This window comes from Lepidochelys kempii, chromosome 8, assembly GCF_965140285.1.
Source record: "Lepidochelys kempii isolate rLepKem1 chromosome 8, rLepKem1.hap1, whole genome shotgun sequence".
In the NCBI taxonomy this organism is placed as follows: Eukaryota; Metazoa; Chordata; order Testudines; family Cheloniidae; genus Lepidochelys; species Lepidochelys kempii.
Genome location: NC_136387.1, coordinates 73,134,062 through 73,422,419, shown reverse-complemented (window position 1 = coordinate 73,422,419; position 288,358 = coordinate 73,134,062). Strand labels below are relative to the sequence as shown.

The window sequence follows — 288,358 nt, the reverse complement described above, 5'->3', positions numbered from 1 at the left end:
AATGAAGCATTTTCATTGTGAATGAAAAGTCATTTTATGGGTTTATCTACCAAAATGCTCGCATCCCAGAACTAGTGTTGCTGACTTGTCATATTCCACAGATAAATCTAATGTGTGTCAAACTGTAAAAAACATTGTGTGCAAAACTACAATATTATACACTGTATGTTTATTTGTACAATATAGTCCATACTGGGTGGCTGTGGGCTTTTTGTTTTGTTTTTGAAGTGAGTTAGTCAGCACACTCGACCCACAAGAGGCAGCTGTAGTAACGGATCATGGCCACATACATACATATACATACCACACGGATAAGCAGGGATTGAAATGGACCTTCTGTGCAGAAAACAAAACCTCTACCCGTTGAGCTAATGGAAAAATCCTCTAGCTGTTAGGAGGTAGTAGTTTGTTGTAGGCATTCAGACCAGACAATAAAGTGAGATGTGATCACACACATTAAGCCAGTGTGTTATACTAAAATGCCCATCAGGATGCCAGCTGTCCACTGTAGTAACCAGTGGTACCCATGTGGTCTTTGGCTTTATAAATTCCTTTTTATCCCCACCATGGGTCCAATAAATGCCACTGTTCTTGCTGTTTTCACCTGGTTCAAGGCAATAGTTGGTTCAGACATAGGCAGCTCTCACCCCACCAGCCAAGGAAGAACGGGAAGCTATAGGAGAACACTGTTCCTCCAACCTAAGGAGAGCAGGGGGCTCCTGCAGGCTGCAGCGGATGCATGCAGGCACCGGCCGCTATGCGCGACCGGGCTCCCTCCTCGCCTAGGATTACCATATTTCAACAATCAAAAAAGAGGATGGGGGGGGGAGAACCCCACCCTAGTACCACCCCCATCCACTCCCTCCCACTTCCCACCCCCTGATTGCCCCCCTCAGAATCCCCAACCCCGCCCCCTGCTCCTTGTCCCTTGACTGCCCCCTCCTAGGACCCCTGCCCCTAACTGCCCCCCAGAGCCCCATCCCCTACCTAAGCCTCTCTGTTCCTGTCCCCTGACTGCCCCCTCCTGAGACCCCCCCATAACTGCCACCCTAGGACCCTACCCCCCTATCTGTCCCCTGACTGCCCCAACCCTTATCCACACCCCCACCCCCAGACAGACCCCTGGGACTCCCACGCCCCATCCAACCACTCCCCGCCCCCTGACAGGACCCCCAGAACTCCCAACCCATCTAACCCCCCCTGCTTCCTGTCCCCTGACTGCTCTGATCCCTCTCCACACCCCCGCCCCCTGCAGGCCCCACCCCCAGAACTCCCGACCCATCCAAACCTCCCCCTGCTCCCTGACTGCCCACCAGCTGGGACTCCCCTTACCACACCCATGCCGGTCAGACGCTGGCTACACGTGGAGGCAAAACACGCTGTCGCGCGCACAGCCCCTACCCCGCAGAGAGCTGAGGCAGCGGGAGAGGCGGCGGGGGCTTACACGCCCGGGAGCTACAGAACCCGAGCGCTGCGAGGGGGAAACCAGGGGGGTGCACGGGGGCCGCCACCCGCATGCATCTGCTGCAGCCTGCAATAGCCCCCGGGGGAGGGGGGGGCACCGGGCCGCAGCCTGGGCAGGAGGGGCAGGGGGCGTGGCTGCACCCCACTAGCAGCACTGCCGCTTTTGCAGGGCTGTTGCCCCCCTGCACCACACTGGCTCCTCCATGGCTGGGGCTCGCCGCCCCCACAAGCCGACACTCTGGCTCTCCGGTGCCTCTGGAAGGCGGCTCCTCCCTGCCGAGCCAGGGCACCGCTTTTTGGCGCCCCCCAACCACTTGGTGCCCTAGGCGACCGTCTAGTTCGCCTAGTGGTTGCACTGGCCCTGGGTGTAGGCTGTGGCCCTTGCTGCTAGGCCAACACAGGGAGGTCACATTGGGGCCTTAGCGAGCTTCTGAGGCCACTGAATCTGCCCAGAAGTGCGGGACCCACCAATACAGGCTCAGAGCTTTGTCAGAACTCATGTTAGCAGTGGGATCTTGGACTTATCATTCACTGCATGGTGGAAGAAGGGGAGAGTTTAAAAAAAAAACTGCACTGGGTTTGGGTGTCCTCACCACAGTGGAAGACGTAATAAAAGCACTGATGCAAGCCATTGCAGCCCAGCAGAAGGCCACCCGAGTCCATGCGATGGCGCAACAAGAATCCATGTGGCTACAACAAGAAACTAACCAATTATTGATAGGGCAGGCCTCCCAGGATCAAGCCCTCTTGGGGGAGATGGAACAGCTGAAAGCCCTCACTGCCAAAAACCAAGGGTCTGAAGGGTCATGAGTATGGAGGGCTGCCGGTTGTCTACCGAAGATGACGGCAGATGACGACATAGAGGCATATCTCCTCTCCTTTGAGAAGACCGCCTTGCGAGAGGCATGGCTCCAGGACCAGTGGGCTAGCATCTTCACTTTCTTCTTTTGTGGAGAAGCCCAGAAAGCTTATCATGACATGCCCGCTGAAGCTGCTGTTGACTACCCCCAGCTGAAGGGGGAGATCCTGGTGCGACCAGGGGTAATGACTGCAGTACAGGCCCAGAGTCCCATGAGTGGAGGTACCAAGAGGGAAGCCTCCAAGGTCCCAATTGTTCAACCTCATCCACCTTGCATGGAAGTGGTTACAACCTGAGGCATGCAACCTGGAGGAAATGTTGGAAACTTTGGGCATAGACCACTATATGAGGGGACTGCCGCCAGATCTTTGTGCATGGATGGGCCAGAAGAACCCCTCCACCTAGGACAGTATGATCACATTGGTGGAGAGACAGATAGCGGCTCGAGAGCTGTCCCAACTACCCAGAGAAGCGCCCCCCCCAAAAAAAAACAAGTACCCAGCCCCAACCCCGGAAGGTCAGATAACCAAGCATCCAGGGAGCCCCAGGTGGAAGAGGGTAGGGGCCACAGAGCAGCCGGGAACCCGCAGGGGTGGGGAATAGCCTGAGTGGAGAGAACTATGAGGCAAAGACCCCTAACCCAAGAGACAGAGGAGCTCCTAGAGCCCCTAATAGGTGTTACATGTGTGGGGAATTGGGACACCTAGTGACGCAATGTCCCAATATTGAGGAGCCCATCCAGTGTAACCTGGGGGACTGGGCAGACTCATGCACCCTAATCAACCTTGTGGGGGTCACAGTCACCCCACATCAATATACAAAGTCGGTGAAAGTGAATGGGGTAGAGACCATGGCGCTCATGGACTCTGGGAGTGCTGTCACCCTGATTTCAGAGAAACTAGTGAAATGCAGCCAGTTAATAGAGGCTACACGTACATGAGTAACGTGTACATGGGACCATTAGTTATCATCCTGTCATCCCGGTGAGGACTGAAATCCAGGGAAACATCACCGGGGTAAAAGGAGGGGTGGTTCCTAAACTCCCATACCCTGTGCTCATTGGAAGGGATTTCCCAGGATTTGGAAATTTGCTCCTGCCAGAGGGGCGAGAGAGAGTAGAGGACCCTGAAGTTAAGGAATCATCCCTAACAGAAAGTCACCCCCCCTTCTTCATTGAAATATCCCAAGATTTGTTCCCTGTCCTCAAGAAGGGCAGAAAAACCAAGAGGGAAAGGAAGGTGGCAAAGGTTTTGGGCACCCAGATCCTGCTTCAGGGTCAGAATGTTGCCCTGGTAGGCCGACGGGCACGGGAAACTGAGGGAGAGTCCCCCAAAGGGGAGGAGAAAGCAGAAGCTGGTCCCAACCCCAATACCACTGAACTTACCGAGGGGGTAGAGGCCAGCCCTTCGGAGTTTGGGTTGATAGGTCCCGGAAGAGAGACTTTCGGGAGAGACCAGGCAGAAGACCCTGTTAGGGGGCTTATTCCTTCACCCGCTTTACTTCCCTTGCCCTTCTCGCATGAACAGAGAGCAACAATACCCGAAGTCCAAAGGTGTAAACAATTCAATGTTTATTGGGGTGAACTTCCAGCAAGAATGATTCCGGTTTCCTTCCTTAGTGTCCCCCTTCCCAGCTCTGACACCACAGAGCCTTACCTGTGTCCCTGTTCCCATTCCCCCCTTAGCAAAACATGATTCCAATTTCCCTACCCCCATTCCCTGTTCCCATTCCCCCCCCACACACACAATTCCTGATTGACTGCAGACTATATAGTAAAACTTGAGTTCTGCTTAGCTATACCTTAACCAATCATTTTCCTGAAATTTAACTAACCAATCCTAACATATTGTAACATGATTATTTAACCAATTATATCCCACCACCTTAATTAGTTTACATCCAGCAAAATTAATTATACAGCAGACAGAAACAATCACAGAACCAGACAGAGATTATACAGACAAACAATAAGAAAATGGGGACTACAGTGATAGAACAACACAGAAATGAGGATTTCACATCCCAGCTATTGATAAGTGAGTTTTTGCCAGACAGGATGCTATCAAACTAAGTTTTCTTTTACATTTTCTAGGCACTTCCCTTTCTCTGGAGGTGATAGGCATTATCAGGACAGGATTGTATTCCTAACAGCCCAATAGCACCTTATTTCAATGTGACTAGTTTGGAATGTAAGGATGTGACTGTTCGCTTTCCAACTTATGGCTGCCTCTGCTGCTTAGCCAAAGATCTTAGCCTAAGAACAGGGCCTTAGACTGTCACAGTAAGAGAAGACCTTTACACCGGCAGACAGTGATTTTGATTCTTTCTTTCTTTTATACCTCTATAACTAGCTAAATGATAAGAATACACCTAAATTCTTAGAGTATAGGCCTTTACAGACAGGCCTGAATATCTATATCCTAACAGACCCCAGATATGATATCAGAAAAGAGGTGGCTGAGATAGATGGGATGCCTGTGGAGGGAAAGGCCCGAGGGCCAGTGCCCTATTTCAAGATTAAGAAGGGCCTCCTGTACTGGGTGGTACAAATGCAGGAACAAGCGGTAAACCAGCTCCGGGTACCCAAAAACATCAGAGGGCAATATTAAGTCTCGCCCATAGTCACCTCTTTGGGGGACACCTGGGGGTTGAGAAGACCCAGGTACGGATCTTGCACAGATTCTTCTGGCTGGGGGTACATGAGGATGTCTGGTGGTACTGCAGCTCCTGCTCTGAGTGTCAATTGCACAGCCTTCGCCCACATCTAAGGGCCCCTTTGGTATCTCTACCAATCATCGAGATCTTTTTAGAGCGAGTAGCCATGGACATGGTGGGGCCTCTAGAAAAGACAACTCGAGGTCACCAATATATGCTTGTCGTCTTGGACTATGAAACCAGGTATCCAGAGGCCATTCCCCTAAGAAACACAGCCTCCAAGTCCATAGCAAAGGCACTGGTGGAAATTTTTGTCCGGGTAGGGCTACCAAAAGAGATTCTAACGGACCAAGGAATGCCATTCATGTCTAAGTTAATGAAGGACCTCTGCTCCATGTCCAGACTCTGCGAACCTCGGTTTACCACCCACAGACCAATGGCCTGGTAGAGAGAGTTCAACTGGACCCTCAAGGCCATGATAATAAAGGTGGTAAGTCGGGATGGAAAGGACTGGGATACTCTGTTGCCCTACCTTATGTTTGTCATCCATGAAGTTCCCCAAGCTTCCACTGGATTCTCTCTCTTTGAGCTATTATATGGTTGCCACCCCTGGGGCATACTAGATATAGCTAGGGAGATTTGGGAAGAGGAGTCCAATACAGGGAAGAATATAGTTGAGCATGTGTTACAAATGAGAGATGCTACAGCCCGGGTCACCCCCATAGTGTGGGAGCACCTGGAAAAAGCCCAACAAAGTCACTACAACCGCCAAGCAAAGGTTTGGTAGTTCCAACCCGGAGACTGAGTAATGGATGGTGTTAGTACCCACAGTGGAGAGTAAACTCTTTGCCATCGAATAGGTGGCCTGGCAAGCCTTCATCCGCACCAGGTCACCTGGGTCCTGGATCATGAGGAGTACGTTGTCAGCATACGCTGACAGTGCCAACCCCATCAACCTCCGGCGGAGGAGACAGAGGAAGGGCTCAATCGCCAGAGCATACAGCTGGCCTGACAGCGGACACCCCTGACACACCCCGTGCCCGAAGCTGACCGGTTTGGTCAGGGTCCCGTTGAGTCTGACCAGACACTCTGCGGAGGCGTACAGCACCTGGAGGAAACCCACGAACTGGGGCCCGAGCCAAATGCTAGCAGAATGCCCAGGTCCACCCTGTCGAATGCCTTCTCCGGATCCAGGGACAGAAGGGCGAACGACAGACCGTCCCTACACCCGAGCTCCAAGAGATCCCGGACCAAGTACAGATTATCAAAGATGGACCGGCTGGGACAGTGTAGGTCTGGTCAGGGTGGACCACATCCGTCAGCACGGACCCCAGCCAGAGCGAGATGGCCTTCGCTACGACCCTTGTAGTCCGTGCTGAGGAGCGAGACGGGACGCCAATTCCAAAAGTCGCAGGGGTCCCCCTTCTTCGGAAGCAAAGCGAGCACAGCTTGCCTGCATGCCAGGAGGAGGATCCCACTCTCCAGGGACTCAGCCCAGATGATGACAAGGTTCGGGACTAGGACATCCCAGAACACATGGTAGAACTCCATGGTCAGCCCGTCCAGGCTCAGGGATTTGTTTGTGGGCATGTGGCGGAGGGCTTCTGAGAACTTGGCCAGAGTGAGAGGCAGCTCTAGCAGGTCCTGGTCACCCGCACTGACCGTCGGGAGTCCATCCCAGAGCACTCTACAAGCATCAGGATTGGTCGGATCCGGGGAGAAAAGGCTTGCATAGAAGGCCCTGGCCCTCCCACGCATCTCCTCCGGATTTGTGATGGGGGTGCCGTGCTCTGCCAGAAGACACATGAAGTGCTACCTAGCCCCCTTCTTTTTCTCCAGGGCATAGAAGAAGCGGGAGCTGCGATCCATCTCGCAAAGGAGGTGGATGCAGGATCGAACGAAGGCACCCCAGGCTCGATGGTCCTTGGGGGCCTGGAGCTCCTCCTGCTTCTCCCGGCATGCTCCACAGAGGGATGGATCCTCGGGGCTGGCGGCCAGATGCCTCACCAGCTCTAAGACCTCCCGTTCCAACAGCTCTATCGCCGCATCCCTCCGCCAGCTGGCAGGCCGGGTGTAGTCATAGCAGAAGAGCTGGGCATGCAGTTGGAGCAGCAGCAACTGCGGGGGATGGGGTGGTGTCCAGCAACCAGGTAGCAGAGAAGGGGGGGTGTCTGGTTCAGACAAGGGGCATGTAGCTGGAGTAGCAGCAGCGAGAGCCACAGCCTATCAGCAGCCCCCTGCCTCCCTCCAGGCCCTAGTGGAAGGCAGGGAGCTCAGACGCAGGAGGAACAGGTCCCTGTTCCCTGGGTAGCCAAACAAAGGCTACCCCAGGCAAATCAAGACACCTGACGCCATTTAACCTATCTAAGGATCAGTTAAGGCCATGAGGCTAATGCAGGCATCTGATTACAGTTAACCAGCAAAGGATCAATTAAGGCCGTTAGGCTAATATAGACAGCTGGAACCAATCAAGGTCCCATTTATACTGCTTAAAAGCTCTCTTTCCACTGAGTTCCAGAGGAAGGAGATTAGAGGAGAGGAAGTGATTGCTAAAGCCTGAGGAAGGGTGAAGGTAGAGAAAGAATTGGAGGAGAGGAAGTGTTGGGAAGGCCCGAGGTAAGGGAGAAGGTAGAAAAGGTGGCTGCAGGGAAGTGGCCCAGGGAGTCGAAGCAGTTCCGCTGGTGAAGGGAAAGCTACCAACAGCTGCTACCATTAGGGTCCCTGGGCCAGAACCCAGAGTAGAGGGTGGGCCTGGGTTCCCACCCACTCTACAGAGATCTCCTTGAGAGGGGAAGCAGACCTCAATCCAGGCAGGGGCTGAACAACACCTTCTAAGCCCAAAGGAGCAACAGACACTGTGAGGTATCCCCCTTCCCACCTCCCATACTGACCTGTGATGAAAGTAGCTCTGTGTAGGTTGTGGCCTTTGCTGCTAGGCTAAGGCAGGGAGGTCACATTGGGGCCTTAGCAAGCTTCTGAGGCCACTGAATCTGCCCGGAAGCATGGGACCCACCAATACAGGCTTGGAGCTTTGTTACAAATTATTAATTATTCTATTGCATCACTGTTAAAGTAAACAACTCCTACTCAATTTACAGTAAATAGATTTCTCAGCTCAAATCATCTTCCTTTTTGTAGTATCATTAGAACAAACAAAAAAATCAAAGAAAACAACTAGAGGTAAGCTGCTTCAATAGGTTAAGAAATACTAGATAGGCTCATGGATAGATCTGTGAATGAAGGTTTCATGGACGGTGAGAACACTACGTGATCATAGGACAGTGTAGTGAATCAAAATTTGCCAAATAATGGAAATTTGATAAAATGGAATTTTTTAAATCTTCAGAAACTATTTTTCATAAACAATCCAACCAACATAACAGATCTTTTTGATAAAGAAAAGTATATGCAGAGTGGTCCTATTCTAAAATGTAGCTGTGTAAAACTGGCACTTTCTTACTCAACAGGGTCCTAATCCAAAGCCCATTGAAATCTGTGGAAAGGCTTCTCCTCACTCCTGTGGGCTTAGGATCAGGCCCCAGATCAACTTTTTAGGTGTATTCTGAGCCATAAGTGCTTATTCTGTAATAAAAGTAAGTTTTACTGATTTTTTAATTTTTTTTTGTCCTGTTAGCTGTGCGGAGCAACACAATTGAGCGAGTGAGCTGGATTCTATTTCTTCTTGTGCATTAACAACAAAATTATTTACTAATTTCCAGTTAGTAACACCAGTGCAAATCCAGTAAAGATAATGAGACTGCATACATGTAGCTGAGAGCCTAATTTGGTTTGCAGAATCTTTATTACTGGTGCTGGTGCAAAAGAAGGAAAGAATCCAGTGTGACTGTTAGAGCTCAGACTTACCTAACTCTTTCTACTTGTAAAATAAGCAGAGTTGATATAGAAATAATTGGCACAATAAAAGCCATTTCATAGAATCATAGAATAACAGAGTTGGAAGGGACGTCTGGAGGTCATCTAGTCCAACCCCCTGCCCAGAGCAGAACTAATCCCAACTAAATCATCCCAGCCAGCGCTTTGTCAAGCCTGACCTTAAAAACTTCTAAGGAAGGGGATTCCACCACCTCCCTAGGTAATGCATTCCAGTGTTTCACCACCCTCCTAGTGAAAAAGTTTTTCCTAATATCCAACCTAAACCTCCCCCACTGCAACTTGAGACCATTACTCCTTGTTCTGTCATATGCTATCACTGAGAATAGTCTAGATCCATCCTCTTTGGATCCACCTTTCAGGTAGTTAAAAGCAGCTATCAAATCCCCCCTCATTCTTCTCTTCCGTAGACTAAACAATCCCAGTTCCCTCAGCCTCTCCTCATAACTCATGTGTTCCAGTCCCCTAATCATTTTTGTTGCCCTTCGCTGGACTCTCTCCAATTTCTCCACATCCTTCTTGTAGTGTGGGGCCCAAAACTGGACACAGTACTCCAGATGAGGCCTCACCAATGTCGAATAGAGGGGAACGATCACGTCCCTCGATCTGCTCGCTATGCCCCTACTTATACATCTCAAAATGCTATTGGCCTTCTGGCAACAATGGCACACTGTTGACTCATATCCAGCTTCTCGTCCACTGTCACCCCTAGGTCCTTCTCTGCAGAACTGCTGCCTAGCCATTCGGTCCCTAGTCTGTAGCAGTGCATTGGATTCTTCCGTCCTAAGTGCAGGACTCTGCACTTGTCCTTGTTGAACCTCATCAGATTTCTTTTGGCCCAATCCTCCAATTTGTCTAGGTCCCTCTGTATCCTATCCCTACCCTCCAGCATATCTACCACTCCTCCCAGTTTAATGTCATCCGCAAACTTGCTGAGGGTGCAATCCACACCATCCTCCAGATCATTAATGAAGACATTGAACAAAACTGGCCCCAGGACCGACCCTTGGGGCACTCCGCTAGATACCGGCTGCCAACTAGACATGGAGCCATTGATCACTACCCGTTGAGCCCGACAATCTAGCCAACTCTTTACCCACCTTGTAGTGCATCCATCCAGCCCATACTTCTTTAACTTGCTGACAAGAATACTGTGGGAGACCGTGTCAAAAGCTTTGCTAAAGTCGAGGAATAACACATCCACTGCTTTCCCTTCATCCACAGAACCAATTATCTCATCATAGAAGGCAATTAGATTAGTGAGGCATGACTTTCCCTTGGTGAATCCATGCTGACTGTTCCTGATGACTTTCCTCTCGTCTAAGTGCTTCAGAATTGATTCCTTGAGGACACGCTCCATGATTTTTCCGGGGACTGAGGTGAGGCTGACCGTCCTGTAGTTCCCAGGATCCTCCTTCTTCCCTTTTTTAAAGATGGGCACTACATTAGCCTTTTTCCAATCTTCCGGGACTTCCCCCGATCGCCATGAGTTTTCAAAGATAATGGCCAATGGCTCTGCAATCACATCCGCCAATTCCTTTAGCACTCTCGGATGCAACGCATCTGGCCCCATGGACTTGTGCACGTTCAGTTTTTCTAAATAGTCCCGAACCACTTCTTCCTTCACAGAGGGTTGGTCACCTCCTCCCCATGCTGTGCTGCCCAGTGCAGTAGTCTGGGAGCTGACCTTGTTCGTGAAGACAGAGGCAAAAAAAGCATTGAGTACATTAGCTTTTTCCACATCCTCTGTCACTAGGTTGCCTCCCTCATTTAGTAAGGGGCCCACACTTTCCTTGGCTTTCTTCTTATTGCCAACATACCTGAAGAAACCCTTCTTGTTACTCTTAACATCCCTCGCTAGCTGCAACTCCAGGTGTGATTTAGCCTTCCTGATTCCATTCCTACATGCCCGAGCAATATTTATATACTCATCCCTGGTCATTTGTCCAATCTTCCACTTCTTGTAAGCCTCTTTTTTGTGTTTAAGATCAGCAAGGATTTCACTGTTAAGCCAAGCCGGTCGCCTGCCATATTCACTATTCTTTCTACACATCGGGATGGTTTGTCCCTGTAACCTCAATAAGGATTCTTTAAAATACAGCCAGCTCTCCTGGACTCCTTTCCACCTCATGTTATTCTCCCAGGGGATCTTGCCCATCAGTTCCCTGAAGGAGTCAAAGTCTGCTTTTCTGAAGTCCAGGGTCCGTATTCTGCTGCTTTCCTTTCTTCCTTGTGTCAGGATCCTGAACTCGACCATCTCATGGTCTCTGCCTCCCAGGTTCCCGTCCATTTTTGCTTCCCCTACTAATTCTTCCTGGTTTGTGAGCAGCAGGTCAAGAAGAGCTCTGCCCCTAGTTGGTTCCTCCAGCACTTGCGCCAGGAAATTGTCCCCTACAGTTTCCAAAAACTTCCTGGATTGTCTGTGCACCGCTGTATTGCTCTCCCAGCAGATATCAGGATGATTGAAGTCTCCCATGAGAACCAGGGCATGCGATCTAGTAGCTTCTGCGACTTGCCGGAAGAAAGCCTCGTCCACCTCATCCCCCTGGTCCGGTGGTCTATAGCAGACTCCCACCACAACATCACCCTTGTTGCTCAGGCTTCTAAACTTAATCCAGAGACTCTCAGGTTTTTCTGCAGTTTCATACTTGAGCTCTGAGCAGTCATACTGCTCCCTTACATACAGTGCAACTCCCCCACCTTTTCTGCCTCCCTGTCCTTCCTGAACAGTTTATACCCATCCATGACAGTACTCCAGTCATGCGAGTAATCCCACCACATCTCCGTTATTCCAATCACATCATAATTCCCTGACTTTGCCAGGACCTCCAGTTCTCCCTGCTTGTTTCCCAGGCTTTGTGCATTTGTATATAGGCACTTGAGATAACCCGCTGATCGCTCCTTGTTCTCAGTATGAGGCAGGAGCCCTCCCCTCTCACACGCTCCTGCTCGTGCTTCCTCCCGGGTATCCCGCTTCCCACTTACCTCAGGGCTTTGGTCTCTTTCCCCCGGTGAAGCTAGTTTAAAGCCCTCCTCACTACGTTAGCCAGCCTGCTCGCGAAGATGCTCTTCCCTCTCTTCGTTAAGTGGAGCCCATCTCTGCCTAGCACTCCTCCTTCTTGGAACACCATCCCATGGTCGAAGAATCCAAAGCCTTCTCTCCGACACCACCTGCGTAGCCATTCGTTGACTTCCACGATTCAACGATCCCTACCCCATTTATACAGGGACACTTTTCAGAGGAGAACTGCACTTTAAGGCTGAGATTTTAATGGGACTAGACATCTAGATTCCTTAAGAAATCCTTGAAAATACAAGCCTAAATTTTCAGGCTGGATTTTTTCTGAATATTTTTCTCTTGTTGCTGTGCAGAATGTTGTTGCAATGTAATACTGCATAAGGATCAACATGCCCAAGATCTAGTGTGTAGTTAATTGTAATACTGTTTTAATGATTGAAACACATCACCATGTTTACAGAGAGGTTATTTTCTATACTCATGCTAATGACCTTGGAATTTTTTTTTCAAATTGCAGTGTTATTCTGCTTTCTTATTTTACAGTATTTATTAATTGGTTGTAGATCCAAAAGAAAGTTACAGTGAAACAGCTGAACTCCTTCCCCCTAGAAATGAAAGAAATACATAAACATGCCAGTGTAGATAGAAAGATCATTATTCTTTTCTAACTAAAAAAATTAAGTTCACATGTGGCATGAAAAAAAAGTAGTAGTCCTACAGCTCTCTTGGCAACACAGAATTTGCCATTTGGATCCCCAGGCAAGATCTTTGGTGTAAAATTCTTCCTTTTAAAAAAAACAAGGAGTACTTGTGGCACCTTAGAGACTAACAAATTTATTTGGTCATAAGCTTTCATGGGCTAAAACCCACTTCATCAGATGCATGCAGTGGAAAATACAGTAGGAAGATTATATATACACATACAGAGAACATGAAAAACTGGGTTTTGCCATACCAACTCTAAGGAGACTAATCAATTAAGGTGGGCTATTATCAGCAGGAGAAAAAAAACTTTTGTAGTGATAATCAGTATGGCCCATTTCAAACAGTTGACAAGAAGGTGTGAGTAACAGTAGGGGAAAAATTACCATGGGGAAATAGTTTTTAGTTTGTGTAATGACTCATCCACTCCCAGTCTTTATTCAAGCCTAATTTAATGGTGTCCAGTTTGCAAATTAATTTCAGTTCTGCAGTTTCTCATTGGAGTCCGTTTTTGAAGTTTTTTTTGTTGAATAATTGCGACTTTTAGGTCTGTAATTGAGTGTCCAGGAAGGTTGAAGTGTTCTATGACTGGTTTTCGAATGTTATAATTCTTAACATCTGATTTGTGTCCATTTATTCTTTTGCGTAGAGACTGTCTGGTTTGGCCAATGTACATGGCAGAGGGGCATTGCTGGCACATGATGGCAAATATCATATTGGTAGATGTGCAGGTGAATGAGCCCCTGATGATGTGGCTGATGTGATTAGGTCCTATGATGGTGGCCCAGGGCTCCGACGGTGATTTAAAGGGCCAGGGGTCCCAGCCGCCACTACTGCACCAGAGCCCCAGGCCCTTTAAATCACCGATGGAGCCCCGGGGGCTCCTGGCTGCTGCCCCACAGTGATTTACCTCTCTGTCGGCTGCCCTGAGCACCTGAAACATACTGCTGGGGAGGGTTGCATGACTGTTTTTGTGGCTACGCTTTGCTTCCCCATCAGAAAGTCATTTTTCTGACGGGAAGCAAAGAAATCCATGGGGGACATACATTCTGCACATGCGGAGTGGAGCAGAATTCCCCCAGGAGTAAAAATCTATAGAAGTTGGACTGTGACACAAAGGGCCTGTGTAATATTGATTTCAGTGGAGTTACCTTTATTTACATTGGTGTAAGTGAAGAGAGAATAAAAAAACCTGTATTTTTTGTTTGTGGTTAATATGGATATCCAGAGGTTATAGTAACTTTCAAGTCCACAAGTACAACCTCTGCTTTAAATTCCAGTTCCATTCCTTTTTCCCTCCCTGCCTCCCAGTACCAGTCTCCTTCACAACCAGTCCCAATCTCCCTATCTACACCAACTTCTAGTTTCCCTGTCCAACCCCCTGCCAGCCTGCAGTCCCAGTGTCCCTCCTCACTCCCAGTCTCCTTGTCCCAATCTACTACCACCAGTCCCTCAGCAGATCTGGTTCTTGTCCCCACAACATTTGAATCAGGTGGCTTCCTCCTCCACACTGCCTGGGTGTCAGCAGAGGGTTGTTGAGAACAAAGGAGAGAAAGGCTCCCTGCTCTGATTTCAGGTGTCCGGACTTGGCAAGGCCTGCAGCAGCCCAGAGTGGCAATTGCAGGAAAGTCCTGTTTAGCCACAGGGTAAAGCAGGCCCAGAGCAGGTGGAATCTTCAGGAAAAAATGTACATGCTAAAGTGTAAGAAGTTTCTACTGAACATGAACAAATGGCAGTTTTTCAGCCCCAATCAAATTTGGGCAGATTTCCACAGGGACAGCAAAAGAAACATTCCTGACACAAAGGCCACCCTGCCAAATGTCTAGCAACCCCATGCTTTTTGGAGCAGGGACTTGAGCTTTTCAAAAAAAAGGTCTCCAGAATTTTTTAAGCTGGACAATATAACATAGTCTTCCCAAGCCGTGTTCTCAGAAATGGGTGCACAATTGACCAAAATTGAAAAAATAATAAATAAGCATAATTGACAGACAGACACCAGGGATGTAAATTTTCAGCCTGAATGGTTAAAGTTTCGCAAAGTTATAAGCAACTGAAAACAGGATCTTATAATAGGAAGTGCCTGGCTGCCCAGGTAATATGCAATACTAACATCTGCACCTGTAATTAAAGCCCCTATTTCGTCCTAGAGAATCTGAGATGCTGTACTAGTACACAAAGTTTAAACCAAATTTGAAAGCTAAACAGGGGCCAGCCCAGGTTCAATGAACTCAAAATTGAGCAATGAAAAGCATCCCACAAGACAGAGATTGGAACATAAAGGGTCTTTATCAATGGAAAGAAGGAGAGAAATTAAAGCCATGATTAAAATCATGAATATTACATATTGGTTGGGACTGTCTAATTGTTGAGGCATCATTAGAAAATGATTAAACAATATTGGAATAGAATGAATCATGTTTGGTTAACTGATGTCAATATGGCAATACCTCTTCATCGTTGGTTAGTTCACCTGAGAAATAAAGGTATTGTGAAGCAGGGAGGAATGGATAGGTTTAATTCCTGGTATAAAATCTGAAAAGAGTTTAATTACTTTCATAATGCTTTCAAAAATTTATTTCAGATTATGCAGATAAGTCCTGAAATAGAAATAGACAGTAACACATACAACCAGAATACAGACCAAAAAAATCTTTTGCTGAATCTTAATTAAGTCTAGTATCATCATAGAATTTAAACCGAGACTGAATCCTGGCTAGACCATTGCAATGCTTTGTTTTTTTCTGTTATTGAAAAAGAAGATATTGACTAGTAAATAGAGGTAGATACGTTTCTGGTCTTTATTTTGTACAGTTTGTCCAAGAAAATAAGGATGAAACTTCCTGTTAACTTTGAAGTAAATGGGAGTTCTGCCTCAGTACTTCCTGAGACCCAAGTTCTGCTTTCCTATCTCTCGATTTTTGAAACACATTCATCTTTTTCTAGGCAGCCTTTCGTGGTTCTCACAGATAGGTATTGGTTGTGTTGGTAATCTTAAACTGAGTTTTATGATAAAAGAAGTATCACCAAGTTGCTTCATATGAATAAGATGATAAAATGATCAGGAATCCAACACTAAAATGTGGTCACCAATTTTGTGCGAATTAAATCCATTCCACTAGTAAGTATATTTTTTCAGTTTTAAACTCTCCTGGTGGAAGTACCGAATCACACTTTAGAAAGATATGAATAATAAAATTTGTTAAATGGAAAGAGAATATATTTATCAACTTGCCATTCTTAATATTAAATATTACCAAGACTATGGTACCCTTGCTACAATATTTGGTGAATACTTGCCTTGAAAAAATTCCCTTACCAAAAAAATTTAAAAAGTAGAAAGTATTTTGAAATAACTCTCCAGAAGTAATCCCACAGTTACATTCATTTTTTGTTTTGTAATTCATTATTGTTGTAGCTTAAATCTAAATAAATAATGATAGATAGCAATGTGGACCATATTCAGATCTGATACACTGGTATAAATTGGGAATTACTGCACTGAAGTCAGTGGAATTACTCTTGATTCACACAGGTATAACTGAGATCAGAAACTGGCAGTATGTTTTTAGGGTATTTCCTTCTTTTTGTACTGGTTTCCAATTGTTCATTGGACAATGATCATTGTCAATGATCATTGGACAATATTCACTGGAAAATAATTGGACAATATTATTGGATAATTAATGATCCAATTATTGGACAATAATTGGATCATTCCAATTATTCATAGGAAAATCCCAATAAATAAATGTTTTTCTAACCTTCATATACTAGTCTGGGATGTTTTATTTGGCCCTGATTCATTCATATATTTCATTTGTATGGAACAGTGCCACATTTCAGACCCAGATTTCCTTTTCTCTTCTCTAGCTCTTGTCTGATGTTGGGTCACCATTTATTTTTGTAAATTACGAGCACAGCAAGTGACGAATTATTAAAATACAATTACGGAAAAGTTTACTCACATTAAAAGACTAGTCGCATCAAGAGGAGTTTCCCGCTTTTCTAATTCCTGTTCAGGTTCTGTCTCACCAGTTGGTGACCAGACCTGCTGGATTTAGTCATTTAGCAGAGATCCATATCTTTGTGTGTACACATACAACTTCATTCAGGACTCATACTGGAATCCTTGTGGTTCTTGGGGAAAAACTACACCCTGTGAGCTAAAGGAAATCTCTGTGGTACAGCCACTATGCTTTTCTGTATATCATATTTGGATGCATAACACTAAGTAACCCTTGAGAATACCACTGTATATAATGGAAGTTCAAGAGGAAATATCTGCTGCTATTAGATTTTTGGGTATGCAGTACATTGTGCTCATTCACTACGTTTATTGGATTTCCTCTTAAAAGTGTGACCAAAAGTGTGCCAGAGTGTTTTTGTAAATATCATACTGAACAAATACTTCTGTATATGCTAGCCAGCAACCTCACTAACTATGTTGTTAACCTCAAAAACATCAGCCAGAAATGTATTTCAATTTTGGACCCTCATTTTCTACATAAAATGATCAACCACTACCAAACCTAACCCCCATCCTCACTCCTGCATATAACTATTTTATTATTTCTACAAAATAAAAATAAGATTTTGAATACAAAAATCCAACCAAATTGTTTATCGTGTTATATTTTATTCCATTTTAAAACATAAATGTAATGCTTATTTAATTTAATAAGATTATTTGTCTATTATCATAGTGCTTAGGAGCCTTAATCATCGTTAAGGATCGTTACAACAGTACCCCATGCCCAGAACAATATGATTGGCATAAAGTGTGTGTAGGTGTTGTTTGGCCTGGCTTATCTGCAGTTACCAATGCATATATAGCTGAGGTCTACAAGGAAATGCAACCTTGTTTCTGTGGATACTGATGGTGCCTCCAAAATGTAAAGGCCTGATATTCTGTCACCTTTGATCACACTGAGCAGTGTCTCGCTCTGTGACTAGTCCTGAATGAGTTCAGTGGGACTGTTCATGGAGTAAGACCCTAATTGACATGAGTGAGAGACACACAGAATCAAGACTCTACTTTCTTGGGAAGCAAAAAGACACATTTCTGAAGGCTTATAAGGACATTTACAGTCCTGGAAAAGCCAAGGCTCCACCTCTGGATGTACTGTAACTCTGTGAATTCCATTAAAATGTCTTAAATGTTTATATTATTGTCAAAATATAAAGACCCAAGAGGATCTCTTATAATGACCGACACATTTCAAAAGAAAATGCAGCTAGCTTTTCCTGCTCAGTACATCTGCTTTCAAATCCCAAATCACTTAAAAGCTTGTGAAATCCCCTTCTCCATCATAAATCTGCAGATTTTGGGAATAAGACTTAGCTGTTGTTGTTTTTTTTAAATTAAGTCCAAACAGACTAGCATTTGTTCAAAGAAAAGCCAATATGATTGCCTTATAAGGAGTTTCGTAGTGGTTCAAATGTGTGTCATAGATGAAAATGGGAGCACTGAGTGATTTTCATCAATAGTACCATAGTAGCATATGAGTCAGGTCTGTGATGCCTGGGGACAGAAGTTCTACTGAGTGATTCTTTTAAACTGTGTGAAATAATAGAGTCAGAAAATCCATCTCTTCACAAGATGGCATTATTTCCTCTTGCCTTTATACCATAATACTGTGTAAGATCCCAACATTTTATTTCATTCATAGTCGAGAGCAAAAAGGCCACAAAAGTCAGATTGAGGCCATGTCTAGACTACCCCTTTTGTCGGTATAACTTATGCTGCTCAGGGTTGTAAAAATACACCAAAAGCCTGAGCGACATAAGTTACACCGACAGAAGCACCAGTATGGACTGTGCTCTGTTGCTGGTAGAGCTTCTCCAGCCGCCGTAGCTACTGCTGCTTGTGGAGGTGGTTTCATTATGTCGATGGGTGAGCTCTCTCCCAGCGGCATAGAATGGCTATTTGAGCAATCTTACAGCAGTGCAGCTGCATCGGTACAGCTGTGCCACTGTATGCTTGCTAATACAGTCATGGCCTGAGATTTTAACTTACCCAGAATCTGTGTAGGTATGTGGTTATGGATAGAGCTGGTCATGAAATGCTTTTCCCCTCTAAAACCTATTAAAGAAAATGTTTTTGGAAAAGTTTAGACAAAAACCAGTCATTTTCAAGTTTCTGTTTAAAAACAAACTGAAAACCAAAAATGCTCAGTTTTATAATTTAAAAATGTCAGGTTTTTTTTGCTAAAAAAAGAAATGTGTGATTTTGGGGAATTTTTGTGAGCTTGTGTATTTTGATTGTAAATGAATTATGTGTGTGTGAAAAATGTAGTTTTTTTGACCAAACCCAATTTTGCCAGTGAAAATGTTTTAACAAACTCTTGCCATGGGGTTTTGGTATGGGCCATTATACAAGTAAAGAGCAGAATTGGCTAGCCATACAGATACAAATTTCTTCCGCATTTGGGGTGTTTGAATCCTGGGTTTTGGTTCATCCTTCACAGATAGAAGGGGCAGCTTCACAGTTCAGAGCTTAATGTGAGCTGAGCAGCCTCACAGTATGTGGTGCATTTAGAACTGGAATTTTGGTTTGGGCTCGCTTCTAATTCATAGATTTTCAGAGACGAGGGAGTCATGTCATTCAGAGGGGAAGCATACTATTTCTTTCTTAGGGCCTGATCCAAAGCCTATTGAAGTCAGTTGGAGTCTTTTTCCACTCACATCATTAAGCCTTAAAACCATACATAGTCTCTTTATTGTTCTCCAGCTAAGCCTATAGGCCATAGTGTAATAGAAGTTTCAAATAATGGGATGTCATGCCAGGAATAATGAAGCAAACAGAGATATTAATTCTAACAGAAAACATCTTGTTATAAGAAATACCCCCAACAAGCCTTGGGAAACTTACATCATTACAAGTTTGTTCTCTACTGGACTGAATGATTACAGTCAGCAGATTTTTTCAATAAGTACAGTCTGAAATTTTGTGAACTGGAAGTTCATGACCAGAAGCCAGACTATACAAAGCAATGGCTTTATATAATTATTACTGGCATCTTCAGCCTTCCTGCACTCCACCCAGACAGAGCCCAAATAGTTGGGGTTTTACATGGGAATTTGGGGGAATGAATTTCACCCTCAGTGAGAAATCATTCCAAATATGTGTAGAGGACCTTTAAATATATTTAAATTACTTCTGCCAATGAATCGCATTCAGATTGTTTTCGCACAGTTCTTACTTACACAACTAACTACAAAGCTAAGCTCTTCATTTCCACCAAACATAGTGATTGGTCTATTTATAACCCAGTGACTAAGCACATAAATTATGATACTCATAAGAAAAGCCTGTTGGTGGGGGGAGTCCTAGTATTCTGTGTGGGAGTGACTAAAAGCAATTTTCTTGGTGCACAGCTGTAAGACATTATATTGTACATTAGCCAAAAAAAAAAAAAAACCCTACATTTATAATAGCCAGATGCTACCTTAGACAGAATGAAACTTGCTTATGAGAATCTCATCTACACAGGCTATTCCCTCTGGCCAGCTACATGGAAATCTAAGCCCTGGTCTACATTGGGGGGTAGGGGGAATAGATCTAAGTTATGCAACTTCAGCTACATACTTAAATTGAGTTACCGTGGTGTCTTCACCACGGTGAGTCGACTGCTTCCACTCCCCTGTGGGCTCCGCATAGTCCTGATTTATCCTCTAACCTAAACTGCAAATCCCAGCCTAAATCTAATCCATGTCCCAACACTGCTTCCCCCTATACCTACTAATTAGGGATGTCAATCGATTAAAAAAATTAATCATGCTGTTAAACAATAGAATACCATTTATTTAAATATTTTTGGATGTTGTGATGCTCTGTATCTTGGGGGAACACCCAGCACCCCCATGTTCATCTTTATAAAATGATTGTGGGGTATCCAATGCAAAGTTTGTCATGGTGGGTGTTTTCAGAAGGCTCATAATGCATTGAACATGGTCGTTATAGTGATGTTATAGTAATTGTTACAGTAATGTTATAGTAAGGTTATAATTTCATGTGTATAGTTATGAGACTGAAAATATATCCTCATGGCTTAAAGCAAGCCCATACAAAAACTCTCCAAGAACAGAGGCAGTTCACACCTTGTCAGGGCATGGATGGGACAAACCCAGCCCAGCCTCACAGGAACAATGGACACTGGCTTAAGCAGCAACAAAAGAATCCGTTAGACCCTCCAGGGAGTCACCCCCTTCCTTTGGGCAGTTTGGGACTGCGATGAGGTAATGCTCACCTGACTCTGAAGTGGGGCAGGGGCAAAGCCAAGAGGAAAGAAAAGGGAGAGACACTTTGCCGTGCTCGCTCTCTTCCACCTACAACTACAGACACCACTGCCATCAAGCGACTAAAGTGCTGATCAAAGCAGAGAGCCTGACTGAAAAGTTACCAGCCAGGCTGTGGTGAGAAGGGTCTAAGTTTGTAAGGACACTGAAAGTGTTAAGATCAGCTTAGAATGCGTTTTGCTTTTATTTCATTTGACCAAATCTGACTTGTTATGCTTTGACTTATAATCACTTAAAATGTATCTTCATAGTTAATAAATCTGTTTGTTTATTCTGCCTGAAGCAATGCATTTGAAGTGTCAGAGACTCCCCTTGGGATAACAAGCCTGTTACATATCAATTTCTTTGTTAAATTGATGAACTTATATGAGCTTGCAGCATCCAGCGGGTATAACTGGACACTGCAAGACAGAGGCTCATAGGGTTGCATCTGGGACCAGAGCTATTGGCTAGTGTCATTCTCTTGTAAGTAGCTGGGAGCAGCTTACATGCCAGAGGCTGTGCGTGAACAGACCAGGAGTGGGGGGTTCTCACAGCAAAGCAGGGTAAGGCTGGCTCCCAGAGTCAAGGATTGGAGTGGCCTAGCAGATCACTGGTCCAGACAACACCAGAGGGGAATGTCACAGATGTTTTCTACATTTTCAAATATATTGATTTCAATTATAATACAGAATACAAAGTGTACAGTGCTCACTGTAATTTATTACAAATATTTGTGCTGTAAAAAACAAAAGAAATAGTATTTTTCAATTCACCTCATACAAATACTGTAATGCAATCTCTTTATCATGAAAGTTGAACTTACAAATGTAGAATTATGTACAAAAAATAACTGCATTCAAAAATCAAACAAACAATCTAAAACTTTAGAGCCTACAAGTCCACTCAGTTCTACTTATTGTTCAGACAAACAAGTTTGTTTACATTTGCAGGAGATAACGCTGCCCACTTCTTGTTTACAGTGTCACCTGAAAGCGAGAACAGGCGTTCGCATGGTACTGTTGTAGCTGGCATTGTAAGATATTTACGTGCCACATGCACTAAAGATTCAGATGTCCCTTCATCTTCAATCACCATTCCAGAGGAGATGCATCCATACTGATGACTGGTTCTGCTCAATAACCATCCACAGTAGTGCAGACAGATGCATATTCACTTTCATCATCTGAGTCAGATGGCACCAGCAGAAGGTTGATTTTCTTTTTTGATGGTTCGGGTTTTGTAGTTTCTGCATCGAAGTGTTGCTCTTTTAAGGCTTCTGAAAGCATGCTCCACACTTCATCCCTCTCAGATTTTGGAAGGCACTCCAGATTCTTAAACCTTGAATCAAGTACTGTAGCTATCCTTAGAAATCTCACATTGGTACCTTCTTTGCATTTTGTCAAATCTGCAGCAAAAGTGTTCTTAAAATGGAAATGTGCTGGGTAATCATCCGAGACTGTTATAATATGAAATACATGGCAGAATGCAGGTAAAACAGAGCAGGAGACGTACTATTCTCCCCCAAGGAGTTCAGTCAAAATTTAATTAACACATTTTTTTAACAAGCATCATCAGCACAGAAGCATGTCCTCTGGAATGGTAACCGAAGCATGAAGGGGCATACAAATGTTTATCATACCTGGAACATAAATACCTTGCAATGCTGGCTACAAAAGTGCTATGCGAATGCCTGTTCTCACTTTCAGGTGACATTGTAAATAAGAAGTCGGCAGCATTATCTCCTGAAAAGGAAACAGATTTGTCTGTCTTAGTGATTGGCTGAATAAGAAGTAGGACCAAGTGGACTTGTAGGCACTAAAGTTTTACATAGTTTTGTTTTTGAGTGCAGTTATGTAACAAAAATCTACATTTGTAAGTTGCACTTTCACGATAAAGAGATTTCATTATGGTACTTGTATGAGGTGAATTGAAAAATTCTATTTGTTTTCTTACAGCACAAATATTTGTAATAAAAATAAAGTGAGAACTGTACACTTTATATTCTGTGTTGTAATTTAAATCAATATATATTTGAAAATGTAGAAAAACATCCAAAAATAGTTAATTAATTTCAATTGGTATTCTATTGTTAAACAGTGCAATTAATCGTGATTAATTTTTTTAATTGAGATTAATTTTTTTGAGTTAATCACATGAGTTAACTGCAATTAATTGACAGCCCTACCATTAATTATTAAAAGTATCTGTCTTTAAACAAACATTTGCACCTCCCCCAATGCATCTTCTCTCCCATTTCATCTTTCAGTGAAGCCATAGTGCTGAATTTTGGGATGTTCATATCTTTGTAGTATTTTGTGATGTCATACAGACATGATCACAGCTTCACGTAAGATGAAGCTAGAGAAGCTGAGCCATGAATGAGTAGTATTTTATCCATGTGCAAATATGTGAAATAATAGCAAAGGGAATACAATGATAAGTCCGGTAATTTATATGAAAAGTGATTTATTTCTTAGAATTCCAGGTTTTTCCAGTATGAAAATCTCCCTTTTGCAGGCTGCACAGGAATGTCAATGACAACATCAAATTAGGGTTGGTGGGTAAAGTATAAAATATTCTTTACAGAAAAACATAAGCCTATCTTAGCATTTCTGTGTTTTGGAAGTTCCTAATGAAGCTAGTTCCAAAGTTTTTGCTTAATAGCTTTATGCTTTTGGCATGCGTGTAATAGTTGGCTGAGCATGGAGGGTTGAAGTTTAGTTCCTGGTCCTGTAAATCATGGTGTTTATCTTTAACAGTTTAACAGGATCATTCTAAGATTAATTTGGGCCTGAGATTTAGCTCTTCAGGGCAAGAATGATGTCTTTCTGTTTGTACAGTACCTGGAAAATGGCCTGCCTCCCCCCCCAACCAACACTGATTGGGGCCTCTGGGCACTCCTATAACCCATAGGAAATAAATAATCATGTAATTTACAGCTTGTAAAAATAAGGTGCTTACAAAACATATGCACAATTTTGTTTTCAATTCCAAAGTACATAGTTCTTTGTTGTTTAAATGTGCCCCTGTTTCCAACCCAAGTCCTACAGCATTGTACTAGCACCTGAAAGCAAAAAAGTGAAAAGAACTATAAAAACATTGAAATGGACTAGAGAGACAAGGTGGGTGAAGTAATATCTTTTATTGGACCAACTTCTGCTGGTGTGAAATTGAAATGGAGTAGGAAAAATTGAAATAAAATTAGATGTTTAAAATTCATTTAGCTTTAATGATCTAAGGTGTTGCATATAGCACAGTTAAGTGAATGTTTGGGGTTGTTTTTTCTTTAAAACACATAACTTAACACTACTCCAAACTATGCCCTGGCTAAGACAGCCCCCAATGGTCACTTGCCTGTTGGAGCTTGCTAGAGCACATTATGCCTCAGCTACATCCTTCCCAGGTGGGCTGAGAAAGGGGAAGGGCAGAGCCAACTATGCCAGCTTTACACCTGTTAGCTATTCCTTTTATATTGGAGATATAGCAGGCTCCAGGACCTAGGAGATGCAACTATTCAGCACGTCTCAGGATTTGGCCCTCTGATTTTTAACCTGGCAGTATTTCCTACAATTCCTCTTTCTGTGGACATTGTGATATTTTCCCCTATTGGGGGAAGTCTCTGTTCCAGGTAAATGTTATATTGAGTGATTATTTGTCAGTATTCATTTGAGGGATGGGGTCCTTGGCATGAGCTGGTAACTAGTCTGCCAGCATTACACCATATACTGGCAATGACAGTGACACCATATTAGATGTCAAGCAACAAGTATCCAGAGCAGCAAACAACTTTCATAAACTTGAAAAGATTTGGAAAATCTGTCACAGACACAAAAAATCAGACTCATGGAAATCTACACCAGAAATTGGTAAGAATATCAATGCCTTCCAAAGTAAATGCCTGCAAAAAGGACTTTAGAGTTCTTTGGAAAGAGCTTCTTGCAACGTCTGATATTCTAAGGAGAGCAAACCAACAAAGCATCAGATATGGTAAGATGGCAATGGACATATTTAGGACAAGCTTTGAGGATGCCACTGTGAGCCTGGCAGACCAGATGCCTGCTCATGCCAAGACCCGCTAGGTCCCACCTGAACTGACAAATGCATAGCTGAAAACCAGTCTGGTTCACCTGTGTGTTTGCATTATTAAAATAGCTATTAGATTTATAAAAATGTGTTTAGTGCTTAGACTTTATGAAATGCTTGTAGGATGCTGAATGTATTAATCTCACTTAACATCTGTACCCCATATTATAAGGTTATATTAAGTGTTTGCATTGTAAACCTATAACTTCATAACTCAAACAGAAAAGAAGCAATAATTAATGTAAAGGCTGGCTTCCTAAAGAAGGTGTGAGGTCCTGCACACAAGAACACCCACTAAACCCAAATGATCCCTTGTGAAACAAAGACTTTGTTAATTGCATTCCTCTCCCTGCATGAAGCAGAGACCTGCAAGGGAACTCATCCCATCAGCTTGAATGCCGGGAGAAAAGGAATAAAAATCCCTGAAAAGAAGAAATTGGATCTCTATGCTGCTTGGACTTGGGCCAGGTCTACACTACAGACCTATATCAGTGTATCTACATCATTCAGGGGCATGTAAAATCCACACAAGCAACATAATTATAGCAAACTACTCCCCCATGTAGACAGCACTATTTCAGCAGGAGAGGTTCTCCCACTGACATAGCTACTGCCTGTCGGGAAGGTGGATTAGCTACACCAATGGGTAGGGCCCTACCAAATTCACAGCCATGAAAAACGTGTCATGGACTGTGAAATCTGGTCTTTTATGTGCTTTTACCCTTTACTATACCAATTTCACGGGGGAGACCAGAGGGTCCTGACCAAAAACGGAGTTGCAGGGGAGGGTCATAAGGTTATTTTAGAGGGGATCACAGTATTGCCACCCTTACTTCTGCACTGCCTTCAGAGCTGGGTAGCAGGAGAGTGGCAACTGTTGGCCAGGCACCCAGCTCTATAGTCAGCACCCCACCAGCAGCAGCACAGAAATAAGGGTGGCACTTCCATACCATGCCACCCTGACTCCTGCATTGCTGCCTTCACAGAGTGGCGGCTGCCATTCTTACTTTCTGCGCTGCTGCTGGGGTGCCTTTGCCTTCAGAGCTGGGCTCCCAGCCAGCAGCCACCGCTCTCCAGCTGCCCAACTCCGAAGTCAGCACCGGCACCAGCAGCCGTGCAGCAATAAGGGTAGCAGTACCCCAACCCCCGCTACAATAACCTTGTGACCCCCTTCCCCCCCACCCCCCACAACTCCTCTTTGGTTCTAGAGCCCCACAATTATAACACCATGACATTTCAGATTTAAATAGCTGAAATCATGAAATTTACTATTTTAAAAAATGTCTGACCATGAAATTGACCAAAATGGTCCGTGAATTTGGTAGGGCCCTACAGATGGCACAAGCTCTCCTGTCGGCGTAGGAGTGTTTTCATTAAAGTGCTACAGCTGCAGTGCTGTATGTGAAGATAACTCCTTGGAGAGGGCAAGATTTCTAAGCATAAGCAAGAGATCCCCTGTGCTTGGCCTAGGTGAATCATGGAGCTTTTATAGAGCTTGCATATTATAGCAGCTTCTATTACCTTTTGGAACCTAAGACTAACTCATTTGTGTGTGTATGTTTACTTGCTTTAACCTGGTAAATAACTTGTTTCTTTTTCTTAGTTAATAAATCTTTAGTTATTTTATTATAGGATTGGCTGCAAGCCTTATCTTTGGTGTAGATTCTGAGGTGCAATTTACCTGGGATAAGTGACCAATCCTTTGGGCCTGGAAGTAATCTGAATATTATTGTGATTTTTGATGTAAGGGACCATTTATCACAAAGGCAAGCTTACCTGGATGGCAAGATCAACTGGAGTACACAAGGGGACTGTCTGTGACTTCCTGTGAAGGCTGTTACAGTGCTGGAAGAATTCACACTTGATACGTCATAGGTGAAATCCAAGTATAGAGCTCATAACCAGTGTGGGGTTTGTGCCCTGCTTCTTAAGTCGGCCCTGAGGTTGGTACTGTCACTCATGAGCCACTCCAGACAGCTTGAGAGCCACCAATGACTTCTATATCAATCAATAATACGGGCACCACCTGAACAGATCAAAAATGGTGACTAGAGAAACATTAGGCAGAACAATAGAGAAGAAAGCCAAATCCATCAGCATGACATTCAGAAGCCTGAGCAGAGCAGCACAAGACCAAAATAAGCGACAGAAACTGGTGAATGTCCTACGAACCTGAGTGTGGAAGGATAAAGAAAGAAAGATACACTGGCAACTGCATGTGCTGTGCCATGAAAGTGGAGAGCCAGCAGAAAACTAACCAGGGTGATGGAACCTTTCTGCCTCCACAGTGTTTTGCATGTCAGACTAGCTCAGAGGTGAGAGCAGGACCCAGGGGAGGGTCTGGAGCAGATGCCATAGTGCATATGCTTGGGCCAGCCACTGGAGAGTAGGTATGACACCCAGGCCCAGCTGGGTCCCATCTTCCAGCCACCATGAGTGCTGGCGGAGATGCCCAGCCTGGGGTGCCCACAAACCACCCATTGGGGTGTGGTGGGAGACAAGAGAAGACACAATGGTGGAGGCACCCAGGACACCAGCCACTGGGGTGGGGGCACAAGTAAACAGAGTGCCAGCTGCCAATGTATAGAGGCACGGGTACCAGGCACCAGTCACTGACGAATTGCTGTAGGACCAGCAGTAGGAACAATGGGGGATGCCCCTTCTAGCCTGGAGCCAGCTGTTCCCTCACCCCTTTTAGTAGCTCCCCTAACTCCCCCGCTTATCCCTCTGTCCCACCCCATTTACAGGGAGCTTCAACCCCCTGGCATGTAACTTATGTCAAGGATTAGAACTTCAGTGCTTGATTCTGCAAATACTACTAAGTGTAGGACTTATTACTGTCAACAGGACCATTTACAGACCAGTCCAGACCTTTACTTATTCCCTCTCTTGACTCCTCAGATCAGACACCACTACAGATAAAGGGTCTTTTTCTGTCACTCTTATTCCCATTGTAGTAGTTTTTTCTGAAAATATTCCCATTGACTCCAGAGGGACTTCTTGTGGAATAAAATACTACTCAAAATGCGTAAGCATTGCCTCAAATTATAAAGGGCCTAATTCTTATTATGCTAAGGCCTCATCACACTATTCTGGTAGGGTAAAGGGGCCTTAAAATGGGCAAAAAGTATTTTTACATTGGCAGGGCAAAGAGATTTTAAAGGCAGAGTGCTGCAAAGGAGCCCTAGTGTAAGCAAGAATAAGGCCCATGAATTTGACTGTGGGCTTATAGATTTGTGATGAATGGAAATTACTTAGAAAGACCTATCAAAAAGTGTCTCATTCATTTCCCTTCCTTGTAAAAGTGTAAGCATAATTTCATGGAAACCCCACCCCCCATTACAACACACCCACCATAAAACTATTTCTGCCTGTAGAGGATTATACTGAGAATAAAAATTACTTCAGCTGGAAGACTGATGATTTGCTTTGAATGATATGAAAGTGACAGGAAAAAGCTAGACTTTTTTAATGTTAATTTGAAGTTGGGAGTAAAAGACAGTTTCCTCTTCACTTCATTTCTGTTCTTTTTTCCTGAGTTCTGTTCACTGTCATTGTTGCTCAGGCATTGAATTAGTCACAAACTTCACTAACTGCTTTATCTCAGTAATTTGTTTTCAAATGGAGATTAAACTACGCTCGATTAAACTTCAGAACAGTTGTTGATTTTTTCTGAATTAATGCTATCTGGTCACGTTCCTTTCAGTGTTTTAACCATAATCTTACTCAAACAAAACATCTGTTCTGTATCACGCATGTAGTAGTTGTCAACAAGACAAGATGTGGCTTTTTTGTTACAGATCTGTCACATCAATTTGGATAATCACAAACATTTTGGGTCATAGGTGGTAGGTCAGTGAGATTTCTTCTGACAATAGGGTTTTGTATTTATAGAAAGATTCATTTAGTTATTAAAAACCAGGAAACAGACATTCAAGGAGTATAGTCTGATAATGCTTATAACAAAAGAATGACTGCATTTTTGGCTTAGCATACAGAAAGTTATCAAAGAATTTTACACACACTAGTATGTATGCATGTTAATCAGGACATTATATAAAGCCAGTACCACTTCTTTGGGGGATATTGTGCCTATATGGACTACATACATAGGTGCTAGTTAAATCATAGAATACCAGGGTTGGAAGGGACCTCAGGAGGTCATCCAGTCCAACTCCCTGCTCAAAGCAGGACCGATCCCCAACTAAATCATCCCAGCCAGGGCTTTGTCAAGCCTGACCTTAAAAACTTCTAGGGAAGGAGATTCCACCACCTCCCTAGGTAACGCATTCCAGTGTTTCACCACCCTCGTCGTGAAAAAGATTTTCTTAATATCCAACCTAAATCTCCCCCATTGCAACTTGAGACCATAAATCCTTGTTCTGTCATCTGCTACCACTGAGAACAGTCTAGATCCATCCTCTTTGGAAACCCCTTTCAGGTAGCTGAAAGCAGCTGAAGACTAAACATTTGGTAGGGCCCTACCAATCACCCAATGGTGATCGGACCAGCAGATAAAAGGGACACGATCATAATCCTCAACTGTGATGACTACATCAGTGAGGACAACTGAAAACACTCTGATGTCACCTACTATTAAGAACTCAAAGAAGACCCCACTCCACAATTCACATAGGAATTTAAGGATATCATCAAACCCTTCCCCAAACAACTCCAAGATAAATTCTACAACCTCATCCCCCACAAACCCATTCCAAGGACCTCCTACATGCTTTTTAAGATACATAATCAAGGGAACCTAAGTAGACCTATCATACCTGGGCATGGCACTCTTATTGTAGGAATACTGGGACTCCTAGAAACCATCCTCAAACCATTCACCACATAAAAGGCCAGTTTCTGGAGGAAGTTGATTGTGTCCTGGAGGAAACTCCACAACATTAACCTCCCACCTCAGAACACCATCCTTGCCAACATGGATGTCACTTCCCTATCCAACAACATCCCTCACCATAACAGCCTGACTGCCTGCCTCAAATATCTACAAGACAGTGGCCAGTACTCAGGTATCCACCCTAAACACAATCAAACTCATCTATTTCATCCTCACCTATAACAACCTTGCATTTAACAACAAACACTTTGTCTAAAACTATGGAAACAGCCATGTGTACTAGGACGGTTCCCCAATATGCCAACATCTTCAAGGGGCAACTCATGGAAGAATTATGGGGAAAATGCACCACAAAAGCAATACATCAATGATATTTTCATCCTTTGGAAAGAGGAACTAAATTCTTTTACATTTCCACCACAGCTGCGGTAGCCATCACCGTCCATCAAACTCTCTAGAACATTCCCACATCAGCTTCAACATTAGAACCCTACAGACTTTATCTACAAAAAACCCACAGATCACCGCACATACCTCCACAGAGCCAGTAAGCACCCCCCACACACCAAGAAATCTGTTACCTACAGCCAGTTACTCAGATACCACAGAATATGCTCCAAGGAGAAAGTCCAGGATAACACACTTAAAAACCCCTTCACCATCAGAGAAGCAGATCACATCATGGAATGGATCACCCAAATACCCCAAGAGAGCTTATTTCAGTATAGGAAAACAAAAAGACTGTACACCCCAAATTATTACCTACCACCCCACACTGGAAGCCATATGGGGCATCAAACAAATATAAGCCATACTTGATAGGGGACCACAACCTTTCTTCTGTCCTTGAAACAAACCACCATTCTTGCCAAGCTCATCCTCAGAAGCAAACTCTCCACAGATCATGACACCTACTCAAAATGGCATCAGACCAGGTCAGAACAAACAGATGCAAAACATGCAGCCATATCTTCACTCCTATGATAATCAATACCCCCCACAACACACCACTCCAGATCCATGGCTTCTACACTTGCCTATCATAAGATGTGGTGTACCACATCAAATGCCCAACAACAACTATGGGGGTGAAACTAGACAATTACTACACACTCTCAAATGAATTTGCACAGAAAAATAATAAAAGACAAAAATATTCTTATCATCCATGAGTGAACACTTTTCAAAGCAACGACTCCATATGTGACCTCACAGTCCTAGTCTTTGAAGGAAACCTGCGCTACACCTTCAAAAGACAAGCCTGGAAACTTAAACTCATGATTCTGCCAGATACTAAAAATCATGGTTTCAGAGACAGTGGTTTTATGACTCATTACAATTTGTAACCTATTAACTCCTTGTCCTATGACCACAGAGGTGTTAATTGCCCACTTCATTTTGAATGGTTTCTTGCAACATGTGTTAACTCCTTATGCTTAATCTGTTTCACCTTATATTTAGCTGTGACACTCTGGGTATATCTACACTGCAATAAAAGACCCACAGCACAGCTGTGGCTGGCCCAGGTCAGTTGACTCAGGCTAATTGGGCTCAGGCTGCAGGGCTAAAACTTGCAGTGTAGATGCTTTGGGCCTGGAGCTGGAGTCTGGACTTTGAAACCCCATGAGGAGGGTGGGTCTCACAGCTCAGCCTCTCGCCTGAGCCTGAACATCTACACTGCAAGTTTTAACCCCACAAGCCTGAGTCAATTGACCCAGGTTCTGAGACTCTGTGCCATGGGTTTTTTATTGCAGTGTAGATGCATCCTCTGAGACACTGGCTATTTTTCCCACACTCAAAGAAGAGTTGTTTGAAGCTCAAAAGCTTCTCTTCCACCAACAGAAGTTGGTTCAATAAAAGCTATTACCTCACCCACCTTGTCTGTCTCATAACATGTAAAGGAACTCCCGACTGCAGGGCTGTTAACAGGCTGTCTACTTCTATGTGCTAACTACCCATGCTGAACAATCTGCTTTACCTTGCATTTTGCTGTGATGCTGGGAGTTCTTTTCCCAGATCTGAAGAAGAGCTCTGTTTGGCTCAAAAGCTTGTTCCTCTCTCCAACAAACACTGGTCCAGTTAAAGATATTACCTCACCCACCTTGTCTCTCTGACAAAATGTTGTCAGAATAACGAAGTCACACTGGCAAAGTCAGAAACACTTGTCTCCCAATTAATTTCACCTTGCTTCTTTGCGTGCTTTCCTGAAGATTTAGGTTTTAGGTCCAGCCTTCAAGGTTACTTGTTGAAGACAATCATTTCTGGCAGTTCTGTGCTTCCCCACATTCAAGCATATTACCTGTTTTAGCACCTGTGTCTGCTTAATTGCCCCATTTAATATTCTGTGTCTGTTTGTAACTACACTTTTCCATACAGCAGCAGCCCAACACAGTACTTCATTTCATCTTTTTGCTGAAACTAGAGTTGGTCTTTTCCACAAACTTCCCTATATCCCACTAAATCTTCATTCTCATTGAAGACACTTGGTATTGCTGGTGCTATCTCTACCAAGACTAGATGTATTCTAGATATCAGACATTCTCTCTCTCTCATATCCCCAAAAGCAGGATGGTCATTGCACTCACTAGACCAAATCCTGGTTTTAGTTACACCCTAGAAATCCCACTGAAGGCAGTGGGTTTCATTGTGTCATTGAGGCCTGTCAAGGTTCCTTCCCCACTCTGAACTCTAGGGTACAGATGTGGGGACCTGCATGAAAGACCCCCTAAGCTTTTTCTTACCAGCTTAGGTTAAAAACTTCCCCAAGGTACAAACTTTGCCTTGTCCTTGAACCCTGTGCTGCCACCACCAAGCGTGTTAAACAAAGAACAGGGAAAGAGCCCACTTGGAGATGTCTTCCCCCAAAATATTCCCCCAAGCTCTACACCCCCTTTCCTGGGGAAGGCTTGATAAGAATTCTCACCAATTTGTACAGGTGAACACAGACCCAAACCCTTGGATCTTAAGAACAATGAAAAAATCAATCAGGTTCTTAAAAGAAGAATTTTAATTAAAGAAAAGGTAAAAGAATCACCTCTGTAAAATCAGGATGGTAAATACCTTTCAGGGTAATCAGATTCAAAACACAGAGACAGGTTTCAGAGTAGCAGCTGTGTTAGTCTGTATTCACAAAAAGAAAAGGAGGACTTGTGGCACCTTAGAGACTAAATGTGTTAGTCTCTAAGGTGCCACAAGTACTCCTTTTCTTAAAACACAGAGAATCCCTCTAGGCAAAACCTTAAGTTACAAAAAGGCACAAAAACAGGAATATACATTATATCCAGCACAGCTCAGCTTACCAGCCATTTAACAAAAAGGAAATCTAACGCATTTCTAGCTAGATTACTTACTAACATAACAGAGTTTCTGAAACTGCATTCCTGATCTGTTCCCGGCAAAAGCATCACACATACACAGACAGACCCTTTGTTTCCTCCCCCCTCCAGCTTTTGAAAGTATCTTATTTCCTCATTGGTCATTTTGGTCAGATGCCAGCAAGGTTATCTTAGCTTCTTAACCCTTTACAGGTGAAAGGGTTTTGCCTCTGGTCAGGAGGGATTTTATAGCACTGTATACAGAAAGTTGGTTACCCTTCTCTTTATTTTTGTGACAAGGGGAAAATGAGGTAACTCCTTTTGTTTAAGCACTGTTAAAGTTGTAAGCACAGGCTGATAAAACTATCAAACTGACAGCTGATGTCCGTACATTTTTCTTCAATGTGTGTGATTTTTTTGTATTATTTTGTTTTGTTTTTTTAAGAAGCACAATAGCATTATCTAAGGAAATAGTGCCAGCGAGGGCATTGAGCGTTCTGGCTTTGTAGCAATGTCTCACCCTTATTCATTTTAACTTTTTAGTATTCATCAGACTCTAAAATGTGCGTTTCATTCAGTTCAGAAACTCATGTTATTATATTTATATTTACTTGTGTTTACAAAGGGGGATTATTCTTATCTGAAATATTGAATGAGTTGTCAAGCAGTTGCATACTGAATGCTGTCTGGTTATTTATTCTGTCATATACTGAATTAATAGGCATTCCATGAGCTGAGTACAGGATGTGACCCCAAAATGTGGTAGTTTGTTATCCCTGTTTTATAGATAAGTTGAGTTGGCCCTGATTCCACTTGCACCAGTGGTATGATTCTTTTCAGGGTCATTAAAATATGGTATCTTATAGGGACAGGAGGGTCTTGTAGAGAGACTGAATTTCCTGGTGGTGTAATAAAGAGGAGGACCAGAATAGAAAAGATAAGTGAGAGTACTCATCGGGAGGATGGAACTTTACTGAAGGGTGACTTGTGATAAACTGTCTTCTCAAAGCTTATCAGACTATTTCCTCGGAACTCTGCACAAGTTTAGTCAGATTTTATAAGAGGTTGTGTTTCAAAAGTTACATTTAGGATGCTGTCCTGCTTCCATGTAAGCAATATCAGTGCTATAGTACTCAAGGAAGAGCTTTAATAGAAACAGCTAGGTTCCGACTTTGAACTTTTAGTAACTGTCCATTCCAAACCTAATAATTACTGAATAATTGCTGCTGAATTATTTTCCTCTGTCTAAATCCAGGTCATAAAACTGGCATTGATTTGAATCCCCAGCCACAGATTTGGTGACTAAATGTGCTTCTTCATTAAGACTGATTCTTTGCAATTCTGCAGCACTTCCAGTTTCTGTTCTTGTTTCCCACGCCATCATCCATTACACAATGACAATGAGGCCACTCGGTACATATGGAAGTTCCAGTAATTACCACAGATTGAGCAGAAAGACCATGTTTAGAGCATACGTGGTTTCTGAGTGATCACAGTAAGAGAGAAAAAGGCTTGAGAGAGTCAGGCCATTATCTGGAAACAATTCAGGTTCTTTGGAACATTGGGGTTCCCCCCACAGACCATTGGTATGCTGCAGATATTTTAATTTTAAAATTTTAATACCAAAGTCAGCCTACTACTCCCAGAAGTAAATATTCAGTTAATCATTGAGTCATTCAATGGGGCTGGTCATATGGCTGAAAGAAAGATTTTTTACTAGAAATGCTTAGCTTACACCAATGACCATCACAGATATTGGACTAACGATTAAGATTTAATTATGTGAATATTACTGGGATCTGGATGGGGATTATTTCAACAGTCCTGTAGCACTGCACGGCCAGAGCAGTCTAAACACAAGGGGGCCACGTTCTCCCTTTTGTACAGACTTCAATGGCACCAAAAACTAGCCCAGTAGTATATTATCCTCATATTAGAGAGTGATTTTAATGTCATATTTAAAATCATCTATGTATTTCCATAGTCAAGGAACATTATGTGCATTATCTAATTTAGTACCAACTATACCTGTCCCTTCTATATAATGAAAAAATACTGTATGCTATCTCTTATTAATCATCAAGCCAGATCAGTGTGTAAGCAGCACACCCAAAACACAATATTTAGAATTCTAAACAAATTTATCCAGTTATTATTCAGGTGCAGTTGCTGCTTTTCAAAGCAAATTACAGACAATGTTCCTGAATCTCATCACACTTTCACGGGTGTAAGTCAGGACTAATGCCTCTGAAGTCCATGAAATTATATAATATTTTTCACCAAGAAGTTGAAAATGAATAGGGCACTACCAAAAATGAGTGTTTATTTAAAATATATAATTACAAAAAACATGGGAGGTTTTACTTATTGGAAATAAATCATGTGTATATCTTTGAAGGGTGCGTACGAGTTTTAGAGCCATGGTTTATAATGACCACATTACCCACACATGGCAAAGTAGTGAGTAAGTAAAGCAGTCAGTATAATGAGTAACACTTGTAGCCTCTCAGTCTTCCTGCCTGTCTGCATTTGTGTGTGTGACCCAAGTAACGCAGACACTGGTGCATTTTTTTTAGAGGAAGAGTGCCTTACTGGCTCTTTTTTACTGTTTCACTAGAACAGGTTAAAAAGAGACAAGAAATAAAAGTGGATTTGAGAAAATTATAATAGTTCTGTGCAGAAAAAAGAAAATACATGAAAAAATTGCCTGAAATCAGAGTCCCCAAACTGTGGGGCACACCCCCCCAGGGGGGCACGGAGGAACGTCCAGGGGTGTGTGGCAGGACCTGGTCCTGCCCCCAGCTGCATCCCCAGCCCCACACTTGGCCCCATCCCTAGTCTTGGCGTGGCTCCACTCCCACTCCCTCCCAGCCCATTTCCAGTCCAGGGCTGAGGCTGGGGGCATGCTGGGAGCAGAGCCACACCTGGCTGCGGACCCAGTTGCTAGCCCCCACCGCAGCTGGGCTGCGGGTCAGCTCCCACCTTGGCCCTTGGCTGCAGCCCTGCTCCCGGCCCCAGACCCACCTCCAATTGCGGCCACTGCCTTGGCCCTTTTACCCCTGTCTGTATCCCCCCCCTCCGCACAGTCACAGCCCTGCTCCTGGCCCGGGGGAGTGGGGGAGGCAGCATCCGGACAGGAGTAAAGGGGCACGCAACCCTGAAAAATTTGGGGACTGTTGCCTTAAATAGTATTCTTAGATTTGTTCACAGCTACTTTAGATACTAGTACTGTGATGGACAATATAGATACTGTATTCTCACTACATTCTGTCCCACAGTTTAGCCCCGCAATATTGGATATGTTCTGTCATCCTCATAAGGAAGTTAAGAAGAAAAGAATCCTATCTTTACCAAATTCAAGTCATGTTGTAAAACACACCTCTTTGCCATAGCACTCTCAGAGAACTAAAGCAAATGAAAAATCCAACAATCCATTCATGAATAACAGCCCATCTCAGTAAGCAGGACAGGGAACTGATATTATGCTCAAAATTAGCGGCCCACAACTACATTCAAGATGAAGAATTGACTTCCCTCGCAGATAGTTTTTGCCATATCTTATTATTCTTACAGGTATATACTATGACAGGGGCTTTAATAAGACCACCACTTAAAATGCATTACATGTACTACTATATGGTGTTGATATCCATATAAACATTGGATTTATCATGCACCTTTGATTTAAACCACCATCTGCTCACTAATGTACCTCCACTGGGATAACACTTACCTTCCTTTTGTACGGCAATTGACATCTATGAAAGAAAAGCCTGGTATAAGAGCTAAATATTGTTAATTAAATATAAGAACTAAATATTGTTAAATCCCTGCTATGCTTCAGACTTATGCTTATTTAAAAAAAATAAAAAAGTCAAACCTGCCACAATGATGTCCTTTCCCTTTTCTCCTTAAATGTGGAATAACCCTGCCCCCCATATCTGTACGTTATATCACCCCCACTCCATTATGTACTCATTTTTATGCACACACATGCATGCACACACAATGGCTGCTCTTAGAAAGTTGGCATTTGCTAATGGATTCCTCAAAGTTACAGTATCTCAATTATTTCCTTTTCCAAGTAGAGAGAGGAAACTGTGGCATCTCACTGTGTGGTGACTGCTAGTAAACTTGTTAGGGGAGATCACAGTGTAAATCAGGATTGGCAACCTTTGGCCCATGGCCCACCAGAGTAAGCCCCCTGGCAGGCCAGGCCGGTTTGTTTACCTGCCATGTCCACAGGTTTGGCCGATCACAGCTCCCACTGTCTGCGGTTCACTGCTCCAGGCCAATGAGGGCTGCGGGAAGTGGCAGCCAGCACATCTCTTGGCCCGGGCCGCTTGCCAAAGGTTGCCGATCCCTGGTGTAAACACATACACATACCTATTAGGGCTGTATGAAATATTAGCAAAAAATGCAACAACCTAGCAATAAAATTATGGATTTAACAGGAATTGGTAAAAGTGATCAGATTTCACAAAACAAAAAATGGGAGGAAAAAAACTGTTCCACCACCCCACCCCCGAAAGGAACCATTCTGAGTGAAATTGACTGCTTTTGAATGTCAAAATTTGAAATTCTACTTTGTTCCACTGATCATTTTTTATATCAAAAGATAAATATTTGCTTTCAGCTTGACAAGTTGTTAAGTTTTGTAATTGCATAATTTTATAGGTTATCCTGTGAAATGTGCTGTATTTGGTAACATATACAAGACATTTTGTATTTTTTATTTGTTTCTTTATGAAAATAAAAGTATCAATCACAAAAAAAAGATACAAATATTTGAATGAACCACAAAATGGTCTGTTTTGTAAAATTTTCATTTAAAGCAAAATTTCTGGGCTACAAAATTCACAGGTACATACTGAACACAATCCTTATTTCTTGTTTTCCACATTTTTTCTTCCCCCCTCCCCCTCCCTGGGCATTCTTACCTCATTCTTGCTGAGTTGGTGGGCTAGCATTTCTAATTACATGAGTCAGATGCTCCTGTTATTCCCCCACAACCCTCCCACTTGTATATTAATCTTTTCCAGATTCATGGAATACAGAAATATACAGCACATGAGAACTCAGAAGTAGTGTCATGAAAGAAGCAAAATTTTAAAGCTAGTATTAAAAATCTTTAATTTGTCTTGCAACCAAGACCTGGATAATCCACTGTCTCTGACCATTTATGTACAGAGTATAAAAACTAATACACAACATGTTGACAAATATCAACCTCAAACGAATTCCATCCAAATAAAGCTCAATATAATTCTCAAACCCTCTTAGCAAAAAGCATGCCAGCTGATCTCAAATGTCACAGCTATGTGTAAAGGTAGAGGTGATCTCTTTAGTAGTCAGAACCCAAAACATGCAGATCTCAACAATCACCTCCTGAAATTGTATTCAGAAGTGAACCAATTTGTAGTCACTTTGGATTTACATTGGTGTAATTGAAACCAGGATTTATCTGTAATGCACTAGCTGTATCTTTTAAGTGACCCTTATCCTTCATTCTTCATAGATCAGAGGTGGGCAAACTTTTTGGTCTGAGGGACACATCTGGGAATAGAAATTGTAGGGCGGGCCATGAATGCTCATAAAATTGGGGTTGGGGTGTGGGGGGAGGAGGTGAAGGCTCTGGTTGGTGGTGCGGCCTCTGGGGTGGGGCCAGAAATGAGGAGTTCAGGGTGCGGGAGGGGGCTCTGGGCTGGGGGGTTGGATGCAGGGGGGAGTGAGGGCTCCAGCTGGGGATGAGGAGTTTGGGGTGTAGGAGGGTGCTCTGGGCTGGGATTGAGGGGTTCAGAACTGGGGCAGGGGGTTGGGGTGCAGGCTCTGGCTTGGGCTGCAGGCTCTGGGGTGGGGCTAGGGATGAGGAGTTTGGGGTTCAGGAGTGTGCTCCAGGCTAGGATCAAGGAGTTCAGAGGGGGATCAGGACTGGGGCAAGAGGTTGGGGCACCAGGGGGAGGCTCAGGGGTGCAGGCTCCGGGTGGTGCTTACCTCAAGCAGCTCCAGAAGCAGCGGCATGTCCCTTCTCTGGCTCCTATATGGAGGTGCAGCCAGGCGGCTCTGCATGCTGCCTCGTCCGCAGGCACCAGCCCTGCAGCTCTCATTGGCTGCGGTTCCCAGCCAATGGGAGTTTTGGGGGCAGTGCTTGGGGTGGGAACAGCATGCAGAGTGGAGTCCCCTGGCTGCCCTTATGCATAGGAGCTGGAAGGGGGCCATGTTGCTGCTTCTGGGAGCTGCATGGAGCTGGATCGCCAGAGCAGGGCAAGCCCCAGATCCCACTCCTCAGCGGGAGCTCAAAATGGCTAGTGGGCCATAATTTGCTCACCCCTACTGTAGATGATGTTGCAGTCTTTCATTACAGAGATCAATGGCATGGATCATTGTTACAAGATCTGCATCTGAGGGAAATGCTTGCAATAGGGTAAGCAAATACAAAGGGACGGAAGCAACTTTGGCCCCCCGTACTACATAGGAAATTGGAAGCAATCAAGGAACCAAAAGCAGCTCATATTGCAGACTCCTATATGTGAGCATAACTCTCACTGACGTTAACAGGATTTAATCTTGTCTATATAAACCCTAACGATTGCTAGTGCAGCTTCTTAGAAACTTAACATAATGCAAATTACTTAAATCTTAACTGCTTTAGCACTGAGATTTAAGAATACCAAACTGAAGAGTGCTTTGTTCTAACACAGGATCAAAGTGGCTTGGTAACATCTGCAGAAGCTTGTGTTTGTGCCTACGTGTCACATGCTCCTTTTATTAGACATTATTTCCTGTCGCCTGAACTTTTTGCCTAGTTACTGCAAACTCACATGACTTTTCAAAAATGTTATCTACAGTCTAGAACAGAGGTGGGCAAACTTCGGCCCACGGGCCACAACCGGCCCGCAGGACCGTCCTGCCTGGTCCTTGAGCTCCCGGCCAGGGAGGCTGGCCCCTGGCCCTTCCCCTGCTGTCCCTCCTCCCCCGCAGCCTCAGCACACTGTGCTGCCCGCACTCTGGGCAGCGGGGCTGTGAGCTCCTGCCAGGTAGCGCGGCTGCCGGTCCTAGTTCTCTGAGTGGCATGGTAAGGGGGTTGGGGGTGGAGAGCGGGGGGGTTGGATAAGGGGCAGAGGGTCCTGGGGGGCAGTCAGGGGACAGGGAGCAGGGGGTAGTTGGATAGGCATGGGAGTCCCAGGGGGCCTGTCAGCAGGTGGGGGTGTGGATAGGGGTCGGGGCAGTCAGGGGACAGGGAGCAGGGGGGATTGGATAGGAGTGGAGTCCTGGGGGGGTGACTAGGGGCAAGGGGTCCCGGGAGGGTGTGGTCAGGGGACAAGGAGAGGGGGCGGGGGGTTGGGGGTTGGATGGGTCGGGGGTTTTGAGGTGGGCAGTCAGGCGGCAGGAAGTGGGAGGGGGCGGATAGGGGGAAGGGGCACAGCCTTCCTTACCCAGCCCTCCATCCAGTTTTGGAACCCCGATGTGACCCTCAGGCCAAAAAGATTGCCCACCCCGGTCTAGAAGAAATATTGAGAAGAGAATTTGCACTGGGAAAGGTCACTTTAGGATGAATTGCCTGTTTGTTACTGTTCCGTTTTTCAAACTGGCAGTAAAGATGCTTTTAGTGATAGAAAAGTAAATAAAGTAAAATTCCTCCTACGACCCTGCATTTTTTTAACCAAACTGTCCTCTGCTTGTTGTTTTGCCAACACAAATCTTTTCCACAGTCTTTAGTATCTAACTGCCACGACAGTAACACTATTGCAGGCCATCTAGCAAAGCTTTGTAGATGTCAAGCAATATTTAATCTTGCATGGACAGCACCAAGCTGCCTGCCATAGTCCAGCCAATGTACTTCAATCGTGACCTAAAAGCTTGCCTGTTCCAATCCTAGATGTCACCAGAGAACAGACTGTCCGTTACACCAAACTCTGTGCTAAGTTTTATGATGTGAAAAAGTGTTCATCCTGGACTAAACTGAAACCACTAAACTGATTCTGCCTGTGACCCAAGCCAGATTTCAATCAGTTCCCGGTGGTTTAATGCTGTTTCATTGCATGACCCCACCAAAAATATACAATGTTTTTTATTAAAAAGCAGTTAAACCTCAGCTTGAGGTTTCTGGCCAAAGTCAGTTCAGAAAGGGAAAATATACACTGAGAGAGACTGTGCTCAGGTTGTTTCCAACCTTACTATAAGCAGAAGAAGTACTAGAAATGGCCTAGAGCGAAAAACAAAATACAAACAAAAACAACAAAAAATGTCTTCTCATGAGAGCTCCATACTAGTTTTGAAATCGTAGTAGGTTTAAAACATTCGGACAAACATCTAAGTTTGGGGTTGTTTATCTCCCATCCACTTGAGATTTTCCCATCATTGGGCCTGATGCCAAATGTTTCCTGTAATATGCTAAGAACTTCCACTCTCAATGCACAGTACATGAAGGAGTGATTGTAGCATGGGTAACAATAGCAGAGAAGACATGGCAACATGGGCTTCACATCTTCATTTGCTGTGTGGTGGTCTTTTGATCTTCAGTAAGATTTGGCACATATTGGAGACAAGATACAGGATCTCTGAAGCTAACAGCTAGCCTCCATTGACTTTCTAGCGTGTACTTAAGTATCCTTATCTGGGAAGCCATTGTATTGCCTTCCTGTACAGTTCCCATTGAATTCAAGCGTTGTAGGTGTATAATAAACTAACCCTAATAAAAATTACATCAATACAGTCACATGGGGAAGTCTTCTTACCCAATACAGAATAACCTCACTGATCTGATCATATACAGTGTGATCCTCCTTCTCCTTATCTCTGACATGAGTTCATTCTGAATTACAGCAATGAGAAAGGAAGACTAGGCCCACTGACATCAGAAGGATCTGAGGGTGCTCAGCACCTAGCAAGACAGAGCCCACAAACAAGGAGGATGTCATTCTTGATTTTTTGTTACACTGCAGCAAGGGCATATTAGACATTTTGGAGAAGGCAAACCAAGGACATAATAGTAACAGTACTTTGCATTTTTTCATCCAAGGATCTTAAAGCATTTTACAAAAGGGAGATTTCTCTCTTTTACAGATGAGGAAATAGAGGCACAGAAAGGTTAAATGACTTGGCCAGAGTCAAACTATGAATCCGTGACAGTCAAGAATAGAATCTGGGAGCCCTGGCTCTCAGGTGCCTACTGTAACTGCTAGACTGCTCTGTCATCCCAAGTTTATCTTAACAGCATTTAATTAAATCCTTAAACTAGGAGTAGTTTGTTTAATAAAATTTTAAAAAGAATAGCCTCTATCAGATTTTATATAGACGTGGTACATTTATCTACAGTGTATGTTAATCTAGGTACAGCACAAGTATTTTCCAATAAATATTTCTTACAAATGTTTGCTCACTTTAGAAGTGGTGGTAAATACCCTAATCTCTTCTCACATTACCTATATGGGAAAATAAATAACTATATTTTCCAGGGAAGAAAAATAGCCTTTGCCTGGCAACAGCCAAAAACACAAATGCACAAAGGGAGCATTATATGACCTCAACTAACCATTAACTAGTGTGCACAAAGAAAACAACATGTATGGAGAATGGGAAAAGTCTTAGGTAAATAGCCTGAAACCAGCAAACACAGACTTAGCTGGAGCTTGGACAAAGCATCACCATTCTGTTGAACAATCAAAGAAAATTGCTTCAGTTTAAACACATCAGGGCCAAACATTCAAATAAACCATTATGTAGGGAGGAATGTTTTAAGCAACTGAATGAGCCATACAATTACCAGCCAAACTTCACCCCTAATGCCTCCTGATCTCTTTAGGCTTTAGGTCTCAGGCCTGGAGCCATCATCTCTTTCTTGGGGTTGAATCAAGCTTTTCTCCCACTCTCAGACCAGGTGCTGGGTGGCAGTTCCCTGGGTATCAGCCATGATCACTTTAGAAGTTCTGACTTGGGCTCAGCCTCTGCAGTTTTTCTCCCTCTGGGACATAACAGTGTCAATTTGTGACCAAACAGCTTCCTTAAGACCCGTGGCTGCTCTAGGCAGATAGGCAACCTAGACAGCTGCCTTAAGTGACAGATTTGGGGATCTTCCCAGGTTCCCTCCATGGATGGCACGGGGGATAGGGCTCCCTGGAACAGGGGGTTATGCCAGGTGGGCTCCTAGAAGTAGGAAACGGCCCCCCCAGGGCTCTGGGGAAGCGCTCCTGCCCCCTCTGCAGCTGCTGCCCATCCCCAGTCATTTGGCTTCTGGCCCCAGCTCAGGAGCTGAGCTGCTCAGAGCTGCTTCTAGTGGCACTGCGAGTGCTGCTGGGGCTTTGGCCACAAGCACAATGACCAGCCTGGCTCCATGTTAGTGGCCAACCTGCACCTGCCATGCCACACCCAGCCCCCTCAAACACTGGTGCCCAAGCAGATCCTGGCCCCTGCTGCTGCCACCACTTTGGATTCGCATAGTGGCCACCCCATGCTATGAGCACGACAGAGAGGCGCTCATCCAGAAACGGTATGTGTATGTGTGTGTGTGTGTGTGATCTGGGGCAGAGGGTGCAAGCAGGGATGGACTGGTAGGGTTGGGAGGGGAGAGAGTGCAGGGGGTCAGAAAAGGGTGTGGGGTGCCTGGGTCCTGTTGTGGTTGAGCTGAGCAGCTGTATGGGGAGCAGTGGGGCGAGTCCCTACTGCGAACTTCTAAGAGGATAGGATGGGATTGCACACTGAAGTTTTGCCCAAGGTGGCAGATTGTCTTGAGTGGCCTCTTCTTAAAGCCAAGTGTTATTTAAGAGAAAACATATCTTAAAAATAATAAAGCATACTGCACGCATATCTAGTTCTTCCCTAAGGCTTAGCATTCTCTGCATCTGGGAGACCCAGTTCCTTCAGCCTCCTCCACTGAGCCTGTCTGCCCCGGCAGCTGTTCATAAGCGAAGCCACTCTTCTCCTCCTCAGAGAGGCTTTTTAACTCTTTAGGGCATTTCTGCACAGTACATGAAGGAGTGATTGTAGCATGGATAACAATAGCAGAGAAGACATGGCAACATGGGTTTTACATCTTCATTTGCTGTGTGGTGGTCTTTTGATCTTCAGTTGCAGCCTGACGTAAGATTTGGCACATATTGGAGACAAGATACAGGATCTCTGAAGCTAACAGCTAGCCTCCATTGACTTTCTAGCGTGTACTTAAGTATCCTTATCTGGGAAGCCATTGTATTGCCTTCCTGTACAGTTCCCATTGAATTCAAGCGTTGTAGGTGTATAATAAACTAACCCTAATAAAAATTACATCAATACAGTCACATGGGGAAGTCTTCTTACCCAATACAGAATAACCTCACTGATCTGATCACGTACAGTGTCCAGATCATTATTGCATATCAGTAGTAATAGCTTAATACATAGAAATTCCTACAGCATTCCTGTGACCTTATTACATATCCACTCCACTTCTGTCATACCATTACAAGCAATTTCTGACACAGTATTTGCTACACACACGAGCTACAGTGACACAGCTTTTTCTGGAGCAATCAAATAAATTGGAAAATGTGTAATCTTAGAAACGGAAAGAAGTGATAGAAAAAAACACTGCCACTGATGTTATGGGAGAAGATTCAGCAAGATCCTTGATGTGCAGAGGATGTGGTCTGAATGAACAAGCAGCAGTTCCCAAGAATGAGGATAGCATTGTTGTTTTTATGGGGCTAACATTACTCAGCAAGTCACATACACATGATCAAAATGATAGTATTACAAGATATTTTTATTCCTGTGGGGGCTTTTTTGTTTTAGTTTTTCCTTTTAGTTCTTTAGTTTTCCTTCTTTAATAACAATGGCAGTAGCAGGGCTCGTTACAATTATTGAAAAGTTTATACCAGATTTGAGTCAGATATAATTTCTACCAAATCTATACCATACAATTATATTTAAGTAATCTAGTGAATTGGAGCCTCTGGGCAGTAACCACAGAAATGGGAAAAAATAAATAGTTGCTTAGCATTGCTTACATTTGTTGTGCCCTGGTATTGTCTTCGCTGATTTCTTCATTATGAATCTTATTCTGTGGGTGAAGGGATCATCAGCTGCCATCCCCTTTGGCACGCCGGTTGCTATCCTGGCAATGTGGTTTGGAATTTTCTGACCCATTAACCTTCATTGGTGCATATTTTGGATTCAAAGAAAAGCCTATTGAACACCCAGTTCGTACAAACCAGATTCCTCGTCAGATCCCGGAGCAGTTGTTTTTCACAAAGCCGTTGCCTGGTATCATCATGGGTGGCATCTTGCCATTTGGTTGTATTTATATTCAGCTTTTTTTCATTCTAAACAGTATTTGGTCCCATCAAATGTACTACATGTTTGGTTTCCTGTTCTTAGTATTTATAATTCTTCTTATTACATGTTCTGAGACTACAGTCTTGCTGTGCTATTTCCATCTATGTGCAGAGGATTATCATTGGTGGTGGAGATCGTTCTTAACAAGCAGCTTTACAGCTGTTTATCTTTTTATCTATGCTGTTCATTACTTCTTCTCTAAACTCCAAATAACGGGAACTGCTAGTACCATTTTTTACTTTGGGTATACTATGATCATGGTTTTGATATTTTTCCTTTTTACAGGGACGATTGGATTTTTTGCCTGCTTCTGGTTTGTTAGTAAAATGGGTTAGGGATTGACCACAGATAATTTTTTTAAAGTTAACTTTTCAAATTTGACAATTTAGAAAGAGAGAGAGAGAAACATGTAGAAAGTAAGGTAAGTAAGGGTTTTGTGCATCCATCAAGAAAAAAAAATCACGTCCAACAATTTGGACAGAATAGTTGTAAAAGTAACAGTTGACAGGTGGAAGCCATGGTCTTATTTTGCCTAGAAGTTACAAAATAGGAGACTGCATGGGTCAGGAGATTGGTAATTGGATAAAAACCTTTCATGAGTAAGAATCCATCACAGATGGATGGTGACTGAAAATTGCTACCATCTGAGAGCTGTTTGTTGACTTTTGTGAACTAAGAAAACTGTTGTATAAAGTCATGCTGTAGTTGAATTTTAACTTTGACCAATAATGATATTTGTGATTATCCATACTAGCCTAGATGTAGGTGATCAAATCTTATGCTGCGGGGCATAAGATGATCTCCAGAGGGTTCAGAAAAGAATTTCTTACATTCACACAGCTTTGCACAATTGTTTTGTGTCTTGTGAACAGGTTCACCTTCCTCTGAAGCACTACACATCAGCCATTGCTAGAGGCAGTATATTTAATTTGATGGTCTGATGCCTAATCCAGTATAATAAACTCGTGGCTTTTTATTCTTTTGTCATGGTTAAAAAAAAGCCACAGATACACAAATGCTATAATGTTTTGGTCAATTACTATATGTTTTTAAATTATAAAAATAGAAGACAAAAATACATAGCCACAAGCCACACATATGTAGAATAAACACCAAGCAGGAAACTGGTCTTAGTTTAGCAGTTGTTAAGGGAACTATCCTAACTGCATTGACAGGGAGCAGGCCTTAATTTCTCAGGGCACAACTTTTAGTGGGAGATGCAGTTGTTCAACACACCTTTCAGAATCATGTCCTAAAATTTGTCAGCACTGAGCTCATAATGGTGGCTATGATTGTGATTATGAAAGCACAAAAATTGGCACAGGGTGATGCACTTCTGAAACTGCTTTTAACAGTTTTTAAAATCAGCTAGATTTCAAATTGATGGTGTCTCTTCAACATCATTGGTTAAATGCAGGACAGGTGGTGACTCTGCTGAAACTAATAGACTTCTATCAGTGCATATTTTGATCACTGCTTTTAAAAGAAACATTGTTAAATTAAAAATCATACACTGAAAAACAATGATCTTATCAGTGGAAAGCCAAGGGAAGAGGTGTGCTCTAGAACATAAGCCACCATAAGTCACTTTGCCCTTGTCACTTTTCTTTTTGTTGCCTGTTTTCCCAACTGTGAAACTGGGATAATACTTGCCCACCTTTGTAACACACTTTAAAGAAAGGTGGTATGTTATCTGCTAATATCTTAGGGCCTGATCCTACCCCCATATTACTTTATTTTATAAAGCTCAAATCCACTAAGAAATTTCAGAAAGCTCAATGGGAAATTGTGGGATTTGGAGCCACTTGTGGAAAATCACAGAGAAAGTAGTCAAAGAAATTATAGAAAGAAATAAAAGAAAACAATACAAAGTCTAAATTATATTAATCTCAACCACTAGTTTACTTTTCACCATTTATGCTGAAGTCAATGGAGTTGATCCCACTGGCAACCTTTTAATCTTAAATCACAGAAAAAACATTTCTCTCTCTCTCTTCTCCTGGTTATTATTGCATTTAATAACACTGCTGTGGGTGTTCCTAGCATATTTTCATTCCTTCCTCTGTCATCTTAAATAAATAAATGCTTAAAGGCCATTTTAAGTTTCATATTTTACACCATAAAGTAAAAGTTTTAAAGCATCAGCCGAGCACATGCATTTTGGATCATGGGAAGAAAAAGAAAAACATGTTTTTGGCAGTAGTATCCTTGACCTTGACATATCTCAGGAAAAAAAACATCCCTTCTCTCTAAATTATATTCCCAGCCTGAAGTATGACGTGTCCTAATGTTACCTCGAATCAGCATTACAGATGGGACTTAGTCAAAGTTGGGATCAGAATCCAGCTCCAGATGGTATTTGCATCCGGTCCAATAAAAAGCTAGGGGTTGAGTCTTAAGTTTCATTGCAGATCCAAACTTCCTCAAAATTCTGGAGTGTTAAGATATGTGGGGGAGAAATTGGTTCCAGCCAGACTCCAAGGAGTGTAGACTTTGGGTGATGAAACAATATTCAACTGTATTCACTCAGGAAAAATATCAGCAGTAGAGAATTTGTATTTCATGTATGTATTATATTTTCCCTCTGTAGAGAGCATATGGAGAACAACTGCAATTCCTTACTAGTAAGATACTGGATTAAATTTTTAACCGTGAAGGTACAGGATTCCGATATATATTATTCAAGCTGATGTTTGTAGAGAATGGATCCGTATCAGATAACTAGAGCTGAGCAAAAATCAGAATGGCCATTGTGTGGGAAATACCAATATTTCAACATTTGTTTTCCCCAATCTAGAATATCAAAATTTTTCACAAAATGAAAAGTTGTGAACAACTTTGATTCAGAAATGGTGATACATTTCTCTTCAGCATTTTCAGTCAAAATGAAACTTTCTGATATTCAAACATTTCATTTTGGTTTGTTGAACTGACCTGAAACATTGGCTTTTTGGCCATCTAATAGACTGTTCTTAAAGAACTCCCAAAATTCATTCACATTTGTCTGTCCACATTTTTCCTTTTGGTCAATTTCACTGATAATTTTGCTCAGCTTTGGTAAATTAGCCCTTTTGAATCACCAAAGATAGATAGATAGATAGATAGATAGATAGATAGATAGATAGATAGATAGATAGATAGCGGTGGGCAAACTTTTTGGCCTGAAGGCTGCATCGGGTTTCGGAAATTGTATGGAGGGCTGGTTAGGGGAGGCTGTGCCTCCCCAAACAGCCAGGCATGGCCCGGCCCCTGTCCCCCCCACCCGCTTCTTGCCCCTGATGGCCCCCCCGGGACTCCTGCTCCATCCAGCTCCCCCATCCCCTGACTGCCCCCGGAACCCCCACCCCTGACTGCCCCCCACTGCCCCATCCAACCCCCCCTCCTTCCTGACTGCCCCCCCAGAACCGCTGCCCCCATTCAACCCCGCTGTTCCCCGCCCTCTGACCGCCTTGACCCCTAGCCACACCCCTGCCCCCGACCACCACCCCCAAACTCCCCTGCCCTCTATCCAACCCCCCCTGCTCCACGCCCCATTACCGCGCTGCCTGGAACACCGGTGGCTGGTGGTGCTACAGCCGAGCCTCCCAGCTGGAGACAGCCACGCCACCGCGCAGCACGGAGCACCGGCTCAGGCCGGGCTCTGCAGCTGCATTGCCCCAGGAGCTCGCAGCCCCACCGCCCAGAGCATCGTGCCAGCGGCATAGTGAGCTGAGGCTGCGAGGGAGGGGGAACAGCGGGGGAGGGGCTGGGGGCTAGCCTCCCAGGCCAGGGGCTCAGGGGCTAGACAGGAGGGTCCCGCGGGCCGGATGTGACCCGCGGGCCATAGTTTGGCTACCTCTGATATATATACATATATATACAGAGAGAGAGAGATGGGATTGTTCTCTGTTTAATTTAATCAGGTTGTGATGACTGGTCCCTACGCAACCACCAACTTTCAGCCAAGTGATTAATTCATCTTTATCCATTGTAATGAAGTACATAACAGAATTATTCATGAGCAGTGTTTCTAACACCTTTTGTGTTAGAAAAATCATCTCTAATTTTTAGAAGCTCTAATGATGTTTTACTACTGGCTGCCTGAGCTCTCCAACATGACACCTGCAAAAATCCCCCATAACAACACAATTTCTCCTTCCACACATTACAGACAGTTGCTCAAGGAGTAACTCATCGTGTTTTCTAGTTTGAGTCAGTGATCTGTTACAGAATCCCACCAGTACGCTCTCCTGGACTTTGTTAGTCAGTCATTCAAGATCCTTCAGGTCTAAGTTATCAACAACACTGAAATAGGTAATGGCATTTTTAATGCAGAGCGTCACCTTGTGACGTCATGAGTGTAATTTAATATCTCATTGAAAGGTGACAGGGCCAGAAAGAGTTAATTAACTCACAGATTGACCTGACCCAGGGCCTAACTTTAAAGACTGGTTAGAAAGATATGTAAATGAATAGAGCTTTGAAATGCAAGTCTGCATTGTTAGAGATAGAAGAGTAGATGTTTGTTCAGGTCTTGTCATGTAAGCAAACAAGTTTGGTCTATTGCTATAGCTTTGATTCAAAGATCAAAAAGGGAATATTAACATTTAGGAAGATACTTGAGTGAAATAGTTTTCAGAGTAACAGCCGTATTAGTCTGTATTCGCAAAAAGAAAAGGAGTACTTGTGGCATCTTAGACACTAACCAATTTATTTGAGCATAAGCTTTCGTGAGCTACAGCTCACTTCATCGGATGCATACTGTGGAAAGTGTAGAAGATCTTTTTATATACACACAAAGCATGAAAAAATACCTCCTCCCACCCCACTCTCCTGCTGGTAATAGCTTATCTAAAGTGATCACTCTCCTTACAATGTGTATGATAATCAAGTAGGGCCATTTATAGTTGGATAGGTTAACAATATTGCTGGGTGGGTTGAGGGAACCATTGCTGTGGCCCCTTGTGGCATGTAGTAGTTTAGAAAGTTTAGTGTCCTTTTTCTTTTGTAGAGAAGCAAAGTGTGTGTTGTAAATGGATTGTCTAGTTTTAGTAAAGTCCAGCCACAAGGAAGTTTGTGTGGAAGGTTGGTTTTTTATGAGAGTATCCATTTCTGAGAGCTCATTCTTAATCTTTCCCTGTTTGCTGTAGAGGATGTTGATCAGGTGATTCCGCAGTTTCTTTGAGAGCGTGTGGCACAAGCTGTCAGCATAGTCTGTGTGGTATGTAGATTGTAATGGATTTTTTACCTTCAGTCCTTTTGGTACGATGTCCACACGATCCATCGTCTACAGCCAAGCTCTGCGATACAACCGCATTTGCTCCAACCCCTCAGACAGAGACAAACACCTACAAGATCTCTGTCAAGCATTCTTACAACTACAGTACCCACCTGCAGAAGTGAAGAAACAGATTGATAGAGCCAGAAGAGTACCCAGAGGTCACCTACTACAGGACAGGCCTAACAAAGAAAATAACAGAACGCCACTAGCCGTCACCTTCAGCCCCCAACCAAAACCCCTCCAACACATTATTAAGGATCTACAACCTATCCTGAAGGATGACCCAACACTCTCACAAATCTTGGGAGACAGGCCAGTCCTTGCCTACAGACAGCCCCCCAACCTGAAGCAAATACTCACCAGCAACCACATACCACACAACAGAACCACTAACCCAGAAACCTATCCTTGCAACAAAGCCCGTTGTCAACTGTGCCCACATATCTATTCAGGGGACACCATCACAGGGCCTAATAACATCAGCCACACTATCAGAGGCTTGTTCACCTGCACATCCACCAATGTGATATATGCCACCATGTGCCAGCAATGCCCCTCTGCCATGTACATTGGTCAAACTGGACAGTCTCTACGTAAAAGAATAAATGGACACAAATCAGATGTCAAGAATTATAACATTCATAAACCAGTCGGAGAACACTTCAATCTCTCTGGTTAAGCAATTACAGACATGAAAGTTACTATATTACAACAAAAAAACTTCAAATCCAGACTCCAGCGAGAAACTGTTGAATTGGAATTCATTTGCAAATTGGATACAATTAACTTAGGCTTGAATAGAGACTGGGAGTGGCTAAGTCATTATCCAAGGTAACCTATTTCCCCTTGTTTTTTCCTACCCCCCCCCCCCAGACATTCTTGTTAAACCCTGGATTTGTGCTAGAAATGGCCCACCTTGATTATCATACACATTGTAAGGAGAGTGGTCACTTTAGATAAGCTATTACCAGCAGGAGAGTGGGTTTGTGTGGGGAGGGGTGCAGGGGATGTGTGAGAAAACCTGGATTTGTGCTGGAAATGGCCCAACTTGATTATCATACACATTGTAAGGAGAGTGATCACTTTAGATAAGCTATTACCATCAGGAGAGTGGGGTGGGAGGAGGTATTTTTTCATGCTTTGTGTGTATATAAAAAGATCTTCTACACTTTCCACAGTATGCATCCGATGAAGTGAGCTGTAGCTCACGAAAGCTTATGCTCAAATAAATTGGTTAGTCTCTAAGGTGCCACAAGTACTCCTTTTCTTTTTGAGTGAAATAGTATTATTGTCTATATGGCTCTTTGAAGGTTGTGGTAACCTGTATCTGAGCTGTTTAATGGATAAATTACCCTGTGCTAATTGCCATGATTTTTTGGAGACGGACAGTTAAGCCTATTGTTTTCTCAGGCCAAAAGGCTGCTGGAAATGTATAAAAACCTTGGGACATGATCCTTCTTCATCTCAGATCTGCTTTGGGTTTTAAGAAGGGGAAACCTTAAGCCATAAAGATTGAGATCCCCAGTCACGGACTGGAGTCACCCTGAATATGGACATTGGACTATAACCTATGGACTATATCTAAAAGGACTTTTTGCAACTACAAGCTCATCTCTGCTATGTATCTGAACCTCAAGAATTAAATTCAAGTCTGTTTGTATATTGATCTTATAACCAACACTCTCTCTCTTTTCTTTTTTAATAAATTTTAGTTTAGTTAATAAGAATTGGCTATAAGCGTGTATATGGGGTAAGATCTAAGTTATTATTTGACCTGGGTCTGGGGCTTGGTCCTTTGGGGTCAGGTCCTTTTCTTTTATATGATGAAATAAGATTTTCAGAATTTATCATAATATGTTTGACATGAGTATCTGGATGGAGGCTTGAGGCTGGGTACTTTAAGGGAACTGCATTATTTGGACTTGTGAGTAACCAGGGAGGTACTACAGAAGCTGTTTTGTGCTGGCTTGGTAAATCTAAGTATTTGAATATGCACCAGTGTTTGGGGTTTCTTTGCCCCGTTCTGTTTGAAGTTCACCCTAATTGAGTGACCTCAGCTGGCTCCCACAGGCAGCATCGTCACACACCTCTGCACATCCTTTACCTACGCTGTCATTCCTAAACAGATTTTAACATTCCAATCACACAAATTGTGCAGCAGTGTGACAGGGAGGACTGGCCCCGCACTGGGACTGAGAGGGTCAACCCTTCCCTGCTGGCAGAGGAAGACACGCCCCTGAGGCTCTGCTGGGCATGCTCCAACAGGGAGTCAAGTATAAAAGCCTGCAGAGCTGCTCAGTCAGGGCTGGCAGCTGAGGAAGGATGCCCAGTGGAGGCTCCAGCTCAGGAGCAGTGGCAACTTGTACAGGAGGGAGCCGAGGGGCCAGGAAGTGGGACCAGAGACTGGCAGCTGTGGGGACCCCAGGGAGTGGCGGGGGCTGAGGAACCTGAAGACCCTGATGCCATGTTTGGAGAACTGGTAGGAAGTGAGCCGGGAAAGGAGGGGTATCTCCCACCATTATGAGGGCAGTGTGTTGCGGTAGGATTCCCCGCTGACCCGGGGTGGATCACGCCGTCAATGACAGGGCCCTGGGTTGGAACCCGGTGAAGGTGTGTGGGCCCAGGCTCCCCTACCATGAGTCTCTAAACCTCCCCTGCCTTTTTTGTGACCACATAGTTCACCGACCCCTCTCTTACCTCAAAGGAGATAGATGAACTCTGGCTGCTGGGCCACACTATCCTATGAGGGGAAGAGGACTTAGAGGGACTCTGGCCCTTGGGCCACACTGCTTTAGGAGTGTACTATAGAGACTCTGGCCACTAGGCCATGCTATCCCACCAGGGGAAGAAAGTTTTAGAAGACTCTGGCCATTGGGTCATGCTGCTTTAGGAGCGCACTATAGGGACTCTGGCTGCTAGGCTGTGCTATCCCACCAGAGGAAGAAGATTTAGAGGGACTCTGGCCACTGGGCCATACAGCCCTGACTACCGGGGAGGTGGTAGAACCAGCGTAGAAGCCGGGAGGCAGGGTTAACCTCGGCCCCCTGGAATCAAAGGGGTTGATGAGGTACAAAGCCCATCACAGCCAGGTTTCAGTAATACCAATGATTTCAAACTTCTTCTCATCCATGAGAATTTCCAGTTCCTCTTGATTGTTATGCAGACTCCTAGCATAGTTATATAAGCAAGTGAAAAATTTCTTCTCTTACATTCTTTGCCACCTTGGTTCAGTTTGTTTATGACACATCAAGTTTGAGTAGTATTGTACCACCTCTGCCTCCTAAACACCCTTCCTTTCCTGCTCCAGTTAGTTTCCAAACTGAGAAGATTAGTCCCCTTACCCATCAGATGCAGGCCATCATGTTCAAACAACCCCCTTCTCCCACTGGAATGTGGCCCTTTGTAAATTCTCTGTTGCAGAGATCAATTTCAATCTTTGTGCAACTCCACTGACTTTAATGGAGCCACCCCAGGGATGAATTTGGCACAAACATTTCAGTTTGAAAACATTCTCTGATTCCCTCATGAAGTAAAAGAACTAATTAGAGGCTGAAAGCATCACTGTTCCCCTTCAAGTCCTTCCACAAACCTCACTTCTTCCATAATCCATACATTAAACTGTAATCTGCTAAGGGTTACGCAGATGACGGCTCTGATCACTATTACTATATGGCTGAGAATAGACTGTGTTTTCTTATATTTATTTATACCCCTATATCAACTCCCCCTCCTGCACCTGCTTGTTTATCTCATCCAGTTATTGTCTTGTCTTTCAGAATCTACATTTTTTTGGGGCAGAGACTGTTCATTATATGTCTGTATAGCACCTAGTACAAATATTTAATAATAATAATTATAATAAATCCTAAAATAATTAATTATTGTTCATTGGTAAAAGTCATTGTTGTTTTTCAATGGGCCCATAGTTGTACAAGATGAACCAAACATTCACACATGTAAAGAAACAACAGCAAACCAAATGAACAAGGTTGGCTTCTGTATTCAGGAGTAACTTAAGCCAAGGGAGCGTCTTCTACTGTTCGTTTATCCAGGCTGGTGGTGTTAAAAAAAAAAAAAAACACGAGCAGGAACAACACAGTCAAAACTGGCTGGTTATGTGAACATCAGAAGTGGTTGTTCCCGAAATGACTTCAGTAAGGATGATCATTAACTAGATATTGTGAAATAATGTTTAAAAGATTGCATGGTTTCTTACTGCATTATTTACAGTCTATGAATAAGTCCCACCCTTAGATATGCTTGCATAACTCCCAGATTCTGTCATCCTCTGGCTGAATTGCTGGCTCACCTACAAGATTGTAAGTTAGGCTGTGCCTGCCCTACACACCACTGGCAGCGACATGGATATGTGTAGTTACATGCCAAGGGAACAGCAGGCTGTATCTGTTCTGCAGTGTATAGCTACATGTGTTAGTGAAAGACTCTGGTGGAGGGAGGCAGTGGGGAAAGGCTTAATCAGCTCCCTGCTGCTTGAGCCCTTCTTCACTGCAGTGAGGAAAGGTGCTAGCAGAGGGAGGCAGCCTCCCCCCCACCAGAGCCTTTCCCCATGGCTGGAGTCTTTTCATTTTATGGGGAAAGGCTCGAGCAACTTGGAGCTGATGGAGCCTTTACCTATGCTTGGGAAGGGCTCCAACCACAGGGAAGTAGTGGGACACTAAGCTGCTAAAAATAGCACTGTAGCTGGGGAGGCTCTGCTTGGGTGAGTAGAGAGCTCTGTAGGTATGTACTTGGGCACATACCTCCACCCTTCAGGCATGTCTGTACTCTACTTGCCTAAGCCATGCGTCACTATCTACACTGTTATTTTTACCAGTGCTAGGGGGCTACCTGCGTATGAACCTGTGTAGAAGCATACTGTCTAGAGGTACCCAGAGAGAGACAAATGCCAGGAGTGCTTGATCAGAGGATCAGGCAGTGGCTAAAATTCAATGAGTATTTGGATTTAGCACTTTTTAGAGAATGCTGAGTTTGACATTAGAAGCTGTGAGAATATTTACTCGTTGCTCCCACTGAACTGGAGAGACTAGATTCTGAGCTGAGACCACTGTAGTGATTTGGGCTATGTATGAAATAGACTACTTGTGAAGTTGGTATTGGGCCCTGGGAAAACTGGGTGTGGAACAGGAAGTGAGTGATTTGCAGAGGGTACGCAAAGGTAGATAGCAAGAGGCCAGCTAACAATGGAAGTTGGATAGCAACAAGTGAATCCAATCAATGAGAGAGCTTGATCTGAGTGAAGCTGGGTGCTGAATACTGAACTGATGTAACAAAGATGGGAGTTAGTGAATATAAACTTTCAAACCAGTGAATGGGAGACTTGTAAACATGGGACCTCTGAGCACCCTGATGCTAACAGGTCCTAATAAGTGAGGAGACAACCTAAAAGGAACAACAACCGCTACAAGGAATGGAGGCTGACAGAACCAATCCATTCTGGTGTGGACTATATGCAAAGCTCAGATGAAGATCACAAGGATTATAAGTATGTACTTTTGAATTGCTTCTGGCCTAGAGGAAAATGGAATGGTGGTTGAGGTCACTGGCCCAGATGCTACTGTAAATTGATGTAGCCCCATTGAAATCAATGGAACTATGGCTGTTTACACAAGCTGAGGCTCTGATCCTCTGAGAGACAAAAACAGCCTAATAAGAGGAGAAACCTAGAAAGTAGTAATGCTGAAAGAGACTTTGGAATAACAGTGGACAGAAAACTGCATGAGTTTGCAATGCTATAGTCAACAAAATTGGCCGGTGTAGTTTTGGCCTGCATGTGGAGTCTTCATGGCAGAGAGCAGGGATCTAAAAGTCCTTCTCCATACAGCTGTGCTGAGTACTACATTCAGTCCAGGGCATCTCATTATAAAATATAGGGAAATTTAAGAAAGAAAACATGTGAGTGGGCTGGAGAGATTGATTTATGGGGAAAGATTAAAAAGTGAAATATTTATAGCAGGCCAGATTCTTCTTTCAGCTAAACCAGCGCAAACTCAGGATAGCTCCACTGAAGTTAACACAATTACTCTTGATTCTCACTGATGTGAGATCATATTTTTAGCTCCTGGGTCTTATTATTTCTTGGAATTGGGTGGGATCATAACAGATATTAAAAGTATAAATAAGGAGGACCAGGCATTATTTTGGGTGGTGGCAGGAATAATGTGCAGGAATATGCAGGCTGAATATCAGTAGAGAGATCTGTTGGCAGGGGAAGATTCACCCAAGGAAAGTGATGAAAGTTCCATTACCTGACCTATTTCCAAACTGGTCTGGACAGAGCCCTGGAAGATGCACTGTAGGGAGCATTCTCTGTTTATCAGTGAAGGTGGGAGTGGACATGGTGCCCAAATAGGCCTTTTTCCCTCTGATTTCTCTGGGCTGTTCATTGGTGTTTATCTAGGGAGGCCAGGATACATTGTATTTGTTCTGCCTTTGAGACAAAGGACTCATTCCTGCCTTGTGTTTGTGCACAAAGTGGGGGGGTGGGAGTAAAGGCATAGGATTTCTCTTCATTCTATACAAGCAGCAGGGCAGGTCATTCCATACAGAACACTTGAGAGCAAGGAGGTTGGACTAGAGAGTCCTGAGATGGTCGTTCCATCAACTTCAAAAGGCTTTGGATCTGGCCTTCCATTCTCAAGGGGCTGTGGTCTGTGAGCTACAGGGCATGTACAGCTCCACCTTGCTAGTTAGCAGACTTGCAGATGAGGAATGGGCACATTGCACCTTCTCAGAGGAGCAGCAAAGTTGCCCTGTGCAATTCTGCTCTGTACCAGAAGAAGCCTGGTACCCAATGACACATTGGTCTGTGGACTGCTCCCTATCACTGCACTGTTTAGAGCAGTGTTTGGCCTAGAGTACTTCAGATACAGTGACATGCTCTCCCCAACTCTATTTTTAACTAACTTTTTCCTAGGTTTTTTCCACTTTATCCTTTATTTTTTTGTTTTTAGTGAATTTACAGTAGCTCTTGTGAAAAGGGCCAGACAAGAGTTCTCTCTTTATTCACAGGTCAGTAACAGCATGAGCAATAGCAGTGAGCTTCCTCACTCTACCCCACGAGCATGCTTCAAGCCTGATGGAACCATAGTTAAGGATGAGGCGGCCTCTATCACCCATTCACCTCTGGGCCCACTGTGGGGTTTTTTGGGGAGTGGAGGTGTGGGTGGTGAAAAGATCAAGGAAAACACAAGAGTGAAGAATTAAGTTATTACCAACGGAGCTTGGGATTCTGGATTAAGGTTGCAGCGGTCTGTTCTATCATCTCTTCCTGAAGTTGCTCTCCTTTCCAAGTACTAAACAAAATAATGATTTTTCACATCCCTGAGTCATTTGTATGAGTCAAGGGGTAGGAGAATACGTTTCCTTGTCTAACCGTCTATTTGATTTCCAGGCTTGCTGTGAGTGTGAACTACTCTAACATTGAGGATTTGCAATATTGCACCCTATAATCTCATGCACAATGCCCATTGCAGTATTTAGCATAACAGCCCACACACTACATACTTAGGTTTGGCAAAACTTTATTTGTTTTAAAAATGTTGCTCACATTTAAGTATTTTTTTTATTACTGATTTACATTTTGACAGTTGCAGGAAGTTATGGTAGAAGTTAGACAACCATTATATAATTACAGTAGATGTTGAGATTCAAGAGCTTTACCACTGTGAAAACACAAAGTATCAATATTACAGGCAAAATATACAAAGTAAATATCAAGTATCAGACCGTGTTAGTCTATATCCACAAAAACAACGAGGAGTCCCGTGGCTTAAAGACTAACAGATTTATTTGGGCATAAGCTTTTGTGGGTAAAAAACCCACTTCTTCCGATGCATGGAGTCCATCTCCAAGCCTCAGGCAGCAAGAGCTTCTGGGATACTCCTTCCCAAGAGCTCAGAGCAAGGTTTGCTCCCTTCCACTGTCTCCCTCTGAGCTGCTCTGCTTCTCTTTTTAAGCTCTGCCTCCTGCTTGTGCAGGCTTTATAGTGCAGCAGGGACAACTGAAATCACAGCTGCTCCTTAACCCCTTCTTCTCCAGGGTAGGGTTTGTATACCATCACAGTGCCATAAAAGCTTGCACATTCATATAATTAGGGAACAAACAATAGTACATGGTTTATCTGTCCATCCACAAATGCACAACTCAAATTCAGAATATTCATGATCAATTCACAGAATACAAAATTCAAAAATTTGTTTGATAAATTTTAAACAAAAAAGTTTGAGGAAATCTTCACATGAAAAGTCAATGAGCAGAAAAAGGGGCTCAGTTCAAATAGAGGCTCAGCTCTAGTTGTAGTTGAAAATATTTGACTCTATTTTTTTTAAAATATCTTTTTACATTCTGTCAATGCCTCTGTAACCATTACTATAGAGCCTCCAGTGTCACTCCTTAAAACATTGGATTATACCATTTAATAGAGATGGGACTAAACCCAAAACTACATGTTCAAACACCCACAAACTTTGCAAAAGTTCTAATTTGGATCTGAATTAGATGCCTGTCATTTATTTCAGTGAGTTGAACCAAACATCTCTGAACTTAGAACTTTGAATCCAGATCTGAACTTTGCAGCTCTAGACCATCTCTACTATAAACGCTAACTAAACCATACTCCCATATTTCATTGATCTAGAAATCTAAAGCTTCTGAATGTAATAATCAATGTTTGATATGTTCTTTCCATGGCAGGGAAAAGCTCCAAAATAAGAAGAGAAAAGTATTTAACTTTTTCACTGTACAGAGATTTAGTAGTAGGAAAGGCAGGGAAAGACTGTTAAACTCTCTTCTGTACCCTGCTTCTCCATGTACAATGACTTTCCACCCAGAGTGTGTTTTCCAGTTCCATATATAATTTTCTTTGGCTTGTGTCATCATTTGCTTGGGACATTATATCTACCTTACTCTGCATCTTTGAGATCTTTGTGTTTCCCTCACCCCACAACTGAAGAATTAAAGAATAAATTACTGCTACTACAACTCTACATGAAATGTCCAGAGGACAAGAATATTATGTGCCCATTTAAAAAAAAATCCTAAAGTTTCTTTTGTTTTAAATTTTACAGTTGCTAGGATGTTTCTGATTGGGTCTGCTTACACAAAGAGGTTTTATAGTATGTTTCTTTTAGTATTGGAATAGTGACCAGAAATGAAGTGATCACCTTTCTGAATTCCCACTGTCTGTCTCACAAGTACAAATACATTTAACAAAGATAAGAGACAACTGTGACGGGTTGGCTCACAGAAACCCCCTTAGGGCCGCCAACTGATGTGCCAAGACTACTTCTGCCCCTGCTTTCCCTGCCAGCTTGGGACTCCAGCACCCTGTCTTGTTGAGCCAGACCTGCTAGCCTGCTCCAACACAGACCCAGGATCTGAACCATGTGTCCAAAGCTGCAGACTTAATTGAAAGCAGTTTAAGAAATGTTCCTGTCTTTAACACTCAGATGCCCAGCTCCCAATGGGGTCTAAACCCAAATAAATCTGTTTTACCTTGTACAAAGCTTGTACAGGGTAAACCCATAAATTGTTTGCCCTCTATAACACTGACAGAGAGATGCACAGCTGTTTGCCCCCCTCCACCAGTATTAATACATACTCTGGATTAATTAATAGATTAAAAAGTGATTTTTATTAAATACAGAAAGTAGCATTTAAGTGGTTCCAAGTAATAGCAGACAGAACAAAGTGAATTACCAAGCAAAATAAAATAAAACATGCAAGTCTAAATCTAGTACAGTAATAAAACTGAATACAGATAAAAACCTCACCAGTTCCAGTAAGCTTCCTTTTACGGACTAGTCTCCTTCTAGTCTTGGTCCAGCAGTCACTCACACCTCCTGTAGTTACTGTCCTTTGTTCCAGTTTCTTTCAGGTATCCTTGGGGGGTGGAGAGGCGCTCTCTTTAGCCAGCTGAAGACAAAATGGAGGGGGTCTTCCAGGGGTTTAAATAGACTTTCTCTTGTGGGTGGACACCCCCTCCCTCCCCCTGTGTAAAATCCACTTACAAAATGGAGTTTTGGAATCACATGTGCATGCATGACTGAGTTTTTACAGGCAGCAGCCATTGCCCACATGGTATCTTGAATGTCTCCAGGAAGACTTCTTATGTGGATTGGAGCCTTCCAACATACATTGTTCATTAAATGCTTCTTGATTGGGCACGTAACTTTGCAAATTCCTTTCTAAAGAAGCTGACCAAATGCCTTACTAAGGGTATGTCTACACTACGAAATTAGGTCGAATTTATAGAAGTCAGTTTTGTAGAAAGTGTTTTTATACAGTCGATTGTGTGTGTCCCCACACAAATGCTGTAAGTGCATGTAGTCGGCGGAGTGTGTCCACAGTACTGAGGCAACCATCGACTTCTGTAGCATTGCACTATGGGTAGCTATCCCACAGTTCCCACAGTCTCCGCCACCCATTTGAATTATGGGTAGAAATCTCAGTGCCTGATGGGGCTAAAATATTGACACGGGTGATTCTGGGTACATATGGTCAGGCCCCCCTTCCCTCCCTCCCTCTGTGAAAGCAAGGGCAGACAATCATTTTGTGCCTTTTTTCTTGAGTTACCTGTGCAGACACCATACCACGGCAAGCATGGAGCCCGCTCAGCTAACCGTCACCGTATGTCTCCTGGGTGCTGGCAGACGCAGTACTGCATTGCTACACAGCAACAGTTTATTGCCTTTTGGCAGCAGACAGTGCAGTATGACTGGTAGCTGTCGTCGACATAGTCCAGGGTGCTCTTTTAACCAACCCCGATGAGGTCAAACATGGGAGTGGGCAAACATGGGAGTGATTCAGCCAAGTCATTTCTCTTTTAAGTTTCATTTCATGGCGATTCAGTTCTACTGGCAGTGCACTGTCTTTTAATCTGCAGCCAGCAGAAGATGATGGCCAGCAGTCATACTGCATCCTCTTCTGCCGAGCACCCAGGAGATGACGATGGATAGCGGTCGTACTGCATAGTCTGCTGCCAGCAAGATCTATAAAGATAGATGAAGTGTATCAAAACAAGAAATAGACCAGATTTGTTTTGTATTCATTTTCTCCTCCCTCCCTCCGTGAAATCAACAGCCTGCTAAACCCACTTTTGAGTTCTATCCTTGAGGGGGCCATTCTGTTCCTCGCAAAGCCACCCCCTTTGTTGATTTTAATTCCCTGTAAGCCATGTCATCAGTCGCCCCTCCCTCCATCAGAGCAACAGCAGACAATCGTTCCGTGCCTTTTTTCTGTGCAGACGCCATACCACGGCAAGCATGGAGCCCGCTCAGATCACTTTGGCAATTAGGAGCACGTTAAACACCACAAGCATTATCCAGCAGTATATGCAGCACCAGAACCTGGTAAAGCGAAACAGGGCGAGTAGGCGACATCATCACGCTGATGAGGACATGGACACAGACTTCTCTCAAAGCATGGGCCCTGGCCATGTGGGCATCATGGTGCTAATGGGACAGATTCATGCAGTGGAACGCCGATTCTGAGCTCAGGAAACAAGCACAGACTGGTGGGACCGCATACTGTTGCAGGTCTGGGATGATTCCCAGTGGCTGCGAAACTTTCGCATACATAAGGGCGCTTTCATGGAACTTTGTGACTTGCTTTCCCCTGCCCTGAGGCACAAGAATACCAAGATGAGACCAGCCCTCACAGTTGAGAAGCGAGTGGCAATAGCCCTGTGGAAGCTTGCAACCCCAGAGAGCTGCTGGTCAGTCGGGAATCAATTTGGAATGGGCAAATCTACTGTGGGGGCTGCTGTGATGCAAGTAGACAATGTGATCAAAGATCTGCTGCTATCAAGGGTAGTGACCCTGGGAAATGTTCAGGTCATAGTGGTTGGCTTTGCTGCAATGAGATTCCCTAACTATGGTGGGGCCATAGACGGAACCCATATCCCTATCTTGGCACTGGAGCACCAAGCCGGTGAGTACATAAACCGCAAGGGGTACTTTTCAGTAGTGCTGCAAGCACTGGTGGATCACAAGGGATGTTTCACCAATATCAGTGTGGGATGGCTGGGAAAGGTACATGATGCTTGCATCTTCAGGAACTCTGGTCTGTTTCAAAAGCTGCAGGAAGGGACTTTCTTCCCAGACCAGAAACTAACCGTTGGGGATGTTGAAATGCCTATAGTTATCCTTGGGGACGCAGCCTACCCCTTAATGCCATGGCTCATGAAACCATGCACAGGCAGCCTGGACAGTAGTCAGGAGCTGTTCAACTACATCCTGAGCAAGTGCAGAATGGTGGTAGAATGTGCATTTGGACATTTAAAAGCACGCTGGCGCAGTTTACTGACTCAGTTAGACCTCAGCGAAACCAATATTCCCACTGTTATGGGTGCTTGCTGTGTGCTCCACAATATCTGAGAGTAAGGGGGAGACATTTATCGCAGGGTGGGAGGTTGAGGCAAATCACCTGGCTGCTGGTTACGCACAGCCAGATACTAGGTTAGAAGAGCACAGGAGGGCGCGGGGCGCATCAGAGAAGCTTTGAAAACCAGTTTCATGACTGGACAGGCTACGGGGTGAAAGTTCTGTTTGTTTCTCCTTGATGAAACCCCCCCCACCCCTTGGTTCACTCTACTTCCCTGTAAGCTAACCACCCTCCCCTCCTCCCTTCGATCACCACTTGCAGAGGCAATAAAGTCATTGTTGCTTCACATTCATGCATTCTTTATTAATTCATCACACAAATAGTGGGATAACTACCAAGGTAGCCCAGGAGGGGTGGAGGAGGAGGGAAGGACAAGGCCACACAGCACTTTAAAAGTTTAAAACTTATTGAATGCCAGCCTTCTGGTGCTTGGGCAATCTTCTGGGGTGGAGTGGCTGGATGGCTCAAGGCCCACCCACCGGGTTCTTGGGCATCTGGGTGAGGAGGCTATGGAACTTGGGGAGGAGGGCGGTTGGTTACACAGAGCCTGTAGCAGCAGTCTGTGCTCCTGCTGCCTTTCCTGCAGCTCAACCATACCCTGGAGCATATTAGTTTGATCTTCCAGCAGCCTCAGCATTGCATCCTGCCTCCTCTCATCACACTGCCACCACCTTTCAGCTTCAGCCCTCTCTGCAGCCCGCCACCTCTCCTCCCGGTCATTTTGTGCTTTCCTGCACTCTGACATTGTCTGCCTCCACGCATTTGTCTGTGCTCTGTCAGTGTAGGAGGAGAGCATGAGCTCAGAGAACATTTCATCGCGAGTGTGTTTTTTTTGCCTTCTAATCTTCACTAGCCTCTGGGAAGGAGAAGATACTGTGATCCTTGAAACACATGCCGCTGGTGGAGGGGAAAAAAAAAGGGACAGTGGTATTTAAAAAGACGCATTTTATAAAACAATGGGTACACTCTTTCACTGTAAACCTTGCTGTTAATTACATACATAGCACATGTGCTTTCGTTTCAAGGTCGCATTTTGCCTTCCCCCCACCGTGTAGCTAGCCCCTCATCCCTCCCCCCTCCCTGTGGCTAACAGCAGGGAACATTTCTGTTCAGCTACAGGTAAACAGCCCAGGAGGAACGGGCACCTCTGAATGTCCCCTGAAGAAAAGCACCCTATTTCAACCAGGTGACCATGAATGATATCACTCTCCTGAGGATAACACAGAGAGATAAAGAACGGATGTTGTTTGAACGCCAGCAAACATACACTGCAATGCTTTGTTCTACAATGATTCCCGAGTACGTGCTACTGGCCTGGAGTGGTAAAGTGTCCTACCATGGTGGACGGAATAAGGCTGCCCTCCCCATAAACCTTTTGCAAAGGCTTTAGGAGTACATCCATGAGAGCCACAAATGCCAGGGCAAATTAATCATTAAACATGCTTCTTTTAAACCATGTATAGTATTTTAAAAGGTACACTCACCAGAGGTCCCTTCTCCACCTGGTGGGTCCGGGAGGCAGCCTTGGGTGGGTTCGGGGGGTACTGGCTCCAGGTCCAGGGTGAGAAACAGTTCCTGGCTGTCAGGAAAACTGGTTTCTCCGCTTGCTTGCTGTGAGCTATCTACAACCTCACCATCATCCTCTTCCTTGTCCCCAAAACCTGCTTCTGTGTTGCCTCCCACTCCACTGATGCAGTCAAAGCACAGGGTTGGGGTAGTGGTAGCTGAACCCCCTAAAATGGCATGCAGCTCATCATAGAAGCGACATGTTTGGGGCTCTGACCCAGAGCGGTCATTTGCCTCTGGTTTTCTGGTAGGCTTGCCTCGGCTCCTTAAGTTTCACACGGCACTGCTTCGGGTCCCTGTTATGGCCTCTGTCCTTCATGCCCTGGGAGATTTTGACAAATGTTTTGGCATTTCAAAAACGAACGTAGTTCTGATAGCACGGATTCCTCTCCCCCATACAGCGATCAGAGCCCGTACCTCCCGTTCAGTCCATGCTGGAGCTCTTTTGCGATTCTGGGATTCCATCATGGTCACCTCTGCTGATGAGCTCTGCATGGTCACCTGCAGCTTGCCACGATGGCCAAACAGGAAATTGAAATTCAAAAGTTCGCGGGCCTTTTCCTGTCTACCTGGCCAGTGTATCTGAGTTGAGAGTGCTGTCCAGAGCGGTCACAATGGAGCACTCTGGGATAGCTCCCGGAGGCCAATACTGTCTAACTGTGTCCACAGTACCCCAAATTTGACCCAGCATGACAGAAAGGGGCCATGACCGGGACACACTGCAGTGTTGGGTAAAAGTGAAGGAGCTGTGGAACACCTACCACAAGGCACGGGAGGCAAACTGCTGCTCCAGTGCTGCGCCCACCAACTGCTGGTTCTACAAGGAGCTGGATGTGATACTCAGCGGTGACCCCACCTCCACTGCGAAGACCACTGTGGATACTTCAGTGGCTTGCATGTCAGTCGAGAGTGGACCAAGCCAGGAGGAGGAAATCTTGGATGAGGATGTGGAGTGGGAGGGGTAGGGGACCCAGAGGCAGAGGATCACTTGGAGACCAGAGATCCATGCAGCCAGGAGCTCTTTTCTACTCCGGAGGAGGCTAGTCACAGCTATTGGAGATTGGCAAAGTGCAAACAGGAGAGGAGGCCCCTGGTAAGTGGATCTGATTTTGGAACTCGCTGAAATGAGTTGTTGGGGGCAGGAGGGTTGCAGAAAGCAGGCTTGTCTCCCATTGCATGTCTAGTCTGAGCAGCGAAACAGGCTGCTGATTGACTCCCTCACTTTACGGGAATCTGCCTAAGGAAACTCTCATGGAGATACTGGGCAATCTGCTGACTCAGTTCTTTGGCACAGCTGCTTTGTTTCTTGCCCCATTAACAGTAACTTTCCCATGCCACTCTGCCATCATGGGGTGGGGGGAGGAGGGGGACCATAGCTGCACACATGTGAGCCACATAGGGGCCAGGGCAGAAGCCGCAGGCTTGGAGAAAACCCTCCCTTGATTCCCTGCTCCCCCTCAGCAGCGAGGTATCTTCCATAATGATCACATCCTATGGAAAGTGTGGGGACAGGAACGATTATCAGGCACTGCCTACAATGCTGGCTCTCCCTAAGAGCCACATGCCCAGTGTACAGCAGGGTCTGGGAAGAGTGATTTACCCTGCGCCTGTGGCTACTCACCATTTTGGGGGTCTTGTGGCTCATGTGTGCTTGCCTGGGGTCAGCCAGTTAGTGACAAGTGTGTGAGTACTGGTTGTGTTTTAAAGCTATGAATCAGTGTTGTCTGTATTGCAAACAATACTGCTTCTGTAAAATGATACATTTAAACTTCACAAAGATTACCTTGGGAGCCCAGCATCCCTCTTTGTTATCAGCGTCTGAATGGCTGTGCAGAATTAGAAAGCGGCCAAGAAGAACTAAGGAGGATTTTCTGCATGATGTTATGATTCACTCACCGCCGAGAAACAGGAATTAAAGGAGTGGCAGGACAGCAAGAAGAGGGACTGAAAGGGGAATGTGGCATGCCAGAATGAAGCAACGGAGCAGATCTTAAAGGTTATGGAGTGCCAAGCAGACACGATCCAGGTAATACTAGCTCTTCGAACTGAGCAGCTCTGTGCCTGGCCTCCCCTACAGCTGCTGTCACAAAACTCTGTCCCATGCACCCCCCAGACACCGCTAACACATTCTTATCAACCTCCTGGCTCCAGTCTATACCTGCGGCATTCCACTCCTCCCCCCTCAGAGTCCAGCACTGTGGACTCCTACTACCCACTGCATTCATCCCTCTGCAGTTTGGCCCTGCCACATTGTACTCCAAAGGAGAAGGTTGGATACGATCCCTGGACAAATACAAATCTTTAGCCATCCTGGGACCCCTCCCCCTCCTGGGACCTTCCCTTCCCCCATTCTCCTACCTGCTGATGGTTTTTTTTTTTTGTTTGTTTGTTTGACTCTCTCCTCAAGTTGTTGCCTTTTAATAAAAAATTTTTGTTGGTTTGAAAGCAATCTTTATTCTATTATTTGAAAACAAAAAGAGCCCTACAAGGCAACTTATAATTATGTTAAACCCCCTTTTTGCATCATGTGGACCAATCACCTCCTACAAGCACTGCAATCCCAAGCATAGCAACAACTATTTGTGGCTTTCAGCTTCAAATTGCTGCCTCAAGGCACCTTGATCCTTATGGCCCTGCGCTGTGCCCCTCTAATAGCCCTGGTCTCTGGCTATTCAAACTCAGCCTCCAGGCATTGAGCCTCTGTGGTCCAGCCCTGAGTGAATCTTTCACCCTTCCCTTCACAAATATTATGGCGTGTACAGCACATAGCTATAAGCATAGGAATATTGTCATTGGCCAGGTCTAGCTTCCCATAGAGGCAGTGCTAGTGGGCTTTTAAGCACCCAAGAATGCACTGAACAGTCATTCTGCATTTGCTCAGCCTGTTGTTGAACCACTCCTTGCTGCTGTCAGGTTGCCTCAAGTGATGGCTTCATAAGCCACAGCATTAAGGCAGGTTTCCCAGGATCACAGTGGGTATTTCAACTTCCTCTAGGGTGATCTTCTGGTCCAGAAGAAAGTCCCTGCTTGCAGCTTCCTGAACAGGCCAGTGTTCCAAAAGATGCATGCGTCATGCACCTTTCCAGGCCATCCTGCGTTAATGTCTGTGAAACACCCATGGTGATCCACAAGTGCCTGCAGAACCATAGAGAAATACCCCTTCTGATTAATGTACTCGGTGGCTAGGTGGTCTGGTGCCAGAATTGGAATATGTACGCCATCTATCACCCCTCCGCAGTTAGGGAAGCCCATTTGTGCAAAGCCATCTACAATGTCACGCATATTGCCCAGTGTCACGGTCTTTCGGAGCAGGATGCGATTAATGGCCCTGCACACTTCCATCAACACAAGTCCAACGGTAGACTTTCACCTCCGAACTGATTAGTGACTGATAGGTAGCAGTCTGGAGTAGCCAGTTTCCACAGTGTGATCGCCATGCACTTCTCCAACAGCAAGGCAGCTCTCATTCTCGTGTCCTTGCACCGCAGGGCTGGGGCAAGCTCATCACACAGTCCCATGAATGTGGCTTTCCTCATGCGAAAGTTCTGCAGCCAGTGCTCATCATCCCAGATGTGCATGACGATGTGATCCCACCACTCAGTGCTTGTTTCCCGAGCCCAAAAGCAGCGATCCACTGTGGTCAGCACCTCCGTGAATGCCACAAGCAATCTCATCTTGTAGCTACTACGCGTGGCAAGATCAATGTCACACTCCTCTTGCCTTTGTAGTTTAAGGAATAACTCCACTGCTACTCATGACGTGTTAGTCAGAGCCAGCAGCATACTGGTCAACAGTTTGGGATCCATTCCTGCATCCTGAAGAGGCAGGGTGCGCAGTACACAAATAGTTGAAACATGGCGCCAAATGTGGTTGGAAGCACAGGGATGCGAAGCAATGCATCACGGGTCATTGGGACAGGATCCAGCGTGCCCTGTGACCCCCTCCACCTTCCCACAAGTCTTAGCAGCAGCAGAGAAAAAGGTGCTCTGTGGGATAGCTGCCCAGAGTGCACCGCTACGAATACCACTGCAAGTGCCACAAGCGTGAACATGCTATTGGGCAGGCAGCTGACAGTGTGAACACACAACAGCAGTTTCCCTTCAGTGCTCTCTGAGCAGCGCTGTAACTTTGACAGTATAGATGTGCCCTTAGCTGTGACACTGTACCTTTCTCAGATGTGAAGAACTCTGGGTAAGCTCAAAATCTTTTCTCTCTTACCACCAGAAGTTGGTCCAATAAAAGATATTACTTCACCCACCTTGTCTCTCTAAAGTTAACAGGAAACTGTTTCTGAGATTTATCAGATGACTCCACTCATCTGTTCTTCAAAATTCCATTTCCTGATTGATGACTTCAAGCTTTAGGATCTCTGTCCTGCTCTGAGACAAGGCACATTATTTCTACAGTGTTCAGTTCTCTTCCTTTTGGACTAGTTAGAATGAGCTTATCTGTTGCAAACCTCCTCATGTGCCTCTTAGCGATAAGAGGGAAGGTCCTTGTGGATTAGTAAGTGGTTAAAACCGAAACAAAGAGAAGGAGTAAATGGTCAGTTTTCAGAATGGAGAGAGGTATCCCCCAGGGATCTGTACTGGGACCAGTGCTATTCAATTTATTCATACATAATCCGCAAAAAGGGGTAAACAGTATGGTGGTAAAATTTGTAGATGGTACAAAATTACTCAAGATAGTTCATGAAGTCCAAAGCCGACTGTGAAGAGTTACAAAGGGATCTCACAAAAGTAGGTGACTGTGCAACAAAATGGCAGATGAAATTCAGTGTTGATAAATGCAAAGTAATGCACATTGCAAAACATAAGCCCAACCAATGTTCCCTCTAATTTTTTCCATCCATGTGCAGAGTGAATTTTGTTATGTGCACCACCTGTAGAAACCCCCCCCCAGATATATTATATATTTTTTAAAATTTACCATAGGGATAATTACTCCAGCTAGGACAGGTTAGGCATTTTAGAACTCACTACTCAAATAATTAAATTTAAGCATCAGAGAAAAGTAAAATTATGAAATGCATAGACCAGTCAAATAACTAAAATAACAGCACTTTGAAAGAATAAAATTACAGAGAATCGACGTGCATTGCAGGAAGTACCAAGAAGTAGCAACAACAACACCACAAGTATGTAAAAGAGACTCTGTGTGTGTGTGTGTGTGTGTGTGTGTGTGAGAGAGAGAGAGAGAGAGAGCGAGAAAGTGTGTGTGTGTGTGTGGGCTGGCTACTGAGGAAGTCTATGAGAGACTGTGCGCTGTTTCTTTAAGCACAGCGGTACTCACCAGGCTTGTTCAGACCACAGCAGCTGCCAGCAATTCTGTCCTGCTCCTGAGCTCTATCCCCTCTCCCCCATTCTGTGGAGATGAGGTACATCGGCTGCGGGGGAGAGGGGGACACCCTGACATCAGCGTCCCCCTTGTCCCCTCTGCTCTGCACAGCAAGCAGGAGGGTCCCTGGAGCTGCAGGCCAGGAGCTCCAAGGCAGAGGGCAAGAGCAACACGGCTGCAGAGCAGCGGGAGAGGGACACGTGAACACACATCGCCAGATGTGCATGGCTCTCTAATCAAGTGGGCAGCACTTGATTGACTCTTTGGCGGCCGCGCACCTTGGAGGGAACACAGATCCCAACTACACATACAAAATGATGGGATCTAAATTAGTTGTTACCACTCAAGAAAGAGATCTTGGAGCCATTGTGGATAGTTCTCTGAAATCATCCACACAATGTGCAACAGCAGTCAAAAAAGCTAACAGAATGTTAGGAACCATTAAGAAAGGGATAGATAATAAGACAGAAAATATCATACTGCTTCTGTATAAATCCACTGTACACCCACACCTGGGATACTGTGTGCAGGTCTGGTCACCCATCTCAAAAAGATACATTAGAATTGGAAAAGATACAGAGAAAGGCAACAAAAATGATTAAGGAGATGGAAGTTTTCATATGAGGAGAGATTAAAAAGACTGGGACGTTTCATCTTGGAAAAGAGATGATTAAGTGGGGATATGACAGAGGTCTATAAAATTGTGAATGGTGTTGAGAAAGTGAGTAATGATGTGTTATTTAATTCTTCAAATAACACAAGGACCAGGGATCACCCAATGAAATTAATAGGCAGCAGGGTAAAACAAACAAAAGGAAGTACTACTTCACAGAATGCACAGTCAACCTGTGGAACTTGTTGCCAGGGGTTGTTGTGAAGGCCAAAACTGTAACGGGGTTCAAAAAAGAATTATATTCATGAAAGATAGGTCCATCAATGGTTATTGGCCAAGATGTTCAGGGATGCAACCCCATGCTCTGGGTGTCCCTGGCCTGTGACTGCCAGAAGCTAGGAGTGAACAACAGGGTGTGGATCACCCAATGATTGCCTGTTCTGTTCATTCCCTCTGATGCACCTAGCATTGGCCGCTGTCAGAAGACAGGATACTAGATGGACCATTGGTCTGCCCCAGTACAGCTGTTACTATGTTCTAACTTGGAGCTTCAGCTTCTGAGACTTTAGCTGTTCTAGTTCCTAAATTCCATCTAACATTCCAGTTGGAATCATTCCTCTGACTTAGGCCTCCACTGTAGGATGATGATTTGTACCTTTGTATGTTATTCAAGGCTTTAATTGGGGTGTGTTGCAGATCAGAAAAAGAAAAAGCTTTGAAGTGGGTGAGGATTAAAAAAGCCATGACCTTGCCTGCTGAAAGGAAGTAGTATACATTACATGTAGAGCTTTTAAACTGTGAAGATTTGTGACAGACAGCATTGTCAGGGAATGGCAGACCCAACATTTCCTTCAGACTACCTTAAACACAGATAATACCTTTGGAACACGAGAGCATGTAGGTTCTACCATATTAGAGTTAAAAACATGCAGCAATAGGACAGACTAGTAATGTATTAATGTGCAAAATATATTAACATAACATCATACAAACTGTAACATAAAGAAACAAAGACAGGTTGTCCACTGTCAGTTTATTTGGAGAGTAAATGTTCACATGCCTTTTATTACTTTAACCAGAGATTCTGAACATGCCACAATAAGAAGAGCTGAAGCATAAAGTCCAGAGTATCAACAGATAAAAATAAGTTAAGCCACATCCCACAAACCTGAACTTCTGCCAGTTAACATCCCACACATGATACACATAGTTACACAGCTGTTGACTTAACATTTACTTTGGACCCTGCCACCACAGTACTTCACACACAATTGTATAACTTTAGTCAAAAGTAATGCAGGCTGTGAGTGTTAGTGCCCCTTTGGGGACTGCAACCAGATCTGCTACAGATCATCAAGTGCAAATACACTGCTTGCATCCCTGAGATTGAGTTTTTGTGAGAGTGGAAATTGCATTATTCCGGGAAAAACTGACATGCATCACTATGGGGTTTTTCTACTGTTGGACAATAAAACAAAACAGGAAATTGTCTTCTTTCACACTTCATCCGTGGGCACCAGTACATGAAATAGAAGCTTCTCTGCTTTATAGCTGATTTCTAGGGGAAAGCACATTTCAAATTAAAATCCTTTTGAGAAAGATACATATTCTTCTGGCACAAAAAAAAATAGTTTTGCTTAACTTCATTTTGAATCTGGTAGAAAGACAAAATAATATACACAGACCCAGACCACTGGGGTACAGGAGTCTGGTCCTGTTGGTATCCAGGAAGTGGGTGGGCTAAAGGACTGTCCCCCAGCCTCAGGGGGGGATCCACAGGTCCAGGATTCCAAATAAGTGCGGGGGACAACTAATGAGATAACAGGAACGGGAGTGAGGTCACCGAGCTAAATGAAGGGAACCTGAGGGGACACCGAGCAGAGAACCCCGGACAGCGCCCGCTGCTCCTCGAAGGTGTCAAGGGAGCCAGTGGACACCCCCCAGAGGAACTCTGCCAAGATGTGTGAACGGATCAAGGAATGGAAATACGCTCCACAGTCGCAGGAAACCCTATAGGCCAACCTCCTCTCCCTGGTTTTGTCGATGGCCATTTTGGCCAGGGCTAGGAGATTGACAAGGAGGTCCTGCAATTTTGTGAGGCCATGGATAGGGAGTGCATAGATGAACAGGTGAGGGGAAAAGTGCAACCAAAACCGTAATAAAATATCTAGGAGGAGCCGGAATAGGGGCTGCAACCTGGCGCACTCCAGATAAATGTGTACCAGGGTCTCCCTCACTCTGCAAAAGGGGCATGTGTCTGGGAGGGGAGTGAACTGCATCAAGTACACGCCCGTGCTCACGGCTCCATGAAGGAGCTGCCAGCTGATGTCCCCGGAGGGCCTCGGGACCAGGGTGGAATATAGGCTGGCCCACCAGGGCTCCTCACCCTCCAGAAGTGGCAAGAGGTCCTGCCACTTTGTGTCAAGGCAGGACGCGAGGGTGAGGACATGAAGAGTTTGGAGCATGAGCGTGTACAGATGCTTTCTTGGCGCGGTCTGGAACCGAACTAGCTGCAAGTCGTGCAGCCAGCTCGTGGTAAAGGGGTGGGACGGCCTGGTAGGTCCGTGGGGCAGGGACCTGATGAAAACGTCCAGAGGGCCTGGGGTGAGGCTGGGGGGGTGTGCCCTGTCGCAGGACCCAGTCTAGGAAAACCCGAGCAGTGGGCTTACAGGAGTCTGGTCCTATTGGGGATCCAGGACGTGGGCGGGCAGAGCTCGTCCACTACAAAAGGGTCCCCCCACAGCCTAAGGGGGAGATCCACAGGGCCTGGAGAACCAACTAATTACGGGGGACAACTAATGAAAAAACAGGGACGGGAGTGCGGTCAAAGGGTCAAACGAAGGGAACCGGACGGGGACACCGAGCAGAGAACCCCGGACAGCGCCCACCGCTCCGCAAAGGCGTCAAGGGAGTCGGTGGACGCCGCCCAGAGGAACTCCGCTCGGAGGCGTGAACGGACAGAGGAGCGGAAATAGGCCCCGCAGTCGCAGGAGACTCCATCGGCCAACCTCCTCACCTTGGTTTTATAGATGGCCGCTTTAGCCAGGGCCAGGAGGAGGTTGACCAGGAGGTCCCGCGACTTAGTGGGGCCACGGACAGGGAGTGCATAGAGGAGAAGGTGAGGAGAAAAGTGCAACCAAAACCGTAACAAAAGATTGGTGAGGAGCCGGAATAGGGGCTGCAACCTGGCGCACTCCAGATAAACGTGCGCCAGGGTTTCCCTCACGCCGCAAAAGGGGCAGGTGTCCGGAATGGAGGTGAACCGCGCCAAATACACGCCCGTGCTCACGGCCCCGTGAAGGAGCCGCCAACTAATATCCCCGGCGGGCCTCGGCACTAAGGTGGAATAGAGGCTGGCCCACCGGGGCTCCTCACCCTCTAGAGGTGGCAGGAGGTCCCGCCACTTTGTGTCAAGGCAGGACGCGAGGGTGAGGACATGAAGAGTTTGGAGCATGAGCGTGTACAGATGCTTTCTTGGAGCGGTCTGGAACCGAACTAGCTGCAAGTCGTGCAGCCAGCTCGTGGTAAAGGGGTGGGACGGCCTGGTAGGTCCGTGGGGCAGGGACCTGATGAAAACGTCCAGAGGGCCTGGGGTGAGGCTGGGGGTGTGTGCCCTGTCGCAGGACCCAGTCTAGGAAAACCCGAGCAGTGGGCTTACAGGAGTCTGGTAGAAGGCAAATATACTGGCCATTGGATGAATAGTTTTCTGTTCCCTGAGTGACCAGAGCAGGGGCTGCACGAGAGCAATCAGGAACTTGCTAGAACCAATTAAGACAGGCAAGCTAATTAAAACAACTGGAGCCAATTAAGAACATACTAGAATCAATTATGGCAGGCAGACTGATCAGGATACCTAGTTTAAAAAGGACCTCCCATCAGTTAGTGGAGTGCGTGCAAGGAGTGAGGAGGTGTCTTGCTGGAGGACTGAGGAGTATAGGTATGATCAGGCCTCAGGAGGAAGATCCTGCGGTGAGGATAAAGAAGGTGCTCGGGGGAGGCCATGGGGAAGTAGCCCAGGGCGTTGTAGCTGTAGCTGTCATGCAGCTGATATAGGAAATGTAGACAGCTGCTATCCACAGGGCCCTGGGCTGGAACCTGGTGTAGAGGGCGGGCCTGGATTTCCCCCCTCAACTCCTGATCACACATAGGAGGAGCTGACCTGCTCTGTGAGCAACACCAGAAGGGAAGATCTAATTTGGAAAGGGATCTGGCAAGGTGGGACAACAGAGACTGTGGAGATTGTTCTCCATTTCCCCCCATGCTGGCCAGTGATGAGGTTAGCTGAGTGAATGGCAGGTTTGAGCCTCTAGCAGAAGCGGCCAAACTGAGGGCTGCCATGAACCTCTGAGGCGAGTGAATACGCCAAAAAGCGCAGGACCCACCAAGGCAGAGGAGGAACTTTGTCACAACACATACTGGTTGGTAACTTAAGAACTTTTACAGCATTCATTCAAGATATACCTAGAATATAATTTACTTATGGGTATGTTCTTTCTGCATATTGTTTGCTATAATTATCTGACTCCATGATAGAGCCTGCACAGATTAACATAATAAAAACAATTCTCAGCTTTGATATAGCATTTTTCATCCAAAGATCTTAAAGAACTGTACAAGAATGGATGAACTTTTGACACCATTTTGCAGATGGAGATACAGAAGTTCAAAATGGTGAAGTGACTTGTCTGGGGCCACCAGCTAGTAAGTCAATGACAGAGCTGAGACAGAATCTAAGGCTCAGATTCTCATGGCTCCATACACAGCCCTACTGCTTTATGCAATTCATTCTTGCAGTAATAGGCTGAGCAAATGAGAAGTTATGGACTGCAGAGAGATCAGGGTGTATATGCAGTGAAAGATGCAAATTACTAGCATGCTCCATGACTGTGAGTCTGCTTTGGAATGACACTTCCAGCACTACAAGCCAAAGCCACTAATAACCTGCAGAGTGACATGTCTATGGGTTCAGAGGGAAGCCAGAAATGGATTCGAACTGTAGTCTGCTCTTACCTGACTGGTTTTTCTAGTATAGCTGTGTTCATATACCAAAGCTGGATTTCAGCTCACTGTTTGCTGAGGCATGTCATTTTATCAGCCAAAGTTTGAGAGAACACTTGATTACTTCTGGCTATATGGCATGCTATGTTAATAAAACAATCTGTAGAGTAATGTGTTTGATAGGCTCACTGGATGAGGAAAGACTAAATCACAAGGTTTGCATAGTTTGGTCCATGGTTGCTAATTCCTTCCCTCTGATCCAATACATCCATATCTGGTAGTCACCAGGAAGGATCAAGGGAATTCCCAGTCATAGGTATATCTCTGGGTTTTATAAACTTTCCTAAGCAGTTCGTGTTACATTTTGCACAACAGTAGGCAATTACGTGAACAGGAACTGAATTGTATTTTACTGCAAAAATTGCCTTGCAAAACTGTCACTGCACACCACGCTTATGCTTTTTAGTCATTAGAAAGAAAAGCAATATCCTGTTTTCCAAAAATACATCTTTCCTTTATAAAACATGCAATGATTGCTACAGACTGGTGTTTCCTCAGCAGCCACACAACTGAAAGATATAGATATTTTTACTCTCCACATTTTTTGTATCATATGTAATAGTGTTGTTCCTTTACTTTTACACACTGCAACTAATAAAGTTTTGTGCAACACAACTGCTTCTTAGAAAAAAGAGAATATTTTCTTTTATCTAGTAGAATTATATTTTCCTTTTGTTGCATGAACATTAACATAGTCTAGTAGTTAGCCAGTAACTTCAGTGATACTGGAACAGGGCTGCTTACACTGTTCCATTGTTTAATCATAATAGTAATGACCCGATATACAAAACACATGGACATTTGTGCAACTGATAATAATAAATCAAATAATAATTCTTAGATCTTATGTACACCTTTTCTTCTCTAGATTTAAGTTGTATTTCAAAAGGGATAAGTATCATTATCCTCATTTTACATAATACCACAAAAGTGTTAAATAAAATTACTTATCAATACAAACAAATACCGATATGAATGAAACATGAAGCTTTCAGTTTTTTTGAGATAAGCCAAAGCATGATTCAGTAATAAGCATGACCACAATATTCACAAGTGAATTATTATTGCAGTAGTAGTGTTATCATTTGAAAATTTGTGTCAGAGAAATATAGTTCCTAAATCTAAGATTAAAAATAAAACCATTTTAGTGACAATACCATAAAAATAGTAAATTTTAATTTTACTTCTATAATAGGAAATCTGATTTTTTCTGTCACTCTTAAAATGTGTTGTATTCGTGTTTCAACTGATCTTTTAACAGACATTGAAAGCTATATAAAAGTTATATTTGAAATTACATGAGTGACATTCTTACAAATACTTTGTTAGCATTTGAGTACACCTGGACAACTGAACAGAACCATTAAGTCAGAACTCATGTGGCCACTAAAGTGAAACTTCTACCACCCAGTGGCAATAACCAGCTGAACCTGATACATATAATTGAGGATAAGCAACTTTCACCATTAGGTGCATGACGTTTAAATGTAGCAGTGCTGACAATATTATTTGACAATAGGGATCATATTAGTTAAGATATAGAAAAGACCTATTAGATCCTAGAGCCTATCCCTCTGCAAGAGTAGCACATAGGGTCAGAGTAGCCCTTATCCTTAAGAGCTGGGACTACTATAATGAGATTATCTCTCTGAGTAACAACACACGTGAGTAAGAGCTTGCAGGAGTGATCCATAGTTTTCTGACAGGGGACATATCAGATATTAGAGTCTCACCCTGCAAGTCCTTGCTCATGTGAGGAGACACACTGAAGTCTCCTGTGGATAGAACTACTAATGTGAGTGAGAGCTTGTAGTTTTGGGCCTTTGCACTGATTCAGCAGAATTCTGAACAAACAGAATTAACATTTTAAAAAATAACTCATTCCCTCACACTCTGCCCCACTGCCATTCTGTTAATTCCACAGTTACATTTCTTTTCCTTTCACAAATCTTGTGAGTAATTAAGGAGAAAGACAGTATCTCCTCTTTTGTTTTAAAGATGGGGCAGCATAATTTATGAGACGTCCTGCCTGTTTTATGAAAAACACTTCTATAGAATGGTTGGCAAGGTAAATCCATAGTAGACTAGGTAACAAGTCAGATAAATAAATCAGGGGTTCTCAAATTTCATTGCACCATAACCCTCTTCTGACAACAAAAATTACTACATGACCCCAGGAGGTGGGACTGAAACCTGAGCCGTCTTGAGCCCCACTGCCCCAGGTGGGGTGGGGGTGGGGGGCAAAGCCTGAGCCCCACCACCCTGGGCAGGAGCAAAGCCAAAGCCCAAGGGCTTCAGTTTCAGGCAGGGGGCCTGTAACCTGAGCCCTACCACCCTGGGCTGACGTCCTTGGGCTTTGGGTCAGCCCAGGGCAGGGGCTCGGGCTTCAGCTTTGGAACAGCCTGGCGACCCCATTAAAACAGGGTTGTGACCCACTTTGGGGTCCCAACCCACAGTTTGAGAACAGCTGAAATGGATGATCTATTAGCCATGAACCAGTTCATACTGAGTAACCACTTCGCAAATGTTGATCAGACATCTTGATTCATCACTATTTTTAAAGCAACTTGCCACTTCTTTGTAAAGGGAACATGCTAGCACTGAACAAATATAATGTCACATTTCCTTCCGCTAATAACATAGTGATTCAGCAGGATGTCATATAAGACGTTCCAGTTTCAAGCACTAATTTCATGCCGGTTATTTCCTCTAACCTCCACTTCAGTGAGATTTTAGATCTACTTCTTGTATTTTACATTCATTTGCATAAGTGATACAGAAAACCAAAATCACAAACTAAAAGCTGTATCCTGCATTGAGGTACTGCACTCATTAGTAAGTGTTGTAGGCTCAAACTCACAGTGTAGTTTGACTTGGAATGCTGATATAATAAAATCTATAAAACATAAAAGGAACACCTTGCACAAGGTTTTCCTATCTCCATTTATTTGATGAGATGGGATTTTCAAATATGAGGAAAACAATTTGGGTTTCATTCGTCTGTCACTTACGCAGTGTAAATCTGGAGTAACTTAATTAAAATCAATGGAGTTATCCTCGTGTAAAACCAGCATAAGTGAGAGCAGACACAGGCCCCTTATGATCAAAACTGCACTTTCATCTACTTAAAGAAAATTTTGTTAGCTAGCACCATAAACCACAGGACTTTAAAGACCATGCAAAAAGGCCAGGTTCCTACACCCAGAGGACTTACATTCTCATTCAGACCAATATGCGACTCAGCACAACAGGTCTATCTACCTAGGCAGGTATACGTTGCTCATTAATACATTGTCCAACACCAGTTCAGTATGAAACAATGCAAAGACATAGGGCAAATTCACTTTTGCCGGGCAATGATGTTCACAAACAAAGAACCACATCTCTATACCCAGTCAAAAAGAATGTACCAGTTCCAAACTGAGGGCCTGATGCTGCAAGCTCTAATGTAAGTAGTTTCATTGACTTCAATGGGATAATTTGTCTAAGGACCTCTCACGTGACTAAGGGTTTGCAAGATCAGGCCCTAATTCATAATTAACTTTTTGGCAGAAGTCAGAGATAAAATTAGAAGAGGTGTGTTTTTCTATACCTTATCAATAAACATCTGAAGTATCAAAGCTATCAGTAAGCTTTGAAAAAGCTGACTGATAATGTGCTTCACATTTTCATTAGGGCCCAATCCTACAAGTTGCTAAATACCTCCTTTAGGGACTGGTTCAAAGCCCACTGAAGTCCAGTAGAAAGATTCCCATTGACTCCAGTGGGCTTTGGATTAGGCCCTTAAGGTGCTGAGTACCTATATCTCTTACTGGGTTTGCCCCATACTAGGTGTTCAGCACCTTGTAGGATTGGACACACACTCAGATACATTTATTTTGTGTTTCTGAATGTGCATAATTTCCTCTTCCAAAAGAGAAAAGGGATTGGCAGCAGTGATATTTTGTAGTTACTATATTACTTGAAATTGCACCTCACTGGGATATCAGGAGAGAAAGTTATAGTATTTTAACTTAATATTTTTCTTAAACTCGTACCAACTATGCAGTTGAGCCTGTGGAAAGATAAACCGGGACAAAAGCATAATAAAAGTTAGTGTACAAATTCAAACGTTATTGATGTCTATTCCAACAGGGACAGTAGCACAAAACATCTTCACAATTCATACAGTTCTGCCAATCAAATAAAATTTACAAAGAGAAACTCAATGCATCAGATGATTTACTATCCATTTCCCTACTCCAGAAGGATTCCAGTTAGGTATTTCTATATATTTATTCAATATAATACCTAAATGGAACCCTTCTGGGGTAGAACAGGTAGCAGGTTAAGTTGTGCCAAATGGCAATAGTTCCCGTATAATGAGGAGTGAGGACATGTTTTATAATAACCTGCACCATATTATATAGTCTATAGTTGTGCCAAGTTGTACATAGTTATTTAGACATACATCCATTCTAAACTATTTTAAAATTTTGCATAGGTTATTACAAAACATGTCCTCATTCCTCATCGTAAAGGAGCTATTGCCATTTGGCACAATTTAATGTGCTGCTTGTTGGAAATCATATCTGTCTGTACAAGTGCTACAGAGACAGGCAGCCTGCCCATCTGCAAACAGCACATATATTTTCTTAGTTAACCTAATATATATAGTATCTGTTATTAGGTTAGTAACTAGTATAGTCCCTAGGCTGAGGATCTATGCTGTGCTGGCAGGAGGTGACTAGGTCTGTGCCTCTAAACTTTTTTTCCCATCTACATCCACAAGAGAGCCAAAAAAATCATCTTGAAACCTATGAAATTTTCAAAGGACAATTTTACGTCTGTTTTGTGGGTCATAGATCAAAAAAGGTGTGGGACTTGGGGGGTGGAGGGGGAAGGGAGATGGGAAGAGCTGTACTGTGCCAGCTGATAGTGCGCCTCTCCCACACAAAAGAAATTAATTCTGTGCCTCAGCCATAGAAGATCCTCTCCACTCCCCACCTGTTTTCCCCTCCCATCTGCTCCAGCCCATCCAGATATTCTCTCTCTCCCTCAAAACTCTGCCTTTACACTCCTGGATTGGGGGAGGGCTGGTCTGTGTTTTCTCTTCCTCCCCCATTTGCGTCCAGGCACTTTGTTCCTCCTTCCTGGGTGCAGCCCACAGGGAGGGACTGCCCAGTGTTGCTGCAACAATACAGCTCTCCTGAGACTGCCCTCCTATTTCCCCTCTTGATTCTATTGCATGCCCCCACAGTAAGGGTCTGCATATCCGCAGCCACCTGAGCCCCTTTGACAACCTCCCTGGGGGTTGCAATCAACAGGTTGGGGAATCCTGAATGGACGAGGTGATCTAACTCAATAGGTCTTCTCAGTGTATCAATTTGAGTATTTATAGTAAGAAAGGAAAGAAAAAAGACAAGCTGCCACCAAAACATCACTATATGTTGCCAGGGCTTTTATTTTTTAAACAAACACTTTGTGAAAATGTAATTTACATGCTTCCAAAGCCCCACATGGAGGAAACAAAGTCTAGATGCATTCCTTCATGCTATGGGATGTGATAAATACAGGGAAAACGGTCCTAAGCAGCCACCAAAGGAATCAGCAAAAATCAGTTGCACGGTTGTCCTATAACTAAAAATCAAGCAAAACTGTACTTAAAACCACTTGGTGATATTTAAGCAACCACTTTGAAGGGAGTCAGTGCTTAGTCCTTAGTGCTGATATCACTGTAATTACATAATATGACATCTGATGAAGTGAGCTGCAGCTCACGAAAGCTTATGCTCTAATAAATTTTTTAGTCTCTAAGGTGCCACAAGTCCTCCTTTTCTTTTCATAATATGACTGATGAACCTGCATTACACTGACACCTTCTGGGGGAAATCTGTAACCACAAAATTGTAGGCAGACAAATTTCAGTGATTCTACCAGTGCACCAGTCCAAAGTCAGAACTCCAACCTAACTCTTTGGATTCAACATAGCTACATTTCATAGATACACATAAATTAGTTAAACCCACTTGATTAAAATGAACTGCTCTTAAGAGAAGGAAATTACTTATGAAAGTTCTTATGTTTGGACAAAGGGCTTCCCCTATCTTCGATAAGATTAATTTGTTCTGTTACTCAGTAATCACCTGCCAGCCATTTTGTTTAAAGCTTGCTCAGTTCAGGCAGATTCCTTTGAAGTGAACACAGAATTGGTACAAATGCTGGTTGCTATGATTTCCATCCAGTTAATGGACTAGAAAGCCTCAGTCCCTTTCACACATCCAGATGTGAGTGTGTATCCACAGGTATATTGTTATAGAGGCTAGATCATACTAATGTTGCTCTTACTAGCTGGCTGCCCGATTTGTCCTTGTCCCAAGTCACTTTCCCATATCACCCTTGTTCTAAAGGGCTTCTTCCATTCCCCCCTCCTTTTATATAATTTACAGAGCAAAGTGGCCTACTGGGAACCTAATGAAATTCCCAATCTTCACTGTATTTGTGGGTCAGTTTCCTTGAAGCTGAGAACAATTCACTTCCATCTCCGTTGGTATGGCCAGGCAGAAATAGCAAACAGAGCACCAGCTTAGTTCTCTGGACTTGAGATGGATATTGATATTCTTAACATTTGGAAAGCTTAAAATTAAAGCACTTTTTTCCTGGTGCCATAAGTGTAATTTATCATTAAAGATATTTCATATACTCTAAATCTGACATTTTGCAACGCTACAGGATCACTCTAATTGTCTAGGGTTGTAATTAACATGACATCTAAGGCAGAGAGCAGTAACCCTGAGACACTAACTTCCTTAGAATGTTACAAAGGGCTTGAAGTGAGTCAATTATAAAGCTAAATCACTTTCAGTAAAATGAATGTATTCCAACAGTGTCTTAGGTCCAAATGGTGCCCCAGTGGTTTGCATGGTGAAGAGGGCTACCTCATGAGTGAATTTGCCTTTGCCTATGTAGAAACAGGAAAGAAAAAATAAACGTCTACAGCACAGTATCCCCCACTGCTTTCCTGAATTTCGCTGCTGCAGGCCAATGGGGGCTGTGGGAAGCGGCACTGGCCGAGGGACGTACCGGCCACCCTTCTAGGCTAAGGGATTTTGCAAAAGGAATTTTGTCTTTCTTGTATTTTTTCTAGACGGACAAATTAAATATGACTAAAGGAAATACAATAGCTTGTCTATAGTCTTGCACTCTCCCACTTTCAAAATAAGCAGTAAAACCTGGAAAAAGATTAGCTTCTCTTTGAATAATAAATTTTTAATGAAAGTTCACAAGGTAATGTTAACGAGTGTGCATTTAAGAGGCTGCTAATATTTTAAAAATGTATTTCCTCACGGAAAATTATCAAGGAGAAAGTTAATAACAATTTGTGACTTATCTTGACACAAAGGTTACTAATATCCTGTGTCTGATATAGCTATGTATGTTTTATTTTGCCTTTCTTCCTCAGGTTCCAATTTTAGATTTCATAGCAGGCATGACCTTTTTTTTTTTTTTTTTTTTTTTTGAGCAACATTCCTGAAGTATGTTACATTTTTTAGGTGAAGAAAGGAGAATAGCAATGGAACAATGATTTTTCAATAAGTGCCTAATTCAAAGCTAACTGAAGTCAATGGAAAGACTCCCAAATCAGTAATTTAGGGCCTGCTCTGGTAAACACTACAGAACATAGTGCTTACTTGACTTAAATCATGGTAGCAAATACTCTACTTGGCAGTAAGTACTTGCAGAATGAGACCTCACATTTGTATTTGCAGGTAACTAAATGAAAAATTTTAACAATAGTATTTCCCAGAATTTTAAACACAATCAGAGAAATCATTTATTGTGTTATCAATTTAGTAACAGATGATGTGTAATTTTATTCTATGCCACCTAGTGGTGGTCTAATTCATTGCTTAGAAATATAACAATTTTTCATCATGATGAAGTACAGGTATAGGGTAATGAGGTTTGGATTATCAATTAGCAAGCTGTTACATTTTAGAATCTCAGCATGTTGTTGTTTGTTGTCTTCTCCAGTATCATAGAATCATAGACTTTAAGGTCAGAAGGGACCATTCTGATTGTCTAGTCCAGGGGTCAGCAACCTTTCAGAAGTGGTGTGCCGAGTCTTCATTTATTCACTTTAATTTAAGGTTTCACGTGCCAGTAATACATTTTAATGTTTTTTAGAAGGTCTCTCGCTATAAGTCGATATATTATATAACTAAACTATTGCCGTTATGTAAAGTAAACAAGGTTTTCAAAATGTTTAAGAAGCTTCATTTAAAATTAAATTAAAATGCTGATCTTACGCCACCGGCCCGCTCAGCCCATGGCCAGCCTGGGGTTCCGTTGACCTAGGCTGGCAGCAGACTGATCGAGGTCTGCAGACGGGACCCCAGACCGGCAGTGAGACGGGACCCCTGGTGTGGTCTGACCTCCTGCACAACGCAGGCCACAAAATCTCACCCAACTCCTCCTGTAACAAACCCCTAACCTATGTCTGAGCTACTGAAGTCCTCAAATCGTGGTTTAAAGACTATAAAACTTTTTACAAATTATGAAAACAGCAGACAATAAATGGACTATATATATTTGGAAAACTACAAATTGATGAAAATAAGAATTGTTGACTGATAACTGCATTATTTAGCACATCATTTGTAAGACATTTTTAATTAAAATTATTTCCATTGAGCAGGAGTTATGGTTAGAAAGTAAAACACCCTTTATTCAAGATTGTAGCACCTGGTAGCAAAAGCTATATCTATGGTCAAGCTTTCATGAGCTGTTACTAGATCAAAGTTGGTTTTCCCTAGAAAAGGGCCAGGGCAATGAGGTTGCAATCCATATGTCAAACACCATATGTTTTGCAGGTGACTGTGTCCAGGAATTTAGTTTAACCTACCACATAGATAGGGGTCAATTTCAAAATTCAGACATGGACCTGTGTTTGCATTCCAAACCACCTGAATGTTTGCCCGGAGTCAGATCAGGGTTTTAGCTTTGGCTCCTCCTCTTCCCAAAACATTCAGAAACAGCCTGGGAAAATACAACTTCTGTTAATTTAATTGGAAACTAATCAGTCAGTCTCACAAACCATGAATCAGATCAAATGTTGTGACACACACAAAGAGTTAAATAAAAACAGGCCTGGTGGCTAACAGAGCAACTAACCTTTGTGACTTACAAAGCCAACAGCCACAGGTCCCCCTGATTTGGGGAATTAAAAGTTCCCTAAGTTTCTCCCTCTGGGCATGGGCATTGCTGCCTCACTCTAGGTGTCTATCTCATGCCTATGCCTCAGCACAATCTACAAACCAGGGGAAGATAGTCCTGTTGGGCCCTTACAATAGGTGTACTCTGCACATACCTACTGGATTGGGCCCATTCAGAATCAAGAAGGAGATGGTAACCCCTTATAACTTTTAACCCAGTAGTTATTAGAGCACTTGCCTTCCATATGGAAGACCTGGATTCAATTGCCCCTTCTGCCTGATGGGGAGAAAAGAGTTGAACCAGAGTCTCCCACCTCACAGGTAGGTGCCTTAACCACCAGGCTAAAGTATAGAGTAATTCTCTCTCTGGCCTAATGACTATTTAAATATTTATCCAAAGTGTAATAGCCACCATCACTTTCTCCTCCATCCCCTTTGTGTATAGTTAGGCAGGTGCCTAACTCATTCTTGCAAGAAAGAGCTTAGGCACCTAAGCCACCTGAATCCAAGAGAAGGGTTCCCAGCTCTGGATCACAAGCAGATATAGGTGCCTCCCTGTAGCCTGGATTTAGGCACCTAACTTCTATGAGGGGGCGGAACTTAGTACATACCCCTTTCATTTGCAACTGCCATTGGCTAGCTTAGGTGGCTCCTCACCTAGCGTGCTGGCTTTGGTGGATCACATTATTAGGCGCCTATCTCTCCGCATGCAATGTGTAGGGAGCCTACGTGCCTAACTCAGGCTTTGTGGGCCCCACTGTTGTTTCATTAATTTTCTAGGCACCTGAAAATTAGGTGTTGCAACACTGAGTATTGCCCCGTATAAGTCCCTTTGTGGATAAGGCCTTGAGCACCTACATCAGCACAGCAAGGTAGGGATGCTGAGTCTGCTCTCATTACATTTCTATAGCTTCTGATGTAGAGTCATAGAACCTAGCTTACTTCAGTGAAACAATGGGAAAGCAAACAGATTTTTCACAGAATACTTTAGTAGCATCCTGAAGTTAAGCAGGTAGACAAATCTTGTAGAGTTTAAAAAGAATACTGCATGACCAAGTGTCAATGCACCTGCAATGTTTTGGGTGCAACCCAGACCAGCAAGAGGTTGCATCACTCCCTGTCTTGTAGTCCTGGGTGCCTTAAATACTCTGCTGCTGTGGCTCACATCCCGTGGATCAAGCCCTAATATAATAACCTAAATAATTTCCATGCCATTTAGTTTACAAAATGCAAGCCTGACACATCAAACTGATGTGATAGTTGGCATTTTGACAATACATAGATAATTACCAAATGTATGTAAGTGGGTTATTCATAGAGAAATAGGAAACATTTTGTATTTCAAATATCTCTACAAATTCTGTGTTTTAAACTAATGAATAAACTAATTGTAACTTCAAAACACCCTATCCAGACTAGCCAGTGTACATCTGTAAACTCTGGGAAGCACAACTGTGAATGAATTCAAAGTTAGCTCAAAGTTTAGCTCTCCAGAACTGCACTTCCAATGGCCACCAGGCTGCCAATCAGTTACTTGTTCTGAAATAAAAGAACAAGCTTCTTGCTGTACACAGCCATTCAATTTCTAATAGTTATCCCATGGTTTAATACAGAATATCACATTCAGACTGGACAGTAACTCCTTCTGCAACTTTACTGGCATCTTTTTAACATAAACTGATCCAGAATGCTGCAATGAGATTATTTCTGACACATGCTGCAATGTCACATTTGGATATCAAATTGGATACTGGATTCGGATACTGTTAAGACATGTGCCATAAGATTGGACTGAGAACCTCCCTTGTCAAATGAATTTTTAAAAGGATTCCCAGTCTTTGCACTAGTCAAGAAAGTGATTTGATTTATTTAAACAAAACCATTTTGAGGCTTTGGAAAAGTGAAATACCCCTTTGCTATTCCAAAAGGATTCAGGAAATTTCCCATAGTTTTCCTTCTCAAATGGGCATATTTTTCCTTTAACAATCTTCTTATCCTGGGTCCACTTACATGATTCAATAGCAGGTGTATAGCAGCTCCACTGCATCCATCTCTCTTATGAGAAATGCTTATTCAGGCTCGATATTGAGCTGCATGTTCTTTGGTATTATATCTATACAACAACTAAAGTGAGACTGAGCCATCTCATTTGGGCTAGATATTTTCACTTCTTAGCTATTATTATTTTTATGTTTCTTTTGTGAACATCTATTAATTATATTGATACCCATGGCCTGGTTCACTCCGCATCGCAGAAAAAAAAAGCAAGGGGATTCTCTGAGGACCTCTTTACCTCTTCCCTCTCTGTTACTAGTGATATCTGCTCCTACACCATGTGAAATAGGCTACAGGCCCTGGCTCAAAATCTGATGGCTTCCCATTTGCAAGACCTTTGTACCTGTGCCTTTGTACTGGCTCAACAACTCCTGGTTGCTGTTCCCATAGGACCCTGATGTTTGAGTTCTATGGGTAAGAAAATGCAATCTAGAGTTTAGCAGTGTAATGTAGGTAGAGAGAATATAATTACTTACATTGAAATTTAACCAGGCTGCTGGGACTCCTCATGTGTGTAGGTGTTTTCAGGATCAGGCTTTTAAATGTCTTACTGGGGTACTACATTATGTTATTGTTTAAAAGATTTATTCATTAGTAGACCCAGCAAGATTAGTTGCAGGTTGCTAGGCAACATGAGTTCCATTACCTGAGTTATTTATCTTGAATCTTATCCTAGTAGTTCTGTACATTTGGATATGACCACCAACTGTGGAAAAAACCCTCCTTTGTTTACTTTCCCTCCAACAATACTGTTATAAAATTTAGTTCAAATTTTACAGGCATAAGGTACAATTTCATTTTAATAACAGGACACTTTTTCTCATGTAATGCCAATGGAGATTATGAAATAAAAGAATATCATTTAACAAGTGGACAAACTCCATTTATGTGAGAAAAATACAGCGTTGGGCTGACTTCTCACCAGAAGACAAGTTCATTTCATAATACTATTCTTAGATGTTTTCATCAATGCATAATTTTGTCAGTTTCTGTGCAGCACGTGTAGCTAAGGTAAATCTCCTTTTAACCTTGTCTCTGATAGAACCTGTCAGCACTAATCAAGCTTCCTAGGAACACATAAGATTCTACTTGTTTTATGACTTCACCACTACTACATTTTAATACTTTATCTATTGTCCATTTTCCACGTGCAACAACTTCATCTTCTTGGCATTTATTCCAAGTCCAAGTCAATGACACCAATTTTCCATAGTAGCAAAAAATATCATCATTAATTCAAATATGTCTGCTAATTGAAGGATGTCATCTGCATAAGATAAGGAATTTAACTCTAGAAAAAAATTAACATTTGATACCAAAGTACAAATTTATCACACCAATGTTCTAACAGATTACTCCATGGTCTGGAAGTAGCTGAATTAAATGAAACAGATATCAAAAGGCTGGAGGCAGTAGAGATGAGAGTTCTTCAAAAGATGTCAGGTATAAAGTGGAATGACTTTAAGACAAGGGAAGAAGTTAGGAGAGTAGGATGTGAAATCAGTATGGGATTGGCTACAATCAAAAAGATTATGATGGTGGGAACACTGCAGAAGACAAATAGATGTTAGGATGCCAAAGAAAATAATACAAAAATACAATGTCAGTCTGAGCCAGAGGGTGAGGATCCTCTAAATGGCAGGACATCCTACCCAGGGAGGGACATGACCAGGTTGGGCTTAATGGAGGAACAGGTCATGGACAGCATATTAACTTCTACCATTTAAACTGTTTAGTGAAACCATTTGTGCAAAGTCCTGTGTGGACATTCTTTGTTCAGTTCAAGAGTGGCTTATTTGGTTTAGCTTTGCCTGTAAATTTACTAATGCAAGCTAAACTAATAGAAGCCTGGTTTAAACACAGTTTTTTACCCTGATGTTACTATACAAACTATACAGTGTATGTAACTTTAGAAACTGTTACAGTTAAAGTGAACTGATATGGTTAAACTAGTGCAACCCCCAGGGCAGATGCACTTAATCTGATATAGAAGTATTTGCACTGGGAGGCACGTTTTGATCCACACTAGGGGGTTGCACTGATTTAACTGTATCGGTTTCTAAATGGATGCAAAAACTGTATGTAGACGAGGCTTAAGAGGTCTTTTGCAGAGGTTTAAGTTCCTCAATTTAACATCTCATTTTAAAGGGTTGAACTCGGATACGCCCCGAAGGGGGCGAGGAGCACGCACGTCTGTACTGGGGCTTTGCTCTGATTTCAGCCAGACTCTGGTGTCGCCGGCGGCGCCTGTACAATGCAAACCCTTAGCCAGGGAAAGCGACTGTGCGAAGCTTGTACCCCAGCAGGGGAGTAAGCTCTGCCCGCAGATGGCACCTTTCCCGCCCACGCTCGGGCTGGCACCGGTGCAGCTACCGGAACGGGGGACACGCTCCCCGCCTTGGCTCCCCGGGGGAAGGGGTGCGGGGGAAAGGCTCGCAGTGCGCGCCAGGCGGGGGTGCCCCTTGCCCGGGGGCTGGGAGCCGAGCAGCGGCCCTTGCAGGAGGCGAGGCGAGGCGAGGCGAGCCGGGCAGGGGTCCGCCCCGCGCTGGGCTGGAAGGAGGGAGGAGGGGCCGTGTCTCTGCACCGCATCGCCGCCGCTGGACGCCGGGCAGGCGGGCGGCTCTGAGCGCGGCCCTCCACTTCCTGCACCGCTCCAGGCGGGCCCCCGCGCGCGGCGCCCCCTCCCTGCTCGGCATGGCGTGCTGCTGGGGCGAGTACCGGGTAAGACCCCGCTGTCCGGGCGGGAAGGGCGCCCGCGGCCGGCAGCAGCTGCAGCCCCCCCGACTTCCCCAGCTCCTCCGTGGGACGCACCAAGGGCCTGGGCTGCACTGACCAGCTGCGAGCCCCGCGGGGGAGCGACAGGCTGGTGGCCCGCCCGCAGTGTGGAGCTGCTGCCTTTCCCGCCCGGGGGGTAAAGTCTCCCCCTCCTGCTGCAAGAGCGTCTGTGGCAGGGTCCAGGGAGGAGGCTGCGAGCCCGGGGCACCCACCTCACGTCCCCTGAGGTGGCGAGTACGGGAATCCCCTGCTCAACGCACTCCCAGTCTCGTCGCCGCTGGCTCGGCAGCGGCCCTCGCTCCCCAACCAGGGGCGGCATTTCCCTCCCCCCTTTTTCTTTCTGTGCGGGTTTAGCTCTTGCGAACGGAGATCCCATTTACCTGGCGCTTCGGGGTCTTTGGGTGGCTTCCTCCCCCTCTAGGACTCTCACAACTCCTCGCTAGTAGTCCGAGATGGGAAAGACCTGTTAGGAGCCAGATTCTGATGTCTGCTACAGCCATGCCAGTCCAGAGTAACTCCATTGACGCTGGCGTGATTGAGATCAAAGCTGGCGCTAAATCGAGTCCATCCCCTGGCTGGCACAGAATACAGCCCCCCGATAGAGCTGTTGTCGGATACTAAACTGATCGATATGACACTTCAGTGAGTCCAAATGCTAAGAAGCAGCAAACTCGATCACTACATCGGGGGAAAAGTATTTAGAAAAAAGGAGGAGAGAATGTGCTGGCTTAAAGTTGTTCGACAATTCTTCTTCGCCCAGTATAGTCACATAGAAGCACCTCTCAGGGTACTCGTGGGCCAGGTCTTCTGCAGGAGTAGGTAGTAGTCTCCGGATGTTGGTGTCCGTGTGAATAGCTATCATTTGTCTGGATGTGTCCCATTTTCCCTGCACTCTAAAGTAGTTTCCATTATTTGGAGGACAGTTAGGTGATTTAAAATTGCAATATTGTGCACTACACCTAAAATAAATTTGCTATCCTTAAGAATACACACATTACCAAACGTTTGACATTTTGTGCACACTAAGTTACTCTTTCACTGCTTTTCAGATGTTTGAAACTGAGTACTATAACTTTAATTACACTTAAAATTTATTTTTAATTTTAGGTTTCTGTAGATGGGATTTCTGGACAAAGAGAATGGAGACCTCTAATTTATAGAAAATGCACAGATGTACTCTGGTTGATTTTATTCTTTCTTTTTTGGGCTGGTTTGGTAAGCATGCTATCTGTTGAAAGAGAAATCTTACGTAGAACTACTGTAAGCTTAAAGTGATTCTGAATCAAAATTCAGGTGACCTCACTGCAGAAATTATAGGGCCTCGATTTTGTGGTCAGATAGGAGAACTTTGTGCTTGCACAAAGCCACAATGAAGTCAGTTTAGCTCCACACAGACCCTTCGACCAGGTGCTTGCAAGGATCCAATGGCAAGATCATCTTCTTGTACTTAGAACAAGCTGTTTGGGGCAGAGTCTGTCTTTTTGTTATGTTTATGTACAATGTCTAGGACAGTGGGGCCATTAGGCATTACCACAATGCAAATTAGTAATCATAGCCTATTCAATTTTCTGACATCTTTTTTAAAAAATTACAATTAATGCAAAAGAACTCTGCATAAGTCTCTGGCACACTTTATAAACTAAACTGACTTGAGAAGCAGGATGAGTTTTGTATGCCACTCTGCGTTTAATGCACATGTAGATATGACATGTCAAACCATGGTGGTATCCAGCAATTTTATTCTTTCATTATTCTTATTGCTTACTCTCTGCGATATTATTTTATTATTCACATTTGAATTATGGTTTCCTTTAGTTTGAAACAAATTTGTGGTGACATCCAGTGTTTATTCACACTGGCTGTGTTTCAGGTGGTTTCATGATCTGGAAGTGCACGTTATTGACGCATACATGTTGGCATACCCTTTTGTAATCATTTAATGTTTGCAGCCAGCCATTTATTAGTAGTAGTTGTAGATCAGATTCAGTGTGCTGAGCTTTTGTCTTAGTTTGCAATCTATATGGAAGCAGTATGGGCTAGCTTAGCAAATAAAGTTCTGTTGGACTTATAACTTCCATCTGTCAGAATTTTTCATATTTAGAAGTAGGGTCACAAAAGGCTACTGCATCTCTTTTTTACTACTTTTGAGGTAGCTGTCTGATTGCTGGAAGTATATTTATTGTATAAATAAACTGGATCTAAAAATATTTATTGTGACAGAGTTGAGATGCACATATACACAGCAACCTTAACTATGGAGTCACTACAATGCCATATTAAGAGAAATTAATATATAAAAATTCAGGCATGACAATAGTCAAGTGATATAGATCAGAGGTTCTTAACCATTTTCTTTCTGACCCCCCCCCCCATGCTATAAAAACTCCAAGGGGAGGGGCTTGGGTATAGGTATAGTTTGACTTCTAGTTGGGGGAGGCATGGCCCTGCAGGGCTTGAGCCAAGTCTGTACGGTGGGCCCTGGGGAGGAAGCGCCACCTCCACCCCCTGACTCACCTTAGCAGGCCACCCAGCCTGTCTGGGTTGGGGGGAAAGTGCAACCAAAAATGTATAATTCAAACGGGGGGTGGGGCTCAGCTCAGAGCATATGAAAACTGCTCAGGATGCAGGCAGGGGGCATCTAGGAGTGTGTGCAGCAGCTGTAGCTCAGGGAGAGGGGTAGCTAGGGGCTTTGAGTGGGCAGGGTTGTGGCTCGGTGCAGGGGGGATAGCTAGAGGCTGCGTGCGGGCAGGGGGTAGCTCAGAGTGCAGGGTGAGGTAGCTAGGGGCTGTGTGCGGGCAGGGGGTAGCTCAGGGTGCAGGGTGGGGTAGCTAGGGGCTGTGTGCAGGCAGGGGGTAGCTCAGAGTGCAGGGTGAGGTAGCTAGGGGCTGTGTGCAGGCAGGGAGTAGCTCAGGGTGCAGGGTGAGGTAGCTAGGGGCTGTGTGCAGGCAGAGGGGTAGCTCAGGGTGCAGGGTGGGGTAGCTAGGGGGTAGCTCAGGGTGCAGGGAGACAGGTAGCTAGGGGCTGTGTGCAGGCAGAGGGGTAGCTCAGGGTGGGGTAGCTAGGGGGTAGCTCAGGGTGCAGGGAGACAGGTAGCTAGGGGCTGTGTGCAGGCAGAGGGGTAGCTCAGGGTGCAGGGTGGGGTAGCTAGGGGGTAGCTCAGGGTGCAGGGAGACAGGTAGCTAGGGGCTGTGTGCAGGCAGAGGGGTAGCTCAGGGTGGGGTAGCTAGGGGGTAGCTCAGGGTGCAGGGAGACAGGTAGCTAGGGGCTGTGTGCAGGCAGAGGGGTAGCTCAGGGTGCAGGGTGGGGTAGCTAGGGGCTGTGTGCAGGCAGGGGTGTAGCTCAGGATGCAGGGAGGGTATAACTAGGGGCTGTGTGCAGGCAGGGGTGTAGCTCAGGGTGGGGTAACTAGGGGCTGTGTGCAGGCAGGGGGTAGCTGGGAGCTGTGTGCAGGCAGAGGTGTAGCTCAGGATGCAGGGAGAGGGTAACTAGGGGCTGTGTGCCAGGAGGGCCCCTCTCCTGTGGTCGCTGCTGGCCCCAGAGCTGGGTTCATCCACCCGGGCAGCTCTTACTGGCAATGCAAGCAGCTGAAGGGGGCTGAGGAGCAACTGCAGCCCCAGGCACCAGCAGCAGCTGAAAGAGGAGATGGGAGAGTGCCACAGTTGTCCACTGCATGGGACCAGCCAGAGCAGCAACCGCCCCACGCTGCCCGCCTCTGGCTTCCGGCCTCTGATCTGGCCAGGGGGCAGAACCTCAGATGGGGGGAGAAGTAATGTGGGGGGAGTATGGAGCTGCCTATGGGACTGCCTCGCTCTGGCACTGCAGTTTGGGTGGGGCAACGCCTCCTATGCTGCCCCAACTCCACCCGTGGGCTCGGAGCTTGCGGATCCCCCTGAAACTGGGCTGTGGACCCCCCAGTTGAGAACTGCTGATATAAATCACTAGACTCTGAACACCTAAGTACAAATCTGATTACTCATATGATTAAAGTAATGAACGCACTTAATTCCTTGCAGGATGAGGCTCAGTTCTGTGCAGACTAATTACATTTTTTTAAAAAAAAAAACCCAACTCCTTAAAAGAATATTTAAGTTGAAAGTCAAGCATGCAAAAGTTAGGAAATGCCATAAGTAATGTTGCCTGTGCAACCTTAATTTGGTGTTTTTATGCATATGTATTATGCTACAGTCTTTAGTTACATGATCACATACTATTTTTTTTTGTGTTGGAGCCCAGCCTCCTTCAGTGAATCGCTAGTTAATCAATATTTCTCTTTTATCCTTCTCATTCAATGTGTGTCCCCAGGAGTACAGTACTTTCATTTTTACATCACTTTATATATTCAGGCACAGCTCTAATTGACCTCAGTTGCTGCTGTGAGTGCTCAGAGCTTCTGCAAATCTGGCCACAGGTGTCTCACAGTGGGCACCCAGAAAATGAGGAATACACAATTACTGAACACCTGTGAAAAGTTTGGTGGAAGTGACTTGTGCAGTATTATACAGGAACTCTGATGTAGCCATGGTTAGAATGCAGTTTTCCAGGATGTTCAGCTTCTTTAAGCACAAGACCATTTTTTCTTTTCCTGTAATTTCCTGCTTCATTAACTACACACCTTCCAAGTTCTATAATAAATTTGGAAGGGTCCTAAAGACAACATACTGTGGGGCCTAAGTGGTCCAAAGGCCTTGCTCTGGCCTTCTAGGCAGGGGTGAATTTTACTCTGAAATATTCATTACAGTGTAAACAATGTTTGAAAATTTGATGCCTGGTTTTTCAAGCACTAGACAAAAATTATGTAGGTTAAACAAGGAATATTCATTGAATGGGGGAGGAAAAAAAGCATAGTATTCTGTGTATCATAAATTCAAAAGAAAAAAATAATATAACATATTTTTAATAGATGTTTATAACTGGCTATGCTGTAACAGCTGGATCTGCAGAAAGACTTGTATATGGGTATGACAGCTATGGGAATATATGTGGTAGGAAGAACACTCATATTGAAGGTGCACCTCTTTCTGGACAGGATATGACAAATAAAAAGTAAGTATATCAGATTTTTAAATGAATCGAACACTTGAGATTTGATCATTGTTGAAGGAATAAATGATCTATAGTAAATAAAACTTTGGTGCATATAGGCACTTTACTAAGGGTATGTCTTCACTACCCACTGGATCGGCGGGCAGCGATCCATCCAGCGGAGATCGATTTATCGCATCTAGTCTAGACGTGATAAATCGACCCCCGAGCTCTCTTCCGTGGACTCCTGTACTCCAGCGCTGTGAGAGGCGCAGGCAGAGTCGACGGGGGAGCAGCAGCAGTCGACTCATCGCGGTGAAGACACCATGGTAAGTCGATCTACGTATGTTGACTTCAGCTACGTTATTCATGTAGCTGAAGTTGCGTAACTTAGATCGATTACCCCCCCTCCCCAGTGTAGACCAGGGCTGAGAGATACAAATAAGAGTGCAAGAATACTATACAGTAGCAATTGCAAAAATTATAGTCCTGATCCTGCCTTTGGATTCACGTACCCCAGGAAACTCCACCGAACGTAATGGCCTGCCCATGTGGGTTGACTGCATGTTTGGGGCCTATAATCTGATTTAAGATGAGGTAAAAATATAGTGTAAAATGTAGCATGTGGTAGAATCAGTTTTTAACTTTTAGCTTCAAAATCCAGGTGTTCCAATTTTGTATGGAAGAACACATTACCGATTGTCATGTTTTGTACTGTTTTTAAAGATAGTGAGCAGGTTCAAAATGATATGAAAAATAGAAAGCTTGCCTTAAGAGAATCTTTTCCCTCCTTCCTAGACATGTGTTCTTTTTGAATTCGTGCGGTCTGGAAATTAAAAACCTTAAAATCAATTCAATCGCCTTGTGTGTATCTAGCTGTCCTCAAGAGCAACTTAACACTCTGGAAGACATCCAGCTTTTTGCAAAGAACAATGGTATGTAATAAAGAGTTTGGATTCCTTAATCTGTGTGTGGAAGAGTTATGCAGTTTTAAATCCTATAAAATGTACTCCTGTTTGAAATATGTTACATTGGATGTTTACTTTATCATTAATTTATTTAAGTCAATGGAAAGCATATTCTAGTTCATGCTTATTTAAATGTTTTAGTTATCAGAAATTTTATGGATCTCTTGTGTGTATAAAACTGTTGTATGCATTTCTGCACAGGACTGGATTGTTCAGCAGAAAGGTGGCTATTGAGGACAAAGTAGTTCAGAGGAGGGGGAGTTAGTGAATGGATGCCATTTGTATGTTTCAGAAATCTGCATTGACTTTGAATTGGATCCTTCAAATTCAATTAAAACGATAGTGAAACACTGTTATTCCATCGACGTATCAGATCTGTGAGCCCTTTGTATGTAATGAGTTTTGTTTTCAGAGCCAAAGTAGAATCATTTTGATTGTATTCTGATACTCTAAATAAACATAGACAAATAGCTATTGTGCAAAAACAGTTACTTCTTTTGCATTGCTTTTCAACATTTAAATAGAGTAAGCGAAAATTGATCCCTACCTCAGCAGTACATTACACAGCTAAGACTCCATACTCAAGATACCAGAGAACCGAGACAAAAAATTACCTGGCCTCTACCCAATGCTATCCATGTATAGAATACAAAGCTGAATGTGGAAGTCTGAAATGCTCCTTGGAGGACCCCAGCACGCACAATTAAGAAACTATTTATATACTATTCAGAGCATTTTGTAAAAAATCGCAGGGTTTGAGTTCTCTGGGCACAAGGCAGGGAAGTTCTGATTCTAAATCTGGTTCTTTTTCTTTTTTAAACAATAAACTACATAAACCTGGCCAACACTGCTCGCTGAATAGAGTGTTTGGCATTTGGCAGGCAATGACTAGCGCTCTGAGAATTGTTCTCTTTGATTTTCATAGATTGGATGGCAAGAATAGCTATTTACAATGAGGTTTTTTTAATGTAATTTTGAGATTTGATTATTATTTGATACTTTTTTGTCATCGAGAGCTGCGTACCCCAGTGATGCTCCTTAAATAATCTCAGCATAACTGAATTACATTACATGAAACTCCACCCACATTTAAAGAATTTGCATATCTGTCTTTAGAGAGCGTACAATATTGCATTTTAATTGGTTTGAGTATATCCAAGCGTTGCTTTTTCACTAGCATTATGGTAATGTAGTGTTTTACCAGCAGAGGGCCTGAAGATACTGGACTAAAGTTCTTAGGTCTGAGGCTGGACGATATTTTATTCCATTCTAAATCATTAAGGGCCCAATCCTGCTTCAGTTTACAAGAATAAGGTTTTTGCCATTATCTTAATGGGAAAAAACAAGACCCCCATACTTAGGTATTTAGAGTATTTGTGTGCCTCCTGTCTGGAGGATTGGTGATTGACGATGATAATGAAATGCAGAAGATAAGGCAGAAATAAAGCTGTGCTTGTTTCCCTTAATAAATTCGCATAGCTTTGGAATCTACATTTTAAAGATTCAGTATTAATGAAACTGAGAATTGGAGCCAGATTCAGAGGTGACCCTAGAGGGAGCTGAAGTTGGGGTAATTCCACCATCTTCCCAACCCTCCAACGTGTATATTGCTCCAACTTAAATTCTCTGTAGGCTCCCTTAGACTTACATGTAATAATGTATAATTTACATTCCCACTTAGTATGACCCACTGAGTCTAAGGAAATGTAGATGGGTGAAACTCGTACACCGAAGAGAAGTGTTTAGCAAGAAAAAAAGCCTCCTCTCTTTCTTGACCATACACATAGATACACCTTCTTCTGTCCCCAAAGCATTTAATTTATACCAATGTAGACTCCATTGTTTTACACATCAGCAAATGGGTGGTGATGATGCTAGTCACCAGGATTTTCAGGATGACTGTGACAATCGTAGTTTTTACTAATGGGTCTTTGTGTGACTCCATGGACCAATTTGTGAAGAACATTTATCGCGCAGGTCACAGGTCATATGCCTGGTTGTATTGATTGAGCTGCACATTGTTTCTGTGCCTGGGGCTGTGCTTCCAGTTGCTTAGCATGATTCCTCTCAAAGTCGAGGACACATTGCCTTATGGTGTGGTACCATGCAGTATGATTTAAGCTTAAGATTCTGTCACAGGTATTTTTAGTAAAAATCAGGGACAAGATCGCAGGCAATAAAGAAAAATTCACAGAAGCCCACAACCTAAGCCCTAACTTTTACTAAAAATACCCTGAGCAGAGCAGACTAACAGTAGGAGCGCTGCCAGGAGGGCTGTTGGGGGCCATTGCTATGGCAGTTGGGGGCTGGTTGCTGCTCCGGCAGTCCTGGGGCTGACTCCAGCAGCTGCTCCAGCCCCGTCACTGCTCTTTGTTAGAGGGTTTATTCCTTCACCCACTTACTTCCCTGGTCCTTCTCGCATGAACAGAGAGCAACAATACCCGAAGTCCAGAGGTGCAAACAATTTGATGTTTATTGGGGTGAACTTCCAGCTAGTATGATTCCAGTTTCCTTCCTTAGTGTCCCCCTTCCCAGCTCTGACACCACAGAGCCTTACACCTGTGTCCCTGTTCCCATTCCTGCCCTTAGCCAAACATGATTCCAGTTTCCCCACCCCCATTCCCTGTTCCCATTTCCCACCCACCCACTTTCAGATTGACTGCAGACTATATAGTAAAACTTGAGTTCTGCTTAGCTATACCTTAACCAATCATTTTCCTGAAATTTAACTAACCAATCCTAACATATTGTAACATGATTATGTAACCAATTATATCCCACCACCTTAATTAGTTTACACCCAGCAAAATTAATTATACAGCAGACAGAAACAATCACAGAACCAGACAGAGATTATACAGACAAAAAATAGTAAAGTGGGAACTATAGTGACAAAACAATACAGAAGTGAGGATTTCACATCCCAGCTATTGATAAGTGAGTTCTTGCCAGACAGTATGCTATCAAACTAAGTTTTCTTTTACATTTTCTAGGCACTTCCCTTTCTCTGGAGGTGATAGGCACTATCAGGACAGGACTGTATTCCTCACAGTCCAATAGCACCTTATTTCAATGTGACTAGTTTGGAATGTGAGGAGGTGACCGTTCGCTTCCCAGCTTATGGCTGCCTCTGTTGCTTAGCCAAAGGCCTTAGCCTAAGAACAGGGCCTCAGACTGTCACAGTAAGAGAAGGACCTTACACTGGCAGACAGTGATTTTGATTCTTTCTTTTATACCTCTAACTAGCCAAGTGATAAGAATACACCTAAATTCTTAGAGTATAGGCCTTTAAAGACAGGCCTGAATATCTATATCCTAACACTCCACCCCTTTTTTTTCTTTTGGGATCCTCCTGCCCAGGTATCCCTGGAAAAGCATAGGACATATGGCGACACATTTCCTGATAGGGCCAGGCATCAAGGTGGAAGGTGTGGATATTCCATTTGTCCCACTGCCCCTTGTGTTGTATAGTGCCCTGCACCTTCTCTCGTACGGGCATACCACACCTATTCCAATTAGTGTTCCAGACTTCCCATTATAGTGGGCCCGAGAAGGTTGGGTCCGGGTTGTCTAGAACACTGCAGGGTTTGGAGGGCTTATTACATTACTTATAGGTTATCTCCATATGCAGTACAGTACAAGTACAGTTAACAATACAAAATCCACAGCAACACCAAGTTCTGACCACTGCAGTATGGTCCAACATCCGAGACACCCCCAAAACACTGCCTCTCCTCCTTTGACAGGGTCACGATCTTATGTGTCCAGTTGCTGGCAGTTGCAACAAGCTGTTCCTGCAAGTTTTGCATGCTTTTGTCCATATCATAAGTCTACTGAATGTTCCCAGAGAAATGGGATATTGTCCAAACCAGCTTGACCACTTGGTATGGAATCAGGCAGTATGCCCTGGTTTGTTTATTCACAGCAGTAAGATTCACAGATCCATTTGTGCACCAAAGTCCAGACAGCAGCATGTGGATGGGTGTAGTTTGGTTATGGGCTGGTGTAATTATACCCCCAGCAATATGTACATTCCCAGCAAAACACCTTATACACAGTACACCCAATTGTCTACCCCTTGCGTAGGCCATTGATTCTGCTCCTCCATAGTCATAGGAGAAGGGCACATCCAAACATCTTCTGTTGATTTACACTATTTTACACACCCCTCCATTGATTCCCAGTGAGCTCCTCCCCTTCTCATTATTTCCATAGGGCTTGTGGGGACCACCTTAGTTGCCATTCCATTTCCAGGTACCACGGTAGCTATTACACAGGTGCTGGCCTCCTAGTTGAGCATTTTGCATTCCCATACACATCTCCCCTCCCAGGTCAGCCTTTTGAAGCCACCCCCCACCCATGTCATGAGGTTTTCTGTTCATTAAAACACAACAATGCTAGCAACAAGACAAACACCACAGACAAACACAAAACACAGATCGATGGTATTCTGGGTTATTTTTCCCGCTGGTGCTAGCTTGCTTGTAGAGTGTCTGAAAAACAAAAGAAAAAATTTCCACCCCCCTGGTGGGGACAGATTATTGCTTAATAATAATAATAATAATTAATAATAATATCACTTTCTTTTAGAAATTTCCTTGCTAATTGCAGGAAAAACAGAAGAATTACCCCTTATTTTGTTCTATAGTCAGGTTAGTGAATTACCCCACTCACTGGTCATTTATGAAATTCATGAGGTGGTGTACCTCCGTTTCCCCTCTTGTACAACAGACCATGTTTGCAATAGTTTCTCTGCTGTACCAAGCTTTACAGAGAGGCTTACTAGCTTGCTTCTGGATCCAAAGCTATTACCAGCTCAGAGACTGTCTTAAAAGGGAAACATTTCACTTCCACTAGAGTTCTGATTACTTTCCACTTTCATCTCCTGCTCCGAAACACACAGAGATCTGAAAAAGAAAGCACAACCTATTGTGGCTCCTTTTGGAGCCCTAATAGGATTTTAATGAAGTACCATGTTTTATTTGCATTTCTTTTACCCCTTCTCCAATATACACTGCACACGTCCTGGGAAAATGCACATTCCTTCCATATAGTTTAACCTCCATAACATTATATTAGCCATATTCATTTTACACAAGGTGTAACTGCCTCCCCCATGCCCACAGAGTTTTCATGCACACCCACCAAAGTAACAATCTGATCTCCCAGAGCCACCCCAAGGCTCAGTGTTCCCATCATTCCTCCCCTTTTCCTTTTCTTTTACCTGTGCACATGCACAAAATTCTCTTTTGCCTAACATCCCTTGCACTGTGATTACTCTTTTTTATACAACTGTACCCCGATTACACTTCCATCTTGTACAACTAGACACAATCAGGGGCAGCCAAGTTAAGTTCCAATAGAAACCCCTTACATTCCTTTAGTGATTTTGATTACATTACCCAATAGTCAGATAATTTTGATCAGATTCTTTCTCCTCCTGCTGCCTGCAGCAGTCCCTTATAGACCATTTCTGTGGGAAATGAGCCAATTTTCCTTCAGAATAGCTGTAAAGGCTTCTGGGGACAGAAGCAGAGTGGTGGTAGTAGCCACTCTACCTGACCCCCTTGGATAATTTAATTACAAAGCTTCCATCCAATGTGACTGCACAGAGTTGCACATACAGTTATATTTATATAACTGGGTTTTATCATTAAACAAAAACTTCCTTCTTGTAACACCACAACTGTTACCTTTTACCATTTCCACAACTCCCAAATGTTTACTTTCCTGAAAACCCTGTATTATCAATTTTTGCAAAAGCTATTTGTAACTTTTCACTCACTTACTCCTATATTTAGTTCTTTAAGGTAGTGCAATTTATCTGTAACAACTTAGCCACCAAGTACAATTATTGCCACACAGCTGCCTTAACTTGTGCTGTCTTTGCCTTGAGACTGTTTAAAGAGGCAGTAAAACATTTGTCTCCATGGATGCCCATGGATCTTTTACTCCAAAAATTCCAGTGGAATACAGCAGACCTCCCTCATACTTTGTCCAAAATAACCAAAAACATCTCACATAAGTATCCAAAGTACACTCCATTAAAACTTCAGAAAAACAAAAAGAGTGTGGAAAGGCAGGGGGAGAGGTGGAAAGAAACCAATTAAACCTGTCGGGTCAGTTTAAAGTATAGGCTACCAGCAACAAATTAAGTAAACCGAAGAAAAGAAGAAGGAAAAGGAGAAAAGGACATAGTTAGCTCTGAGTCAAGAGTAGGCTCCCTGGGTTGAAACAGTTGGGAACCCTTATCCCCAGGTACTCATTCTGGCTCTGGGAGAAGAGTGGGGGTTGTTACCTGCTCCTGCAAACCCTGCCATTTTGCACTTTGAATCCTTTTTTTTTTTTTCTTCTTCTTTCTCTCCACTCCCCCAGGACCAAGTCCCAGCTCCAGTCTCTAAAGGTAGTCTGTTAACTCTGCTTTTGACTTTAAACCCTGTTGTGCCAAATCATCTTTAACCACCCATAACTAATTTACAACCCTTCAGCAGCCCTTGCTGAAGCAGCACCAAACTTGAAAGATTACTGGCAGCTTCCCATAATGCTGCCCTTACTTCAAACCTCTCACAAGCGGACTGAAGTGCTTCCTTTCCCTGGAAGGCATTCAGTCCCAATGAGTAGGGACCTTCTTCCACTACCCATATACCAAAGAAGGGGGGGCTCCTCAGCCACCCCCCATCCCTCTGGGTCCCCTAACACTTCCTCCATTTCCTTTTTAATCTCATCCCAGGTTGACCCCTGCACCTGGTATGGGCCCCTGTTCTTCCTCATCCATTTATCCAAAAAATCCTTTACTCTGGCTTGCCAGAACCCACAACTACCATCACGAGAGTTCGTGATACCCCCTCCAAGCAGCTGCACGGACTGTTGGGGAGGGGGACTTACAGGCTGCCACTCACCTATCCGATGCGATGCATCCGAGTGAGTCACCAGCACCAAGATGTTAGGGGGCTTATTCCTTCACCCACTTACTTCCATGGTACTTCTCGCATGAACAGAGAGCAACAATACCCGAAGTCCAAAGGTGCAAACAATTCAATGTTTATTGGGGTGAACTTCCAGCAAGCATGATTCCAGTTTCCTTCCTTAGTGTCCCCTTTCCCAGCTCTGACACCACAGAGCCTTACACCTGTGTCCCTGTTCCCATTCCTGCCTTTAGGCAAACATGATTCCAATTTCCCCACCCCCATTCCCTGTTCCCATTTCCCCCTTTAGCAAAACATGATTCCAATTTCCCCACCCCTGTTCCCATTTCTCACCCACCCACCCACTTCCTGATTGACTGCAGACTATATAGTAAAACTTGAGTTCAGCTTAACTATACCTTAACCAATCATTTTCCTGAAATTTAACTAACCAATCCTAACATATTGTAACATGATTATGTAACCAATTATATCCAATTCAATGTTTATTGGGGTGAACTTCCAGCAAGCATGATTCCAGTTTCCTTCCTTCGTGTCCTCCTTCCCAGCTCTGACACCACAGAGCCTTACACCTGTGTCCCTGTTCCCATTCCTGCCCTTAGCCAAACATGATTCCAATTTCCCCACCCCATTCCCTGTTCCCATTTTCCCCTTTAGCAAAACATGATTCCAATTTCCCCACCTGTCAGGCCTGTCTGTAAAGGCCTATACTCTATATCCTAACACTCCTGTGGCAGGGGCTGGCCTAACCCCCGTTCTCCTCCCCCCTTGGCCCTGGCTGCTTCAGCCCTGGGGCCGCTGCTCCAGCTCTGCCACTTTGGAAGGCATGGAGGTTCTGGAAAATCACCGAATCGTACCCTTAAGAATGCTCAATCACCAGTTGCTCACTATTCAACTCAAAATGTGCATTTTTTGCAGATTTTGTTTCAGGGTGTCTTTTGAAGCATTTAATCTGCCCTCCACACTTAAGATTGCTGGAGCTTAATTTGGAATATAAGACTTGTTTTGATAGATGAGTCTCAGGCATACAAATTACATGGCCAGTCCGTCTCCATTTGGGCACTGATCAAATGAGTCTTGATGCCAACTGAACCAGCTTTTGCTAGGACTTCAGTGTTGGAAATCCAGTCCTGCCATTTGTTGCCCAGCAATCATTGTAGGTGTCACAAATAGAAACTGTCAAGATTTTTCACATACCACTGGTAACAGGTCCATGTTTCGCACCCGTGGAACAATGTAGTGAGGACAACAGCATTATAGACTTTGATTTTTTGGTCTGTAGATATATTCCATGTTGCTTCCAGATTCAGTGATAGAGGTGACCATATACAGTGCTGGCTTTCTTAATTCACGCATCCACATCGTGGTCAGTTGTCACTTCGTTGTTCAACATGCCGCCGAGATAAGTAAACTGTTTGATGGCTTGGAGCCTGGTACCTTCCAAGCTTGTTGATGGGTCTTGGTAAGGCTGTTGAGCAGCTGGCTGGTACATAAGCTTGGTTTTTGTTGGGCTGATGGTGAAGCCAAAGTTATTAGCTGCCTCAGCAAAGCACTCAAAAACGATAAGGCCATTGAGGAGAAATTAAATGAATTCTTTGCATCGGTCTTCACTGTTGAGGATGTGAGGGAGATTCCCAAACCTGAGCCATTTTTCTTGGGTGACAGATCTGAGGAACTGTCCCAAATTGAGGTTCTGGGGCTGGCTGCTGCTGCAACAACTCCAGAGCTTACCACGGCCGCTGTTCCTTCGGCCCCAGGGCTGGCCACTCGCTAGCTGTTCCAGGGTCTGCTGCTCCAGCCCTGCCCCAGAAGAAGTCATGGAGGTCCCGGAAAGTCATGGAGTTCATGATCTTTATGACCTCTGTGACAGAATTGTATCCTTAGTCGTGATATATGCTCCAAAGTTGGCATGTAATATATCCTCATTAATATTCCTGTGTGACTTATGTATGGGATGTGAACAAAGTTATAAATATGCACTAGAAATATGTTCTTAAAATGTGTTTGGCAAGCAATACATAAGCACAGTCTGCCTCAGACAAAGGAATTTGTCATTTCCTTATCTGACAAGCCTGGTCATCAGGCAGAGACAGTGAATGTACATTTACATGCAAGGTTAAAAAAAGGTATCAAATTAGCAAGTGGGGGAGGTAGCCTCTTAACAATAAAGACAGGGTTCTGAACCTCAAATGATAAGCAATTGAATCAACTGACTGTATACAATATTACTGTATTCTAAAATTGTATCTAGTAAGGTTTTTTATGAAAGCCAGTGACACTCTGGTGATTAATATCATTGTGAAATGTATGTATTAACACTCTCGGAGGAATTATGGATACTCACTGATATTATGCTTTAAAGTCTGTGATCAAATACAGGGAAAAACAGGGTTTCTTCCAGACAGGAGGAAGGGCAGCTATCTATCTGTCTCCAATGTAAATTAAGCAGTGTGGAATCAAAACAATGGAAGCCCCATTTAAATACAAATTAGCATGAGGATAGGAAATCCACAAGAAGGGAAGAACAGCAGGAAGCCTTCTAGGCTCTTGAGACAGATACAGTGAACTTTGTGGTGATACAAGGAGGGCAAAAGGATAGGTGAGTTGTCCATCACTTGGGAGATTCAAAGAGCCAGAGCTGGATCCTTCAGCCAAAGGGGTTGAAGTCTTCTGGGAACTTAGTTTGGTGAGAAACCTGCTTAGGCAAAGATTGTAACTTGCTTCTAAGACTAAAACAATTTTCAGCATATTTTTACTTTTGTTTGTTTGTTTGTAGTCTTTTGTGTCTTTATTCCTTATACTGGATATCACTTAATCCTAAGCCCTTTTTAAAATAAACTTGTTTTACTTTTACTATAAACCAGTTGAGAGCTGTGACTGAAATTAGTGTGTTTGTCAAACCCCAGTTAAATTAATGATCTGCATGGTCTCTTTGAAGGAGCAAAGAGCTTATTAAGTTCTGTGAATGTTCCAGGAGAGGGCTGCACGCTGAAGGGAGGCATTCTGGGGAACTTGGGAGTTGGGGTTCACTGTTTGTTACCTATAGGGCAAGGTTTGGGCTGGCAGAGCCCTGAAGAGTTTGCTGGCAAGGCACACAAGCTGGTGTGTCAGGGAGTTGTCATACAGCTTAGCAGCAGCAAAACTCTCACTTGTTGAGTCAGAGAGGGTAATACAGTAACTCAGTTCTGGGGCCCTCAGCAGATTGGCAGATGATTTTGGGGAAATTCAGGACAGAGAAGTATTAAGGTCATTCTACAAATAGTAACTGGGCGGTGGAAGCCCGGGTGTGACCTGCATGCTTGTGTGCAGGCTGTTGGTGTCAAGGCTGTGAACCACAGAAGCATAGCTTTGAAAGCACCCAGAGGTGCAGGGTAGGTGGTGACACAACCCCTTACTAGTCTGGGTTGAACTCCAAAATGTCACACCCTCATCAGAGTTAATCACTGTTAGTGTGTAAGACCTGATTGTTGAAGCGTAACATTCACCTCTTGAGGCAGTCAGAGTTCTCAGTCTGTCGTTCATAGAATGGGTAGGCTGTCCAGAGAAGAGACACAATTTCTTCTGATTGCAAAGCCAGCTCCTGTGTTGGCTCATTTTGTGGGTGTCCCTTCCAGAAGAAAGTATACCTAGCATGCTCCTCAGCCAGTTGACCCTCTTCAGCAAGTCACATCTTTCTCTGAGCTGCAATGTGGATACAATATCCTTCAAGCTCTTGAGCAACTGAAGCAGTCCACCGGGCAGGACCATTAGTTTGGTTTGGACAGTAAAGCAGCTTACAAACAGTCCACCTTGCAACATTGAAACAAAGGAAACTTTTCAAGGCTTGTTTGAATTTTGACTGCGTGATGGGATGTCCTCCAGCTTCAGTGGGCTGTTCAGGTTGAGCAATTTTCAGGAGAACTTTTTTAGCACCCTTCTTTGATTGAGGTCAACTGTGCTATTCCTGAGTCGAGCAGCTGAGTCAATCAAGATGCTGCTGGACTACAGTATCACCCCAAGTCAATGCAGAGTCTTGACCTACCCACGTGCAGGTTCACAACTATGACTCCCAGCGGTGTCCATCACCTGTCACTTTCACCATTCCCCTATTACTCTGGGACTTATTAAACTGTGCCAGAAATTTGTAAGGTGGAGGAGCAGTTCCATACCAACTTATGTACTCTTGGTCAACAAGACCATTTCCAGTGGCAAAGTAAATCGCGACAACTAAAGGACTTGCTGGTTGCAGTTTATTTTTAGAGTGACCTTCTATTAGATCAGTTGCCGAATTTCTCAGGCTAAGCTTGGTCTGCCCAGCAAATGGGTATAAAGTAAGTCTCATTTATACCATGTTACACATCTCTGAATTTGGCCCTAAGGGGAGGCTTCTGGAGGTATGAGAAATGAGAGAAAAGAAAATAGTATAATCATCTGAGTTTAGTGAAATTTGGGGTTTCCAGTGTTTCAGTTGGTTGTACTTGCTTCTCCTAAACCAAGTTACAACAATTTAGTGATAAAAGTGGGAAAAACTGAAAATATTACTCTCTGTAGAGAACAGATAGGGGTTTGATCTTGATTCATGAAACTGTTATCTGGACTGTATAAGATTTTAAGCTGTCTCCTAAACAGAACAGTGTTTAGCATCATGGGGTTTTTTTTGTTTGTTTTGTTTTTGTTTTTACTTAAATACAAAATTATTGAGGAAAAACACTGCAGTTTTGCTAATTAATATTTATTATGCTGCACAAAATCTTGAAAACAGCAATTGATTTGAGCAGCCATGCAATTAAGTGCTATTTATTTAGATTTTTAAGAAGTGTGTTTTCTGCCCAGAAATGGATGTGAACTAATAACAGGTTACCATGTGTGGGGTTTTTATTCTATAGGTTCTTGCCTTTGTGTTTATAACTTGAACATATCCAGTTACACACTAAATCCAAAGGCAGCTGAGCTTTGTCCCACACTGCCAGTTCCACCAAGGTAAGAATTACAGGGTGCTTTACTGCACTGTTTATTCAAGACAACTTTTCAAAGACTGTCCTTCCCATTTTGTGTTTTCACTTGATGCATAACCATCAGAATGATTTTACTTTGTTTAATATCTTTGATTTTATATTTTTGAATTCTCATGTTTATACACCCCCCCACACACACACACACTGTTCATACCCCTGTTCAGCAGAGATTCTTAAGCATGTGCTCAAGTGAAGTCCCATTGCCTCCTGAAGGCACAGAACTGGACTCTTTATGCTTCCCTACTCCGCTGCACAAAGGAAAGTGAGGAAAAGAGCATGAGAGACCTTTCAGAGGTGAACCATGAAATAAATTGAAAAGAGGGCACCTCACACTTATTTCTTTGACAATCTGTATTTCCTCTCTGCAGCGTGAAATCCTCGAGAACAGTTTCTATTATGTATGTGATACTTCCTCATAAAAGCAAAACTGGTCGAAGCAGTTTCCCTAGTAACAGTCACCATTTACTTATTAATTAGGGAGGCATACTATGCTGATGGACTGCTGTGTCCTTTTAGACACACACATGAGTTTCTCTGAGATCTAAAAAACCTTCTTGCTGGCTTAGTGTAGCATTGCCAAGACTAGAGGGATAGTACATTTAAGACACTTGGCTAACAATGCCAAATAACGTTATTTTTATATGTAAATATTTGACTGGGCTACTTGTATTCTAAGCTGGTCAGGTCTAGCTTAATACACCCTAAAGATTGTTGGAATATCTTAAACACTCTGCAAAATTTGTGTGTGTATTGAAAATACCTATACTTATTACTACAGCCGTACTAACTTGTGCTTTGATTCCATCCATTCTCCCAAATTAATCAAGTCAAGCCCAGTTCATATTTGAATAGGAGCCCAAAAATGAGCAGAAAACACTGTTGGTGTTCAGTAGATGGTACTGTTCCTGAGTCAATAGTGAACCAATACCTCATATGAAGGCACTATGCTGATAGACGTGCTGTCTTTCAGATGAAATATAACTGACCTGCCGACTATTTGTGGCCATGAAAGATCCTGTGTCTCTCTTCCTAAGAGTAGGAGTATTAATCACAATGACCTGAGCAAATTCCAATTTAGCTGAATATGTTCTGCCTTCCTAAATCTCTCCCATCGTTTTAATCAGGTAGAGATACTCACTTTCCGTTATAAACTACTGTGCAGTGTTGCTGTGCATTGTTAAATTGGCTGTGCTATTTTATCCCAGAAGTTTAGAAGGCTGCAGTTTAGTGGGTAGGGTGAAATGATCTCTGTATGTTGGCTTAAGTTCTGAAACGTGTTTTGAGACAATCTGAAATAGTTCAGGGGAAGCCTAAAGTTCAGTCTGAATATTCCAAATTCAGCATAAACTGCTTACTTTAATTTGGAACTGTTTCTTTATTTTGGTGGCAGTGTTAACGTATTTCATTTTTACTAAAAAGCAAGCAAACATAATACAACATATAAACAAAATTCAGGAACTTGATTGGGAATTGCACTTGTTTTGGGACTGCGGGATTGATCCCTGAATGTATCTGAAACCTTACTCTCCAGTAATCAATCTTTTCTCCCACCTCTGTTTTTTTAACTTTCCAGCAAATCCTTCCCATTATTTAATCGCTGTGTTCCACAAAACCCTGAGTGCTATTCGCAGTTTGCGTCCATCTTGATAAATGTGGTAAATGAAGTCGATGCTTTTCATCGTATTCTGAGTGGAATAATGGCAGGAAGAGATACTGTAATAGGACTGAGTGTCCTTGCACTAGGTAAAGTTATGAATAGAAGAGGGATTTTAAAAAAATTGTTAAAATAGAATTTCATGTTTCAAACCTTTGTAGGAAGAATAATGCAATTTTTAAAAATATTGACGCTTGATATTTGCTGCATAGAAACATTTGTTTTGTTTAAGAGAGAACTGCTGTTTTGCTTTCACAAGACATTTAGTAGACTAATGAAATTCAGATTTATAGAAACCAGACTGGAAACTTACTCTGCATCACTTGTTTGATTTTTTGTCTGACTCCATTAAAAACTTTAGGTGAAAAAGTTATAAAATCAGAATTTATCGTAGCATGAGGTGTGTTTTAATGATATATACTATTTCCTCTTTTCTTGCCGTTCTTAGGGGGCCATTGAGGTCTTAGAAAGTAGTTTCTTCTTCAAGTGATTGCAGACATGTATTTCCCTTGAGTGTGCATGTGCCAAGCACATCAAAGCCAGAGAACCTTACCTAGTAGTACCTGTAGGGATGGTGCCTTCTGGCCATTAGCTCCTTCCCAAGCTGTTTAAGAGCACTCTGACCCTTCTTAGTTCCTTCACCAAACATTAAGAATTGAGACTCAGATGCAGAGGCGATGGAGGGTGGGTCGTGGAATACACTTCTGCACCTATATCTTGAAGAACAACACTTATCTGTACTGTAACTAACAGTCTTTTCTTCGAGTGATTGTAGATGTGTGCTCCACTCAGGTGATTCACAAGTAGTTTCAGAAGGAAGTGGGGCTCAGAGTCTGCTTAATACTGCCTTCCCAAAATTTGCATCTGATCTGCACTCCATTATAATAATGTAATATATGGTTAAAGTATGTATGGAAAACCAAGTAGAAGCCCTGCAAATGTCCAATGTGAAAACACCACTGAGAAATGTGACCGATGCCCCTCGGACCTAGTCATATAGCTCTTAACCTGTGGGGAGGCGAAGTCTGAGCTATCCCATAAGCTGTTTTAATACGGGAAGTTATCCACCTGGAAGTCATCTGCATGGAGACCAATAGACCCTTCATGCAATCTGCAAAGGAAACTAAAAGATGAATTGATGAACGGAATGGTTTAGTTCCCTTCAAGTAAAATGCCAAACATTGTGTCTCATCCAAGGAATGAAAAAGCTGTTCATCAGCGCTTGAATGAGGTTTGGGAAAAAATACAGGTGAATATTGTCTGATTAAGATGAAATTTTGACACGACCTTAGATAAAAACTTAAGATGTGGCACCAAAGTGACCTTGTTTTTGAAAAACTGGTTATACTAGGTATATGCCATGAGGCTCTGCAGGTCACTAACTCAACTCGAAGAAGTTATGGCCACAAATAACTGATTCTCTGTCTCTACTATACCAAAAGACAAAGTTGCCAAGGACTCAAATGGACGACTCATGAGTCCTCCAACACAGTGCTAAGGTTCCAGTGAGGAATCACTTCCTGCACGGGTGGGAAGAGAAGTGATCCTTTCAGAAATCTGACTACCATGGAGTTTGAGAAGACTTTGATTTGCTTTGGATGGAGGATGAAATGCCAGAATCGCTGCCAAATGGACCCTCCACAAACTGAGAGACGGACCAGAGGACTGGAGGTGCAACAATTGCTCCAGAATGTTCTGAATGCAGGATTGTATTGGTAGAATCCTGCAGCCTAGGGATCAGATTGAAAAATGTTTCCATTAGCCAGATAGGTAGCCCTTAGTAGAACCTGTCGAACGGCTTCAGAACAGCACTCCTGTTCCTTGTCTAGCCATGCAGCATCCATGCTGTGAGGTGCAGGCTGTTTAGTGCTGGGTGTGAAATCTGACTATGATACTGAATCAGTAGATTGGAACCACAGGGATGAACAGAGAGACTGAGGAGATCGCCCTTATGGTAGCGCTGCCCCATCAGTGTACTGCTAGGCAAAGTTCTCTGGCTTTGGTGCACTCAGCATGGACCCCTGAGTGGAATATACATGTGCACTCGCACCTTGAAGAGCAACAGCTACAGTACAGGAAGGTAACAGTCTTACTCATGTAAACTGAAAAATTTTGATATGCCTATAAGTATTAAAGTAATTAAGCTAGTTATTAATAGGTAATTGTAATTTTACATTTTACATTTTCAGCATTAAAAAAAAGCAGTTTGATAGCTTTGATTTCATGTTTCGTGAGTAAGTTGAAATTAACAAAAACTAGCTTCAGAATGAGAGAACAGAGGGTAAATCCATCCTAGAGAGAATGGACTTCAGAAGGCAAGGGTTATGCCAGTAATGAATTTACCCTAAGAACCTGACTATTCTACATAATTACTAATTCTGGTCATTTTAGGGCCTGATTTTGGAACATTTCTGGTCAAAACAGAATCTCTTCAGTTTTAAAACCTATTGGTCTCTGCTTTTGAGATCAGTGTTTACAAGTATAAAAAATCTGGAATGTAGAAAAAACTAAATTTTCTTTGTAAAATAATTAGTCTGATTAAATAGATCATAACAGTCATCTGAAGTTAACTCTTTCTATATATTTTTTTTAATTTTCCAGCCTTCTCTTTAATAATGGTTTTAACCTTCAGATTCATCACCACACTTCTGATCCATATTTTCGTGACACTAGTTGTGTTTGGATTGTTATGTAAGTATATTTATTTATAATGGGTGTTTAAGTAACGCATTTGAAGGAAAAACATAAAGGAAAAAACAGCAAACCTGTTTCTCCTCTGGTATCCTTCAGTAAGCTAAATTGGGTCCCAGTCCTGCAATCGGATCCATGCTGGACCCTTTCTCTGTGTGGATGAAAAGGTCTGACTATGCAGATCTAGCTGTAGTATCAGGGTGCTGAGAGGTTTGTTTTATTTCAATTATTTATAGATGTCTGTAGATTGTATTTCTTTTGACAAATGATTTGAGTATGATCAGTGTTAACGTTTCCAACAAAGTTTAAATAGAGAATTTAACAATGCATCCTTTATAAAGAAAGAACTATTAAGAATGATCAAAGCCTGAAATGTGAGCTATCTTATAAGTTATGTTTATCTCTTGCAATGAGGCTGTAACTTCAAAGCTGCAAGAAGACCAGACTTAATGTTGGCTTTGACTTCAAAATAGCAAACCAGCCACACCATTTTATTCTGTGAGCACAGATATGTGCATTTACACCAGTGGTTCTCAAACTTTTGTATTGGTGACCCCTTTCACATAGCAAGTCTTTGAGTGCGACCCCCCTTGTAAATTAAAAACACATTTTATATATTTAACACCATTATAAATGCTGGAGGAAAAGTGGGGTTTGGGGTGGAGGCTGACAGCTCGTGACCCCCCCATCTAATAACCTCGAGAGCCCCTGAGGGGTCCTGACCCCCAGTTTGAGAACCCTTGATTTATACCTAATGTTTCTCACTTTGTGCTACACTGCTCCATTCTTCAGTTAATTTGTAATTGAAGAGGAGAAGGTAACAGAGCCATAACCTGTGTGCATTAGCTTGCCAGTCACTTGTGAAGCACTGTCTGCACCTTCATGGATTTGTGTTTGTTCTAGTTGTCTCAGGTGTTCTGTGGTGGCTCTACTATGACTACACCAACGACCCAAGCATAGAACTGGAAACTGAAAAGGAAAATGTAAAATTTTTACTTGGATTTGCTATCCTATCTACCGTGATTACGGTGAGAAATTTTACAGAATGATCTTTGGGGAGCTTAATGTTAGAGATGGTAATCTGAAACCTTGAAATAAAACTATATTATAGCAATGTGAGTGCACGTGCTCCCTCCTTTATTTACGCTTGACATAGAAAAGTGGAAACTCCATTGTAGAGGCGGCAAAGAGTCCTGTGGCACCTTATAGACTAACACACGTATTGGAGCATAAGCTTTCGTAGGTGAATAACGACAAAGTGGGTATTCACCCACGAAAGCTTATGCTCCAATACATCTGTTAGTCTGTGAGGTGCCACAGGACTCTGCCGCTTTTACAGATCCAGACTAACACGGCTACCGTTCTGATACTTGACTCCACTGTAGAGAGTAACTGAGGCTGTGTGATGGTGATTCAACCATGACATGGTCAGTTTATCCCTTTGTGGATTGCACTCAGGTGCATTCTGCTTTCCATTTGCAGCCAAATAAGATCTGCTTATAATTATTTAATCCTTTTTTTACATTTTATGGGACATTCACCTGTATCATGTAGAGTCTGTACAAGGCTCTCCACAAACTTAAACCCTGTGCTAGGGCTGTAGGACGATGCCAGCAGAGCAGCTGTGCTGCAGGACTTTTGCCCTTGGCACACTGCTGCAGTGTGGGTCTATAGGCCATCCTCAGTTAAGCTAATGGTGGGGCTGAGTGAGCAGAGAGACACTGGATCCATGGAAATGTGAATCCTGTGGACCCAACATGCTCCTTTGTGCCACGTACAAGGTAACAGCCATTGCAGTGGGGTGGAAGCTTAGTGCTGCTGTTTAGTTTGCTGGCCACAAGCTGTAGTGCTAAATTTTTGCCTTCCAGTCATCCACCTCCTGTTCACCACACAACCTGATTAGTATGACTTTATGCTGTTGAAATGAATGTTTCACCTTATTTAGCATCGTAGCCCAGTATGAATGTGTGAATAGTTCATATATTGTTGGGAAATGAGTCAGTTACATTAATGTTTCTTTAAAAGAAAATGTGGTTGCACACAATGAACAGTCTGTATTGTGTTAAAATGACCAATATTATTGTGATATACACTGGAGCTTGCTTGCATATTCTCTGTACATTATCAGACGGTGGGCACTGCACCTCTTCTCTTGCTAAATACAAGAATAAGAAAAGGTTTCTTTGGATGCAGATTTGTTCAGGTGCAATACATTTGCCATTTGTAGAATTCCAAATACATCATCTGCTCCCAGTGGCTCTTCTGAGAGCTTCTGGCATCTTTGTAGAGCAGACTAGAAAAGTGGTGAAGCAGCTTCTATTGTGAATGTTTATTGTTTTATAGTTTCCAGTGTGCTATGTCTTTTAGGTGTTGTTTGCAGTTCAGTGTTAAAGATTTAGTGCATAATAATTTTATGAAAAGACATGTTCTCCTGCGGTCCCTTTGTGAAATCTGCACCATGCTCCCCCTACAAAATTTGACAACTTCTGATAATTTAAGAAAGAAATTCCTAGTTTAGTATTTTTCTGATTTGTTTTTCATCTCTTTTAATAGATGGTTCTACTTTCCCTCATATTTGTACTAAGGAAGAGGATTCAGCTGACTGTACAGCTCTTTTGGGTTGCTAATAAAATAATTAGCAGGGTCCCTTCCCTACTGTTCCAGCCACTATGGACCTTTTTGATTCTCATTTTCTTCTGGGTGTTCTGGGTTGCTGTGCTACTTAGCTTAGGAACTGCAGGTAAGTAGTTGTATTTTATCATGGTCATGGGTGTACACTATCTTGTTTTAAAATTTGGTCTTTAAACACAGAACATGTTGGTGTTAGTGTACAAGGTGTAATATATCTGTTATGATCTTGTTTTCTGTTTACTTCACCTTCGCATTTCTAAGGGTACTGCAGAAGTAGCTGCTGTTTTGTGAGTCAAAGATAATACAGCATGTTAGAGGAGAAACACATTTGTGCACTCTCACGGAGACTTTACTTTTGTTCTTTCTTGTTTAGGTCTCATAATATAAAGCAGGGGTGGCCAACCTGAGCCTGAGAAGTAGCCAGAATTTACCAAAGTACATTGCCAAAGAGCCACAGTAATACATCAGCAGTCCCCCTCCCCCCAGTACTTCCTGCCCGCCGGCAGGCCTGCCAATCAGCACCTCCCCCTCCCTCCCGTGCCTCCTGCCTGCCGCGATCAGCTGTTTCGAAGTGTACAGGAGGCTCTGGGATGGAGGTGGGAGGAGCAAGAGTGCAACAGGATCAGGGGAGGGGGCAGGAAGGGGCAGGGGCCTTGGGGTAAGGGGTGGAGTGTGGGCAGGGCCTGGGATTGAGCAGTGGAGCTTCAGCCCCGGAGTCAGCACCTATGCATATTAACTTCTGAAGAGCCGCAGTTTGGACACTCCTGATAAAAAGTGTCATTCCAGATCCAAACTATGTTGTTGCTTTTTGTAAATGGGGAGCATAACAGAAAGGGGGGAGTGCTTTGATTTAGTACAGCAGTTGTGCAATTAATGTGTTTCTACTATGGGAACAACAGGAAAGTGCCTTCCCTCCTGTGAGAGATGTAAAATTATTCTGAATATCTCTTCCCAGCATTTGATGGAAAGCTCTGCAGATTTGTAGAGAGATTCTCTCTTTCTCCCCTTTTTCCTCTTCCATCCCCAACTGTTGAGGTATTTCAGAAGCACTTGGTTGAAGCATTTGTCTGGCAGGTGACTTGCTGTTTCTCCAAAGTTGTTAGGCACAGTGGCACCAAATTTTCAGCCCCCGTAGGCTCTTCATGAATCTTTCTTGCCAAACTGAACATCAGTTCTTGTGGGACAGATTTACTTTGCTTTGAGATGTCATCCTAGATGCTTCTTCAAAGCACTCGTCTTAGCTTGTAATTTTTGTGCCTTATTTGTGCTGGTCACATGTGGCCTGGGAATGCCAGATGCTGCACTATGTGGTTGTTACTGAAAGGGAAGCACCCCTTTCAGAATTGTGAATGGTCAGTGCAGTGGTATAGCTCAGGAGGCCATTGGAGCTTTAGGTAGTGGGTTGCTTTCATCAGGTTAAGGCAGGGGTGGGCAAACTTTTTGGCCCGAGGGCCACATCGGGGTGTGAAACTGTATGGAGGGCCGGTTAGGGACGGCTGTGCCCCCCCAAAAGCCTGTCCCCTGCCCCTATTCGCCCCCTGACCCATCCAACCCCCCCTTGCTCCTTGTCCCCTGACTACCCCCTCCTGGGACCTCCTGCCCCAAACTGACCCCTGGGGTCCCATCCCGTATCCAACCTCCCCTGCTCCCTGTCCCCTGACTGCACCGACCTATCCACACCCCTGCCCCCTGATAGGCCCCCCAGGTCTCCCATGCCCTATCCAACCCCTTCTGTGCCCCGACCCCTGACCGCCCCAGAACCTTCGCCCCATCCAACCGCTCCCTGTCCCCTGACTGCCCCCCGGGACCCCCTACCCAACCCCCCCCCCACCGCTGCCCCCTTACCATGCCGCTCAGAGCGGCAGGAGCTTGCAGCCCTTTTGCCTGCGCGGCTGTGTGGGAGGGGGAACAGTGGGGGTGGGGCCAGGGGCCAGCCTCGCCGGCCAGGAGCTCAGGGGCTGGGCAGGACAGTCCCACGGGCCAGATGTGGCCCGCGGGCCGTAGTTTGCCCACCTCTGGGTTAAGGCCTTTTATTAATTTGGATAAAGCTTATGCATTTAAGCTGTATGGGTGTAACTACTCATTTTTAGGTAGTATAGGATTGCTTTTCATGCAGTTTTTGAACAGCTCTATTTGGTCAGAAGTTAGATCTAAGTACAAGGTATTAGTCAGGTAAACTACAGTAACTCTAGTAAAGCTGGTAGCTGTTAGTTAGAATGAATCAGAATACACTAAATTTGAAATACTAATGGCCAGGAATGCTAGAGGAAACAACACAAACATTCTTCATTTAAGCAGAGCTGACTATGAGAGAATGCACAAAAACCCAAAGGAACCTTTACTGTAAGTCTCCAATGTGCAACAAAAGACTGTGTGTGAAGTTTGTCCTTGTTGAATCTAAATTCGGAAAATGCCAAGTGAGTCCAACGTGTTTAAAAAGGTTATTAGTCTCTTTGGGATACAGAAGAGAGGTAGAGGTTATAAATATTTTGGCTAGTGTAATAGGATCAATTTGATGAGAAGTGCAAGATGATATAGTTGGGTGTTTCCCGAGTATTGCTGTATACTTCATTAAGAGTTTGTTTTCAGTCCTGTGCCTGGGTTGTTTTTAACAGATGTGTCAATAGTTGTAATTTTCAGCCATTTAGCCAGTTAAAGTATTAATATTTATAGTGAGAATGTGCATGTTACTTAAAACAAACTAAAGTGACAGTATGAGTGTTAAAGTAGGTGTTAAGTAGATACAGAAATATCAACCCATGTGTTCATTAGTTTTCCTAATTGCAAGTGAGCTTTTATGAGCTTTAATTCTGCTTCTAATCAGATTATGGCATGGGCGTACATCAAAGTTAAACAGTGGCTATTGTTAATAATTCAAGTGATACTTGTTTGTTACTACCAGTTGAGTAAAAGAAAACTGTAGTAACACCCATAATCCACTAGATGCCATTAATGTAGTTTGAAAAACTTTCTATTGAGTAACTCATTTTCATTCTTCTTCAAGTGCTTGCTCAAGTCAATTCCATTCTAGGTGTGTGCGCGCCCAGGTGCACGGTCTTCAGAGATTTTTTACCTTAGCGGTATCTGTAGGGTCAGCAGTGGCGCCCCCTTGAATGCCATGCACACGTGCCAGTATATCAGGCACCGCTGACCCTACGCCCTTTCAGTTCCTTCTTACCGCCCATGGTGGTTAGTCAGAGCACCTTTCCTTGCATTGCAAGGGCTAGCGGGTTTTTTTTGTCTACTGACTTCGAGCCTTAGGGCCTTGTAAGTAGTTTGTTTCTAGTAGTTAGTGTTATGTAGTTGTTAAGTGTAATTAATAGTTAGCAGTTAGGGTCCCAGCAGGGACTTTGCCCCAGGAGGGGCATGTCCCGGTCTCCTGGGTTTAATCCCTGCTCGGACTGCAGCAGGCCTATGCCTGTAAGTGACCCCCCATTGCAGCTGCCTCAGGAGCTTAGGGGAGTCACACGTTAGAGACAAGTGCCGAATTTGTAAGAACTTCCGGCCCTGCACACAAAAGGAGCAGGATATTCGGCTACGGGCTCTCCTCATGGAGTCCACCCTGTGCCCGGCCTTCGTGCAGCCCCATCAGGACTCGCCATGTACCTCAGCCTCGGTGCGCAGTGCGCCCCTGGCTCCAGTGCCCAAAAAGAAGACCAAAAAGCATGACTCCGCAGCACTGGGCAAAAAGGGCCATGGTCATCAGGCAAGGGACCTGCTTTGGGCCCCCTGGCCACTCTGGAGCTGTGCACTTGTACCTCCCTGGTCGAGGCCTTTAGCTCCATGAAAGGTCCACCACCGACTCCTGGGAGCAGCATGGGACCAAAAACTCTGGTGGTACCAGCGCCTTCATAGATTCCCCGAGAGAACACAGGCCTCCGCCCGTGCCACCAATGCAGCATGCGCCTAAGGAACCGGCAAAGGCTCCCCACGAGGGCAAGCCAGCCGCTAAGACCCTTAACGGGGCAGTGGAGTGCCACTGATCCCCCTAGACAAAGCAGCCCAGACCCTCTGGGGCTCGTTCACATTTGCGGTCACCGCTGTCTTAACGTGCATCACCTAGAGCAAGACGCCAGTCTCCGTACTACCAACGCTGCTCACCCTCACACCGATCGTCCTCTCGGCGCAGGGCCCGGTCACCTGCCTCGTGGGAGCACTCTCTGTTGCGTCTCCAGTCCCCCCGGCACCGGTTCTCCTGATACCAGCACCGATCACCTCGCACTGGGCACTGTTCTCCAACAACAACAGTCATTCAACAGACCCAAGCGTCGATGGCCCCACTGTGGTCACCGGACAGGGATTCCTCTGGCACGGAAGCCCAGTTCAGCCCCTCACCTAGACTGCACCGGTGCGAATGGGCACCCGAGGCTGCATCGACATCAACAGCGCTGACTTGGCAGCATGGCCAGTGGCCTTATTGGGGCGCATGGGGAATGCTGGTTGTGGCAATGCCCCCTTCACACTGCTCATCAGCCGCCACCTCAAAGCAACAGCTGGCGGCGTTGATGGCACCAGGCTCTGTGCATGAGGCATGATCTGTGGTCAAGACAGAGGACACTGTCCCCACCCCTAAGCCTCCCTCCCAGACAGGGGAAGATGCCCCGGAGCCTTCCCTGGTGGTGAAATCATGTCCTCTTCCCCAGATGAGGTGGTTGCGAGACCCTCGAGGGCCAGCCTGCTGGACAATTTCAAAGAACACCAGGCCCTGCTGTGTTGGGTGGTTGAGAACTTGAGCCTGGAGGTGGAGGAAATGGCTGAGTAGGCAGACACCTTGTTGAATGTCTTGTCAGCCTCTACCCCAACCTTTGTCTCGCTACCAGTGTATGACGGTGTCCTCAAGGTTGCCGAGGGCCTCTGGCAAACTCCTTCCTCCATTCCTCCCACATCAAAAAGGGCCCAAAAGAAATACTTTGTCCTGGCCAAAGGGTTTAAATACCTCTATACCCACCCTCCCCCAGGCTTGCTGGTGGTCTCTGCGGCCAATGAAAGAGACAAGCAGGGGCATACCAGTTCGACCCCCAAGAATAAAGAGGCCAAATGGTTGGATCTGTTTGGGGGAAAAAATTTACTCGACGGCCAGTTTACAGTTCTGGGTGGCGAACCATCAGGCCCTCTTGGGCCATTAGAACTTTATGGGAATCCCTCCATAAGTTCAAGGAATCCCTTTCACAGGGTTTGGCCCAGGAATTTGGCACCCTGGAGGGCACTATGGCTGACAGATTGCTCACTTCAGATGGCGTGGGACACAGCGGACTCGGCAGCCGGGGTAGTCGCGTCTGCAGTGGTAATGAGGCGCAGCTCCTGGCTTCAGGCTGCAGGTCTCTCCTAAGAAATGCTGACATCCATCTAGGACCTCCCATTCAATGGGAATGGTCTTTTTTCTGACCAGATGGATGCAAGGCTGCATGGGCTAAAGCATACCAGGGCCACCCTTCACTCACTGGGCGTGCATACACTGCAGCCTGCGAGAAAGTAGTTCTGGTCGCCCCTGCTGCCTAGACCGTGGCGCTCTCGTCAAGGATCTGCAAAAAGAAGACACAGAGACGCTAGTTTCAGCCGCTGTAACCCTTCCTCCTCCCACTCACCCGTGCAGCCTGGCCCAGCAAAACATTCCAGGGGCCAGAATGGCTCGTTTTGAGGGTGCGGACGTGAGTGATGCCCCAGTCACCTTCCAGGATCCGCCCTGCTTTCCTCCACCATCTTCGTCTCTTCTGTTCAGTCTAGTCCCAAGTCACCTTGGACTGTTGGGTGCTGGACATAGATTCTCATGGTTACACCCTGCAGTTTTCGGCCGCCCCTCCCTCCCATCCCTCTTCAGGGATGCTTCTCACAAGGAACTCCTCATTCAGGAGGTTGAGAACCTCCTGCACCTGGGGGTGGTGGAGGCGGTCACTCAGTACATGAAGGGAAACGATTCTCCCACTACTTCCTACTCAACAAGTCTCTCAAAAAGTTGAAGTTTCACATGGTCTCCCTGGCCTCCATCATCCCTTTCCTGGATCTGGGAGACTGGTACTCTGCCCTCGACTTGTAGGGCATTTCCACATCTCCATATTCCAAGGTCACAGACGTTTCCTCCATTTTATAGTGGGTGAATGCCATTTCCAATTTACAGCACTTCCCTTTGGCCTCTTATCGGCTTCAGGGGTCTTTACAAAATGTGTGGCACCAGTGGCTGCTTACCTCAGACGTCGAGGGGTCCAGGTCTTCCTGTATCTTGACAACTGGCTCATCAAGAGCAGGTCCGGGATCAAGTACAGAGAAGCCTCGATCTGGTGCGTTCCACCTGCCACCACCTGGGTCTGTTGATAAACAAGAAAAAATCCACCTTAAGGCCACTCCAATGCGTAGAATTCATAGGGGTAGTTCTCGACCCCACATGAGCCAGATCATTCCTCCCGGCGGCGTGTTGTCAGGCCACGTCGGACCTGATGTTGCATGTCGAGAACCACCCGCTCACCACGGCTCGCACCTGCCTGTAGTTGCTGGGCCACATGGCCGCCTGTACATACGTGGTCAGTCATGTCAGGCTCTACCTCTGGCCTCTGCAAGCATGGTTGGCGTTGGTTTACACCCCAAACAGATACACTCTAGACTGGGTGGTCCTGGCGACGGATAACATCCTGTCATCCCTGGATTGGTGGTTGGACACTGGGTCAGTGTTGGAAGGAGTCCCCTTCTTGACCCCGTCCCTGTTGCTGACCCTGATCTCTGATGCTTCGGACCTGGGCTAGGGAGCCCACCTGGCTGAGCTGAGCACCTAGAGCTGATGGTTGCGGGACAATCTGTCCCTCCATGTGAATGTCAGGGAGCTCTGAGCGGTTTGCCTGGTCTGCCAGGCTTTCTTGCCCCACCTGAGGGTCAAGGTGGTGCTGGTACTTACAGACATTATTGCTGCGATGTATTACATCAACAGACAGGGCTGAGCCAGGTTGTTGGCCATTTGTCAAGAAGCTTTCAGCCTTTGGCACTTCTGTATGCGGCATGCCATTCATCTGGTAGCCACACACCTGCCCAACACAAAGAATGTGCTAGCAGATCACCTCAGCAGGACCTTCTTGTCTCACCACAAGTGGTTGCTCCATCCAGAGGTGGCCAGTATGATCTTCCAAAAGTGGGGAACTCCTCAGGTGGACTTGCTTGTGTCCCGCCAGAACAGGAAATGCCACGTGTTCTCTTCACTCCAGGAGATGGACAGGGGTTCCTGTCCAATGCTTTCCTGCTTCTGTGGTCGGGAGCCCTGATGTACTCCTTTCCACCAGTGCCATTGATCCACAGTGTTCTCGTGAAGATCAAACAGGACAGGACGAGGGTTATCCTGATAGCCCCCAAGTGGCCTCGCCAGCACTGGTTTGGCATGCTGCTGGAACTTTTGGTAACCGAGCCATTGCGGCTCCCTCTCTGGCTGGACCTCCTGTCCCAGAACCACGGCAGTCTCCTGCACCCAAACCTGGAGGCGTTGTACTTGACAGCCTGGCTGCTGCTGCATGGCTGAATCCGGACCAGCAGGAATGCTCGACCCAGGTGCACCAGGTCTTGCTGGGTAGCAGAAAGCCCTCCACCAGCGTGACCTATCAGGCAAAGTGGAAAAGATTAATGTGCTGGGCCTTGGATTGGCACATCTGGGCCGAGCGGGCCTTGCTGCAGGTGATCCTAGACTATCTTCTGCACCTCAAACTTCAGGGCTTGTCCTTTTTTGTCGATCACTGTCCACCTGGCTGCTATTTTGGCTTTCCACCCTCCATTCCAAGTGCAGTCGGTCTTCACTCACAACATGACTCCCTGGTTTCTGAAAGGTCTGGAGTGTCTCTTTACCCTCATGTCTGGGATCCTGTCCCTCCCTGGGATTTGAATCTCGTGCTGTCGAAGCTCATGGGCCTCCCTTCGAACCTCTGGCTTCCTGCTCTCTTCTCATTCTCTCCTGGAAGGTTGCATTCCTGGCGGCGGATATGCCCGCCTGCAGAGTGTCTGAGATCAGAGCTTGCATCAGAACCACAACTATATGGTATTCTACAAAGATAAGATCTAGCTGCGGCCACACCCGGCGTTCCTGTCCAAGGTAGTTTCCCAGTTTCATACAGGCCAGAATGTTTTCTTACCGGTCTTCTTTCTGAAGCCCCATAAATCCAAAGAGGAGTGCAGGTTACATGCACTGGACGTCCAGAGGGCGTTGGCCTTCTATATCGATAGGAGAAAGCTGTTCCGTAAAGCCAGTGCAGCTGTTCGTGGCGGTGGCAGACAGAATATCTGTGCCTATGTCTGCTCAAAGGATTTCATCCTGGATCACAGTCTGCATCCCTGATACTGCTACGAGCTGGCTAGTGTGCCTCCACCGACAATAGTCAAATCGCACTCGACTAGAGCTCAAGCATCATCTGGTGCCGCCTTATCGCAGGTGCTGATCTAGGACATCTGTAGAGTTGCTACCTGGTTGTCTGTCCACACATTTACATCCTATTATGCGCTGACCCAGCAGTCCCGGGGCGATGCTGGCTTCGGCAGGGCAGTGCTGCAAGACCGTGAACTCCGAGCCCATTTCCATTGGCACTGCTTGTGAGTCACCTAGAATGGAATCAACATGAGCAAGCACTCGAAGAAGAAAAAATGAAAAAACCTTTCATTTTTGCATAGGGACAGCAGAGCCTGATATACCAGCACATGTGTGTGGCCTCAAGGGGGCACCACTGCCAACCCTACAGATACCACGAAGGCAAAAATCACCCGACGACTGCGCATGTGGGCACGCATACACCTAGAATGGAATGGACATGAATAACACATCTCAAAGAACAGCAGTTACGAAAGATAGGTATCCGTTTTTTCATCTTTCATCATTGCTTGAATTGTCACAATTGTCATACTTTATTAAGATTAACATAAGTGCAAAATTAATGTACTGTCATCAGAGGAGTTCAAAGTGCTTTACAGAGAACAACTAAGCCTCTCAAAATCCTTTTTACACAGGAGGATAGTCTGAATGAGGAATATAATAGTCATTCTGACTCCCAATCCCATGCTCTAACCATTAGGAAACAGTTCAGGTGTTCATATTTCAAAATTATTAAGTTCTAAATATCTAAATCCATATGATGCTCTGTAAGAGCCAGTTTCTGACACTCTTACTCATGTTGGCCCTAATCCAGAAGTGCACTTAGACTTGTGCTTAAGTCATTTGCTGGGTCAGGGCCACGTAATAGTTCTTCACAGGGTGTATTGATTTAAATTAAGATGATATAAATCAGCAATTTAAATCATGATTTAAATGACCAAGGAGAAAGCCTTGATTTAAATAATTGATTTTAATCAACTTTTCCTTGTTTTGTAGCTATTTTCTAAGGTGCATTCTCACTGGTTGATGATACCATTACAACATGTTGATTTACAACTAACTCTGGAACCTTTACACTAGATTTGGTACATTTTTTGCTACCTGGGAGGGTACACTAACTGTATACATTTATGTAAGCAATTATATAGCTTAATATTTTCTGATTCTTATTCAAATAACACCTAAAATTAGAGTAAAATAGGTTTACTTTGTGCAATTGACGGCAAACTTTGTGCAAGCCAATTTCACAATTTTCTCTGTTAATTCTGTATTATTCTTGCATGTGGGGGGAGAGAAACACTTATTTTTTCAAAGAAAATTTTACTGTAAAATGGCAAAAAGTTAGCAGGGGTTTCTGGGGGAGGTATAGAATCTGAAACAACTCCATACAGTAGGGGTAAATCTTCCTACTCTAAAATAAATAGTATTTTATTTGACAGTCTGCAAAAAAAAATAATTTTTTGTTTTGTTTTAAATACACTCTTCAATATAAAATCTCATCTAGGTTTTACAAGGTTCGTATTCCATAGTGTATTATCAGAACAGCTTTTGTATTTTCCACTCTCTCTGGAATCAACTGATTGTGGAAATGGAAGAAAACTTTTTCTTGCTCTCTGTTGTTTCTGGGTTTTTTGAGGGAGATCAGAATACTGCTCTGAACCTCCAGGTGCTGGTCATTTGAGAACTCCAGCCTTCTGTGTTTCTCAGAAGGGGCTCAGTTTGTAAAATCTTTACCTTTCCGTCATAGCAGTTTCTAATTTTCGGCTAAGCGCCCACTTAATTTTACTTTGGACTTAACATCATTCTCAAAATATTTTCTGATATCATATATATTTACATTTTTTCAGCAAATAGCTGTTTTTAGTTATGTGCAGCTTGAGGAGATGGGCTAATGAAATTGAATTGCTACTGTGTTGCACCTGTTAAGGTTTCCCTTGTGCTTCTTGCAGTTCTGTAATATTTACAACCTCTGTGCATCTTGTAACTCTGAGGCACTTGATCCATGTTTCAACTGTGATGCAGCTGATCTTTATCCATCCATGCAGATCACCTTGTTTATGTAATTTTTAATATCTATTGTTACATTGAGAAGAAGCTAACTCCTTGGGAGGATCAGATAACTATAGCCCCGGTTGCGCAAGGTACTTTAGCACATACCTAACTTTGAATACATGAGCAGCCTCACTTCAGTGAGACTACTTGTATATTTAAAGTTACGCACCTGTTTAACTACCTTGCTAAATCAGGGGCTGTAAGAGCGGCTGAAGCGAAGTGTACTGCAAATCTATATGTCTTGGACAAATGCCAGATGAGATGCCAAATTGCAAGAGACTGGAGTTAGCACAAAAATCAAGTGGCACCGGTTGTAACTATGTATTCTAATGAGAATGGAGCTCAGTGAGGATTTTGAAAATCCAGTAGGGTTGTTTTGTTGTAGAACTAGAAATGGCCTTGTGGTATTCCAGTAGTGGTACTGTAATGTGTGTTCTCTCATATATGAATTTGGCAGAAACAGTGAAATCCACATCAGGAATAGGATACTGAGCATAAGTGTAAGATAGGAGTGCTAGGCGAGATTTTCACATAATGAAAATGTATCTCTGAGTATAGTGAGGAGTACAACTATCACAGTAAAGATGTGCTGCAGATAAACCAGTGGTAAAAGTAAATTTCTTGTCAGATCCAAGATATTCCAACTAAATCCAGCTAACTTAATTGTATATTCTCATGTGTGAAAAAGGAGCAGCTACAAAGTAAATTCAGTTGGGAGGAAACACAAATTTTATAGAACAATGGTGAAACCTTTCCTGACTCTGCAGCAGGAAGCATTAAAAGTGGAAAATATTTTCATAGTAGCAAGAACTGGGAAATCAGTTCTGAGTTAGTACTTTCTGGCCAATTGTTCTTTGTTGCCCACAGTGGAATTGATTAATTGAGGAAAATATGATTTCCGGTTCCTAGGAGTTCCAACCGTTTAAAACTTCTGGTTTCTCCAGACATCAGTAAAAAATTCCCAATAGCCACTCCCGTAGAATGTATGACAGAAGTCTGCAAGTCACAAAATACACTGTTTGATATTGATATTGTGCATCTCTTTGGCTGTGACTGATATAAGGCTGTAGTATTGGGCTAGTGAATCAGATGGAGAAACTTTTCAAAGTCTTTCTGAAAATGCTATGGCAACATCTTGGTATCTGACTAACATTTTTTTGAAGTATTAGATTTGTTACTCTGATGCAAAGAAAAGTATATATAGATTAGGCAGCTTTCTGCAATGTCATGGCCCAACAATGGGGATTTTAGTCACTTATTAACCACTTGGAATTGGCAAATGGCTGCAGTGGCAGGACTGATTTTCGGAGAACGACTTCTCTGCTGTGATTATGCTGCTGGAAGAAAAATATACTGCAGACAAAGTAGAACCATATTCTGGGGTTTTGTTCTGTTTTTTGTGCCTCCATGACCAGATCACACTGGAATGACGAGGAAAGGAAATGTATTTTTTAATAGGATGTCAGAGAGATCCTTGCTGTTTGATCCATGCTATCAATATACTCTCATCTTTATATGTGAAACATAATATAATGCATTATTCTGTCATCAGATTTGTATGTGCCTGGTAATTATAGATACAAAGGGTATCAGTCAGGCACAGACAGACACCATGAGGGAATACTACACATGATCTTTGGCTCCTCTTACTCAGCAAAGAAAGTGATCACCGACACATGATGACATCCAGCAGAGGGCAATGATACACATGCACACAATACTAGCCCATGACAATTTCTGTTTAGCCAAGGCTGTTACTGTTAGTCATTATTTTAAATGGCAGTGGGTGTTAAGAGCAATGAAATTACTGTTTGTGCTGCAGACATTCATTAATTGTTTTAACCAGTCTGTTGGCACAGAAGTAAAATATCCTAACAATTTGCATAATAGGAATGTTCAAAAGTAAAGGTTGAACACCAGGAAAAAGTCCTCAGTTCTGCTACTGAAGGAAATGACTTCTCTTCAAATGAAATTGAATGCTGAAGAGACCTCCATTTATCTTATCCACTGTATTGCACAGTTGCTGCTGGTCATGATTACAATTGATATATGAGCATGTTTGGCTAGTTGTACATGTTGTAAGAACATAGGAGCCTAAAACTGCTGGAAGAGTTAATGGAGTTGAGAAATGTTCAGAATACAAAATGAGACACAAATGTACAGTGCATGGGATGAAATTTACTTTGATGGTATGTGGAAATGTGCTCCATTTCAGAGTTCTCTGAGAAAGAAAAATAACTCTTGGGTCTGCTTTTTAAAAAAAAAAAGAAAAAAGAGGGTGGGGTGGGGGAAAGAGAGAAATGGTATCAAAGGATTTTCCACTTGTAAAGTAACTTGAATTTTCACAGGTCTAAAAAACATTAGAACCAAATTTCAGTAGCAGTATTCCACTGAATGAACATGCTTACAGCAGTGCACAGTCCTAACCTCTCTCAAATGCCTGCAGCTCATGACAGTGCTTTCCTGTTCAGACATCTTTCTGAACATGAAATAACCAGTGCATGCATCACTGTCTTCACTTCAGTGAGGATTGCCTCACGGGCAACAATTAACTAGTCTGTGTTACAACCTATGAACTTTTTTAGTAGTCTAGTCCAGCTGCATCATGTTGCAGGGTATGACTCTTGATCCAAGGAACAATGAGAACAAGGTTTACCTGAATTTGGTAGAACCCATCTGTTTTGACTTCCAATTCTCAGCTCTACTCACTAGACCAGTGGTGGGCAACCTGCGGCCCATTAGGGTAATCTGCTGGTGGGCCGTGAGACAGTGTGTTTACATTTGCACAGCCGCCCGCAGCTCCCAGTAGCTGGGATTCGCCATTCCCGGCCAATGGGAGCTGTGGGAAGCAGCACGGGCCGCAGGGACATCAGTGGACAGTTCCTTATCATGCCCCTACTCACAGAGTTGACATTGACAGCACCAATGCTGTACTGGAAGTTAGTACCAAGGAATATCCACAGCTCACCCTTAGAGATGTATCCTTAAGGTCAGCAAATTTGAGCCCTGGCAAAGTGATAAAGAGAGTAAGTTCCAGATCCAGTGACCTTCCACAAAAAGTATCCTGTTTCTGTCTCCCGCCCCCAAACAAAAGTTCAAATTCAGGAATTATAAATAGGAGTGTCTAACTCGAACTCAGCATTTGGGACGGTGCATCACTAATTTTGTGTAGCTACTTTTAGGCTTTTGTGTAAGGCCCTCATTTGTTTAAGAAATACGTTCACGTCTCGTCAACTTAAGTGGAAATAAAATTTGCTAGCATAATTAGATATAAATGTGTGTTCATGTTCAAGAATACACATCTGATGCAAACAGCCTTAGAGTTCTTGTTATCTTAAAGATATCTACATTCTGTTTAAAAAAAAAAGCAATGTCATTCACTTTTGGATTGAATTTTGTCTGTTTAATATTCTAAAACCTAGTTTTGTCACAGCTATAACATATACTTCATTCTGTTTTGTTTCAATGGTGCATATATATCTTTAACCTTTCCCATCAATCTTTCTCTCCCTGCTCTTTTAGTATAATCATAGAATCATAGAAGATTAGGGTTGGAAGAGACCTCAAGAGGTCATCTAGTCCAACCCCCTGCTCAAAGCAGGACCAACCCCAACTAAATCATCCCAGCCAGGGGGCTTAGATAAGCCGGGCCGTAAAAACCTCTGAGGATGGAGATTCCACCACTTCCCTCAGTAACCCATTCCAGTGCTTCACCACCCTCCTAGTGAAATAGTATTTCCTAATATCCAACCTAGACCTCCCCCACTGCAACTTGAGACCATTGCTTCTTGTTCTGTCATCTGCCATCACTGAGAACAGCCTAGCTCCATCCTCTTTGGAACCCCCCTTCCGGTAGTTGAAGGCTGCTATCAAATCGCACCTCCCTCTTCTCTTCTGCAGACTAAATAATCCCAGTTCCCTTAGCTTCTCCTCATAAGTCATATGCCCCAGCCCCCTAATCATTTTCGTTGCCCTCCGCTGAACTCGCTCCAATTTGTCCACATCCTTTCTGTGGTGGGGGCCCCAAAACTGGATGCAATACTCCAGATGTGGCCTCACCAGTGCCGAATAGAGGGGAATAATCACTTCCCTCGATCTGCTGGCAACGCTCCTACTAATGCAGCTCAATATGCTGTTATCCTTCTTGGCAACAAGGGCACACTGTTGACTCATATCCACCATCTTGTCCACTGTAACCCCAGGTCCTTTTCTGCAGAACTGCCACTGAGCCAGTCAGTCCTCAGCTGTAGCAGTGCATGGGATTCTTCCGTCCTAAGTGCAGAACTCTGCTCTTGTCTTTGTTGAACTTCATCAGATTTCTTTTAGCCCAATCCTCCCATTTGTCTAGGTCACCCTGGACCTTATCCCTACCCTCCATTGTATGTACCTCTCCCCACAGTTTAGCATTATCCGCAAACTTGCAGAGGGTGCAGTCCATCCCATCATCCAGATCATTAATGAAGATGTTGAACAAAACTGGCCCTAGGACAGACCCCCGGGGCATTCTGCTTTATACTGACTGCCAAGTAGACATCAAGCCATTGATCACTACTCACTGAGCCCGACGATCTAGCCAGTTTTCTTTCCACCGTATAGTCCATTCATCCAATCCATACTTTTTTAAACTTGCTGGCAAGAATACTGTGGAAGACCATATCAAAAGCTTTGCTAAAGTCAAGATATATCACATCCACTGCTTTTCGCATATCCACAGAGCCAGTTAGCTTATCACAGAAGGCAATCAGGTTGGTCAGGCATGACTTGGTGAATCCATGTTGACTGTTCCTGATCACCTTCCTGTCGTACAAGTGCTTCAAAATGGATTCCTTGAGGATCTGCTCCATAATTTTTCCAGGGATGGAGGTGAGGCTGACTGGTCTGTAGTTCCCCGGATTCTCCTTCTTCCTTTTTTAAAAGATGGGCACTATATTTGCATTTTTCCAATCATCCAGGACCTCCCCCGATTGCCACAAGTTTTTAAAGATAATAGCCAATGGCTCTGCAATCACATCAGGCAACTCCCTCAGCACCCTCGGATGCATTAGATTGGGCCCCATGAACTTTTGCATGTCCAGCTTTTCTAAATAGTCCTTAACCTATTCTTTCACCACTGAAGGCTGCTCACCTCCTCCCCATACAGTGCTGCCCAGTGCAGCAGTCTGGGAGCTGACCTTGTCTGTGAAGACCAAGACAAAAAAAGCACTGAGTACTTCAGTTTTTTCCACATAATCTGTCACTAGGTTGCCTCCCCCATTCAGTAAGGGTCCCACACTTTCCCTGACCACCTTCTTATTGCTAATGTACCTGTAGAAACCCTTCTTGTTAACCTTTGCATCCCTTGCTCGCTGCAACTCCAGTTGTGCTTTGTCCGCATAATAATGCTGTTGTCCTCATAAGTGAAAACTTAATTTTTAGACATTTCTGTAATTTACCTTTATCTGATTTCAGATTTTGATAATGAAGATTTTTCGTTTATTTCTCAAACATTCATTTTAGAGCAGATCCTGAAGTTTTAACCTGGTTTCTCCTAAATTCTTGCTCAAACACAGATCCTATTGTCTTTACTGGCAACTGTAAAAGTGACCTGACTTAAAACTGAGGCATTAGGACCTATGAGAATATTTTTCTCAAAATTAGTTGTGTGCTTTAGTAAATATTGCTGAACTAAACAGCTGGATTCTATTTTATAACTTTACTGAAGAAAAGTGAATACATGGGATATATGGGACATGCGTAAGTTCTGTTTTGTTTGCTGAGTTGTGATTTAATATTCTGATATCTTTGATTTCTCAGGGAGTGCACAAGTCATTTCAGGAGGACAAGTAGAATATAAAATTCTGTCTGGCATTCGCTACATGTGGTGGTACCATTTAGTCGGCCTTATCTGGACAAGTGAATTCATCCTGGCTTGTCAGCAAATGACTATCGCTGGAGCAGTGGTTACTTGCTATTTTAACCGGTATGTGCAAAATTTACCTCCTTGTATAGTTGGTTTTTTCTTAGCATTGACTTTGTCTATTTTTAGGAAAACCACTATAAAATGCCTTGGATTTATATTTAGGGTAGTATCTTGGGAGCTAAATTATTCTAAGAATGTGAGACTAGAAAGTCAAGCAGCTCATTGCAAGGCTTTGAACACGATCTCATGTGACATGTATCACCTCTCTAAGTCCTAGAAAATTTTGGGCCAAATTAAGCCCTCGTGCAAACCCGTGTAACTCCTCTGACAAAACCCAGATTAGTTTTAACCTTTTCTCAGTAAATGTTGGTAGTTCTAAGTAAAAGTGTAACATATATTGCCAGAGTAATTCTAAAGTAGTGTGACTTGGTCTCCTTTCCATCCCTCCTACCAGGCTTTAATCTGGTATGGCTGAATAAGCCTCTAAAATTTACTGTAGAAAATAATTGAAAATCTTTTGTCATGCCATTCAAATATTTTTACTTGAAGTGTTTTAGTTTGTGTTACCAAGACACCACCTTAGCTAGACGTACAGGAATTGTAAAAATCTCATTTACTTCTTACTATTTATCCTGTTTTACGTTTTGCACTTCCTTCATATTGGATAGTGAAACAAGATGGGTTTCATGCAGTAAATCAGTGCTGTTTTTGTTTCAATTTCCAACACTGCAGGGGAATGTTTTGATCTTCTAACTACATTACTGTGTTTCCTCTGCTCCATTCCACGCAAATGTGGTTGGTAACACATTTTCTGTTCTGTGAAAGTCTGAGACTTCGAAAAAATTCTTATTCCACAGTGGAACAACAACAACAAAAAAGGATTTTTTTTTTTTTGCAGAAAAGCTGTATGGCCATTGGGGAATGGGTATCCGTGTGAGCTACGGGTTTGTAGCAGTTTGCCTGGGAAGCACAACAGCCCACCTGGCAGGCTGCCCCAGAGCTGGGGATCTGGGTTGTGTGGGAGCTGGGGCTCCCAGGGCATCCAGGCTCTTAGGTTGACAGGGAGCTATCAGGCAAGCTGTCAGGAAACCAGCCTGGTTCCTGTTGAAATTTCATCCAAATCGAAACAATCCCCCAGAACATTTTGATTTTGACAAGTCAGCACTTTTGGATAGAAAGTGTTCTTTTGGAAAACTCGTGATGAACTCTACTCTTCCCACAGGAAAGCCATCTTAGACCTTATCCACAATCAGGATTTTTTTTTTTCCAAAAATTTTCCCCTGTTGGAACTCTGATTCCACTCCATTGGTGTTAGCAATGTTGGGAGCCCTAGAGTAGACAGGTTGCTGGCTGCCTCCACCATTTTAAGCACTGTGTTTTCTGTCCCTGCTCAAAGTAAGTTTAATCAACACAGCATTTAAAACACTGTCAGAAGCTCATATGCTCTTGGGTTCTCAATAGAGCTGAGACTGAACTGGTGTTAGCCAGTGGACATTTTTTTTAAAGTATTCCAAGTGCAGAATCTAAAATGCCCATTTTAAAGGGTTTGGGGAGAAGATCAGTATGCTGACATAATCTGTTACCATTTCACCGGTTTACACTTCCTACTTAATCTCCTTTCTCTGACTGAAGGATCAACACAGGTAACTAGTGTTCCTACAGAGCTGTATGTAGTTAATTGGCCCTTTGCTCCTGAGGGTACAGCATGGCATTCAATCCTGTAAAAGAAGTTTGCACTGACTTCGCTAGTACTTTTTATGTAGCCTGTTGTAAAACTAGACAAATATCTAGATGAGTTGATGTAGCCCCTGAAAGACCTTTGTGTACCCCCAGGGCACACATACCGCTGGTTGAGAACCACTGCTCTAGTATAACTATTCATTGTTTAAGATTGAGAAATTCAGATTTCAATAACAGAGCACTAAAATTTCATGCAGACAATGACTTGTTTATACTGCTCTATATTCTATACACTGAAATGTAAGTAGAATTTTTATATTCCAATTGATTTATTTTATAATTATATGGTAAAAATGAGAAAGTAAGCAATTTTTCAATAATAGTCTGCTGTGACACTTTTGTTTTTATGTCTGATTTTGTAAGCAAGTACTTATTAAGTGAGGTGTAACTTGGGAGTATGTAAGACAAATAAGACTCTTGAAAGGGGTACAGTAATCTGGAAAAGATGAGAGCCACTGTACTAGAGAGCCAAATCCTGAGATTCTTACTCCATTAATTTTGGGTAGCAGTAGTCATTGGGAGTTTGCCTGAATAAGGCGCTAAAGATTTGGTCCAAACCACATTGCTTCAGGAACTTGGGGGTTGGGGCGGAAATCTTTCCACATTTCACAGGGGCATCTGCACCAGTGCTTTCTCTGATTTGACACCTATACTGAAGGCCACAGTCATTAAATTGCCATTATTTGTTGAGCATGGACAGTTTGCGCAGTGCTGCATAAAGCACTGGCCCAGAGACTACGATGCTCCAAGGTGCATGTGGAGTAGTTCAGGGGTGAGGAGGAAAAGGTGACGTTAAGCTACTCTCATATACTGCACACACACACCTCTGATCTTTAGAGCCCAGCAAATCCGCAGATATTCGCTTTATATGTGCAGATATCTGCATCTGTGGATCATTTTTGCGGATCGGCTACGGATATAAATTTTGTATCCGCACAGGGCTCTACTGATCTTAGGGCTACTAAGGCAGTCCCTGGTGAAAAATATAGTGCAGCCTTTGAGCTCTTGTACTTTGCACTGGCTGCCAGCTACCCGAAGGACTATTCTGGAAGCTAGGAATCCCCAGGACATGGAGACAACCTGGCCATGCCTCCTACAACCAGGGCTGGTAAGGCAACATTGAAGCTGCTGTGCTGGCTCTCTGCCCCCAGAGGATTAGGTAATTCTCAAGAGACCAAACCTACCAGCTTTCCAGTTACTTCCCACCACCATTGTGAGGTCCAGGATTGGGCTCTTGGAGTAGACAAGTTCTGTGCTCCAAATTGCATTGAAATCTCTCTCCTTACATGTACTTCATTTGCTTGGCAACTGATAGCCATTGTGTTGAGAGAGTTGTGCATGGGAAGGGAAATGCTATATATATATTTAATGGTGGTGATCCCTCTTCCTATCCCTCGATCTGTCAGTACAGATAAGTAGATAAATCAAAGCAGTGAGGTAAGGGGGATAGAAAGGTGAATTAGCAATATTATAGACCTCATAGAGGGCAGTGAACGATCTTAGTTCTTATTGGCAAAAATGAATTTGTCACCAGGAATCTGCAATTTAATGTGTTCTGTGATGCAGCCTTATAAATGCTTGTCACAAGTGCTTTGTTTATGATACCCCATGGAGAGGTTTTCCTTCTAGCTAGTGAATGGCCACAGGAAATGGAACAGCCTTTCTCTGAGGAAACCTGCTTCCTCAACGCACAACAATCCAACACACAAAACACTTCGCAGCCACTGTCCATAAGCGGAATTAAAAATGGGGAGGGCAGAGAGTTGTTTCAGCTGGATTAGCTTTACAGGTGACATCTGTTTGACCTGAAATAATAATACTGAAACTACACTTTGCTTTCTTCTATTCAGATAAAAGATAAATTCCTAAGAGGCTTTATTAATTTAATAAAAGAAATAGTGGTTCATGAAATGGCTACTCTTTTATAACTTGCAAAAAGAGAGTGCTCTCCTGACAGCCCGTTTTTGGTTTTTTGTTTTTTTTTGGAGAAAGCTCTTTGTGGAAATCTTGTTAGCTTGGTTTGTTTTGAATAAGGATTTATTTCCGTCATGTCAGGTTTCAGAGTAGCAGCCGTGTTAGTCTGTATTCGCAAAAAGAAAAGGAGTACTTTGTACAAGTACAAGTACTCCTTTTCTTTTTCCATCATGTGTTGAGGGGTTAAGTGCATAGCTGCTGCCTCCTCACTGCAAGCAGACGTTGTCCCTGTCACTGATTTAAAGAAAAAGGTTTTATGGATTTGACTAGTTACCCAAAATTATTTACTGAAGGCCCAACTCCTACAAATGCTCAAGCATATTGAATAGCTGTTCTCGTGCAAATTGTCCCATAGTACTTCTGTGAGTAATTTTACTCACATGCTTAAGTGTTTGCAGGATCAGGGCTCCAATCCTACAAATGCTTACATGTATTACACCACTGCGCAATGCAGAATTTTGCAGAAATTAACGTTGTGTGTGCAGAATTTCCTTTCCCCCACAGAAATGGGCTGCCGTGCTGCTAGCCACCACTAGGGGCCAGTGGACTTGGCAGAGTCCAGCTTGCACACAGAAGACACTGCTGGAAGGAAGGAGAGGGAGCTAGAGGGTTCCTGGTAGCTGCAGTTCCCAGCGTGCCCTGAGGGAAGGAGATGGTGGCATTCAGGAAACTCCATGCAAGCCTGGAACCAAGCATCAGGCTGTTTCTCCCTCTGGATCCCTAGGTTCTGGGGCGGGAGGGGGATGGGTGTCTGGCTGGGGGGGTCCTGCGGTTGAAAGCTGGGGAGAAGAGGGTTTGGGTATATTGGCTGGCAGGGGCCCCCATAGGCGGGCTCTGGGGGTGAAGGGTTGTGGGTGTCTGGCCTCCTGGCTGGGCTCTGGGGGCAGAGGGAAGAGAAACAGGAACTGGGTTATCACAGGTGTTTTTTAAACTCTCTATTCCTGGGAGAATTTTTGTGCATGTCTGTATTGTTACAGACATATTTGCTGAAGGTATTTTGAAATAAATTACCGAAGTAATTTAAACTGGAACTGGCATGATTATGTAGGGTTATTTTGACAAATAAAATTTGCAGAATTTTGCAAAATTTTAAAATATTGTGTGCGGAATTTTTAATTTTTTGGCACAGAATGCCCCAAGGGGTAATGTATGCTTAAAATTAAGAGTGTGTGTAAATGTTTGTAGGAGTGGGGCTTTAGGACCTGATTCTAAGGGTATGTGTACGCAGCAGCTAGACACCCATGGTTGACTTGTACCAGCCAACTTGGGCTACAGGGCTGTTTCATTGCTGTGTAGACTCTGGGCTTGGGCTGGTGCCTGGGCTCTAGGACCCTCCCACCTCACAGGGTTCTAGAGCCCAGGCTCAAGCCCAGAAGCACAGCAATAAAACAGCCCTGCAGCCCAGCCCTGTGACAAGCCTGAGTTGGTCGGCATGGGCCTTCTGTGGGTGTCTAGTTGCTGTGTAGACATACCCTAAAAAGTGCTGCTGAGCACCACAACTCCCACTGACTTCAGTAGCAGTTGAGTGTACTCAGCATCTCTCAGGATCAGGCACTTGGGGCTGGTGTACATGGAGAGTTAGTGCATTGCGAGCTAGGGTGTGAATATGCAGCGCACCAGCATGCTGTGTACTAAGTGGCTCCGTGGCTCGCGCTACAGAACTTTTAGTACTTGGCAGCAGGGTCCACATGGCTAGTTAGTGCACAGTAAGCTAGTGCGTTGTAGGTTCAGACAAATAGGGATCAACGAGGACCAAACTTTCAACAGCCTATTGAAAATCCATGTCTGTAATATCTGTGAGAATGTTTGTTTCCATGGTCATAAACTTGCATTTATACGTGTAAAAGGACAATTCAGTGTACAGTTACTCAAACTAGTGTATTTGAGCAGGTAAGCAAACGGTTGTGTAAATATTGATAGTAGATTTTTAATAGCTGAACATTTGCTTTTTAGTATGGTGTTATGTATAACAAGAAAAATATGTATTCTGGGAACTTTTCGGCACTGAGGAGAAACATTATGTGTTAGTCCTCAGACAGACAGATCTGAGTATACGATCTGCCCTACTACACATGCTATATTTTATTGCACTAGTTTTTTTTAAAAAATGAGATTAATACTTTTCACTAAATTATTAGTAATTGCTTTTAATAGCTTTTAAAAATTATGTTTACATTCCATCTCTTGAACTCTCTTCTGTAAAATGCTTCATGAGCTGAACGCAACATAGAGGCGTATTGCAACTGTGAGTTTTCAAAAATCATGAGTCAGGCTCAAAAAAATCATGATTGGCTTAAAAATCATGAGTTTTTTGGGGTTTTTTTTTGTTTAAAAAACAAACATTTTGGGTTCTTATTTTCCTTTTGTTTCTGAGCCATTTTCAAGCTTTGTTCCACAACCAAAAGAGAGAATTTTTTTTAAACGAAAGCTACAACTATCCTACAATAATTTGACTCCAGAAGCTGTGGTTTTAAGAAAAATATCAAAAGATTCACAATAAAATAATGGGAGTTGACAAAATTAGAAATAAAATGCACAAGTACAGCTATCCGGTGTGATATTAAATACAACTTCACAGGGACTTGGTGCAATATTGTTCTGTATAAATCAAGAAATGCATAGGCAATGAAACAAAAATATCAAAGGAAAATTCAAACTAAGGCCTCAGTCCCACAGTGAGTTCTGTGCAGGTAGACGCATGTCCATTTGGAGCTCTACTGACTTCAGTGGGCTCCATGTGAGTACAAGGCCACCTGCACAGAGCTCATTGCAGGATCTGGAGCTATGGGTGTGTGTGAATCCATAAAGATAAAATAACTGATTCAAGGCAAACTAAGTTTTGAGACACAAATACCACTAGTGGGTTGTTTTCTCTTAATTTGGTCATTTTCTTACAGTTGGTACTTCCTGTTTTGATTCATGATTAGAAGGAAAATCAATTTCCAACATGCCTGGAACCATAATGAAATCTCATTAGAACATGACAGTTCTCAGGTAGACCAAGGAGGTTTAAACAGCCTCCAAATTTTGTAGAGGTTTATGCAAACCAAACTTATTAATCAATACTGTTAAAGTAGAGAAGGAAAATTATACTTATCTCTTCAGCAGCAAATGAACTATTAACAGAGTTGTAAACTTTGCCTTCCTATATTTTCTAAACTTGGTTAATATTTTAACTTGCTGTTCTTTAACCTTTAATTTTCCCAGGTCTGACTGTAAGCTATCATGAATAGAAAAGAGCAGTAGTACAGGGGTGAAATTTTATATGTCAGAAATACATATGTATTGATAAACCAAGAATGATGTTTTTAAGAAAGGCTATCAAAGCACTCACTCTACATAAAAATATCACCATCCCTCAAGCTGCTCCCCTGGCCATAAGATCAAAACTGTTGCATACTAGCAACCGCTTTGCTGGTATTTCCTATTTAAAATAATGTGGTGCATAGACATATATAAATATGACTTTATAGCTGCAAAGTAGTTACTGTTATGAAAGGACTGCAGTGATATACTCCGGATTATTGCAGCACTGTGATACCTCTCTTGACTTAGTTGTGTAAATCCCTGCTGTGGTGAAGATTTAATAAAAATGTGTTTGCAGACCTTCCTTTTCAAACCCCCCCCAGCTGCTCTGTCTCTCACACACATACACACAAACCCTTTTTATGCTCTTAGTTTTTTCTGTAAATATTCATTTTAAAGGCGATAAATGAATCCTTCAAAAGTTCCTTATGAAGAGTGAACATTTTAGTTATGATTTAGGGCAGGTATCGGCAACCTTTCGCCCGCGGCCCACCAGGGAAAGTCCCTGCCAGGGTGGGCCAGTTTGTTTACCTGCAGTGTCCACAGGTTCGGCCAATTGTAGCTCCCACTGGCCACGATTCACTGTCCCAGGCCAATGGGGGCTGCGGAAAGGGCAGTCAGCACATCCCATTGGCCCGGAGCGGCAAACCACAGCCAGTGGGAGCTGCAATCAGCTGAACCTGCAGATGCAGCAAGTAAACAAACTGGCCCAACTCGCCAGGGGCTTTCCCTGGCGAGCCATGTGCCAAAGGTTGCCGATCCCTAATTTAGGGTCTGATTCTTTCTTAATTCCTAATTCAATGTATTTTCGCTTGAGTAAATATTTCAGCACTGAGCCTATTATTTAGGGTTTGCTAATAAAAGGGTCTCTTCGCCTTTTTATGCTAATGTAACTACTGTGAATAGTAATCTGTGTATTTGAAGTTCCCAAAATGTTTTTGGGGGGATTTGTTGAGCTGAGAAGACTGATTTCAGTCATTTATTTATTTATTTATTTTTGAGTTCATTTCCTGGTTTTGGAGCGTTAATTAGTATAAATTCTTGAGAGCTGTGTCATGCCATTTCTTGTGTCTGATTCATATTAAAGTGACCTTTAAAATGCAAACAAAAAAACCTCTTGCATGTGGGATTCTGACATCGCTTATAAGATAAAACATGAAGTTAATTTTCATGTGTATATTTAGATTTTAGAACATTTATGTTATTATCTCAAAACATCACGGCTAAAATGCAGTAGACTTATGTATTTTCAGTTACGAGTAGGCCAGATAATATTTTAAACACATTAGAGCAAATTCTGCTCACATGTACTCCATTGTAAATCTGAAATAAACCTGTTGAATGCAATATAATTCCTCTGGAGTTAAATCAGCAAAATTGAAAGCAAAATTTGGCCCAATCATTACAGTGACATCAGAGAGTAAATCTTAGTTTTGCATGTAAGATCTTGCCAGATTGTTTGTTGATTTTTAGTTTGACCACTGTCTCAGAGCAAGTGGACCCAGTCTTGCAGACTGATCTCCTATTGTAACATCATCAAATAAGGAGTGCAGTGGGGCTAGAAAGATGACAGGAGCAGGACACAGTCATTCAAAGGAAGAATAATTCTCATTCACTGTTTATGTTTACTTGGAACATTTCCTCTCCTCCCTCTTCCCCCCCAGGCCAGTTTTCCTGTTGTGATGTCTGTTACTGAGCGCACAAAAATAGTCATGGCCTATCCACTTAATTAATCCAGTAAAAGATTTAAACTTGTTTTCCTTCATCTGGACTTAGGGCTTGATCCAACTCCCAACTGAGGTCAATAAAAGTCTGGAGTTGGATCAGGCCCTAAAAGAGATACCAGATTGATCATAGAATCATAGATCTATAGGGCTGGACTGGACATCAAGAGGTCATCAAGTCCAGTCCCCTATGCTGAGTCAGGACCAAGTAAACCTAGACCGTCCCTGACAGGTGTTTGTCCAACCTGTTCTTAAAAACCTACATTGATGGAGATTCCACAACCTCCTTTAGAAGCCTATTCCAGATCTTGACTACCCTTATAACAACATTTTTCCCCCCCAATATCTAACCTATATCTCCCTTGATGCAAATTAAGCCCATTACTTCTTGTATTACCTTCAGTGGACATCGAGAACAATTGATCCCCATCCTCTTTATATCAGTCCTTAACATATTTGAAGATTTGGTCTTCTTTTCTCAAGATTGAACATGCCCAGATTTTTAACATTTCCTCATAGGTCACATTTTCTAAACCTTTTGTAATTTTTCTTACTCTCCTCTGGACTTTCTCGAATTTGTCCACATCGTTCCTGAAGCGTGGCACTCAGAATTGAAAACAGTTCTCCAGCTGAGGCCTCACCGTTGCTGAGGCGAGCAAGATAATTATCTCACATGACTTATATATGACACTCCCATTAATACACACCAGAATATTAGCTTTCTCCGCATCACATTGTTGACTCACATTCAATTGGTGATCCATGATAACTCCCAGATCCTTTTCAGCACTACTACAATGTAGCCAGTTATTCCCCGTTTTGTAGTTGTGCATTTGATTTTTCCTTCCTAAGGGGTAGTACTTTCCACTTATCTTTATTGAATTTCACTGTGTTGATTTCAGAGCAATTCTCCAATTTGCCAAGGTTGTGTTTGATTTCTGATCCTGTCCTCCAAAATGCTTTCAATCCCATCCACCTTGGCGTCATCTGCAAACTTTATAAGCATACCCTCTATTCCATTATCCGAGTCATTTAATGAAAATATTCAATAGCACCAGACTCAGGACTGACCTCCATGGGATTCCACTAGATATGCCCTCCCAGTAATACTTGTATTACAAGAAAGTGAAACAATAAAAGATATTAATTGTTTAAACAGCAGTAGAATTCACTGTATTTTCTCTTTCGATAACATTTTAAAATGCTGTTTGTTTTCCCCCCCTAGAAATAAGAGAAGCTCACCACGACACCTGATCCTGTCTTCCATATCAGTACTTTTTTGCTATCATCAAGGAACAGTTGTAAAAGGGTCGTTTTTAATCACAATAGTGAGAATTCCAAGAATTATTCTTATGTACCTTTATGATGCCCTGAAAGAAAAGGTGGGTATATGCTTGTGTAACACAGTAGTACAATGGTTAAGGGGTGAAGTTCAGGAAAGAAATGTACTGAAAAACATGTGTAAGACTCTGTGTAAGAAATAGAAATGTGATCTGTAGTGTGTTTTATTTTGATTTCTTCATGAAATAGTTCCTTGTCTGTATCTACTCCTTTCTGCCTCAGATCAGATTTTTTTTTAAATTTTAAATAAGAAAATCAAAGGTGATTTATTTTTACTTTTTTAATGTAAAATCTTGTATGAGGAGTAAGGAACAATTTAGAGATGACAGAAGGATTTTTTAAAACTCTCACATCATAATAATTTTTTAAACAATCCAACTTACCAAGAATGGCTTATTTTCAGCATGAAAGCTCTCCTTTCTAGGTGATTTCACCTGCCTTGTGATGGGATGCTCAAGAGTATATAAAAAGAATAGGTAAAATAAGAACTAGCCCACATTCTTGTCCAGAATTTCAGCATATCTTTTAAAGCATAAAGAAGTGTGGTTAAGTGTTTTTGTTGTTTGTCTTTTTAATTTTCATGCACTTCTGCATGTCCAGGGTTCTGCTGGAAACAGAAGTACCATAATAACACAGGAATGCGAATGGTGGTTATTTCTGGAAATCTCATGGGAGGAGCTGGTTCTCATGAGGTGTCCAGCTCTATTTCTAAATCAGCAGTTTGTAATAAATTAGGAGCAGTAGTGCGTCTGTGTGGTGCTCCACTGACATCACTGGGGCTCCATATGAGTGCAGGAATCCACTTGCAGGCACCCTATAAATGCCTAAATAAGAGGGACTTGATGTTCAGATGTGCTGAGCACTCAGAACGTTCTCTGAAGTCAATTGGAGCTGTGGGTGCTCAGCACCTCTGAAAATCAAGTTACTCTTTTTAGGTGCTTAAACTTGGATGTAGTTGCTCAACTTTAGGCACCCATTTGTGGAAATTTTTGCCCTTTAACTGAACCAAACATCCAAGGTTTAACACCTTGAGGCTTGCCTTTTGCCAATAAATATGATGGATAAGAAGGGTTTTGTTACTAGGAAGAATATATGTTTTATTTTCCACTTGTGAAGGCGTTCATAAAACCACAAGCATACAAGACATTCACTGGAGTCTGTGTAAAAGTCACAAATAATGCATAAGAACAAATGGGAGATTACAGATTAATCACAAGATTAAACTACCCAGAAACTTTATGGTCTGCTGCTTTTGTTGTACATCTGAAGCAGATTTGCTAGTTGCTGGAAATTCTGGATAAATTTTGAATGAGCCAATATTGTCTAGCAAAGAGGGTTTATTTGTATCCTAGGTATATCCTATATGTTGTCACCATCTTTTCTACCTTCCATGACCCTGCTGCCCAGCATCCAGCCTTCCAGCTGAGGAGGACTTGACAAGTCTTCCTCTGAAGTTAGGCAGTGCAGCTCCTAAACAGCTCCTAAAGAGCTCCTGACTGTTCCCCCAAATCCATGGAGGAGATCCCCCACCCAGTGATACCACTCTGTTCTGGCACACCAGAGTACAATTCACCATATTCCTGGACCCTGCAGACTCCCCTCCACAAAGTACAGGGGCCCACAAGGTGGCAGTGGTTGGGGAGTGGGCAGACTGGATGGGATGCAAATCATCCCTCCTGTGGTCTCACAGGACTTACCCAGACTGTATTACCTTTTCCACAGATGTCCCTGTTCCCTCTGGAGAAAGGGGATCCTTGGCTCCTTTGCAGTCATGCTGTCTGGGAGAGGGGAGGGTACTGCTAGAGGCCAGAGCGTCTGCACAGGTGTCCCTGGAGTTTCATGGGTTTGTAGAAGGACATCTGGGCCTTTCCTACCAGGCAGCCCCCTCCCTCCCTCCTGACAGAATTACCGGGAGGAATTGCAGCCTGCAGAGTCTCCTCCTCTGGGTTTTAATGTGGAAGGGGATGAGTATTGTCCACTGTGGGGAAATTAGCATGCTGCTTTTTTAATAAACGCAGATCTCCAGCACGACATCGCAAAGTATTTCCATTCAGTTGGGCTCAGGGTATTATTCTGTGGTGATATTTAAAAAAAATATTGAATGCTGGAAAATTTGCAAGGATATTAAACTCCAGATTAAAAAATTCTCACCTTCACTGCTTCCATACAACTCCACAGCTATGCATATGACCTGAAGATGTCACGCAGCCATTCTAAGAGCTTTACTTTTAAAAAAACAAAACCAAACCTTTCTGAGCCCTGAAGACAGAAGATAAAGGCTTTTGATCAAATATTACCAAATGGAATTTGCCTTTAAATACCATCTGGGGAAAATGGCCATGCCACAGTGGCCCTCAAGACGTAGGATTTCATAATTATATTTTAAAATACCCTGTAGGATTAACAACTTTGGTTTTTGAGGTAATGTTAGATGTTTTCCCTGTTTTGTTTTGTTTAATATAAAGCTAATATTCCTCAAAGTCTTTGTAAGAATTCAAACTGTTTCCTGAAAGGAGTGATCTCCTTGAGAATTTAAGCCTGCCGTTTTCACTTTTCCTAATAAAATTAAAGTACTCCATGGGTATGTCAACATAGCAACAGCCGGGAGTGTGCTTCCCAGCACAGATAGACAAGACATGCGCTTGCTCCACTTGAGATAGCGTACTAAAGATAGCATTGTGGCTGTGGTGGCTTTGGGTGGTGGCTCAGGCTAGCCATTTGAGTATGTACCCCGGGGTTTAGGCAGGTTTGTACTTTTGTGGGTAGCCTGAGCTGCTGCCACGCCCACGCTGCTATTTTTAGCACACTAACTTAAGCAGAGCTAGCGTGTCTATCCATGCTCCCAGCTGCTATGTAGACATTTCCTGTGTGCATTTCTTCATGCGCACATTTGTGTAAATCTCTCTATTCTTTATATTTCTGTCAGACAGGGTTCCAGTTATTTCAAAAAGTTGAAAAACGGCCCAAAAATAAATTACAAAGAATATAAATACTCTCTCTCTCTCTCTAATATATATATAGTTTATTTACAAATTATTATTTTTTTAGACTCTCTGTTGGTCATTGATCAGTACACTGACAGTTACTGATTTGCCTGCGTGCTTTGTGCTACATGCAGCTGTTAGCAAACCAAAGCTGCTTACGGCAGTTATTTTCCTTCCAGAGTAGAATCTTCCATCCAAAGGAAAAAAATGTTCAGCTCATCAATCATTAGTACTGTAGGATCTGAAATAAAAACAATTCCCATAAGCAGGAAGGAAATCTCTGCTGTTTACATGACTGCTTTGTGAGAAGAACTGCAGTGTCCTGTTAAGCAAGTTGGTGTAAAATGTCAGTTTTATATAAAATCTGTCTGCACTAACTAGTTACTTCATTTCCTTGCAGGAGAGCGCATGTGCAAGATGCATGTTCAAATGCTGTTTCTGCTGCTTTTGGTGTCTAGAAAGGTGCCTCAGATACTTTAACCAGGTACAATACATTATATCAAGTGCATATCTAAAGTAATCGACAAGTAAAGTTAGATTCAATATAGCGAAGCCTGTATATAAATGAATTGTACTCTGTGTCATAGAGTTCATTTCACACTGAGTCTTTGTCCACATTGTGTCTAGCTATATTAGTTTAAATGTTATAAACTATTGTCTATAGTATGGGAGAATCCTGTCCTACACAGGCACAATCTTGGTGTGTAAAATCAGGAAGATTAATGTAGACGTGCCAGATGAGTGATCAGACTGTTTTAGTTCAAATTAATTGATTGCTGATTAACTTGAGTTAGCTAACACATTTGTCCATGCGAGTCTGGATGCACCACAAACATTTAACCCCAGTCAACTGGCAATCAATTAACTTGAGTTTTAAAAACAAAGTTGTGTAGACAAACTGAAGATGGGTGTTGGCAACATTTCTCCAACTAGATTTGAGGGCTTTTGTGGGTTGTTTGTTTCACTAGCATATCCAGAGGTGCTTGTGGCAAAGCAACAGGGAGATTACAATCAGCTACAAGTAGCTGGGTGTAACGGATGGTGTAGCAGATCTGATAATTTAGAACAGTGGTTCTCAAACTTTTGTACGGGTGACCCTTTTCACATAGCAAGCCTCTGAGTGCAAACCCTCCCCCCCCTTATAAATAAAAAACACTTTTTTATATATTTAACACCATTATAAAGGTTGGATGCAAAATGGGGTTTGGGGTGGAAGCTGACAGCTCATGACTCGCCATGTAATAACCTTGCCACCCCCTGGGGGGTACTGACCCCAAGTTTAGAACCCCAGTTTAGAAAGATATTATTAGAAAAGCTACAGTGGGCTTTTCCCTTCTTCAAGGGTTAGAAAACCAGAGAGTTCTGACAGTCAGGTGACAGGCTATTGAGATGCAGGAGGCCCAAATAGAGGATTTAGAGGATGCAAGAAGCCTAATTGATGTCCAGCTTCCTGCTGGCTCATGGACACTGTGTGGCTTATTATTTATTATTGTGTTTGTAGGATAAACAGTACCTAGAGACCTTATGCATTCAGTTTAGGGAACTAATTGTGCCAGGCACTATACAAACATAGCAAAATACATGGTGCCTGCCCTGGAGAGTTTATAATACAATCTAGAGTGATAAATAACTGTCCACCCTGGGAGCTTCCACTAAAAGAAAAAACTCTCTCACTGGTCTTTTCTGATTTTCAGTATTATTATATCTGGAAGATAAACCAAAATGGGGCATCCACAAAATACAGTATTCCCTTTCTTAGAAAGACAACTTTTTTAACTGTTATTTTCCGAAGTGTTTTTATTGGAAATTATTGATCTTCTACATACTGCCAGTTTTAAAATACTTGACTTCTACTCTTTTCTTCCTGGTCCTTTCTTCCACATCTTCTAGTTTTACTCCAGTTCCCTCTAAAGCTACAGTTCTGAAGATGCCATTGGGCAGTACAAGTTGAGCTTTGATAACTCTTAAATCAGATTCTGCTAGAGCTGCACTTTGCTGTTTTAAAGTGGCTGCATAAATGAAAATGAATGCTGAATGGCTTGGAAGAAATAGGGTATGTCTTAGTCCAGACCACACTAAATTCTTGTTCAAGAAAATCATTAGTTCTGTGGGGTGAACTTTCTCTGCTTACATTCTGGGTTAGATCTCATGGTCACTGACTTGGTTAAGAGCCTTGTAGTTAGTTTAGACTCCAAGCATGTTATTGTCACCCTTCACCTTGGCTTCCTGCCCTTCAAAGATGATAGCCAATATAAAAGCATTTCCTTTCTCCAGCTGCTGTTGTATGTTATTTATGTGTTTGTTACAAGAATACCTAATTATTGTAATACTGTTTGCTTGGGTCAAAGGCTTGTGCTTCAGTTCTCACTTTGTTAAAAGATTTCCTGTTATTTTCCTTGGCCATTGTAGTAAAAAATAGAATTTAAAAAAAATTAAAAACTGAAGGTTTTTTGTTTTGGTTTTGGTTTTTTTTAATTCAAGATCATATTACTGTGCCTGTTGTTAAACTGTTTGTTTGGGTATGTTTTTGGCAAAGATGACCATGGCTTCAGCTTTGAAAACCACAGCAACATAGCATATAGGAGAAGCTTAGAAAAGAAGATAACCACAAACCTTTTGTAAGGTAACCTATAGAAGTTATAGCTGTATGAAAAGTAAGAGTGAGCACAGGTTAGTGTATTATGCAGGATAAGCAATTTGTCTAATCCTTCCCCCCCTCCTCCAACAAAATAAGGTTTATGCACTTTGGGGGGGGGTGATTAGGTAAGTAAATATGAACCAGGCTTCAAGTTCACAAAATTGTGACCAAGATTTTAAAAAATATAAGCCCAATTTTAGGCACCTAAATAAGTGGCTTGATTTTCAAGAGTGCTGAACATTCAGCTACTCTCATTGAAATCAGTGGAAGTTGCTGAGTGCCACCTATCTAGTTCCTTAATTTGGACTTAGGTGTGAACCTAACTTTAGGCACTCATTTTTAAAAATTTGGTCTGTCTGTATATTTCTGATATTTTTAAAGCTTTTAGTACTTTTCAGATTTTTTTTAGAGGAGTTTTAGTTACTCAAATGTAGAACATTTGTCATTGAAGTTGACCCTAGAGTTACTGTGTGTACTGACATTTTCCATTCTGTGTTTGTCCTTTGTCCCAGTCTTGCTTATCAGCGATAATATTCCCTTACCAAATGCATCGTTACCTGGGAATTCTAAAAAGAAATCCATTGGGAACTCTGATAGGTGGGAAGAAATCACATTTTTTAAAAATGATTACAAATCTCTCCCCATCATTCCAACACTGATATTTTCTTCTCCTTCCTGTCTCTGAGGAGGAATTAAATAATCTGAATGACACAAATTCTGATCTCGCAAGCTAAGCAGGGTTGAAAGGGTCAGTACTTGGATGGGAAACTTGCAGAGGAATAGCAAGTGCCCCAGGAAGTAATGTTGGTAATTCAGATGATAGCACTCTTACCTGTGAGATAGTATCAACCCAGTGGCACGTTATGTTGTCAGAGGGCACTGTGCAGTTGGATATGCCATCATTCAGATGAGATTTTAAACTTGGGCCCTGATTGTCATGTGCATCTCCTACAGGTGGAGAATTAGCCCATTGCCAGCCATGGGGTATTTTACTATGTTATTTTAACTGTCCAGTGCTCTGTGGATTTGGTGATCCCCCACTTAAGCATCTGTTACAACATAATGTTGTTCAAGTGTGGATCCATTTAGGCTTCTTATTCAGCTTTTCTTTCCTTTTATCTATATGGTACAGTCCAAAAGATATATTTGTTCACATGCAATATGTAAAAACCTGCATGTGGAATAGAAACAGTAGCTTGGATGTGCAGAACAACATGATATTAATATTAAATATACCAAAACATGAACAGGATGCTATATCTCTAAATAATGGAAAGAGATTATAACTGCCCTTTCACTCATCCACAGATTTAAAAAATGGCTCAGGCAATAAGAACCTCCTACTGATTACCTTCTCCCTAAACGTTCCATTAAGGCCTGTTCACTGAATAAATGTCCCGTCTGTGGATTTTCAGGATTATCTGCACTGCAGTATCTCCACTCTTCTGCCTTTAGTTCACTAACTCAAAGCATCAGGTCCTAGGCTAGAAAACAGCTGGTATATAGTAATGTCTATGTTCTTCTCCCCCCAGCTCAGTTCAAACACAGCCTCCTTGAAGTGAATCATAATCCCAAAGCACTCCTCTGAGTCTCATTCAGATCTCTCAGGACCTTGCTCAAGAGATACCCAAGGGGATATCTACACTGCAATAAAAAACCTAGTGACCTGTGCTAGCCGATGCGGGTTTGCGGGGCTTAACCTAAGGGCTGTTTAATTGCTATGTCGATGTTCAGGCTCGGTTTGGAGCCCAGGCTCTAATACCCTGCGAAGTGGGAGGATCCCAGAGCTCAGGCTGCAGCTTGAGCCCGAACGTCTGCACTGCAGTTAAACAGCCCCATGGGCCAGCAGTGGGTTTTTAATTGCAATGTAGACATACTCTCAAAGACATCCTGCCATTACCTGGTTTACTCCTTAGTCACTAATAGTTACAACATGTGCAGACTATAGAGTTCTGTTGCAGTGGCCTCTTATAATCATTAAAGATCCAATGACATTTTCTGCATGAGCAGGAGTATTAACCCAATGTCCTGTTTGGACTACAATTTGGGTAATTACATTCTGCCTGCCTAAATTCCCTCTGTACTTGCAACTGGGTTCTGTCCTGTGGCGTAACGTTACTGTGTTAAACAGTTCACCCATAAGCTGCTGTATTTCTGATTTTCATGTGTATAATACATTAGTAAAAACTCTCTGGGATCTATTTGGATGAAAGGTGCATTATGAATACAAAATCATTATCCTTCTGTTTGCCAACATTTGTTAGAATTACCATAGATTTTTTCATCATCTTGCATTCATGATTTCAGTAAGGCCCAGAGAAACCTATCCAAATCATGTCAAATAAAATCTGGTGGATTGAAATTTCTCTTCCATAAAAATAATCCCCCCCTCTTTTTTTTTTTTTTGGTTTGGTAGTCATAATTTCTGTCTCCTCTCTTAAATAGTTGTGGCAGTGCCTTAACTTTGGGTATTTCAAAGACATATCTCTTTCCTTAGTCTTGTTTCAGTAAATTTATTTTACAGTACATCACCAGAAGTATAATTTTGCTTTTCTGTGTCCGGTTTGGGTTGATCTGCAGCCAACTGGCAAGCACCCATTCCAAAGTGCAGCACACAGATTTCTGAAGGAATAGCTGAGAAGTGTGTGGTTTCTTTATTCTGATCAGTACCATGATTTTGAGGTTGCAATGTCATATAGAACCTTGTGGTGGCCATTATTGATAATAGCCAGTGTTATGGCTCACCATTTCTTGGCACTGAAATTCAGCAAAATTATGAAATTATTTTAACTGCCTTAGTGTATAAATATAAAAGTAATAGTAACCCTGGTTAACAATCATGTTCATGTCTACTGGTGGGCTTTCTTCTGTAATTTAAACCTTTGGGTGGCAGTCTGGCAAGAGCTTTGTGGTCATGGGATTAAAATACCTTGTGCAAAAGTGATGTGGATGCAGACAAAATCCAGAAACACTAATGTAAATACACTTTCTTCTGCAGACTGCCAAACATTCTTACTGTCTTACCTCATCAAATACCTCTTCTCGTCCCCATCCTCCCAAAAATACTGTATTTAATGTCACTGGCAGATTTGCTACTAGATGGTAGGCTAGAGTTTTCAGGCTTCACAAAAAACAGAGTCAAATAAAAGAATGAATAGTTTCAGTTAAATCATTTAAAAAAAAAAAAAAAGCTTGTTTGCTTTCTCTAAGGGCCTTCATAAATGCCTCAACAGGAAATAAAAACTCCTTCAGTTTTATATATTCTATTGTATAGTTTACTATGTGGAGAGCAGAGAACAATTATACTGCACTGGCCTATGTTTCCATTGATGCAGGTTGAACTGAACTTTTGACCCCATAATAAGCTCTCAGTTAATAGCAAGTGTAGTTCATAGACCTGACTGTGATCTGTGAATGTCCATTAGCGTCTGCTAAATTGAACTTCCTTTTTAAAACAAGGAAGCAGGTGCCAAGGAATTCAGAAATGGTGCTTTTCAGAAGGGTAGCTCCTGAACTACGCTGGGGCTCAGTGCAGGTTTATTTGAGAACATTCAAATGAAAATCCATGTAGCACTAACTACAGAGAACATTGTTAGTAATTAATATAGAAATATATTATGGCTACGGGGTCGATAGAGGCAGGATCCTTATGGTTAGGTCCCAGGGTTGAGAGGAAAGCCAGATGCAGCAGTGAATTGCTGAAGGAGAGAGATGGGGCTGAGACAGAGAATGTGCTATCAGTACTGCTCTGTCTTTGATAGCCAGGGAGGGACTAGATTACATGCATGGGAAAGAACAAGAAGACATTGGAGGGGCATGAGTAGTCCTTTGAGCGGGGCAAGGATTCAGTGGTGGGAAGGGTTGAAGATCAAGGAGTTGAGAAAGGTGGGCCTGTGAGTCTGTGTGGGGCACATCAGGAAAGTTGTTGGAGGGCCGCAATATTGGTGGCCTGGTTGTTTTAATGCAGCCCTTTGGATAAGTAGCCCTTTTTAATTTCCTGAGACTTCAAGAGATGGCATTTTCCAAGGCTCCAAAGGAGTCCTGCATTTCCTCCTTGTTGTGGTTCTCAAAGGCCCTGTGTTGTTCTGTTTCCTCCCTCTATTCAAAGGTGGCATGACATGGCTTCCTCCACAGTCTGCTCTGATACTGCTCTGTACGCTAGCCAGAGTGACATCATAGTCTCTTATTTATCCAGCTTTCATTCTCTGAGCATGTCTCTATGGCACGCAGGATTCAAACTCAGATCCACCACATTTCAGGCCAGCCCTCTTGACTCTGTGGCTTTATTGCAGCAAGGAGAAAATCAGGCCAGGCTGGGCAGAAGAAGCTGAAGTGGGATATCTGAACAGCTTGGTTTTGGCTTCTTTTTTAAGATGACTCTGTTGTGATGGCAATTCTTTTTCACTGAGCTCATTTCGTTATAGCCAGTCCTTCAATGGAGGACTGCATTCAGCTGTTACGCAAAGTAGCAATTATTCTCAACAAACAGGGAATTTACAGCCTGGATCTCTGCCACAGTGCTTTTCTCTTGAAGCTAGCATGTCAGTTTTTCCAAGACCCTTGACATTCTGTGTTGTGAAGTATAGAAGGATGTTTTTCTAAATAGTTTTCTTGCATACTGTGGTATTAGAAAATATGTAAACATTCACATTCCTTCTTTATCTGTCCTGATACTGAGAAATATGTCTGGTTCCCAGGCTTCAAAGCAAAGAGGGCTGTGTTCTTCACAAAGGTGGTGGTGGTACATTAACTCTTTTTAGTGAAGGAGTGAGGTTGTGTCTTATCTACGACATCCCAGGCCCTTTGATTTATGGCGCAACTCTGATGTCATAACTGTTTGCCTGTAGCTTTCGGAAGGACTGCGCTAATGCAAAATCACTGGTATATTAAACAGAAGCTAAGGGAAAAGTTTAAAATCTATTGAAAAACATATTTATATTGCCTGTTTCCAAATGAGAGCAAGTTCTAAATTGACTGTGATTTACCTTCTCTTACTCAGCAAATATATCTGAAAGGAAATGAGTTGGTGAATACTCCCAATAACTAGAAAACAGTGGAACGTTTAAGATTTCGTAACATGTTGGAAATGCTCCTTGTGATTTAGGATTTGGGCCGCTCTTTCCAAATAGCTGTTAGGTTGGGCATAATGTAAATGTGAATGTCCAAAAAGGAAGAGAGCTCTTCTGGGGTGTAACTAATTTGACTGCTCAGTTTGGGGACACTGATTTAACTATTGTCTGTCTGTCTGGCTGTCTCTGTCTGTGTTGGTTGCTGGTGATTGTCGCAGATCCTAGCAAGTTCCCCTTTTCAGCCACTCACTAATACTGTTTTGAGGGAAATCCAAGCCTCTTTCGCTCTAGATTCCTGTGTGTTTTAAGCCCCTGGAGTATGAATGGAGTCCAGCCATTTCTTCATTTCTGGGTCCCTAGGCACATTTTCAGGGCTCAGACCTTCCATCTGGCACCTCCTTGTGATTTGGAACTTGCTGTCCAGCTGCCTAATCCCTCTGAGTGCAGTGGTGACCCCTCAGGCTACATTGTTGTTAAACACACCCTCTCCAAGAACTCCACCCCAAAGGGGTTAAGCTTCTGGTTTATAGTTTAACTCTCTAAGGTACATGCAGCGGTTGTGAAGCAGTTAACATGCACACAGAGTCTGCATGTCTAACACATTTATTCTCTTTTATACTTGATCACGTAAAACATTAGAGTGTAGCTCATATAAAATAATAAACACTAAATTCATGTCCCTGTCTTAGTTTCGTCATCACTCCAGGGCATTCTTTTGGGCTGGGGTCGGAGTCCCATGGGTTTTCAGAGGCCGTGGGGCCATCTGAGCTCAGAAAAGTGGTCAGGGCACTTTGTCCCATGAGGCTGCTACATGCTGGGTGACCTTACTCTCTCCTCCCCCTTGCTTCTTCCTCCTGTCTGGCTCTTATATTCCTGTGTGGCTTGCTTTTTAAACCCTGCTGACTTCCTTTGTTCTACCTTTCAGGTAACTTTCCACTGCTCCTTCCTTCCTTCGTTCTTCCACTCTTCAGGGGATTAAGCCAAAACTGGTTTTGTAAAGATGCAGCTCACTCATTGTACCCAGGTGTTTGTACCTGACTAGAAAAGGAGTATTTGTGGCTCCTTAGAGACTAACAAATTTATTTGAACATAAGCTTTCGTGAGCTACAGCTCACTTCATCGGATGCACTTCATCTGATGAAGTGAGCTGTGGCTCACGAAAGCTTATGCTCAAATAAATTTGTTAGTCTCTAAGGTGCCACAAGTCCTCCTTTTCTTTTTGCGGATACAGACTAACACGGCTGCTACTCTGATACCTGACTATGGTCACTGAGTCCAAAGCACCCACATTGTATCAGTTTGGTGTGTACCTGCCAGCAGTGGGGGCTCCACTTGCATATAGACACTTGTGATACAGCAGTTTTTCCTAAATCAACTTCACAATACCAACCAGCACTCTTAAATTGTACAGGCATAATGACCCCAGTTCTTCACAGTGGCTAAGGCCACCATCCAACAAAACCCTCCAGTAATGTGCATAATGTCAAGCATGCAGGTAGTCCTGTTTATTTCAGTAGGCCTGTTCATATGATTCAAATTAGGCAGGTACATAAGTGGTTTAGTGGTTTAGGACCATAGAGACCTGAACTGTGAGATTGAGGTTTTATATGTGTAGGACCAATGTGTTATTTCATTGTTTGTATAATAAACTAGTAAAATGTGATTAAAGTGCATGGAATTGCTCTCTAAACCATACATTTTATTTTGTAACTATAAATTTGATCAAAGCATGGAGATAGCTTGGTTTGTGAGATTTAGCCTGCACTGTGAAAGCCAGGAACTCTCGAGTTCTAATCCTGCCTCAGTCACTGACTGCTTTTGTGACCTTGGACAACTCACTCAATCGCTTTGTGCCTCTTTTTACTCCTGTAATACTGCATCATTACTTACCTGTCTGCCTTGCTGGGTGTTGTGGTGATTCAGTTAATGTTTATACGGTTCTTTGAGATTTCAAAGTGTTGAGTAAATGGTGCTGCTGCTGCTTCTGTGTCTGCTGTGGAACCACAGATCGTCATGCAGGTGGTATTCACAACCCAACAGAGCTGAAACCTGCTTTTTTGTCTTTTGAAGGATGGAAATAGGGCTTGTACAATGAAAAGTGCATACTATTCTTTTAATATTCAAGAGAAGAGACTGTGCCAATTATATAAATAGGGTCCAATCCTGCTTTCGTTGAAGTTAATGGCAAAACTCACATCCACGTCAGTGGAGCAGGAGCAGGTAATAGCCTTTACGCTTATGATACTGAAGGCACATAGTGTCACAGTGTTAGGTAAATCCATCAAAGTTTGTAAAGTGCACTGAGATCTTCAGATGGAAGACATGCTATGCCCATAGTATTGCTAATTATTATTATTATTATTAATAGATACCTTAGCTAATATTTTTATCCCCTGCACAGACATTGTTACCGTACTGGCAAGGGAAAGGAGCAGCTTGAGTACAAATGAAACTGTCTAGTACAGGAGTCTGTTTTTCTAACCTACTTATTTAAATAATATGAACAAGCAGATATTCATGCAAACATTCCACAGAGTGGACTGTGTCCATTCTGCTGTCTTAAGTATGTATTGCCCAGTGCTGTAGAAATCAGTCTTGATATTAATTATTTTAAGCTCTGTGGAAGCACTTGGAACACATTTGGTGCTATATAATAATTTCCCAGTGAAAGAGCATCATTGCTTACATGTCCCCACTGTGTAGTTTCACTGATTTAGGAACTGAAATTATTTCCCTTGTCTCATCAGATAAAATGAATATTCTGCTACTACATTTATACTAAAAGTCTTAATTTGCTTTTATAAATTCCCTTTTTAAAATATTTTAAGGTACTGTCATATCAGTTTATGTTATAGCAGGACTTGGTGCCTAGATGTTAGTTATCAAGTTATGGTACATAACTGGGCATCGCAGGAATATGTAAAGGAGATAGAAGCTGTGCTGGGCATTTCTGCATTTTGATTTATAATAAGAAAAACTGGAAAGTTGGACCAGAAATAAATATTTTCTTCAGCAGACGCGGAGAATTTTTTTCACTCACAAGCAAAGCAGAAGGTATTCTAATCCCTAAATAAATGGTGGGGCCGTCAAATTCCTTTTGCACAAAAACTCTTGCATGCTGTTAGTCTTAGTGAGCATGCCAAATTTAACTAATGTTTTTAATATTGTATAATCTGTCTTTTTTTCTCAAAAACTAGTATAGAATAACTATGTTTTATATATCAAGAGTGACGTTTTTCCTGCTCCTTATTCAGATACTAATTCAACTCCTCATTGATGATTTCTATCCATTATGTTGATATAAGCTATTTTGAAAAATGCTAGAAGAATCCTATAGAAGTAGATTATAAGCCTATCCTCCAGTCTGCCTTTGCAAAACTCCACCCGAAGACAATTAATATTAATCTTGCAAAATTCTTGGTACCTACTTGAAAATCCTGAGTGCCCGCAATTTCCACTGAAATCAACATAAGTTTTCCCCTCATAGGACCAACTGATCTAGTCCCGACACTCCCTGCCACTCTTTCATTATTCTTTTGTCTTTCTGTGAAGCGGTATTTTTTATGGTTATGGGTCCATGAAAATTCAAAGGCTCAATAGTAAGTGAAAGGGTCACACATAAAACTTGTTTAATCATTGATTTTTTTAATATGAAAAGTGTAATAAGAAGGGTTACCTTTTGTTTCACTTATACAATTTACCAACTACAACACTCTAGCTAGCATATACATAGAAAAGGCTGCCAGCATGGCATATGTCCAGATACGAGTTTCATTGTAATTTACATGTCATATTAGTTATTCATTACCAAAGGACATGGGGGTGGCTCTTCATCGGTCCAAAAGAAATTGGAAAGAGGTAGTTTCAGAAATACAGATTTTACTTTTGTCCTTATTTACCCAGCGTAAAAGTTATGTGAAAAGTCAGTTTGAAGTTACAGGCATAGTTATACTTGCTTGAAGTTAAACTGCAAGAGTATGCAAAATAACTCTTGTATGTGCAAGCACAACATCAGTATTTCCAAAGATATTTTAAGGCTTTCTTTTTCCTATAGTAAATTCCAGATTAAAAGATTTCTACGATTTTTTCCAATCATTTTATCTTTTTATTCTCTCATTTCAGCATGTATACACCACAACGGCCATAAATGGGACAAATTTTTGTACCTCAGCAAAGGATGCTCTCTTTATTTTAGCAAAGAATTCTGCTAATATAGCATTCATTAATTGCTTTGGAGACTTCATCATTTTTCTAGGAAAGGTAAGAGACTGTGAATAAACTCCTAATTATAGACTAACTATAGGCTGAATTCTGTAATAATGAAGACAAAGATTAGGGACTGATTCTCTTTTCACGTACACCAATTAAATCAGGAGTAGTCATGTTGAAGTCATGGAGTTACACTGATGTAAAATGGGCTTAGTGAGAGGAGAATCAGGTTCTTGCATTTTTGTTGGAGGAACTTAGTTCACTGCTTATTATATTTACTTCATTATTATCATTAGTATTACAGAAGCATCCAGAGGCCTCATTGCACTAAATGCTGTACAAATGCATAGTAAGAGAGAGTTAGTGCCCCTTAGAACTTAAGACAAGGCATGACAAGTGGGTATAACAAACATACGGAAGGGACATGGATGGGAGGACAAGAATAACAATGATAGTAAATCTGTGTACCCACATGTGTCCTGTGTGAACAGGTAGATAGTTTCAAATTGATTGATCGATCTCAAGCCTTCTCTCCCCTTTATGAAAGAAATTGTCTTTAAAACATCAGCCAATAAAATATTTGCTGTAGCTTTGGTGCATATTGTAATATAGCTGCTTCCTTTTTTTCCCCTTTATACAGGTGTTTGTTGTATGTTTCACAGTTTTTGGAGGGTTAATGGCATTTAACTACCATCGTGAGTTCCATGTATGGGTAGTTCCTCTGTTGCTAGTTGCACTTTTTGCCTGCTTGGTAGCCCACAGCTTTTTGTCGGTATTCGAAGTGGTCATGGATGCCCTGTTTTTTTGTTTTGCTGTTGATATGGAAACAAATGATGGATCTCCAGAGAAGCCATATTTCATGGATCAAGAATTACTGGTAAACTCTTGACAGTAACGTAGACACTTTAGCAGGCAGATAAATTCAGTAATATGTTTTAATAGTGTATTGATCAAGTGGTGTTCTCGTGCCTAAGATTCACTCTTCCTCCAACTCTCCCCCCCTTAAAAACTAACCTACAATAAATGCCTTCTCCAGCTCCTTAGATGATTTGGACAAAAGGATACAAATTGTGTAATAAAGTTAACACCTCCCATTGGGTCTCCCAGTGCATCTGCTTCAGTCTTTTACACCCAGCCTCTCTGGATAAAGACCATCTTTGTTTGTGTTTTGCATAAGTTAAATACATTATTGGTGCTTAACAAATTAATAGGTGACCCAGTATGTAGAGTCCCCATCTACATCATGAAGACCTAAAACTAGAAATGTAGATGTAATGTATCTTAACTTGCATCCAGAAATGTTCCTTCTAGTTTTCAGCAGTTGTTCAGATAGCTATGGTGAGCCCTGAAGACACTACAATTTTGAACAAGCCTCATCCATGTCTGGCAAACTTAATCAGTCTCTTTCCACTGGGTTGTTTATCTGTACCATGGGAATTCCTGTGTCAGACTCCTGATGTTACATGGAGAATCATTAGAAGGATTAGGAAGACAGCTTTAGTTTAAACAAATGTTCAGTAGTTAGTGATGGTAAAAGGTGCTTTAGTTACAAAGGCATGTGGAATGTTTAAATGTACATATACCTTCTCTTTCATATGGAGAGGAAGGTTAAAGAGACAGATGTTCTTTCCGTTCATGCTGCTTTCTGGACAGGTCTGCATTTTTCCTCACATGCCATGTGACAAAGACAGTGTTACTGGTCCATGAAAAATAAATTTAGCAGCCAGAATAACCCATACAGTATGGATGCTCTCGATGGATTTCATCAGAAAAAATGCCATAATATCTGATTTGAAATGGTAGTTGTTACTTTCCTTGTAATATTCACAGAATTCAGGGTTTTTTGGGTTTTTTTAAACACCCAAACGTCCTATAAATGAATTTAACCTTTGGCCAAAAGAAGACAGTTTGGTTTTTTTGCCCCACTTCAGGACAGCACTTAACCACATGCTTACGTTCTGTCATGAATAGCGTGATACATTCCTGAGTGTGGAAACTTTGGAGTCTGGCCCTCCAAACTTTTCCTTCTTCAAATGAGAGACTTCTCCTTCTATCAACCAGAAACTATTTGCCAAATGCCAGAATGTGTATAACTTTAATTTTTGCCTCAAGAAGGCAGTTTATAGCCACTCCCTGCCTGCACTGCACTGCTGTCTACTTTCTTTCCTAATCCCTACTGCCAGACTCTCCAACTCTGGCCTTAACTCCCTGGCAAACTTGCCATGCCCTTGGGGCCAGAGGGAAATGAAGCTTTCCAGTAAGGGGGGTTGTAGAGAGAGTGCCCTGTCCTCAACAGCTGTAATCATCCCACTGACATAGCCAGTTTCCAATGTCATCCACTTGAACTAGTTAAAGGGTTTAACGCTCCATGTTAATTGTACTCCTTTTCAGTGATTCACCAGGTTGTTGATTTATATAACAGTTTAAATTTCTGGATGACCTCATCCTCTATTTCTGCTTTGTAGAGTTTTGTGAATCACAGCAATAAGCTAACAGAGTGGGGAAAAAACAGAAAGCAAAAGACCCCCCGAAACAATGAAGATGGTACAGAGCTACAGCCTATGGTGAAACAGGAACAAAGACGATGTGATGAGGACCTCAAATAACATGTCTCCCAGGTGTACTACAAGAATGGGGATAGACTGTAAATATTTATTTTCTACTTTGTGATTTCTCGCAGCAGCCAAATTGTTGAGCCCCAGGGCTTTCATCCCTTCATACTAATCACTGTTACTGACACTGGAAGCTCAGGGCCAGATTCTGGCCATGCATGGCCAGCAGTGAACTCTGCTGGTATAAAGCAGGCAGAACTGGCTTTTGTGCCAACCACCCTTCCCATCCCAAGCATAGAGAGGGATGAAGAGGCCCAGAGAGAGCATGTGGCAGGATTCCTCGCAGCCACATTGGTCCTCCATTGGCATAAAGGCTCAAAAGGCCTTAAGTGTAAATTACTGTAGTGCTAGGTTGTTCTAATTCACACTGGGACTAGTGTAGATTTCCCAATTCCCTGCACTGAGCAGTGCTCAGATGTGGTGGAGAATCTGGTTCATAGAATATCAGGATTGGAAGGGACCTCAGGAGGTCATCTGGTCCACCCCCTGCTCAAAGCAGGACCTAATCCCCAACTAAATCATCCAGCCAGGGCTTTGTCAAGCTTAACCTTAAAAACCTCAAAGGAAGGAGATGCCACCACCTCCCTAGGTAACCCATTCCAGTGCTTCACCACCCTCCTATTGAAAAAGTTTTTCCTAATATCCAACCTAAACTTCCCCCACTGCAACTTGAGACCATTACTCCTTGTTCTGTCATCTGCTACCACAGAGAACAGTCTAGATCCATCCTCTTTGGAACCCCCTTTCAGGTAGTTGAAAGCAGCTATCAAATCCCCCCTCATTCTTCTCTTCTGCAGACTAAATAATCCCAGTTCCCTCAGCCTCTCCTCATAAATCATGTGCTCCAGCCCCCTAATCATTTTTGTTGCCCTCCGCTGTACTCTTTCCAAATTTTTCACGTCCTTCTTGTAGCGTGGGGCCCAAAACTGGACACAGTACTCCAGATGAGGCCTCACCTATGCAGAATAGAGGGGAATGATCATGTCCCTCGATCTGCTGGCAATGCTCCTACTTATACAGCCCAAAATGCCGTTAGCCTTCTTGGCAACAGGGGCACACTGTTGACTCGTATCCCCTGATCCTGTATTATCTCTGTCATGTTATGTGGCTTTGGTCTATTCTAGCTTTATCCATTATTGTACTAAAGGTATTTAAGGTTTTACTTTGCCCTCAGTGTGAGGGTTCCTGTCATCTACCCCAAGACTCCCCGCAAGATATTGAACTTCATAGTGTGAATTCTGGGTAGCCTGATCCTGGGGGAAGAACCGTGTCACAGTCAGATCAATTGGCCCTTAAGCTAAACATTAACAACCTTAAAAAGGGTTAGGCAACAAACAAAAATCTCCAAAGGAAAAGAGAGCAGATGCATTTTCCTGTTTCTGTACAAGGCACTTTGGGATGCTTGTATGGGAGGGCCTACATTATCAACCTAGGCCGGCAAATGAAAGAAAGACCAGCTGATACCAGTCAGTGGGCTAGAGCTTCTCACTTCTGGCCATGGTTTAAGCTGACATTTTTGTTTGATTGTGCTTTACACTGTTTAAAAATTAGGAGGTAAAAGAAGGGAGATGCCCCCTCAAGATGCAGTTTCAGACTTAAAGACTAAGGGTCTGACTTCAAGCACAATTAACTCAAGTTATAATTTCAGTGTTACCCCTAGACTCCCATCCACACTCACAGATCTCTAGCTTGAGTTAGACCATGTCTACACTACATAGTTTTGTCAACATAAGGCAGCTTATGTCAACCTAACTAGAAGTGTACATACTGCAATGCTCCTCCCGCCACTTTAACTTGCCTGCTACACTGATGTAATAAAACCACCTTGATGAGAGGAATAGAGCTTAGGGCAACATAGTTAGAGTGATGCAGTGTCAGAGTAAACACTGCATTGCATACGTCGCCCTAAGTGGCTTCCAGGAGGTATCCCACAATGCCAACCCTGACAGCTCTGGTCACCATTTTGAACTCCCCTGCTCTGCAGCCTAGTATACAAGTGAACGCCCCTCACCTGTTAAAGCCCAGGGAAGTTTTGAACTTGCTCTTCCTGTTTGCTCCTGGTGGAGATCTCACATAGCAACTTCCCACCTGAGCATGCTGGCTCCACACAGTACCCTGCCTTGAGTACCCGGTGGTGGATCTCCTGGATGGGGGAGAGGAGGCTGTGCAGATGCAGCTCTGCTCCAGCCTCAGAAACTTGCTCGGGGAGTGGAGGAGAAGGGCTCCGATAGGGACGTACAGCAGTTCAAAGAGCTGTGGCAGGCATAGAAAGGCAAATAGTCACCTCTGGTGCGGAGCTGCAGACATGCTGCTTCTACAAGGAGGGGGCTGGGGTCAGGGTGTTGGTGAATAGCTCCCTGCCTTGAGCTCCTCTTATAGCCTTGTAGTTATAAGGCCAGCACAATACTAAAGAGCAGTGCAGGATCCAAGTGTTCTGCCACAGATGGCTGGCTCACAGGTTACCAGGGCAGTTGAAAAGCAGCTGGAAACCTAGTAGGATGCCCACGGAATGATGGGATTGAGAAACCTGCACCATGTGACATTGAACCTGCCACCATGTGACATTGCAAACCCTCTCCAAAACACCCTGTGACCAGTTACATAGTGGGATAGCTACCCACAGTGCACTGCTTTCTGTGTCAATGCAAGAGTTGCTACTGTGGATATACTCCGCCGACACAAGGAGCTTAGTGTGGACGTGCAACTGCTGTTTAATTACAGCGACTTAACTTTGTAGTGTAGACATTAGCCTTAAATGGTGCTTTATGCTCGAGCCTGTTTAGGCAGGGAAGGGATGGGATAGTTTGAGACTCAAGTGATGCTGAAGCTCAAGCTCCTAATGTTGTGGGGATGTAACAGCTTGAGTTACAAGTCATTAGCAGCTAATCCAATCACTCTGTTAATCCAATTACTCTGTACTGCTAATCAAATCACTCTGTAACTCCATGGTTTTTTTGCAGTGTGGTTGCTCTTGCTTGAGGTAGGCTAGCTCAGATGCAGTTTTTGAGTGTACAAACTCGAGTTATGTTGCTGTGAAGACAAGCTCTCAGAGAAAAAGGTTGCCAGTTGACTTTAATGGAGCTATGACAATTTACATCAGCTGAGAATCTGACTCCGTGTGTTTAGAACTCAGCACAATTGTCACCCAAGCACAAAATATAATTCTCAATAAAGCCAGGGTTGGCTGATAAATGTTCTGCAGCAGCAGCACCCATTCCACGTCCTGCTAAATTGTGTCATGCACAGAAAGAAAGTCAGTATTGTTGCCCCTTTTTGACCCAAGTGACTAGTCAAAGTTTGGGGCCTGGTGAGTGTTCCAGGTGGGAGTACAAATTGGTGAAAGCCAAGTGTTTCTTTGATGCAGTTTTGGTTGTTTACAACGAATGTACCAAGTCCTGTCTTTCTAAACATGCAGGAAACAGCTTCTTTTGCTAACAGCACCAAGAGCAGTCTTTTCAGTCTGCACCTGACCCAAAAACCTCTCCCCACGTGTCATCCAGGGTGAGGCGCCCACTTTCATCTGCTTCTTCAGCCTGTCAGTGTCACTCACTCAGGCTGCGGCTACCCTAGAGCGCTTACAGCAGCACCGCTGTACCGCTGTAGCTCTGCGGTTGTAAGGTCTCTAGTGGAGCCACTCACAGCCAGCAGGAGAGAGTTCTCCCACCGACTTAATTAATCCACCCCCAATAAGGGAAGCTCTGCTGCCGACACAGCACTGTCCACACCAGCCTTAGGGCGGTGTAACTTATGGTCCTCAGTGGGTGGCTTATTCACACCCCTGATCAACATAAGTGATAGTGTAGACATTGCCTGAGTCTATCCTCAGTTTCTGTGTGTTCTGTCTGCCTGTCACAATACCGAGGCAAACCTTCCAGTCACCCGTAGGAAGGTTTGGTCCAGCTCATAACCATATATTTGGGTGACTTTATTTGATTTATTTTCAGAGGTTGCAGACCCAGGGTAGGTCTGTGCTACAACTGCTGCAGAGGCACAACGGCAGGGCTGCAGCAATACTGCAGCAGCATCGTAGTGTAGACACTACAGCGATGGAAAGGGGTTTTCTGTCACTCTAGCAAATCCACCCTCTGAGAGACGGTGCCTAGGCTGATGGTACCTTTCACCTCTCTACATCTCCGTGGGGGGTAGGTCGACTTAACCTCCCACAGGGTGTGAAATTTTTTACAGCTCTGAGCAATGTAGCTAGGTTGATCTAAGTTTTAGGTGTAGACCAGGCCTCAGGCCCTTACACTTTTTCCATGGCATTATTGTACAGAGAAATAACCTAAGCTCTTCCGTTAGAATTCATGGTTTTAAGTTTATTGTTCTGATTATGAATGTCTGTGCTTGGTGTCTTCATTCTTTGTACTTTTGGTGAATTTAGTCAAAACCTATTGAAAAGCACAAAAGTGGAATACAAAATAGTTTCCCCACCAAAGAAAATCCTGGATACACAGATACAAGAGTGCACAATCCCCCTTTATTTTCTTGAAAGATCACATTTTACAAATATTTTGACAAAGTTATCTGGGCCAGTGCTACATATTTGATTCCCCCCCCCCCCCCGTTGTAGACTTGAATTTGAGATTGACCTTGAAAGCATGCAGGCTAAGCAGTAATAGCAGAAATTCAGACAAAACAAAGTGAAGGTTACAGATACGTTGGGACAAAGTAATTTTTAGATGTGTAAACCCTGGTTTGTACCTCTTGCACTGAAGAAAAAATTAGAGATTTAATTGTTTAATTTTTTTATGTACAGTAATGGATTTTTCCAGCATATCTGATTTTATTAAAAAATGTAAAAGTATTTATGATGTTTTATAAAAGTTGAATTAATAAACAGATCTCCTGTAAGGTTTGTGGTGCTGCTTAAAAACCGTAAGTTGACAAAGTCTAAGAGCTATCCTTTTGGTATCGGCCCTTCTTGATAAGTCAGCTGATGTGACCCACCAGTAATTCTGTATGCACCTATATGGAAAATATTGGCCAGTAGTCCCTGGGTCAGTTGATGCACTGAATTGTAAAGAAGGTTCTTTTAGATCATTCCCATTTGGACCATTTAATATCCCTTAATAACCCAACCCAACCCCCCCTCCCCCCGTTGTAGACCCAATTAAGGAGCAACATTGAAGCTATTGGAAGGAAATTATCTCCAGTTTCCCTCAGCCAAGACAATGGCTACGAGGTATGGGGATTTGTGGGAGGTCGGTCAGTTGTTTTTTGGTTTGGGGAGGGGTTTTTTGTGCAGGTGGATGGGTGGTTTTGGTGAGGAATGGTTTTAAATAGAGGAAAATTATGAACAGCACTTTGGCTCCTCTCTACACGGCAGATGAGGGATAAATCCTCTAGATATACTAATGTTTGTAAATAAAAATGAACAGACATTTTGTATGTGACAGAAAGCAGGGAAAATAAGCTGGGCTCTTTATGTTGATCTGAGATCATAGGATTAAATGGCATAGAGAGGCAGACGTGATTGGACAGAGGTTGAGTATTAGGGTGAAGAAGTAGATGTGGACGTTTCTGGCATAGAAGTGGTAGTTTGGGGAGTGAAGGAAATTACTTCATGGAGAGCGAGTGAAAAGATGACAAAGGATGGAGTCCTAAGAAGACTCTGGGAGAGAGGAGGAGCCTCCAGAAGAGATGCTGAAGGAGTAGACAAAAACTTTTAAATAATAATAAAACCCTCAAAGAGCATCAGGGAATGTCTTTTTATGCACAATTGAAGTTTCATTGAGCTCTGGGGTTGGGTTTGGGTCCTGGATGTCATACATTTTCATGAGGTCAAAATTTTCTCATTCTGTGAGATACATGGATCCATTTTTCTCTTTTGGGAGGAAATTGGAGAAGATTTCAAAAGATCAGGATATTATAGTGAGTTTTTTAAATTCACGTAGATCTAGATCTGATGTCGATATTTACTCAGTGCTACACAATCCTTTTTTTCCGCCCCCCCCCCCTTTCTTCCCCAGAGCTGCTTGAACTTCCTGTTTGAGGGCAGGATTGAGTGGGAGACGAGAAGGTGTCTCTAGCAGAAATATACAGGCAGTACAGATGGTTTCAGTCTATGAGCTGGAACGTTTCTGCAGGTAAGAGAAAGTTCCTGTCTTTGCTGCCCTAAAGAACAAACTCAGAGGTGGAGGAGGACAGTTTGTTTAGTAACTGAGGAAATATCAGAGGCAGCAAAGGCAATTGGTGGCAATTCTCTTGTCTTCTAATAAAAATTGGTGAGACCATTCCACTGAAATCTATGGATTCTTCCCCCTCCTACCCCCACCATGTGAAAAGGAGACTTAGACATTTCTGTGTCAGCATTTCCTTATCTCCCACCTTTTCAGCCAGACATTAACACTCTCTATAGGTTTGGGGATCCATACAGGGGAGGGGAGCACGCAGTGGGTGGGATCATCCCTAGAGGCTGTATATAAGGGATTGCAGGGATGGCCACTGGCTGTGAAAGCCCTACTGCTACTGGGGTGGTCAGAGACACAGGTCCTCTATGAGGATGGACCCAGCTTCCTGCTTGTCCTAGGAGAACTTAAGGTTTGGGGGCAGGCCCTGCAGCCTTTTCCATGTGGGCAGCAAGCCTGGCCTGAAAACCCATGCACTGGGGAGAAAATTCCACAAGGGAAATACTGTGGAGATTTCTTCCCCTTTAGCCCCCTACTGAGGTTCTTCCCTTGGGACAGGGCAATTGGGTCCAGCGTTGGGAGAGTTTAGTACAGTAGAACCTCACAGTTATGAACACCTTGGGAATGGAGGAGGTTTGTAACTCTGAAATGTTTGTAACTCTGAACAAAATGTTATGGTTGTTTTTTCAAAAGTTTACAGCTGAACATTGATTTAATACATCTTTGAAACTTTACTATGAAGAAGAAAAATGCTGCTTTCCCTTAATTTTTTAGTAGTTTACAATTAACACAGTACTCTACTGTATTTGCTTTTTGTGTCTGTCTCTCTCTCTGCCACCGCCACCTGATTGTGCACTTCTGGTTCCAAACGATGTGTGTGGTTGACTGGTCAGTTCGTAACTCTGGTGATCATAATTCTGAGGTTCTGCTGTAAAAGGAGAATGACCCAAGTGGCACATACCTCAGCCAGACACCGTGAAAGCTTCTCCAGTCATGTCTATACCTATGTTCAGCAGAAGTATATCAAACTATGCTGGTATTTTGTGAGGCGGCCTAAAATTAGTTCATTTACTTCACTTCAGGCTCCCAGAAGTGAATTCCTACTATGTGAGAGCCTGCCCCTAATAGCTGCTCTATCCAATTGGCAAAGACAAAGGCTAACAGACTTTCTCACCTATCTTTGATAAGATATCATTAATGATTCATTTGTATTCTATCTTTGTCTCTGAGTATCTACCCTACCTTTAGATGGTGTCAGGACAACTTCATATAGGGTTAGTCCTGTGACCCAATTGTTAGATCAGCAGCCTTCAGGCCAAACAGAGGACAGCATGTACTGTACTTAACCCACTCAAGAGTCCTTCCTAATTAAACAGCACAGACTTATTTTAAAGGTACATGATCATCTTGAAAATAGTCCTTGACTGAAAACTTAGTGACCATGATAGATGCAAGCAACCCCTAGTATGACTATAACTTAAAGAAGTTGATAGATTTTTTTTCTGTCATGTAAGTTTGTTGTGTGCATTTAATAGCACTTTATGTGTAATCAGTTTCTCTGTTGCTGAAAAGACTTCTAAACAGCAATAGGAAAGTAGAAAATCATTTATAAAATTTTATTTTACAAGAAATTTAAAAATAGAAAAAAACTTATGACCTCCCACTTAAAAGATGCTATGTCAGAAACTGGAGTATAGTTTATAATGGTAAATTTAAAGCCGTGCAGGGACCTTAAAGCCAAAGAAAAGGAGACATGATCTTTAAGTACAGTATCTTCCATAGTTGTTTGCAGTGGAGTTGTAGCCATATTGGTCCCAGGATGTATGAGAGACAAGATGGATGAGGTGGTAATTTATTAGACCAACTTCTGTTGGTAGAAGGTACAAGCTTTCGAGCAGTGCAGAGGTGGTCTTCTTCAGAACCTGAAGAGCTCTATCTAGCTTGAAAGCTTGTACCTTCCACCAACAGAAGTTGGTTTAATAAAAGATACCATTTTACCTATCTTGTGTACATTCCTATTTTAAAAAATTGAGTGCTCTAACCCCTACCAAAATTCAGAAAATCTTAAGACTTCAGAAACCTGATAAGTATCCATGGCCATTCAGTATCCTACCAAACAACATATCGTTTCTTCTCAAAAGAAAGTCCTGGATTTTCAGTTCGTGTCTTATAATAATGTGGATAGTCCCTTAAACTTGTACAGTGTTATTACAAAGGAAAGATTTTTCCTTACCCTGAAGAACTTGAGTATGTTAAGAAAATGTGTGGAGGGATTACTGACTAGCTACCTTTTCTCACTCCAATATGTTGGAGGACAGTTAAGCTATATTGCATTTAATTCCCAGACTAAGCTAACAGTAGTCCTCTATCATTGTTTCATCTCCATGTTCTCCCACAGACGTCTTTTAATGGTTTCCTATTGTTTGAGTTTTTGGTTTATCTTATGCATTGTGTCATCTTTCCATGGCTACATCTGTTAGAAGTGGGAAAGGAAGGACAATTCTAGAGATTAAGCATTTAAATAGGAACATGAGCTTTTGTGTGAAAGATACACTTCCCGAATACATTTAACTACATCTTTCAAAGAATGCCTAATTGATCATTTTCAAAGGTACTTTAGAGCACTTGAATATCAAATGTTGTCAGGTGCAACTGCCAACTTAATGCCTTTAGTCTTTTGATGTCCTATATTCCGTTGCCTTTACTTACTTTTCACCATTTATGCTGTTTACGTGTTGCTGTAAAACTAGGTTGGTCAGTTTCATTTTTTGCAGGCTCTTAAAAGTAAAATCTGATCCCAATATATGTCTTGGCTCTCCATTCCTCTGATCTGCTACATTAAGAGGCAGGACCAAACCTGTTGCGTGTGGCTAGAGTGGGGTTGGGCTTCCCTTCTAAAGAACTCTTCAGAGAGACCACTTCCAAAAGGACTATCTTAAGAATTGATAAACAAGTTATAACAACATTCCCTTAATTTTATCAGTCTACAGAACATAATGGAGCCAGATTAAGACTTAAATCACAAAGTTAGGAGGGTATCAGTTACTGCTGAAGAATAGCTTTTTCCTCAATGCAAGGCCCGTGCTGCTAAATGGAATTTCCATGAGTCTGGATGAGTAAGGGCCTTGACTCAATAAGTCTTTCTAGAATGGTAGAGGGAAGGAAGGTCTGTTTTGAAAAACATACCTTCTCATCTAAGACCAGCTTTAAGACATTGTGGTGAAGGCTGCAATGCCACTGCCCTTACAGTACCTTTCCTGTGAACAAAGGTCTTTTTAAAATTTGGCAGTTGACAGGCACTCACACTTCGTAGTGGGGAACTTTAAAATCAGAAGGGATGTTGCAGGTAAGAGTCTGTACTGGAGTCTGTTTCGGATGTACAGCACTAGTGTGGTATGTACAGGTCTGCCACATGGAAGTCATGAGCATGACAGTACAGCATTAAGTGACTGACATCAGGATTAGTGTATTAATCAATTTTAGTGTATTTCAAAGTACATGAATTTGAAATACAATTGTACACAAAGCATGGGCTTTTAAGAAAACAGGTAATGACATTTGTGACTGTATGTATGTACCAATTAGTTAGCTGGTACGAAATTTATAGTTTATTTTAAGCACTATGTGGGTATTCCCTCATGCCTAGTGTGGACTGTCCACTAAATTCAGAGTCATGATACCTTAAACTACTGAAAAATGAAAACTTGTGTTTATAGATTGAGGAAAGTGATTTGCATATTACATGCTAATTAACTTGTTCCCTGTTGCATCATAATGGAGAAAATAATTATATGTATTTGAGTCTGATCCTGTACTATTGACTTCAGCTGGACCAGGATTGTGGTCCTAATGAGCAAGGTAAGTTTATTTAAAAAAAAAAAAAAAAAGCAAGCTCCAGGAAACTAATCCATATGACATAACTGACATAGTAGTCATAATACTGCTTTTAAGCATTTTGTTTAACATGATAGGTGGGCACTGAGATGAATTACTTTCATAGGGATTGAACTCCTATGCTGTCTTATACAGAACTAACTGCAGTAAAAATATAGTTCACAGGTTTGATGGACAGTTCTTTTCCTCCCTTAATATGTGAAATGGTTATTTTTAATTCTGTTGACTCAAGCAGCTACTTCAGGATGATTTGTTAGACATAAATAGCTAAGCTAGAGTCATCAGGCCAGCTGAAAATGTCTGATATCAAACCATATCAAAAGCAAACAGCAGGAACTCTGTAACAAACAAGCAGTTTCTCTCTCTTCCTCAAGGAAGGGCCCTTCACAAGCTCAGGCTGCTTGCTTATTAGCATGACTCTTTAAGTACTCACATCAAAGACCCCATCTACAGTTTAACTGTCCCCCTTCCACTGCTAATGTTGGCACAGCCTTGTTAGCATCCCTAGGAGCCCTAGTGTTAGGCTATTGTTAAAGTGGTTAGAGAAGGCAAATAAGATAGGCCTGGTCTACAGCTACCTTGCTCAGGGGTTTTAAAAATCCACAGCCCTGAGCAACAGTTTGGCCAACCTAACCCCTGGTGTAGACAGTGCTAGGTTGATGGAAGAGGTGGATTACCTACACCAACAACAGGCAAAGCCTTTCTGTCATAAGTATGTCTACACTGAAATGCTACAATGATGCCACTGTAGCGTTTCAAGTGTAGACAAACCCTTAGTGTTGCTTCTCAGTAGTCTACACAGAGGGAGATAGCCTTCTGTTCCACTCACAAATAATGCCCTTTTTTTTTGGTTTGCTGGCAGCTGCCTAAGATTCGTATGCTTGTAGTTTTTGAATGCTACACTTAATGCTCTGGCAATTTGTTAAGCGTTAGTTGAAGCACCACTTCTGAGTAGCAGATATAGTATGAATATACATGCTGCCATGTCAAGGGTATAGGCCAAACCAGAGGCTCTGTTGTAATTCTGGAACTCCTCATTGTGTTGAGAAATGAACTCTCCTATTCCCAAATTGTAAGATTCTGGATTTTGTAATTGCATTTTCATCATAAACTGCTATTCTCCCCTCCACAGATTATTCTCATAGGGGTCAATACAAACTCCATGTTTCAAGTTGATGTCTGCTTCATACCTAGAGGCGTGAGGGGGAATGAGCGAGGGTAAGCAGAGCAGATTCCTGCAGAATGTGTAGTTAGACAATATTGCTCTCAACATTAGGGAGGACCACCTAGTGAAACCCTACAGATGCTCCACCCAGTAGCTCATGGGATTGGAGAGAGTATTCTCTTCTGTATGCTGCTCCCAGTTGGGATCTGCAGGGGCAGGGGACCCCCTCCCTTTCTAGGACTCTAATGTTGAAAAGAACATTTCATACTCTGGCCTGACATAGATCCACTAGAATTTTTTTCAGAACATTTCCTGAGCTGTGGGGGTTCTAGATTACCTTGACATAGCCAAGAATAAGATTTGGGAATAATTTCTATGGTAACTAATGTTCTAAGCATCGTAATGTAACAAATAAATGAGACATCAAAGTCATGCACCTTCAAGAAAAAAATATTTATAAAAATACAATGGGATCAGTTTATGATGAGAAATGTGGCAATAAATACAGTTCAAGGAAGAAAAAGCATTTCTACATGGATATATTATGGCACATACAATAAAAATAAATGCACCATCAAAACATGGGACTTCTGTGGGCTCAAGGACTTTGTACAAGCTCCCTTTTTAGTAAGACAACTATTCTAGGAGTTTGGTCAGTTTAGATAATGGAATGAATACACAATCACAAATGCACATTTATCCTGTCTACTGTCTGACTTTAAAAAAGCAAACCATACTGCAGAAATAAAGTAATTATTTACTAATATACTGCAGCTTAACTTTTAGCATTTAACATAAGCATGGAAGTCTTTTCAGTGTTCCATGCAGAAATTAGGTAAGTACTAAATAAGTAAAAGGAGGGGTGGATGTGGTGTGTAAATACCTATTTAAGTAGGGGATTGTGAAGATGCATAGATCTTTATTAAAAGAATTGGCTGTACAAGAGTACTCCCCTTTCACAGTATTCCTTTTTACTTCATATGCAGTTATTGGTTATGCTGTAGATTACAACTGTTACAGCACTAAAGGCAACTAGAAGAGGGAAAAGGCAGAGAAAGGAAAAAGGAATGTATGTAAGGCAATCTTTCTTTAGGAACATTAAGCATAGTGTGTAGGAAGACGGGTAACAATTCCACAAGGCTAGTTTTGTTTTTACTGAATAAAATAATGGACTAATATACTGAGCATGTGGTTCAGATCTAATAATCAATGCCCTGGTCACTGTACTGACCATGGTAATCTCTTTGATAGTCATCCTGGTACTCGCCATGATAGTCATCTGGATATTCTGCCTGATAATCACTATCGCTGATTTCTGACCCATTAGTTCCTGTTCCTTGGCTTCCATTATGAATTACAGGTTCTGTTGGAGCAGCACAATATTTCGGGTCATACACTTGTCGTCCAAGCCCATACACGCTCATTCCCTTCTGGGAAGCCACTTTGTTAGTACCCATTTGTAGTGAAATAGTAGAGTTGTCCACTGGCTGTAATGTGAGCTTCTGGTCATAAATATCTCTTCTGGTGCCTGGTGCCAGCATCCCAGCCTAGTGAAACAGGATAATAAAGTAATCATTATGGTAAGGATACTCTAAAATTCAGTTAAGAATCCTGACACTGAGTTCTGTATGTACAGCATCCACTTGTACAAGCTGAATGGAAAAAGTGACTTAAAATACAATAATATTACAGGACCAACAGTTAACACCTACTAAACACAGCAGTGAAAAAGGTTAAGCTATAGCTCTACAACCCCTAGTAGGAAGGCCCTGCTGAGAAGCCCAGCATGCCCCCTTTTGGATGTTGCAAAGGGAATGGTGGACATTCAACCAGGATACTGCCCAGGGAGCTGTCTTTCATTTTGGTTTTGGCTAGTGAGTATGTGAAATGAAATTTCCCCTTATTTTTCTGACAATACAGCCAGAAAAAGGGGCTGGCTGTAGGCACTGTTTTTTGTTCCCTCTAGTTCTTTTCAGCAGGAAGTAGATCATGTGCCCACAAGAGACTCAGCTCTTGAATCATTGCAAGGATGCACTACTGGTATTGTGCCCACCCCAAGGTCTCAACTGAAGACTTCCTTAGCAAGATGCAGATCCACCCCTTCAGCCTGTCACCTATCTGCCTGCCCCCTGGAGTGTTGCAGTGTCATGACAATAGCTGATTTTGAAATACTGTATCACATGTAACCTTGCTTACCTGACTGGCCCCTTTGTTAGTACCCATCTGTAGGCTAATTGTTGTCTGGTCAAATGGTTTATCAGTTTGCATTTTTGGATCATAGAGATGCCTTCTGGTCCCATAAGCAGTCATACCTGCCTGGCTGGCACACTTATTGGTTCCCATCTTTATAAAAACACAAAAAAGGGTGATATAGCAACTCAAGGAGACCTAGTCCAAGAACAGAGATCCAAACAACAATTGCATTGGTTGGACCTTAACATAGAGAAAGCAGTTACAGCTTGGCCATTGACCTTAATGTTCACTTCTAAACAGATACTGAGCTTCTCTTGAGCAAAGAATGACAAGTAATCCAATGCCATATTTCAATGGCTATGTCCAATAGGGTGCTGATTAGAGAGAGAAACCTAATTTCATTTTGTGCACTAATGCATATTTTAGCTATGATGGAAAGGCTAATTCATATCATATTACAGTAAAACCTCAGAGTTATGAACACCTGAGTTACGAACTGACCAGCCAACTACACACCTCATTTGGAACCGGAAGTACGCAATCAGGTAGTATCAGAGAAAAAAGCAAATACACTGCTGTGTTAAACGTAAACTACTAAAAAAGGGAAAGTTTAAAAAAAATGGACAAGGCAAAGCAATTGCTTGTTTCATTTAAATTAAGATAGTTAAAAGCAGCATTTTTCTTCTGCATAGTAAAGTTTCAAAGCAGTATTAAGTGAGTTGTAAACTTTTGAAAGAACACCATAATGTTTTGTTCAGAGTTACAAACAACCTCCAATCCCAAGGTGTTCGTAACTGAGGTTCTACTGTACTTGCAGTTGTGTGGTACAACAAATTAACGTTTGATGCTATTGTCTTATTCTGATTGATTAGCACAGAAAATGGAAAGAACAGACCCCTCAAAATTCAAAGTAGCACTGCATCCAGCAAGCTTCTAACTTGCTTCTAAACCACTATTTTTTGGGATAGAGAAACAATGTTTACAAGAACCATTAAGCCCACTTCTGTATCTCTATTATATTTAGGCCTGGCAGAATTCTATTTTTTATAGTTTTGACAGATCAATGTTTATTTTTAAGCATGATCATTGCTTTTAAATATTCAGTTGTGTAAAATTAAAGGTTATGCTTTTTTTTTTTTTCATTTTTGCCAATTTAAATTTTCACAGTTGCAGGAACATATGGGGAGATGAAAGGGGTCAATGAATAATTATTTAATGATAGCAGATGCTGCAATTCAAAAAGTTTAAAGCTACCTAAACAGCACCCCCTGTTCCAGCTCTTCTAATGCTGGTAAAACAACATGTTTTATAAACAGTAAGGTGGGACTCAAGTTCTCAAACAGCATTTTTCTTTCTTTGCTCATTTGTAGGAATGGAAATATTTTTTATCTACTTGTGTGTGTACAGTGAAATTAACATTTATTGATAAATATCTAATTCTACTAAGCCTAATTTAGAGATTACAGTAGAGGAAGAAACTCCTTTCACTGACTGTCACTCAATTTTAGAAATCCTATCAATTGTTTACAAGGACAGAACACAAACCGCACACTAACAGCAGAAAGAGAACTTGTTCTAGGTGAGAAACCAGCAACCCATTTTAGGGCTTGTCTACATAAACAGCACGCAGCAAGCTGTGGTATAAATCTACCTCATGCGAGCCTGCTGCTGGATACTACAAAGCGCACTAGAGAACTTGTAGTTTGCAATGGCAATGTCCACATGGACAGTTCGTACACAGCAGGCTAGCGTGTGGTAGATTTACATTTGCCATGCACTAAACGTTCATACAGACAAGCCCTTAAGTGAATACCACTTTACAATCAATTGCTTTTTCAAACAGCAAATTATCTATCACATTTGAGGATGGTTTCTCAATTTGGTTTACCATACACAAAACTTTAATCTCATGCTTACCTGCAGGCCAATTACACTTTGGCCAGCTTTTAGTTTTCCTGCATCAAAACTCCTTGCTTGCTTTTCTGCATATTTGACACCAATATCAATTGTGGTATGGAATCCTTTGGTTTTTGCCTAAGTAGAAATAAGTCATTCAAAAAGTGAACACTCACTTTTCAAATCATACTTCTTGCCACTAGAACTTCTTGAAGGAATTACACCCCATCCAAGGACAGCAGGCTAAGCTTTTCAAAAGTGACTAATAGTTGAGTGCCTCAACTTTTGGGTCCCAAATTTAAGATGCCTTATGTGGGCCTGATTTTCAGAAAGTGCTGCATCTCTGTACTCTGAAAATCAGTCCCTTTAAGGTGTCACTATGGGAACTAAAGAACCATCACCTAAAATCATTAGTCACTTCTTTAAAATATTGGCCAGCAAGTTTTTGATTTGCTTGAAAAGAGAAAGTATTACTTGACAAAGTCTTACATTTAGTACAAAGGAGTACTAGTGGCACCTTAGAGACTAACCAATTTATTTGAGCATAAGCTTTCGTGAGCTACAGCTCACTTCACTGGATGCATCCGATGAAGTGAGCTGTAGCTCACGAAAACTGATGCTCAAATAAATTGGTTAGTCTCTAAAGTGCCACTAGTACTCCTTTTCTTTTTGCGAATACAGACTAATACAGCTGCTACTCTGAAACCTTACATTTAGTATGTATATCTTTTACTGCTAGAAACATTTTCTAATATTCAACTACAGTCATCCTGTACAATGAGGTAAGTGTTCTTTGGCAGGATTTTTTCTACTATTTACATAGCTAACCACAATAGTAATTATTCATATAGCCATGTGAAATTCAGAAGGAGTAATACATGTGATTCACTGGTCGTATTCACCCTGAAAAAACCATGGGCTGGGGAGGGTCTAAAGATATTAAGGATTCTGAGGTTAACCTCCACATTCTCAGACTTCTCCTCTAGCGAATGGGGTTTGGCTGCTGTACTCAGAACACACACAAGACCTTCCTACCTCACAGACCTAGGACATCCCCAGTCCACAGAAAAAACATTGTCCTGTACGGACAGCTAACCCTCTTGGCTTCTGCTCCCTGCAAGAATAGCTTTAGTATATATCAAGCCACCATTAGCAAAGTTACTCTGTGGCTGCTCAACAGCTGTTGTGGAGAAGATTTAGCATGAGTTAATACTGTGTCAAACTCCTTCCTGGGTTGTCACATGTAAGCAGGGGACTTTCATAATCCCAACCCTCTCTTACTCACAATCCTTGTACCCCCTACCTTGACAAGGGAGAAACCAAGGCACCCAAAGTGTGGCTTCTGCAGGACCCGTGGGGGAGAGAGCAGCATACCAGAAGGACTTGCCTGCCAAGTGTTCTATGCTTTTGAGTGGAAGGAATGATTCTGGCCAATGCATGGATTTCTACCAGTTCAGTGTGGTACAGTATATTCTGTGTAGATAAATACTTACCAGACCAGCTAGTGCCACAAGTGAAGTCTGAACTTGGGTCATGTTCCCATTCTCATAAAGATCATTTGCTTCAAAAATATCATGTGGCTTCATACCATAGACTTGGATGGCTTTGATAAAATTCCCAATGTTCTCCAACTGAAAAATAAAACATGTCGAGGCAAATGTTTCATTTTGGAAAATATTTATAGCTTCAAAAGTACAGTAGGAACTTTGACAAGCTCCCTGCCTTGAAGACTTTAGCCAAGATGTAATACAGATGGGACACAACATAGAGCAAAGTAAATGGGTGGTAAAGCTTAACATAACAATCATTCATTCTGCATTTGGATTTTTTGTTTTGTACACAGAACTGCTATACCCGATCGGACTTGGGGTCCATCTAGTCTGGCCACTGTCTCCAACAGTGGCTAGTGGCTGACATCCCTGGCAGATGTCTTTGACAAGGCACTACACAGCATCTGTCTGTTTTCCCCAGAGATGTTCTAGTTTAAATCAGTGGTTCTCAACCAGGGATATGCATACCTCTGGGGGTACGCTGAGGTCTTCTAGGGGGTACATCAACTCATCTAGATATTTGCCTAGTTTTACAACAGGCTACGTACAAAGTACAAGCGAAGTCACTACAAACTAAAATTTCATACAATGATTTGTTTATACTGCTCTATATACTAGACACTGAAATGTAAGTACAATATTTATATTCCAGTTGATTTATTTTATAATTATATTGTAAAAATGAGAAAGGCAAGCAATTTTTTCAGCAATAGAAATACATGTGTCACAGCACACCTATGTCTGATTTTGTAAGCAAGGTGAAACTTGGGGGTATGCAAGACCGTTCAGGCTCATGAAAGGGGTACAGTAGTCTGGAAAGGTTGAGAGCCACTGGTTTCAATAATACCCCTCCCCCTGCAAAAAAAAGTCAAATTTCTGTGCCAATAGTCTAGTTCCACGGAGTTGTGTTATAAAATACTTTTTTGAAGGAAGAACTACAATTTATAGAAATTATGGAATAACGGGTGTGTTTCAGAAGGCACTTAATGTCCAACTTAACTTAAACTGGTTCATTAATAACCTGTCAAATGTGAAATACCTGTTTTTACTGTGCATCTTACTGTTGACTCACTGGGACATATTCAGCCTAACTTCAGGTACTATTTATTAGTTGTTTTTGGGTAGTGCCTCTAGGTCCCAGTCAGGATGAGGGGGGTTGCATAGAGCATAAGTAAGGACTAAATTTGGCCTTTTCTTTCAGAGGCATGACAGAAGAACTGTTCTTAAGGCTGTTTAGTTTAGACCAGTCCTAGACCATTTACAAGGGACTATCAAGCATAACTTGTCTTGTGTACTAGACAGACCAATCCTTATGTACAAGAACAAATTTGTAGCCTAATTTAAATTTTAATCTGGATATCAGAGATACAATTACTGCTTGTGCATTTTGCCATTTTAATCTTTTTTTGAGTTATATACCAATATTTTGTCCAACACCGCTTAAAAAAAGCGTAATGAAAGGATTTCAGTGGTATTTATTCCTATTTTGCAGAATGACATTTCATGCAATAACCTTGAACAGTATGGCATACAGGGCTGTTAACTTCATATGGCATAGACTGTGGTATTTAGCAGCTTTGGCTGGGTGGAAAGTTCTAGTTAAAAGTTTAACTAAGACAGACATTTTAAAAATTTTTCCTCCTAAGGAAGTAGTCTTGCTATTTGTCTAATACCTGAAATTTCTGCTAGTAATTAAAGCTGCTATTAAACATTTGTACTGAAGTAGCATTTAGAGGACAACCAAGTCTACCCATTTGCTTAAGACTTCATACACATAGTTAATCAACCACTGGAAAGATTTAAGTAAAGAGGCAGTAAAATCCCATTCACGTCAGTTCTGGAAACAAAGGAGGTGGGATTTTTTATTTTTTTTACCTGATGCCAATTTAGTTCTGATTGATTGATTTTCTTCACTGATCCTGGCTGCAGTTTGTTTATAAGTCTGGGAAAAAATTAATGAAATGTGTAAATAGTGAATCTCATTTTCACACTATTTGTACAGGCATTATGGAAAAATCTTTATTGTTCATGCTACCATAGATGTAGTGACTTGATGCAAAACATGTCTGGTCATGGTTAAAAGATTTAGATTTATGTAAAGGGCCTATTTTAGGCTCGAAGAAATCTGATAAGTCTCTTAATTCATACACAAATCCATAAAAATGTGCCAGTTTCATACTGTAGTGTCATATCTCTGATAAATGTTGTTGAAATGCCGGTGATCTGGGTTCAATTCTCAGTCTTTCTTGAGCCCAAGGAAGAGAAAGCAGACATGGAAGCAGACTCTTCCCTGGTAGTAACTGTATTCTGATTATTGAGAACTGTGATATATTCAAAAGGGAGTCCTCAGCTAGTGCTCTCTAGAACCTGGAAAGAGCAAAACTAACTAAGATAAAAAGAAAATTTGTTTCTTACTCGCATAGGATTATGCCATCCTTTAAGCCCAACTGAAAGTTTGCACCAACGGTCAGCCCCGTAACCTCTTCTATCCAATTGCGTAGATCTTCTTCTGCCTGTGGATCATATTTCAGGGCAATCTGTAATACAAATTAGTTACTTAAAAAGAGATGGCATTGTGCTCTCCCCTGAAATATTTTAGTCCAAATGTAAAGCTAATTTGTATCATAGGATATTTTATAACATTTCTCAGACATACCAGTGTTCTGATAATTTCCCAATGCAGTAGAAATCGGTTAGTCAAGCTCTACAATAGCAGCAAGTGAAATAGCAACATATGAATAAATGTTCTCATCTTATGAGAACAAAGGTTTTTGGATCCTGCACCATCACTGAGATATTAATAGGTGCTGGAACTAAAGGTACAGGGCGGGTGCTGCAGACCTGACTTGAAGTGGTTTCCATTATATGCAGGATTTACAGTTTGGTTCAATGGCTCATAGCACCCCCACTATAAAAAGTGTTCCAGCACCATTGGCGATACTGCTCAGATAATGAATTAGACACTTTTGGCCATTATACAAGTGTTTTATAGGTAACCAAGAAAGGATTAAGTTGGGTTTATGCCCGTTCTTGACTCTATGATTTGTGAAGACTGTAGAGTTGCTGCCTCCTCCCCACATCAATAGAGTTCTCTTGCTTGTCTTTTACCTTAAATATCAGGAATACCAAACCTGGCTTGCTTGAGGATTGTCTGGATGCCTAAGACGGTATGAATTATGAGACCTCATAATTCAACTAAAGGGACAGCATGCTGACTCATACTTCAGAGGGAGGAAGCCTATGTTATTCTTTGAAGTTAAGAAGGTCTTAACAAAAACAAGGTTTTAAATGGTCTGACTAAATATCCTCCTGACCCTTTCAAATACACAGATTTCACTCTGACATTTGAGGTCATCATTGTATTTGTTCTCTAGTAACCAGAGGCCTTCAGTACAGGCAGAACTAGAATTTCTATTATTAAAAACAACTAGTTAAAACTATCACATAAAAGGCAAAAATCCAATTGTTTTCCTTTACAGGTCACACTGAAGATCAGTTAAACATTCCTTCCATCTACACCAACAACTTCTTCAGTACTACTAAGGTCTTGCTACACTAGTATAGTTTGTACCAATTCCCCAATCAAAGCAAAGCAATCTATACTGTCAAGAGAATCTATACTTTTTTGCCATAAGTAGTACTTTTACACTAGAGCAGCACAGTTATATCATGTAGGGGTTTTTTTTTTCTTCATATTTCTCACCAACATAGCTATGCCAGCTAAACTGTGAGATGAGGCTTAAGTGTAACAGCTTCCATGAATAAACATAAGAACAAATTGCCATGACAAACCCAACAGTCAAGTGTAGAAAATAAACCCACAATATTTCTATTTAATGGAAAGACAATTCAGCTAAAGAATAGAACCAAAACACTACTTAACAAGGAAGTCATACCTACCAGGTAACATATGTTTTTACTTAAGACTTGTCCCATTCACTCCTAGACTGCAGCCCCAAAAAAACCTGTGGTCAGAGAGAGACCAGTGACCACTTTGAGAAGGCATGGCACTGATCAGATTGATAGACTACCAGGACTACAAATGAATGACTACTAAGACTAGAAACAAATACAATCCACAAACATGAACTGCCTAAAACCAAACTAAACACTAATCACATCATTCTGATTAGATCTTGGTGTCTAAAGGGATGTGCATGCAAAATTCATGTCCTGCACAGATTTCTTTGCTTCCCTGCAGAAAAATAACTTCTGACAGGGAAGCCACAAAAGCAGTCACATGCCCCTCCCCAGCAACACAGACATGTTTCTGGCGCCCAGAGCAGCTGGTGGAGAGAGAAATCACGGGCGGGGAGGAGGAGGAGGAAGAGAAGGCTGGTGACTCCTAACCTGCACCAGGTTCAGCTGCTAGTCCCAGCTTGGATGAGGAGAACAGGACTTCCTCTTCCCTTGCAAGGAACAGCCAGGGCCAGGTTTGGGTCAGACCCACCCTAGAAACCTCTGTACCTACCCCCAATTCCTGCCTCATCACTCCTCAGCTGTGGGTCAGTGGTCACTGTACACTGGGAGCTGCTCCGCTGGCTGCCCAACTCCCACTCATCTGGACCCCCCCATACCCAAATCCCCCCATTGAATCTCATTCCCCCCCTCAGAACTCCCAGATCCAGAGCCCTCACTGCACCCAGACCCCCCCCACCAAGCTCCCCGCACAGAACCTTCTCACTCTACACCTGGATCCCCTCACAGCAAGCCCCTTTAGACTTGGATCCTACCTGCTCCTCACCTGGATCAGGGGCCAGGGCTGGGCATGTATACGAGTTTGTCCCTCTTGCTTGCTATCTTGGTGCACCTGGCATGGAGGGGCAGGACCCTGGGGTGTTTCTGGGACAGGCCCGGCCCTTGCACTGGGTTGGGTGCAGCCTCAGCACCGAGTCCACCCGGGGAGGGGGCTGCAGGGTGATCTCCCACCTCCATACAGCCAGTGACCTGTGCTCCCCACTGCCATGCTGGAGCCTCCACATTTATTTATGGACATAAAATGTGCAGAATTTTACTTTTTTGGTACAGAGTTTTCTCAGGAGTAAGTCATGAACCAGGACTATAGTCTTCACTTTTCTCTCATCTAGATTTAGTATAAACTGTCAGATTTTACTTATCTCATTTTCAGCACAAAATGAAAAGTATACCAGTACAATGAACAACCCTGCACAATAACTGCTGCTCTTGCAAAAATCTGTGTTCCACCTTCTCTGTCATTTAAGAGAAACCAAAAGAGAGAAACTGACTGAGGTGGTTTTGTTTTTTTGTTTTTGTTGTTTTGTTTTTTTTAAACAGGGCAACATCACCTCCGGTTACTTTGTTAGTTTACCATACTCACTGCATAGTAGATAGAGAAGTCAGAAGATGGTTAAGGATTGTAAGATTATCCCACGCAAAATGGTCACACCCCAACAAACCACTGGTGGTAATGGTTGTAACTGGCAAATAGACCCACATTAAGTTATTCTCCAGTAAGGCCTTGTCTACACTAGGAGTTGGTCGAATTTAGGAGCGTTAAATTGATTTAACCCTGCACCCGTCCACACAACGAAGCCCTTTTTTTCCAACTTAAAGGGCTCTTAAAATAGATTTCTTTACTCACCCCCGACAAGGGGATTAGCGCTGAAATCAGCCTTGCCAGGTCGAATTTGGGGTAGTGTGGATGCAACTCGACGGTATAGGCCTCCGGGAGCTATCCCAGAGTGCTCCATTGTGACCGCTCTGGACAGCGCTCTCAACTCAGATGCACTGGCCAGGTAGACAGGAAAAGGTCCGCGAACTTTTGAATCTCATTTCCTGTTTGGCCAGGATGGCAAGCTGCAGGTGAGTGCAGAGCTCATCAGCAGAGGTGACCATGATGGAATCCCAGAATCACAAAAGAGCTCCAGCATGGACCGAACGGGAAGTACGTGATCTGATCGCTGTATGGGGAGACGAATCAGTGTTATCAGAACTCCATTCCAGTTTTTGAAATGCCAAAACTTTTGTAAAAATCTCCCAGGGAATGAAGGACAGAGGCCATAACAGGGACCAGAAGCAGAGCCGCGCGAAACTTAAGGAGCTGAGGCAAGCCTACCAGAAAACCAGAGGCAAAACGGCCGCTCCGGGTCAGAGCCCCAAACATGTCGCTTCTATGATGAGCTGCATGCCATTTTAGGGGGTTCAGCCACCACGACCCCAACCCTGTGCTTTGACTCCGTCAATGCAGTGGGAGGCAACACGGAAGCAGGTTTTGGGGACAAGGAAGAGGATGATGGCGAGGTTGTAGATAGCTCACAGCAAGCAAGCGGAGAAACCAGTTTTCCCGACAGCCAGGAACTGTTTCTCACCCTGGACCTGGAGCCAGTACCCCCGAACCCACTCAAGACTGCCTCCTGGACCTGCCAGGCGGAGAAGGGACCTCTGGTGAGTGTACCTTTTTAAATAGTATACATGGTTTAAAAGCAAGCGTGTTTAATGATTCATTTGCCCTGGCATTCGCGGCCAGCACAGCTACTGGAAAAGTCTGTTAATGTGTCTGGGGATGGAGTGGAAATCCTCCAGGGACATCTCCATACAGCTCTCCTGGATGTACTCCGAAAGCCTTTGCAAAAGGTTTCTGGGGAGGGCAGCCTTATTCTGTCCACCATGGTAGGACACTTTACCATGCCAGGCAAGGAGCACATAGTCTGGAATCATTGTATAAGAAAGCATGGCAGCATGCTGACGTTCAAACAACATCCATTCTTTATCTCTGTGTTATCCTCAGGAGAGAGATATCAGTCATGGTCACCTAGTTGAATTAGGGTGCTTTTCTTAAGGGGACATTCAGAGGTGCCCATTCCTGCTAGGCTGTTTGTCTGTGGCAGGGAACATTTCTGTTCAGCCGTTAGCCATGCGGTGGGGGAGGGATGAGCCACGTGGTGGGGGGAGCCACGTGGTGCGACCCTGTAACGAAAGCACATGTGCTATGTATGTAATGTTATCAGCAAAGTTTTCCGTGAAAATGTACCCATTCTTCTATAAAATGTGTGTTTTTAAAAACCACTCTCCCTTTTTTTTCCCTCCACCAGCTGCATATGTTTCAAGGATCACAGTATCTTCTCCTTCCCAGAGGCTAGCGAAGATTAGAAGGCAAAAAAAACGCAGTCGCGATGAAATGTTCTCTGACCTCATGCTGTCCTCCCACACTGACAGAGCACAGACAAATGCATGGAGGCAGACAATGTCAGAGTGCAGGAAAGCACAACATGAACATGAGGAGAGGTGGCGGGCTGAAGAGAGGGCTGAAGATGATAGGTGGCGGCAGCGTGATGACAGGAGGCAGGATTCAATGCTGAGGCTGCTAGAGGATCAAACTAATATGCTCCAGCAAATGGTTGAGCTGCAGGAAAGGCAACTGGAGCACAGACCGCCACTGCAGCCCCTGTGTAACCAACCGCCCTCCTCCCCAAGTTCCATAGCCTCCTCAGCTAGACGCCCAGGAACACAGTGGGGGGGCCTCCGGCCATCCAGCCACTCCACCCCAGAGGATTGTCCAAGCAACAGAAGGCTGGCATTCAATAAGCTTTAAAGTTTTAAACTTTTAAACTGCTGTGTGGCCTTGTCCTTCCCTCCTCCCCCACCCCTCCCAGGCTACCTTGGCAGTTATCTCCCTATTTGGGTGATGAATTAATAAAGAATGCATGAATGTGAAGCAACAATGACTTTATTGCCTCTGCAAGCGGTGATCGAGGGGGAAGGGGAGGGTGATTAGCTTACAGGGAAGTAGAGTGAACCAAGAGGGGGTGGGGGGTTTCATCAAGGAGAAAAACAGAACTTTCACACCGTAGCCTAGCCAGTCATGAAACTAGTTTTCAAAGATTCTCTGATGCGCAGTGCGCCCTCCTGTGCTCTTCTAACCGCCCTGGTGTCTGGCTGAGTGTAACCAGCGGCCAGATGAATTGCCTCAACCTCCCATCCCGTCATAAACATCTCCTCTTACTCTCTCAGATACTGTGGAGCACACAGCAAGCAGCAGCAACAATGGGAATATTGGTTTCGCTGAGGTCTAAGTGAGTCAGTAAACGTCCAAATGCACATTCTACCACCATTCTGCACTTGCTCAGCCTGTAGATGAACAGCTCCTAACTACTGTCCAGGCTGCCCGTGTATAGCTTCATGAACCCTGGCATTAAGGGGTAGGCTGAGTCCACAAGGATAAATATAGGCATTTCAACATCCCCAACGGTTATTTTCTGGTCTGGGAAGAAAGTCCCTTCCTTCAGCTTTTGAAACAGACCAGAGTTCCTGAAGATGCGAGCGTCATGTACCTTTCCCAGCCATCCCACGTTGATGTTGGTGAAACGTCCCTTGTGATCAACCAGTGCCTGCAGCACCATTGAAAAGTACCCCTTTCAGTTTATATACTCGCTGGCTTGGTGCTCCAGTGCCAACATAGGGATATGGGTTCCATCTATCGCCCAACCACAGTTAGGGAATCCCACTGCAGCAAAACCACCCACTATAACCTGCACATTTCCCAGAGTTACTACCCTTGATAGCAGCAGATCTTTGATTACGTTGGCCTCTTGGATCACAGCAGCCCCTATAGTAGATTTGCCCACTCCAAACTGATTCCCGACTGACCGGTAGCTATCTGGCGTTGCAAGCTTCCACAGGACTCTTGCCACTCACTTCTCAACTGTGAGGGCTGCTCTCATCTTGGTATTCTGGCACTTCAGGGCAGGGGAAAGCAAGTCGCAAAGTTCCATGAAAGTGCCCTTACGCATGCGAAAGTTTCACAGCCACTGGAATCGTCCCAAACCTGCAACACTATGCAGTCCCACCAGTCTGTGCTTGTTTCCCGGACCCAGAATCGGCATTCCACGGCATGAACCTGCCCCATTAGCACCACGATGCCCACATTGCCAGGGCCGTACTGTGTCCCTGTCCTCATCACTCTCGTCACTGTGCTGATGTCGCCTACTCACTCGATTTCGCTTTGGCAGGTTCTGGTGCTGTATATACTGCTGGATAACGCGCGTGGTGTTTAATGTGCTCATAATTGCCAAAGTGATCTGAGCAGGCTCCATGCTTGCCGTGGTATGGCGTCTGCACGGAAAAAAGGCACGGAACGTTTGTCTGATAGAGGGAGGGGTGACTGACGACATGGCTTACAGGGTTGGCTTGCAGGGAATTAAAATCAACAAAGGGGGTGGCTTTACATCAAGGAGAAACAAAAACAATTGTCACAAAGAATGGCCCCCCCCTCAAAGATTGAACTCAAAACCCTGTGTTTAGCAGGCCAATGCTCAACCCATTGAGCTATCCTTCCCCCTGCTATTCCAGGTAGGACTGAATCTCCATTAAACTTTTCAAGGTGCCCCTGAGAGACCTCACCGAAACGATTGCCAGCCGTTGATTTCATGGAGGGAGGGAAGGGGGAGCAAATGAATACAAAACAAATCTGGTCTATTTCTTGTTTTGATCCACTCCAGCTATAGTTTACATCTTAGGCTGGTCTCAGACGGTGCAGCAGGACTGCTAGCCATCCTCACCTCCTGGCTGCTTGGCAGAAGACGGTGCAATATGACTGCCAGCAGGACTAAAGAGAATAACCTGGTCGAGTCACTCCTATTTATGTCCCTGCGCCCATGTCTGCCCAGGCGCTCCTGACTGACCTCACAGACGTGGCCAAGAGCACCTAGGACATGATGACAATGGTTATCAGGCCTATTGCACCTCTGCTGCCACAAGGCAATGAGCTGCTGCTGTGTAGCAATGCAGTACCGCATCTGCCAGCACACAGGAGATGTACGGTGACAGTGAGCTGAGTGGGCTCCATGCTTGCCGTAGTATGGCGTCTGCACAGGTAACCCAGGAAAAAGGGCGCAAAACGATTGTCTGCCGTTGCTTTCACAGAGGGAGGGAGGGCCTGACGACATGTACCCAGAACGACCCATGACAATGTTTTTGTCCCATTAGGCATTGGGATCTCAACCCAGAATTCCAGTGGGCAGTGGAGACTATGGGAACTGTGGGAGCAATGCTTCGGAAGTCGACGCTAGCCTGTGTACTGTGGAAGCACTTCGCCGAGTTAATGCACTTAGAGCATTTTGTGTGGGGACACACACAATACACAATATAAAAACAAATTTCTAAAAACAGACTTCTATAAATTGGACCTAATTTCGTAGTGTAGACATACCCTAAGTCACGCATTAGAGGTGCTGACTGCACAGAAAAGTTTAGGAGACCACTGCAAAATTTGAGCCAACAGGTACACAAATTAGAACAACAGAAGAGTGGAGTTTTTTCAAGAATGTATTGATCTGAGAAGCTGCGATCCTAGGTGGATGCCCTGGGTAACTTCAGGGTAGTTAACAGCAAATGGAGAAATCAGAGAAATCCAAGCATCTGCTAAGTGCAGGGGAAGTCAGTTGCAACATGAGCGGAGTGGAGCGATTTATGCCACTTTTATGACCAGACTACTTAAGGGATAACTCTACAAAATCAGGGTGAGGCCACATCTGTCTGGATCAGACAGAGATGAACAAAGAGAGGCACTTAAGACTAGATGCCATTGAAATGAGATGTTTGATGGCACAGAGGGGTGGCAATGCCGGACCACGTGCAGAACGATGTCAGCAAGAGTGAGACCAAGGTCTACAATACCAGAGAACGTGCAAGAGAGGAGGCCGAGATGGTATGGGTATGTAAGAAGCATTTGAGACTAGAGTTTGCAGGTGGAGAAGCTGACAGCCAACATAACGGTGGGTAGACTCTTTAAGGGAGGATGGAGTGGCTGTGGAGTGAGACTGGACAGGCAAGCCTGGAAAAGACTGATCCACCAACCAAGACTCAGCTAGTTGAGAAAATCAGGGGAAGCAGAAATGAGCATAGTAGGGGACTAAAGGAAGCAAACTAGTCCGACATCCTGCAGTTGTCTTTACAAAACTATTAGGAACACTGCCAGAGTAAGTGATCACGGGCAAAACACAATACCCTTCAGCTCCAATGCAAAGAAAGTGGATTCAAAACTTATTCTTCAATAAAATCGAAACACACACACACACACTTACTTGAGATTGCTCTCAGGGCTTACATTTCAACATTTGCTGAGATTTTAATCCAAAAATGCTTCTGTGTGTCATTGTTAAACAACAATAATGTTCTATATATTTTCATCTATTTACAGGTAACATAACCCCCACCATACTTTCCTGTTCACCATGATCATACAGCTCCGCAGAAGATCATTCTTTGGAATTTACTCTAGATACAACAGACTCGTTTTACACGGGGGGGGGGGGGGGGGGGAGTGCGAGGGAGAAACAATGACTAGTTGCCCTGTCCCAAGTCTTATGCTCCTTTCAGCCCTAGTGATCCATTTACACCTGTTTATATTTCCAAGGCCAATTATTTTTTCTGCCATTGGGCCCAATGGCCTGCTCTGTTAACAAGGGCTTGTACAAGCCCCCTCCAACTCTGCTAGTTATATACAGTAGAACCTCAAAGATATGAACACCAGAGTTACGGACTGACCAGTCAACAGAACACCATGTGAAATCTGAAGTAACCAATCAGGCAGCAGCGGAGACCAAAAAAACCAAACAGCAATTACTGTACTATGCCTGTATTGCATCTTAAAGGTAGGCACATCTGGGCTGCCTGTACGCACCCCCACAGCCAGGGCACCCACTTACAACTAGGAGTTGAAGATGCTCAGATTTGCCGGCAAAGTTGTGAGCCCCCAGTGCCAGCCCAAGGCAACAGGAGCAGCACTGGGCTCTGTGTTTGTGGGTGCTGTTTTCACCCCCCTCCCCTGGCTGGGGGGTGCTGTTTCCACACACATACACTCTCGGGGGGGGGGGGGGGGGGGAACATGCTGTTTTCACCCCTCCCACCCCAGCTGGGAAGGGGACAAGCTTGCTCAGGCCAGGGAAAGAAGCTGCCTAGCTGCCTCTGGAACCTGACCCAGAGTGTGAACTGCTGGAGCCGGAGCTGCATTTTGTTCAGTTACAAACATTTCAGAGTTAGAGACAACCTGCATTCCCAAGGTGTCTGTTACTTTAAAGGTTGGATCTACAGTAGAACTTCAATGTATTAAGTATTGTCAGATTGTAGACAGGTATTTTGGAAAGGTGCAAACAAATGTTAAAAATAAATATTGGGTCTGGGGACTTAGCCTCCAGAACACACTGCAGTCTAAAATATTCATCCCAATAGAGGATGCAGGATGAGCAGAAAGGCCAGCATACATGCTGGATTCCCCTTCAATCCCACTGTGGCAAGGGGGTATGGCCTCCCTCTGAGATTGACAGGGAGGAAACCCCACCCACCCTCTGGTGGGCAGAGCCAGCCACGCTCACACCTCCAGAAGCAGAGGGGTGGGACAGGAAGTATAAAAGGCAGGTCTTGCCGCTCAATTGGGCTGGAGCCTCTGGAGGAGACAGATGCCTCCCACCCACTGCTGGGCCTGGAATCCAAAGAGGATCCCTTGCCAGAGTTGCCAGCCAATCCAGATGCTGAGGAGCTGCGGGGATTGCCACTGGCTATATACCCCGGAGAGAGGGAGGACACCAACGGAGTCAAGGTACCAAATGACGGTAGGAAGAAGCCCAGGGACACTAGACTATAGTCTGGTTGGGTTGTTGCCTCAATCCAGGTCACCATGTTTCAGGCAGATCCCCAATGATCCAGTGGCGGAACACTCCGCCACTGTTAGGGCCCTGGGCTGGGACCGGTGGAGTAGGGTGGGCCTGGGTGCCCCAACCCCACCCCTGGGGTGGCAGCCTCCCCACGTTAGGTCAAAAGGCCTGCATTTGTCTGCCAGAGCTAGGGAGTCGAACTGTTTGGGACTCCGGACTACCTGCCACTTGGCCCCGCTTAGAGGGCCAGGGCCTTAGACACTGCTAATCCTGCACCAATCTTTGCCTAAAGAGAGGCCCGAGAGGAAGGGGGCATGGCCTCCCTCTGAGATTGATGGGGAGGGATGGTCATGCACTCTTATACCTACTTAGATTTGGACCGACTCATGGCACTTCGATAAACACCTGCTTTTTAATACTCCAAAAAACTTTTAAAAAAAATTAAGTCTAGCTGATTTCTCAACCATTTTTTCCACACTTGCTGGCAAACACATTCCTCACTGTATATTAAGCACATTCCAAGTTTGATGTTTTAAAATGAAGTGGTGAGCTGACCACAAAAGATCACGAAATACCTCTCCTCCTACCCCCATTCTCTCATAACTCAGAAATATCCAGATGGAATTTTACTAAACTCTACTGAAAAAATATTTACTTTGGGTTTAATGCATAAGTGAAAAGCACAGGCCTGATCTGCCTTTTTTTTTTTTTTTTTTTTTTTTTAAAAACAGGTTTTAAAATATTTTAAGAGGATAAAATGAAAGTGCCTTCTCAACTGTAACTGCTGTGCTTAAAGATGCAAATGAATAATGGATCATACATGTGGAAAGCAGGGCTCTGGAGCAGAGCCCAGAGCTGGAGCCTGGGGCAATGGAGCTGCAGGTTTTTGCCCGGAGGTGGAGCGGAGCCGGAGCACAGAAAATCTTGATTGCTCCACTGCTTCAGTTTCCCCCCTCCCCCCCCCCCCCATTTTCAATCCAAAATGAATGATATTTAGCAAGAAAGTCCTAAAGGTGACAAAAAGTTTCAGATTACATAACAATTAACATCTACTTTACCACTTTACGTAATATGTCACAGTTATTCCCGCTTCAGCCGAATCAAGATTTAACGTACAGATACGTTTTATTAAAGAATCAGATAATTATCAGACATCCGGCAACACTGCAGCGTGCTCCCACCCTTGTGCCAAGGTTAGGCGTACTCGCATAGATTAGTTAGATAAGTGTGTTCATACTTCTTTTGTAACGGTTGATCAACGAGACGCTGTGATTACGGAAAAATGTGACAAGACGCAACATTTAAGATATCACAAACAGGTACATTGCAAAAAAATAATGTTTTTGTTTATTGATATAAAGATATCACAAGAGATATTAACCACTTAAGCTCATTTTTCACATGGGCTGCCGTTACTGGTACATTTGTTCATTTGTACATGCTCCCATATCCCATATGGACTTATTTTATATTATCTGTCCAACGGTCTTTTGGTAGCGTTGTTTGTAATTTTAAATTACTGAAAAAGTCACGTGCAGCAGGCATATAAATATACAGTAAACATTTTTGCATAAATTAGGAGTGATTTTTGTGATATATCCAGAGTGATTGTAAAATGTCCAACACAACTTTGGGATTGAATCCCTAGGTCATTGTAAGAAAAAACATTTCTGTGAACACGTGTCCTAAAATTCTTCATAAGGGAGCTACAGTCCCTTCAAGGACGTGATGAAAAGTTAATTTCTGATTAATATCTCAAAAACGCTTTAATATAAAGAGATGAAATTATATCTGTGTCTTAGTGTTAGTATGTGCTACCATATTACATCATCCAAAATTATTTAAACCATAGGTGTCCCGAACTGGCGGTTGGTCATTTTTTATTTCATATTTCACGAAAGGCGTGTCGTTGACTGCCCCTGGCTACGAGCAGTAATATTATGTTCCATCATAAGTTAATAATTTTTGGTTATTACGTTTAAAATTTATGGTCCCAAAGTTGAAAAATAAGTAATAAGTAAAATTGTTTGTATCATTCTAAGCAGATTAAAATTTGTAAAACAGTTTTCTCGGAAACAGTTAATTATACAAAATAAACTAAGAATACAATTTTAATACATGTTTTAGCATTAAATCATATTCCAGGGTCATATCTGTTAAATAGTCGAAGATATAAAAAATACTAAATAAAATTGGCCCAGTCCCCTAGTTCATGACGCCTGCAGTTTAAATAATTTTATTTGAATGATGTTCATGATAAACTTTAACGGGAAAGCAGATTCAAATTGCAAGCACAGTCCTTTTAGTAAAGAGAGCAAATTTTCGGAAATATGTTTTTCCTTCATCAGGCTGGAAACATTATACAAGATAGAACCTGTTGTTTGCTCTGTTTCCAGCCTGATGAAGGAAAAAAACATATTTCCGAAAATTTGCTCTCTTTACTAAAAGGACTGTGCTTGCAATTTGAATCCGCTTTCCTGTTAAAGTTTATTTTCAACCTTGTAACATGTAGCCTCGTTACATCCCAACAATTAATGCTGTAGAACAGGAATACTTGTGGCACCTTAGAGACTAACCCATTTATTTGAGCATAGTCTCGAAGGTGCCACAAGTCCTCCTTTTCTTCTTGCGAATACAGACTAACACGGCTGCTGCTCTGAAACTAGTTGTAGAACAGCAATAGCAGGTACTAACGCTATGGCACATACCAAATTTCACTGATATATCTATATTAAAGCATTTTTGGGATATTAATTAAGAACTTGGAAAATATTTCAAATATTTTACTGCAAAATTTCATATGAAAAACTAACTTGCAATTTATAAATAAAAATTTATATTATGTATATTAAAATACTTCTTACTTTATTAAAACTGCAAGAAACATGTTAAAATATTAAAATATACTTTAATAATTTTGTGTACAAAGAAAATGCGATAGTTTTTGTCCAGAAAATCCAAAATAAATTTGAAGTACCTGAAATGGTTAAGATATCACAAGCAGGTACATTATAAAAAAAGTAATACTTTTGTTCATTGCTTTTCGAAGATCATAAACGTTTGGATGCGGTAGCAGCACAAGTAGTTTTGGCCATGGCTTCAACAAAAAAAATCAGATCTGCCCCCCAAGATTAATAGTCGATTTACGGAAAAGGATCTCAACGACGTCTTTACTTTTGAATTTGAAAAGCCCACATTTGGGCTTTTGGGAAAAGCAAAGAAGAAATCGGCAACGTGCAAGGTGGAATAGGAAGTGAATGGCGAGCTCAAACCATGTAGCTTCAAGACAAGTGAAGCAAGTGCCGTGAAAAGTTTCAACCTTTAGCGGCATGTAAAACATAACCATCCTGAAAACTGTGCGGCTCTGGTTACAAAATAGGACCAGGAAGAGGAGGCAAAACAGAAAGCTGACACGGTTAAACGACATTCATCTGGCTCTTTGAAAACTCCTGGAGAAAAGATTTTTTGCGGAGCTTCATCTGAAAAGGAATCCAAAATTGAGCAAATAAAACTTGACTCATATTTGAAATCCTCAAAGGTTACAGTCACCATGGATGCCAATACTTTCCGTGAAGGGCTGATGGAAATGGTTTGCTTGAGTTCAACACCACTCACTACCTTCAGGCTAAAGAACAAAAGATTCCAAAAAATTGCAGGTGAAATGGGTCAGCAGGTTGGCGTTTCAATGGGGCAAATGCGGTTCATCATTTAGTTGTCAGCACAGCTGAGTCTGGTTGTGAAGAGCTCAAGAAAGCTTTGGAGCAAAAATTGTGCTACCTGAAAACGGATGCAGCAACTCGCAGAAACAGAAATTTCCTTGCAATCAATGCTCAGTACTACGAAGAAGGAAAAGATAAAGCTGTGGTAAAAACCTTGGACATAATCGACACTGAAGGGCGTCACAATTCTTCATATGTGAAAAGTCAAATAAAAACTATTTTAGAAAAAATTGGGATCAGTGAAATGCAAGTGCTGAGCATCTGCGTTGACAATGCAGCAAACATGACATATGCCGTCAAAAATCTGAGCGAGAACAATGAAACCATTTCTACCTCTGAGAACAGGGATGTGGACAGAACTAACGCTATTTTGCCTGATGAAGGAACTAAAGGAATGGGTGAAATCGAACTCAACATGGAAACTGCTGCGCAATGGGTCAATGACCCTAGCCTCATACTTCCATCATGGCTGAATGAGGACGACTCAGAAATCCAACTGATGAGTTGTGGTATTCACACTCTTCAGTTGGCAATCTGGGATGGACTGAACAAAACATGCAAAGAAATTACTGGCAAAAATTCGACAAGCTGTTGTCAAACTATGAACCCCAAGTATTCAAAGTGTTCTACTTGCTATGATTGATTGGTTTCTCGTTTTTCAATCTTACTGTGAACAAGTGGCTGTTGCTGGAACAAGAGAATTCAAGTTAACAAAAGCTGAATGGGACGAAGTGAAGAACCTGGGAGACCTCTTGGCAAAGCCAAACCAAACAACCATGAATCTTCAAGCTGTCGCTGTAACCCCGGGAGTTTTAATGAAGGAATGGTGAAAACCGTCAAAATTCTTGCAAGAAAATGGTGGACAAATTGCAGAAAGAATTCTATCCTCCATGCAGAAACGCGAAGAGAAGCTTTTGACAATATTCATGTCCTTGCTGGAGTTTATGTTGACCCATGGTATTGGCTTCTTCTTACCTCAAGGGAAATACCAAAGGCAAAGGAAGGGCTCCTTGATATTGCTTGACGACTCGAAAAACAAAATCTATTGCTACATTTGAACTTGGTGAAAGAGGTTGAAGAAAACGAAAAACAACAAAAGGAATCATCAACAAACAAAATTTGCGGTTTCAGAAAGTTCACATCCTTCAGAAATAGCAGGTTGTTCTCAAACTTCCGTCTCCACTCTGAACTTGTTCGAGTGTCCATCCCTGAGATGTCTTCAACCATCACAGGGAAATGGAGATAATTCAAGCACCGATTCTTCAGAAGATGACACCTTCGAAAAGGAATTGGATAAACAAGACGCACGCCGGTGAGTTTCTGCGATTCATAATGAAGCATTATTCGAGAGAAACTTTCAGGAAGATTGTGAGGCGATGGAGTCTACTGGTAAGCTAAAAATTTAAGTCGGTTTCTGAGGCCATTCGCAGCTACCCACACTGCATTCAGGCTGCCTGTAGAATTCCTTTAAGCATGCCAACAACTCAAGCTTATGTAGAGCGACTGTTTTCGGCTTAAAGTTCATTTAAAATGATTTGCGGCAGGCTATGAAAGAACTCAATTGCTGCAATAATTTTTTACAGAATGAATTATGAATTATTCTAGTTTGTATAATGGTTGATGACACTTAAATTGTTTTAAAAGTCTGAATAAAGTTTTTCAAAATTACAATATGCACTTTTTTATTTAGTTAAAAATTAATTTGAGTCGGAGCGCAGAGCAGAGTCGAAGCGGAGCTGGAACAGTCACTATTAGTGTCGGAGTGGAGCAATTCAAAAATCTGATTGCTCCAAATCCCTGGTGGAAAAAGTCTTATTTTATTAGCACTAAAATCTGTTTCATTGTCAGCTTCAGTGATTACACGATAATGCAAGATTATTGTGATTTTTACTGCTCTGGGATTAGATGATGCACTCATGGCACATAACACAAACTTCCTTGGACTAGTGAAATACTTGATTGTCAAGAGTCCAAGAAAAGAATTGGCGAAAGTTTCTTCAAGGATTTATAATTTATAGAATCCAACAATACCTCAGCACAGCAAGGAACTGACTCCCTATCCTGGAGAGCTTACAATCTAACTTCAAACATGTGACAAGTGTTAAGCAAAAGAGAAAATAGAGTGAGGAGATGCAGGAGTCAAAGATATAAAAGTGTATAATACTGGATAATATCACAGAATCATGGAATATCAGGGTTGGAAGGGACCTCAGGAGGTCATCTAGTCCAACCCCCTGCTCAAAGCAGAACCAATCCCCAATTTTTGCCTCAGATCCCTAAATGGCCGCCTCAAGAATTGAACTCACAACCCTGGGTTTAGCAGGCCAATGCTCAAACCACTGAGCTATCCCTCCCCCAATTTCTTGGTCTTAATGACAGGATCAAAAAAGTTACCTAACATACTAAACTAGGGAATATTTCAAATTTTCCCTAAGTAATCTGCCAGACCTGTTCCAAATTTTCTTTTGATGGCTATCTATGAGGGAAAATTGGAAGCTTTAATATACTGAGAAGTACTAAAATAGTAATAATGGAAAAAAGAATCTCTTATGTGCCAAGTGACAATTTTATTGGCAAAATCTGATCCTTTAAGTGCTGTAGTTGCATCAGAAGGTCTTTTTTAAAGCCTTTACAATTACATCTGTGGCAAAAGAAAGCCTGTTCCAGTGAAGACAGAAAAACTACTTAAACAGCTTCATTCACAGTACTTGTCTTAAATGCTGCTATAAATTATTGTTTCCAGGAACCTTTTCAGATAAGTGACCCTTTTATAACAAGTTCATAATTAATTTAAAAATATTTAAATTAACATTGTACAATTAAGTACTTAGGTCCCTTGAGCATCTGCATTATGATACAGTCCTTAATTGAACGTGCTATTTTTTAAATACTGCAAACACTTTCTACAATGTTTCTACAATGTTAGATACAATGCATCCGATGAAGTGAGCTGTAGCTCACGAAAGCTTATGCTCAAATAAATGTGTTAGTCTCTAAGGTGCCACAAGTACGCCTTTTCTTTATGTAGAATTTTGTAATTTTTCATTCTTGCATGTTAACACTTTCATTTTCATAACACCGGGTACGAAAGACACACAGAAACAGTCGGCAGATTTAGAATGAAATCACTGTCCACCTTTGTTTCATATCTGAAATGCTAATTATTTTTTTGAAAAATAAAAAGTTTGTCTTGCCCTTCTCCAACTCACTTCCCCTGGAAACTTCCCTACTAGTCAATAAGTTATTCCTGGGGGAATTCTGCACCACTGCGTGTGTGCATAATTAATGAGTCATGCATATTTAAATTTTTGCACAGAAAAAGGCTTTGGCCTGAAAGTTGCTGAGTTCTGCCTTTTGCCCACCAGAGGGTGCTACGGCAATAGAGCAGCAGCTCCTAGCCAGCTAGGGAAGAGAAAGAGCCTGCCTTCTTCACAGTGCCTGTCCGGCCAGGTCAGGAGATGAGCTATGGGGAGACAGACAGCATGGGACTGCTGGGTGGGAGGGGAGGTGTCAGACAGGGGGTTCGTAAGGACTAGTGGTGGAGGACAGACTGAGGCAGGGGTTGAATGGGAGTGGAGGCACAGGGCCACAACGGGGAGGGAGATGCAGGGCCACGTGGTGACGAGGGAAGGGGAACAGTGGGGTGGCTAAGTGGCGCACCAAGACAGGGGTAGGGGGTGCAGGGCCACATGAGGATGGGGGAAGAGTAGGTGTGGGGGTAGAGGGGCACATGGGGACAGGGAAGATGTGCCTCACTAAATGGTAGAGGCTAGGGGTCAGCCAGGGTCTGCATGGGGGAAGTCCCTAACAATCCCTCCCCCCCTCCCAAAAAAAGCTATTCTATACTTTTCCCACCCATACCAAACCACCCTCCAAAGTTCCCAGCAATTGCTTCCCTCTCCCTCAGCTCCTTCGTTACTCCTGACTCCCCCAAGCCTTTGCACTGCTTCTGAGGGGGTGGGAAATATGGTTCTATAGTGTAGTTTAAATGAATTACTCAGTTCTGTATTAATATGCCTAGGAAGGAATCTAAAATGTCAAAAAAACATTTCCTGAATCTTTTTTGTTGTCGGTATTGTTAGACATACTTGCGGACAGGTATTTTGAAATAAAAGACCAAAAATAATTGAAACTGGCGTGAATATGTTATTTTGACAAATAAAAATACGCCGAATTTTTGGCACAGAATTCCCCCAGGAGTAACAAGTGGGTTTTTAAGCCACTCTGAATGTGTATCCAAGGGTGCAGAAATACATTCTATATGCTATTTTACTGTATTATTTGAGAAAAGGTGTGATCATGGTGAGAGTGCTTCATAATACATAAGGAAGTAGTGTTCAGGTTGCACACGCAAACTTAACTTTGGCCTTTCCTGACTTTTGTGCACATTCATGCAATTTCAGTATTGCTTTACAGAAACACCAACTTGAAAAAAGAGCTAAAACTTGCAAAGGCTTTTTTCCCCACTATCCCTGATGCTGTATAGAAGACCCACACAATCAAAAGGAGAAACTGTCTAACAATACAAAGGAAGCAGTGACACTACCTATGTTCAGTGCTGTCAAGTTCACAAATAAAACTAAAAAACCCTCCAATTTCATTATAGTATTCTTGTGTAAAACATTTTTACTCGATGTTATGTGAAGATGGTGTCCCTTTATCTTCTTTTTGCACTTGGTTTGTTTCTTTTAAAAAAAAAAAACAACCAGGAAGGGTAGGAGGAGGAAGGGAAATGAACACCAGGACTTCAATGCTCTGCTGGCTGGCAAAAAGTGCAAGTAGTGCCATAATACAAACATCACCAAACCACTGCTATCCTGAAGCACAGGCTTCCTGGGTACGAAAGAAATCCACCTTTTATTGTGCTTGGCAACAAATATTTTCCATTCTAAATCTTAACATAGAATTTCATACTTGGTTAATGACCATTAGACAACTTGGCACTAGCTGAATTTATGCTAATAAGTTTAGTGCAATAAAACTACAATGACAGGCTAAAATTGATTTATTTGGAGAAATACCAATATACTGTGTCCAATGAAGTATTCTTGAGTAATTTACATATTTGAATTATTACATAGCACCTTTCACCCCAGAGTTCTTCATATCACAGACAGCTAATTTTCAAATGACTAACCCATCCATCTATAGAAATGGAATGATGAGAATTCAAAATCCTTCAACTCCCAACCTGATACAAGCATGGAAATTTAAGATCCAAAGGTGAGTTTCAGAGTTGTCAGTGAATGGAAGCAGGATTATAATGGAGATTGTTTTGATGCTCTTTGTCTGCGATGCCATAATACTTAACATTTACATAGTATTTTGTCTAAAACCACTTAATATTAACTGCTTAGGTCTCAAAACTCCCCAACAAGTTGGCATTAAGGAACAATTAGATTTAAATGATTTACTTAAGATTCATACATTAAGCCTCAAAGTCAGGATCCGAACTTGTAACGCCCAATTCTCAGCTCTGTACTCTTAACCACTAGATCATGCTAGTCTTACATGGAGAGCAAGTTACCAGAGCACAAGCAGTGTCTGCAACTGATTTTCAGTCTAGTGTGCTTTGATTTCTCTTTCAAAAAGGAATTTAATATGTATCAATAAACTGTAATTTTCACCTGAAGAATGTGCTCTGTGAGCCAGATGTTTTTATCTGCTAGAACAGGGGTTCTCAGACTTTTGTACTGGTGACCCCTTTCGCATAGTAAGCCTCTGAGTGCAACCCCCCTTATACATTAAAAACACTTTTTTATATACTGAACACCATTATAAATACTGGAGGCAAACTGGAATTTGGGGTGGAGGCTGACAGCTCGCGACCCCCCCATCTAATAACTTTGCGACGCCCTGAGGGATCCGACCCGCTGTTTGAGAACCCCTGTGCTAGAATATGTGTCAGACTGAATTCAAACATCCTGATCCATAGATCTAGCACAGTTACTACTTGTATTCACAAATCTTAACTATTTAATATTAGTATTCTACTTCAAATGTAAATGGTGCAGGAGCTGCCACACCAGCAGCTTGGAGGGTTTTTTTTTTTTGGTTTCATTTGTGAATGAGGGGTGCTCCACCCCCAGCTCTGCCCTCATTCCACTCCATCCCCCAAGGCCCTGCCCCCGATTCTTCCCATCCCATTCTGACCCCACCCATGGGTGCGTGTCCCCCCCCCTCACTCCTCTCTCCCCAGAGCCTCCTGCACACCATGGAACAGCTGATTGTGGTGGGCCGGAGGCGCTGGGGAGGAGAGGCACTGATTGGGGGGCTGCCACTGGGTGCTTAGCCATTTTTTCCCCCCATGGGTGTTCCAGCCTCAGAGCCTATGTCCATTATACAAATTGTTCCAGGACCCCTGAAAGGAGTTTGTTCTCATTTCACTTCATTTTCACTTTTTCCTTAAAAGGCAACTAACTGCATGCCACATGTGACAGACCCAGACCAGTGGGGTACAGGAGTCTGGTCCTGTTGGTATCCAGGAAGTGGTCCTCTAAAGGACCTCCCCCTAGCCTAAGGGCAGGATCCACAGGTCCAGTATACCAAATAACTGCAGGGGACAACTAATGACATAACCTCACTCCTGTTCCTGTTACAGGGCTAAACGAAGGGAACCTGACGGGGACACCGAACAGAGAACCCCAGACAGTGCCCACTGCTCCTCAAAGGCAGCCAGCAGACACCACCCAGAGGATGCATGAATGGATGGAGGATTGGAAATATGCCCCACAGTCACAGGAGTCTCCAACCTCCTCTCCCTGGTTTTACAGATGGCCATTTTAGCCAGGGCCAGGAAGAGGTTGACCAGGAGGTCCCATGGCTTTGTGGGACCACAATACGGAGTGCATAGATAAGGAGGTGAGAGGAAAAGCGTAGCCAGAAACGTAACAAAATATTTGTGAGGTGCCGGAATAGGGGCTGCAACCTGGCGCACTCCAAGTAAATGTGCGCCAGAGTCTCCCTCACGCCACAGAAGGGGCAGGTGTCTGGGACAGGGGTAAACCGTGCTAAATACACGCCCGTGCTCACGGCCCTGTGAAGGAGCCGCCAACTGATATCCCCAGCGGGCCTCAGGAGCAGAGTAGAGTATAGGCTGGCCCACTGGGGCTCCTCACCCTCTAGAGGTGGCAGGAGGTCCTGCCACTTTGCGTCAGGTAGGACGCAAGGGTGAGGATGTGAAGGGTGTGGAGCACGAGCCTGTACAGATGTTTTCGTGATGCAGTCTGGAACCAAACCAGCTGCAACTCGTGCAGCCGGTTCATGGTAAAGGGGCGAGATACTCAGGAAGGCCCATGGGGCAGGGGCCCGATGAAAAGGTCCAGAGGGCCTGGGGTGGAGGGTGGGCAGGGTGTGCCCTCTTGCATGACCTGGTCAAGAGAAACCCGAGCAGTGGGCTTACAGGAGTCTGGTCCTATTGGGATCCAGGACGTGGGCGGGCAGAGCTCGTCCACTACAAAAGGATCCCCCCACAGCCTAAGGGGGAGATCCACGGGGCCTGGAGAACCAACTAATTACGGGGGACAACTAATGAAAAACAGGGACGGGAGTGCGGTCAAAGGGTCAAACGAAGGGAACCGGACGGGGACACCGAGCAGAGAACCCCGGACAGCGCCCACCGCTCCTCAAAGGCGTCAAGGGAGTCGGTGGACGCCGCCCAGAGGAACTCCGCTCGGAGACGTGAACGGACAGAGGATCGGAAATAGGCCCCGCAGTCGCAGGAGACTCCATCGGCCAACCTCCTCACCCTGGTTTTATAGATGGCCGCTTTAGCCAGGGCCAGGAGGAGGTTGACCAGGAGGTCCCGCGACTTAGTGGGGCCACGGACAGGGAGTGCGTAGATGAGAAGGTGAGGAGAAAAGTGCAACCAAAACCGTAACAAAAGATTGGTGAGGAGCCGGAATAGGGGCTGCAACCTGGCGCACTCCAGATAGACGTGCGCCAGGGTTTCCCTCACGCCGCAAAAGGGGCAGGTGTCCGGAATCGGGGTGAACCGCGCCAAATACACGCCCGTGCTCACGGCCCCGTGAAGGAGCCGCCAACTGATATCCCCGGCGGGCCTCGGCACTAAGGTGGAATAGAGGCTGGCCCACTGGGGCTCCTCACCCTCTAGAGGTGGCAGGAGGTCCTGCCACTTTGCGTCAGGTAGGACGCAAGGGTGAGGATGTGAATGGTGTGGAGCACGAGCCTGTACAGATGTTTTCGTGATGCAGTCTGGAACCAAACCAGCTGCAACTCGTGCAGCCGGTTCATGGTAAAGGGGCGAGATACTCAGGAAGGCCCATGGGGCAGGGGCCCGATGAAAAGGTCCAGAGGGCCTGGGGTGGAGGGTGGGCAGGGTGTGCCCTCTTGCATGACCTGGTCAAGAGAAACCCGAGCAGTGGGCTTACAGGAGTCTGGTAGAAGGCATATATACTGGCCACTGGATGAATAGTTCTCTGCTCCCTGAGTGACTAGAGCAGGGGCTGCACTATAGCAATCAGGAACTTGCTAGAACCAATTAAGACAGGCAAGCTAATTAAGACACCTGGAGACAATTAAGAACATACTAGAATCAATTATGGCAGGCAGACTGATCAGGATACCTGGTTTAAAAAGAACCTCCCATCAGTTAGTGGAGTGCATGCAAGGAGTGAGAAGGCGTGCTGCTGGAGGACTGAGGAGTACAAGTGTGATCGGGCTTCAGGAGGAAGATCCTGCGGTGAGGATAAAGAAGGTGCTGGGGGGAGGCCATGGGGAAGTAGCCCAGGGAGTTGGAGTTGTAGCTGTCATGCACCTGTTACAGGAGACATAGACAGCAGCTATCCACAGCGCCCTGGGCTGGAACCCGGTGTAGAGGGTGCGCCTGGGTTCCCCCCATTTCCCCAACTCCTGATCAGACACAAGAGGAGTTGGCCTGCTCTGTGAGCAACACCAGAAGGGAAGATCTAATTTGGAAAGGGATCTGGCCTGTCCCTGACCCACTATGTGGGACAACAGAGACTGTGGAGATTGTTCTCCTTTTCCCCCATGCTGGTCAGTGATGAGGTTAGCCGAGTGTATGGGCAGGTTTGAGCCTCTAGCAGAAGCAGCCCAACTGAGGGCTGCCGTGAACCTCTGAGGTGAGCAAATCCGCCAAAAAGCGCAGGACCCATCAAGACAGAGGAGGAACTTTGTCACACACCTCAGAACTGGAGACATGGCCAGGACTTTTCTTTGAGTAAAAGGATAATGTTTGAGGTTATGCACACACCTCAATATGTGCTATATGTGATAGCAAAATTTGGCAGGGTTCATAGCCTTGTTTAAAATGACACATAAGTTACAGTTTTTCTGCTAAAAGAGAAGCAGAGGCACAAGTCTGGTGGGAGAAGTTTAGGAACATATTAACCTCACACCAAATTTCATCCAGATCAGCTAAGATTTTTTTTTTTAATACCAATATTCTACTCACACATTTAGTCTCAAACTATTACAAAACAAATATAAAGGTAAAAAAAAATCAACTGTATAGTTTCAGGGTTAAGTTTTGACAAGTTTGTTAGCAGAGCAGCTTTTCACTTGGACAGTGGAAATGCATTCTCTCAATCTGACTTATATCAATGAAGTTGAGTTTGCTGGTTTCTAGTGGGTATTGGCCCACAAACATGCAATTTGCCATGAAAGACACTGTGTTCAGAAAAGGCATTCTTGGCCTCTTCAAATCAAGAAACAGGCAAATGGGTGTTTACACCATTTGTTTTGCTATAGTCTTTGCTGGGAGCCTCTTTTCTCATTCTTCCTGTAATAACAGAAATTTCCTGCAATATCCTGGACGAACCTTACTGAATTTATTTAAACTATACTGATTTAAGTTTCAAGTATCTTAGACGTCTATTAAAATGCAAATGTATATGTATTATTGTGGGACTGAATGAAATATCTCTAGGGAGGAGATATAGCTAATGTAAACCCTGGGAAGTGTTATGAGCTTCAAAGGACTCTTGGAAACAAATGTGCTAGAGCAGACAAACACTATAAAATGGGACTCCTAGGAAATACTTGAGAGGAGGGGAAGGCAACTTCTCACCTCCTGACTCAACCTTTTGAAGCTGCACCCTGAGGAGGGGACTTTTATCTGCTGATTAACTGAGGTCCAGTGACGATCAGATGCTCAGACTGGATAAAACAGTGACTCACGGATACATGGGGCTGCACGTGCTGAACAAAAGCTGTTATGAACTTCAGACCCCACAAAGAAGGTTTTCTCTGGTCACAAGGACTGTTCACCGGCCAGAGTCCTTGCTGGAGTTGGGATGATCTCTGGTAAGCTTATTAGCATGCATGTGGGTTCTTTTGTTATTTGTAATAGGTTTATTCTGTAATGCTTTCACCTTAAAAATAAGTGTGCTTGCTTAGAAAGAGCTGTGTGGTAACTTAACTGTGGGTAATTACACTGTTTATAATCTCTGAGGAGAGAAGTAAATCAGGACTGCTTAAGATAGTCTGACTTTGCTGAGGAATTCAGAGTGTAGGCAGGAATCTGTGCAGCCTGAAAATACCCCCGTCAGGAGGGAGAGAGACTTGCCCAAGAAAGGTTTCTGGCTTCTTCGCCGTCGCTTAAGAGTGGGGGCCCTTACTGGACCATAAGGAGGAAATAATGATGCTGTTGCCCTGATCAGTGATGCACTCTCTTTCAAGTTTTTAACAGTAGAGTGAAGGGGAGTTCATGAAAATCCTTGCCTAGTATGCAAGTCTTAACAGAAGCCACAAAAGGCTCTGCCCAGTTTCTCAGAGGAACCTGGACTGAGACAAGATACAAGCTTCAAAAGATTCTCCCAGACAAGTCATGAGCAACATTACATGTAACAAAGCTAAGAGCTGGGGATAAGTAAGATAGCCATCCTCAAACCATGCTCCACACAAAGTTTTAAAAACTGATAGAAAATGTATTCAGAAATCAAACCCAATTATCAGCAGCAGAATGTGATTTATTCAGAATCTTATTTTTACTTTTATCTACTCTAATCTACCCTTTTTCTGTTACAAATAGCTTGCCACTGTAGCAGAGACCATTCCAGACCATGTCTTCACATGCGTCTGATACATTACCAAGATAGTATTAACTAGAGCAAATTGACATGCCATCACAGAAATTAACACCCTGCCATGCCAACAAGCTCTTCACTTAATCTCTACTGCTTTGCCCTCTAATTATGAGACATGCTTTTCTGCTTTTAAAACAGAATTTTCTATTTTAAACATCATGGTGGAAATCTTATAGTACAGAAAATCATGTAGATCAAAGCTTTAACAGGAGGGAGAGACAAGGAACCATTAAATATTTGAGTGCAACACTTCTCTTGAGTCAGAACAAAAGAAATCTTGAAGTGTAGTCTTTAATTATACTACCAGAGATCATGCTGTCTACATGGCTCAAAGTTTCCTGTGTCTTACGTTTTTTCTCAAACCACAATGATTTGATTTGATTTTTATCTATTGGGGGTTGGAAAAAGAAGTGAGACAATAACAAGATGATCAGGTGTCAGTGGTTGTTTTAATAGTTTCCTTTCAGCTACCAATCTAGTGAACTTCAGATAGACAGCTGCAAGAAATTCCAATATACATTCTATCCTAAAATTAATACTAATTTGCCCTTCTAGTCTCCTAGGATTTCTTGTCCCACCTTTGATATTACCCACTAACTAAGCAGCAGCAATTGCTTATAAACGTAGTCTTCTTCGTGAGTTTCATACTACAGATTGGCTAAGTATCTATTGTGTGTAGAGGCAACAATATCCTCAGGGCGAGAAACCCAGGGGGGGAACGGAATGAAAACTCAGAGAAAAGCTATACTCCTCCACTCTGCACCAATAGCAGCAAAAGACCACATCTGTGCCTCGACTTCGCCTGCATATGTATATCAGCACATTTAAACGAGTCTCCCTCCTGACAGCTTTCTTTGATTTAACGACATGCAGTCACACAGAATACAATCAAGCAGGCAAACTGAAGTACATATGATGTCCAGGAAAAATCGGTATCTCCCTCATTCTCTATGAAACTTTGCACAGTAGACCCCAATTCAGGGTTCTTAAAATTTGATTTCCTGTCTTGAAACCATGCCTCTACAATCTGCTCGAAAGATTGGATGATGACTGCACATAAACGGCAGACCAAGGCAGCTCTCAGGCAGCTGGCAGGCATCTGCTGTAACAGTCTGTCAAGAACACCCCACCTTCTAGAATCCAAAAGATGGGAGGAAAAAAAACCAAACAGTCCACCAAATACAGGATCGAGCAACTTAACTGCTGGGGCCACAGCAAGTCTCCATAGGTCAGGATTGCAAGGAAGCTAGAAGACATGGTGTGAGAAAGTAAGGAAATGTTGCCCATTAGGACAAGCCTCCATGCAGGTTTTGGGAGAAAAAACCCACACCCTCAACTGCACTCACAGAAATTCTCTGCAGCCATGCGCCTTCTCCACTCTTCAGCCAGTTTCCTGGTGGGAGTGTAGTTGCCTATTCAAGCCTAAGATATGTAGTCTCCTTTCTCCAGGGAGTGAGAAGAGCTTATCAATCAGCTGCTTCAGACCCTTATGATCCATTTTGCTCCCCACTCTGCTTCCCCAGCACCTGACAGACTTGGGAGGCTGGGTTCACCAGCCACCTTAAGAATCTGCTGCTGCCTCTGTATCCCACGGTGAATCCTTGTAGGATTTAAGAATGGGGGAAATGGAAAAGAAGTATATTCTTAACCCTGGTATCCCTAAAGACATTGTCCAGTGCCTGATAATATTCTGGATCTGCCCATTACAGTACATCATTAGGTCTGCATCCAGGAAAGCTCTCTCTTAAGATAGCTGTAAGATGATCTAAAATGAAACTACTTTTACATAAATAAATAAATGACACCAGGAGGGTCTCTTACCAGTAAGGTAAAATTAATTATGGTTCATCACTTAATAATTTTTGGGACAATAACTCCTTTTATATAATGGATTACCAATCATCTGATAGATTCTGAATAAGCAACATCTGCTTCCCAGGACAAAGATTTCCTGAAAACAGTTGAAGAAAGATTAGTTACTTGTATTTTAAACTATTTTCCTTTGTTGATACCCTGTCTTTACTTATACAATAGATTCTGCTTAACAGCAACCTGTTAACTTTCCTTGAATAGAAACATTTTACCTGGAATCATCCAACTGACTAGAATGTTAATTGGTCTAGTTATTGGTAACATGCTTGCTGCTTATTAGCAATTTTATTATGTGCCATGCAGCTTTGTGGGTCCCTGGCACCTTCACTCCATGTGAAAAGCATGGCCACAGGTAGGTCTGCAGCATTAAAGCTAGGGATGAAAGCACTGGGATGTGCCAAGCCCATGCCCCAGGGTAGGCTGTGGGCATGAAAGCAGCAGAGAAGGGGGCTGCTACCCTGATGCCAGGGCTTTCTACAAGGAGTGGGGGCACTGGAGGCCCATGGGACTGAATGGTATCTCTGGGCTCTCCAGGCTGCATCCTCTGCTAGCAGCAGGAGCCAGGATTCCATGCATCTTAGCACTTCCATCCCTGGCTGTAACCCCTGGTTCCCTTGGAAAACAAGGGCTGCAGCCAGGGAAGGAAGCACTAGGACCTCCCAAGCCCAGGCCCCCTGTGCCAGCACATGATAAAGCCCAAAGTGCAGTGGGAGGCACCATACAGCCCCAATGCTGCTTTCTCTGGCTGCAACCTAAAAGGAAGCCCTGGAACACACTGAGCAGCAGCTGCAAGCAGTTTGCACTGCTGCAGCCACAGAAGGCATGTCCCAGTGCTTCGTACCTGTACACAACCTGGCAAATCTGCCTTTTACTAACTAGCAACTGCCTATTCCTGGCAACTTTTAACCATCCACTAAGGGGGTGCTAATAAGTGGAATCTACTGTGTAGTTCTCCTAGATGCAGTAGGAATTCTAAAGCTGATACTGATCTTTTTCAATCTAATAAATGAAAAGTCAGTAGTCACCGTCACCTCACTATATCATTGATTTCACAATAAAGTGTCAGACCACAGATCATTGTATTTGTCTATGGTCTACTCAGTGGTTCTCAAACTGTGGATCGGGACCCCAAATGGGTCACCACCCCATTTTAATGGGATCACCAGAGCTGGCTTAGACTTCCTGGGGCCCAAAGTCGAAGCCCGAGCCCTACCATCTCGGGCCAAGGCTGAAGCCTGAAAGTTTCTGCCCTGGGCAACTGGGTTTACGTTACAGGCCTCCTGCCTTGGGCTGAAGCCCTTTGTCTTCGGCTTTGGCCCCCAGCTCAGGGTGGTGGGGCTCAGGCTTTGCCCACCCCCACCCAAGGCAGTGGGGCTTGGGCAGGCTCAGACTTCAGTCCTTCCTCCTGGGGTCATGTAGTAATTTTTGTTGTCAGAAGGGGGTCATAGTCCAATGAAGTTTGAGAATCCCTGGTCTACATTAAACCATCTACATTAATCCTATGGGGTTGGGCATGCCCAACCCCTCTAAGAAAAACCCGGATGCTACAGGCAGGGGCACTCTTCAACCCAACTTATTTCTGAAACAATACAGTAGAAAGCACTACACTCATGGTAGTGCCATATTTCAGACGAAGCGTAAAATAGAAGCCCTCGCCATTTGTCCTTTAAAGGTTTCATGACCCCTTTTATAGGATGAAATGTGTGCTGGTATCTTGGCCAAACTCCAAGTTAATTAGTTACATTTTGCCTTCCAAATTTTCCCATCTTTCAAGAGAATAGATCTTTACTTCATCCTAACCTGATGTTACTGGCTGCTGTGCTGTTAAAGTACATTCTATTTCAGAAGGGTTGCATTTCAGTGTTTGTTTTTATATTTCATCTAATGTGCTTTGGGTACCTTTTTTTTATTTAAAAGGGTACTACTGAGAAACAGCATTTTAGGTTTTTGTTTTTTTTTTTTAAACTTTAAGAACATAAGAACGGCCATACTGGGTCAGACCAATGGTCCATCTAGCCCAGCATCCTGTCTTCTGGCAGTGGCCAATGCCAGGTGCCCCAGAGGGAATGAACAAATAGGCGATCATCAAGCGATCCATCTCCTGGTGTTCACTCCCAGCTTCTGGCAATCAGAGTCTAGGGACACGCGGAGCATGGGGTTGTGTCCCTGACCATCTTGGCTAATAGCCATTGATGGATCTATCCTCCATGAACTTATTTAATTCTTTTTTGAACCCCCTTATAGTTTTGGCCTTCACAACATCCCCTGGCAACGAGTTCCACAGGTTGACTGTGCATTACATAGAGGTACTTCTTCCTTTGGTTTGTTTTAAACCTGCTTCCTATTAATTTCACTGCATGACCCCAGGGTTCTTGTGTTACGTGAATGAGTAAATAACACTTCCTTATTCACTTTCTCCACATCATTCACAATTGTATAGACCTCTTTCATATCCCTTCTTAGTCATCTCTTTTCCAAGCTGAAAAATCTGTCTTTTTAAACTTGCCTCATACAGAAGATGTTCCACGCCCTTAATCATTTTTGTTGCCCTTCTCTATATCTTTTCCAATTCTAACATCTTTTTTGAGATGGGGTAACCAGAACTGCATGCAGTATTCATGGTTTAGGTATACCATCGATTTATATAGCAGCATTATGATATTTTATCTTATTAATCTACTTTCTTGAAGACAGTCCCCATTCTTCACTAACTGTATTTAGACTGGACCACTGCTGCAATAAAAAGTTTCCTAAAACAAAATCTCCACAACTGAAGAAAAAGCCATTTAGTCAGGTATGCTCAGACTACATCTTCTGTGTGGAATTAAAATCTGTATATGATACCTGAAGTTTAATTTACTCATTCTTCAACATAATGCTCTTTTGGAAACTCTTTACCGCCAAGTTCCTTCAGCATGACTAAAACCTTTATGTTTTGGTATCTATTATGAAATGTTAAATCCAGTCATGTCTGGTAAAGATAAAATGAGCTTTTGTGGAAACAACCAAAGGTTATAGGTTTTTAACCTATAAGTTATAGGTTTTTAGTATCCGCTATATGGGAAGCTTCTGCATTGATTTCAGAAATTGCAACAAACTGGAGTACAGCTTTAAATATTTATAGTATTTCAAATTTTTTATTTTGCTGCAGAGAAACTTCATCAGATTAATTGGTCAGTGAACATATTGTCACACAACAAACTTAAAACATGCTGTTAAAAAAAAATATGAAACTTACCCAAATGTAAATTTATATTATCGAACAGTTACACAAGAGGGACGGGTTGAGGCAGAACAGTGTGTAGTGTTTAGAATGACTACTTGTAAAGTATTTTTTAGCAAAAAGGTTTTAAAGGGAAGAAAGTGATTTTTCACATGATCTCACTTAGAAAAAATCTGTTTCAAATTGCCCTTCGTGTCCTGGCCTCCAGCCTGTTTTATTGGAAGCCTTTCCTGTACAGTTCCACAGGGGATAGGAATCTCTAAAAAATTTTCCTTAAAAGGATGTGTTAGATGCACACTGTATATGGCATTACATAGCTACAGAAGCTAACAGTTCTGAATATAGAAAAGCTTCTATCCATCCTTTATATTCAAAGGCAGGTTACTGCAAAAAATTAAGCGATGTCTTTTGATTTAAGATGCTCACAAATAAAGGAGAGAGAAAATCAAATTCACTGAAACTTCATCGGCATGAAATAATGAATGAGTCATACCCTTATGGGGTTGATATGGCATCAAGAATATAGCAAAATTTTATCTAAAATTTCAAAATAAAGTCATACTCTGACAGTGCATTCAAAACAACTTCAGCTGTACATTTTAACAAGCAATCATTACTGAAATACAAGTTAAACTTGTTTAATTCAGAGACCCCCAATCCCACTTCCTCAGTTTGGTTCAACCAGGACTCAAGCAAATTGTCTTTCCCACATTCTTAATTCAAACAGTCTTATGATGCAGACAATAAGCTTAAGTCATGCAGCTAACCTTTCTGTACATGTTACTAGACTCAGCAAGCTTCATATTCTTCCATTACTAACAGTTTCAGTAAAGACTTTGGAGGACTAGTCAAATAGTTAAGTTATTGCAATAAAGATTAAATTTCTCTTATTGGACAAATTAGTTTGTTAAAACTTTAGATTACCAATATGTACTTAAGGAGTTCAGTATTTCAAATCAGAGTCCATAGGTGTTCTGGCACTTTCAAAATGGTCAGTACTTCAAGAGACTTTTTTTTTTTTTAAATAGTTAAAGAAACCTCATGACACCAAAACGGTGGTTTATTCAACGATTGGCTGAAGCTTTCTGGGAAAATCAAACTGTTTAGCAACTTAATTCTGATTGCCTATCTGTCCTACATTGGCAACCTTAAGAACTTTACAGTCACCATTTTTACTGTGTCCAACTCAAGTGTCTCTCAGTAATTTCAGGAGTTGTTTGATAATTCTATTAATTAATGTAGGGTGTGATACTAATAAGGTTCTTTGTACTCTTCAAATCTGTGAAGTTCCTAAGTATATATTTATTTCATTTTAAATGGGATTAGTCTTTGGCTCAGCACAAACACTGTCACATTGCTCTGGCTAGACCAGAGGTGGGAAAACTACAGCCCGCGGGCCACATCCAGCCCGCGGGACCCTCCTGCCTGGCCCGGAGCTCCTGACCCAGGAGGCTAGCCCCCGGCCCCTCCCCCGCTGCTTCCCTTCCTCCGCAGCCTCAGCCCACTGCGCCACCAGCGCAATGCTCTGGCCGGCGGGGCTGCGAGCTCCTGGGGCAACGCAGCTGCAGAGCCCAGCCTGACTCAGTGCTCAGTGCTGCGTGGTGGCGTGGCTGGCTCCAGCCAGGCTGCACGGCTGTAGAGCTGCCAGCCACTGGTGCTCCAGGCAGAGCAGTAAGGAGCTCAAGGGGATTGGATAGAGGGCAGGGGAGTTTGGCGGGGGTGGTGGTCAGGAGTCGGGAGTGTGGATACGGGTCGGGGCGATCAGAAGGTGGGGAACAGCAGGGTTGAATGGGGGCAGGAGTCCCAGGGGGGCAGTCAGGAAGGAGAGGAGGGGTTGGATGGGGCGACAGGGGGTAGTCAGGGGTGGGGATTCCAAGGGTGGTCAGGGGACAGGGAGTGGGGGGTGGGGGGGAGAGGGATGGGGCGGGAGTCCCGGAGGGGGAGCTGTCAGGGAACAGAGGCGTTGGATGGGGCAGCAGGGGGCGTCAGGGGGTGAGAAGCAGCAGGGGGGATAGGGGTCAGGGGTCGGGCCACGCCTGGCTGTTTGGGGAGGCACAGCCTCCCCTAAATGGCCCTCTATATAATTTCCAAAACCCGATGCGGCCCTCAGGCCAAAAAGTTTGTCTGCCCCTGGGCTAGACAGTAGGGTGTCACAACGTGAGTGTAATCACAAATATGGACTGTCAACTCTGAACGCCAACCGGCTTTTGCTACAACTGGCTTAGTACTTTATAGTAAGTCTGGTTCATATATTAACATTTTAGTATTAAACATTTATAGGAGTACCCAAAGGCAGAATTGGGGTCCCGCTGTGCTGGCCACTGTCTAAATACAAAGTGACCATCTGGTAAGTTCTCTGGAACACCTAAAAAGACAAAGACAGACAATGGGGTTGGGGACAGAGATATCCATGCAAAGGAACATGGTGGTGATTGGCATGATTTCATTATTTACATGTTGTGTTGATGTGGGGTTGTTTCTAATGGAGGTAAAGGGAAGGATGAAGTGAAATAGCATGGCAGGAGCAGGGGAATAAGGTAGTCCCTGACGCATTTTTTACCCCGAGGGATTTCCTATGCATGAGGGGCAGCATGAGAGAAAGCACAAATGTGTATGAAGGAGAAGCTGACTGATGGGCAGTAAAAACTAGAAACTGAGTGGTGCAAAGGTTGACGTCACAATTAAAAAAAACTTTCCTTTGCTGTGCTGCCTATGCAAAACTTGACAATGGATAGGCCACTGATATCATTTCCCATCAAGCTGACCAATACTGTCTCACTGGTTCCTTGTACTCTTCCAGCTATCTGTCTGTATACATCTGTTGTCTCTTGTTTTATAGTTTAAGCTGTAAGCTCTTTGGGTAAGGACCATCTGTTTGTACAATGTCTAGCAATAGGATGATCCATGAATAGGGCTGCTAGTCTAAGCACTATGTTAAAAAAAAAATTAGAAGTTACTAGAGCATCTCTGAAAGATGGGAGTTAGTTAGGAAGGCCTAAAAAGCAAGGACAAGAATCTTGTGATTGTTCTAAATCAGTGGCTCTCAACCTTTCCAGACTACTGTGCCCCTTTCAGGAGTCTTTGTCTTGCATACCCCCAATTTACACCTCACTTAAAAACTACATGCTTACAAAATCAGACATAAAAATACAAAAGTGTCACAGTGCACGATTACTGAAAAATTGCTTACACTCATTTTTAACATATAATTATAAAATCAACTGGAATATAAATATTGTACTTACAGTTCAGTGTACAGTATATAGAGCAGTATAAATTTTAGTTTGTATTGACTTACCTAGTGCTTTTTATGTAGCCTGTTGTAAAACTAGGCAAATATGTAGATGAGTTGATGTACCCCCTGGAATACCTCTGAATACTCCCATGGATATCTGTACCCCTGATTTAGACCTACTATTCTAAATCATCCCCAATTTCCAATAACGCTTCGACTCCCCCTGCTCTAAGCCGACGGAAGAGTGTCAGCTCTCTCGTTGACTTGGCTACAGCCACTTGAGGGGGCTGGAGTAATTAAGTCAATGGGAGAAGCTCCCCCACCAACACAGCATTGTCCACACCAGCGCTTCAGTCAGTGTAACTTGCATCACTCAGGGGGGTGGCTTATTCACACCCCTGAGCGATGTACCTTATACCAACCTAAGCTGTAGCGTGCACGCAGCCCAAGCATAGAAACAGTGGAAGTGACTAGTTAGAATATTCTATGTAAGCTACATTACTCTTGACAATTCATTTGTTTACCTACATGGACCTGTGGAAATTCATCTTAACTTCAAGTCAGAAAATATATATAAACTTTTAAGTTTAGTGATGTAAATGTATATAATTAATCGCATTCTTTGGACAGTGTCAGCTAACTGCTTTAATAGAATGCAAAATTAAGTATGGATTCACTATACCACCACGTTATCTACATTTTGTAACTTGTTTCTTGTTGAATCATTCTCTCCAAGAATATGCTTATAATTATGCACCACCTCTTCCTGCACTGGGTCCACTGCACCCAAATATTGCATATTGCTAAGCTTCTACTAAAGCAAATAAAAATGCTCTGGTCAATATTCCATAATCCCTATATATCAGTTAATGCAGAGAACACTTAGGAGTAACTGCTAATAGGGACAATATGGAGACACTTATGATTAATATATACAAATATTAGATTTAGAGAAGTCTCCTAACAAACCACAAAGATACTTTACAACCACAGAATTATTTCCACTGCAGTCCCCTATTACCAAAAAGTCTGGAGTTTAAGTATTTCAATTCCTTTCACACATGGATCCAGAGAGTTTCATAGTTTCTTGGGAAACAAACTACAGAATTAAGACAAGAAGTAATTTTTTTAGTGTTACTCACAATCAAACTGATGTTTAACTAGCAAATGTTTATTCATTTAAAGAGCTACAGTCAGGTGAAAATAATGAGACTTGAGTACTGTTATTTGAGCATAAGAACATCACATCATTACGTACTCTGAAATATCTTTGGGTTTTAAATACAAGTGACCATCTGGTAAATTCTCTGGGAATATTGCACTTAATTTGTAATCTCTTTTACAAAGAATTCTACTATAATGTCAGATTTAATTTATTCTCCATATAGAGGAAACAAAAACTTTGACTATAATTCAAACTGAAAATGTTTGAATTTTAACAGTGTAATTAAGATCTCTTGCATGTTTTATAGGTGTTAACGTATACGTTTACCTCATACAATGAGGGAAAAACTAGACTGCAGAAATCCTACATTTTTAGATCACCACTGCAGAAGATCTCCTATACCTTTGCACACAACTCATCCAGAGATACAATATGAGCACAGCGAGACCTATACATTATTCATTTTCATTACACTCCTCTAGGTGATGCTACTTGAGATGTACTGTGTGCAGCAGCACATGTGCAATCCTCTATTGCTATAAGAAAATTAGGCAAAGCAACTGAAATAGAGCATGGAAGCAGAAGTATATACAGTGTGGGAGAAGGAAAAGATATACAGGAGTGAATAGTTTATTTTTTAAATAAGTGGGGCAACAATATTTGAGTTTAGGTGAAGTTAGGGGAGAGGACAGAGGGCCAACCTGTCCAGTTGGAGGCACCCAAGACTCTAACACACTCCTAAATCACTAACCCTAAAGCTTTAAAAAGAAACTCTTAAGTAGGTAACAGAAATAAAAATTGTAAGTTTAAATATTCAGAAAAAGGTCATTTGTGGGCAAAGAACTGAATTCAAGATTTTGTGTTTGCCCTACAATAACTGAAGATATCACACTCTAAAAAATTCTCTGTCAGCTGTTGCAGGAGAAACAAAGTCAAACTTGTTGGCATTATTCAGTACAAATTTTCACTTAAATTCCTTCAAGTTTTCTCCTTGGGAGAGAGGCAGGGGCAATGTTCCACTCCTGCACACTTTCAAAATGGAGAAGGTGTTTTATTTCCAAGCTTCTTTTAGCTAGCTCTCTCCAGCTTAAAATTAAACACTTCACACACTCCCCTGCCCATGCATCCTTGCACTTTCCCTTTCAAGGTCACAGCTGCAGAGAGAGAATAACTGAAAATTAGTAAGCTTCACATGGGTCAGAAAAACTATTCTTGTGTCAATTTCCTGCTGGAGCTGATGGTTTTTGCCAAGCACAGTATGGAATGTGGCAATAAAACAGGGGTGGGCAAACTACGGCCTGGGGGCCATATCCAGTCCTTCAGACAAGTCCCTCAAGCTCCCGCTGGCGAGCAGGGTGGTAGGCTTGCCCTGCTCTGGCACTCCAGCCAGGGAGCAGGGTCGGGGGCTTGCCCTGCTCCTTGCATGCCATGGCTCTACATGGCTCCTGGAAGCAGCACCATGTCCCCTCTCCAGCTCCTCCATGTAGGGGCAGCCAGGAGGTTCTGCGTGCTGCCCCTGCCCCAAGCGACACCCCCGCAGCCCCATTGGCCAGAAACCAGGGCCAATGGAAGCTACAGGGGTGGCGCCTGAGGACAGGGCAGAGTATACAGCTGCCTGGCTGCACCTGCGCATATGAGCTGGAGGAGGAACATGCAACAGCTTCCAGGAGCTGCTTGAGGTGAGCACCACCCGGAAACTGCACCCCGACCCCCTTCTGTGCCCCAAGCCCCTGCCCCAGCCCTGATACCCCTCTTAACCCCTTGGTCCCAGCCCAAAGCACCCTCCTGCACCCCCAACCCCTCATCCCTAGCCCCACCCCAGAGCCCGCACCCCCAGCCAGAGCCCTCACCTCAACTCCCTGTCCCAGCCCAGAGCCCCCTCCCACACCCTGACCTCCTCATGACCTCCTCATTTCTGGACACACCTCAGAGCCCGCCCCCTTCCCTAGAGTCCTCACCCCTTCCCGCATCCCAACCCCCAATTTTGTGAGCATTCACGGCCCGCCATACAATTTCCATACCCAAAGGCAGCCCTCGGGCCAAAAAGTTTGCTCATCCCTGCAATAAGACATAGGGAACAAAATACCATGCCAAATTTACAGACACCCTCCCCCCAATAAGTTCAACACTCTCCCTTTGTGTCTATTCTTCCTTTTCCAGTTGTGGGAAAAATTAGACAATCTACAAGTATAAAAAAACCTACAACCCCCAGCAGAAAGGAGCAGCAGATATAGCATTTGAGAATGGCATTTGCTGGGGCCTGTCAACACATCCTAAAAACGTAGATTAGTAAAATGTCCATACATCCAGAGGTCTCATGCCTTTTTGATACTGAGGATGGGGAAGAGACTTGCTTTTTAGCTGAGGCAGAGGGTAGGGGAGAGAGGAGAGGAGAGATTGGAAAGAGATGGGCACATGGCCCTGGTCCAGCAAGAAAATAATTCCTCCCTTTCCCCCTACACTGTCTGGCACCTTATGTTTTCCACAAGACGGAAGCACAGACTCCTGCCAACTGCAAGCCATTTCATTTGTAATAGTATAGTACACTGAGGGGGAAGTCAAATTTCAGGCAAAGTCTGTATCTTGACTGAAGGTAGTTTTATTTGGCCCCCACTTCAAAACTGATACCACAGATATAAAACTCTGTCCAGTCTTTTGAAGGAAACACAAAATATGGAATCAATCAACCTTTGTTCTGAGACCTTATCTACACAAAGTTGTAAACAGATTTAAATTGGTACAAAGTGATTTAACTCCCTTATATATGCACTCATTTTGGTTAGAGTACTTTCTATCAGTTTAACTTAAGTTAGTAAGTAATCAACTTAACCTAAATTGATAGAAGGTACTTGTAAATTGAAACAAAAGCATCCACACAAGGGGGTTGCATGGATTTAACTAAGTCCATACAATTTTCTTGTGTAGATAAGACCTTTGAATACCTATGCTACCACCAAATATATAGACATCTGTTTGAATGGGGGGAGAAATGTTTTCCATAGAAGAGGCAACGCACCTTACTAATAATGACTAAGGGGTTAGGAACAAAAGGGAAAAGATAAGTTCTCTCAGAGTAAACATGGAATTAGAGTCTAGTAATGCAAAAAGTAGATGGAGCTTCTGACACTCCAAATTACTCTTAAAAAAATCAAATAATGCTTTTGGAGCACCAAAACTGTGGTGTTGTTTTTTTTCAAAAAAAAAATTCTTACAAACAATAGTACAGTAACAAATATCTTTGACAACTGTTACAATGCCAAATGAGATAATAAAACAAAATCAAGAGACATCTCTACCCAGTTCAGTTGGACCTAGTGTAGCATGCTTATCAAGGCATAGCAGTAACATCGCTCCTTCATGAGGAAAACGTTTTGGGTTTTGTTTTGTTTGAGTATTTCAATCTGATAAAGACTACCTGCCTCAGCAGAGGGCAGATAGATAGTGACAAGTATCAAAATTTAAGGAAAAAACGAATGTTTGCCATGTGCATGAATATTTTTAGAAAGGTGTGACAAAACTGGGTCACTAAAGTCAAAAAGATCAATCAAGCAACTGATGAACAAAGCCCATTCTCAAAACACAAGTAGTTTTGGGAAAGGATCACCTGGACCTTAGTAGAGCCATTTCTTCCTGATCTTCTGGAACTTTACATGAAGGGAAGACCTACTATAGAACCTCAGAGTTACGAACGCCTCAGGAATGGAGGGTATTCATAACTGTGAAATGTTTGTAATTCTGAACAAAACATTTGTAACTGAAAACATTATGGTTGTTCTTTCAAAAGTTTACAACTGAACACTGACTTAATACAGCTTTGAAACTTTACTATGCAGAAGAAAAGTGCTGCTTTCCCTTTACTTTTTTGTAGTTTATGTTTAACACAGTATGGCTTTTTTTTTTTGGGGGGGGGGGGGAATCTCTGCCACTGCTGCTGCCTGATTGCATACTTCTGGTTCCAAATGAGGTGTGCGCTTGACTGGTCATGTTCATAACTCTGAGGTTCTACTGTACTTCACACACAAGAGTCCTATTAGGAAATAAGCTGCAAGTCTGGCTGCACTATAATATCTTGTGTTTGATCTCTGCATTAAGGACAAAATTCTGAGAACAGATGCCCAGTGCTACAAAAAGAGAAATTAACTCCATTCTAAAATCCTTTATGTTGGTGTTGAGTTGACAGATGTTACTGGGTGAAGCCACAAGACAGGATAGAAATCAACCGTAAATTGCATACGGAGGGAATCTTTTTGGAAAGACAATCCTATTGAAGAAAGCAGAGAAACCAGTTCATTACTCAGATAACAAGGACTCAGCAAGGTGAAACATTTCAGTCTCTATGGAAATGGGTTCCACGGTTTTATTTACTATTTTAGTATTATGGACTGCTGTCAGACATTCATGGGGCCCAGTAGTTTAAGTAAGTTGATGACAATAAGTGAAAGAAAGAACACAAAGCTTCTTTACTACTCCATGTACATAATCCACAACTTGTAAAATTATTTTTCTTTTAACAGCTAAGAACCTCAATCAAGCAGAAAGGCATTATTTCTAATTAACATGCTCAAATATTTTACACATTTTTACTGTAACCTTACTAGACAAACAATTCTAGAAATCTAAAAGAAAGTCCTGGAAATAGGCATCTGCTTAGCCAGATTCCCCCAGGTTTGTAACTAAACATAAGTATGTTAAAAAGTCAATAGATATCAAGGAAGAAAATTATATTTTGGATGTTTTGTAAAATCCTCTACATATTTTTGGGCTAGTCTTTAGTGGAATCATTGGGTGCATGTTTATTTTACACTTGACTATAAATCAGTATGAAACAGCATATTAGAATCTGTTAAGTCTGATGCTGGATTTGGTATTTTACAAACAGGTGAAACTACCAGTTATGAAGTAAGCAACATGGTTTAGAGTTATTAGAAATTCTTTGAGGGGGTCAACAAACATGTGGACAAGGGGGATCCAGTGAACATAGTGTACTTAGATTTCCAGAAAGCCTTTGACAAGGTCCCTCACCAAAGGCTCTTATATAAATTAAGTTGTCATAGGATAAGAGGGAAGATCCTTTCACGGCTTGAGAACTGGTTAAAAGACAGGGAACAAAGGGTAGAATAAATGGTAAATTTTCAGAGAGGTAACTAATGGTGTTCCCCAAAGGTCAGTCCTAGGACCAATCCTATTCAACTTATTCATAAATGATCTGGAGAAAGGGGTAAACAGTGAGGTGGCAAAGTTTGCAGATGACACTAAACTGCTCAAGATAGTCAAGACCAAAGCAAACTGTGAAGAACTTCAAAAAGATCTCATAGAACTATGTGATTGGGCAACAAAATGGCAAATTACATTTATCCACATTAAATTTCAAGTAATGCACATTGGAAAAAATAACCCCAATTATACATACAATATGATGGGGGCTAATTTAGCTACAACGAATCAGGAGAAAGATCTTGGAGTCATCGTGGATAGTTCTCTGAAGACGTCCACACAGTGTGCAGCGGCAGTCAAAAAAGCAAACGGGATATTATGAATCATTAAAAAAAGGAATCGAGAATAAGACAGAGAATCTCTTATTGCCCTGATATAAATCCATGGTATGCCCACATCTTGAATACCACATACAGATGTGCAGGGTCCTGCACTTAGGACGGAAGAACCCAATGCACAGCTACAGACTAGGGACCGAATGGCTAGGCAGCAGTTCTGCAGAAAAGGACCTAGGGGTGACAGTGGACGAGAAGCTGGATATGAGTCAGCAGTGTGCCCTTGTTGCCAAGAAGGCCAATGGCATTTTGGGATGTATAAGTAGGGGCATAGCGAGCAGATCGAGGGACGTGATCGTTCCCCTCTATTCGACATTGGTGAGGCCTCATCTGGAGTACTGTGTCCAGTTTTGGGCCCCACACTTCAAGAAGGATGTGGATAAATTGGAGAGAGTCCAGCGAAGGGCAACAAAAATGATTAGGGGACTGGAACACATGAGTTATGAGGAGAGGCTGAGGGAGCTGGGATTGTTTAGCCTGCAGAAGAGAAGAATGAGGGGGGATTTGATAGCTGCTTTCAACTACCTGAAAGGGGGTTCCAAAGAGGATGGCTCTAGACTGTTCTCAGTGGTAGCAGATGACAGAACGAGGAGTAATGGTCTCAAGTTGCAGTGGGGGAGGTTTAGATTGGATATTAGGAAAAACTTTTTCACTAAGAGGGTGGTGAAACACTGGAATGCGTTACCTAGGGAGGTGGTAGAATCTCCTTCCTTAGAGGTTTTTAAGGTCAGGCTTGACAAAGCCCTGGCTGGGATGATTTAACTGGGAATTGGTCCTGCTTTGAGCAGGGGGTTGGACTAGATGACCTTCTGGGGTCCCTTCCAACCCTGATATTCTATGATTCTAAGTCTCACAGGAAGGCATAGATTCATAAAATTTAAGGCTAAAAGGGACAATTAGATCATCTAGTCTGACCTTCTGTATAACATGGAACATAGCCTGTAGGGGTTGCTGGATGAAATTCTAAGAGTAAGTTACCCAATAATAAGGCTGTGACCTCTTCTAAAAAGACACCCAGTCTTGATTTGAAGACATCAAGAGATGGAGAATCCACCACTGCACTTGATAGTTTGTTTTAATGGTTCATCACACCCTCTGCTAAAAATTGTGCCTTTGTTTCCATTTGAATTTGTCTGGCTCTAATTTTCAGGCATTGGCTGTTGTTAACCCTTAGCCTGCTAAATTAAAGACCCCTTTAACATAGTCAATGGCAGAACGAGAAGTAAAAACCTGACAGCCAGTCTTGTGCCTTAATGACAGACTCATAGGCTTGCTATAGAGAAATCTAGGGAAGGAATCATCTGGTGAGACTCCTTAGACTAGCTGAACATGTTCAGTATGTTTTTAAAATGTCCTGGACATGCTACATTATGGATGCACTGCATTATACCCAACCGAAGCTAGCAGTGAAGTAGCCCGTCATCTTGTAAATGACAAAAGAACATCTTAAAAAGAGCACATAGATATTTCATATTCTCACTGACAGTTTGGATAGCCTCCCTAGGCACTGACTTTAAAACCAAAAACAAAAAAACAACACTGCAAGAAATGAACAATTTATGCACAACATCATCATCATTGTCTTTATTTTTATATTCAGCTACTACTTCAGTATAACTCAGGGTGATAAATAGCTCATGCTAATTACTTAAAAATCCATTACATTTGAACTCTTATACCCGATGCAAACACCATTTCAAATGTTCTCATTGTGTTGCCTACCTGATTCATGACCATTATCTTTGAAAACTCGTCGCGAACGGGGGAAGTCCCGGATGACTGGAAAAAGGCTAATGTAGTGCCAATCTTTAAAAAAGGGAAGAAGGAGGATCCTGGGAACTACAGGCCAGTCAGCCTCACCTCTTCCAGTCCCCGGAAAAATCATGGAGCAGGTCCTCAAAGAATCAATCCTGAAGGACTTACATGAGAGGAAAGTGATCAGGAACAGTCAGCATGGATTCACCAAGGGCAAGCCATGCCTGACTAATCTAATCGCCTTCTACAATGAGATTACTGGTTCTGTGGATGAAGGGAAAGCAGTGGATGTATTGTTTCTTGACTTTAGCAAAGCTTTTGACGCTGTCTCCCACAGTATTCTTGTCAGCAAGTTAAAGAAGTATGGGCTGGATGAATGCACTATAAGGTGGGTAGAAAGCTGGCTAGATTGTCGGGCTCAACGGGTAGTGATCAATGGCTCCATGTCTAGTTGGCAGCCGGTGTCAAGTGGAGTGCCCCAGGGGTTGGTCCTCGGGCCGGTTTTGTTCAATATCTTCATAAATGATCTCGAGGATGGTGTGGATTGCACTCTCAGCAAATTTGCGGATCATACTAAACTGGGAGGAGTGGTAGATATGCTGGAGGGCAGGGATAGGATACAGAGGGACCTAGACAAATTGGAGGATTGGGCCAAAAGAAATCTGATGTGGTTCAATAAGGACAAGTGCAGGGTCCTGTACTTAGGACGGAAAAACCCAATGCACAGCTACAGACTAGGGACCGAATGGCTAGGCAGCAGTTCTGCAGAAAAGGACCTAGGGGTGACAGTGGACGAGAAGCTGGATATGAGTCAGCAGTGTGCCCTTGTTGCCAAGAAAGCCAAAGGCATTTTGGGATGTATAAGTAGGGGCATAGCAAGCAGATCGAGGGACGTGATCGTTCCCCTCTATTCGACATTGGTGAGGCCTCATCTGGAGTACTGTGTCCAGTTTTGGGCCCCACACTACAAGAAGGATGTGGATAAATTGGAGAGAGTCCAGCGAAAGGCAACAAAAATGATTAGGGGTCTGAAACACATGACTTATGAGGAGAGGCTGAGGGAACTGGGAATGTTTAGTCTGTAGAAGAGAGAATGAGGGGGGATTTGATAGCTGCTTTCAACTACCTGAGAGGTGGTTCCAGAGAGGATGGTTCTAGACTATTCTCAGTGGTAGCAGATGACAGAACAAGGAGTAATGGTCTCAAGTTGCAGTGGGGGAAGTTTAGGTTGGATATTAGGAAAAACTTTTTCACTAGGAGGGTGGTGAAACACTGGAATGCGTTACCTAGGGAGGTGGTAGAATCTCCTTCCTTAGAAGTTTTTAAGGTCAGGCTTGACAAAGCCCTGGCTGGGATGATTTAATTGGGGATTGGTCCTGCTTTGAGCAGGGGGTTGGACTAGATGACCTCCTGAGGTCCCTTCCAACCCTGATATTCTATGATTCTATGATTCTATGTGGTCCGCTCATCTCAAAAAAGATATACTGGCATTAGAAAAGGTTCAGAAAAGGGCAACTAAAATGATTAGGGGTTTGGAACAGGTCCCATATGACAAGAGATTAAAGAGGCTAGGACTTCTCAGCTTGCCTGAGGAGGTTGTGAAGGCTAGGACTATAACAGGGTTTAAAAGAGAACTGGATAAATTCATGGAGAATAAGTCCATTAATGGCTATTAACCAGGATGTGTAAGGAATGGTGTCCCTAGCCTCTGTTTCTGAGAAGGTGGAGATGGATGGCAGGAGGGAGATCACTTGATCATTACCTGTTAGTGTCACTCCCTTTGGGGCACCTGACATTGGCCACTGTCGGTAGACAGGACATGGGCTGGATGGACCTTTGGTTTGACCCAGTATAGCCATTCTTATGTTTTTATGTTGTGTTAGTAGTGTACTTTGTGTTGAAAAGATTTTTGCCTGTGCCAAAACAATTTCTCAGCTCTGAATACTATCATTTAAGATTTGATATAATGGGATACTAATAAAAGCATCTTTCACAGTGCAGAATAATGGAACAGAGATAACAACCAAATCAAAAACAACAGAAGAAAACCAGTGAAACAATGCTCAAAGGTCTAAGGATGTACAGAAGCAGCTATGCTACTAATGTTAGAACTGTTTTAATATCAAAAAATAGGTACTTTGGGAGGTATTTTCACACACATTTCGTAAACAGATTTAAATCACTATCAAAAGGAGAAGAAATTGCTGAATTAATATTATCTGTACCATGTGTCTCTGCCATGACTGTAGTACTGCAGGAACGTATTTTATTGTGGCTTCGGTGCCACCAGAGCATGCCTTTTTGCATTAGGCAATGAGATTAATGTGATGGTGGCAATCCTGAAATGCTTTACTTCCCCAGGAGACTAATGGAAACTAAAACCCCAGCAGCAGTAGCTGCTGCAGCCGCAGCCTCACCCTCCCTAGTCCTCCTTTGTGCCTCTCTTCTACCCACCCCCTTTTGGCTGGAGCAGCAGAGGAGACAATGAGCATTCTGTGCACAGCGCCCACGCGATTGGCTGGTCTCTCCTCAGTACCCCATGATGTAATGTGATTGGAATGTATCAGAGCTTGAGCTGGAATTATTTGGGGGGGATTTCTCATCTGTTTCCCAGACCAAAGGGTTCACTAATTAACATGGAGACAAATACCACCCAGCTCCTCCACCACCTTTCACACAGTCTGTTTGTATGCAAATCTAATGGAGAGAGTTAAAATCCTAAAAGCTACAAAGGTGAATCAGGAATTTCATCCCCTTAGCAAGTTGCAGACTAGAAAGCTACGGGAGGGACAGTATATGCAAGAGTGGAAAGGGCGTGTGTGGGGAGGAGGGGGGAGAAGAAGCTAGTAATACATGAAGGGATAAGCATGGTTGTGGTGGGGGGCACTAGCAGTGATGCAGCCTGGTAGAAGGAATGAGTCGCAATGTTGGGGGAGAAGGAAGATGTAGTGGGAAGTGCTGGCATATTACACATTGATACAAACAGACACATACTACATAAGTCGGCTGCTCCTAGGAAACTCTAGGAGGGAACATTAACTTTGAAAACACCGTATTCCTCAGCGTGACAACGACGTTTACTGACTAGACCAATATGCCCCAAGTGGTCGGGCAGAGTCAGGCATTTGACCAGTCCTTAATTTGTTCCAGAGCTTGGCAGTTCATAGCCCAGGCACCTCCGGGCTTGGCAGTTCATAGCCCAGGCACCTCCGGGCTTGTCGCATCACTTGTGAAAGTAAAACAATTGCTTAAGCCCTGGTACTTAATTGCTTGAGCTCCAGGCCCCCTTCGTTACAAATTAAGCCCTGCGCTTACCCCCGGGGGAGGGGAGGGGAGGGGAGGGGGAGCGCTGGGCTGGCAGAAAGCTCAGCAGGAGGCTGCCCTGGCGAGGCGCACCTCAGTCACGCCACAAACGCCAGCAAGGAGCCAGGCTCCAGCCACGCAGCCCGGAGCATCCCTCGCTCTCCCCGCTGCGGCCACCGTCTCTGGGGCGGGGTGGGTCACGGCCTCGCGGAGCGGAGACCAGAGGGACGCCCGCACCCCGATGGGCTGCCTGGCCAGTACAACAGGAGCCTCATCCTCCTTTGTCTGGCGCGCCCCGCAAGGCTGCGCGGAGGGAGCCCGGCGCCAGACGGTGGGCGAGGGCCGGGCCGCGAGGCGCGGCGACCGCTGCCCGGCACCCCTGCCCGGGCGGAGGGAGCGAGGGGCGGCGATCACAGGCGGGCAGACCAGGGGCCGCGAGGAGTGACTCCGCGCCCGGGAGACAACGACGGATCCTGCCCCCACGAGCGGGAAGAGCGCGCCGGCGGGCGGGCGAGCGGGCCGGCGGGCGAGCTAGCGAGGAGCCCGAGCCCGCCCCCGCCCCCAAGGGGGCGCCCGGCCCCACCGCGCCCGCGCGGACGAGGCCAGGGCGCGCGGGCCGGACCCCTACCTTGTTCTTGACCTCGGCGGAGAGCCCGTACGAGGGGCCCTTGTTGAAGTGAGTCATGGCGGCTGCGGAGGGTCCGTGTCCCCGGCGGGTGGCGGCCGCTCCCTGCGCTCTGCTCGCCGCTCCTGCTGGGGCTGCTGCGGGGAAAGTCCGGCCCGGCCGCGGCGGAAAGTTCTAGTCCCTCCCCCGGCCGCGGCCCCGCGGCCCCCCGCGCGCAGCCCCCACCCCCGCCGCCGCCGCCATTGGAGCAGCCCGCGGGCCAATCCGGAGGCCGGACGGGGGGCTTGGGTGGGGAGCGGGAGGGGCGCGGGGTAGGTGAGGGCGCGTGGGGCACCGCGGGAGACGCTGGCAGGCGGGGGTGGGTCAGGGACTGGGTGCAGCTGGGGGAGGTGCAGCGTGGGCACCTGCTGGAGAGAGGGCAGCGCCGGGGAGCAGGGGGATTGGGAACGGGACGGCAGGGGGAGCGCGGGGAGGTGGCAGGTTGGGAGCTGGTAACAGGAGAGCGGTCTGCTCGGCAGCTTTGCCAAGCCTGGGGGAAACGTCAACAGGAAAGAATCTGCAGCCGCTCAAACCTTGCAGCAGCAGCATTATGGAAAAATCATTTCAGTGCCCTGGAACCTTGCTGTGGAATCTGAAGCGGCCACTAATTTTTAACACATGCTACATCTATCTACAGAGAGAGAAAGAGACTTACTAATCAAATCGGAAATCATAGTCTGCTGTCTGAGATCACTCTCTTTGATGAGACCCCAGAAAGTCTTCAAGGGATATAAAGCTACAAGGGAGGAGTAATAGGAGCCTTAATTCTGTTATCTTCTGCCAAACTCCTTGTACCTCTCACCACCATGACAAATCTTGGCTATTTCAAAAGACCTACCAAATGCCTCACTCTCCTAAGCAAACCATTTCACATCTGGAATTATGATGATTGCTATATGTCACTACCTGTATTTTGCCAGTTCTATTCTGCTGAGCCATTGCAATATTTCACAGCTACATATGCAACTAACATTGTTGGCAGCCCACCAACTGTATGTAAAAGGAATAGAAATAATGACTAAGGACCTACACAGTCACAGTTCAACATCTCTGTATTCATGGATTTGTGAAGAAGTGAGTGTGCAATACTAGTCATGGGATTCATGAGTATTGCACACCCCATCCTCTCAGGAGCAACCTGACAAGGTCCCCATCTCTGATGAGTAACCTGACTCCCCAAGTTGCCAACCTTACTACAACCTCTCCAGCAAACAACCTCATTCCCACCTTTCCAGTTCCTGAACCACCATAGCCCTCCTAAGTAGAAATTCCTCTCTCCCCATCCCCCAGTTGCTAATAGGTTGAAAAGTCCCAACACAACAAGAGGAAAATGTCAAAAAAAGCACAAAAGAATTGAGAAAATTTGAAAAGAAAGAGAGTGATATTTTGCAGTTTGGGTGACATCATGACCAAAGAGATAAGCCCTTACTCCTGACTACAAAAACCTGGGCTTCTAACTATTAAATTAAAAGAATAATTCCACTGGCTGAGCCATTGGAGGAGACCCTAGTAGGTGTTATATGCCATCCAAAATAGGACAGTGGTACCAAATTAAAAGGACATAAACCATTACACAAGCACTACTAGTCACTCACAAAACCAAAATATTTTTACACTCTGTAACTATGGCATCTTGAAACTTCAATAAGTGAATTCACACTCAAGTAAAACTTTAGAAGCAGGTGAGACAGAGTTGAAGAGGAAGAACAACTGCAATGAGATTAAGAAAGAATAAGAATTTGGGGAGTTTCAGAGGTGAACATGCCCCTGCACAGAGTGCAGTGCTTATGGTATTGCACGATTCAGCGCACATAACATTCACCGATGTCACTCCTTGTTCAGCTTAATGCAGTGAGGTAAGCATTCAGCTGTTCACCCTACAGTGTTAGCATTAGTCAGTCACATGACTAAATTCACTGTGCAGAATATTTACCCCAATAATAGACTTCCATTTCTTCTTCTTATGTAGCATCTCCATTACTGGAGGTGTGCAACGAGGGGAGCGCATTCCGTACAATCCTTTGCTAATCTCTTTGTGGATGAGTAGTCCTTTTGATCCACCCAGGATACCACATTGGCTATTCAAAACCTTTTTCTGCCTTGTATCTTTCTGCCATCTTCTTCACAGCTCTTAAAATCTATAATATAAATATCAAATTAAACACATTTCAGATTTAATAAGTTAGAAAATGTCAGTCAAAAGGTGAATACTTAACGGTACACCTTGGTGCATAAAGGTTTGCAGGGTTGGGCCCAAAGGCAGTAGCCCAGGCTGAGGCATTTTCTGTTTGATTTCTGGCAAGACAGACTGGTTTGTGTTGGGTCTTGTGTTGTAAATATGGCATTATAAACAGAAATAAACGCTGGTCCAAGTCCTATTGAAATCAATGGGAATCTTTCAGTAAAGTTTCAGCTGTAGCTGGATCAGGCCATAAGAGTCTTGAGAGAGAGAATGGGTAGCCAAAAAGATTTTTTTGTTGTGGTGTCATGAACCAGCTGAACCTAAACCACTGCACAACTCTATAAAGCCTCTATGGAAAACAGCCGGAGTTGTTCATAATTAAAGGAAAGCAGAACTCATCTCTGCTACGTATCAGACAAATTACCCCTTCAGACATGTTAGAGAGACTGTACTGTAGATGAGAAGGGAGAGAACTGAAGAATGGGGAAGGGAAATGATGACTTAGGTCAAGGATAAGGTAGGTCAGTTAATTTTTTGGACATTGATTTTGGGATGACTGGTTTTCAGGCACCTCAAGGGACAAATTACCAAGGGTTTGATTCAATACCCATTTAAGTCAGTGGAAATGTTTCCATTAACTTCAACTAAAGTTGAATTAGGCCCTTCTGTAACAATGCTCTCAACCATCCTTTCTAGACTCAAAAATGGTTGCGGGAATCCATGACATTTAAAATGACATTTAAAACTTTTCTCATGAGTTGCTATGCAAATTTCTTATTTAATGCGTAAATAAGACAAACATTTTCATGTTGGACATCAAATTGTAGATCAATCAAATTGTCCTTGATTTTGTGATCAGTAGTGTACTTATGCCTCATGGGAAACTTTGGAAAACACTGTATTAAGAACCTCATAAACCTATAAATCCATCCAGAGTGGTACAAACCAGCTGATGCATACTGCGGAATCTGGCTCATTATATGTAAATCTCTTATATTTTGATCATTTGTCTACATTCTTTATTACTATGGCTATTTGTGTGAGGAAAGGATTTGTACAAAGTAAAAGTTATTCTCCACATGAACTCATAATCCTCTTTGTGACATCATAATTATTTCTTCAGCAACTATTTGTAAAGTCATAAAGAGATTCCTGACCCCAACTGGGAAGTAGCAGGTGGGCTCAACTCTGAATGTCTGCTTTAGAAGTCCTGTGAATGAGTTGTCTGAGGGTGTAGAACCAGGAGAGTGGGGTAGTCTAATGCCAGGAAACTGGGTGTGAGGAGGGGCTATGGTTGTTCCTGCCCCACCCATAACCACCACAATGTTTTCTGCCCTCACAATATCTTGTGGAGGCAAGAGAAGAACCTGGCTATTTTTCTGCCCCTGTGTGCATGTGTTGGAGTGCGTCGGCTAGAGCAGATTCCAAAGGACTGCTGCAGTGCATGAGCACAGACCAGCTGCTGGGCAACAGGAAGAGCTCTCCTCTGTCCATTTTCTTTCACTCAGCCAGCTGCAATGGCTGAATGAGCCAGGGAGGTGTGCAGGGACTGCACAGGGATGACACAGTGTATGCTCCCAGCTGGCTGGGAGAAGTGGATGGTCATATGACTCCCTGACCCAGCTCCATCCCACCTTCCAGCCACTGTAGGTCCTGGCAGAGACACCTGGCCCAGGAGAGGGGCAGGAACATGTGTGCCTACTGGTGGGATGAGGGACAGGGCACTGGCATCTGACTGAGGGGCCGGGGGCTGTTGGCATACAGGATGCTAGTTGCTGATGGAAGGGTGAAGGACTGGGCACCAGTGGCTGAGGAACTGCCATAGGATCGGTATTAAGACTGCTGTGATGTCCTTTCCCAGCCCGGAGCTTACTTCTCCACACTCCCAAGTTTCAGTAGCTCCCCTCCCTCTCCCTCTCCATTTACAGCAAGCTTCTGCTCCCCACTGCCTTGTGCTGAACTATTACAGACTGCTGGAGGCCCCTTGCCATATGCGAATACTGCCTTTGATTAGTTAGCTTGTTTTTCTTTGCCATTTTTGGGAACTATGACTACCCTGGAAGGGGTAGATTCCTGTGGGCCTCCTCCGGAGGGCAGAGTCTCCCAGGCCCTAAACCTGTGCTGATGACTACCTGGGTATGGAAGATTGGAGGCTGGGAACTCATACTCCCCAAGATAGGCAACGGGAAGCGGGGGAAGAGCTCTGGGAGGAAGACAGACCTGTAATACCCTCTCTAGAGTAGGAGCCTGGCTGAGAATGGAACCCGGTCATATGCTACAGATGGACCGAGTCCCCCCGATTGAAAAGTGGACTGGACCCCCAGTGATTGCCTCAAGACACTTTCTGGTAGCCTACCGAGGACATTAGCCCAAACTTCATCTTATCAGAAGCAGAAGGAAGGTAAGCCTGTGGTATGTTTGAGCTTCTTCATTTGTTTTTCCGTTCCTCATTTTCTTTTTTCTTGAACCTCAGAAGAGAGAAACTCCAGCAGAATCCAGCCAGAGAGCTGAGTTTCCATCCCAGATCTGTATGATAAGGGGTTTAATATAAGATGATGTCACACCCCAAGGATGTGTGATAGAGGGAGAAAGACCATGACAAACTCCATTGAGCTCAGTAGCCTTTCTCCAGGGATGAACTAACCCCATGTTTCGGGGAGAATCCCAGCTGTAGAAAATGTTTCACAAGGTATTAGTGCTGTTATTTTAGGCCCCAATCCTGCAAAGACTTATGCACATGCTTAATTTTAAGCACATGAATAAACCCATTGAATTCAATGCAAGATTGGGGCCTGTGGGTCTGTCCCCAACAAATTTTGGGATTACTTGCCCGTCAACACAAATTAAGAATAAATGTTAGTATGCAGCAATATAATAAGCATAGAAAAAGGATAAAATCTTTACAAAATAATCAGACATGAAGCTTTATAGTACCAGAACCCATGCTTTCACCTGGTTACTTAATTTATCTGAACTAATTTTGAAAATGTCTTTAATATTTCTCCAGACAAGTCTGTATAATTTCTGTTGATGTGTTACCTAAAAATCTGTTACAATTTTCCAAGCATATAATTTAGTATAATGTGATCATTAGTTTCACAATTCCTTGGTGCATACAGTCTCAGCAATAAATGCCCTCTGTGCCATAATTAAACATACCCTACTGTGTGTATGGTGCTGTATCTCTCTGAACTACTTTAACAGATTTCTCTCATCTTCTCATCCCATAAGAGTTTCTCTTGCCTTGTAGAACAATTATTAATGCTATAAAGTGTTTGTATCACACTCATCTTTCTTTCTAGCAGATTGTAGAAGATAGATTTTCTTGGTAATCATGAATACCTCGTAAACTAGACATAATGATATTTACTAGCATTTCAAAATCATCATCAAGAAAACCTAAGCAAAAAAGACACCATACACTGAAATACAAAGGGCCAAATTCAGACTCAAATTCAGCCTGATTTTGTAACTACCTTCAATGGCATTGGACTCACATCTTGTGAGTGAATTCCTGTACATGGAGCCTATTTGTGCTCTATTGAAGACAATGGCAAAACTCACATAGACTTTGGTGTAGGACAAGGGCCATGATATGACAATAGAATAATAAAATACAAATTAAGGTCCCTATTTAGGAAGGATGCATGGTCTTCGCTGTTTTTTCTGAATTGAGGCATAAGGTCTTGATCGTACAAAGACTTACCTGTGTGCACATGAGTAAATCAATTGATTCAATGGAATTATTCATGTGTGTAAGTCTTTGCGGGAATGAGGCCTAAGTGAAAATAAAACTACATTTACCCCAAACTTGAAAGACTTATCTACATCAGCATTCACAGTTCAGTGCTTTGTTTGTTTTCCCCCGACATTGATTCCAGTACATAAGATGTTTCTTTGTCCTGATTTCTCTTACTTCCTGCATGGTTGATGGAAAATGGTAGTTTTTATGGATAAATAAGTCATAATTCTTTTAAACTGTTTTTTAATGTAAAAAGACAACTTATGGCACAAGTCTAGTTTATTCTTAAATTATGAGACAACAGTTGCCTTCCTTTGAAAGATGATACTGTAGCTACATATCCACTAGCAGCAATGTAACCAGAGCTGGCATAGTGGGTGCCAGAGAGGTTTCAATCAATCAAAAAGGAAAAAACAAAATAACAAATGTAGAAACACACATGCGCAGACAATCTGACTCAGAAGTGGGGAACAGTTCAGACTGATTGTGTTCAGAGTACATGAAAAGTGACAGAGTGAGTCCCTTTCTTCTGACAGGTTTCAGAGTAACAGCCGTGTTAGTCTGTATTCGCAAAAATCTGTATTCGCAAAAATGCCCTGTGATGGTGTCCCCTGAATAGATATGTGGGCACAATTGGCAATGGGCTTTGTTGCAAGGATAAGTTCCTGGGTTAGTGGTTCTATTGTGTGGTATGTGATTGTTGGTGAGTATTTGCTTCAGGTTGCGGGGCTGTCTGTAGGCAAGGACTGGCCTGTCTCCCAAGATTTGTGAGAGTGTTGGGTCATCCTTTAGGATAAGTTGTAGATCCTTAATAATGCGTTGGAGGGGTTTTAGTTGGGGGCTGAAGGTGACGGCTAGTGGCGTTCTGTTATTTTCTTTGTTAGGCCTGTCCTGTAGTAGCATACCACACAACAGAACCACTAACCCAGGCACTTATCCTTGCAACAAAGCCCGTTGCCAATTGTGCCCACATATCTATTCAGGGGACACCATCACAGGGCCTAATAACATCAGCCACACTATCAGAGGCTCGTTCACCTGTACATCCACCAATGTGATATATGCCATCATGTGCCAGCAATGCCCCTCTGCCATGTACATTGGTCAAACTGGACAGTCTCTACGTAAAAGAATAAATGGACACAAATCAGATGTCAAGAATTATAACATTCATAAACCAGTCGGAGAACACTTCAATCTCTCTGGTCACGCAATCACAGACATGAAGGTCGCTATCTTAAAACAAAAAAACTTCAAATCCAGACTCCAGCGAGAAACTGCTGAATTGGAATTCATTTGCAAATTGGATACTATTAATTTAGGCTTAAATAGAGACTGGGAGTGGCTAAGTCATTATGCAAGGTAACCTGTTTCCTCTTGTTTTTTCCTACCCCCCCCCCCCAGATGTTCTGGTTTAACTTGGATTTAAACTTGAAGAGTGGTCAGTTTGGATGAGCTATTACCAGCAGGAGAGTGAGTTTGTGTGTGTATGGGGGTGGGGGGGATGTGAGAAAACCTGGATTTGTGCAGGAAATAGCCCAACTTGATTGTCATGCACATTGTGTAAAGAGTTGTCACTTTGGATGGGCTATCACCAGCAGGAGAGTGAATTTGTGTGGGGGGGTGGAGGGTGTGAAAACCTGGATTTGTGCTGGAAATGGCCCACCTGATGATCACTTTAGATAAGCTATTACCAGCAGGACAGTGGGGTGGGAGGAGGTATTGTTTCATATTCTCTGTGTATATATAAAGTCTGCTGCAGTTTCCACGATATGCATCTGATGAAGTGAGCTGTAGCTCACGAAAGCTAATGCTCTAATAAATTGGTTAGTCTCTAAGGTGCCACAAGTACTCCTTTCCTTTCTTCTGAGTTATTTTTAACTAGACAAAACCAATAAACAGGAAAAAATAGTAATAGCTTAGATTTTATCATTTGTAACATAATCAAAATCTGTCTAAAATGTTTTAAAAAAACAAACAAAAAAACCTTCCACTGCCTCAAAACATAATAATCATAGTAAGCAGGTTCATGAGTTTGTCACAGAAGGATAGTTCTCCAAAGGTCGGTGGACAGCGGGAACCATCACATTATAAACTTAGGAACAACAAACTAAAAGGAAGAGAAGCTATTTAAAAGTCCAAAGGAGTTAGTTTTGCTCTCTTCAGAAAAAGAGAGGTTTCAGAGTAACAGCCGTGTTAGTCTGTATTCGCAAAAAGAAAAGGAGTACTTGTGGCACCTTAGAGACTAACCAATTTATTAGAGCATAAGCTTTCGTGAGCTACAGCTCACTTCCTCAGATGCATATCGTGGAAACTGCAGCAGGCTTTATATATACACAGAGAATATGAAACAATACCTCCTCCCACCCCACTGTCCTGCTGGTAATAGCTTATCTAAAGTGATCATCAGGTGGGCCATTTCCAGCACAAATCCAGGTTTTCTCACCCTCCACCCCTCCCCACAAATTCACTCTCCTGCAGGTGATAGCCCATCCAAAGTGACAACTCTTTACACAATGTGCATGACAATCAAGTTGGGCTATTTCCTGCACAAATCCAGGTTTTCTCACATCCCCCCCACCCCCATACACACACAAACTCACTCTCCTGCTGGTAATAGCTCATCCAAACTGACCACTCTTCAAGTTTAAATCCAAGTTAAACCAGAACATCTGGGGGAGGGGGTAGGAAAAAACAAGAGGAAACAGGCTACCTTGCATAATGACTTAGCCACTCCCAGTCTCTATTTAAGCCTAAATTAATAGTATCCAATTTGCAAATGAATTCCAATTCAGCAGTTTCTCGCTGGAGTCTGGATTTGAACATTTAAGGACCTAGACATGCTGCATAGCATACTTCATGATTCGCTTGCCCCATCATACTTCTCTTTCAGTTAATCTAACTCCTCTTCTAGCAAATTGCAGTGTGAGAAGAAGTTGTAAATATTGACTTTGAATCCCTTTAAAAAGAGAGGGAAAATATTTTTTCCAAGAGACCACAGACACTCAGCATATTCAATATAGTTCTGAAAAGACTATAATGCCATCCATTGGTGAGGTTTTGTCATTTGGAAGGGCTAAAAACCCATATTCTTTTGGATTCAGTCTTATTATTTTTATTTGGCTCAAGCCAATGAAATAAATTCAGTGAAGGAGATATAGGTGTAATATAAATGGATGCTCTTATCTGTGTGCCATAAGTAATGTCCAATAGATATAAAATACAGTTGTTGGCCTGTGAAATCTTCCAGCTTTGTTTTCATGGAGGACACAAAAAAAGGAATGTCATACATGAGCGGAATAGAACCTAGTTTTCAGACCCAACAATCTCCAACCTCAGAAATCATATTAAAAGGTCAGATCAGTTCATCTGTGCTGAATAAAATGGAATTTAGTCTGCTCAAGTGTCAAAAAGAAAAGGCGGTAACAAGAGAGACACATCACAGAGGTTAAAAAAAAGTCTTAATTTAAGCAATAATTGTTGATAGAGTTATTTTCTGGGGGGGATTAACTGCCAGGAAGTATGTGATGGAGGTCGTTACAGCTGTTAAAAAGTGTGACAATGTAAAAAATCTATGTAACTAGCAGATCTGCACAATCTTCTAAACAAGACGTTTCTTTTAACTGGAAAAGAGCAGTACAGTAATCCACTGGAAAGTAGGACTTCATTCTTAAAATTCCATTTGGGTTGTAATTCCAAAGTGACTGTAGGAGCTTTTAAGTAGATGTTCTGTACAAATGCACATATTCTTAATTAGACATAGGGCCTGAGCCTGCTCTCGTGGAAAATAATAGAACTTTTGCCATCGATTGCAATAGGAGCAGGCTCATGGTGTCCTCAGTTGGCCCTAATTAACCTCACACTGAGAAGGCAAAAATTATAATTCATTATTTTTTTAAATGTATTTACCACTGTGATTACATGACTGTGACAAACAATCCTGGATTTCAACTGGAATGAGTATACCATAAATAGAAATATGTGGTCTTGAACAAATGTAGCCCGGATGATGTCAGCATTTGCTTTGTCTCTTTTCACAGGCTGTTCCTAAAGTAGAGGGAAAGTTTACACATTTGGAATTTCTAAAGCCACAGGATACTCTCATCTTTCATTTTGATATCAAAGCCACTTAACTAACTTTCAAAGATCCAATTTCATTGCTAAGATTAAAATTAGAGTTAATTATTTAGGATATGTAGCCTGTACAAATTGCAGTTATTTTAAATTGTTTAATTGTTGTATGTTTCTAGTATTGACTAGAATGTATCTAAAAGCAACAATAAAGTACATGTGCTTTTTTCTGACGAGAATAATTGTCTGGAAGGTGCCTCATAGTACCTGTTTATCCACAGATCAGTTGTTTCCCCACTCAGCCCTGTTCTGGCGGGTCTACTCAAAGGGTGGAGGCAGTTTAGGTTCCATGGCTTCTACAGTCATTGGCATCCTACATTTGCTGAGACTGCAAAAAAGGTTAATTTGCTGCCTAATGTAGTGATAGTTCTGTTGTATCACTCGGTCTCCAGTAGGAAATGGACTGAGGCTACTACATGGCCCCTCACAGTCAAGACTGAAAAGAAATTAGACACAATTCAGCTGAAGCGTCTCCAAATGATGGAAGACATCAAATGGTACAAATTAAAATCAAAGGAAGAGATCCATGTTCTAACTAAACAGGTCCCGCAGACTCAGTGGTCCCCCAGTGTTCCCTACAGTGATATGGTCATCTGCTCCAAATGCCTACCAACTTCCCTGGGAGAATCATCTTTGACTTTGACCCAGTTAAAGCAGGATGGAAAAGAGCATCTCCCTCGCCTGCCACCCCAGAAGAGCGAAAACACAATTGGATGGCATCAAAAGCTATCTATCCCTCACAGGCATTCTACTTCATAAAGTGCCAGATTTGATTTGGCTCAGGACAGAACATCACAGAGGTACATAACAGGTTTGGTGGTCTCTATGCCATCCAACTGACAGCATAACATAAGCTACCAAAGGCCATCAGATGGTAATAACTTCTAGTCAGCACCAAACTGGGCTTGATTTGAACAGGTGATTTAGGCCCAGTTCAGGAAAGCATCCCTGTTCAGGAAAGCAATTAAGCACATGCTTAAGTCCCACTGAAGTCACTGAAACTTAAGTCCAGACTTAAAGTTAAGCATGTGTATCACTCTGTGACTGCTCCCTTTAAGATGGAGTGGGGTCCAGTGCATCTGTGGCTGGTCAGCTGTCTCCCAATTGGGCTTAAGAGAAGGCACCTGGACCATATAAAGGGGCTCCCTGTGAACAAACCATGAGAGAATCAAGTAAGATAGTTGAGATACTTGAGAACAGCAGTGAGAAAGAAAGAGCTGCCAGAAGTCTTGAAGGACAACAGTAACTGTGAGCTGCTTGTGATGAGTTCTGAGGGAAAATGTTAGGAGGATAGGCTAGATCTTGGGAATGCTGCTGTGTTGCAGGAAGGCTTGTGTAGAGGCCTCTAAGAATGCGGGGAAGAACCAGCATGGTCAGCGAAAGCATAGCCCAGAAGATGGGGGTTGACTCCAGAGGGAGCATCCCCAGAGTAGGGGTAGGACTTACAGGCAAGAAGGCTGAGGGTGCGATGCTGCAGAGAGTCCTCTTGTGGGAGATCTGACATGGGGCTTCAGGAGACAGCTCATGGGAGAGATGTGACTCCTGGAACTCTCAGGTAGATAGGTTGGAGGGTGTGGCCTGTTAGGATATAGATATTCAGGCCTGTCTGTAAAGGCCTATACTTTAAGAATTTAGGTGTATTCTTATCACTTGGCTAGTTATAGAGGTACAAAAGAAAGAATCAAAATCACTGTCTGCCGGTGTAAGGGCCTTCTCTTACTGTGACAGTCTGAGGCCCTGTTCTTAGGCTAAGGCCTTTGGCTAAGCAACAGAGGCAGCCATAAACTGGGAATTGAACGGTCACATCCTCACATTCCAAACTAGTCACATTGAAATAAGGTGCTATTGGGCTGTTAGGAATACAATCCTGTTCTGATAATGCCTATCACCTCCAGAGAAAGGGAAGTGCCTAGAAAATGTAAAAGGAAACTTAGTTTGATAGCATCCTGTCTGGCAAGAACTCACTTATCAATAGCTGGGATGTGAAATCCTCACTTCTGTATTGTTTTGTCATTATAGTTCCCACTTTGCTATTGTTTGTCTGTATAATCTCTGTCTGTTTTGGTGATTGTTTCTGTCTATTGTATAATTAATTTTGCTGGGTGTAAACTATTTAAGGTGGTGGGATATAATTGGTTACATAATCATGCTACAATATGTTAGGATTGGTTAGTTAAATTTCAGGAAAATGATTGGTTAAGGTATAGCAAAGCAGAACTCAAGTTTTACTATATAGTCTGCAGTCAATCAGGAAGTAGGGGGGTGGGCATGCGGGTGGGGGAAATGGGAACAGGGAATGGGGGTAAGGAAATTGGAATCATGTTGTGCTAAAAGGGGAAATGGGAACAGGGAATGGGGCTGGGGAAATTGGAATCATGTTTGGCTAAGGGCAGGAATGGGAACAGGGACACAGGTGTAAGGCTCTGTGTTGTCAGAGCTGGGAAGGAGGATACTAAGGAAGGAAACTGGAATCATGCTTGCTGGAAGTTCACCCCAGTAAACATCGAATTGTTTGCACCTTTGGACTTCGGGTATTGTTGCTCTCTGTTCATGCGAGAAGGACCAGGGAAGGAAGCGGGTGAAGGAATAAGCCCCCTAACATGGCCCTGGGACAGAATAGTTAATAACTTGTGGGTGGCCTGAGAATGGTGACCTTTGAATGGGATTGAAGAGCTGCTGCATTGTAATTTTGTTTTACTTTAGTGTTTTGGAAAGAACTGTTTTTACCAAAAGGGATTTGTGGACTATGGCTATCTATGCAAATCAAAGGGTTTGAATTTATTTCTGAGACATGCAATATTCTTTGTACAGGCTGATGAAGGGGAAACTGAGGTAGGTCATGTTTGTGCTGCTGAGGTTGGCTGCAGAAGAATGCCTATGTCAGGGTTTCCCTGTAACAATGTGCATAAGTGCTATTCTGAATCAGAGCCTTAGAGGGAAGAGTCTCTCATCCCATCACAAATCCTTCAAACAATACAGTTCCCAACTCCAACCCCCCATTAATAGGTAATTCAATATCTGAGATTTAAGTTTAACAACTGATGTTTTGTAATTGGATGCAAACCATTCAGATGGGATCAAAATTATGTCATATAGTTAATTCTTTCATCTTTAAATTGGATATCCAGTGTAAAATAATTCTATAAAGAAACCATAATTCCTTATAGCTGCCACTTAAAATCAGCAAATCAGTTCCTTGATGGTCTAAATTACAGGAAGTTGAAAGATGCTGAGAATAGAGGGATGTTCTCTGATCACATTTAAGCCTTCTCTGCACCTGTTTACTGAAAGCACATTACTTTTGGCGAAGAAACTTAAAATGGGCGTCTAGTTACGTTGCATTGCAAGTTGCATAAAGAAAGGTGTAATGCTAGTGAAAAGGGAGCTACATGTGAAAAATACTATTAGGATTAGGAAAGAAACCACATTTTTCTTTTTCCTTAGCTTGCCAAAAAAATTGCGTGGCTTGTATTGATTTAAAAGGGACTTACCTCACTTAAAGGTGGCAGTCCAAAAACTCTGAGGGAAAACTTTCTAGTAACTACTCGTTTAATGTTTTCAATTCTTATTCCTTTTTTTTCCCCCTGTGAACTCACATGTTGGTCTTGAGGCGATGAAGGTATTTCAACAATAAAGGAGTGAATGCACAAGGGATGAAATTCTCACTGGGGCTTATGTGAGATTGAACTGCTGCATAGGATAAAAAGCTGAATTTCACCCATGATGAGTGAATGGATGAGATGAAGTAGCAGCATTTGCCTCTGACTCAGTCAGGTTTGCTACAGTCCTGCTGGAAATCCTATACCAGGGTGGCCAACCTGAGCCTGAGAAGGATCTAGAATTTACCAATGTACATTGCCAAAGAGCCACAGTAATATGTCAGCAGCCCCCCATCAGCTCCAGCCCCCAGCGCCTCCCACCCACCGGCAGCCCCACCAGTCAGCGCCTCCCACTTGCCGCAATCAGCTGTTTCGCATGCGCAGGAGGCTCCGGGGCCGGGGGGGGGGGGAGAAGGACAGGGAGGAGTGAGGGCATGGCAGGCTTGGGGGAAGGGATGGAGTGGGGGCAGAGCAGGGGGAGTGAGCACCACCCGGCACATTGGAAAGTTAGCATCTATAGCTCCAGACCCACAGACAGCGCCTATGCAAGGAGCCGCAATATTAACTTCTGAAGAGCCACATGCAGCTCCGGAGCCACAGGTTGGCCACCTTTGTCCTATACAGTACAGACTCAGCTATTCAAATCTCAAAAGAGATTGAGTCTGTTTGGATAAATAAATTTTCAGATAATCAACAGAAGTTTCAATTTATGTAATAGATGTTGGAGGGCATGATCCAAATTTGGATCACAGAGATTTAAGAATAATTGATCTGATAATTTAGGTTACAGTGTAGTACAGAATCCTGAGTGATTTAACTACTGCATCTCAGATTGTTTAACTTGCAACTATTGTGCTTGTATTCAGTCCCGAGTTACCAGAAAAGTACACTGGCAGCATTGTAATTGCATTGTTTTTCACTCTTTATTTGTTTAGGGATAGATTTCAAAAAAAGGTATTCAGGTGCCTAAAGATACAGATAGGTGCCTAGAGTGGGATCCACAAATGGGACATAGGTGTTGCAATGCTGAGTATCATGGCACCTAGAGAATCCAGGAACACATGGCAATCCACAAAGCCAAGTTAGGTGCCTAGACTCCCTATACAATGAATGAGGACAGGTAGGAATCTTAGACTATGATCCACAAAAGCCAGCAAGCTAGACATGTAGCCACCGAACCTAGCCAATGAGAGTTGCTGATAAGAGGGATAGGCTCCTAAATCCAGGCTGCAGGGAGACGCCTAGCTCTGCTTAGTGATTCACAAACAGGAACTAGCCGCCTAGAGTCAGATAGCTTACGTGCCTAAAGTGTTTCTTGTGGGAATGAATTGGGTGCCTGCCTTGCTCCACACAAAATGGCTGGAGGAAGTGGTGGTGCTACTCCTCATCTAACAACTTTTTGCCCAGTGGTTACAGGACCCATCTGGGCATAGGAGACCCAGGGTGAATTGCCTCCCTGTCCCACCCTGCTCTACCAGAGGGGAAGAGAGGATTTAAACAGGGATCTACCACCTCTCAGAGTTTTTCAGTCACTGAGCTATGAAATATTCTGATCTGGGGCTCCCTCAATCTCTCCTGTTGAAGCTGTTACACACTGGTTAAATAAAGAGTGGTTGGAGCAGGGGGACTAGACCCGGGGTCTCTGACTTCCCAGGTGGGTGCTCTCACCACTAGACTACAGAGTCAGTCTCTCTGGATTGTGGGACTGGCTGAGAGTGAGGCTATCTTTGGTATGTGCTGTATACTAGCTGTGTTTGTGTTTGTCTTGTTTTGTTAATTGCTGTTTCTCTCCTGTTTTTCTTTGGGGAGGAGGGAAGTGTGTTGGGCTTCTTCATGGGGTCCACTTCAGGTGGGTTTAGTGATTTGCAAGCATGGGGTTCAGTGTGTACCTGCTGTCTCTCAAGCTATGGAGGATGTGTTGCTGAATGTAAGCAAAGTTATTGGCTGTGCTAATATAAATCTGACTCTCAAATGAGCAAATCTATAGGGATGATTTTTCCTGGCCCAGGAGCAGTTTGTGAATTGTTTGGTACAGAAGGGGCTCTGGGGCAAGGAGTTTTCTTTTCCAGTTTTACCCTTGTTTACTTCTGCTACTGAAAGAGGTCTTTTCCAATTCCCCCCTTCACAATGAGACACAAATGTCTGCTCTCCCATGTTATGAGAAGGCAGTTTCTGCTGTTCAGGGATGATTCATTAAGCTGCAAGAACCCAAATGTGAGGCATGTTATGTCATTCTGGTGCCAGGTTTACGTGGTTTTCAATAACCCTGAACAGCCCTTGAAACTGGAAGTAAAGGACCTCATGGATGTGGTGGATAATACAGAGCTATCTCTGAAAACCTTAAATATTTCTTGTGTGGTGACCCTGGTCACTTGAGTGGTTTCTAACTATGTACTACTGGCTCTGGGGTATCTGGTAAGAATGTGGGATCCCAGGGTAGCGGGGTAGGAGGCTGGGACATCAAGGGACCAGCAGGAGACAGAGCCTACATCTGCACTGCCAGATTCTATCCCTGCCCCATGCCTTATGTGGTCTGCCATTATCCAGGGAGCAGCACCCCCAGAGAACGCCTCTGTTGTGACTCTGTCATTTGTGCCTAGAGAGAAGCAAGTCCTGGAGGCTGAAGAGCACTTCTTTCTAGAACCTGTCTCTGCTTGCTCTACAGATGGTGGTATGAACACACAGATGAGATGGATTTATGGGGAAAAAATAATGGGTGCTTGGCACCCACCATCCACAGCTGTTCGGTAGCATCCTCGATCAGCTAATCAAGGGCACTGCCAAACAGCTGTTTGGCGGCTTGAGAGGGGTTTGGGGGAGGGTGAAGACCAGTGAGTGGAGGGTGGGCAGAAGCCTTGGGGAGGGGCAGAGTGGGAGCGGGAAGAGGTGGAGCAAGGGTAGGGCCTTGGGGGAAGGGGTGGAGTGGGGGTGGAGCCTTGGGGTAGAGTGTGGGTGGAGCATCCCTGGGGAAAAGTAAAAGTTGGCACCTATGGGCTTCCCTGTGGCTTTTTTTCCAAAGTATTTCTACTTTCCATTGTTTCTCTCTGCTCCTTGGTTCTCTCCTTCTAGTCTCTATGATGCAGATCAACTTCTAAATATTAATGGATGCCAGGATGGTCATAAAAGTGCACAACTCTTTGAATTTCTCAGCCCAAAATGGGCTGCAGTTGTCCTTTTGCAAGAGACTCACTCAGCCCATGATAATCAGGAGAACTGGTTGAGGGAAGGGGAAGCTTTCTTGAGCCATGGCTCCAATGTCACTGCAGGGGTAGCTGTTCTCTTTTTCCAGGTGCAAGGGCACAGATCCCCTCTGAAAGAAACTGTACAGGGCTGGCTCCTCCAGGTGGAGATACATGTTGGGACTGTTTCATACCCCTCCCCATCTTTTTACTGTGTATGCCTCCCACCCTGGGGTGAGACCATGCCTCCTTTTTGTAGACACTTGCCTATGCCATGCTTAGCTCTGACCCTGATGTTACTGTTCCGGTAGGGGATTTCAATTAAACTGTAAATTATGTTTTAGATGGGAACCACGAGGAGCCACACCCTCAGTGAGCCAGGGAACTCTATTCTCTCCTGCAGACCTTTAGGATAGTAGATGTTCGGAGGTTCTCTCATCCCACTGTTGGGCGGTACTCTTGGCTAAAGGTTACTCACAACCATAACTCCGGGTCTAGACTGGGTTGCTTTTATACCATGAAGGCCAGTTTGAATATGTTTGTTCTGTTCTCCATGTTTCCCATGTTATACCAATAAAATAAAAACCAGCAGGATCTTATTAAAGGGAAAAAGGCAAAATACCACATTTATTGTGAATACAGAAAGAATCATAGTAAGCAGTTAGTTATAGCTATAACATTCCATTCAATCTCATATTTATTCACACATTTATTCATACAAACACACACACACAGGTTCTGCAAGGTTGTTATCATAGTTACCAGCCTTAGAGTTGCTCATGGCAAGCCACTGGCCAGGTGGCCTGGACATGAGGAGGGAGCAGGGCCTCGCCAGATGCTCATCTGATGCTCCTGGAAGTTGGTTTGCAGAATCAGACCCCAAAGTTCTCACTTTTTAGAGTCTATTTTTATAGGAAGAAATTCCTATGCCAGTCTATGGGAATTGCTGCTTCATGCTGTTGCTGAATCAGTCAGCAGATAGCACATTCCTGACGGCTCCAAGATGTTATCTTGTTCTTTGGTTCTCCCATTCTTGAGGCTGTTGGGTGGATTCCAGTCTGCCCTCCGGGGGCGGGTGGGGGGTCCTCTGGTTATTTCCACTTGACACCTTCTTCAGCCGATGGACACTGGATTCTTAGGCTGGCACCTCCGTGATCATTCAGTTATTATCCACACCAAGCATCCATCCACATACATCCTCTATCTCTATTTTAATCACAATTGTTACTACAACAAAAGGGCGGGGAGTCTCTGGGTGCTGTTTCTGTTGTTAGAGTATTGCTTTGAGTCTCTCTCTCTGTGAATTGCTTTGAGAACAGACTCTGTCTTAGAATGTACTAACACAATTAGCAGCTTGCAAGTTTTACACATAGAGGGAGAGAAACAGTACCAAAAACCAAGAGACCTCTTAATTAGTAATACCCTGGAATTTAAACTATGGGGAATCAAATTCATTTGTGATTTTAATACAGAACTTCTTTAATATGATCCAATACCCACTCACTTGTCTGATCATCAATATCTCTCCCTCTTCCTGCATGTGTTTCCCACTGGCGCTTAATACCAAATTGTTTAAGGACTTGAATTTCATGTAGATGTTTGCTGTGTTTTGGGAGTGCTGACATCAGCAAAAGCTGCTGTATTAGTCCTTTAGACAGTGCTGAGATGTCAGAATTGTTCAGATCTGACTGTTTTGCCAGAAGTAGAGCCTGCCATGCAGTCCTTGCATCAAGCCCTGGAATGAGACATCTGGGGCCTTCATGGCAATCTTGATGTGGGAAACTTGGTGCAGATTCACCAAGCCTTAACTGAGAAGTACTGGCTCCTGGGCTGCCTATTGGAAGAGAAGGTGCAAGCAGCTGTGGTTTGGGCCTGTTTTACTCAGCTGCATGAAACTGATACTCCTAAAAGGTTTTTTTGGGGGTTGGAGAAGACTATGGACCATTGACAGATTTTTTTTTTTTTCACCTCCAGTTGCGGGATGGTCATTGACAGCTAACCCTGATGAGATCTGGAAAGCAGCTATTTCCTTGTACAGTATTCCTTGTACAGCAATGGAGGAGCTGCACTAAAAGTTACCCATCTGACCGATGAGGAAAAGTGGTGGCTGGCCACCTGCTGTCATTGCATGAACTCTCTGTTGCCATCTAGCAGCTCTCTGCAAGCAAGACCTCAGCTACTGATAAGCTGCCATCTGAATTCTATAAGCATCTCTGGCATCTTATCAGACATGACTTCTTTCCAGTGGTGCTGGAGTGTATCAAGGAAAAAGAGCTGCCTCAGTAGCCGCAGGGCAGGTATCCTCCTGCTGCACAAAAAAAGTGATTTATGGAACTGGAGGCCTATTTTCCTTCTCTGTTCTAGGATTTTATCCAGTGCCTTAGCTAACCAACTGAAGGAGCTGGACTCTGATACACCTTGATCAAAAATAGTTTATTCCCAGGTGCTCTATTTTCTTTTTTTTATAATTTGTATAACTTTAATTTGTGATTTTACTGTTAGCAAACTTTGGGATCTGGATGTGGGGCTTATTTCAGTGGACTAGGATAAGGCCTTTGGTAGCATTAACCACAGTTATCTTTTAAAAACCTTGGAAGCTTTTGTTCTCTTCATATATTTATTGTACCATAAGGTTTTTTAGCATCCTAAAGATTAGTGGGGGTCTTAGCTGCTGCTTCCCAGTTCACAGAGGCATAGTTCATGGGAGCCATCAAGATTCCAAACCATCATTAATGGCTGTCATAAATATAAAGGGAAGGGTAAACCCCTTTGAAATCCCTCCTGGCCAGGGGAAAGCTCCTCTCACCTGTAAAGGGTTAAGAAGCTAAAGGTAACCTCGCTGGCACCTGACCAAAATGACCAATGAGGAGACAAGATACTTTCAAAAGCTGGGAGGAGGGAGAGAAACAAAGGGTCTGGGTCTATCTGTAGTCCTCTTGGCCAGGGACAGAACAGGAATGGAGTCTTAGAACTTTTAGTAAGTAATCTAGCTAGGTATGTGTTAGATTATGATTTCTTTAAATGGCTGAGAAAAGAATTGTGCTGAATAGAATAACTATTTCTGTCTGTGTATCTTTTTTGTAACTTAAGGTTTTGCCTAGAGGGGTTCTCTATGTTTTTGAATCTAATTACCCTGTAAGATATCTACCATCCTGATTTTACAGGGGGGATTTCTTTATTTCTATTTACTTCTATTTTTTATTAAAAGTCTTCTTGTAAAACACTGAATGCTTTTTCATTGTTCTCAGATCCAAGGGTTTGGGTCTGTGGTCACCTATGCAAATTGGTGAGGCTTTTTATCCAACATTTCCCAGGAAAGGGGGGGTGCAAGTGTTGGGAGGATTGTTCATTGTTCTTAAGATCCAAGGGTCTGGGTCTGTAGTCACCTAGGCAAATTGGTGAGGCTTTTTACCAAACCTTGTCCAGGAAGTGGGGTGCAAGGTTTTGGGAAGTATTTTGGGGGGAAGGACGCGTCCAAACAGCTCTTCCCCAGTAACCAGTATTAGTTTGGTGGTGGTAGCGGCCAGTCCAAGGTGTAATATTTTGTACCTTGGGGAAGTTTTGACCTAAGCTGGTAAAGATAAGCTTAGGAGGTTTTTCATGCAGGTCCCCACATCTGTACCCTAGAGTTCAGAGTGGGGGAGGAACCGTGACAATGGCCTATACTTTGCATAATTACAATAGGACCTCAGAGTTATATTTCATATTTCTAGTTTCAGATACAAGGATACATTTACACAAATAGGATGACCACACTCAGTAGATTATAAGCTTTCTAATGATACCTTACAAGAGACCTTTTGCATGAAGCATATTCCAGTTATATTATATTCACGCTCATTAGCATATTTTCATAAAATCATATGGAGTGCATCACACCTGGCATACGCACTCATGTGCACAGTGCTATGTCAGAGGGAGATGCTCTCCCACCAACTTAGCTACCGCCACTCATTGAGCTGGTTTTATTATGTCGACAGGAGAGCTCTCTCCTGTGGGCACAACACAGCTACATGAGCAATCTTACCACGGCACAGCTGTAAGTGTAGATGTGGCCTTAGTCAGCAGGGTAGCAGCCTTTTCCCTTTGGTCTGTTCAGCAGTTGTTGTACTCTGACTCCCTGCTGGCCAGAAAATTCCTTGCCTTCTCTCTCCTTCATTGTGCTGGGGATGGGCTTGACCCTCACCTATTTTTGTTGGTACCTGATTGATTACAGGACCTTAATTTGCCTCCATTCTATAATGGTCTTTTTCCAGGCCAGGTTGACCAAGATGTCCCACCTAATTGTTCCCAGTTGGTCAAGCTGGAAGTTGGCAACAGCTCTTGCTGTTCAGACTAGAATCCAGTCTGTGGTGGGTTTTTTTGTTTTGTTTTGTTTTTTTGGATAAGGTCCTCGCTGAAGTCCAGACATTGCTGCCTCACGGGGCTGATCAGTATTTGCAGAAAGTCTTTGCAGGGATTGTTCTTCCAGGGGAGAATCCTGTGTTGCCTTCACTAGTTGCTTCTCTTCCGTGGATGAGAACCTTATGCATCCAGGTAGATTGTTGTCCTGAAAATTTGGTAAATGTTTTTTGCAACCATGACCAAGAAGCGGCTCTATGGCATGTGTGGAATTGTGCCACGGTCCCCTCCCGACACCTCCTGGAGGGGAGTGAGGAGGATCCGTCATCCCAGGCCAGCCAACCGACCCTCTCTGATCTCCCTGAGACAGCCTGGATGATGCTTATGTTTCTGAGTGACACTGTCCCTGGCCTGGAGGACATTGTACAAGCCTCTTCCTAGATGCTCTGGTGACTTACAGTGGAGGATCCTGCATATTATCATAGCAACTAATTGTTTTGTGAACTATATTACCCTTGAGGTGTCTGCACAGTGCCCCTTTTGTTTGGCTTCAGACATGGTGTTCCATTTTCACTTCTGTTGCCCCCATTTGGTGGTTGGTTTTTTGTTTTTGTTTTGTTTTTTGTTTTTGCAGCTTTTCAGGTTGGGGACTGGTTTTCTCCACACTCCTATTTGCTCTGGGAGTGAGATACAGTGCTGGCAGTTGGCTGTCTTCCTGCCTATCTTTTTGCTGAGTGAGGCAAAATTGGCAGCTTTGAATCTCACCAGAACAGAGTAGCTAGGGTAGAGGGGTGTGATGTGGTAGGGCTGTTCCACACACTGACTGTGGCCTGGCTGCAGATTGATCAGACCTTTATAAATGGACTTGACTTGCAAACTTTTTCATTGACGTGTTAACAATATTTTGAGTGAACTTGGTGGTGATAGTGCTTTAGTGATCCATATTTAATATTGTGTTTTACTTTATTCCTATTTTTGTGTATGTATTGTAACTTTATAACATTTTAAATAGGTTTTTAAATGTGATTTTTTTTTAATGTGAATAAAGGGGTTTTTCATAAAATCATAGAATATCAGGGTTGGAAGGGACTTCAGGAGGTCATCTAGTCCAACCCCTTGCTCAAAGCAGGACCAATCCCCAACTAAATCATCCCAGCCAGGGCTTTCTCAAGCCTGACCTTAAAAACTTCTAAGGAAGGAGATTCCACCACCTCCCTAGGTAACGCATTCCAGTGTTTCACCACCTTCCTAGTGAAAAAGTTTTTCCTAATATCCAACCTAAATCTCCCCCACTGCAACTTGAGACCATTACTCCTCGTTCTGTCATCTCCTACCACTGAACAGTCTAGATCCATCCTCTTTGGAACCCCCTTTCAGGTAGTTGAAAGCAGCTATCAAATCCCCCCTCATTCTTCTCTTCCGCAGACTAAACAATCCCAGTTCCCTCAGCCTCTCCTCATAAGTCATGTGTTCCAGTCCCGTAATCATTTTTGTTGCCCTCCACTGGATGTTTTCCAATTTTTCCACATGTCATGTCTCTCTCACCCAATCACTATTCAGGTATTTATCCATAGTGGAACAGTCACTGGGCAAGAGAGAATGACTCATTATTAAGGCTGTGAGTCTGTCACGGATTCCATGACTTTCTATGACTTCTGCAGTGGCCAGTGCTGGCTCAGAGGCTGCCTGAGCTGGGCATGAATGAATCTGTTATTGGTGACAAGTACATTGTGCATCCAAATTAATCATAAGGCTACTTATGCCCATCTTCCGCTGGTTCATGGATTGCTCTGGGCCTTAGGTAGGAGATAGATGTGTGGATGCCTAGAGAGAGGCAGCACTGTTCATCTGCAGAGGCAATAACATGGGTGCTGAGGGAACTTTTACCCTGAAAAACATATGTGCCAACAGAGTTAGGCACCTACAGGGTTTGGTAGGAGTTCAGTGATTCTCAATGCAGCCAAAACGGGGACATAGGCGCCTAAGTACTTCTATTGATCCCACCCCTATTGGCATTTTCAAAAGTGTCTATCCGTAACTTTAGGTGCCTTGTTTTTTTTTTTTTAAATGTGGTCCTTAGTACCTCTTATCAGCTAGATTCTCAAAGATTATGCCAGAAACCATTAACAATAGATTAGTCAGTGTTAATTATGGTGCAGTCTCTGTACAGCAACTAATTGATTTAAAACCTTGGTTTTAATTAGGGTTGTCAAGCAATTAAAAAACAATAGAATACCATTTATTTTAAATATTTTTGGATGCTTACTACATTTTCATAGAATCATAGAATATCAAGGTTGGAAGGGACCTCAGGAGGTCATCTAGTCCAATCCCCTGCTCAAAGCAGGACCGATCCCCAATTAAATCATCCCAGCCCAGGGCTTTGTCAAGCCTGACCTTGACAAATATATTTTAATTACAACACAGAATACAAAGTGTACAGTGCTCACTTTATATTTTTGATTACAAATATTTGCACTGTAAAAAAACAAAAGAAATAGTGTTTTTCAATTAACCTCATACCAGTACCTTAATGCAATCTCTTTATCATGAAAGTTGAATTTACAAATGTAAAATTATGTACAAAAAACCCTTCATTCAAAAACAAAACTATGTAAAACTTGAGAGCAGGGATTGGCAACCTTTGGCACGCAGCCCAGCAAAGAAATCCACTGGCAGGCCAGGCCGGGCCATGTGCCCAAAGGTTGCTGATCCCTGCTTTAGGGCCTATGAGTCCACTCAGTCTTACTTCTTGGTCAGCCAATCACTCAGACAAACAAGGCTGATTACAATTTGCAGCTTCTTGTTTACAATGTCACCTGAAAGTGAGACCAGGCATTCGCATGGCACTGTTGTAGCTGGCATTGCGAGATATGAATCTTAAGCGCATCTGGCATGTAAATATGTCCCTTCATGCTTCAGCCACCATTCCAGAGGACATGCGTCCATGCTGATGATGAGTTCTGCTTGATAACGATCCAAAGCAGTGTGGACTGATGCATGTTCATTTTCATCATCTGAGTCTGATGCCACCAGCAGAAGGTTGATTTTTTTGGTGGTTTGGGTTCTGAAGTTTCCACATTAGAGTGTTGCTCTTTTAAGACTTCTAAAAGCATGCTCCATACCTCATCCCCCTCAGATTTTTGGATGGCACTTCAGATCCTTAAACCTTGGGTTGAGTACTGTAGCTATTTTAGAAATCTCACATCAGTACCTTCTTTGCGTTTTGTCAAATCTGCTGTGACAGTGTTCTTAAAGCAAACATGTGCTGGGTCATCATCCGAGACTACTATAACATGAAATATATGAAGAATGTGGGTAAGACAGAGCAGGAGACTTACAATTCTCCCCCCAAGGAGTTGTCACAAATTTAATTGATGCATTATATTTTTTTTAATGAGCATCATCAACATGGAAGCATGTTCTCTGGAATGGTGGCCAATGCATGGTGGGGGTATACAAATGTTTAGCATATCTGGCATGTAAATACCTTGCAACACTGGCTACAACAGTGCCATGAGAACGCTTGTTCTCACTTTCAGATGACACTGTAAATAAGAAGCAGGCAGCAGTATCTCCGTAAAATATAGACAAACTTGTTTGTCTTAGTGATTGGCAGAATAAGAAGTAGGACTGAGTGGACTTGTAGGCTCTAAATTTTTACTCTGTTTTGTTTTTTGAGTGCAAGTGTCTAACCCCAAAAAAATCTGCATTTGTAAGTTACACTTTCATGATAAAGAGATTTCACTTCAGTACTTGTATGAGGTGAATTGAAAAATACTATTTCTTTTGTTTATCATTTTTACAGTGCATATATTTATAATAAAAATAATATACAGTGAGCACTGTGCACTTCTGTGTTTGTAATTGAAATCAATATTGAAAATGTAAAAAACCATCGAAAAATCTTTAATAAATTTCAGTTGGTATTCTATTGTTATAAGTGCAATTAATCGCATGAGTTAACTGTTATTTGAAAGCCCTAGTTTTAATACATAATGTATTACATAACAAACTTTGTTGTCAGGGGACATTTTGAAGGCCAAAAGTATAATTGGGTTAAAAAAAGAATTAGATACTTTTATGGAAGATAGGACCATCAATGGCTATTGGCTGAGGTCAGGGATGCAACCTTATGCTCCAGATGTCCCTAAACCTCTGACTGCTAGAAGCTGGATTAGGGTTAGTATCCCAAACTAAGTAGTAAAATTCAAGGCAACAGAACTTGGTTGGAAAGTATAACAATAAAGCTGGAAGTATTAATCATTGAACCACTGTGAGCAGAAAATTAGAACTTAAAATACATTGCACAGTTTTAATGAGTATCAAACAAGCAGAGATCTGTTCTCTTCTTTTTATTATAATATAAATACCATGTAGGTTTAACGAAGTAAGGTGCAACATGACTTGCAAATATACAGATGTCCTACTGCTTCAGTTTTTCACCTGGATGTTCATTATGTTCGCTGGAAGTTAATGTGTAGATGGAATATGTGCATCTGAGACACACTGATAAGACTATATGTTCATATCTATCCTTCCCCTTCTGTCCTTTATGGAGTGATTCTTTAAAATGCTCCTTTTAGACTTTCTCAATTTCACCCTGCAGCTGAAAATACATATTAAAAAAATCTGACATAAAAGGATTATAATCCTGAATGATTCAATATTCTTATGTCCTCTGATCAACTGCACAGTACAGAAACAAAGCAATTTCACATGTCCCTACAATTAAGAGACTCTACACCAAATCTTGATCCAGCTGTCTAGTCTGATTTCATACAACAGACATAGAGTAATACCTTCAATATACAAAATATCACAAACATTTGATTTCCAACTTTTATATCTCCCTATGAAATATATCATCTGCCACAGGCTTGGCACAAGGACGTGGATACAGAAATATCAGAGGCTAAAGCCTTTGACATCAATCTGCAATAGATTCACTCAATGCATATTATATTACCCATGAGGATTGCATTATGATTCCGCTGAAATGCCAAATAATAGGGCCAGTACTACCAACTCACTGTCCAAAATATTACTCACCAAAGTAACACTATCCAGAATGTCTCACAAAATATCACTTCTGTGTCCACGTTCCAAATTCATTCAAAGAAATGATGGGTACCTCAGATACTTTCATTCCAGCTCTAAATTTGTGTATCAGGAAACTGATATAATCCCATGTTTTCACTGAGCCAAAAATGCTTACCCTAAATCTGTGGATATCTAATGTCCATTTGACATCATTAAGAATAAAAAAATAACTAATAACAAAAATACAGGTGAATATACAAAAAGAGAGGGGGTGTGTGCATAAAATATATACTTTTTCCTTCTCAGAATTTAGTTCTTTATAGAACAAATAATATTATACTGAAAATCATATTTGGACTAATAAGGATTATGGAATGTATTCTGTGCAATGTTTGAGTTGGAAAAGGTGTGTGTTGGGGGGGGGTGTTTTGGTGGGGTTTCTTTTTTTTTTTTTTTTTTGTCTAAGCTAAGAGCTGTTTTGAATCTATACTGCACTTTGGCTGCTCTTGGCCCTTCAATACTCACTGCAGTGTATAAGCTGTGTTGCTGGAGATGAATAATTCTAAGAAACAGATCATGGATTCGGCTCACAAGAAACTGGATGTTGAACAAGAATTCATGGTGGGGTGTGCTGAATCAGAATTCATCTTAGAGACGGCAAAGTACTGACACTGAGCGAACACTTCCCGTCAGAGGATTATCATTCTTATTGTGAGAAAACCAATGAAGAGCAGAATTGATCTGGGTTCAAATCCTTATGTCTGACAGCAAAATGGAAGTGAATTTGATTAACTTTACCCACCTCAAACACCACTCCATCATTATCAATACAACAGGTAGTCTCAACACAGAACAGGGCCAGAACTGTGATATCAAGGATACTGAAGACCATGAATGAGAAACAGTTAGTCAGAGCTACATTAGGAAAGCTTGCAGTTTGTGCTGACTTGCTTTAACCAGTATAGAAGTTCTTAATTTCCATGAGTGCCAAATCCATCAAAGAATAAAATTTGTTATTTGAACACACACTTTTGAAAACCCTTTTGTTTTCCATAATGAAGTATCTGAATTGGTGTTTGTTTTTTCCTCCTGTCACATGATATGCAGATCCTGTTCCATTAATTAGCTTAACTTGAGTGAGCCTATTGTATTCACTACATACAATACATCCCTGATGTCATACAACTTTTCCACAATTTAAATACTATTCTCCCTGAATTGTAAGCTTAATGAAAAATTTTCACCCTCAAGAATGGATGGCTCACAGAACTCAGAATGGGGGATCCAGCCTTTTACCTCTAGGTCTTAAATTCAAATCCAGTCCAAGACAGTAGTGACTGAAGATCATTACCATTTGATATGGCTGTTTGGTGCCACAGGTGCAGTGGCCTCTAATTTCTAGTGAACTCTGCTGTTCTGGATCTGCATCCCAAAATTCAGAGCAATAATTGGCATCATGATTGGCATTTTAGCAGAGAAAGATTAAATGGGAATAAAGAGAGGAAGCCTGCCTGAATGTCAAGAGGAGGAGGAGGGACTAGATGTGAAAATCCTACAACTGGACTGGTTACCATTTGCCTCTCCCTCAGATGAGGAAGACTCAACCATTTATCTAGACTAGTAGCTCATCACTGAAATAACACTAACATAATCCATGCTATAGAACAATTATAGTGCTGATCAGAATCCATATTAAAAAATTATGAAAAATGTTTACTGCATATATCCACTTGTTTTAAAATATGCAACAGCTCTCCAAACAAAGGAATAATTTGATATTTTATTTTTTATTTTTATTGGATTGCTACAAAATGTAACACACAGATTTTGACTCCTCCGAACACTTATGAAGTGTGTAATCTGATTTTAATGTCCTTCAGGCATTTACTGTGTACAGCACTTCAAGCTAAGAGGCTCAGTGAAAGTTCATTCACTATTATTATTATTCATATTCACTTAATTTTTCTTAGGTGCCTCCATTTTGACCTGGTTTACCTCAGGATACAAATCTAGGCAATTGCACGCGTGCACGCACACACAGAGAGAGAGAAAGAGAGAGAAAAATAATCCCTGGAATAGGTGTGAAGTATTTTTACTTGCCAATGATTTGCTAAGTAATACCAGAAACAGAACTGTAATCTGAAACACTGGGTTTCTTAAAGCAGCCTTTGTCAATCTTGCCTTGGAAATTTAAATCAAACAGTCCATTGATAATCAGTAATGTACACATGCAGATGGCATATCCGTTTTTGATGATCAAACTGAGGGCTTGATTATGAGGCCCTTACTTCTGCAAAATTCCCACTGGCTTCCTTTGGAGTCTTGCCTGAGACTGCAGCTTGGTCACACTTTTGAGTAAAGTTCTGAAGCTCATCAATTCAATTTTTGGTGGGATTTTTGCCTGAGTAAGGACAGTAGAATTAAGTCTTCAGTTCTGGATGAATTTTGCAAATAGCACAAAGGGACTTGACTGAAGAATGAAGGCTAAACTCACTATAGAGCTCTCTTCCCGCCCACCCCCCAAGCAGAGCATATAAACTCTTTTAAATGGGGTTTATGGTGAGAAAGTGACACCCATTTTACAAATCTACCAAACTCTCTATTGAAATCCCTGTCCTTCAGCTTACTGTAAGTATGATTACGATCTGAAATAGCCTTTTTCCAGTTTGGTTAAATGTTGTTGTTATAGTTTGCACTCTCTCTCCCTCTTTTTATTACTTCATGCCAAAACCCGCTATTCATATTATTAACTCTGATTTATCGTACATACCGGCTTCAGCCACTAAGCATATACCATCACCCACACTTAATTTATAACAGAATGTAAATTGTGCTGTGTCTGCTTCTCTGTAACCCATTAGCTAAAACAAAATATAGTAATTTACTGTTCCCTCCCATCCCTAAGAGAAGATGCAGAAGTCTTACAGAGATGGTTACTAACCAGCAAGCATATAGGCAGATAAGTAATTTTAAACAGAGACAGCCATTTAAGACAGTAATTGAAAACAATACTTGTTTTCTATAAAGATGAGATAAAATAGGTCACACTTTCCTCTGTTACATTCATTCAATTCCACTGATCCAAGCTCTTTATCTTTCCTCAAGTTGAGAGGGAGTAATGACATGGAGGAAAATTGCCAATACAGAAATGGGCTAAGGAAGTGCTGCTTCTAACAATGATGTAGCCTGGCCCTGCCTGCACCATTGCAGGGAGCACTAAGTTTATTGGAGGCTCATTGCTGAAGCTATGCGTTTCCACTCCACCACCTTCCTAGCCAATACTCCATCCAGAATGCACGTAAGAACTGTTAATTAATATTACACTGAGAACAATTTCATTTTCACTACAAAGAATAAAAACATATCTAGGAAACTAACCATCACACAAGTCTGCTTTTAATGACTGATGACTTAAATCAGTATTAATTTCATTGACATGAACTTTAGAAAATACTGCAAAGAATAAACTCTAAAATGTATTAGTTCAGTTAATGATTAAACTAAATTAAGCAGCCAATACGATCCCTTAAAATGCCACAAAATAACTTTTCTATTAAACCAACTGGCGTCTTAGAAGAGAAGCACAAAACAAGCACTGGCCCATCATATAATACCATCACGGGTACTCATCTGTCACTAAAGAAAGGCACGCTCTTAAAACGATTTAAAAAAGAAAAAGCAAGCTCCAGTAATGGTGGGAAAGAGCAATGAAGGTTTTCAAACTGGTAACTATGATGCAAAATGTGCCAATGAGAGCAGAAGAGAAGAAAGAGGAACGGAAAGAAAAATGAAGAAATGGGTGATTTGGGAAGTCCATGAGACAAATTCAAAGGTGAGTCTAGGGAAGTCTAAGGTGGTCTAACTCAGTGGTTCTCAGACTTTTTTTCCATTTGCAGACCCCTAAAAAAATTTCAAATGGAAGTGCAGACCCCAGGTTGAGAACCACTTGTCTAATTTAATGAATAGAAGACAATGAAAAGTCAGGAAGTAGGAAGTTGCATCAGCTTATGTCCACACAGACTCACTTCTCAAATTGGCCCCAGTCTTTCAACTCACGTTATTGTTACCATTAAGATTCTCCCACCATAAATACCAATAATCATGTCTATACAGACAGACCTACTTTAACCTCCTGGATCTTAAGATTGACACCATACAATATTTTTATACCCTATTATGCCATTTTTCTCTTGCATTTGCTGGGCATCTGGATGTCGGCGAGCTTTATGCTGTCTAGATTTGAAATACATTTGCTTCTTCATGGAAGAGGATGTGTAATCACATCATTCTGACCTCTTAGCATCATTCTTGGTGGTACACTCTCACTAACCTTGAAGCTAGAAACATTATCTAATCAAAGCAATGCCTTTTTTTTTTAAGGACAAACAATAGGCACATACGTAGTTTGTGTATGTCAAATATATATAAGGAACTTAAGACTGTCACTGCTGGCCTCAGTAAATGTTTTGAGTAACTAACACTGGTTCTACCAATGCCTCCAGTGAGATGTTATCACTCAAAATAGGCAGCTACATATGACATCAGGGCCAGAAAAACTACTCACAGGTGCTATGAACTTCCTGGCTCTGACCTTGTATCAAGCACTACAATTTAGCCTTGCTGGGGCACCAGAAGCTGTAATTTACACATCATTCCCCTGGCCATGAAGTGGTATGGCATAATGCAGAATTTCTTAATCACAAGATAGAGGGCAAGAAAACCATAAGAATAGTTCTGAACTTCTGTGCAACTTTCTTCTCTGCCCAGTTAAATTAAGAGAGGTGAAGAATATTCTTATCTTATCTTTCCAAAAGTCACTGTAAGAAAAGCTATTTATTTTTCTGTTTTAAACAGTTTGTGTGGAGATTTGAGAACTCTAGTTGTAATGTTTTTCCTGAATAATTGCTATATTATTATTAATGTACTGAGTTGTCTTCTCATGGAGAGTGCATAAAGATACATCTCGTTTTAAAGTGTAACACCTCACTTAGTATTTTCTGGTTAAAAGCTAAATTTTACCCTTGGATGCACACCAATGGGGCCGAATTCTTGCTGGTGAAACTCCACTGGTTTCCAATGGAGTTACACCAGCAAAGGCTGTGTTCCATAGTTTCCATTGAAGTCAATGGAGCTATTTGTGCATAGGGACAATTTTACTTTACATAAAGAACATTTTAAAAAATCAAACAAACAATCTGAGTGTCTGAACATCACTAGTGTTCTAGAATTGTGGCTAATTCATCTTCCAGATGAGCAATGTCATTCCAGGTCAGAAGTTCAGTGCAAAACAGAAAATCTGAGGTGTGTGGGTTTTTTTGTTGTTGTTTGGTTGGTTGGTTGTTTTTTAAATCATGATGGGTCTCAAATACTTGTTAGGTGGATCAGCATCTCAAAAAAATTCTCCTAGAGAAGGAAGATCTGGTTTTGTGGCATGCCACACCATCACTTGGTAGTAGCACTAGAGGAATAGTGTTCAAGTCACGTGTTCAAGATCAATTATTTTGTGAAACATCTTTTTCTCAAAGGGCCTCTGTTGTTACTCTAAAGCTTGATAAATGTACTAGCACATGTGAATTTGCCACTAAAGTCAGCAATTCATGTCTGCTATTACTGTAACTTCTTTCTCTGTCTACAAGCTGACTGGTGGTGTAACAAACTGTTAATACATGAGATTGTTCCATGAACAAGAAGAACAAAAGGAAAATCCAAGAACCGTGTAGTCAATGTACTTGAGCCAACTGTGAAGGCATTAGTAAGTTGCTGTAGAAAACATGATGATGAACAAAGAAGAGAGGAAGTCTCTAGAGGGAAACAGTGGTAAAGCAAACATTTAATGCTGTTATCAAAGGTCTAAAAGACACAGGGCAAAATATATTTAACTAGATTGTGCCTTTATCAAGGGTTTGTGCATATGATGAGTATCCCTGAGAATATCTCAGGCACTCCTTTGAGACAAAATTCCCTGCTTGAAAAGAGTAATAATTGCCCCAGCTTATACCAGTAACAAATTATGACTCCTGTCACACTCAGTCAAGTGCATTGACCAGCTCACCTGAGGGGCTGACTCTGTTCTGTTGGGACTAAGCAGGTGCTATGCAAATTTTGGTTGTCCATGTACAGGTATGCAAGAGGCTTCTTACTTCCCACGGCACGCATGTAGCCCAAGTCACAATCTAGTTTTTTGGGAAAGTGAGCTGTAGCTCACGAAAGCTCATGCTCAAATAAATTGGTTAGTCTCTAAGGTGCCACAAGTACTCCTTTTCTTTTTTGGGGTAGTTATACATTGAACTCTGCATCAGAAATTAAGGGCGTTAGTGCATGCAAAAACCTATATGAATATTTTTATAGGTGCAGTTTTAGAGGTCACTTTCAAAACTGAGACTCAAGTCCTAAAAAATCATTAATGGGTTGGGAAATGTTGTAATATAGAACAACCTTACCTCAGAATACTTACACAAGAATTATCACTAGTTGGGTTCACTGGCCGAATGCCATGAGATTTTGTTTCGAGTTTTTGGGGCACATCTCAGAAGTCATCTTTCAAACTCTATAACTCCTCATCCTTTCTTTGTTATCATTCTTATTATGATCTAAGTGGCACCTAGCTTTTGCAGTGGGTGGGGAGAGAGGGGAAGTAGGATCAGAGCAAGAATTTTTAGAAAGTTCATTGCATTTTGGAATGAGCGGCGCATTCTAGCTGCTCCTAGCATATGCTCCTGCAGGATGACAACCAAGTGAAAACAGAGATCATTCATTCTAAACATCTAGCATACTTGTCGGATTATAAACCTCTGGGTTACCCACCATGAAAACTATGCCTCCTTTCAAATTTGGCTCCCAGGCCCAAACTGAATGAAGAAATCTTTTGCATGCTTTTCATTCCTTTCTGAATCTTTTGCCAACTCTGGGAACGATATTTCCATAAAGTCATATTTTTTCTTTAAAAATGTACTTTCTGCTCCATTTTGTTTCAAATCTGCATTTATCTATATTCTCATTTTTTGAAAGAAGGGAAGCATCCCTACATCTAAATAACCCTCCCTAACACCAGCCAACTGTGTTGTGGTTTCCCTGTGATCTACTTTCCACACTCATGTACTAACAGGTACAATAGGAGCACTGTGGGCAAAAATGCAGATTTTGGTGCCTTAACTGAGGTAGAGAGCAGGGAGGGATTAAAAAATTATTCTGTGTTTTCACTAAATACTTACATTTCACTAAATACCGACCCTTTCCCTTCCCTTCTCTCCTCCTGTTGGAATCAAGTAACAACTACTAATTTGGGTTCAGAGCTTAATGACAATTTCATCACGCTCAGGCGTGTATATGGTACAAAGTTGTCTATCTGAATGTCAAGGTTTATTTAAGGGGAAATAAATACAGCAAAAGAGAATCAAGTAAAATCACTTCACACATTCACTTAATTTTAAGTCTTTGGAGTGGAGCATTAGCACAATGTTTCACTGCTGAAAGCAGGAAGAATGTGATTTTCTTTTAAAATGATAGTTTGGTTATACCCACCTACTACAAACAAAAGGCGAGAATGCTAATTTACTTCAGCTCTGCAAGGTTTTTTGAGAACTAGAACAGTCATTTGAGGTTTGTTTTTTTCCTTGAAAAGATTTAATTGATTACAAAATTTCCCTTAACACAGTTAAAGCCAGGAACACTCCTCCTCTTTGTTGTACCTGGTATGATTACTAAAGCAAGTTTTGTTGAAGGCTTCCGTCAAAGACACAGTTCATCCACACAGCATTTGATAATCCATACAGAAGGTAAAATCCTGCCCTGGGCATGCTGGAAACGGGAACAAGGTTGCTCATAATACACCCACCAGTCTACAACTCCTACTTACCCAAGGAGTCTATGGGGTGAGCTTGTACGAGGTGTGGTGGTGTACACTTTTCTGCTGCTCTAAATAGGAACAGCATGTGACCCCAGCAGTGCATGTTCCTGATTGTGGTGTATATATATACTAGTAAGCCTGGGAACTGGACATACCCTCTCATCAACAGACCATACTGCCTTGAGGACATGGTGCATAAGAGGGAACACTCATTGAGTCCTTTTGTGGGCTTTTAAGCTCTAGGGCGGAAGGTCCCTTAAAGTGTGGGGTATGCCCCCCCAGGGGGGCATGAAGGAACATGCATCGGCACAGCAGGGCCCAACCCAGCCCCCACAAAGGAGGGAGGACCATTACCCAGCACTCCCTTCCCCAGCTCTGCTCCTGTCCTGCTCCCAGACATGTCCCTGGCTCCCAGCCCTACGCCTGGCCCCGTCCCCAGCCTCGGCATGTTACCACTCCTGGCCTGGCTCCAGCCACAGATCCACTCGTGGCTGCAGCCGCGCTCCCAGCTGTGGCCCCAGCCTTGGCCCCCTTGCCCCATCCATCGTCTCCCCCCACTCACCCCGTCCATCGTCTCCCCCCACTCACCCCAGAGCTGGATATGGGTAATGGGGAGCACAACCTTCAAAAGTTTGGGGACCGCTGCTCTAGGGAGAGATCCTGCACTGCTGCTTTTACAGGGAGCAGGGGAAGAGGGTCCCTATGCCCTCTCCCCCCTCAACTCGAGTGCCTTACTGCAGTAGAGGGCGGCATCCAGCTCACAGAATAAGTTAGGTAACGCTTCTATAAAACGAAGTAGTTTTAGCCATAATAAAACAGTGTCTCCCTTCTTACCAATCTACAACTGTGCAGAAAGTCCTGATAACATGGTCCTCATTCCAGTTACCAAGGGAAAAACTTACACATATCATCATAACTCACATCAGGTCATTTTCAAGGACCTAAGTGGTGATCCATACAAACTGCACAAAGATGTCTTCATACAAAACTCTAATCCATTAGCATTCCTTTTGTGTTAAGTCACTGTCTATGTTAAGACCCTGTAAAATATATAGGGTTCTGAAACACATTAGTGACCAAATTAATGGAATCTTTGCAATTATGTTCCTCCCCCCACTAAGAATTATTAAACCTGCAGATGGGATGCAACACCTGGCCCTCATACAGGACTTAGCATACCAGGATACTTTTTCCAGGGAACAGGTTAAATGTCTCCTCACACCCTTATTTCCAAAAAGCAGGCACCACTATTTCTGTGGAAATAAACCAATCCTTGCTCTAGTTACCAAGATAACCTCCATGACTTTTTTGACCTCTGGTGTAGTGGAAAAGGCCTCAGAACTTTATCCCCACGTGGTTGCTTGCGGAGCTGCTGCTTGGCCTCCTTGTAGTCAGTTCATACATTCTCTATAAAGCATTTCCACTCTTCTATGAGCTTTCTTCTCTGTATGTGTTTTTCTAGCCAGAAACATACGTGTGTGTATATCTACAGATGACAGATGTGTTTATATTTCTTTATGCATGGAACATTGTATAGGACTACATTTTGCCAGATGAACTTGAAAGACTAAAGTACACTTACACATACTTCATTCTCCCACAAAATAATTTTTTAAATGTTGTCGGATATGAAGTGCCATTTTCCATGAAAAAAACCTTTTTTATTAAATGTGCATTGTATTGCTGAAATAAAGAGATTCTTTTCTTAAACAGACAAAACAAAATATACAGAAATCAAATTCACCAAGCAAGAGAGGTATTTTTCCCCATTTCTATTGCCATTGTTAATACACGTAGCAGCAAACTGGGCCAAACAGCTCAATACTCCACTGTGACAGTTTTCTCTATGATGGAAAGCTGCGAAGGATATTTTTATGTACATTTTGAAGTGTGTATCTTTCGACTATACAAATACTGCATCTCTCTCAGAATATCTGTCACCGTCTTATTTATCTTAATTTAAACAAGAGGTATGTTTTGGATAGCAGAAGCAGCTTTGACAAATCAAGAGAAAAAATGATGCTGATTTAATGTCCAGAGTTTTGGAAGACTGTAGAGTGCTAATTGTATGGAAGCCAACTTAATATAACTGTTTTCTTTATATTCCAAAGATTCGCTAGGCACTTTGCTGCTTGCATACAGGAAACAGTCTGTTGTATTACAACAAGACCATGTTTTTTACCCTTTAGAATACTACAGAAAGTTTCCTTATAGGAAATGCTACAATTCAGACAAACTCTTATATTTATTTGTAGACAAATCTTCCTGTTTATGTCACAAGACAATTAGCTGAAACCTGGGACTGAGATGATTCAATGCTATTCCCTTACAAGTGTGAAGGGAAGCTGGTGAATAAATCCACATGATGGCAACAAATGTGTATGCAGAAATAACTTTTTTTTTTTTAATGTAACTCTTTATTGCAGTCGGCTTTCAAGTCTTGGCTGTTTGACTTATACATTTGGTTTGCAACAACCAGTAAATCTCAAATCAAGTACCTGTGGAAAAAATAAATATATTCCTTTAAGCATTAAGAGGAGCTACCTGCAGAAATGTGAATTCATTACAAAGAAAGTTTGTCTTTTGTTGTCACACTATTCGACCAAGATATATAGACTTGGGATATTTTGTCTTCAGAGCAGGCCACTGAACAATGAAGTAATCCGAAAAGTAGTAAAGAATTTTTCCAGACAGGGATAAAGTTTCCACTCGGCAGATGCTCTCTACATATACAATGATAACTTTCTTTAGCACCAGTATCTCAAGAAGAAGGGCAGATATACAGACAGGAACACATGTTCCTGGTCCATTGCACAGTATCTAAGAGAAACAAAATATTTAAGAACAAAAGTCAAATATCAGATTTTCTTATACTGTATAGAGACCTTAGATGTTTCCATAAACTATTACATGTATAAAACTTAGACATTTATTAAAACTAAACAAAAAGAAAAGGCAAATTTACAGTAGGGCTTACAAGAAAACAAACAGCTGCCAAAAAACATATTTTAAATGTCAAATGTTGTCGTAAGGTGGGAGATGTTGCTCCTTTCCTAGAAGGGACTTTTTTGTGTAGGGATCAAAATTCGATAGCTTTCAGGAACACTACTAGCAAAACATAGGGGTCAAATACTGGCCTCAGGCAGAGCTTTCATTGATGATAACAGGAGTTCCCTGCATGGGCTTAGGGTACAATAAAGCCTGAAGAGTTTAATTAGGATTTCTTGAAACTGGCAATATAGTTATAAACCTCCTGAATTTTGGCCTTGAGTCAGCAAAACACTTAGTACATGCTTAAATGTTTTGCCGAATTGGGGCTTTTATCAGGCTTTTTAGCTGATCTGCTGAATTATTGGGGGTTTTCTAGTAAGCACTTGGGAGTTTTTACCAAAACTTGTTACCATTATGCTCTTTTGTAGCTACATGCATATAATTAATAATAATGCTTTGCACTTGTCATCAGAGGCTCTGTGCCTTACAAACATTAATTACTCTAATGAAATAAAGATTATTTCTATTTTACAGATTGGTAAAATGAGGCACAGAGAGGTTTAAGCCAACATTTTCAAACTAGGATGCCTTTAGCCATCTAACCCACATTAAGGGCTTGTCTACAGTGGCAATTTACAGCGCTGCAACTTTCTTGCTCAAGGGTATGAAAAAACACCCCCCTGAGCGCAATAAGTTTCAGCGCTGTAAAGTGCCAATGTAAACAGTGCACCAGCGCTGGGAGCCGTGCCTCTTGTGGAGGTGGCTTTAGCGTTGCCAGTGTAGGCTAGCCATTAGTTTCCTAAGTAAAAGTAGCCTGATTCCAGGGGCAGGGGTCAGGGTTACCAAACTGAATGAGACTGTTATCAGCACATTTGGAACAGTTGCAGATTGTTTGGTAAATAATGGAGACACTGTGTTTTATTATGGCTAAAACAACTTTATTTCCCTGGGATGTAATATAAAATAGGAATAATTTTAGATAATAGGGTCACATAATTTGTGTTATAGACTCAGTCCTGCATTTCTCACACCTACAGGTGCTCAGTACATCTTAAAAACAGGCCACTTTTATTTAAGTACTTAAAGTTTGGCACCTAAATTGATATTTAGGTGCCAAACTTTAGGCACTCACGTGTAAAAATTCTGGCCAAAAGTGACTTAGCTAAGATCGAACAGCTGTCCCGTACCCAGGAACACAGAACCTGGGAGTCTTGGCTCCCTGTCCCCTGCTCCAGTCAGCAAAACTAATTAAAAACACACGCAACTCCCATTAATTCAGCACTCTCAGGATCAGACCATTAAAGTTTGTGTGAAATATACTTATTTTAGGCACTTAAATTTTGTTTTCCCAGTTCTCCAACTCTTAAAGACTTTTTTGGGTAGAAAGTTACATATAGTAAGTTTGAGAGACATCTGGGAGTCTTTGGATGACACAGTTTAGGACAACATTTTCTCGTGGGAGAAAAAATAAGCCACCAAGCTTATATGCAAAATAAATTAATGTCACTTTTTAGTGTGGTTCTTACAGAAATTAATTATTCACATTTGAGTTTCATTAACATTTACAGTGGGGAAAGAGAGTTTAATGGGTAACACTTTTTATACTCTCTTAATCTTTGAAATAATAAGTCAGAAGTACTGAGTATTATGCATTGCCCCAATTAACCATGAAATGTTTTTGTTACATGTAAGCAGTAACAAAATACCAATATATTTGTATAATACAATTACAGTGGAATTCTTTTCATACTAGCCCAAATCTGGTTAAGATGAGAGTCGGTTGAGAACAACTCTACATATTAGATTTTTAAAATCAAAATAATATGCTGTATTTTCAAAACTGCTGCTGTGCTAAATATTGAGTACCTACGCCAGGGTTTGAAAATCCACTCTCCAAGCTGTTGAGAATGAATGTTGAAGTCTGCAGAACTTAAGCTTTCATTTAAAAAAAATTCTACCCCCTAATGGTTACAAAGAAAATCTTCCAAATGTGAATTAAGTGTAAACTGATACTCTCTTTCTGAGTCTGCACACAGACAATGGGCTTGTCTACACTAGCACTTTACAGCGCTGCAACTTTCTTGCTCAGGGATATGAAAACACCCCCCCTGAGCGCAGCAAGTTTCAGCGCTATAAAGTGCCAGTGTAAACAGTGCCCCAGTGCTGGGAGCTGCGCTCCCTGTGCTGGCAGCTATGCCCCTCACAGAGGTGGGTTTTTTAGAGCGCTGGGAGAGCTCTCTCCCGTCGCTGCGCCACGACCCCACAAGCCACGTTAAAGTGCTGCCACAGCAGCACTTTAGCATCGCCAGTGTAGACTAGCCCACAGCACTGCAGCAGCAGCATAATCTGGTCAATTTGATCTCTGCTATTCAGAATCCTAAGGGCAGCAGCGAAACACTTTGACTTAATACTGCTTTACCTGTTTTGCGGCATTTTCTATGGCTGTTGAAAGGCATCAAGCTGGACCTGTAGTTTCCCCCTCCCCAAAACTAGCACAGAGTGAACTCTGACACATGGCAGCCACTGCAAATGAAAGCTGCTTTAGTGTAAGTGAATGCAACAATGTACTAGAATGAATGACATTTACTAGCTAAAACACAGAAAACAGCTCACAGCCGTACAAAGATTAAATGTCAGACAAAGGGCTAAAACAAAACCAACAAAAGCAGAGAACTTGCGAGTTATTATATTTACTTAGTTTATTTTTCCAATTTATACCTTTAATTACATATTTCAGCTCTTCTGAGGTTCATAAAATTCAGTAATCAAAAGGAGGGCAACAAAGCCCCTACAACCTTAGTAGAAATTTGAAAAATTAATGTAAGACCTATCAATAGCTATTGCTCTCTTATTTCTGTTAGAAAATTCCACAGAGTTTGCTCTTTGTGAGCCTGACAATATCAGAGAAATTCATTGCTTTTCTGTATTCTGGGATAGATTCTGCTACTTGTCAGGATAATGCTCATCATAACTTGGAGGTGGTGTACACAGTGAATTGAAGACAACTGTGCACTCAACTCTGAGGCTGTCCGGTTGCTTGACTAGCTCCTGGCATAAGAACATAAAAGCTGCCATACTGAGTCAGACCATGGTCCATTTTGCACAGTATCCTGTCACCAACACAGCTTTAGGGGAAGACTACAGAACATGGCAATTATGGAGTGATCCACCCATCTTCCATTCCCTGCTTCTGGTAGTCAGACGTTTAGGGTTGCCCCAAGCACAGGGTTGCGTCCCTGATCATCTTAGCTAATAGTCATTGAACATATCCAGTTCTTTTCTGAACCCAGTTATACTTTTGGCCATTACAACATCTCATGGCAATGAGTGCCCCAGGTTAGTTGTGCACTGTGTGAAAACGTACTTCCTCATATTTGTATTAAACCTGCTGCCTGTTAATTTCATGAAGTGACCCATTTTTTGTATTGCATGAAAATGTAAGTAATACTTTTTTCCACACCATTCATGATTTTATAGACCTCTATCATATCCCACCCTTAGCCATCTCTTTTCTAAACTGAACTGCCCTAACTTTTTTAGTATCTCCACAAATGGATGCCGTTCCATACCCTTGATCACCTTTGTTGCCCGTCTTTAAACCTTTTCCAGTTCCACTATATTTTTTTGAGAGGGGGCAACCAGAACTAGACACAATATTAAAGGTGTGGGCGCATTTATATAGTAGCATTATATTTTCTATCCCTTTCCTAACATACAGTTAGCCTTTTTGACTGCTGCTGTGCCTTGAGCAGAAGTTTTCAGAAAACTATCCACGGTGACTCCAAGACCTCTTTATTGGGTGGTAACAGATAATTTAGAACCCATCATTGTGTGTATGTGTATATATATATATATATATAGTGGAATTCACCCCCCACAGTGCATTTCTTTGCACTTAACATTGAATTTCATCTGCCATTTTGTTGCCCAGTCACCTAGTTTTAAGAGAGCCCTCTGTAAGTCCAAAGCAGAATGCAAGGAGTTAACAATCTTGAATAATTTCATTAATTTGCAGTGGTGTTTTTAGCATGTTGGTTCCAGGATATTAGAGAGACAAGGTGGTGAGGTAATACCTTCCCTCTTATCCCATGGCTTCTTAGTTCCAGTCATCTGGTATGGACGCTAACTTCAGAGCTAGTTACATACTACAATGAGCAGTTCTGCAATTTCATATTTTAGTTTCTTTAGAACTCTTGGGTGAATACCATCTGGTACTGGTAACTTATTACTATTCAGTTTATTTTTTGTTCTAAAATCTCTTCTATTGACACATCAGTTTGTGACAGTACTTCCAATTTGTTGCCCAAAAAGAATAACTCTGATGTGTGTATCTCCCCCACATCTTCTGCAGTGGAGACTGATGCAAATAATTCATTTAGCTTCTCCATAATGGCCTATGACTTAGAGCAGGCTTCAGGCTTCTCCCATTTATGTTGATAATGGACCCCCAAGGGATGTTATAGCAACTGGGGATAAGCCAGGCCTAAGAAAGCATTGGCCATATCTCCGTTTCCCAATTCGTTGCTTGCACAATAAACCAGGATGGGAGTGGTGGTGGCAGAAGAGTGCTATAGTGGCTCTGTGTCACCCAAAGATTCCAGACATCTTTGTGCCACCAGGGTGATTCAAAGCTAACTCAATGTACAGGTGTCTAAATATCTTTAAAAATATAACCCTAAGAGCTGAACTGCCATTGAAAGTCAGTAAGACTTGTATTCCCAAGTCACTTTTGAAAATGGGACTTAGGCACTTATGAAAATTTTACCCCTTGTCTTCAAATTTGTCTGTAAAGTACCTAATATAGTTTTAATGTTATAGTGATTATTATAAAAAAGATACAGGCTAGGGTGAAAGGGTTAAATCTTAATGATAAGTCAGATAGTCACTTCTATAAATTTGGTATTTGATCACTGCTTATTAAATACCGTAAAATAGGTAACTATCACAACTCATTACATCATGCCAGTGCACCAAAACAGCAAGAGATCCAGACGAAATACTGCTCTTTAACCTTCAGAAACCGTATCCATGGATGGATAAACAGTATCCTCATGGATGGATAAAGCAATGTCATGCTCTATCATTTTATTATAAATGAAAAAGGCCTGTCAATTGGTTCTTTGTTTTAATGCTAATTTTGACATGGCATTGCTTATCTGCAGTGAAACCTTATCACTGGACAATAAAAATTAAAGGACAATTTAACAAGAGTTTAAAGGGAAAAACAATGGGCTGGGGTCTTTTGCTTCATTATAATTAACAGTGGAGGCCTGAATGTTGTTTTGGTTTTTATATTAGAAATTTCTGTAGGACCTATTTAGATTGGAAAACTGTAGAATTACTGAAAAAAAAACCAGACTTATCTCTGAAGAGCCAAGAGATTGAAAGCTGAGGATCTGTGCAGAGAACAGATTTTGTAAGACTACTTAAAAACTCCTTGATTTTGTTGACACAGTTCAATGGCAAATTGATGTATTTGGGGGGAAAAAGAAGTATTTGCTGAATCTTTAACACCACAGCCACTTCAGTTAAAGTGTGAAAGCTCACAATAAACTTCTGAGATCTTCCCATGGTCCTCCAGCAACACTAGGGAAGTCCCAAATTCACATTCTTGATATTCTAAAGGTAAAAAACAAGTGCAGGGGGAGTGAAGGAAGGGAATAAGAAACAAAGGGGGAAAAAATCTGGAGATCCTCTTTTTATACATAAGAAAGAATCAAAAAAGGCAAAATTCCAGTTTTTTTGTTTTTGTTTTTGTTTTTTAAAAAGAGCTTTGTGGCTTCATTTAAGAAATTGTAAGAAAAGTTTCAAGTACAAAAGGAATAAGAAGTCAGCAAGAAAAAAATAGGGCCTTTAAAAATATTACTAACTTGTTATAGACTGACAGACAGGGACTACTTTAAAAGTGTTTTAGTTGTTTGTCTTAGTATTCTCAAAGGAGGATTGGTAAGAAATGCCAAAAAACAGTTTCCATGGAGAAAAAGAAGAGAATTACCAAAATAAACCAGGATCCTCAATGAAATCAAGAAATTAAAATGACTGAAAGTGACCAAACTTTTTAGCCCACAGCATTTTTCAGTGGAGGACTTTCACATTCACTTATGGAACTCACTACATCAAACAGATCACCAGAGCCACAATTTAGTGGCCTTTCGGGCCCTCTAGTAAGGTACAACTGGCTAACTAGACTCTGGAATTAATTTTCAGAAAACAGATATTCCTTAGAGAAGGCAGCCACTGTACCAAAGCAGCTGCAGTCTGTCTACCATTTGTGTGCAGTATTATTGTATGCAGTTTATTTTAACTACATGTTTTTAACTGAGGCACCCATATGCTGTACTGTTGGGAGCTATATAAAAATACTTAAATAAAAAGTTTTATAATACGTAACAGCAAATTACAATATGTGGAGCTTATAAAAATAGCATTAAGAAGTTCTTTTGACTAGGGTGGGCAAAAAGTAAACCTTCCAAGGAGAAAAAAGAATAATAAAACCTAAAAACTGTATATACATATGCTTGCTTGACAACGACCCTACAATTGAACTTTAAAAAACACAATTGTCAATGTGGCTTTCATTAGCATGGATCAGAAACTTTGAAAAAGGTATTTTTGAGGTAGTTAAGTGTGACTTTTGTTATATGCATATAAACATGTTCATAAGATAGCAATTGATATGCTACATATAAAACTATGTGATGTGTGGAAAAGTAAAACACTAATTATTTTCATGAGGTAGAGGATGAGTGAGATAGATTTATACCTAGAAAGAAGTTAAATCTAGAGGCTGATCATAGGACTGGGAGCCAGGAACCCAGCTCTATCCTTAACCCTAACATTGTCTCCCTCTGGAGACCTGACTTATGTAATTGGTAATGTTGTTGTAAGAACTGGTCAACAATGGTAAAGTGACTCATAGACTTTAACGTCACAAAGGACCATCATGATCATCTAGTCTGACCTCCTGCACATTTCAGGCTACAGAACCTCACCCACCCACTCCTGTAATAGACCCCAAACCTCTGGTTGAGTTACTGACATCCTCAAATCATGGTTTAAAGACTTCAAGTTACAGAGAATTCACCATTTACACTAGTTTAAACCTGCAAGTGGCCTGTGCTCCATGCTGCAGAGGAAGGCAAAAAGCCCCCTCAGTCTCTGCCAATCTGACCTGGGGAAAAATTCCTCCCCAACCCCACATATGGTGATCAGTTAGACCCTGAGCATGTGGGCAAGACCCAACAGGCAGATACTACAGAGAATTCTTTCCCAGGTAACTCAAGAGCCCTCCCCGTCTAGTGTCCCATCTCTGGGCATTGGGGATTTTTGCTACTGGTAGCCGCCGATGGGCCACATGCCATTGTAGGCAGTCCCATCATACCATCGCTTCCATAAATTTATCAAGCTCAGTCTTGAAGCCAGTTAGGTTTTCTGCCCCCACTCCTTCCCTGTGCTTTGAAGATGAAAAGTTCTATATAAGTGTAAAGTATTAAACAAAGAACAGAAGACTCCCCCATGTTTTAGTAAATCCCGGAAGAGAACTTAGACTTAATTTTGTGTTGTTAAACTTTCCTTCCTTTTATATACTGTGCAACTTACACAGCTGACCCTTTTCCTACTTTGGTTTCTGTTGAACATGTTAAGTGTTTTTTATCTAAAAAAGGATAATAATAGATGAGACATAATATAAAAACAGTACAGTACCAGACAAACTATGGGGGGTGGGGCGGAATGCTTTGGCACACAAAACAAGTTACCAGATTCCCCTTACTAGCAGAATCACACACAGTGCACTTGTTTAAAAAGTGAAAAATAGGAAAGGCTTACCACAAAGATCTAATGAGAATCATGATATAAAGGAACAATAACTTATTGTCCATCATAGCAACTTGCTCAAGTGCTGTGAACTTAAGACATTTTGAACATAGTACAGAGAATGGAAAAATCTTAGCTAAGTGAAATAACGGTCTCCTTTCATATACAGTTTCATTGTGTGAGGCTTTATCTACGTTTGTTATGGTGAACTTAACTCGCTTAAGAACTGGGCATCTTACAATGCTTAATTATTTCTAAGGTATTGTACTTGGATATAAAAATATAGGTCAAGATTTTGAGAAGTGACTTGTGATTTTGGTTGATACAACACTTTAAAGGGATGTAATTTTCAAAAAACGATGAGCACTGTGCTCTAAAAATCAGGCCCCTCTAAGATGTCTCAAGTTTGATAACAAAAATCACTAGTCACTTTTGAAAATCTTAGCCACAGAATATGTCTGAAAAGGATTAGATCTAATCTATGAAAAATGCTTTTTCTTTTTCTTTTTTTTTTTTTCAAACCAAGCACCTGAGCTGGAAAGGCCTCCTGAGAATTGTTCAGCATCCTCAACTCCTAATGACTTCAGGATAGGATGCTGAACTCTGCTCCCTAGCACAAAGCACAAGCTACAGGGCTTTGCCACGAGCCCGAGGCAAGGTATGAAAGGAGATGTTATCCTCCCCACAACTAAGAGACAAGGCACGTAACACAAGTGTTAGTCTCTAAGGTGCCACAAGTACTCCTGTTCTTTTTGTGGATACAGACTAACATGGCTGCTACTCTGAAAAGTGCAGCTGTGTCTGCTGCTTCCCTTATAGTTTTTTGGTCCATGGACCCACTAGTTATGCCATCGTAAGTCTACCCACTGCGAAGCTTGCCTTTGCGGTACACAGGGAGCTCACTGCAGGATTCTCCTTGTTCTCCACCTACTGAAGAGTGGAACTGCAGCAGTTCTGCTGCATTTGGGACTTTCTGATGCCCAGGACATGTTTCACTTCACGAAGGCCAGATCTTGCATTCCTCATGCTCCTAAAAACTTCCACTGAAGTCAGCAGGGGTTTTAGGTGCACAAGGATTTGTAGGATCAGTCATTCCTGTATATAAATGATTTAGAAGTATTCCAAACTCCTCCTTTTTCCCAAGAGAAAGTACAGCAGAAAAATATTTGCCTACACCGATAAAACCTAAAGTCTCTATAGCTTCCAATGTTACAAATACTTGGTTCTTTACTTGATCTGATAAATTTTGGAACACTAAGCAAAGTAATATTTGGGTGCTGATTTTTATATCAGAAATTTTACACAAATGCTGTCAACTCAATTCTAGTATTCATTTCCCCCTCTCCTAAGTCTTATAAAGTACGGAACATGATATTCTGCCAAGAATGTAGGGAGGTGCGGATCACTAACCACATTTTCACCCAAGGAAAGTTAAATATAAGCAATTGTTTCACGTACTGCACATCTAGAATCTTTTTATAGGCAAAAAAGGTATTTTAGTCTCTATTTTTGCTCTCATAACTATTCTATAATCTTTACAAGCACTCTAACTTTTATTCTCACATATTTTGAAGTGATCACTGATGTATGCCGTTTAAAAATTTACAATGTTCTTAAATTTTCTTAATAAATAAAACTGTGTAGGATTTCAGTGCAGAGGGCTTATGGACCTTGGCAAAGATGTACTCTTTCTTTAAACTATTATTCATTTTATCAAGACAGACTTTTTTTTAAATGTTAAAAGCATTACATGTATACTAAACTATCAATAAATTAGCAATTTTGACACAAGTTCTGACAATTCTACCAGGAAATATCACAGTTATTTTAAGTTCCTCTTACAAACAAAGGATCAATTGAATTATATAACAGTTAGTTACTTCACAGTGTTCTTCTCATATGATTTTCCATGTCGGCTCCTTTGGTAGCATATTAAGCTGCTCAGTTAGATTTTCCAGTCAATTTCACTCATAATGATAACTCGATAAAACAGATATTCATTAAATTTCCTAATGTACTCATTACTCTGATCTCCTACAGGCTGTCTATTTAATTTGGATAAAAGGCACTTTACCTTTTCTTTGCTTTTCTTTTTTAATTAATGTGTGGAGAGAACAGCAGGGGGCTCCACAATGACTTCTCCTTGACCTTCTGTTTTATTTAAACTGCGTGTCAGGTTTGTTGTGACACAAACTTATCTGGACCAATTAAGCCAATGAGATCAGGATCAGGCCCATAAACAGATCATTTACAGCAGTGGTTCTCAACCGGGGTACATGTACCCCTGGGGGTATGCAGAGGTCTTCTAGGGAGTACATCAACTCATCTAGATATTTGCCTAGTTTTACAACAGGTTATATAAAAAGCACTAGCTAAGTCAGTTGAAGCTAAAATTTCATAAAGACAAATGTCTTGTTTATACTGCTCTATATACTATAACTGACATGTATGTACAATATTTATATTCCAATTGATTTATTTGATAATTATATGGTAAAAATGAGAAAGTAAGCAATTTCTCAGTAATAGTGCTGTGACACTTTTGTATTTTTATGTCTGATATTGTAAGCAAGTAGTTTTTAAGTAGTGAAACTTGGGGATACAAAAGACAAATCAGACTCCTGAAAGGGATACAGTAGTCTGGAGAGGTGGAGAACCACTGATTTACAGAAACTATCTTGTTGCAGTGTACTGCATATGTAGTTAATCTTGATACTATTTAGAATTAGTATACTAGATAACTGAAGATTATATTAGAGATGGGTCAGAACCAAAACCCTGAATCCAAGCGCACTAACTTTGGGGAAGTTTGGTTCCAATTCAAATTTTTGTGTTTGGCGCATCTTTACTAAATATATTCATAAATCCAAGAATGACAAAATTGTGACTGCTTATGATTTATTAAATTACACTAGGTGATAGTAACAGAAACACGTTGGCTTTAAATAGCATGAATTTACATATTTGAGGACAAATGAAAAAAATTACTACAATAGGTTACATCCTAATCTACATTTTGGTAAGTGGCATATCTGCTTAAATGAGATCATTGCCAGGGAACAGGCTAAATAATTAATTTTAGTGACTCTAAAATTGAATAAATTGACATGTAGTTGAAAAGTTCATGTAAATGGGCACCTGAAGCTAGATTTGCCAGTAAGTGCCTCGAGGCTCTGTGCCAAAGAGAGAAATACAGAAACAGAGGGCAGTTTTAAAATGTAGTCCGAACCCTATTGACATGTACTGCTCAAGTGAAGTACTGAATCCCTGTTTGGTCTGAACCTTCCCTGCCCAGATGGGCCACACCCACACTCAAGGCTAAAGAACAGGGATTGCAGGTAGCTTGTGCTACTGCATTCCTACTCCTTGCAGAGATAAACATCAAGAAGCACATGCAACCTGGACTGTGTCAGCTTCTACCAGCATGATGGAGGGAGTGCAATGAGCTTCAATGAAGTTTTCTAAGTTACTTGCAAACCTAAAGTATCAGAGGGGTAGCTGGGTTAGTATCTATCCACAAAAACAATGAAGAGTTCGGTGGCACCTTAAAGACTAACAGATGTATTTTGGCATAAGTTTTCATGGGTAAAACCCCCCCACTTCTTCAGATGCATGGAGTGAAAATTACAGATGCAGGCATAAATATACTGACACATGAAGAGAAGGGAGTTACCTTACAAATTACCTTGTTACCAAGTTACCTTGCAAACCTAAAGGGATACTTTGGTATCCTAGGTTTCTAATGTGCAACCCTATGTTTGTTTCCTGCTGCATCCCTATTCTAATATGGATGACAAGAGATTTAAACTTACTTTAATATATTCTTAGGTGCTTAGTACACTAAATAATTCATTACAGTGAATATGCATGCCATACTGCTAAGAAATTTTCTTAACTGGTTTCAGAGTAACAGCCATGTTAGTCTGTATTCGCAAAAAGAAAAGGAGTACTTGTGGCACCTTAGAGACTAACCAATTTATTTGAGCATGAGCTTTCGTGAGCTACAGCTCACTTCATCGGGACAACCATTTACTTGACACCTGAAAGTGCCAATTACAAAGATTTTACTTTACCGTAAAATATGTAAAATTACATACAGTATGTCAATTAAATTTGGCAAATTTCATACAATAGTCTTTGCCGTACATCATTCAATAAGTAATTAAGCCACATTTTGTGCTAAAGTAAATAATTATTATCCTCCACAGCCACAGGACTACAGATATTTTACCAGTCCCCAGCCACGGAGTCCAACTGTAGATTTTCCACGCTAAAATTTAACACTTCCCTTCTTTTTAGTGGCTATTAAGAAATCTGCAGGGTGTCCTTTCCAACATGCAGTTCCTGACTGTGAGGCCACGGTGTCATATTTGACAACTGCGCTTCTTACTACAATGCCAAAGGTTCTCTATTAAGCATGTTCAGGGTATTACTCAGATATCCTACTACAGAGAAATATCTTCCCTGACATCAGTTCAAAATTCTGTTGCCGCTGTAGATGATACCATAGGCATCTTAAATAGTAGAGAGTGAAAGCACTACACAGCTTTATGTGTTTAAGAATTTAGTCTATTGTGAACTAGAAACACAGAATTTTGGATTGGTAAGGAGGAGCATGGATTTTGTTCTAGCATACCATTATAGCCTGATCCTGTGGTCCTTTCTTAATGGGAGTTTTACCTGAGTAAGGACCGTAAGCCTAAGCGTACACATATTGTATATTCGTTAATGGTTTGATATCCCAAACAGCTACTCCCGTTTAGAACAGATTAGCATTTCATCATTAACAAGGTTTGTTTTACATACCAAATCTGGCTTTAGTCTGAAAGTCAAAGGAAAGGAGTAAAGTATGGAGTACAGTGTTGTCAGTACTGAAGAGCTCCAAGACTGGCGCACCTCCCGACATCTGGGAATACGATTAAGGGTAAACTGGAAGAGAGTAGGATCAACTGAAATAAATTACATTCCTTCTGCAGAATATGTGACAGCATATATATCCATGTTACTATAAAAACATTTGTTTGTTGTTCATTTTGTATGTTTCCTTATTACATGCACTTGTTATTTCTAAAATCTGGAGTGTAAACCCTTTGGTCAAGGACCTTGCTGTGTAAAGTGAATAATACACTTTGGGGTGCTGTAAAAACAATACGTCTTGTATACCAGAATACCAGAACTCTGCTCCCTCATCCCATCCCACATTACTTTAAAACACTTCTAGCTCAATAAAAGTACACATAAAGAGCAACTTCATCTGCAGTATGTTAACTTAGTGCCCCACCTAGTGGACAACACAAAGCACTGTTAAGACATTTTTGTGTTTTTACTCATCAGATACAATTTTCTGACTTTTGCAAGTGTAAACGGGGAGTGGACTTACAGTAGCGTAAAAACGGAGGTAATCAAGAAGAGAATCTAATGAGTCAGTGGCCAGCATACTCTGTTGTTTTACTCACGATTTCAAAAAATATTTACAAAAAGAAAAGGAGTACTTGTGGCACCTTAGAGACTAACCAATTTATTTGAGCATGAGCTTTCGTGAGCTACAGCTCACTTCATCGGATGCATACGTGGAAACTGCAGCAGACTTTATATACACACAGAGATCATGAAACAATACCTCCTCCCACCCCGCTGTCCTGCTGGTAATAGCTTATCTAAAGTGATCATCAAGTTGGGCCATTTCCAGCACAAATCCAGGTTTTCTCACCCTCCACCCCCCCCCCCCCCCAAACTCACTCTCCTGCTGGTAATAGCCCATCCAAAGTGACAACTCTCTACACAATGTGCATGATAATCAAGGTGGGCCATTTCCTGCACAAATCCAGGTTCTCTCACCCCCTCACGCCCCTCCAAAAAACACACACACAAACTCACTATCCTGCTGGTAATAGAACAGATTAGGTATCAATTGAAGGTAAGTAACTACATATGCATTCCTAAACAAATGCCAGAGTCTTTCAGTAATCCTTTAAAAGGTGATTTTAAACTACAGTAGAACTTCAGAGTTACAAACATTTCAGGAATGGAAGTTCTTTGTAACTCTGAAATGTTTGTAACACTGAACAAAACATTATGGTGGTTCTTTGAAAAGTTTTACAACTGAACATTGACTTACTACAGCTTTGAAACTTTACTATGCAGAAGAAAAATGCTGCTTTCCCTTTATTTTTTTTTTTGTAGTTTACATTTAACACAGTATTGTACTGTATTTGCTTTCTTTTGGTCTCTGCTGCTGCCTGATTGCATATTTCCCATTCCAAATGAGGAGTGTGGTTGACCAGTCAGTTTGTAATGCTGGTGTTCAGAGGTTCTACTGTACTATATCGTGTACAAATGATCAAGCTTTCTTATGAGTATGTATTTAACTGACCTGGGAATTGGAGAAAGTTTCAGCTCTTTTTTGTTCAAAAGTACGTATTTTATCTTCACTCATCTTATCTGAGTCTGCAAAAATGTAATGTCTAGGAGAGTATGATTGGGACAAACTGCTGAGTAACCTCAGGATTTCTGTTGTGTGTCCTCCTGGGGGGAAAAAAAACATCGAAGCTAGTTATTATATGAAATATTTGGCAACTTCCATTTGAAAACATGGTGCTGGGGGTCACTTCTTCCTTTAAGAAACATTGCTAATATTAGCATCACTTACCCTCCTCTGAGAGCTGGGAATTTAATTAGGGGCTGTTTGTGATGGTTAAGATAATATGGAGACAGTTCAACTCTCTCTGAAGTTAATTGAAAGACTCACTGATTTTAAATGGGAGTTGGACCAGGCCCATACAGAGGACATACTGCAGAGACTTTGTTTTCCAATGTCCTGTCTATGCCACAAATACAGCTGAGCCAACTGTTCTGGTTATAGCACAGTTTAATCTTGACCTGTTTATAGCACACTTGCCAGTTGCAGAGAGGATGGGGTTTGACACCTGTCTTAACTATGTCTTATGGTCAGACTTAAAGCCTTCGACACATTATCACTATATGCAAGCCATTCCAGGTCATGATCCCTTTACCAGCCAGCACCAACACTTTTGGGTCTATGCTGGCCATCTGGAAGCAATGTGGGATACTGTGATTACAAATGTCCTTGTATCACTCCAACTCTTCCCTGCCACCTGCTTTTCACTAGCTTCTACCAGTGTAACTAATCTAGCGCCTGATCTTCACTGGGCTGTAAAGTGATTTTAATAATATGGTTAAAACAGAGTTTGGTCCTGTATGTCAAGGTAAGACAACTATAACAGTTGGAGGACTATCATATCATCCCTGAAATGGTCAATTTGCCTGTTATTAGAACCTCATGCAACTCTATATACGTAACCTCATTTATACATTAATAACATGACAACTTTGGGTACCAAAATTTTGGTAGGCCAGTCTTAAAATGTAGGTACCTCTCATTTTTATTCCTTTCTTCCTCCTGCATGTTCTTCTCTCTTTTTAGGAGGAGCAGGCACACAGTTACACTATGCTCATATGCAAAGACACACAACCCAGATAGCCAGTTAAATACTGAAACTGAATATGACCCCACTCTTGTAAGCTGCAAGTGCAACACTCATTAAAGCTGACAGGAATTCCCTGTCCTTCGGGCATACAGGATCAGTCTCTAGAACAGTACTATTTTATGCCCTGATCTTGCAAACAGTTATGTACTCAAATGAAGCAGGATTGGGGCTCTAGTTACTTTCACTCTGCCATGGAATTGCAGAGGTAGACCAAACTAAAGTAAGTAAAACCAGTTGTACTCTGGCAGCTGCTGTCCATTTTCACTGGTGGCAAATAGCATCTGGAAGACTCTAACACCCAATATATGCCATTAGGATGCATGCCATAGGCATTTATACATGGCAGGAGACTGACAGAAAAAAAACCATGGTATCCAGACTCCCATATTTCAGCACCTATGCAAAAACACATAATCGTCAATTTTACTTACATTTTTGCATAGTATATTTTGGATGTGTTCTGAAGGAGATCTCCTTAGATCAGTAGTGGGATTGAAAGTTTAAAATCTTTATATGTAAATCTATTATAGTGGCACTATAGGAGGAGGCTCCCAGGTTCAAACTCAATCGTGTATCTTTATTAGTGTGGTTTATTTATTTTTATAATTACCTTAATCCTTCACTGGGTTTGATGTGAGAGTGATTTTCACATAGCAGATATAATGTATCTTGTGGTTTTTTGTTTGTTTTTTAAAAGTATGCAAAAATGAAGTTTAAGAAAAAAAATTATAAGTAAAAAACCTAAGTATGCACTGCAGGTGGCTTGTAAAAAAAAAAAAAGCTAAAAATGGAGCAAAAGATGCTACCACATTCTTAATTCTTCTCTTTAGATTTGTGTGTGTTGTATTATGTACTCTTCTGTTGTCATTCCAGAAGAGGCCCATTCCATCTGTTCTTAACCCCACATTTCCTTGTATAGGGTGTCTTTCACACTTAGTTTTCTGTGCCTTAAGAATAAGTGATACAGTTATTGTTTATTTCCTTGAAAGCATAGCAAGGTCCTAAAAGACATATTTAACGTAATTTCCCTCCACATCCTATACTTCACATGCTGCCCATACAGCTGTGTAGTGTTGCCAAGCTGTATTACAGCCCCAGAGTTCCAGCCCAGCAGGAGATACATGTCAATATTATCAATAAATAAGTATACCATGGTAGCACAGAAAGGGCTCCATCTCTGTTGGAGCTTGATTTTTGCAATCCTAGCAATGGAAAAGTTACACTCTTAACATAATAAAATACTACTCTGTCACCTAGTGGTGGATGAAGTAGTCTTGCATATTACAGCAGAAACATACAACAGCGCACTAACAGCATTACTGGCCGTAGTGTGGGGTATAAGCTGCCACCCACAGGACTACACTTCCCAGCATGCGCCGCTCCCGAGGGCTCCGGAGGCCACCCTGGAAGCTGTAGTTCACGGCGGCGACAGCCCGTGGGAGTTTGCCGGTGCGCTGTGCTGCCCTCTGCCGGCCGGACCGGGCCCGCCTCTACTCACCGGAGCCGGCCATCACCAGGAGGCTGAGGGGAGCTGTCCGCGGGCTGCTGTTCCGCCTCGATAGGAAAAGCCTCCCCCCCCAGCCTAGGTGCATTTTGCCCTTTGGCCCACCTGGTTGCCGAAGCATGACCCATGACTCCCGGGGCATCTCCAAGCATCACCCTGGCATCCCTGTTAATGCCCCCACAGGTTTCCTCATATTGTCCCTCAAACCTCACTCCACTTTCCACCCTGCCTCTTGCTTCTCTATGGCCCTCCCGCCGAGGCGGGCGCCCTGCCGCAGAAGTCAGGCCCCGCCGGCCAGCTCTCCATGTCGGGACACAGCTGTTGCCCGGAAACACGACAGCTCCAAGCAGCACCGCCGCGCAGGGCTTGAGCACGCTTCCCAGCATGCCCCAGACTACCCGCCGCCCAGCTGCCACCCACAGGACTACACGTCCCAGCATGCCCCAGATTACCCGCCGCCCAGCTGCCACCCACAGGACTACACTTCCCAGCATGCCCCAGACTACCCACCACCCAGCTGCCACCCACAGGACTACACGTCCCAGCATGCCCCAGACTACCCGCCGCCTAGCTGCCACCCACAGGACTACACGTCCCAGCATGCCCCAGACTACCCGCCGCCCAGCTGCCACCCACAGGACTACACTTCCCAGCATGCCCCAGACTACCCGCCGCCCAGCTGCCACCCACAGGACTACACGTCCCAGCATGCGCCGCTCCCGAGGGCTTCGGAGGCCACCCTGGAAGCTGTAGTTCACGGCGGGGACAGCCCGTGGGAGTTTGCCGGTGCGCTGTGCTGCCCTCTGCCGGCCGGACCGGGCCCGCCTCTACTCACCGGAGCCGGCCACCACCAGGAGGCTGAGGGGAGCTGTCCGCGGGCTGCTGTTCCGCCTCGATAGGAAAAGCCGCACAGTGAGGAGCAGCAGCAGCAGGGCAGCGGCGCCCAGCGCGGCCGGGAGGGCATCCATCAAAGCCCGACAGGGGCGGACACGGAATCCCAAAGAACAAGGAAGACACGACGCGAAAGCTACGGGGGCCGTAGCAGCTCAAACTTACTCGCTTCTGTATATGCGCTTCGTAATGTGGCAAGCGAGCATCTCCCTTCTCCCCGCCCCCCCCCCCCCCGGAAAGTCAAGGCAGGTCGTTCCGCGCGCGCCCCAGTGAATGCCTCCGCTCCCCCCCCCCCCGCATCTGACCCGCCGCTCTCCAGCGCGCCTTGCGGAAGCGGGCGCCGGGCTCCCATGCAGTGAGCTAGTAGGAAGCTGAAGCTGGAGGCCCGGGTTCGGTGTGAGGCGCCGGGGGCCCTGCAGCGCCGCCGTTGTTGCGGGCTGGTGAAAAGCTCTGTGAACCTGCCCGCGGTTGACAAGGAGTCAGTGGGTGACGGATGCATGTGAGCAAGTGGGACCAGCTAGGTCAGAGCTGGGAGCAGCCGGTATTCACTGAACACAGGGTCGGATAGCACACTTGCTTAAGAAGAAAGTTGGAGTCCTTTTTAGCTAGCGGGCGCTCAGGGGGAGGAATAAAAATGTCTGTCTAGCGCTTCACATTTGCAAAGCAGTGTCATATCCTAACTGGTGAAGGCCTGATCCAGCAAACTCTGTGGGTGTAGTTGCTGCTTAAGCAGTAGGTCCACTGAAATTTAGTAATCAAGAAAATGTTTTAACAATGTCCTTATTGCAGTTCTGTTTTTAATTAGTGCACAGAGGTATCAATTGAAGGTAAGTAACTACATATGCATTCCTAAACAAACGCCAGAGTCTTTTTAAATAAAAGCCAATGAAATAGACTTTGCATAAAGAAAAGGCAGAGCAGGTTTGTACCTATATAAAATTACAAGTATTTTCATTTATTAATGAGAACAGCAGCAATTGGCATCTGCTTTCACTGCCACAGTTGCTAAGCTATGTGAGTTCCTGGAATTCTACACTATTTCAGTGACAAATTCTGCAACATGTACAAATAAATACTACTGAATTTAATTGTGAGAGATGTAGTATGTCTATCCAATCTTACGAGTTTATCTTTTTCGGCATGCATATTGCCGTCAGCTGAAAGGAGTGTCCAACTTGCTTAAATTATGAGAAATTGAATGGGGACATCTACCCATTGTTCTCTGAAGTATCCATATAGTTCCATTGAAGTGTGCAGATTCCCTCAGGATCTCACAAACCACACATATTTGGTGTAATATGTACATGCAATTAATATGCCTCTGAATTATAACAATGTATAAATCCAAGGTAACATATTTCATGGTTTTACTATTTAGAAAGGTATTTACTTTAGTATCACTTCAATAGGAGATATTTTATTAATGCAGAAGTGTGAGTCCCTACAGGATTCCTCCAGTAATTCACTGCAGATACCCTATTGCGGGCCCAGCCTTCCTATTGACCAAAGAGTCCTGCACTTGCCTGTCAACCCTACTTCCTGGCTGGCTCCCTCACCATTATTCATCCCTTTAGAATCTTTGTGGGTCATGTTCCCAGCCCATCAATCTTGGAAGATTAATTCATCCTCATTTTTAATAAGATTCATGTCAATCATGGATTCCTTATAAAATCTGCAATTTACAAACAAAAATATGCTTTCTGATTGCCAATCTACATCTTGGGATCTGAAGTAAGTTGAGTCTTTCTGGCTAATGCTGATACCAGTCAGCTCTGTGTTTTTGGGGAACCAGGGCGCAGTATCTAGCCTGTCTGACTCATGACTGTTCTCAGTGGTAGCAGATGCCAGAACAAGGAGTAATGGTCTCAAGTTGCAGTGGGGGAGGTTTAGGTTGGATTTTAGGAAAAACTTTTCACTAGGAGGGCGGTGAAGCACTGGAATGCGTTACCTAGGGAGATGGTGGAATCTCCTTCCTTCCAAGTTTTTAAGGTCAGGCTTGAGAAAGCCCTGGCTGGGATGATTTAGTTGGGGATTGGTCCTGCTTTGAGCAGGGGGTTGGACTAGATGACCTCCTGAGGTCCCTTCCAACCCTGATATTCTATGATTCTATTAAAGACCCCCCCACCCCCAGCCTCTGCTTAAACCAAAACTGATCTGAGAAAAGACTTGCAGAGAGCAATAAAGGGCGGATGGGAGACACACCTAGAGCCCTGCTGACAAGGGTGACAAGATTGACATCTCCATTAGCATACAGAATCGAAAACAGAGACAACTCCCCTAGCCTCATCTGGATGAAAGATGGGATAGGGAGACATCTCCGTTTGCATACAGAATGGAGAACAGAGAATCCCACTGAACTCTGGGACCAGAAAAAGCAGGGAAGTACTGCATCATGGGGGATCTCTGCTCCAGATGTTAATGAACCTATGCCTGCACACACCCAGCTTGGCAGTTATCAGACCAATTCTAGTAATACTGTAAATCCTTGATTGATATCCAAAATAGTGAAGCAGCGTAGTTGCATTGTGAGCTCCCCGGGAAAAAAACACCACCCATAGCCAAGAGTGATCAGCTCCTATTGTCTAGCCTAAAGAAAACCCTTGAGTCATCAAAAAAAAGAAAAGGAGGACTTGTGGCACCTTAGAGACTAACAAATTTATTTGAGCATAAGCTTTCATGAGCTCTTGAAAGCTTATGCTCAAATAAATTTGTTAGTCTCTAAGGTGCCACAAGTCCTCCTTTTCTTTTTGCGGATACAGACTAACACAGCTGCTACTCTGAAACTTGAGTCATCAGTTTATCTATAAACAAATCTAGTGTTCTCCCTTAAACCATTGTATTTTCTCTACAAAAATCCCTACTCACCCTCCAGTCAGTGTTCTGATGCATGGATCCAAACTCTGCATCAGTTCCATTGGGACTCAGTCTCCTGACTGATCGTGCTGGGGGCTCTGCCTGTCTCCAGCATTCAGGACCCTGAGCTACCACCATCACCTGAAAACCCCCACCAGTTCAAGCCTTATGGAGTGGGTGAGATTCCCCCTGCCCCGTCTCTGTTTTCTTTTATACCTCAGGTATTAACCTTTAAAAATGTAACCATTATGTTTGTTTAGCCCTCCTTGCGTAGTTATCACTATTATTCAATAAATAACTTTTATGGTTAAGCTGGTTGCTTCTCTCTCTCTCTCTCTCTAAACTTTACTCTTTTGTGTTTTCCTTTTACATTTACTCTGCAATAACGCTTCTTTTATCTAAGCTAAAGATCCCTGCAGAGCCCAAAATACTGTGGGGTTTGCTCATCAAGTTGGTTACTACCAGTACAATTGTGACATGAAAGTGGGGATAGGGACATGTTAAACCTGTGGCACATAAGGGTGGCAGTTGAAAGTGCTGTTTGGCCCAGCCTATTGAGACCAGGGGCACATAAGGGTGTCAGCTTGAAAGTGCTGCTTGACCCAGCCCATTGAGTACAGGGACATATAAGGGGGTCAGCTTGAGAGTGCTGATTGACCCGGTCTGCTCAGACTTGCTCTGTTAGTGTGTGCGTATTCATCTGGTTCTAGGGCTGGAGGAACCCAGTCCTGGGGAACCTAGGTCCTGCAGGATAGCCCCATTGGGAGGGGACTTGCAGAAAGGAGGAGTAGAGCTCCATATGAACACACAAGTGACATAAGCAGTACATTAATAGAATTACAGAACCCCCAACACCCCAAAGAGTAACCCGAATAGATGAGCATACCCCAAAGTAACGGGCACATCTGGTAACAATGCACCATGATTCTACAGGAAAAATCCTGTCCATATATACACAAATGCAACCAATTGTCTTGCAGTCATTCTGCTGGGGCAGGGGAAATCAGGAACACAGAGTTAGCACAAAGGCATGGATCCTCCACCACCGCAACTGAATATTTGGGGGGAGATTTCTATGAAGAGGGACCTCACAAAGATTTCTTCCTCTCTTGTCATTTGCAGATGGTTTTTTAATGGGGGGAAGCAACCAGGTTCTTACTTAACTCCATTGATGACTCATGAGCTCGATAAAAAAAATCTTGCTTACTTCTCTGTAGCTTTGTTGTCTATGTATCACTAGCAGGAGTACGGGGTAGTAGAATCTTATTTTTTGTCCCTAATGTAAGGCACAGGGAACATGTGTTTAGCAAGAAGTGCCATATTTACATGTTAACCCTTTAAAATAAAATGATTAGCACCCAAAGCAATTTAAGTGCTAATTTTATATGTAGACAATGCACAAGAGGAAAACACTGTCTTTCTCTGAAAATAAATGTCTTCATGTTGCAGGTCATTGGGAGAGAGGGTAGGTAGGATTTGTTTTATTTCAATAATTTTTTCTAGCACTGTTTCTTCCCTTGTTTTCCCCCCCTCATCATTTGGCCTAGTGAGCAACCACTACTGAAAGTTGAAACAATCTTGGAATCTATAAATAGCTGTGAGAGCATGAGAGTCAGACTTGGTCATCAGATTCCCTCTTTTCTCCAGCATCACATTACTTATTTTGTATACGTCCTCTTTTTAGATAACACGTACTATTGGAGACTAGTGTTACTCATCCAAAAATGTGAGTTAAATAATGGAAGGGTGTTGTGTCAAGACAGGTTATTAAAAATAAGGGTGAAATTAAAAGAGAAGCATGGAGGGAGGGATCTGCTTTGAAAAACCTGCTCTTGCTGCTGAAGAGATATGTTGAGGATCTGCCAGATCTCTGGCCTTGAAGGGGAAGAAAAGCTAGTGAATTGTAGGAAGTCTGGAAAGTTAACTGGTGACCTTGCTGAATAAACTCAGAAGCTCAAGTGCTGCTGTCCTTACTCACTGGGACTTTTGCTGGAGGAAGGAGTATGGCATTTCAACCAGTACATACAGCAGACTGCTTGGCGCTGGGGAAGGCTCAAAGTTTGAGTAAAACTGCTTAATATAAGGCCTTTGAGGTTTGAAAGGACAATCCTGTAATCTAATGGCAGCAAATCTCGACTGGAATAGAATCTGGTCATTTCTTTTTATTCTAAATAAATAATAATAAAACTGCTGGTCTTCATCTGACTGGAGGAGGTACATCAAGACTTATTCTAGCAGCCCTTTCTGATACAGCAGCCTCTTTTCCTGCTCTAAATAAATGGTAACCTAGATTTGTGTTTCCTTATTATGACAATTTCTCAATAGTCTAGGGTGCTCCATGTCCCAGCAAATACCAGATGGGGATTTCATACAGATAGCTGTAGGCGATGGAGCCATTGGAGTCAGGAAGCAAGTCTCCTTGTAGCTGGTAGACCCCAACGTATTCCCCTTGACAAACTCTATCTTGTCTTTGGTTGTAGCCCTCATCATTATTACTAAATCCTTGTACAATACTTGGTCTCAGTATTAGTCAATATTAGTAATGCCTGCAAGTAACAGTGTATGGCTAGAGCTAGTAAGTCTCCCAAAATCCCAAAGTAACCACTTTAGCTGAAAAGTTGTGGGGTACCTGTAAATCTGGATGCTTGACCAAGGAAGGTGTTGGCTACTGTTGCGCTCTTTTATTGGGACCAAAAAACTTTTATTAATAGTCCAGGAGAATGTGAAATCTACTCACCCTGACAATGTCTGAAAGGAAGGTGTGAGTTCATCCTGAAGGGTCTCTATTGATTAGTTAGTTTGTACCATGCTTTGGAATTAAGAGATCTATAAGTGCCAAGTTTTACATATAGTTTATATTATGATTATAAGGGCTGTCACTTCAAATGGCTACCTCAGAGTACTATTAAAGTCTCTGCCATGGCTGCAGGAAATTAGCTTTGAACTTCTCATTTAGGAGAAAAAAACCATTCCCACCTTAAAGTCAGTCAGCATTATCTTTAAGGAAAGTGATACTTAATGTATTCAGTTTACTTTAGAGCAAGTGAATGGAAAAAATGCTCTTGTAATCTAAGATGGTTTATGGCCCACTCCTAAGGCAGTGTTGTGTTGTCCAAAGATAAGAGGGGAAAAAGCAGGAGAAGAAAACCATTGTCTTTTTGAAATGTGACTACTCCTTGAGAGAGCTTGCTAGTACACTCAATATCTATCTGGAAAACTATACTGGTATGTAAGTGTTAAATTAAATTGAGGCAAGTTCAATCTCTTCATAGTCCTATTACAATTTCCTATTCCTCTAATGAGGAAAGCTAGAAATGTAATATGCTGAAAGTATTTTCACCCTAACAGGAGACAAAAAAGTGAGCTGTAAATAACTTTGCTTGTCTAATGGTCAGATCCCCTGTCTGACATTCTTAGTACAGTTTGATGTAGTTTTTACTGATACCAGTTTAATTGGTAAGTGAAAAGTTTTGTTGAAGGAATTAAATTAAATTATATTTAAATTAAAGTATTAAATTATAAGTAACCTGAAATGAATGCCTGTGTATCTTTTGTTTCTAATACCTTCCTAGATACTTAGGAATGTCTTATTAATATTCTCTAGCTCCATTGGATTTTGATGTGTTTCAAGCTGAAATATATTGATCTGACTTATGGTGTGCACTAACTTGAGAGTGTTCCCTTTTAACAGATTCATGTTAATATTAAGACATCTATTAACTATAGATTATAGATTTTTCTGTATAATAGAAGATTTCTTATTCGATTCTTTTTACGTCATGTAAAACTTCTCTGTGAAGGGCAATATACCATTTAGGAAATTGCTATTTCTGAGCCAATACTGGATTCCTGGGAAAAGTAGTGCTGCAGTAGAATTAGTGGTCCCAGGAACTTTACTTTCTACATAAGAATTGTAGCAGATAAGTGGTCTGAAAAGTACAGTAGGATATTTGGGCTGCTTCAGTAAACTTGAATTCTTCAAAAAGGTAATTCTCTAATGAGTTGTATGTGGCAATGGTGGATTTAGAATCTTAAAGGCAATCTGCCAAGAAAGAGGGAAGAGGAAAATGGGCTTGTATCCTTTTTGTTCTTTGTACGAAGTAGAGTGACCAGACAGCAAGTGTGAAAAATCGGGACATGGCGGGGGTAATAGGAGCCTATATAAGAAAAAGACCCAAAAATTGTGACTGTCCCTGTAAAATCGGGACACCTGTTCACCCTAATACGAAGACAACCTAAAAGTCCATGGTTGGGTTTAATTATTTTTTTCTTTAACATTAGAAATTCAGTTCCTAACTAGTGAAATGGTAATATCACAAAAGTCAAGTGAGTGAATGTTGAGCAGCTGAAGTCTAGTCTACACTACAAAGTTAGGTCCATGTAAAATTGGTTTGCATCAGCCTAGTTGTGCATGTGTCTACACCAAAAGAAGGTGGAGGATTTTTATTTAACTGGTAAACTCTGTTTTGGCAACACCTAGTAAGCATCAGTGACTAACAACTGGGAGGAAGGCTTCTTTGTTAATGATTCACCGACCTCACTCTGTCGATTTAATGTGTGAGAGATGGCAATGAAAATCCTCTGAGATCCCGAGAGGTCCTCCAGCAAAACTAGAGAAGGCAGACTTGACATGCCTGCTTTTCTCCTGCCTGAAGTTCTCCATGTCCACTGAAGGTAGGACAAGAAGTAATCTGCTTAATCTACAGCCAGGGAAATTTAGGTTGGATATTCGGGGGGAAAATTGTCCAACCATAAGGATTGGTAACCTATTCTAGTACTTAACTAAGGAGGTTGTGGAATCCCCGTCATTGGAGGTTTTTAAGAACAGGTTAGACAAAACATCTGTCAGAGATGGTCTAAGTATACTTGGCCTTGCCCAAGTGAGTGGGAGAGGTGGATGGACTAGAGTACTAGATAACCTCTTGAGGTCCCTTCTAGTCCTACATTTCTATATTTCTTAGGTAAAAACACAAGCCAGGGACACATTCTGGTCTATATTATAAAGCAAAAAAAGGAAACCAGTCCAATTATTTGAAAAATCCATAGTAGGTCATCTGTAACAAGTATAAAGCATTAGCAAACTCTTTGCTGATTTTTTTATTACATGTGTATTAGCACTTGATTCCATAACACTGAACAAATCCACTTTTTTAAAAAAAAGAGATTTTAGAATGATAAGATTTGAAAATATAATTAGAGATGAAAGTGAAGAAAAGAAGAGAGCCTGTGCTTAGTCCTGTCTTCAAAGTCTATAAAGTCCCGCTTAAAGGTATAAAGTGAAGTACTGAAATTAAAAAAGAAGTAAAAAGCTAGACTTTTATGCTAGAGGTTTCATTACACTAATAGTTATAGCACGTTTTGTATTCGGTTATATCCAAGGGGTTTTCCATTTTACCAACTTTAGGCTGCACAATTAGTCAGACTCTATTTGCTACTAAATACTTTCATGTATGTGTGTCTATTGTCTGACTGCAAAATAATTTGTGGAACTGAGCTGAAGGGTGGGAACAGCATGTACCCAAGGAACAATTAATTATTGCTCTTATGTCTGTAGACAGTCAATGTTTTATGTTCCTATGATTTTTCTCTCTCCTTCCCAATCATATTTCCCTCTCTCTCTCTTTTTCTTCCCACTAGTTCCTGCCTGTATAGCTTCTTGTTTCTCCTCTCACTTCCCAGTCATTGTCTTTGTTGTAGTTGACTAACTTTACTTGAACAGCAGGGTATGGTCCACTCTGAACCTCTCTCAATATTATCACAGGAAAGGGAGTGGAAAGCTTAATTTGTGTGTGAGTGTGTGTTTTGGATCGCATCAGACAGTTTGCTCAACTGATTCAACTACATTAATTGCTAGTGTTCTGCATTACATAGCACAAAATTTTTGTAATATGACTAGTTTTTAACAGATACAAATCCAAGTTTCTAAAATCCTATATTTATAACTGTAACGCCGACCCACACAGAGGTGTTGGCAGTGGGATCAAACCTGGGGCCGCTGGAGCTAAGTGCATGAGCCCCTACTTCATGAGCTAAAAGACACATCCCTGTTAGCCAGGGCTATAGTAGGCTCATCAATCTTTAGCTGGCGTAGCCACCACCAGAGGGGGCAAAGTGTCATACCAAGCAAGCAGGGGATTACATAACCAGTTATGCCAACACTATCTACACTAACATTAGAGACTACATTACCCTTCTTGATATAATGCCACTTCTATGAATGTGCTTGATGTTCCCTTTTATATTTCCTTATAAATGTAGGCACTGCTCCTGCAAACACTTAAACATGCTTGTAGCAGGGGAGCGGCTTCCTTGAGCACCCCCTGGTGACCAGAGGGCACTCTGCAGCACCGTGCAGTTTCCTCTGTGTCAGTGTGTCACTATTTAATGGAATCTTCTGGAAAAGCATTTATGAGTTTACAGGCTCTTACTTTAGAGCCCAGACAAAATGTAAAAGTCCCAAAACAAAGTCTCTGTTAAGGGATTGTCTACACTACTGTGCGGGGTCGATCTAAGATGTGCAATTTCAGCTACATGTGTAGCGTAGCTGACGTTGATGTACTTGGATCTACTTACCGTGGTGTCTTCACTGCGGTAAGTCGACAGCTGATGCTCTCCCGTCGACTCCGCTTGCGCTTCTCGTTCTGGTGGAGTACCGGAGTTGACAGGAGAGCGCTCAGCAGTTCATTTATCGCATCTATACTAGACACGATAAATTGACCCCCCCCCCCCCCGCGATCGATCGCTGCCCGCTGATCCGGTGGGTAGTGTAGACAAGCCCTGAGTTTCAACAGCAGCTCTGTCTTCTGTAAGGCTTCAGAGTTGCTCAATGTCTCTCCCAGGCCTCCCTGACTGGAGAGCTTTGTAATCCCTTTCTTCTGTTTGTTCAGTCCCTCTCTCTCAAGCATCCCTTCTCTGTCCCTTTAGAACTTGGTGCTGCTCTTTTATAAGGGAATCACCTGACCCTATCAGATGTGTCTGCTTAGTAACTAGGGTTGGCTGGCCCCAGGTCTCTAGCCCTTAAAGGGGCAAGCTACTATGTTACAGTATATTGCCAACCCCAAATGTTCAAAAAGCATGAGATCAGCCTCACCTCCCAGTGTGAGATTTAAAAAAAATAATAGATCTTGGATTCTTATTATTTGCCTTCTGGTTTTTGAGCTTTTAGGGTATACTTGCTTCAGGTTTTCAGGCTTTTCTCAACAACCATGAAGGCTAGCTAGAAGCTTACTTTTTTTAAAAAAATGAGAGCTGAGATTCTGGTGTAATATCATGATTCCAGCAGCTGGAG

The 288,358-nt window shown here is 42.8% G+C and overlaps 3 protein-coding genes and 1 pseudogene across 5 annotated transcripts; 2 read left to right on the top strand and 2 right to left on the bottom strand.

Moving 5' to 3' along the window:
- Positions 1 to 44,141: 44,141 nt before the first annotated feature.
- On the top strand, positions 44,142 to 45,769 carry LOC140916623 (transmembrane 9 superfamily member 2 pseudogene; annotated as a pseudogene).
- A 43,740-nt stretch (positions 45,770 to 89,509) lies between these two features.
- SLC44A3 (solute carrier family 44 member 3) lies at positions 89,510 to 163,299 on the top strand. 2 transcript variants are annotated; one of them, XM_073356997.2, is made up of 15 exons: positions 89,510 to 89,640; positions 90,802 to 90,909; positions 94,595 to 94,737; positions 95,593 to 95,651; positions 107,476 to 107,569; positions 109,178 to 109,347; positions 111,860 to 111,949; positions 112,853 to 112,977; positions 114,503 to 114,689; positions 130,755 to 130,920; positions 140,830 to 140,986; positions 144,330 to 144,413; positions 155,759 to 155,896; positions 156,486 to 156,722; positions 158,311 to 163,299. In XM_073356997.2, exons 1-15 carry the CDS (start codon positions 89,614 to 89,616, stop codon positions 158,449 to 158,451), a joined length of 1,926 nt encoding a protein of 641 aa, XP_073213098.1. In that variant the 5' UTR covers positions 89,510 to 89,613; the 3' UTR covers positions 158,452 to 163,299. The 2 variants fall into 2 exon arrangements, with proteins under 2 accessions (XP_073213098.1, XP_073213097.1); XM_073356996.2 differs by having other exon boundaries at positions 95,515 to 95,651.
- Positions 163,300 to 170,082: 6,783 nt separating this feature from the next.
- CNN3 (calponin 3) lies at positions 170,083 to 223,624 on the bottom strand. Its single transcript, XM_073356995.2, has 7 exons — positions 223,410 to 223,624; positions 177,699 to 177,820; positions 177,159 to 177,225; positions 175,227 to 175,364; positions 173,755 to 173,871; positions 171,841 to 171,987; positions 170,083 to 171,191 (listed from the first exon to the last, which is right to left on the bottom strand). Exons 1-7 carry the CDS (start codon positions 223,464 to 223,466, stop codon positions 170,844 to 170,846), a joined length of 996 nt encoding a protein of 331 aa, XP_073213096.1. The 5' UTR covers positions 223,467 to 223,624; the 3' UTR covers positions 170,083 to 170,843.
- A 35,546-nt stretch (positions 223,625 to 259,170) lies between these two features.
- On the bottom strand, positions 259,171 to 278,420 carry ALG14 (ALG14 UDP-N-acetylglucosaminyltransferase subunit). Of its 2 annotated transcripts, none has more exons than XM_073356994.2 (4): positions 278,162 to 278,420; positions 274,688 to 274,839; positions 273,121 to 273,243; positions 259,171 to 260,328 (listed from the first exon to the last, which is right to left on the bottom strand). In XM_073356994.2, the coding sequence occupies exons 1-4, from the start codon at positions 278,292 to 278,294 to the stop codon at positions 260,098 to 260,100; spliced, it is 639 nt and encodes a 212-aa protein (XP_073213095.1). In that variant the 5' UTR covers positions 278,295 to 278,420; the 3' UTR covers positions 259,171 to 260,097. The 2 variants fall into 2 exon arrangements, with proteins under 2 accessions (XP_073213095.1, XP_073213094.1); XM_073356993.2 differs by lacking the exon at positions 278,162 to 278,420 and adding an exon at positions 277,321 to 277,701.
- Positions 278,421 to 288,358: the final 9,938 nt, after the last annotated feature.

Excerpts from the sequence above, each read along its gene's own strand:
- CNN3 (XM_073356995.2), bottom strand. The coding sequence starts at position 223,466 with ATGACTCACTTCAACAAGGGCCCCTCGTACGGGCTCTCCGCCGAGGTC. Across the intron at positions 177,226-177,698 it reads GATGGCATAATCCTATGCGA|ACTTATAAACAAACTGCAGC; the intron begins GTAAGAAACAAA and ends ATTTTTTCCCAG. Across the intron at positions 171,192-171,840 it reads CTAACAAAGGGGCCAGTCAG|GCTGGGATGCTGGCACCAGG; the intron begins GTAAGCAAGGTT and ends CTGTTTCACTAG.
- SLC44A3 (XM_073356996.2), top strand. The coding sequence starts at position 89,614 with ATGGCGTGCTGCTGGGGCGAGTACCGG. Across the intron at positions 109,348-111,859 it reads ACTGAGTGTCCTTGCACTAG|CCTTCTCTTTAATAATGGTT; the intron begins GTAAAGTTATGA and ends TTAATTTTCCAG. Across the intron at positions 140,987-144,329 it reads ATGATGCCCTGAAAGAAAAG|GAGAGCGCATGTGCAAGATG; the intron begins GTGGGTATATGC and ends ATTTCCTTGCAG.
- ALG14 (XM_073356993.2), bottom strand. The coding sequence starts at position 277,468 with ATGCCCCGGGAGTCATGGGTCATGCTTCGGCAACCAGGTGGGCCAAAG. Across the intron at positions 273,244-274,687 it reads AAACTTTCTCCAATTCCCAG|TTTACCCTTAATCGTATTCC; the intron begins GTCAGTTAAATA and ends ACTCTCTTCCAG. Across the intron at positions 260,329-273,120 it reads TCAGACTAAAGCCAGATTTG|ATACTGTGCAATGGACCAGG; the intron begins GTATGTAAAACA and ends TGTTTCTCTTAG.